The 285,570-nt window shown below is 38.9% G+C and overlaps 18 protein-coding genes, 1 long non-coding RNA gene and 2 other non-coding genes across 33 annotated transcripts; 14 read left to right on the forward strand and 7 right to left on the reverse strand.

The window, feature by feature from the left end:
• Window positions 1-2,519: 2,519 nt before the first annotated feature.
• Window positions 2,520-17,497, reverse strand: cd82a (CD82 molecule a). 3 transcript variants are annotated; one of them, XM_056756705.1, is made up of 9 exons: window positions 17,341-17,497; window positions 13,254-13,326; window positions 10,176-10,248; window positions 6,716-6,840; window positions 6,315-6,389; window positions 5,128-5,226; window positions 4,041-4,214; window positions 3,865-3,948; window positions 2,520-3,759 (listed from the first exon to the last, which is right to left on the reverse strand). In XM_056756705.1, the coding sequence occupies exons 2-9, from the start codon at window positions 13,314-13,316 to the stop codon at window positions 3,682-3,684; spliced, it is 771 nt and encodes a 256-aa protein (XP_056612683.1). In that variant the 5' UTR covers window positions 13,317-13,326; window positions 17,341-17,497; the 3' UTR covers window positions 2,520-3,681. The 3 variants fall into 3 exon arrangements, 2 of the variants coding, with proteins under 2 accessions (XP_056612683.1, XP_056612675.1); XM_056756697.1 differs by lacking the exons at window positions 13,254-13,326; window positions 17,341-17,497 and adding an exon at window positions 11,274-11,516; XR_008907487.1 differs by lacking the exons at window positions 2,520-3,759; window positions 3,865-3,948; window positions 4,041-4,214; ... (4 more) ...; window positions 13,254-13,326; window positions 17,341-17,497 and adding exons at window positions 10,270-11,047; window positions 11,274-13,247.
• Window positions 17,498-19,180: 1,683 nt separating this feature from the next.
• tp53i11a (tumor protein p53 inducible protein 11a) lies at window positions 19,181-52,965 on the reverse strand. 2 transcript variants are annotated; one of them, XM_056749570.1, is made up of 8 exons: window positions 52,881-52,965; window positions 45,965-46,074; window positions 33,462-33,621; window positions 28,173-28,231; window positions 27,940-27,988; window positions 25,183-25,273; window positions 23,386-23,487; window positions 19,181-21,968 (listed from the first exon to the last, which is right to left on the reverse strand). In XM_056749570.1, exons 3-8 carry the CDS (start codon window positions 33,585-33,587, stop codon window positions 21,835-21,837), a joined length of 561 nt encoding a protein of 186 aa, XP_056605548.1. In that variant the 5' UTR covers window positions 33,588-33,621; window positions 45,965-46,074; window positions 52,881-52,965; the 3' UTR covers window positions 19,181-21,834. The 2 variants fall into 2 exon arrangements, with proteins under 2 accessions (XP_056605548.1, XP_056605556.1); XM_056749578.1 differs by lacking the exon at window positions 45,965-46,074 and having other exon boundaries at window positions 52,881-52,959.
• A 4,626-nt stretch (window positions 52,966-57,591) lies between these two features.
• On the reverse strand, window positions 57,592-60,465 carry hsbp1a (heat shock factor binding protein 1a). Its single transcript, XM_056750559.1, has 4 exons — window positions 60,244-60,465; window positions 59,658-59,724; window positions 59,117-59,251; window positions 57,592-57,859 (listed from the first exon to the last, which is right to left on the reverse strand). The coding sequence occupies exons 1-3, from the start codon at window positions 60,286-60,288 to the stop codon at window positions 59,136-59,138; spliced, it is 228 nt and encodes a 75-aa protein (XP_056606537.1). The 5' UTR covers window positions 60,289-60,465; the 3' UTR covers window positions 57,592-57,859; window positions 59,117-59,135.
• Window positions 60,466-61,347: 882 nt separating this feature from the next.
• On the forward strand, window positions 61,348-65,760 carry phf23b (PHD finger protein 23b). The gene is made up of 5 exons (XM_056758647.1): window positions 61,348-61,837; window positions 63,032-63,063; window positions 63,143-63,235; window positions 63,341-63,956; window positions 64,235-65,760. Exons 1-5 carry the CDS (start codon window positions 61,810-61,812, stop codon window positions 64,426-64,428), a joined length of 963 nt encoding a protein of 320 aa, XP_056614625.1. The 5' UTR covers window positions 61,348-61,809; the 3' UTR covers window positions 64,429-65,760.
• A 7,933-nt stretch (window positions 65,761-73,693) lies between these two features.
• On the forward strand, window positions 73,694-88,213 carry LOC130424503 (phospholipid scramblase 2-like). 5 transcript variants are annotated; one of them, XM_056750216.1, is made up of 9 exons: window positions 73,694-73,949; window positions 74,560-74,697; window positions 78,418-78,612; window positions 79,808-79,878; window positions 79,971-80,013; window positions 80,689-80,909; window positions 81,212-81,373; window positions 83,930-84,091; window positions 85,588-88,213. In XM_056750216.1, the coding sequence occupies exons 2-9, from the start codon at window positions 74,685-74,687 to the stop codon at window positions 85,645-85,647; spliced, it is 927 nt and encodes a 308-aa protein (XP_056606194.1). In that variant the 5' UTR covers window positions 73,694-73,949; window positions 74,560-74,684; the 3' UTR covers window positions 85,648-88,213. The 5 variants fall into 5 exon arrangements, with proteins under 5 accessions (XP_056606194.1, XP_056606222.1, XP_056606184.1 ...); XM_056750244.1 differs by having other exon boundaries at window positions 74,638-74,697; XM_056750206.1 differs by having other exon boundaries at window positions 73,694-73,943.
• Window positions 88,214-93,234: 5,021 nt separating this feature from the next.
• On the reverse strand, window positions 93,235-94,005 carry LOC130428380 (natterin-3). Its single transcript, XM_056756399.1, has one exon. The coding sequence runs from the start codon at window positions 94,003-94,005 to the stop codon at window positions 93,235-93,237; it is 771 nt and encodes a 256-aa protein (XP_056612377.1).
• Window positions 94,006-113,323: 19,318 nt separating this feature from the next.
• Window positions 113,324-124,294, reverse strand: tnk1 (tyrosine kinase, non-receptor, 1). The gene is made up of 14 exons (XM_056756989.1): window positions 124,023-124,294; window positions 121,285-121,466; window positions 121,126-121,193; window positions 120,826-121,014; window positions 119,223-119,375; window positions 118,386-118,663; window positions 118,172-118,298; window positions 117,907-118,050; window positions 117,158-117,252; window positions 116,540-116,749; window positions 116,355-116,419; window positions 115,659-116,098; window positions 113,876-113,971; window positions 113,324-113,795 (listed from the first exon to the last, which is right to left on the reverse strand). The coding sequence occupies exons 2-14, from the start codon at window positions 121,442-121,444 to the stop codon at window positions 113,628-113,630; spliced, it is 2,193 nt and encodes a 730-aa protein (XP_056612967.1). The 5' UTR covers window positions 121,445-121,466; window positions 124,023-124,294; the 3' UTR covers window positions 113,324-113,627.
• A 3,647-nt stretch (window positions 124,295-127,941) lies between these two features.
• Window positions 127,942-133,385, forward strand: senp3b (SUMO specific peptidase 3b). Its single transcript, XM_056749263.1, has 11 exons — window positions 127,942-128,080; window positions 128,650-129,390; window positions 129,484-129,636; window positions 129,733-129,844; window positions 130,023-130,170; window positions 130,274-130,321; window positions 131,476-131,553; window positions 131,758-131,895; window positions 132,313-132,396; window positions 132,520-132,570; window positions 132,982-133,385. The coding sequence occupies exons 2-11, from the start codon at window positions 128,688-128,690 to the stop codon at window positions 133,090-133,092; spliced, it is 1,626 nt and encodes a 541-aa protein (XP_056605241.1). The 5' UTR covers window positions 127,942-128,080; window positions 128,650-128,687; the 3' UTR covers window positions 133,093-133,385.
• Window positions 133,386-134,142: 757 nt separating this feature from the next.
• On the forward strand, window positions 134,143-137,437 carry LOC130422540 (uncharacterized). Its single transcript, XR_008906909.1, has 6 exons — window positions 134,143-134,226; window positions 135,327-135,435; window positions 135,927-136,029; window positions 136,409-136,483; window positions 136,798-136,914; window positions 137,227-137,437. It is a non-coding gene; the product is annotated as an uncharacterized LOC130422540 (long non-coding RNA).
• LOC130432062 (small nucleolar RNA SNORD10) lies at window positions 137,018-137,154 on the forward strand. Its single transcript, XR_008908400.1, has one exon. It is a non-coding gene; the product is annotated as a small nucleolar RNA SNORD10 (small nucleolar RNA).
• A 2,291-nt stretch (window positions 137,438-139,728) lies between the features above and the next one.
• On the forward strand, window positions 139,729-145,201 carry eif4a1a (eukaryotic translation initiation factor 4A1A). Its single transcript, XM_056753860.1, has 11 exons — window positions 139,729-139,778; window positions 140,985-141,033; window positions 141,214-141,346; window positions 141,613-141,752; window positions 142,051-142,219; window positions 142,419-142,528; window positions 142,834-142,977; window positions 143,265-143,402; window positions 143,478-143,567; window positions 143,813-143,892; window positions 143,977-145,201. The coding sequence occupies exons 1-11, from the start codon at window positions 139,756-139,758 to the stop codon at window positions 144,119-144,121; spliced, it is 1,221 nt and encodes a 406-aa protein (XP_056609838.1). The 5' UTR covers window positions 139,729-139,755; the 3' UTR covers window positions 144,122-145,201.
• LOC130432058 (small nucleolar RNA SNORD10) lies at window positions 143,052-143,189 on the forward strand. The gene has a single exon (XR_008908398.1). It is a non-coding gene; the product is annotated as a small nucleolar RNA SNORD10 (small nucleolar RNA).
• A 9,048-nt stretch (window positions 145,202-154,249) lies between the features above and the next one.
• Window positions 154,250-157,197, forward strand: sox19b (SRY-box transcription factor 19b). The gene is made up of 2 exons (XM_056756614.1): window positions 154,250-155,208; window positions 155,577-157,197. The coding sequence occupies exons 1-2, from the start codon at window positions 154,574-154,576 to the stop codon at window positions 155,824-155,826; spliced, it is 885 nt and encodes a 294-aa protein (XP_056612592.1). The 5' UTR covers window positions 154,250-154,573; the 3' UTR covers window positions 155,827-157,197.
• Window positions 157,198-163,939: 6,742 nt separating this feature from the next.
• mpdu1b (mannose-P-dolichol utilization defect 1b) lies at window positions 163,940-166,882 on the reverse strand. Its single transcript, XM_056748551.1, has 7 exons — window positions 166,724-166,882; window positions 166,003-166,068; window positions 165,754-165,886; window positions 165,519-165,604; window positions 165,317-165,435; window positions 165,114-165,224; window positions 163,940-165,025 (listed from the first exon to the last, which is right to left on the reverse strand). Exons 1-7 carry the CDS (start codon window positions 166,845-166,847, stop codon window positions 164,903-164,905), a joined length of 762 nt encoding a protein of 253 aa, XP_056604529.1. The 5' UTR covers window positions 166,848-166,882; the 3' UTR covers window positions 163,940-164,902.
• A 1,954-nt stretch (window positions 166,883-168,836) lies between these two features.
• Window positions 168,837-170,531, forward strand: mblac1 (metallo-beta-lactamase domain containing 1). Its single transcript, XM_056750813.1, has 2 exons — window positions 168,837-169,345; window positions 169,467-170,531. Exons 1-2 carry the CDS (start codon window positions 168,935-168,937, stop codon window positions 169,704-169,706), a joined length of 651 nt encoding a protein of 216 aa, XP_056606791.1. The 5' UTR covers window positions 168,837-168,934; the 3' UTR covers window positions 169,707-170,531.
• Window positions 170,532-172,478: 1,947 nt separating this feature from the next.
• tm4sf21b (transmembrane 4 L six family member 21b) lies at window positions 172,479-174,809 on the forward strand. The gene is made up of 5 exons (XM_056753279.1): window positions 172,479-172,670; window positions 172,761-172,826; window positions 173,260-173,396; window positions 174,376-174,562; window positions 174,735-174,809. The coding sequence occupies exons 1-5, from the start codon at window positions 172,479-172,481 to the stop codon at window positions 174,741-174,743; spliced, it is 591 nt and encodes a 196-aa protein (XP_056609257.1). The 3' UTR covers window positions 174,744-174,809.
• Window positions 174,810-175,523: 714 nt separating this feature from the next.
• Window positions 175,524-185,700, forward strand: her8a (hairy-related 8a). Of its 2 annotated transcripts, none has more exons than XM_056749462.1 (5): window positions 175,524-175,587; window positions 183,742-183,877; window positions 184,150-184,245; window positions 184,363-184,441; window positions 184,580-185,700. In XM_056749462.1, exons 2-5 carry the CDS (start codon window positions 183,815-183,817, stop codon window positions 185,053-185,055), a joined length of 714 nt encoding a protein of 237 aa, XP_056605440.1. In that variant the 5' UTR covers window positions 175,524-175,587; window positions 183,742-183,814; the 3' UTR covers window positions 185,056-185,700. The 2 variants fall into 2 exon arrangements, with proteins under 2 accessions (XP_056605440.1, XP_056605448.1); XM_056749470.1 differs by lacking the exon at window positions 175,524-175,587 and adding an exon at window positions 183,299-183,339.
• Window positions 176,666-178,527, forward strand: LOC130421785 (lysophosphatidic acid receptor 6). The gene has a single exon (XM_056749450.1). The coding sequence runs from the start codon at window positions 176,771-176,773 to the stop codon at window positions 177,854-177,856; it is 1,086 nt and encodes a 361-aa protein (XP_056605428.1). The 5' UTR covers window positions 176,666-176,770; the 3' UTR covers window positions 177,857-178,527.
• A 16,525-nt stretch (window positions 185,701-202,225) lies between the features above and the next one.
• gal3st4 (galactose-3-O-sulfotransferase 4) lies at window positions 202,226-223,888 on the forward strand. 5 transcript variants are annotated; one of them, XM_056746306.1, is made up of 5 exons: window positions 202,227-202,261; window positions 202,417-202,496; window positions 217,194-217,304; window positions 219,209-219,518; window positions 219,751-223,887. In XM_056746306.1, the coding sequence occupies exons 3-5, from the start codon at window positions 217,198-217,200 to the stop codon at window positions 220,750-220,752; spliced, it is 1,419 nt and encodes a 472-aa protein (XP_056602284.1). In that variant the 5' UTR covers window positions 202,227-202,261; window positions 202,417-202,496; window positions 217,194-217,197; the 3' UTR covers window positions 220,753-223,887. The 5 variants fall into 5 exon arrangements, with proteins under 5 accessions (XP_056602291.1, XP_056602284.1, XP_056602275.1 ...); XM_056746297.1 differs by lacking the exons at window positions 202,227-202,261; window positions 202,417-202,496 and adding an exon at window positions 216,316-216,608 and having other exon boundaries at window positions 217,170-217,304; window positions 219,751-220,667; window positions 220,813-223,888; XM_056746313.1 differs by having other exon boundaries at window positions 202,226-202,496.
• Window positions 223,889-224,387: 499 nt separating this feature from the next.
• trappc14 (trafficking protein particle complex subunit 14) lies at window positions 224,388-236,181 on the forward strand. Its single transcript, XM_056746266.1, is given in 11 exon segments — window positions 224,388-225,044; window positions 225,968-226,063; window positions 226,303-226,432; window positions 226,516-226,602; window positions 227,422-227,542; window positions 228,989-229,136; window positions 229,293-229,527; window positions 231,128-231,264; window positions 231,382-231,528; window positions 231,530-231,582; window positions 231,694-236,181. Coding segments are annotated over 11 exon segments (1,797 nt in total). The 5' UTR covers window positions 224,388-224,555; the 3' UTR covers window positions 231,848-236,181.
• Window positions 236,182-236,336: 155 nt separating this feature from the next.
• zanl (zonadhesin, like) lies at window positions 236,337-274,461 on the reverse strand. Its single transcript, XM_056742625.1, is given in 105 exon segments — window positions 236,337-236,941; window positions 237,104-237,153; window positions 237,263-237,353; window positions 237,521-237,664; window positions 237,834-237,969; window positions 238,082-238,284; window positions 239,002-239,132; window positions 239,262-239,423; window positions 239,696-239,897; window positions 240,015-240,144; window positions 240,291-240,538; window positions 240,758-240,902; window positions 241,020-241,228; window positions 241,393-241,664; window positions 241,878-242,005; window positions 242,198-242,362; window positions 242,535-242,776; window positions 243,037-243,181; window positions 243,915-244,117; window positions 244,550-244,726; window positions 245,182-245,276; window positions 245,581-245,689; window positions 245,830-246,007; window positions 246,090-246,337; window positions 246,844-246,985; window positions 247,105-247,307; window positions 247,418-247,587; window positions 247,684-247,791; window positions 247,910-248,053; window positions 248,189-248,334; window positions 248,473-248,597; window positions 248,744-248,860; window positions 248,981-249,119; window positions 249,215-249,411; window positions 249,528-249,669; window positions 249,753-249,891; window positions 249,978-250,106; window positions 250,181-250,329; window positions 250,451-250,695; window positions 250,847-250,991; window positions 251,066-251,259; window positions 251,614-251,755; window positions 251,875-252,077; window positions 252,188-252,357; window positions 252,454-252,561; window positions 252,680-252,823; window positions 252,958-253,103; window positions 253,242-253,366; window positions 253,513-253,629; window positions 253,750-253,888; window positions 253,984-254,180; window positions 254,297-254,438; window positions 254,522-254,660; window positions 254,747-254,875; window positions 254,950-255,098; window positions 255,220-255,464; window positions 255,616-255,760; window positions 255,835-256,028; window positions 256,383-256,524; window positions 256,644-256,846; window positions 256,957-257,126; window positions 257,223-257,330; window positions 257,449-257,592; window positions 257,727-257,872; window positions 258,011-258,135; window positions 258,282-258,398; window positions 258,519-258,657; window positions 258,753-258,949; window positions 259,066-259,207; window positions 259,291-259,429; window positions 259,516-259,644; window positions 259,719-259,867; window positions 259,989-260,233; window positions 260,385-260,529; window positions 260,604-260,797; window positions 260,887-260,933; window positions 260,935-261,028; window positions 261,153-261,294; window positions 261,414-261,616; window positions 261,727-261,896; window positions 261,993-262,100; window positions 262,219-262,362; window positions 262,496-262,641; window positions 262,780-262,904; window positions 263,051-263,167; window positions 263,288-263,426; window positions 263,522-263,718; window positions 263,835-263,976; window positions 264,060-264,198; window positions 264,285-264,413; window positions 264,488-264,636; window positions 264,760-265,004; window positions 265,156-265,300; window positions 265,375-265,568; window positions 265,658-265,798; window positions 270,429-270,659; window positions 270,716-270,794; window positions 270,903-271,000; window positions 271,213-271,383; window positions 271,467-271,613; window positions 271,724-271,808; window positions 272,124-272,389; window positions 272,563-272,706; window positions 273,536-273,561; window positions 274,388-274,461. Coding segments are annotated over 105 exon segments (16,029 nt in total). The 3' UTR covers window positions 236,337-236,864.
• Window positions 274,462-285,570: the final 11,109 nt, after the last annotated feature.

Genomic DNA, 285,570 nt, shown 5'->3' on the forward strand with positions numbered 1-285,570 from the left:
CCTATCAAATGCTGAAAGACTCACAAACACTGCTTTGTGAATTCTTCTTTATATGTAAGAAAACCATATTTTGTCGTATGGTTTATCATACAATTTATTGTTCTCTCTCATAACTTCACATACAATATTTCAATTTAAGACCCATTTTTTTCTCTGTTACTTTTACAAAAAAGAAGATGCGTCTGATTATTTAAATGACATGCACACTTGTTCATATTTTTTTATGTAAGTATGTGACAGGTGATAAACCCAGTCACCTGTCGGAGAGTGACAGTCAAGTTTCTCAACACGAACTGCATTCGGAGGCTTCTGATTGTGATTATTTTAAAAGACAAAATGGATGACCTTCAAAACCTCTCACATATATGATATATGCTCTGTTATATGTCAAATATATATATATATATGCCTGTAACAAATATTTTTTACAGTTATTACAAGTGGCCACAAATCAATGTTGTGATTCTCTTTGGTGTTTATTTTTTGTATTTACAATGTAGAAAGGTTTTCAATTTATTATATCTATTGCATAATTTCCTGTTTATACTTCTGTCAGTTTTTATTATATTAGTACACTTATGATATTAATATGTATTTGTAAGGCTGAAAGATTTAAATCGTGCTATAGAAATACATTTGTATTGAAAAAATTGCATTTACTTTTTTTGTTGGTTTAGCTTAATTCAAAATCTGATACATATGTGTTTCCTATCTTTTTCCTATAAGGTGAACACTAATATGTTAATGTGATTAATGATTTTGAGTCACCTGTACAGTTAGAAGTATAGTACAAGTTTTTCAAGTGCAAAATTAATATCTAAATAGTATGTTCATAAAAATACAAGCAACTGGTAGTTTACTAAGAATACACCTTGAAGTGTACTTACAAACTACAAGTGTACTACAAGTATTGATCTGGTTAACGACCAGTCTATCTGCAAGGTCGCCTAAAGAAAGAACATACTTTAAATATTAAAGGAGTAAACTTCAAAGTGTACTTTTATGAATGACAACAATGCTACTAGTAAAGAACTAGTGATCTACCAGTACACCTAAAGATAACCTACAGGTAGACTTGCAGTATTAAAACGACTTAAACAAATAGTTTACTGGGAGTAAACTCCAAAGTATACTTAAACATGTGCTTAAAGTATTGAATTAGTAAACTAACACTAACACTAATGTGTTAGTGTTACATTAGTAACACTAACACAACTAACAACTAATACCAGCAAGTTTACATAGAGTATAGTTGTAGTACAAATGAAAAGCTAATTTTAAACTTGTTGTGTTCTCTAAAGCTTACTAATGTTACACTAAAAGTACACTTAAAAGTATACTTTTATAAACGAAAAAGGGCCAACTTTCAAATAATACACTTTCAAGCATACTACTAGTCCATTGATATTACATGAATACATAAAGATACCTAAAAATACTTTAACTTTACTTAAGTATACTAAAAAAATGAATTTCAAGTATAATTCTTTTTGATAAGGGAGTACATTATAAGAGTGTTTTTCCAGACTGCTTTCTGACAGCTCTGCTCCAATGTCATGCAAATTATAAATACAGAAGTTGCTCTGCAGTCTAAAATAGAAATTTAGGATGTAAAGGAGGGTGACTTCTTTGAGGTTTATTATTATAGAATAATGGAGACCAGTAATGCAGTTGATCACTGCTTAGTTAAAAAGCCCGGCCATCAATATTACAAACTCTTACTGTATAATAATGTTAAAACCAGGCACAGAATACAGTTAACACTTTGTCACGTGAGTCATTTTTTCAGTGCAAAAAATTGCAGTATATCTGGATTTAAATGCACTTTCAGCATAGTGAAAATAGAGAAGGCTTAACGGCACAACCTGCAATGCTGGCCAAGGAAATTGAAAGAAAAGTTGAGCATGAACAGTCATGGCATAGAGAAGACGTTGGGAAATCCCAGTCTTGTAAAAACAGGATGGAGCTCGGTGGGCAGTCGGATGTAAAGAGGGCGAGCAGGTGGCCACTATTGTTGAGGAAGAAGGGGTGGGTTCTGTCATTTAACACTTCCCAGAAACGCACAAGAGTAATACAGACCTGATTCCTGGAGGAAGACCACCATCCGGCATTAAGAGTTAATAGGAAACAGTGAAATATGTGTTCGTTAGTGGATATATACAGAATTAGAGTGTTTTGGTGATACGGTTATTTGCTAGTTATGAAAATCGACATATGGGGCTCTATCATATACTTGGCACAATGCTGCAAGTGTTTTTTGCTAGTTTCAGCTCGCCACGTTGTTTAAGTAACAAATGCATTTGCGCCCATTTGTGCACCCATGGGCGTCCTGGTCTGAAAACGAGGTGTATTCAGGCGCATTGTTTGCACGTTGCTATTTTGAGGCAACTGAAATATTTTTCGCCTTCTTAGACACCACCTTCTTCCCAGCTCATATTACCAAAAGACGTGCTATTGCCACCTAGTGGAAATCTGGCAAACGTACATGTCAGATTCACAAAACATCACTATGCACAAAGTAGGATGGGTGAGTTTTTTTTATTGTAACGTTCATCTTAAAAAAGGTACATGTGATTTCAATATTAATATCCTTCAATTATTTGGTATGGGAGTGTATTTTCTGTTTCAAAGATAAACATTTTTATTGTTTCGTTGGAACAGGAAAATTAGAGTGTATCTATCATTAGGAATTCAACATTTTACATATACAAATTTTCAGACAAAAAAAATGCTGTTAGCATTTTTCTACCAAATACTTGCTGTACAACAAGTATACAGTTAAGGAAATAATGGCGTCACTTAAAGCTGTATAATAAGGTTCAACAAAAAAATCTGAAGTCAATTTTAGGGGTTACGCTAATCTTCATTTTGTTCACATCATCAAGGAACAGCTTCATATTGTACCTTCTTAAAAATATCCTTAAATTAAGGATGTTAAAAAACATAAAATTATCCTCTGTACAAAAAGTGAAATTTTAAACGTCTTCAAATCATAAAACCAGAAGTGTAAAATAAGCTAATATTTACACACTAATAAAAAAACAAGCAAAAGCCTTACCCCAAAGACCACAATGATGTACAAACATAAATGACAGAATTATCCAATAGAAAGCTTTCTTTTTTTAATGTGACTCATTTAAGGACAGTGTGGCAATCCTGTAAGTCTTTGTTCATCATAGAATGAACACAGGCTAAATATCTAACAAAAAGTCCCTTGATTAAACAAAAGCAGGCCTTTGTAGTATTTCTGTTTTCAATAAAGCATAAACCAAAGTTAAATAGGCTGTTAGCTCAAAGTTTGGCTGCTATAATGAAGGAACATCAAAGCAAATGTGTGTTAAAACTGTTGTTGTATAAATAGACTACTGAGGAACATCAGGTCACAAGCTTTCATTAATTGATGTGGGCGGCTTTTATGTCCTACCCTTTAGGTCACATAATAGGACTATTCAAGTTGTACTGAAAAGACTCGATTAGATATATCACAGAGGATTTACATATTGTTAAAAATGAAGAGTGAGCTCTTGCGGTTCAAAAACACAAACCTAAAACCTTAATCCTTAATCGCAAGTTTGTCTTTAGAAACATTGTGTGTAATGAAGAAAAAGAGAAAGAGCTATTTTTCCATGTAAATAAGGGAGGACAGAATACGTCCATGTGTGTGTGTGCGTCCATGTGTCTTCAGTACTTTGGCACTTTGGTGTATTCCTCTTGGTGTACACTTTTGCACAGGCCCATGGAGAGAATCATACCGAGGAGCTGTGGGCAACATATGAATTGGTCAAATCAACATATAAATGTTACAATAGTACATTGACATTGTGTTTCAGTGAACACTACTGAGCCAGAATAGATAAAACATACCTCAATAACAGCCACACCAAGGCAGATTCCAAGAATGACTCCATAATTTGTGAAGAGCCAGCTCTCCACGTTATCCAGGCAGCCCTGTTAAAGACACATCATTTTGTTATAAGGTCACCCAACTGAATTGCAAATCTGAGCAAAACTTATTGTTGTTAAGTGTTGCTTTTCAGTACCATCCCATAGATGGGCAAGTCTTTAGATGTGGCCTCGCAGAGGCCCCTATCTGGAACATTAGTAGAAGAGGAGGAAGTATTGTGGCAGGAGCAAGGGTACAAAGGCTCTGAATTGTTCTTTATAACCGGGTTTAATGTCCAATCCTCAGGCCCAGCCCAGCCACAACACTGCATCTAAGGACACAGGGAAAAAACAATAGTATAAAGAGTCACATAGATTTAGCTTGACTATAAACCAAAATGACATAAGTCACACATTAAATATAAAGGTTTTTGGCTTTTAGTGTGAATATAGTTAGCTTTAAGGATATTTAACTTTGGATAACTACTGTGATCCAAAACACTGATGAAATTTCTATTTAGAAGATCTAAGTTATCAAAACTTCAACGATTCTTATGAAATCATTCTGCACTTCAGCTTATCATCAAACCAGAACAATCAAAGGCGGCCTAGATCTAATGAATCTAGCATGTGTACACGCTATTGACCATTTTAAAAGGGCAGGAGCCACTCAATGTGTCCCACCTGAATTTCATGATGTTTCAGAGAAAATTCCCTTAATGCCTCGAACAAAGCTGCAGATTTCAAGGCACTTCAGTAAGTCTTTATAGTCTCTAACCCACAATTATTTGTGAATAATGCATATAGACACTGTCATTTCTCATGAAACCATTTTGAACATGGCTTGTTAAATATGGGCAAGTGTGGGGCAAAAGACCTCAGTCAGGGAACATTTTCACATTCAAGGAGATCCTAACAGTAACAGGAAACATGTCCCAAAAGTGCCTCACAACTTTCCTAGATTCTTCCGCATATCTTCTTTTGTGTTCAACAGATCAAATAAATTATAAAGTAATATTTTCTACTATGGTAGTCAATGGGGTCCGAGAACTGTTTGGTTATAAGCATTCTCCCAAATATCTTTCTGTGTGCTCATCAGAACAAAGAAATGTATACAGTTTTGGAACAACGCGATTGTGAGTGTCGATGCGATAATGTTTTTTGGGTGAACTATCCCTTTAATACACTCGAGCGTGAGATAATGTTGAGCGACATCATACGGTATTTAGCCCATTTTCTACTCACAGTTCTCTGGATGTAGTCCCAGGCCAGCTCCGCTGTTTTGTTCTGTCCAGTGTAGTTAGCCATGATTTTGGACACAATATCAGTTGTCTCCTTCCTCAACTGAAACCAGAGTTAAAAGGGTAAGTGGATTATTATTTTAGCCCAAGGTGTTCGACCTCCGATTCACTTTGAATGGTCACTAATGCCCGGTTTCACAGAAAAGGCTTAAGAGTAGTCCCAGAGTGAAATAAAAGTTTGAGCTGTTTGAACTAAACTTGAAAATAAACTTAAAATATGTCATTCCCATTTTTCTGTCTCAAGATGCAAACCAATAATATTTTTATCTAAGGCATTTAAAAAAAAGCGACTTCACTATCCTAATTTAACTAAGGCATAGTCCTTGCTTAAGATAAGCCATGTCTGTGAAACTGTGAAATAAACTTGCAGTTTATAGCTTGTGGTTTTATCCGAAATCTATCTGCCCCAAAATCTCAATATTTATGACCAATGTATCCTACTCAGATGCTTCCTATCATGTCCTTAGAGACACTTGCTGACATCTGACCCAGGTTGAGTTTGTCTGTGTGTGTGTGTGTGTGTGTGTCCGTGTATAGCCGCTTATTCTACATTCTGAGGACAAATCTGTACCCAAAACTGAGCATAACCTCTCTTTCGAGACATCAACATTTGTGAAAATTGTAAATGGGAAAAAAGTTATTTTGAGGTTAGGATGTAGATTACGGTAGGTTAATGATTTTGTATTTATAACTAGGTGATATACCTGTTTAGGTTATAATTAAGGTTAGGTAGGAGAAGGTGTTTGTGCGTTCAACTCTTTGTCCTTATCCTGTGTCAACTACGTGTAATGTGTTTCCTTCTCATGGGTCAATATGGTGAAGGTCTACCTCCAGTTACAAAAACAATCCCGCAAAGAAGCTTTTCCTAATATGTGCAATAGGAGGCAGTGTCTTTTTATTTTAAGACCTAATTCCCTTGACCTCTTTTTGTGCTGCTCTAGAAATTTAAACAAAACCTTCACAATGAAAATGGAACACATGGAGATTTAGCCCAAACCTTTTTATGACACAGAAGCCAGGTTTTTTTTTACAAGCAAAACACACGCAGCCTGTGAGAGACCTGCAACCTAAATGCTATGATGCCAAGCTGGCTGTCACATTCGGGTGTTAAGCATTGGGGCGATCACTCACCACATCACGCTGGAAGTAGATGAGAACGGCAGCAGCCACTTGAGCGAGGAGAATGAGTAACAGACAGGTGAAGTACTGTAAAGGAGAAAAAAAACAGAATTGAGGGCTCATGTATACACCCAGCACACATGTCAGCCTCACATGTATTTCACAGTCGGCACATATGTGCAACAGGAAGGCAACAGCTGGTTCAATCCAGTCTACTCAGGTCAAGTGACAAGAAACCACACAGCACGGTTAAAATTTCCATATGACACTCATGCTAACACGGAGGGCAGAGGTTCCTCTTTGGATTTGCATGGAAATATGCTATTTGAAAAATAAACAGGAACCTATTTAGAATTTTTTAGAAAGAGTTAAAACCATGTTTGAGCTTGTGCATTTATGTGTGCGTGACTTACAAATCCAAGCAAACAGCGAATCTCATAGATGGTCCCTAGACAGCCCAGAAATCCCAGAATCATGGAGAATGATCCCACACCAATCAGAATATAAGAGGTCACCTTTAAGCCAATGAATGCGTCCTCTGTAAATAAATAAAAACAAGTTTCACTTCCATATTTAAAACACTTACTACTCCATAATTCAAAAAACATCAATTATACGTTCCTGTTTAAAATCAACACATGATAGATTTCATTTAAATCACCGGTTTTACATTAACGGTGTCCACTGTGATTTTCCTAAAGCTATACACTTTTGCTATTCAGATTACATTGGTTTGGCACGTTCTCAGTGAAATGCTCAACAGGATTATCGTCTGTCTATACTTGAATAGGAATTGTGTAATATTTTGATTTATTTGGCAGCATTCCCTTGCAATCTTCACTAAAGTTGTGTCTCTCTGTGTCTTTACTCCAGAAGTGATTCAACTTCCTGCTTCATTCAGACTTGTGCCGTCAGAGTGAGAATCCTTAGAATACCTCAATTGCTTCCCGGCAAAACAACATTAGCACAGACAGCCTAGCAAACAATAACGTAGTGTGGAACGGAGCCCTGTGGGGCCGTCTGTGTGATTGTGTGACTGTGGGTGCTGAGGATACAATGGGCCGTCATGTGACCTGATGTAATCATGGTTACGAAACCAAGCTCTTATCATCAGAGTTGGAACGGTCATGTCTGATGATGCCCGCGATGACCCCCTCAGCCCCGATGATTACAGCTTGAGTGATAGCACAAGTAACACAATGACTTCATCTTTACACAGCTCACAAAATGTGCTCTAAAGGCCGGTTCACACCAAGAGTGATTACCATGACGATAGTATATTAGTGTCCACACCAACGGATGATATCATTGTTTATTCTAGGCTCGTGTGTGATTTAAGATTTTAAATGTGGGAGCCCTTTATATTAGAAAAGATTTTAATTGTCAATCAAAGTTTCGTTGTTCATCAGCTGGAAAAAATCACTCTGAACGTAATCCCAATGACATAATTCCTTTGTATCTTTTTCACTATACATCTGCTGTAGACCATTGTCTTACATTTAGAATGACCTTTAAAGTGTCATCTTTATAGTTATAGTTAAAATATAATCATGTGTAAGCTTGCCTTGAAGGGATAGGGCACTCAAAAAATTAAATTCTGTCATCATTAATCGCCCTCTTGTCATTACAAACATGCACTTCTCTCTTTTACAGAATAGAAAAGAAGACATTTTAGAGAATGTTTGTAACCGAAGAACAGCACTACCCATTGACTTCTTTTATATGGACACAAAACCAATGCAAGTCAATGGGTAACGCCATGGTTCGGTTACCAACATTCTTCAAAATATCTTCTTTTGTGTGAGTAAATGATGACAGATTTTTTATTTTTGGGTAAATTATCCCTAAGCATTAGATTAAGCAGTCAAACTGAAATGTAGATATTAATGATTAAGAGGGAGCTGCACAATAAGCAGTCTGTGGTTGGAAATTGAAAGGTTATTGATGTTAGATCACCTTTAATCACGGTTAAGCTTCTACAAATGGTATTTAATGGAACAATGCAGAAATATTTGATTTGGAATTATTTCAGCCAATGGTGTTTATAGTAAGGAAATTCAGAGACACAGCATTTAACATCATGAGTCAGAAACATGGCATTCAGCTGTCATGAAATGGCTTAACTATAAGTAAACAGCTGTAATTGGATTTTTTAAAATTGAGCTGGAGTCTTGAGTTGGAAATAGTGAGGCAAGGCCGCTTTTGTGCCATGTGGTAAATATTATCAAAATTCTCTGTCGCCATAACAATTCCTAAAACAATAGGCAAATATAGAACAAGACGTTTTTTCTCACTTTAGCAAATTCCTTTGTCGCTGTAACTGCTGTGCTCACCAGAAACCAAGTTCAAAGCTTTTGGCTGATGAGAAAAATCAACTCAATGATCCTGTTTCACTCATGCTGTCCAATGCAAGCCCCCAAAATTGGAAAAACATCCATAGTTTTCCATAAGTACAAGAACACAGCATTTACGTCTGCATATTATTTTTCACTTTTCTGCCTTTAGTACTGTAAATCTCATTTCACCCCATGTTGCTGAAGTGTCTAATGCTGGTGTCTAACGGAAACAGGAAACAATTTGGAGATCACTAAGCCAGTGAAGGCCACTGATATCTGGATTAGAAAAACAATGATGTTCAGCAACTTTTTTATAATGGAGAAAAGTCCTCCACACTGAACGCATGGCTGCAGTCCAAGCAAAGAGCCAACAGCCAGTGTTCGCTGCAGGAATGTGCCAGTCGTATGAAATATGACGTGGAAAGGAGGAATACGAGACAGATTCACTGCTGTTGGTATCATGCTAGGCTTTCCTAAATCAAAGTTTTGCTGTGTGCAATCCGTCAAACGCACGCGGTTCTTTGGTAACACAAACTTTTAATGGCACAGCTGCTCCAACAGGGGGTTATGTCTCGGGTCATGCGGGCCATAGTTTCCCAAGACAAACTTAAAATGCTGACAACTTTTCCAGAAAGGAAAGTTAGATGCTGTGACTGTTCTGTAACTGAGAGGACTGAAACTACCACAATGAAACCGAAAATCAGATAAAGAGAAATGCTGTTCCTCTCTCTATATAAAGATATATCACCAGTGCTTTCAAATGACTAACGCGAATAGAGGTCTGATCCGAGCAGTGACGTGACGCATGCTAATGCGGGAGCTGCTAAAAGAGCCCTGTGTGGCTGCGAGCGAGCACCTGCAGACTGCCTCAGACGTCCTATGTCACACACAGACCCTGCCTGTCTCGTAATCAGAGGGCTGCCGCACGTCTCAGACATTCAATAGATGATGATACCAGGCCAGCTGTGAGCCTGTAGCTCCAGCCCGCTTGGCAGCATATGTGAAACACAGACCCAGTGACCCAGAGCCGGCTGCAATGGCCTCTGGGATGGAAAACAGATCATAAGCAGTTGTGCATGTGTGCGCCTGTGGGGGAGGGGTGATGACAAATACAGAGTCCATCCTGGACCGTCCATCCCAGAGCCTGAATCACGCGGTTTAAGACGAGACTAACGGTGCTCATCAAACAAAAGCAAACCAGAGACAGATGCCGCTGTAAAAGTGGGTCTGACTCACTGGCGCACAGGCCCGGGAGGTTCAATTCAGAGGCAGAACAGGCTATAAGAAAGGTTCACTAATGAGAACATAAAAACTCTTCTCTTACTTTGGATTTTACTACAGCCAACTAACAGAAAAAAAACTCTCCGAGGAGGCCATAAATAGCCTTTTAGATTAATGCGTGTGCAATTTTAAACCACCCTAAAGAAAATATTTGGGTTATTGAAAGCATAATTTTACATTCAAGTCGTTGATGGTCTCATCTGTCACATTTTACTTCAGTTCCCCGCATTTGACAAAGACAGGTAAAGAGGCTTACGCAACACTGTGATGAAGCTCTGATTGTCTAGGAGGATCCACAGGCCAAATCCCACAATCGTAGATCCGAAGATCTGTGGAAAAAAAAACAGAGAGAGAGAGAAGAATCAATCATTCAGTACGGGACAAGAGGGGAAAACAGGGGCCTCACATTTCAATTTACAAGCTGCAACTTGTTCGCTCCAAATCTCTTGGACAGAGCTAAAGATGGAAAGATTGAGTATTAATGCCTTCCATGAAAAAAAGCGTATGTTTAAGGCAGGACGGCGGTGTGTATGTGTGAGCTTGTGTGCGATACAATAATCCTGGCCTTTAGGAAGCCCTGGACTGCTTTCTGATGGGGTTCCAGGTTCTCTCTCCTTTCCTCTCAGCTAACATCTGGGACTGATTGAGCCGTGCCTCTGCATGGCAGGAGGGAAGGGGGAGCTCAGCGGATGTAGCATGAGTTCTACATGGCCTTCACTAACCCAATTGAGCCCCCCATATACTCTTCTTATCTCACAGGGATGCACAGCTTACTGTACCAGCCAATACCGCTGTACTGTAATCCAACAAACTGCCATTGGCTCTTCCTACTTTTACTCTGTTTACACAATTTATGCCCAGCAACACAAGAAACACGCTCTCTCAATGTTGTTGTAATATGTTCAACTTGTGGAAGAGTAATAATTTAATGTTACATTGGGAGAGACCATTTAAAAACAAGGCGAAGTGTCTGGAAACCTTACATAATTCCATTCAATTCGATTCAATTTGTTAAGAATTCTATTAAATTCAGTTCAGATTTGTCAGTCGTCACTTACAGTTATACACATGATACAACTTGCAGTGTATGGTCAGCTATAGGTATGGTCAGCTTTTCTTAAACTGCGACTAATAAAATATAATAGAAAGAGTACTATTAAAATTATAATTATAATATTAAAATATGTACATGTTTAAAGATATTATAAATCTAAATAAAAATATTATTTAAATAATATTAGAAATGCATTGAAATTGATTTTTTGCAAATCCATTTAGTGAATCAACTGGTGCAAAAATAGACAGTTAAAAAAAATCTGGATAGAAAATGTGTGAAAGGGATGAAAAATGTTACCAATAAAATGAATGTTTCTGCTCTTTCTGTAATTTGTGAGCTTGAGCACACAGGCCTGAAACAAAAAGAATAAACTTGGATCAGCAGTTTTAATTTGTCTCCATGGAACAAGCCCAAGGATGACAAGAGAGAGTGTTTCTCTAAAAGTCTAAGAGTATTAAATCGAAAAGTGTAAACTGTCAGTGAAACGAATAGCAAACACTTCATCTGGATGGTATTGAAGAGCATATTTTTGAAGAGACTGTTATAAAATAGGTACAGCTGAAACACATGTGGCTTTGCCTGGAAGACATTAAACATCATTGACTTATTTATGGAAAGGCTTGGATAACACAGATTCAGAATATCATTTTCTCTATTACATGTTATGAAAACTAGGACATGGGTTATAAATTGCTGAAGACACGGTATAAATTATAAAAAGAAAAAGGAACAAGAAACAAGGCTGGCGTATAATTGCGCTGTTCTGAGAATATGCAAGAAACCTGTGGAGAAAAGTTCATACTTTCTACATTGCTAATGCTCGGCTGTTAAAACAGTTGTTCTCAAACATCCATCCATCCATCTTCTTCCGCTTCATCCTGGGCCGGGTCGCGGGGGCAGCAGGGATGCCCAGACTTCCCTCTCCCTAGACACTTCCTCCAGCTCTTCCGGGGGGACACCGAGGCGTTCCCAGGCCAGCTGGGAGACAAAGTCCCTACAGCGTGTCCTAGGTCTTCCCCGGGGTCTCCTCCCGGTGGGACATGCCCGGAACACCTTCCCAGGAAGGCATCCAGGGGGCATCCGGAAAAGATGCCCGAGCCACCTCAGCTGACCTCTTTTGATGTGGAGGAGCAGCGGCTATACTCTGAGCTCCTCCCTAGTGATGGAGCTTCTCACCCTATCTCTAAGGGATCGCCCAGCCACCCTGCGGAGAAAGCTCATTTCGGCCGCCTGTATCCGGGATCTTGTCCTTTCGGTCATGACCCACAGCTCATGACCATAGGTGAGAGTAGGAACGTAGATTGACCGGAAAATCGAGAGCTTCGCCTTGCAGCTCAGCTCCTTCTTCACCACGACAGACCGGTACAGCGACCGTATTACTGCAGAAGCTGCCCCGATCCGTATGTCAATCTCCCATTCCATCCTTCATTCACTCGTGAACAAGACCCCCAGATACTTGAACTCCTCCACTTGAGGCAGGAACTCTCCACCCACCTGAAGTGGGCAAGCCACCATTTTCCGACTGAGAATCATGGCCTCGGATTTGGAGGTGCTGATTCTCATCCCAGCCACTTCACACTCGGCTGCAAACCATCCCAGTGCATGCTGAAGATCCTGGTCTGATGGGGCCAGCACGACAACATTATCCGCAAAGAGCAGAGATGAAATCGTGTGGTCCCCAAACCCGACACCCTCCGGCCCCTGGCTGCGCCTAGAAATTCTGTCCATAAAAATTATGAACAGAACCGGCGACAAAGGGCAGCCCTGCCCGAGTCCAACATGCACCTGGAACAAGTCTGACTTACTGCCGGCAATGCGAAGCAAGCTCCTGCTCTGGTCGTACAGGGACCGGATAGCCCTTAGCACAGGGTCCCGAATCCCATACGCCCAGAGCACCCTCCACAAGATGCCGCGAGGGACACAGTAGAATGCCTTCTCCAAATCCACAAAACACATGTGCAAACTCCCATGAACCCTCCAGCACCATGGAGAGGGTATAGAGCTGGTCCAGTGACCGGGATAAAAACCACACTGTTCCTCCTGAATCCGAGGTTCTACCATCGGCCGGATTCTCCTCTTCAGTACCCTGGCATAGACATTCGCGGGGAGGCTGAGAAGTGTGATCCCTGATAGTTGGAGCACACCCTCCGGTCCGGTTCTCAAACACTTACACATTAATCTAATGACAACACAGAGTTCATGTAAAAAGAATCAACAAAAAATATTTTACTTAATGAACCATTACTTAGTCTTTTAAAGCGAAAGAATGAGACTTACAAAAAAGATTATGTTGAAGAGAAAGAGGAAGTACTTGGTAGAAGTGATGCATCCTTTGCCCATTTTTCTGACCCTGTAGAAACCCAAAACAGAGAAATAACATGAATTTTAACATAATCTTATATCAGATCTATGGACAGAATACAGATTAGAAGAAATCAGCGAGATAACAATGATTGAATCAGCGAGACACATTAATGGAATGCACAGGATCAATAATATAAGTCAAATTTATTTTCCTTAAATGTTTTATCAAAAGACAAATGAATATAGCAATTTACATGGTTACCATCATACACACAAACCTATATTTCTGATACATACTAAAGTATGCCCTGCCTTCAAACACACCATGCACCATTTCATCAGATAGGTCTATGCAGTCAACCGCACTAAATTCCAAATAACAGGTCAATACTCTCATCTGCACTGTGTCTGGCTGTCGCCATACTTTTACACCATGACCCACATTCTAGTCACCATTAATAGGTTAGAAGCTTCCTCAAATTCTAGGGCTGTCAGTGAGCTGCATGGCACACTTTGGCTGGTTAAATCCCCTCAGATAGGCAGAAAGAATTATGAGTGATGATAAGCATACAGAACATACGGCAGATTTGTTCAGGTACACTATTGCTGAAGCCAATTCTGTACAAACTTAGAGTGCATTAAAAGCTTTCTTACAGTGCAAATAGATAAATGTTATACAGAACTACTAGGTAAATCCCTGAACATCTAACTTTATGCATAGGGATGTAGACCACATTAGCAGCACATAACTTTATGGGCAAGAAGATATAAGAAGGGTTTGAGATTTTTTTGGGAATTGACGATCTATTGAGAAAAATGCAATATAATATACATAACTATGTTTTGAGAGGTGAATAAAGACCTTACATAATGACGTGTAATGTTTTTATTACATTAGAATGAACTACTTTTATCTACATACACCGCGAGTCCCCTTGCATGGAATTCTCCATGTTGTTTCTATAGTAGCCCTAAACGGACAAACTGATCTACAGAGCGTGTTTCACAAATATGTTATCTCCTTCGGCAAAGAAACTGAAACGTGCCGCCATGTTTGTTCTGTGTCAGCCACCGTAGTGCTTTAAAAGGGAGGGGGAGTGAACCGTTGGTTGCAATTCTGCAAAAATTTCCTTTTAAAGAATCTCTTTTCACACACCTTATTGAACAACTTTATATCTATGATAATAAAGAACCATAATACCCCATAATAATGTCTGCCCGCCAAGTGTGCCATTACGTCAAACCCTTTTCCTTCTAAAAAGTTACATTTCCAGAAAAAAACATTTAATCAAACCTTTTAAGTCAGTTTGTGAGGAACTTACCTTAAGAGACAAAAGAAACTGACCCGACAAAATTTTTAAATGTGTTCAACTCACTACTTTTAATGTAGTTTTGGAGAGATAATTGTAGTGCTGCTGAGCAGAGGCCAACCAGGCCAATTAAAACCCACTCATATCCTTCTGCCATGAGAGATCGTAATTTTTTTTCAGGGACTTCATATGTCCCATGAGACAAAAGTCCATGGAATGAGATTACCTGCACTTCCTCCTCATTCTACACGGTCAAACAAGGACTCATTTATACCTCTCGCACAAACGCTGTGTGTTAAGAAACAACAAAAAGGGCCATAAACAAATTCAGCCTTGCTAAGAGTTGTGTGCTTCTAATCAGGGTCATCAGCAGCATTGAGCTGATGTACTTCATATGAAGGTCAGGGCTATTATGTCTACATAAAGAGGGTGCAGATGACACATGTGTAACTTATCCATCCACCACAGCGCTGATAAAAAGTATGTCACAATGCACTTACTAAAATTTTAATCAGAACGCTACCACTGGGGGAGAAAATGCATCTACAAGAGTTTATCAGTGGCATTCTGTTGCATTTTTATCTTATCTCTCTTAATCCTGAAAAAACACCTCAGAAGTGAATAATGCAATGCTTTTCAGTTTGACCTAGTGAGTTTAGCTTTTTTAGAGTACCTTAAAAGGACGGTTCACCCAAAAATGAATACCTTTTAGACCTGTATGGCTTTCTTACTTCTGCAGAACACAAAAGATATTTTTGAAGAATGTAGATGGCAGAATAACAGCTATCAGGTACCCATTCGCTTCTATTGTATGATCACAAAACTAATGCAAGTCAATGGGTACCACAGTTGAACAATCTTCAAAATATCTTCTTTTGTGTATTGCAGAAGAAAGAAAGCCATACAGGTTTGAAATGAGTAAACAATTACACAATCTTCATATTTGGTTGAACTATCCCTTTAAACTAATCAGACGGATTCTCTACAGACAGGCGTGCTCAGCCAGCATTCAGCGCATCAACCCCGTGTAAACAGAGGTTGTAGTTCATACCCCGTTCTACGACCACCCTCCCCCACGCTCACAGAGACAGGGCCAACTTTGATTTCCCACCATGACAATATCACCTTTCAGCCACGCTTTTCAAGTCCAACAAAGGGTGAAACTTCACACACTCAGGAGCTCACTTCAGCCATCAAGTTACCACACCAAACACCCTAAGAGACAGGAACCTTAAAATCCAAGTGAGCTTAAAAGTGCACAACTGATACAGAACCAATCCTTGAACAGAAATAAATGAGCATGAAGCAGAACTATGATACTTCATCACCAATTCAACCACTAAAGCCTTCCAGTTTTAGTATTTGCACGATAACTTTATATAAACCGTTGCATGACAAACGAGCTGCTATGGCAACCATCGCGAAGCGAGCCAAGGGGTGCAGACTAGTGCCCTGCTTGAAAGAATAAACAGTCTCGCTATTCGCCGCTGTTCTTCCCAGCATGCAGAAAAAAGAAAAGTGAAACCCCAAATAAGGGGAAGCCCACAAGAGCCGATGGCCTTGTCTCTCCACGCTTACGTTAGCCAGAAACAAGGAGCACATTCATTAGTACAGTTAATCTCGCCACATGAACACAAAGGCCAACTTGATGCCACTAGTCATGTTAAAGTGGCCAGAACAAGAAGCTACTAAAATTGCCTGGAAAAAGTATTAAAAGTTGTCCAGTTTTAAGAGCTCTGCGTAGAAGATTCATGAGCTCGGTTTTAAAGCAATGACCTTTTTTAAACAGGGAGAGCCAGGTGTGACTGTTTGTGATATAGTCTCTTAATGGAATGCAGGCAAACTGGATGTGTTTGCCATCTGCCTTTTGTTAAAAAAGAGAAAATGAAAAGAAAGGGGAAACAATCTAAGCTCATCAAAGCTTTGTTAAAGTGCTGACAAATAAACTTTCAAGTTCGATGATGATGATCGTATCTTCATCATCGGCAGTATTTAAAACCGATAAGTAGTTGATATGCAATTTCCCAAATTAGAAAACTCATAAAACAAACTACTTTTTTGAAAAAGACCTACATCCAAAGAGGACTGACACCCCTCTAAAACGTGCCAAATCACATAGTTGGAAACCGACCTGACCTACATAGGACAGTCTCATATTACGGTTCATAAGCAGTGAATTAAACCGAACTCAAAGAAAGGTCCTTTAAAACTTATTAAAGGCAACAACAATAGTTTTCATTTGTGTAGGATAGACAAATAGTTGCTCATGTCACTCAACTCCACGAGTAAACAATTTCACGGTTGATAACATGTCGCACATTATAAACATTATAAACGGATTACACTCCTCCTCTGCAGGATTAAATTGTTATAAATGAAAGTGAAATCATGAAGTTGTGAAGAACAGCCATATTCTTTGCCATTGTGGCAACGTTGACTTTATTTCTCAAAGGAACAGAAATCCTTAACCTCAAGAGAGAAAAATGATAGACAGCTGAAAGATATAAAAGTTCAACAGTCGATCTCTGTTACTGTAACGTGCGCCACATCAGTGCAATAAACACATAGGTCAGGTTACTTGACGAAAAGTAACATTAAATCATCAGCTTTTAAAACGTTTTAAAGACACAAAATTACAATGTTCTGTTAGGGTTTTCAGCTCAAACTATCTAGGAGGCAGGAGGCACATATTCTGTATCAAACATAAATGCATTGAATGCATTAAAAGTCCTGTCAGAAAGCATACTCACGTTTAGTGTTTGGAAAGTACAATAGGTGTCTCCTGCGCGGCTCGTCCAGCGTTATTGAGTTTAATGCGAGTGAGCAGCTCTGAGCTGAAGGATAAATGTCTGCTCTTATTCTCCACCGTGTGGTTGTTATTGACACTAGCGGGAAGTACCAAATATCAGCCACATGAGTCAAACTCTAGATTTAGCTAAAGAGCAGGATCGAAAGCGAAAGATTTCACTCTGAATAATGACATCTGTTGGAAGTGGACGCCAACTTTTTTATGTTTAACCACCATTCATTGTTAAGCTCGCCATACTCTGCAACATAGAGCTGGAAAACATGTTATCTGCTTCATTAAAGGGATAGTTCAGCCATAAGGGATATTCTCTCATCATTTACCTAGTCTTACCCTCTTATCATATAAAACATGTATCGCTTTATTTCTTCTGCAGGACACAGAAGAAGATATATTGGTGAATGTTGGTAACCAAACAACAGCGGTATCCATTCACTTTTGTGTTATTGACAGAAAACCGCCGTTGTAGGGCATTCTTCAAAATATGTTTTTGAAAGATATGTGCTTTCATTTTTGGGTTAACTATCCCTTTAAGAGAGGCCAAATAAATACAGGCTTGTCTATAAAATAAGCTTTTTTGGTATCATGTGAGGACTTCATAAAAATATACAAAAAGATATGCAAAAATACATTTCTATTCTTCACTAGTTGAACTGTATGATGTCCATTTGCACGATTTCACTCATTTGAGGCACACTGCATGTCTTAACAAAAGTTCTGTGGCTTCATTCAAAAGTTTTTAGTACATTTGTCCATCCATCCATTTGTCCCTAATGGGGTAACGGGGAATATTAGAACCCATCCCAGCTTAGTAGTGGCTTTGTGGTTAGAGACTCAGACTTGTAATCCAAATGTTGCCTGTTTGAGCCTCAGTACCAACAGGGACTTTAGGTGGGGGGAGTAAATGATCAGTTCTCTCCTCCACCTTCAATATCATGGCTGTGGTGAGACCCTTAAACAAGGCAATGGTCCCCCCGGGTGCCGAAACAATGTGTGTTTGTTCTCAGTGTGTGTGTGTGTGCACTTGGATGGGTTAAATGACGGGATGCACAAATTCCATTATGGAACTCGGCCTCACATAACATTTTCACTTTCACTATTTCAGGCCAAATGAAGACACCCATGTGCCATTTCAATTGTAAGGCTTAGTTTCTTATAATGCATTACATTGTACACAACATTGTAAACTGATGACACATCGTCTCCGCATGATGAATTTATTATAAAATGAATGTGAATTCATCACGATGATTAAGAAAAACAGCTCTTTCTTTGGCCACTGTGAGAACTTTAATTTATAAAGGACCAAAGAAGATAAACACCCCATAGGCACTTGGTAATGCATTTGTAGGATGGAGGTTCTTTTGATTTCGGCCCATATTATCTGTGTTGTATACATTTCTCCTATAAAAAAAAGAGTTTTTAATTTAAAAGTGCTTCTGACAAACACCAACATCCTTGTTGGTCCTGGAACTAACCAATCAGATTTCAGGATAAGGTTAGCGGTTACTGTTAGGTCTTTAGGGTTTTGCTTCGGACCAGAGTGAGGACCTGGTATAGTCCATTCTTATCATTTGACAGAAATGTTGTTCTTGGACCTATACATTTACATTTATTAATTTAGCATGTGCTTTCCTCCAAAGCATCTTGTTGTTTACATGAAATGAAGATGATTTATTTTGCCAATTCTATGTGACTGCAGTTCAGCAAACCAAGGCTTCTTCAAAATCAAGACTGATTAAAGAAGCAAAAAAGTCAATAACACATTTTCCATTTGAAAAACTTTATTCATTAAGCACAATCACCGTTTCTCTGTAAAAAGTCAACATAGGTCTTGAGTTTTCTAAAACAATAAAAAAAGATTAACTGGAATTCTTTGACTTGCCATTACAATAATCTTTCTTCATATCAAATAATTTAACAGAATAAACAAATAAAAAGTAAAGTTCCTAATTTACAGTTGTTAAACACATTCCCAAATCTTTGAAATACTTGCAAGCAAAAAGTAACATAAATATAGCAAGTCTTGTGAAAAACTGTGTTTTAACTGTACGATTAAATCATATACTCCATTGTTTTGATAATAAACTGATTGCCACTTAACAGCTTGTGTACATAAAAAAAAAAACATATTTATTTTAACCAAACAACAGTTTCTTTCTGATGCACTGCGGGTTAATATCCAATGAAAAAAGGGTAAATGACACCACCCCTAAACTAACGTTGGCTACTGTTCAACATGTTATTTCCAACGCATGCAATGTACTTTATAGTGTCCTTTCATAAAACCTAATGGCATGAAACTATCTGTGCTAAATTTTTCAGATTTTGACATCATTTGTAGCATTTACATCAAACTTCACCAGTAGGTGATATCTATGGGCATTGTCATATGACCTAACATTTCTAATGATAGGTATTATATAAAAGCATATTATAAGCAATGACACCAGAATTTTAATTGTAAATAATATAATAAAAATACTAAATATAATATAATAGAAACAATTTTTACTACTTATATGAGCATATATAGCACTAGAAGATGTAAGCCCATATGTTGCAATGCAGACATAGTCATGCCTGTAGGCTAGTAAGAGCTGCAAAATGTGAACAGAAAGCTATTTCATGATGATTACAAGAGGTGAATAGATATTTAACATGCTAAATTAAAACTTTTTAAATTAACACTTGAACAGAATTTCCCATCACTGACCATCTCACTCCAGGACATATAATATGTTAAAAAAATGCTACATTTTGAAGCTACTGTCCATTTGCATTATGACATCATGCAAGGATTACTATAGGAACACTCTACATCCTACTACATACAGAATACAGATTAAAATGTAGTTAATTGTTATGCATAATGATAGCTCTAAAATGAAAATCGTTCCCAAAAATGAAACATGTCACATTTGACGGCTTTCGATTTTAGAGGATGTATTAAAATTAAAAACATCTTGAGCACAGGTCAAATTGACTACTTTTGTGATGCTTTTTATGGGTGATTTTTTATTTAAATTACACAAAGGTTAAGAATGAAATGAGGGTGAGTAAATGACAACAGAATATTAATTTTATCTGAACTGTGAGATAAAAAAATTGTTATCAATATGCATATGAATTATCACACAAAATATTAACTTGGTCTGACTGACCTGAAGGCGAGATGTCTGTTGCCTGTTTAACATTTATCAGTTATGTATGTGTTTTAATCTGTTATAAAAGAAGAGATGACCGAAGTAATACACTGCATTTATTACGTCAGTTTCTGTGGTGTAAACAACTAATAAGCTACAGTTAAAGATAAAGCCTTTAAAATACTATTAAATGCTACATCCTTACCATGTCACAACAGGGGTTCCTTAGTTCAAAATAAGCAATTTATTTGCAAAATCATATTTACCACTTTGGCATGAATTTACAATTAGTAATAACTTCATAGGCAAAAACCATTACGTAATGAAAATACTTTATGGATGTTTAAAACACAATGTAAATGTCTTCAACTATTTTGGGTTCTAATTTAATTTCCCAATTTTAATTGATTTTTTTATTTTGAGTTTGTTCCCATCCAGATCAGCTGAAGGGTTTAGGAATTAAAGCTCTTAAATATGTAGTCCCCCATTTTTTTCAAGGGACCAAAAGTAATTGGACAGTTGATTCAAAAGCTGTTTTATTCATGGTATGGGCTTTTAAGCATTAAGCATGTTAAAAGGTGGGAGTTGATTCAATGTGTGGTGTTTGCATTTGGAAGCTATTGATGTGAACCCACATCATGTGGTTCACGGAGATCTCCATGCAAATGAAACCGACCATAGTTAGATATCAAAAACACAACAAATCCATTCCAGCATCATTAAGAATGGCCAAAGCAACATTCAGAGAAGAAAACAACACACTGGTGAGCTCGGCCATAAAAATCCTATAGTTTAGCATTATTGGTTTCTGTACGTTGTTATATAAAATACGTAAAGAAGTAAGTGTCATATCAACTGTGTGGATGCTAAAACAGATATATTCATAACAGATTATAACATCACATACTGGAAGTTCACTAAACTAAAATGACCCAAACTGTCATCTTTTCAACTTTATAGATCTGGGAGACGATTCCATTTCTTTTCCCACAACACATTTTCGAAAAGCTTTTATAAACAGACAACATTTTTCAGATATTTTGCCACTTTGGTGAACTCAATGTAACGTCTGAAAACAATGGTCAAGACCTAAGTCTTTCCATATCCAATGAGAATAAATACACTAACATGGTACTTACATAAGGTCCACAGAGAAAGAGTGTTTCTCGGTGACGTATAAATTCATTTGGTCCTGGCAGTGGAGCTACTGTACTCAGAGAACTCTGTGGTGCCAACTCACCGTTCTAACATAAGATTCCTTCTGAAAACTGAAACAGAGTAATCAGCCTCCCTCAGATCTTTTTTGTGCGACGGCCGAGGTGATGATAGTAACTCAAGGTCACGAGAAGGAAGACAATTTCACCAAAAAGAAGAAAAATTGCACTGTTGGACAGGTTGCCCATCTCCAGGAGGGTGATGGATGTCACTGAGGAAATAGGAAACATACAAACAAATGCAAAAAAGTTATTTACAAAAATAACTACATGTTGTCACCTTGTCAAAGAAGGAAAAAAATAATTAAACATTTACAAACTTAATTATCATGTAGATACTGTAGGTACAAAAATGACGACAATCACTTAAAACAAACAGTTCAACCAAAAGTCTGTCATCATTTATTCATCAATCTATCATGTTGTTCAAATCTGTATGTGGCTCATTCCTCTGTGGAACAAAGACAATAGAAAAGTAAGGTATTTTGAGAAACGTGTCAGTGGTTTTGTTTCCATACAATGGAAGTCAATGGGGGAAAAAGTTGTTTCTTTTTCGTGTTTAGCAGAAAAAAAGCAAATCATACAGGTGTTTGAATGACATGAGGATGAATAAATTATGAAAGAATTTGTATTTGTGGGTGAACTATCCCTTTATTAGTCAGACATAAGTAGACATTTTAAGATAAATAGATAAGATAAATACTATGGGAGTCAATTGGGGATGAGATCTGTTTGGTTACTGACATTCTTCCAAACATCTTCCTTTGTGTTCAGCAGAACAAAGAAATTGATACAGATTTGGAACAAACTGAGGGTGAGTAAATGATGACTCTTTAAAGCGGCCAAGCAACATTGTGTCATGCATTCTGACTGCTTTACAATGTTAAACGTGCTGTCTTATGCTTTACATGGTCATTACGTATGGTGTATTACGTAGTATTACTGTGCTCGATACACTCCCCCAGCAATCATACAGGTTTTGAATTTTTTTCTCCACGCGACACGGCCACATGAGAGCAGGAGTATGCGCGGACGTCACTTTCACTTTTAAGCAGGAGAGAGAGAGCATACGTTTGCGAAGTTCAGGTGTTTGTTTGTTCACTGCATTTGGGTGATGAATGTTATATAAACGATGGATATAACGCTGGATTTGGAGATCGTTTGAAACTGATATAGGGAGCCATTCCAGCACTAACAGATGCCGGATATGCGTTGAGTGAAACTGATGTCTGTGTTTTGTTGACATTGGGTGCGCACTTGCTTTGGTTCAGCCTAGCCCCCCAACCCTGCATTCGCCGTATGTTTTCAGAAACAATCGTACAGCTTTATCTATCTTTTATAAATGTGATCAAACTAAATACTCTTTGAAGATACGAAGTATGCAATATGACATTATAGGTACTCAAGATTAATATGAGATTGGCAGAAACCAGTGTGTTACCCCTGCTTTAAGAAAGCTGGTTGCCACTAGATGGCAGCACACCCTTAGGAAAGAAATTTCCTGACTTTCTGAAGAGGATTTAATTTTCATTAAGTGTGGATTTGTTTTAATAATGGGTAGAATTACGACTGAATGTCAGTTTCCATTCTCAAACCCCTTCGTAGTGCCTGCCAAAGAAATTCCCTCACCAAGAAATTGTACCCCAAAGTAACATGCTTCTGTGAGGAGTGTCCACTGAATTATGACCTTTTCTGCTGTGTACAAGCCATTCCATAAGATTAATGAGATACCTGTTGAGAAAAAAAACACTTGGTTAAGTCTGAGATAATGCTAAGTTAGCCAGACACGCTTAAGGTGGCTTATCAAATAAACATAATGAAGAAACTCCTCAAAGGTGATGTGCAACGGTCATGCATTCGGACTTCTTTACCATGTTAAACGTGATGTCTTCTTATGCCTGACATGGTCAACTTGTCAAAAAACAAAGTTGGACTTTTGACATTTTTTTCGAACATTGAAAATCTGTTTCGTAACAACTTTTAGTCCCTTATTGGACTAAGCACTAAGCGTTGGGCTCAGAATATAAAGCTCAGGCTCTAAGTTGGATAAGGACTCTGCCGTGGTCCCTCCGATCTCCTCCCACAGTGCGGATATGGGTAACACAGAGGGAAGCTCTTTCTTCAGCCCTGCCAAGTACCATCTGCCAGCACTATTTTTTCAGTCTTGCTTGAGCAATTCCCCACATCGAACTGGCCATTGATCTGACAGAAGAACATTCACACCTTGCAGCGCCACGGGGGTATGAATTATTTGAGAGCCAAACCTGGTGTCATACTGAATAAAAGACTACTGGAGCTCAGTGAGGGGTTTGATTGCCCTTTCGAAATTTGCATACATGATGTATACACAGAGATTGTTGAGCAAAGGAAGCATAGATTCCACTCAGAGCCAACAGAGCTGTGCTGCACTAGAACACTGTTGAAACTTCTGCGATAGATAATGCATGTAATCACATTAGCATAATATCACATATATTCCCAACTGGCTAGGGCTTGAATCTAAACAAATGGAGTGGGAAAATCTTCTCTATGCTAAATTATAGGCAACCATAGCCGGCAATGATGGTGAAAAGACAAATGGGCTGCGATTCATAATTAAATAAGTGCATGGGAAGAGATTTTATTTCCACAAAATAGCAACCCCTGCAATCTTTTATATGGCATGACCTCCTTCGACTGTATGTAAGCTCAAGCACGTGTGCTCCTTGCGTGTGCTACTGTTGTGAAGCATCTTGGGACCAGCGGGGGGTCATTACCAGTTAGGGAGCAGTCGAACTGCCCAGCGCTCTAAAAGCCCTTCCCTATGTGGTTAAATCGAATTATATGAAGTCATCCATATTTTAAAACAGTGGCATCAAATATTCATAACTCTTGCAATCATACACTAATCTTCCAATGTGAAAGCTCATCATGAATGTTTCTAGTGAGGGGGAGACTTTGCACAAACATGTTTATGTAAGCTGTTTGTTACCAATAAATTGAGATGAAGTGGGGGGAAAAAAACTAAAAACACAGTAAAAAGGAGCAACGACTGTCCAGCCAACATCTTGTTCCAACAAACAGGCGTTAACATTAAGATGTCATGTCTGTGTGTTCCATGTTTCAATTCTCTGCAGTCCAGTCATGTCAGCCTGAGTCTTACCAATTTTCAGATGACCCTATATGTTTGTACAGTTCAATAGCTTGTCTGAGAAAGATTAAACTAGATGTTAGATGTTTGACTGTGCAACGATGAAAGTCTGATTTTCATATATATTTTCTCATATATCAGCAATCCTTATCACTGAAATAAATTACAAATGCACTTTATATAAAAAAATGGTTGTGTCTATGTCCAGTGTTTTTATTGTAGTCCGAAGTGCACTGAATATATGTTTGTACCTTTCTTCTTTAATAACCTTTTTTATAAAATTGATTAGAACATACACAGAAGAGCTCCTCCATAGAGTCTAATAGAGATCCTGGTGGTGGTGAGCTCAAATATGATCTCATACAGTTGGTTGGGGAAGGCCAGGGCCTGCAACACAAAGAAAAGCTGATATGTCAGAGAACAGTAAACATTTCACTCTCTCTGAAGACTTCTGCTGCACCTGGTGAGTTGTTACTTTATGAAGTCAGCATTTTGAGCCATCATTCTGATATGACTTGCTATTATTTTAACAGGTGTATTTTGATATGAGAAGCCTCTTCTAAAATGTATGCCTTTAAGACTTTTAAGACTTCTTTTGGCTTAGAATGCACTGTCACAAATTCCATAAAAAAACCCAATATATCCAAGATAGCAGCAAAGTGGTAAGTATATTTCAGAATTAGAATGAATTCAATACCATAAAATAAGTAATAGAAACAAATTGTAGAGGTGATGCCCTTGCGGGGAACTATCACCAATGAATCTTTATCAGACTGGCCTTTCAAGTGGTCTAAAACAGGGTTTACATTTCTGGGAATAGGTCTTACCTGACTTATTTGAACTATGGAAACATAATGTGACTCCCCCTATTAAACGTATTGAGGAAGACTTAGAGCGCTGGTTTAACGTCACCATCTCATGGATGGGAAGAATTAACCTCGTTAAATTGAACATCCTTTCAAGAATTGTATACCACATGCGAATGTTGCCACTTTGATTTACCATCAAGAGTATAACCTATTTGGAAAGAACTTTCTCAAAATTCATCTGGCAGGGGAAGAGGGCTAGGGTAAGGTTGAAGATCCTTCAACTACCAGTGGAAAGGCATTACCTAATTTAAAGTTTTAAAATTGGGCCTGCCATACCCGAACAATTTGTATGTGGTTGCAAACTCACCTCGGCCTTAAATGATGTGTGGATAAATGGGCTGTACTGCCACATTCTTTATTAAGTCTGCTTACAATCAATAAGAGCCTTACATTTTTGCCTGAAATAAGAAATAACCCTACTGTTTCAACACAGTTAAATAGTGGCGGGACATAATTGGATTTGCAGAAAGAAGGGCGTCCTTTGAGGTCTGACACCTATAATTCACAATAGAGATTTTCTCCCTGGTGTCCAAAAATACATTTTTCATAGATAGCATCCATTGGGAATTCAAATAGTTGGTGATCTTTATCTAGACACTTCCTTGATGACTTTCTGCCAATTACAGGAAAAGTTTAAGCTTGAACGCAACCCTTTTTGGGGCTACCTTCAGATTCTTTAATTCTATCGGATGCTGTTAAGCTTCCAGAGGATATGTCAATATTTTGTAAATTAGATTTTTTTAATAAAACAAAAGGACACACAACACCTTATCTCAAAAGTTTCTCTTTTTTATTCAATGGACCCTGGCAATATCGATCATATTCGGCACAATCGGGAGAAGGATCTCTGTAATTAATATATTGATGACGATTGGATAGGGCAGTTGATTCGATCAGAAGAACTTTTACTTGTAATGGATTGGCTGAGACCCACTTCAAAATACTTCTTAGACAACATTACCCTTCGTACATTACATAAGATGGATAAAAAGCACTCTCCTCTATGTAATAAATGCAAGAGGAGATTGGCACCTTCATGCACTTGTTCAACCATCTCAAAGTTTTGGGAGGATGTGGCACGCAAGTTGGGTGTAATCTTTTAAATAATATTTAATAAGGACCCTGGGTTCTTGGCCTGCCCCAAAAAGGCACTGCTTTGGAAGCTAATGGGTTTTTTACTTTGTGATAAGCTTTTGCTACTTGAAAGAAAATGCATTTTGATTATGTGCCCCCACCTCTATCACTTTGGCATCGCAAAATCTTCAGAGTGCTGCCTATGGAGAGACTAACCGCAGTGTTCATAATTAAAAAAATATGTTTGACCAGACATGGAGGCCAGATCTTAAACACCACCCGACCAGTTTACAAGATATTATTTTCAGGGGAATATTGGTTTGGGTTGAATCACATTCTCTCACGAAACTTAGGTCATAATTGGTTAAGTCTTATTATAGATCATTTGTTTGGCTCTAGATCAGTAGGATTGAGGAAGAGAGTGGTCTTGAGAGGAAAGTCTTGATAATTATTCAATACATTTATTTATTATTTTATTTTTGTTGTTTTTTGTTGTTGTTTTTTGTTTCCATCTTTAATTCTAGAGTTTTTCTGTCATATCTGTTGATTTGATTTATGTATTTTGAAATGAGTTTATGTACTACATTTTTCTTCTCGTTGTGTTAAGTTTGATTACTGAAAATCAATAAAAAAAACTTTTGTATAGGGAACAATTCTACATCCCTTAATCCTGCCCTGTCACCAAATTAGCTTATATAGTATTAATTAGCACCAAATTAAAAAGTTTATTGAGGCAAAATGTAATTATTAGTGAATAAGTGTTCCCCAATGTGTTAAAGATTAAAAAAAAAAATCATGAAAAAGTATTTTTTCATTGGTGTTTATGTGAATCAAGACATATGTTATTGACTTTATTGTTATCAATTGTGAGTCAAGTCTCTCATGGGCTTTGCGGGAGGAGCAAAAATTTGTATGAAACGGTCATCGGTCACAAGAGTTTCCATTTCCTTAAGCTGACACTTCATTAGATTTTGGAACAGAGTGATTATATCCTTTCGCTGAAACCTAAATGCCTGATGGTTACATCATCTAGCTTGTAAAACATGACAGAGGGCTTCATTATAAGCATTATTAGGACAGGGCACCAGTCATTTTGTTTAAACTGCTCACCATTAAAGATGTGGATGTAAACAGCAGAGCAGAGGTGAGGAGCCAAAATCTGAAATGAAGAGCAAAAGACATTACATATCATATCAACTGGCCTCTATTAAGATAAACAAAACCTTAAAGGATTAAAAAATTGCAGAGAACTTTGGAGCAATTAAATTAGTATTATATCCTAGACAGAGACAGGCTCATCTGACATGAAGTCAAGGAGTTGAAGAGAATCTGAATCATCTCACCGGAGGCCAAAGGGCTCACGTCCTGCAAACTTTGTCTCATTACCCAACATCTGACTGATCTGCAAAACAAGAGAATTAAATTACATCACTTTTTTAGGTTTAATTTTATTGAATGTTTAGAGGAAATACACTCTGTCTAAGATGCTTCAATAATATCAACATTGTAAGATATAATATTTCTATAAGTCCGAGCCAGGCGGGACAGTAAAAAAAGGAAAATGTCAAATCGGAGGAAAACATTTCTGTAAGGGGCTGATTTGCAAAAGTAGGATTATCAGATTTGCTGAAAACTCAGATTGCCAGGTCTGAAACAGGCCCTGTAGAGAGACACTGTTTTATTATGTGAAATTGAAAACTCCAGAGCAGCATCTGGAGAGACAAATAGGAATGTTTCAGTTGTGTTTTGATTTAATAGGGCAATTCTGACGGCCGAGAGGCTGGTTTCACAATGATGGCTTTGTGTTCCTATTCATCCCTGTCAAATGTAGGCTACTGGCCTCAGGGGAGGTCAGATCCTTCAGACCGAATGAGATAGAGGGAGATGTGCATGTGGAAAGTGCTACAATCTAAACACCTTTCCTTAAATAGCCAAACTCTCATCTTTAGATAAGACATGTATGGAATACTACAGTTGCCGCGGGAGTATGCTGTGTTTAAAGGAGCTGTATAATTTTACTATTTGAAATTTAAAAGATACCTTAATATGTTTGTAGACATTCAGGGAACATGCTAAGTTCCTATATTGATTTTTCCAAAAACAATGCTACAGGCAGTTATTCCACAGAATGTCTGGTTCGTGTGACCCCGCCCACTGAAGATTTACGCACTACTGTATTTCGACAGCTTGGTTGACAGTTGGGGACAATCACAGCATATTCCAGTAAACAAACGATCTGGGTCAAAGCAGTTTCCACCCGTTCCGGTACTATCAGAGGCAGCTCCTGTGAGCGTTTAGCCTGTTGGGGAGGAGGGGTTCGAAGCACTACGGTAGCTGATACAGGACTAAGATCTCGTATCGTTTTCTCTTCTTTGCCGATTGAAATCGCGTATTTCAAAACGCTCTCGCAGTTTCTCCATTTAGGGCTACTGTAGAAAAAACATGGTGAATTCAAGGGGAAAACTTGTGCACAGACTGATATTTTTCTGATGTCTGGACTCTTTTATCAGGGATTGAGTAAAATATATACAGATTGTTTAATATATTGGTGATAAATACATTTTGACAATTTATTTGTTTTAGTTTTAGTAAATTAGTTTTGATTGAAATGTCACATTACGCTCGAATTACCCAAAAGTTACCCAAAAAAATCTAAATATTGTGAGTGATGCAAGTTACAGAAAGTGTAGCTTGAATGCACTGTAGATCGATTTGGAAGAAAGCGTCTTCAAGGTGCCTTAATGTAAATATAAAATTGCTGACCAATTTTACCCTAGCAACCATTGTCATTTTGCAAATCTAGCGTTTGATCTTGTACAGCATGTGCCTCATAATCTTTTGATACCCTGTTTTAAAGACACGACTAGTCTGGAATCTGTGTGTTATGCCTGTGATATTTCATTCAACAGCTTTTTTTCACTATCTTTGACAGAGAGAGCAAATAGAACAAAAATAAAATATAATAGACTTGACAAGGAAGGCTTAGCAAAGACTCAGGCGTCCATCAAAAGCACACTTTGTTTTGTTCTATAAAAATATACAGTATATATATAAGAAAAAACAAATAGGTAAATTCAGAAATGTAATTTTGCAAATTCTTTGATGTGCTCTATAAAAGATTAGCACAATTATGTTCCTTTCTATTTTCAACCCTAAATTATGTATGTGACTTCTATGGCAAAAAAATCATCATATCCCAATAGCCATTAAACATGCAGTCTCTCCTGAGAGAGCTGCATCCACCCCTCTCCATCATTCTCCACTAAAAGCCTTTGCAGGGTGGGTAATTTAGAGTTGATGAAAACCTGATCCTTTCTGATTGGGGACCGAGGTGCCGAAAGCTTATGGAAAAGGTCATATTATGAAGCAAGCCAAAGATTACATTGAGAAGTGGCTGCTGTAATCTGGAGAAGCTGGCTCTGATCAGTACTCGCAAAGTGGCATTTGTACTCCGGTGACCTTTCTATGAGAAAGACTCCTACAGCATTTCTCCTTGGAGACACTCGTTGTGGTATGTCTGAAGCATCTCAGTGTCACTCGGTAGACAGTGTGTTTGTGTGGGGGTGTGTGTCACTGAGCCTCTCGGGAATACCTCAGTAAATATTATGTATATACAGGCGTAATATCTGTTTTATAAATATGTTTCATTCTTTTTTATTGTTTGTTTTTATCCGTTAAGCCTATTTTAATTACTAGACCATAATCAATAACCTTCTATTCTTTCAGATGACATTTCAGAGGCTGTGTGCCAAACACAGTATTTTGCTCTTGTAAAGACCTCAATACAAAAAAATATGGTGTAATTAACTAGTAAATAGGCAGTGGATTGTAAAAAAACATTGATTTTCTCAGAAAAAATAATGATTGCAGAGATATAGTGTTCAGAAAGCATTCAGCACTTAGAAACAAAAATATGTCAATTGCTGTGGGAGACCTCCACTCAATCGACACCTCGCTCTGGTTGTTATGGGCGGGGGGGGGGGGGATAGGGGGTTGGGAGGGTTAACACATCTCTATAACTGCTGGGAACAGGGAGTACTCTGTTTTCTCATAAGACCTGTAATGACAGATGCTACACAGTATTTTCGTCTGACCACAAAAAAAAAACGGCCTAATAGCTTATTTTAGTGAGGAGTTAATGGGGAAATCAAATGGAATACATCAAATACATCATGTCCCACATTATCCGTGCAGAGAATCAATGTCCTGAGTAAAGTGCATAAATCTTTTGAACTAATGGAAAAACAGACCAAATCATTCGTCTACCACAAATTAGTTTTTTGAGGAAACATTTATGTGGCAAACACTCGAGATGTATCATCCATTTACATGGATGCATTCGGCAGACCCTTTTATCCAACTTATGGTACTATGGTTAAAAGGTTATGCAATCCCCAGGAACTGAATTCATCATCTAAAGTTTCCTGTAGGAGCTATAAGACTGCACTTAAAAAATGATCTACTTGGACTAGTGAACCTACTGATTTATTAACATAGCCTCCCTAGAAGAGGTAGTGCCACAGTGTTTCATGGATTCTTACTTCTTTACAATGTTAAATCTGCTGTCTTTTCATGCTTGACATGGTCAACTTCTCAAAAAACGAGTTGGACATATGACATAGTATTTCTGTGCTTGATACACTCCCCCAGCGTTCGTATAGGTTTCGGAAAGTTTTTTTTCAAACATGGAATTCCGTTTCATAACAACTTTTCATAGTCCCTTATTGTACTATTCTACAGGAAAAGTATGATCACGCATCAACCCGCGAGAGTGAGATGAAAGAGCACTACTCATCAAACCCATTATAATAAGTGTGCCCTTCTTACCTCTCTAACAGGCTGGAAATATACAGAAAATAAATTAAGTTCTCAAACACTTTACAGTCTTAATTGCTAAATACATGAAATACAGAAGATTCCTCATTAAAATTACATTGATGTCTTCTTATCTTTTATCCATTGATTAACATTATTGAAAGGAGTCACAGCATCACATTTAAGTACGCTGCCCCTTGCTGCCGCTCTTAGCAGGTCTAAAATACGCTTCCAATTTTCACTACTCTTTGCATTAATTTAATACTTTATTTAACTCGTGGAAGACTGTGATGGCGAAAATATAACAGACAAATTACGCTTTCTGGCATAATCTTGTGTGTTTTTGTTCATTCAAGCATGTAAGAGAAGTTAATACTGGTGCGTGTCTGACAGATTCTGACGCAGCCTTCAGCCCATGTGTTCACCAGACAGGACCGTTGTCGCTGTATCAATACAACCAAATACTTTAATGGCCTTCATGTGAATAAGAGGCTGATTATATAATGAAACGTTAGAGAATGATGACGGAATAAACTGATGTTGCGTTAATGGCGTTAAACATTTTTTATGAATTCATCTGAAAAAATGTATTGCATGCGTTAACGTTGACAGCCTTAGTTTGTTTGTTCACTGCGTTTCGGTGAGGAATGTTGTATAAATGATTGATATAACGCTGGCTTTGGAGAATGTTTGTAACAGATAGTCGAGTAGTCCTAGTGCTAAGAGATGCTGGTCATTGACCGCACACGGTAAGTGAAACTGAGTAATATGTCTATGTTTTGTTGGCAATCGGTGCATACGTGCAGTGATAATGCGATGATGTATTGTGTGCTCATGCTTTGATTCCAACCCCCCTGCGCATCCTTACAGGATGTTGCCTGTTTCTGAAATAATCGTACACCTGTATGTGTCTTTTATAAATGTGATCAAACTAAAGAGTCTTCAAATATACAATGTATGCAATAGTACTCTATAGGTACTTTAATATCAGATTTGCAGAAACTGTGTGTGTTACATCCACTTTAAAGCTCATATGGAGCTGAAGTAATGCACACAGATTCACCAATGAGCCATATCTGACGAAATGGAGAGGAGACTGCTATTTTAATGGATGTTCTCTTTGATCCTTCTCTGTGACCCTACCAAGAGCTTGAAAGGCGGAGAGGGCAGCCGTGTCTGAGTGCCATCCATGTTTCATGTGGACTACCTCAAAGTCCACGAGCGCAGTGGCGTGAAGTGGTTTTAACAGCGCCAAGCGTGAGTCGTGTGGTAAAAGACCAAAGCTGTGCCAATAAGCTTTCATTGCGAGACATTAATAATGATGTGATGTGACTGCAGGTTGGCTTTGGGATGAGCGAGAGTGGCCCATTAATGTCCCAGAACACAGATGTGGTTCCACAGTGTGCCATAACTACTCTATTCAACCATCGGCAGGTGTGTTTCTAATGCACTATAAATTTGGGTTTGGTTTGACATCCATGCACATCATCTGTGTAAACAGCCCTGTGTGCAGTATATTGTTTCATTCTTAAATTGATGGCATTCAGCTATCCAGATATCTTTCCCAGATGTTCCCGAGATTTTTAACAAACCTTCAGGATATCTCTAACATGATAGCATAACACTTTTTATGCATTTTAGCTATTAACATATGCCAATGGCAGCTTTTGAAAACGGGTTGCTATGTGCTAGTTAAACGACACATCTTCAATAAGAGTTCTGAAAATGTGAAAAAAATAAAAGGCTTTCTTAACTCAATGTCCACTATTGAGGTACGTGATGACAATAACAGCTGCTATATGTGTGCGGGCAGTTACCTTCGACCTGTGCACCTCCCCGTCATCATCCTCACCGCCGACACCCAGGACCTTGCGAGACTTGAGGCGACTCACAAGATCAGTCTGACTGTGTTTCTTCATGAGAGGAGGAGGTGTGGAGGCCATGACAACAGAAGAGAGTAGCAGGCACTTCAGTGAGCTGTCGGAAGACATGAAGAAATAATACATCTCAGAACTGTTTGTGCCCAGTACTCAAATGATGCAGAACCAAACAATTAATACACATGCAGGCTTTAACAAAAGCTTACTGTTTTGTTTCAAAGTAATGATTAAGCATAATTATATGTATAAAACACTACAGTACACTTTCAGGTCAAACAGAAGAAGACTGGAAAGTAAAAACATCATGAACAAACTGTGTTGACCAATTAAGATATTGTAGCATATCCACATTTGAGATGTTTGTAACGATATCTATGCTAAAAAAATAATAGAAACCATCACAGATATTTTTATGGATTTAATGGTAATAAGGGAAATTTGTTTTATTGGAAATTACAGGCCTAATAGTCTCTGGTGGTTTCTTCTGAGTACTGATTTTCTAATGGGAGCCAATAGAACAACATTAAAACTTACTGGAATAAGACCCATATATAATGGTTTAGTAATTTGTATAATGGTTTAGTAATTTAAGCCATTAGAAGTTATATTAAATTCAATAGAATTTCCGTGAGGGTTTCTATTATTTCTAAGCAGGGATGGCAACAAGATGTATGGAACACCAGGGTTCAAACCAGGCACACACAGTCTGTGTGAACACAACTTGAAATTTGGCAGAACTGAATAACTTTCATTCACAAATGTTCACAAATGAACACTGAAATGATGTTCGATGGGACATATAGAATCAGGGTATATTCCGTCCATTCGATATTCGTTTTAAAAAAAAAAACAAATATTTAAATTACTTATATTTACAAAATAGAAAAGAAATGATTACCTTTTTCTATATTTAGTTTAAACTGGGAAAATGAAATAATGAACAGATTAAAAGGATGTATTTTTAACCTTAAGCTACAGTACGTTTATTATGAACAGTGGCAACCAACATGGAGAGCAAAGATGCTGCTAAGCAACTACAGTCATTCAGGTCCATTTATACAAAGTATTATGGCATTTAGCAGGATATGCCGATGAGATCCTTAGCAAGAAAATAATTAATAACCACTTATTTCTGAACTAGACAGCAGTGTACATGACGTCAGTAAATATATATAGCTTGCACTATGCCAGACTTACCATAAACAAAGAGAATATTTCAAAATGTTCAAAATGTTGTGTGTTAAGTCACTTTGTTTAAAGTTAATGCATGTCTGCACTTATTTGATGGTTTTGTTTGATGATGAAACTTCTCCCCTTGTTTTTGAGTGTTGACTCGGTGTTCAACCACAATGATTTCCGAACTGACGGATCGCCTTTAAATTTAGATCATACTTCCAGATCTTACATTTAAGATCTCACATTTGAACATTTCTCCATAACAAACACAAAATGAAGGCTATACTAAAAATGTATTAGTATATACCACTTTAAGTGCTTTATGGAACCATATATTGGTGCTTCAGTGGTTCTTCATAGGCTCTAAATCAGACATTAAGAGACTACAACGAACAGTCAGGACTGCTTAGAGGATTGTTGGTGCCCCCCCTGCCCAACCTGCAAGATCTTTACACCTCCAGAAAGAGAAAAAGGGCTAAGAAAATCATTTTGAACCCCACTCACCCAGCTCACTCCCTCTTCGAACTGTTGCCATCTGGCCGGCGCTACAGGGCACTGACCACCAGAACAGCCAGATACAGTTTTGTCCCGTAGGCTATACTTAGCCTGAACAAGTAAAGCTCTTACTACCCACTGTCCATCATATTGCACACTTGCACATAGCATCTGGAAACTGTACATTGTAAGAAACAATAGGTTAAACCTTTAAATAACACATATTTACACTTAAACGTTGTTTTTTGTCTATATATTTTCTCGTTTTGTATATGGTGAAGTATTCTTTTTACTTAATTCAAATTTTTTCTATCTTAAAGTATATTTGCACTATGTTTGCACCATGTGTACTCTTTCTTCTGCACTTAGCTCCTGTTGCAAAGTCAAATTCCTTGTGTGTGTAAACACACTTTGTAATAAAGTGATTCTGATTCAGTGGTTCTTTGGGATGGTGCTCTCTCTCTCTTCTCTAGGTGCCCGCTCTGTCTGGCGGCTGACGTATGCAAATTAAACTTAGAAGTACAACTGATCAACGCACGCATCACACGCAAAATACATTCGTCAGATCAGGCTGTACATGTGATCAGTTATAAGGATGTCTCCCGTTCAAAGTAGGCCCAGAACCCGACCGTTACCGTCTTTTATACGAATATTTAATTAATCGCCGCACAAATTCGTACTGCTTTAGGTTTAGGGTCCTGCATGCAGACCTCTAGAAGACAGTCCATTAAGCACACCACCCTTAATACAAACCCTTTCAGGTGGCATCAGACATATTTATAATGTAAAATATTAGTGATCAAGGCTTTAAAAAAGAAGGCTTACATTTCGAAAACTGGCCTTAGCCTCATAGCATCTTTGCTCTCCCTTTCGGCGACCTTTGCTACTGTTAATGAGAATATGTACTGTAGCTCGGTTAAAAATACACCAATTTAAGATGTTTATTATTTCATTTTCCCAGTTTTATCAAAATATAGAAAAAAAATATAATTTCCTTTTTTATTTCGTATTGTTTTTTATTTGAAAAAAGAATATTGACTGGACGGAAAATACCCTGATTATAAAGCGATGCACCAAATCTTTTTCAACTAAATCAACACTGTGCAAAAACAATAGAGGCTGAATTTTATGATACAACTGTCCTTACACTGATCTTTTTGTGTGTTCAATCTGAAAAAAATATATATATGTATCTAGTAGAGTTATTATTTTGTCTCATTTTTAAATAATGACATGTTCACCCGCCTTGATGCCCGATGACTCCTGAGATAGGCACAGGCTCCCCGTGACCCGAGGTAGTTCGGATAAGCGGTAGAAAATGGAATGGAATGGACATGTTCACCCCCCATCAGTTTTACAATCCCAGGTTTTCCCTGAATCCAGACATTACATCTAAATCTCACCATCCATTCATTTTACAGCCTTTATTTACACAATCCAAAACAAAAGAGCTCCAGTAACCTCTGCTCCATATGATACAAAAACCAATGTAAAATCTCAATAGTCGATTCCAAATTTTTTTACCCATCTTTCAATGATGACAGTTTATCCTCAATCCTATATCATTATCTGCACAGCAAACATTATGTTGTTTTAGAAGTTGCCTAGTAACACAAATGGTACAGACTTTGCTCCTTTGATACGATCAAAAAATATATTCAGCAATCATGCCTCTGTAATCATTAATCAGCTATTTGACGTCTTCTATAATAAGTACGTGGCCTTTATTCAAATGTTGAGCATCTCATTTCCTCTATTTCATTGTCACTGTGTTCAAAGAGGGTCTGTGAAGTGCACAGAGGCCAACATCTTAATTCTCCATTAGCCGTGCATCTCACAATTCTTGTTTATGTACTCCAGTGACAGCACACTTTGGTAAAGAGTGTTAGTAGTGTAATTGAAATTAAAATACTTTAAAGTATTTGTGTGTAATACCAATACAGATTCATATTATTTAGATTGCAGCTGACAGTCATTTTCAGCAAAAGACAACACAACACAAATGTACAGACAACAACTAAAAAAGTGCTTGACAATGCCACAATACACTCATGAATCAGCCTGTAAGATGGAGGTGGCTGACCAAGTAATTTGACAAAATAGTTACAACCCTCCATTAAAGAGCCACAAATGATATGAAAACCTGGAAAACAAGAGAGAGATTTCTGCATTCACATAAGCAAGACTTCACATCATGTGTCTGAAGAAGACACAACAATGATTACGTTTTATGTGAGAACTTCTTGCAGGTGTGTTTAGCATTCCACAAATAGTTCTTAATTCACAATACAGCATCAAGAGGATGCTTGACATCTACAAATACTCTGTTGATGTCTACAAGCCACTCCAATAAATGGTGAAGACAATCACTGCAGGAAATTTATCAGACAAGTGGCTACTGCACAACACACGACATCAAAGAACCTACGCACCCCTAATGCTGTCCTTCATCTAGAAAACCATATCAAAGACCGAAATCAAGGACATCAACTTCACGCCTCAGGCTTTCACTCTGAATGACTACCTAATCCTTTACTTTCCTCAAGAGCGACAACATTATTTATGAAATGACAATCAATTTGTTTCTGTCACAAGAAACATGTTCATCCTAAAGATTCCCAGCACTTCCTAAATTTTGCTATGCCTGACGTGACATGGCAATGTGCCCGTGTATACTTATACAATATCTCAAACACAGATGACAGCTGACAGATAGAAGTTCTCCACCCTCGGGAAGTGGATCTTTCGATCGAATGAGGTAATGCAAAATGCGTTAAAACTTCTCTGCAGTTGTCGAGTTATGAAATGTCACGGGATCTTTAAAAGATCAATTGTGCAGCTCTTCTTTCCCCTCTGACCAATACAGTCTGCTGCTTCTTAACTTACAATATCACGATGCCTTCTCCCCATTCCATTGCCAGCCTCTCATTAATACTCCTAAATGCACTTTAAACCACCCAGTTTATAATGCTTTATTGTAAATGTGAAATACCTTGATGAGAATAAAATGTGCTATAAATGTGCCATTAGTTCAATATATTGTATTTGAACCACCACTCTGGCATGTCCAAAGCCATTTATGATCTACTATAGTAGCATGAACTTCACTTTACTTGTGGTAGATTACGGACACAATTAAATAATCTTAGCATAGAGTGAAAATATAGCATTTTTGCTGTAGTTCTATGTTGTTTTGTTTGTATTGTATTGCACTTTGGTTCAAATAATTAATAGTTCAAATATATTGTCAACATTCGTATATTTTTATCTTTGAAATACTGTTAAAATAACATTTACTTCATAAAAATATAAGTAACGGATAATTTACAGGCAGCAGGTGGTTATCGCAGAAATATTCCCCCCAATAGTGTGATTCAAGTGATGTCTATGATCACAATGAAAGCTCTTGTACAGCAAGCTGCTTGTACATTATCCCCCTTATTACATTAGCCTACTTGCCACAAGAGAAAAAAAAAGACATGAATTGTGAATTTGAAATATTTGATTAGCAAATTTTTTTCAGAATTCAGACCTTCTGTGAGGTAAAGCTGTTTACTTTCGGTTTTAAGGTAAGAAACGATAAAATGTCACAAACAGTCAGTTTGATTTAATCATTTGAAAATAAAATGTTATATATAAAAGACATTTATATTTAATTTGTCAAAAATCCTGTCAAAAGGATTTGTTTTTAGTTTTGAGACAGTGTTATCTGGGAATAACGAACCTGCAAATGTCGCGACTTGCTAATCGGAATGAAGCTCTCATGAACGACGGTGGTGAGGACAAGGACAGAGGACCCAGACGCAGACAACAAGTATTAGAGGTTAACAAGACATTTAATGAAATACAAATACAAAACAAACACCCACAAGGGGGTAACATAACAAAACATGGCAACGAGGACAAGGATTAACGAAACTAGAATAATAACAACAATTGACATTTAATCACAATAAACTAGACAAGTGGTTCTCAACTCTGGCCTGTGAGATCCATTTTCCTGCAGAGTTTATCCCCAACTCTGATATAAAACACCTGAACAAGCTAATCAGCGTCTTTACAATAGATGCGTTCAACTTAATGCGGCGCTGCGAAAATCTATCATCGTATGACATTTAAGTACCGCAAAAGAGATTCAAGTGCAGATTGCGCAGTACGCATTTGAATCGGTCTCACGGTATTTTAATGCGATATACCAAACAATCTGCGCAGCCCAACATTAAATTTAACGTGTCTGTTCCTGAAGTCACTGATTCGCCTCTTCAGGTGTTTTAGCAAAGTTGGTGCTAAGAGTCTAGTTCAGTGCTAAACCACTGAACTAGACTAACTAAAGCACAGTAACTCACCACAATGACACCAACAATGTACCAGCACAGGACAGAAAACACAAGGGCATTATAACGGTAACTAAATCAGGAGAGGGCAGTTGTGGGGGCATGAAATCATAACGAGCACTAACAAGGAAATAAGAGGGCCGGAACAATGACAAGACCGAATAGAGAGTATGGCAACCCATAAGTGTCAAAATTGTCTCTGTCCACATAAAACACAAGGTTCTGTCATGATCCTGCCACAAGATCAAGAAAAACAACCCAAGATGGGACAGAATCATGACAGAAGCATTCCAACAAGTCATGCAATAATTTATAAAAAAATTTAACCTCAAATTAAAGTTTTTTTGGACCTTAACTGAATAATATTTATCTAAAATTGACATTGATCCTAAGTAAAAATCAATTTGAAATAAATTAATATTTATTAGATTAAAGTACAGTTTTTGCTTTTAATTATATATAAAAAATGTAATCAATGTTCTCAATAGTAACATTTTAAACCATGTAACAAAAACTCTTCAAAATACCAACAGAACCATAAAGGAAACATTAATAAGTCTGTGAAACTGGAAATCTCCAGCAATGTTAATATAATCTATAATGCATCAATCTAAAAAGCAATTTTACCCAAAAGTTTCATTTTTTTTCAGTAGGCTATATTCAGTGTCAAGTTGGCTAAATTTAACTAATTTTAACACATTTTAACATTTTTTATTATTTTAATCAAACAAGCTGTTCAATGTACTATTTTATCTAGTCATAAGTTGCTAAAAACTCTGCAAAGCCTCTGTTGTTAGTAAAAAATACCACTTCAACTAAATAGACCAAAAGGCACTTTAAATAAATAAGAGTCATTTCACTTTTCATTTTTGGTGTTGTCTGAATGCTGCTCATTAAAAAAGATTGTTCACTGGTGATTAAATTTTGCAACCATTTTTTCCCAAACCTGAATTATGCTGTTCACTCAGTAAAAGAAGACTGTGTTTTTTTGTTGTCTGACATTAAAAATCACTAAGTTTCATAACAGTCGACCAAAGTAAACATGACTCTCTCTTTCTCCCAAGTGCAGCCTTCTGCAGCCACTGTCATTGATATTCATCCTGTTCTGACTTCACTATAAACCACCTTATACTTATCTTGCATGAACAGATTTTCTAACATTATTTTAAAATGTTTTAAAGAAACAACACAATGACTGAATAATTGATGACAAAGTTTTTGTCTTCATACAGAACCTTACGTGCGCCTATCAACGTCAAAACATGTACCTGATACTATTTGTCCCGTTGCTCAGTAACCTTCATGTCAGGGAGCCCTCTTGACCCTAAACAAACAGGTTTGGTAGTAATCTTGTCATTAAGTGCTTCCTGCTGCTTAAGAAAACATTACATCCATACAAGGCAGAAGAGGTTTCGAAAATAGCAGGGTCTGAATGTATAGACACAAATTTCAGAGCCCTGGCCTGAATTGCTGTATAAGAAATTAGCCCTTCCCATCTATTCACGTCCACACATTTCCAAAGCTTTCTCTCTCCCACACACATTTCTCTTGCCATGACAACATACCCACATACTCAGTAGATAAAAAAGGTCAGTGTAGATCTGGGTGGGATTTACAGTCATGAATATTAAATGAATTAGGATCTGACAGATTAAACATTTCACCCCAAGCCCATATTTGAAGTGCAACGGTTTATTAAAATGAGTCAGGTGCACTGAGAGTTCATAGAAAACAATGTCATGGAGGTGCAGATGCCCTGAATCAGTTTTTAAAGTGTGTACAGTTATGTGGTGCTTTATTGAAATGTGAAGTAATAGTATAGCTTAGGTTAGCACAGGCAGCACAGGTTTTGCGGTTCATCCAATATTATGCTGGTTTTATTTTAATGAAATTATTTTCCTCATTATTATGATGCAATGCCATTACTGTAGTTCAGAACAGATTTTACTGGCAGGCAGAAGCGGCCGCACCTTTTGAGGCAATCTGAATGTGTCTCTAGTCTGACGCTTAAAGCCGTCAGTCCTGTCAAAGGGATTTGAAGAGCGCAGCTTGATGTCTTGTGTTCAGATTGGTCTCTAAAAAGCAGCTGGCTAAGAGAAACCTTTTATGTGAAGTTAATGCAGACATAAATACAAGACTCTAAAATTAGCTGTTTAAAGCTGACAGTATTAATAAATGTTCTTCGTAGTCAAGCCCAGTTTACACATTTATACTGCTCAGATTTTACAGCCACTGGCACGCAAAACCGGGACAGTAGAAATGTGTCAGTCAGTCAAGATTCTGATGCACTATTTATTTATATCTGCTTTGCTAATAATAATGGCAGTTAATTATAATGTTTTGAATTTGTCACAATGTACCAATTATATCTAGAATGGACTAAATGTAAGTGTAGGTTGGTTACAGTTGCCAAGCAAAATCACAATTACTGTTTTTAACTTATGCAATATAAACTACCGATCAAAAGTCTCTACGTTCTATTTTAGCACCTTCAAAGAAATCACCTTTGACTAGAATTTGCAAAATCCTTCTCTTGGCATTTTATTAGCCAGCCTCTTGATGTCTCATCTCTGGGACAGTTTTTAAACAGTATTGAAGGAATTTCCATCTATGCTGGACTCTTATTGCTGCGTTTTATTCATTATTTTGTCCAAGGAATCCATTTCGAAAATATTGTTTTAATAAATATTTAGTTTCCTAGAAATAAATTAATATGTCGGCACATTGAAACATTAACATTCAGATTAAACGTTTTTAAGAGCATGAGAAACATTTTTGTCAACTGATCCCAAACTTTTGGCCGGTAGTGTAAATAATTTAATGCATACATTTATTGATAAAGTGCTTTACAAATGACGGAGCAATTACAATTTTGCCTAAATAAACAATAATAAGCATTGTATACTAAGCTACATTTACATAAGGAATAGAGTTGAAGCTAGAAGTGAGCTTACATTTCTTATGAACAAAAAATATTTTTAATAAACAATCTTGGTTAAATGTGTTTTTTGGTCACAGCACTGATCCCTACTAGAAAAAAGTGATTTCTATAGTATCCCAAGCAAAAACATCAACTGCTTAAAGTAATATCACATTGTAATTTGTGTAAATTGTGCCTCCTGGCAGTTGGCATGTGAATGTAGTGCTGCCTTCTGTGTGTCAGTCTGAGATCTGCTCTGAATCATCTCCCTGGAAATAATGTGATCAAGCAGGACACAGAGATGACAAAACCCTCATAATTCAACCTATGAGGTGATTCATCAACAGGCAGAGACTGGCTGAAGCAGAACACTTCAATTTCTCTTACAGATGACTTAAAGCATTTCATAACTCATACAGCTTCATACTGCATATAAAATGAAAATGCACAAGCTGTACAGACACAAAAGGCCAAATGTGCATTTCTTACAGACACACTATTCGCTTCATTAAAACTCGTTTAATCTTGGTGATATTAAACCACATTCATAAATCCACACCGAACAGGTTAGACTGATAAACTGATATGAGATTATTGGGCACATGCCACAAAAGGCAACACATTTTGAGAAAAAGTAATGCTTGAAGAGGATAAAAAAGCTGTACATAACAAAAAACATTTTTGAAACAAATATCCAAGTAAAAATATGATTTACCTTGGATTTTCTTCTCCCACACTCTCTCTCTGTCAGCACAAAGCAATAAAAAAATAAGCCATTTATTTACTTTGCCTAAGTCTCCAAGCTCAGAACTAGATACACGTAATAAGCAGCTTCTCTACAGCACAGAGAATTAAAATAGGACAATGTACCTGTCACAGTTGTTCTCTGTTTTGGGATGTTTTTGCCTTCTGTGTCTGATGTCTTTATTAGTTAATTAGTCCCTAACCTGATTCTCTTTCCCTTGATTGCGTTTCCCCAAGTATTTAAGCCATGTGTGTTCTTCAGTTCCTTGTCTGCTATTGTTTTATTTCTACGTGTGGTCGTTCCTGGTTTTCTGTGAGGTTCCTTGTGGATTTTGTTATTAAATCACCTTTTGGATTCTACCCCTTGTCGTGTGCTTGTGTGTACCTGCTACACGTGATAGTACCTCACTATAATGTTTTTTTCTGTACCTACTGTAAATAGTCCTGTTTTCGCTTTGTCTTGTGAAGCTTGCTATTGTAACCAAAAATTATCAGTAGGTTTGCAATGGCTAATTTAAGAAAATTGTAAAATTAGATGCAGTAGGAAACTTTGTGTCTCATAATGCAAGAAATTAGTAGTTAGTTAAGCAAAACAAAAGTAAATGTTTGCAGTTGCCTTGTTTTGTTAAGCTTTAAGGGCAGCCAATACATATTTTTCTTTACAATGCACCAACGTTACTGGCTGGGCACTACACAAGTAAATGGCACTATATTTCATGTCATAGTTTATTATTTGTAATAGATGATTGTCAATAATTAGGTCCCTTTGGAGACAAGTCTATACAGGTAAAATACTTCAGTACAGCTAACCATTAAACTTCTTGTTTGTATGTATGAGTTACATTTACATTTAGCAGACGCTTTTATCCAAAGCGACTTACATTGTTTTATCCTATACTTTTTACATATGTATTTGCAATCCCCTGGGATCGAACCCAAAACCTTGCGTTGTTAACACAATGCTCTTACCACTGAGCTACAGGAAAGCTTCTCTTGTCAAGCCTTTCTCTGTCAAGGATCCCCAGAGATAATTAGGCTAGAAGATGAAAAAAACATCTTTAGTGCTGCCCAGTCATCCATGTCGGACAGTGAAAGGGTTGAGGATGTTCCTGTCCATGGCCACATGTGGGGAAAAATCTATTTGCTTTATTTTTAAAGGCAACAGACATACTGCACATGTTTCACAACAGACAGCTCACAACTCAGTTTAAATAGTTACAGTAAGTGGAACTTAACATCCCTTGTCAATAAAATTGGTTATTGAGAGAAAGAAAGATACTTTATTGATCTGACTGGAAAAGTGATTTGTTGAATAAAATCTCCATTAATTCGATTTGTAGAATTCAATGCCTTTTAAAGCAATTGGTCGTACAGTGACTCTTACTGGCTCATCAACCCCTCTAGGCAGTTACTGTGTTTATCACAAACTAGAAGGACTCAAAGAAAAAGGTAAGGCTACATTGTCATAAGGACAATGCATATAACATTTAACTACACAATGGCCGGATTTAACGGATTTAAAAATGTGGTACATCAAAAATACAATTGCATAAAAAAACTCTGCAGTGAGACATTAGATTAGTGCTAATATTTGTAAAGCGGTATCTTAATATGGATCTAAATATGGACTGAAAAGCTTTTAGACGTGCTACATTCTGTGCTATCAGAAAACAACATTAGTACACATATACAAGCCTGTATTCTGTTCCTCTAATAGACGATCACTCAAAAAACACTGAAGTCAGCCCTGGACTATGAACTATGATATATTCAGTAATAAAAAGCATAAATGTACATAACTTATGTTTATTATTTAGTTTTAAATAAGAAATTTTGCATTCAGTTAAAAATCAAAACACTGTTGGTAAATATTGGCTAAGCAAATAAGCTACATGACTTAATGACAAAATATAAATGTAGGAACACCATTTAGTTACATGATTATTTTGTGTTTTTTGTTAATTTATTGTTTGTAGATGTTAATTAATCTGCATCTTTATTATGTTGAAAATTACAATGTGATTTTACAATATATTTAATATTACAATGAACCAAGGTGTTTGGTTCTCAGGATCACAAAGCAGCGTAAATTGATTTTGCAGCAATAGAAAACTAGGATGCTTTTAAATTCAAACCTCAGGTACATAGTGTTGTTTACTAATTAAACAGATTGTTTTCTACCTGCACAGCCTTTAAAAAGAGTGTCAGGTCGTGAACCAAAGAGCTATAGGTGACCATAAAATATACTTGGTCCTCTGCAATGTAAATGCATTGCCCTTAAATGTCACAGACTAAATTAAAATCACCTGGGGGGGAAACTTCCTCTAGACTCTTTTGACGTACTGATGATCCAGTCATTTGGCCAAGCTTGAGGCCATGAGCATGATCAGATGTGTTAATGTTTCACTTCATGGAGCACAGGATGCATTTTCCTCAGTGACTAATTTCTAAATCCTGTCATACAAGTGCTCATATCTTTAGCAAGTTTTTATGAATCTTTTCATTCGATCCTGTCCAACTAAAGGTCATGATTGTATTTAGGCCTCCAGACTATGACTAAAAAGTTGTGAGCATCTTTTTCGCTGGCGTGAGTAAAAAACAAAATCACTTTTGATCATGTGCTGCAATTAGAGATTAAGAGAAACACCAAAGCCAAGCTTGACAAAAGCAAAGCGTATCAAACTGCCTTCATGTAGAAAGGCCATTTCACAAATACTGAATGTAAAAATGAAACAATCATAGCACTTCTGGCACTCTGGTAAACAACTTACTCAGTAGTCAAATGACGCTGGCACGGAATTTAAAATCCAGCTCTTAGAACATATGGTCCAGTCTTCCAGATAATACCCACATACACATCCCACCCTGTACATAAAAAGATCTGAAACAAAGAAAATTATAAATTAACATGAAGCAGTTTAATAAGATTTGGATTAGGACTGAAACAATTCTGTGTATTTCCTGTAATGTGCTTCCATATGGTTGGTGTTATGTTAATATTATTTTAGAGGTTGTATCTATCAAGTAACAAAACTGAATAAAATTTTGAATGATGAATCAAATTAGTTAGTTAAAGGGGTCATATGGCACGAATACGTGTTTTTCTGTGTCTTTGGTGAGTTATAAGTTGCCCATGCATGTATAAGACACGTATAATTGCAGAAAATTAAGCTTCGGAACAAAAGATGCATTCTATCTAAAAGCGATTGCTCACCCAGGCCTGCCCAAAAAGTCTTGTGGACAGATCAGTCCATTTTTAAATTAATAGTAATATTCTAGGGAAGCCTTGCAAAAAAAAGACATAAGTGTGCATATATCATATTTAGAATGAATCTTAATAACCCAGCTAACACATTTACACTCTGACGACGTACCTGGACCGGACCATATTCATTGCTACGATGTACCAAATAACATTCCAGCATCGTAGCTTTGTGATTCCCATATTCATTGTGAGACGTAGCATTAGACATTTATGGGATGTGGTGATTACCTCCTTAAGACGTAAATGGAATCGACCTAATTCGTCACAGCAACGTACCAAATAACATTTCTGGGATGTGAAGAGTATGTCCCAACGACCAAACAGATTTATAATTTTATTTAAACACATCGTCCCAAACATGGAGGATTAAATTAATTTTTTATTTAATCTGTACATTTAAGATTTAATTTTATGAATTGGTATTATGTGTATCATACAAAGTATAACGATTTATAAAACTTAAAGCAGCCACGGTCAAATAACAGCTTCCATGTCTTTAACATTGGCTGTGAAAGCTGTTCTTTGTAATGAATTTATATTGTGTGTGTGTGCGCATAACTCTGTCTAAAACACTTCTATGAAATGTCCTCTGAAGTCCTGCTCGCAGTCTCTTAGTCAATCTTCTGGATTTATTATCCATCTCGGGTCCAATTAAAAAAGCAAAACTAACGCTTCTGTCATTAGTGATGATATCCAATCTGATGCCATTCGGTCCGGTGTCATTTCCCTCGCCATAGTAGAAAAAACGTGATCTCTTACAAAGATTGACGTTTGCGTTTGCACTAGCAGACCTCTGTAACACTTCGATCGATCCGCATGTTTTTAAATGATGAAGTGAAGTTGACGCCATTGTAACTGTTTATTGCCAGAAGCCAAATCTTATGAATTCACGTGCACTGAGAGGGACCGACCAATCACAACAGCTCATGGAGCGGAACTCGCTTATAACGTATGGGTGGGACTCTAGGAATCTTTACACACACACACACACACTCCAATGGCTCTGACACACACAAAGCAGGGAACCTATCACCACAGACCTGGTCAGCTTTGCCAATCAGAGCGTTTCGGAAGGCTCTTTGAAGACTTTGAAGAAACCGAAGAAATATCAATAAACTGATAAAGTATATATCATCCACTTAGGTCAAACAAAACAACTGTGAATGTTTAAATGATGCGAGAGCACGGCTCTTTGCAGAAAAGAGAACGCATCAAATATATAGACACAGTTTTAATTGTTGTATCTTACTAAACTCCAGTTGAAAACCTGTGAAAGTCGGATTAAAGCAACGCTTTAGAACTTTTGCTCACGGGTTCCCCCATGCGGTTGAAACACTCAATTGTCTGTTACCAGTGTTTTAAATATTGTTGCTGTATAAGCTTCGCCATGGGCAGCGCAATACACTAGGGGCCTTACAACGACCTTAGAAGTTTAGGAGTCGACTAATATATGATAAAAGTCAAGTCGACTAGTTAATTACATCATTAATAAAAAAAATAAAAGCTAGGAAATGTTTTGCAACAAGATTTGATGGGTGTGGTCAGTTAGACACTTGTGTGTGCGGGCTGCGGGAGAATGACAGGACAAAATAGCCTCTAAATAATTTAGTATCAAAATATCAATAAACCGTTGTTCATCTATCGCACAAGATCAACAACAACTTAAAGAAAATAAAACAATTTTAAAGCGCGATTGCGTGAGGTCGGTGGTAGTGGAGCTATGCCGTAAAACAGCAGCAGGTGGATTTCTACAGCAACCTAACATGACTTCAGATTAGGGGTGGGCGGAACGACCAAAAATCAATTCACGGAATGAGTAATTTTATTTCACAGTAACTATATATATTTCACAGTAACAATTTCCTATTATCAGATTTGCTTAATAGGACAAGGTTTTATAATCCCACTTTTAAACGGTTGAATTCCCCAATAGGACATTTCCCACGCCTTATGCGTGATGGGGGAAGCAGTCAATAATATGAAAGGAAAGGAGGATTGATGTTTCATTGGGTTCGTCTGGTAGGCATCATCTGTGTTTGGGGGATAAATGATTATAGAAATACATAGCATACTTACCTTTCCTTGCCATTATGAGAGAGGCGTCTCGTGAGTTGTGTGTCCCACTTTCATCACATCCATTATCCTGGGTGAAAGATGCCTTTGGTTAGGTGCTGCTGATAATGCCCTTTGTATGGTTCCCATCAATGCAACAGATCGTAAGTTGTGCACCTCAGCCTCATTGGGTGTTTCGGCCCTTTATCACAAGACTGCCTCAGCCAAGGGAGGCCCACCAAAGGTTGATCAGACCTTGGTGCGTGTTGAATAGTTACAAGGTCATCTGGCAGCCCATGCTGTGTCCATCCGCCTAAACCACAGCCATTGGTTTCTTCTTTCTGCACCACTGGCCAGTTCTTGATTATCCTCCACTGGACCTGTCCTCTGAGAGTGACTTATTTGTCAGCTATGGTGACCTCTGCATTTAACCAGCGCAGTAAGTAGTGAACACAAGCACTGCAAGTCGTGAAGACATATACACCAGAAGCAATGGGCAACTATCACTGCAGCTCAAGGTCGCTAAGTCGTTATCCGCCGTCCTGAGAATTGAACCGGTAATTCTTATGAGTGAGTGCGGCTCTCTTACCATTAGGCCTCGTCTACCCACATTGTTAATGCATGCTCAGTGCCCCCAGTCTCGTATGGCATAACATTAAAAAACATTATCAAAAATCAACGCAACCATACACGCCACCCGATTTGCTAAGGCTGTTCTAGCCCCACTGGCATTTTTAATGTATGCTCAATGCCCCTGGTTCTGTATAGTTTTAACATTACAACACACAACACCATTTTATTACATGGTCACTTGGCAGTCCATATTGCGTCCTTCCGTTTCAACCACAGCCAGTTGCTGCTTCTCTCAGCAACTGTGGCAAGTTCTTTGACTACCGTCCGTTGGGCATGTCCTCTGATCCCCACTTTCTTAAGCAGCCTTGCAGTGGAATTGGAAACAAAGCCCCTGCAGTGGCCCACTTCCACCGGGAACACTTTCGCTATCCATCCCCGATCTTCAGCATCCGCTGCCAAGTTGGCATACCTGAGATTCTTTCTTTCAAATGCTTCGTTAAAGGCCTATTCCCAAAGTACAATCAACTCAACATTGAGGACTTTCCTACTGGATCTGGACCACAGAACCGGCCGCAGGTTTCAAAGAGGAAAGTCAGTCTGTGGTTTAAATCAACTCGCATTTCCTGATCCCTGGCTATATAAAGCAGACCTGAATCTTGGGTTAAGGGCTTGGCCCGCGGTTTCTGCCCCTCCCGAAAAAAGGGTTGCCTTTTTAGCGAGTTAGCCTTGTCGTTTTGGGGAATTTGCAGCCACTCTCTTGGCATCAGATTATCTATATTTTATACCTCAATTTTCTTAGATTGACTTATTTATTTATTACAGTTCATTTACTGTAAATGCTCACCATAGTTAAAAAGTAGGCAAGTTAAGAAAATGTACTAAAGATATCAGATTAAGTTCTGATAATCAGATTTATTATTACAGTCTTTACCCAAAATATAAATATAAACAAATGAGAGAGAACGCATCGGACTGGAGAGGATCATGGAACTACAGACTGAAAAGATGTCAAAAGAATGTTAATTTGTTAATTTGTTACGGGTAGATTAATTCACATGGTTTTTTTTTCATCATACCTGCCAACTTGCAGAGCACCAAGTTAAACACGCCTACTTATTTACATTCTGCGAAATACACGGAAAAGAAAAATCTCTTACGGTTGACATTTATTCTGCGTTAAAGGAATATTCCTGCATGCCGCCCAGCCCTACTTCAGATCTGAAGCGTGTACCAGAGCCATTGAGAGAGAGAGAGTTCTGCCAACGGAAGTCCAAAACGCTGGAGCGTAACGTGATTAATATAGGCTTCATATGTCCCAGGAAGTAATGTTCTCCGGATGGGTCTGGTGTGTACAGACTAAACCTCCCTTGCATTTACAACAAGTCAAGTGAAAATTTCATGTGCACTCATAAATGCAACAGATTTGTCCAGTTTGTTTGTGACGGCCTATGACTTTAGAACAATGTCAATATTTTATTAGCCGCAGCAGATGCTTTATCATAGCGGACTTTCAAACACAGCACCCGTGACACAGCAGCTAATCTGAGAAATATTTTTATATATTCTGCTTCTTTCATGTTTTAATAGACGTGTAACAAGTACAAAATAGCCTATACTATTAAAATATCTGCGTTTAGAAGTCAGAACAAACAGTGAATGTTGCGGACAAAAACAGCACACATTGTGAAGGAAGCAGGACAAGATATATATTATTGCCGTTGTTCTGCCAATTTATGCTACCCTGTCAAATTTTGCTACCTCTATACAAAACAGGACTAACCCCTCCCCTACCCAACCCTTACACCTAAGTTACCCCTCACCAAATCACAACACGAGGGTAGCAAAATTCTATGGGTAGCATAAATTGACTGAACACCTGTTGTGTGAGAGAACACCTGTTGTGTGACAGAATCCTGCTGAACCGGGTGGGAATGACATCCGTCACACACCCAGGTCCTTGGAACAGTCAGTAAATTCAAAAAAATAATATGACCCGCAACTACAACTTCACACATTAAATGTCGCGCCAGAGCATTCATGTTGACTAGTTCATGCAACCCCTACAATACATGTGAAAGTTAATGGAACCGGCGAATGAATAAACGTTGTTTGGTAACCATATGGCACTATTCCGGGCAGGTTATGCAGCGACTGTGTTCTTCCACAACCAGGTACTGACTTCTTACTATGTTGTGATCATTAACGGCATGTTTATTTCTTGCTCGCTCTATCTTGTTCCGCGCAACTTGTTACTTCAGTACTGTCATGTGCGAGCCAGTGGGCGGGGCTAGAGATGTAGTCCTTGATATTTTTCTGTGGGGGTGGCGTTCAACCTATCAATAGATAGGTGCATTCCAGGACATGGCGTTCGCTGAGCCTGGTGTCAATAACAGCTTTTTCAGTTCTGACACTTACAGGATGTTCGCTTGAATACGATTCCGTCTTATATAACAAAAGTTTGGGTTTAAATTGAGATCTTAATTCATCACCCCTTTAAAAATTGTTATACCACTGAAATAATTTTAGTGACATTATTTAAAGCTCGAAATACTACAAAAAGTTGCTATTTCATTCGTTTTGACAACAGATTTTACTCTGATCATAAATTTTGCATACAATAACATAATAAATAGAAATGACCTAATTCTTTAATCAAATGACCAGTGTGCAGGGGTCTCATGTACAAAGACTTGAGTTGAATCCATACTAACACATTGCGTACGGACAAAGCTGTAAATGCACATTCTCACGTTCATTTCACTGGTACATCCGACAGTGAGCGTGAAAGCTGCCGTACGCAACGTTTTTGTGCGTACGCAGCTTTGATACATGAGGACCCATCTAAATACCAATAAACCACATCGCTACAACATTCTCCAAGGGATTAATTCATGAAGTTATTTTAGGACGTTATTTCTGGAACATAAGCATGTATTCTAAGATACGGAACGTTGCCAATACGTCCTCAGAAAGTGGTCACAAAGTAATGTCACGGTGACCAAATGAAGAAGGACTGGCGACGTCGTCTGGACGTATTGTGTTTTCTGGGAATAAACTAAGACATGCGAATTCTGTTCCTGCAAGTGTGTAGGCTTTACTCGCTCTAGCCATGCTACAGTACATAGTACAGTATCCTACAACAACGGGTGTATTGGAATATGTTTAATATGGGAAACTTTGAACGTTTCTGTTTCCCATACATACAAATTGAGTGGATGTGTATTTTGAGTGTAATAGTTTATAAAAACGCTCATTTTGTCATTCAAATAAAGAAAAATTATAAACAAAATACTAAGTTACATCCAAATGATTTCATGATAAAAAGATTAACTAAACTATAGGCCTACTAAAAACACAAAAAAACGAAAATATGGACAGTCTCTGTAATGCTTGCTGATGACTAACAAAATACAAAGTAGTAGCATGAACGACAGACACAGCCTTTCAACAGACGTCTCTGTATCATTGTAGCACGGTGTCTTAATAGTTGGGGAGATTACATTAAAGATGAATCTTTTTGTTGTTTTACCCGCTAACTTTTTAATGCCAGCCAGCTGCTGTTACGGCAAGTTTATAACTGCGAAAGCTCTTTCTCTAGTTCAATAACACGACGAACAAACATGCAAACAAGTTACCACTCGCACAGCACAGTCCTTAGTTTTGAAAGATGGGAAAATTGTGCATCACAAAATTAAAATCATATCATCTGAATCAAAGCAACAATGCTGTCTATAATGCTTGTCTTAAAATGTAGAAAAATGTAAGTGGTTACTAAAAGAGTAATTCGTAAGAGTTACCTTTTCTCGTTGAAAGGATTCGTTGTGTGCTGCTTTGATGTGGTGCCTCCGCTACTCGGGTACAGTTTACACTCGCAGATCCAGCGACACTACACCAGCCGCTACAGGCATTTACCGTAAACTATGAAATAGAGTAGGGCTACAGACAGTGAAGAGAAACTACCGTAATGATTGTAGCTGACAACATGTAGGCTACGATGACATTCTGAACTGGTCCTGATTGGAAGCTGATTAATTGAATGTTTTATTACGATATGGTTTTAATCCTGGTATGCATACTATTATAATACTGTTTTTGGACATATTTATATGCATTAAAAGCTAGTGCACATTTACACTGTTAATGCCACTGCCAGGTAAAACATACAGTGATGACAATTATCACGATGGATTTATAGCAATGAAAAAGTTTACATTTTACAATAGCCTCGTTAATGTTGTGTATATTAGATCTAGTTTAACTGTATGGTTTTATTGTATTGAAATTATCAAAACATGACCCAAAGTTTTGTGGATATAATTCTCAAGTATTGTAATTTAACAACTGATTGCTTGAAACCATTGATAATTGTTATTGTTACTGAAATATAGCCTTCCCCGCATGTGAAATGAAGCTCCAGGCTCTCCAATAAAGGTGTGCAATAAGTATTACCCTAATGAAGCCTAAAGCAGAGTGAAATTTTGCGAAAGTGCTGTAATCTGTCATAAAAATCAATCTGAGAATCTTGCCTGAGCGCCTCAGGAGAGGTCATTGATCAACACTGCATACAGTATTGAGTGAAACAATATATGGGATGGATTCCCTATAAAGAATGTTTGTTACCATATATATATGTTACCATATTTTTATTGTGTTTTTTTGTGGTAGTTAGCTGTGTAGTTTCAGTTATTATGGCTTAAATCAAAACAAACCAACTGCAGTTTGATTGATATTAATTGGAATGCACCATAAAAAACATGATTCTTGATTTTCTTTTAAACAGAGTTATCTCACATGATATCTGTTCATATTAAGCCTTTCCTTTGAAACAAGGATATATAACACCACAACACAGTAATAGACATGTATTTAGATTAATTTGTTCAGTAATACAAAAATAAACACACTTAATTCATTTCAACCAAACATTTTAATTTATAGGCTATACCTTATTTGTGACCCTGGAAAACAAAACCAGTCTTAAGTAGCACTGGGACATTTTTAGTAATCGCCAAAAAATACATGGTATGGGTAAAAATAACAGATTTTTTTATGCAAAATATCATTAGGATGTTGAGTAAAGATCATGTTCCATGAATATATTTTATAAATTTCCTACTGTAAATGTATAAAAACTTTATTTTTGTGAGTGGTTGGCCTGCTACAGTTCCTCATTTTAACAACTTCATAGGAGATTTTCTCAATATTTTGCTTTTTTGGCACCCTCAGATTCCAGCTTTGTAAACAGTGGCCAGATAGTGTCCTATCCTAACAAACATCAAAACATCAAAAGAAATCTTATTTTTTCAGTTTTCAGATTATGTAAAAATCTCAATTTCGAAAAATTGACCCTTAAGACTGGTTTTGTCGTCCAGGGTCACATTTATTTATTTAGAAAAAGTATGCAAAATGTACAAGCAATCTGTAATTAAGGATGGACATTGCCTAAATCCTCTGGATATTCATATTAACTCTGCATATTCAATTAAAATCTGTGTTTTATCTAGACATCAAAAGATCATTTAGTCTCGCATTTGGGATGTTTACACTCCCAGAAAATGCCTGTTACAGCAGGTAATGTATTTGAATGTTCAATACCATCCTAATCTCCTAAACATATTCTGATTCTTAAAGTATTTATATAATGAACCTAACTATTTAAAAATGGATTGTACTTGATTATTATTCTGTTTTCCGTGGCAATAGATCAACCATCTGAACATCCTTCACTCTCTCTGGAAAGATAAAATCTGAACGAAATATAAATAAATTATGATTTAAATCTGCTAAATTTGTTGGTTAATCTGACAAAAAATAGCAATTTAAATGAAATACCACAAAAAGTAATATGGTTGATTATACTGCATGACCTTCAGGGTGGTTATTTTATGCTTCCCATGACAATTTTAATGGATCATAATGAAGTTCTGAGATGTTTAAGTCATCAGAAGGAAAGAACCATCCTGCCACAGAAGAAGTGAACCACGGTTAATAAAAACAGACAGCTAGATTGCAAAGCAATGAGCGAATGAATAGGTAGAAAGAGAACAAAGACCAATTGGCAAGCGGAAAAAAAAGATTACAAACTTCTTTGAATCAAAAGAAAATGGGAACATTTTATCTTTCAGGTACTTGGAGTGCTTGGAATTTCATCCACTGGTAAAAAAAAGATCAATACCGGAGTCAGATTATTGGTAATTATTATTGATTTTTGGTTTAAAAAACTGCCCCCCCAAACACACACATACACACAAACAACTCTCAGACAGGCTCCCCACATCTCTGTTGCTCATCCAAGACCCACTTTCTGTTTCAATGAAATCACACAATGAAATACAACTAGATGCATGCACCACTGATATGATGACACTAGGTTATCCCTTAAAATTATATATTAAATGTGTGGCATAAGTGGCGTATAAGGTTGTTTTAGTTCAGCATCATGAGTAAAGTACTATAATGAGAAATGAATATGTTTATCCCTCGAGTTATCAGTGACTTAAAAACAAATAGGTTATAAAATTGGATCTAAACACAACAACAAACTGAGTAGATACAGTCTGTTTAAAATTACACTCAAACAATGACACATTTCATTTCTGTATGAGCTTAGTTTAGATTAGTTAAGTGTATGGGTTTTTTCTGTATTTGTGGATAATTTTATGAGTTCAGTATAATCCGTTTAAGTGCAATGGTGATAAGAAACCAAAGAGATCTCCATGGCAACGCAAACTCTTGGTGTGCAGTTTTGGGCAGATGGGATGACAAGGGTCTGTCTCATCAGCAGGAGACTGGAACTACCATCATAGGAGCCACAACATAAGTATATGCTCTAACATGTGATTTGTTTATTTACTGTCATTATAGACCTCATCAAAACACATTTCTTAAATCATTTTGTTTCATCAGTGATGAAGTTCTCATAACAGTGCATAAACATGACACTTTTACCACTGTGTTTTATTGCACCATCAGAAATATTTGTGCACCACTGAGTATTTTACAATGTGTGATAAGCACATGTACTTAAAAAAATACATGATTTAATTTTATGTTTTAATCAAAGCCAAGGGCATTAATGCATGATGAAATGTCTTTTCGCACTAAAACATTTAAGTAAAACAACAGATTCAAGCAGACCGACATAACATTTAATTGAATTGTTTAATGCTGGGAATACAATATTAGTAATATAAAGTATATTAGTGTAACTGTTTAAAATCTATCTGATTTTGTGTTATCAGCTGTTATGATAAATTAACAAAGGTAAGGCCAATATCATTGTTGAACTACTTACTCTGAGAGAAACAGTCCACCTAGTGTTACAATCCAGAGGGAAATCTCTGCCCCCCACTGATAGATAAAACTAAGTGTATTGACACATTGGGCACAGAGAAAAAGCAACAATTTACATGTTAGAAAAAAACAAATGCATATGGCATTGTTACGCAAATTTACTTTTCCAAACAGTATATGCACATGAACACTAGTTTAACTTTACTTCAATTCTTTTTTTTTAGGAAGGATGATATTGTTGAAAATGATAATTTTGCAATGTGTGTTTGTTTAATCCAATAAAAATTATGTTAAAACCTAACAATTACACTGAGAAAATCTATGTGTATAACAAACATGTTCAATAACAAAATAGCTCCACCAAGTGGATGTGACTGATGTAATTTTGACTTTGATGCAATGTAGGCACCATTAAACCTTAAAACAAACTGACAAATGCCTGATGACATAGCTGCACAGAATGACTACACCTGTACAGTATCAACTGATATAAAACCAAAGTAATTTAGTGTTTATATTCTTTCAAGCATTCAAAAAGATCTTTAAAAAAGATAAATGGCACAATTGAACATTCCTGATTTTTAAATATATAAACAAAGAAGTTTTTAAATAAGTTTAAAATTACCAACATGGGACATTATACCTGCATGTCTAAGATTAATGTAATTTTATGATGTGGAGGATAGTAAAATTGATAAAATTCAATAAATATAGTAATATTTCACTATGCCTTTAATTGTAAACGAAAGACTTTAATTATTCAGTTTATTTTTACCTAGAGTAAAGAATTCCGGCACTAAATCCAATAATTTATACCCTATTTAACTTTGATTAAAATTGACCTAAGTTTACAATAACCGGAGGCCAGTTCAATTATATGACTTGACATCCGACGATGTTTCCACTGAGTACTGGCCAAAGAACACAAACAAAAGAGAACTTAGACATATTGTTATCCATGGCACATTATTAGTGGTTAAGACTCACCACATACAGTGCAAGACTTTGAATAAAGTTTTCTGTGAAGAGTAGGAAAAATGTAAAATAACAATGTGAATCAGGATTCAATTTAGTGCACATTTTAGCTACTTGCCTAAAGAGATCTGAGCATGACATGAAGCAGTATTGGCTACATATCATAAGGCTATACTTCCAGGTTTGATATTATTCTGCTGTTGTCACTCACTAACTGAAAGAATAAATGAGAAAGAGAGATACATTTGTGAAAGTGCTTTAATAATCAGTAAACCATGCAGGAATCAAATAATCTTACCCTGTTGTTCAATTAATAAATACAAAAGATGTCATATATTGATCTTCTGACCATTGATAGAGTTGTTTACTCTTCACTATGTATTACAGTCTATAGGCATAGACCAAGCACCATTGTTACTTAATTTAATGACCTACAAATTTGAAATTCACATTTCATCTAAACATTTTGACAATGCAGTAGAAGGTCTTCAGGGTGATTCTTGGCAGTCTGAAAGAGAAAAGTTACTGAACATTAAACAAGAGCAAAAGATAGTACTATAAGACATTAAAATATCTGGGTTGCAGCCTTTTTAACTAATTTTGAAGTGGCCCTTTTTGCCTGATTTAAATTTAGTTATTTCTGTTACAATTAACTACTTTCATTTTGACAAATGACATATAAGAGTTTTTGCATCCCTGTTCACCCTGTAAGCTTCATAGCTTAAAATTCCCTTGTTATTGAAGGGATACTTCACCCAAAAAATGAAAATTCTGTCATCATTTACTCACATTCAACTCCCAATATCTTTCTATGTCTTCCTCAGAACAAAGAAATTTATACAGATTTGGAATAATTCGAAGATGAGTAAATCTTTCATTTTTGGGTGAAGTATCCCTTTAAAAAGTGTTTATGTAATTAGGCTCCAATAACAGTTTATCTGAATTTTGTTGGATTTGTGATGTTACACTGCAATGAATTTGCATATGACTGGCCCTACTGCAAGACATCAACACCTAGTTTTACATTATCACATTGTTGGGCCCGCCCAATGGCATTAGTTTGCTAAGGAGTGAGTGGTTCTGAAAGGGCAGTTGTTTACAATCATGTAGTTCTGCGTAGACTGGTCAAAGCATGACATCAAAGTATTGCGAGAGAAATTTGAAAGCAGTCCTGTCTTGCAATACTGTTATACGCCGAACGATCCACGCAGCGCTGCAGTCAGTCGAACACACCTCATGACAAAACACTGAGTCTCGATAAAAATGTGGAGGGAGTAGTTAGCGTCTGGTTATATTGTTTTGGTTATAAAACTCTATGTCATGCATGAACATGATTTGTGAGTCCCATAATCAGACTGTTTCCATCACCAGTAAAGATGAATATGTCACAAGTCCAAGCGCAATCACAGCATAATCAAGCCTTCATTATTGTTTAGCGACCATAAGCAGCAAAAAATACATATTAAGAGATAGTATTCCTCTTTAAATGTGGATTTAAATGGTGATTTTGGATAAACATAACAGGAAATCAATATTAATGTAGTCTAATTATTAAAGATAATAGGAAGCTATGATGTAAGACATAAATTTGTTATTTTTGAATGGCTGTTTATGTTTTTGTTATCTAGCTTAAATAAAGGGGGTAAGAGTTGTCCAGTCCAATTGATCTTAAACTGAAACTCTGGTTTACAAAAAGTTTTGTATCCGCCGACAGATGCATCTTGATGCAATTCAAAAATAGTACAATGCAACCAAATATACTTACTTAAGATGGTGTTGACTAGTTATGCAGTTCCAGAGGTCTCTTTGATGTCTTCCTCAAGATCCTCCACACCTGCCTGAGTCATGATGTCAGAGATGTTCTTCTCCAGGTCATCGATTCGTGTACTCATCTCATCGAGTATTAGTATTAAGAAGAAACTTGAAACTGCTTGATTTCAATACACATATTTAAAATAAAAAAATGAAAATTCGGTGTCACCCTCATGTTATTTCAAACCTTTATTACTTCTCTTTCTCCTGCAGAACACAAAAGAAGATATTTAGAATAATGTTGATACTCGAAAAATGGGCGACTCCCATTCATTTCTCTTGTATGGACACAAAACCAATGGGTTGACAAAAGTCAATGGGTAGCGCACTGTTATTCGGTTACCAACATTTTTTTAAATACCTTCTTTTGTGTTCTGCAGAAAAAAGAAATTCATATAGATTCAAAATGACAAGAAGGTGAATAAATGATGACAGACGTCTCATTTTGAGGTGAAGTGTTCCCTTAAAATTAAAGTAAGCATGCAGAAGGATATTTCTTCCAATAATCTGGTCTGACATGGTCTGGAACTTGTCCTGCATCTGTTGCAGTAAGGTCTGCACCTAAATGAAATGGATATCAAATTATTCAACTGAAGACCAGTGAAAGAAGCAAACGAAAAAAGTGAATGAGCACAATATCTAGAAATGTGTGGGTTTTGTGTGGGCTTCCCACACAAGAGTAAAAACAGCAGTTTGAGGGCATGAACCCCCGCCCACGCGTGGGACCGAAACCATAGTAACAAGGGATCCCTCTCGACATCGTGAAATCACACAAGCTAATATTAAAATACACTAAAATCTCCCTTTTGTAACACACCTGTGTTATATTACACCAACATTTTAGTCTTTTATAGATTAGCAAAAAATGTAAATACATTCACGTCAGAGTTAATGTAACGTTTGTCAAGAATGCGATCCTTAAAAACAAGTTCAAGACATAGGAAGCATACTGAATGATGAGTAAGAGGCACATCGAACCATTTACATGTATACACTTAATTCTCTTCGGTAGGTAAAGTGTGGTTGAATACCATAGTATGCGTGTATAATTGTATTAAATGGTTGAAATCCAATACTCACCACAGCAGTCAGGTCCTGAGATGATTTAGGGTCCCTATCGGACATGTCTTTTAGAAATGTTAACGTTACTTTCCTTCGTGTGATCCTTATGTTTGTTTTACCAGAGCCTTGTTAAGGCAGAACAGTAAATACCGTGATGCATTCAATGTGGAAACTGCCGTCGAGGTAGTAAAATATTTCGTTGTTAAGGGGTTTGGTCAATGAAATTAAACCAGTAGAATAGCTTTAAGTCTTTGTCGTATTATACTTTTTCCTACAGGGGGCGCTCAGTGGCCCAGAATCAAATCCTACATTGAGCTCCATTAAATCTTCACTATATTTTGTGAGTATTTTCACAAATTATTTTCTGACTTTATTTAATTGAAGTGTATTAGTGCATTCATTTTGTTCACCACTATCATATATGATTTTTAGTTCAGTCTTAAACTTGCCGAAATGCTACAGGCCAATGTTTAGGTTCACAATTTACGTATTAGGTTCCTGATATTCTGTGAAGTTATTGTGCGAACAGATAAAAATAGATTAATCACGTGCATTTGTAATTGGTTCTGGTAAATTGTGCTTTATGAGCGGCCGAGTGCCCCCTGTAGCAACAGTCCACTGTTTTCGATTTAATGGTAAGTGCCTATCGAAATGAATTGAAACTATAACTATAACTATAGCTTTCCTGTTGCTCAGTGGTAACAGCATTGCGTTAACAGGGGATTGCAAATACCTATGTAAAATGTATAGGATAAAAGCAATGTAAGTCGCTTTGGATAAAAGCGTCTGCCAAATGCCTACATGTAAATGTAAATAACTTTGTATAGCAGATGTTCTTGCTTAAACTGTGCAAGCAACCGTATACAAATATGAAAGTTTAGAAACGTTGTTGTTGATATAAATATGTCTACTATTCCTGGCTAATGGAAATAGGTAGATAAACGCAATTTCCCACTAATACGAGTACAATGAATCACGGTATGTGTTGTTTCTACGTAATTGTTGTAAATGCCAAGCTGTCGGCACGTCTCATTTGGCGAACTACATATCCCATCAACACTAGCGAACAAATTATATTCACTCCTTCCGTTTGGCCACAAGGGGCTTCAGGAGTCAGTTGACAATTCACTGAGTGAGGCGCGCCAGAGGCGACACGAATACGTTTGGTGGTTTTCTACGTCCGTCGAAGAGAGATAATAGCGCGACCGTATAGAATATTTAACCAATAATCGTTGCAAATTATGCTTGGTTTGTCGTTTTATAGTTCGTTGTTTTTTATTTTGTGGTCAGTCACTTAATCGAAACTGCCAGCTGGATTATTTTCTCTACGCAACTTGCTGGGCAAAATTAAGTTAATTATTCGTTCCAGAGGCGACGAATTCAACCGAATTCCCTTGGACTCGTTTGTAAATTACTTAAAGATAGCGAAAGCGAAGCGAAATCGTCGTTTAAATGATTGTGATGCCCAGCTAGCTACGTTAGACTGTATCCAGTCAGCCGGGGCTTGCTGCGCCCAAGCCCGGGAGAACATTGACGCTGCTCGGTGTCATCCCAGTAAAGTGGATCGAGTTTTTTTAGGCGACAATGCTTGAAATAATGTCTGAACACCAAGGTAAGTGAAATATTAAAACGCAAAATAAAATACTCAAAACTTTGAACTTGTGATAGGCAACACCCATCATCGTTTAGCACTTAGCTAGCCTGCTAGCAGCTTTCCTCTTACAGTAGACTACATACTGTGCGGGTCAGCAGACTTATTCCTCCTGCAAACCTAATTTAGGCATTTGATTTGTAATTATGGTGGTTATCAAGTTGTTGTGTTTTTCGTGTGCGGTTTAGCTTCATTGCGTTACATTGATTGGGAGTCGTGCATAGATTAGCTGAGTAAGTAAGCTATCTTGTGCAATGGAGTTAAATCATTCCCGTTTACGATACTAGCAGACTCGTTGTCATTGTTCCATTAGCTTTAACGTATGCAGATACACAGACTACAGTAGCGATGGCTGATTAAACGATTGCTTTCGGCTCTAATGGTTTTAATGAATTAAATCCATGTTACACAGCGTTGCGCACTTTGTCTTCGCCCAAAGTATCGTTCACTTATATCGCTTCTGTTTTCAATGTGCTGCTGCTATTGACGCCTTTAAACAGTTGCCATCGTCATATCTCTACAACAATGTAAGGTCCCGCTGTCCTTCATACATTTTATGCCATGGAAATGAAGAAAATACCTGTGCTATTTGGGTCACTTCGCCTGGTCGCATTCACTGTCGAACTGTAGGTTAACTCTTTGTTATTTACGGATTATGTCGGTACAGATATATTGTCAAATGCGTCGAGTATATACTCCGCCAATACTTCTTCACCAGAGTGGTAGTAAACTTTCTTAATATAATGAAACAAAGGCTTTTTTTGAGGTAATCCAGTAAAGTTAGCCTTGTGTGTTTCGACGTCGAGAATAAAGCTTATGCCACATGCTGCGTCCTCTTTATCGCTGCTTTTGCGCCCAGCGTTTCTCATTGAATTCATTAAAGGGTTTCCACATTTTAAGTCGTTTTGGGTATAATGTATTTGGTGAAAGCGATTGTGTGCAAAATGGTGCCCATAAGCCCTTGGATTGTATGTTTTAGTCAACGCGTTGTCGTGAGGGTTTGTACAGCTAGCTCGTTAGCATACTGTCGACTTTCTCAAGCTACGAAAGAAGACTGGGACATTATAATCAGATGGCATATTCTCTCTAGTATTAACAATTTGATTCTTTATTAAACCACTAATGTTATTTATTTTCTGTCTTTTTGCTGTTTAGATTCATTATTGAAGTGCAAAGCAGAAGCTCTGGTAAGTCAAACAAGGAAATACATTTTTCAGCCTGTAGATGGCAGTGCTTCTCATATTAATTCAGGATGTTCATGTCTAGCCACCAGAGAGAAAAAAGAGGACAGTTGAGGACTTCAACAAATTTTGCAGTTTTGTGCTTGCATATGCGGGTTACATCCCATCTCCTAAAGAGGTAAGACTTGCAGATTCTTGTGCATCTCCCTAGTTTTTCGATGTAGATGTTTTTTGTCCAAAAATGATATCTAAAGTGATATTCTGCGTCTGCTTCTTTCAATAGGAAAGGCCATGGTCACCAGGATCCTCCAGATCTCCAAACAGCTCTGGTGCTTCAGGTGAAGGCAGCGTTTTAGGTGGCGCAAATTCTAGCGTTACTGCTGGCTGGAGTCATGGCACTTCGGACTTGCACACGATTCACACCTTTGTTCGCAAAGCTCGTGCCAATAAGAGTAACAAGAGCATGCGCCGATTACCTTCTGACAATAACCTGATGGACAGAATGGTTTTAAAAGACTCTTTCTATGAGGGTGAGGTGGCCACGAAAGCTGAGCGCAAAAAGGACAAGAAGCTAAAGCGCCTTTCTATAGGTTCGGGTGCTGGTGACAGCAGTAGCAGCGGTGGCGAGAAACGTGCAAGGATCAAGCGTAGTAAAAACCCTAAACAGCCCAAAGCTCATAAGAAGCTTAAGAGCTCGGCTCACAGCGAGACAGACTCGGAGACTAGTTTCAGCCGTGGAGAGGAGCACCTGGGCCGGGGAGTGGGCGCTGAGCGCAGACTACAGGCCCAGGGTACAACACTGATGAAAGTAGAGAAGGAGGAGGCCACCAGGGAGGCTGAAATGAGCTCAAGTGAAGGAGAAACTTGGATAGCGGATGAAGATATAATGGTCGAGTCAGGTGAGTGTCTTGTAGCTGCTTTTGCGAGACCTCAGGGTCAGATTTGTAACTAAGTTTAAGTGTATTCTTGTTGATAATTTAATCTCAAAAGCAAATTTTGCTTTTTGTTATTATATAAAAGTAAAGTTTAACTTAAATGATCTATTAATTGTTATTTAGTGTCAAGATGGATTGTTTTTCATATCTAGTGTACTTAACAATGTAAAACATGAGGAATCATGACCTAGCGACCATAGCTTTATCACTAAATAGTCTAACACAGTGTTTTCTTCTTACAGGGGATGATTCTTGGGACTTAATCACCTGTTACTGCGGTAAACCTTTTGCAGGACGTCCCATGATTGAATGCAGTCAGTGCAACATCTGGGTGCATCTCTCTTGCGCCAAAATTAAGAAGTCTAATGTGCCCGACATATTTAACTGTCACAAATGCAGAGACTCTCGACGGTCGAGTCTTAAAAAAGACACTTAGAGGATGATGATCATTCCCTCAACGCTCTGAATGTTCCCAGTTCTCGTATTTCAGTTTAATTTTTTTTCTGCTTTCTTTTCAATTCTTACAACTGTTTGATTCCCTTCCCATAGGTCTAGTAACTGCTTACGTGTTTTGTAGTTTAAGGTCTCCGTTACAAGGGCAGTCCACCAGAAAATAGTGTTTTGGCCACCTACCTGCTGAGTTGGTAATTTACTACACGTAGTCTGTGTTCTGTTTGGCTCAAGTATGACAGTTCATTTTTAAAATAAACTTTTTTTTTTTTTAAAGTTAGCTTTAAGTTAATAAGCTTGTAATTGGAAAACTAATGGTTAGACAACTGTCTTACATCTTTTATAATGTCTCAACTTGAAGTTGGTAATCAAATTAGTGCTTCTAGATAAACATGTCACAGTTATTTCAAAGACAACCATGAGTGATATTGGATAGTGAAGCAAGAAAAGATGTTTAAAAATGTGTTTCACTTTTGCCAAATTGAAGTGATAGTGCAATACCTGTTGACATTGAATTATTATAAAAAATAAACATGCTTTTTCTTAATGGACTGTCCAGAATGTCATGCCTTTGTCTAAAGGCAGCAAAACTAACAAGCTAAATGCAGTTAACTGTTTGTAAAAGTAAAACTGCAATGTTTGTATTACGTCTTTATCATTGAAATTACATCTTGACAATGTGGAAAATCATACCCATATTTATATTTATAAGTACCTTAGAAGCTTGCATAGCGCTCAGCTGTATTTTGCATTTGGACAGGGAATCACTTCAGTTGTAATTGTTGAGCTGAACCAATTATGATTTCTTCGGACTCTACTGTTAATGTACAGGATGTTAATTCATGTGTCCAGAAAGCGATCAGAATTTTTTCAGTCCCAGATGACTAATTATTTTTGTTTTGGATGTTTTAATTTGACTGTTGAAAGATTTCAGTTTTGTAACATGCTCAAGTAAAGGCCTGATTTACGAGCTTTGCTGAAGCTGTCCTCAATTGGAGTTGTTGTAATTATTGCTTTGGAGAAGTGTTGGTGGTTTTAAACTCTGGAAACTGGTGAAGATTATTCATGCTACAAGCTCTTTCATTTGAATTAGTTTGGAAACTATAGTTTTTTCTTTGGTTTGTTTGTGAAGCAAGGAAGGTTGGAAATCCCCTAAAGAGAGGTCTCTCTTGCTTCATCACTCTGTAAATAGAACAGATTTAGAAAAGTGTACATATGTGAAAGTGAAGAGAAAAGCAAAGCAAATGGTATATTTTTTGCATCTGATATTGTTTTCTTTATCTACCTGATAAGAGAAATAAAACTTTTCTTTATTGTGCTTCAAATGTCATATTTTCATGCTCTACCTCTAGATAAGGTGCATAATGTTTAGTGAATTAAAATCAGTTCATAAAAAGTAACAGCAATTTTTATCTACATTTATTGTTTGGCAACACAGGTACAGTGTCTGTCAGGTCTAAACCACTAGAGGGCGTTGGTAAGCTTATATTTGCAGAACTTGAATTCAAATAAATAAGTCACAATTCATAAACCTGAGATGCAATGACTTGATAGACAAATAAAGACGTGAAACAGGACCAGAATTATACATCATAATACATGTCCTTATTTAGGATTAAATTAGTCTGTGAGCTTGATCATTTTGCATTAAATTCCTTCAACTCTTCAGGTTCCTCCTGAGGGCAAGAAGAAAAATGTTTTGAGTGATAAAATGCAGGTGTTTAATTAAACTTATACATCATACAAATCATTGAGTTTTTAAAATAATATTTTTTTTATACCTTTCTGTTTCTGTTAGATAGGTGGGTGCTGCCAATGGGGTCAAGAGGAACAGTGATTCTCCTCCTTTAGTGGAAGATTGCATGAATGTATTTGGGCTCATGATAAGAAGGGTATAGTCCCATGTAAACTTAATTTATCACTTCATAAATTTTCATAAATCATGTAAACATCATAATTCTAAATATAGTGCAAAAAAGTGAATCTGTACTCACCGCTTTTCTTTGTTTTTGTGGCGCTTGCTGCTTGGTACTTGCACATTGATTCGTTCCATAGGGGAAAAGAAAGCCGGTGTCTGGACTGGGTTGGGATCCCAGTCCCGAGTCAATTCTCCTTCATTTCCCGGGAACAAGTCTGCCAGATCGGAGAGTTCATAAATATGTGGTGACATCTCCTGATCGGACCTGTGATTGCTCTTCGGGACATTAAAATAGCAGAAAAACACCGTTATTGAATTGTTACTAAACTTGTTTCTGAAGAATACTGAAATCTATTTTAAGATAGACTTAGTTTGTTATTAATTGTTATTATATTATTAAGTGTACTAGAAAGCCCAAATTATTTCATGCAAGTTATATTTTACCCTTTTCACTCGCAGACTGACAGGTATAAAGAAAGCACACAGATGATCCATCAAGAAGCAAACAACCAGAATAAGTATCAAACACCTGGAGCACACCATCTGTGGATAGCATCAGAGACCATATACCACAGCTTTATGAAAACTCTTAACATTTATCTTGCATTTCTATATGTAATACATATTTCATCTCAAATTTATCCAGATTTCTACTTGTAAGATTAACTAGCCTTAAGATTCTATTATGAAGATAAACACAGCGATTAACAATTTACCTTTCAGTGAGTCAAATTGTAACGCGTTTCTTCTGTAGTTGTTTGAAAGTCCTTCTTGTTTTTTTCAGTGTGTGTATGTTGCGTTGCTGTCCTCTTTTGGCAAGGGGCATGTCAGTTTTGGGTTTTTGTAGACCAGAAGCTCGGGTGGGTTTATATAGGCTGACAGAGAGATCATGGATAAAGGGTGTGTATATGTGTGTGTGTCTAGCATGACTTCACCCAGCGTCCTTACAGATTGGAACATGATTAAAGTATCATTTTGGTTGTTGTTGTTCTAGTTTAACCTCAAAGTAAAATCATTACAATGGAGTATCTGCTTTAAAAAGGCCACATTTCAACAGTCAGAGTCTATTGAGAATGCACGGTGAACAAATTCATAAATTGAATTTAAGATATGCATTTTGTCTGTTTGTGACTCAACCCCAATACCTTGGGGTTGCAGGCACCATAGTTTCCTAGTTAAACAGTATTAAAAAGATTGAAGAAAACTGTTCTTTCCAACTTTTTCTAAACTATTTATGTTCATATTTAAAATATATTTATTCCATATTTCTGTCATGTTTAGATCATATGAACAACGGACAATTTAGACAAAACATTTAATCTTTTAATCTCTGGACTAATAATGTTGTGGTAACTCCCAATTAATCAAATTTGAGAGTGAATGTACTTGGTATTTTATGCAAGCTAGTGTATTAGTTCACAAAGTTTCACACACTTTAAGTGAAAACACTAATCGTTCTGATATTTGGTGACACTGTGTGTGGCCTGCATGTTCAAGTATCAGATGATCTTGTCTCGCCCAATTTCAGAGCTTCAAAACACTGGTTTTCCCTTCCACGTACACCAGAACTTTCTCTCTCTGACTCTCTGTTCTTTTGGGATGGCTGTAGTATTAACGTAGGAAACACACACACACAAACAAACAAGTAAGAATAAAGAAGAGAGGCCTCTGTGGATGGCCTACCAGCAGTCTGACACGTTTTCTCTCTTCCTTCTTTCCCTCCCTATCCTAATTATTGCTATTTCAGGCAATTGGGGCCCCCAGACTCAGCTGCCGAAAGACAACGCATGGTGAAAATAAACTGCGCTTGCTAAACAGGGCCGGTGGAACCCACCCAGATGTCTGTCAACACAAGCTGAGAACAAATAGTCACTGATTACTCTAATTAGAGTAAAATGTGTATTTTATCAGTTTTTCAATCTCCACCCTCTGCTGTCTTCCCTATAAGTACCCAGGATGGTCCTATGATCCAAATTTAGAATGATGCCAGAGAGTTCAGTGCCAGCACAACTTTACACTGTAAGCCTAACTAAATTTTAACTAAATTTTAATTTGCATATCGCTGCTGTCCTTCTCAAACCTCATATCTCCATATTTCATGATTTTTTGTAGTTGTCATAAATTATTATTATTAGTCAGCCTTTATGTTTGGCATTTGCAAATTTCTAACCAACGAAAAGTATAAAATTGTGCTTTTCAATTTTGACAACACAGTGTTGAATAATTTTAAAACCACAGTGTTTTCTCATTTCCTAAAAAACTGCGAATTTGGACATCTGAGGTTTCATCAGGACAGCAAGGATATTTTAAAAACCTGTTATCTTGATGGAGAGTATAACAGTGATTTATAACAGTGATTATAAAAGCATTGTTATGCTGACGACACCCAGATCTACATCTTGTTTCACCCAGACGATACCCCAGTAGAAACTCGCATTACAGCATGCCTAGAAGACATCTCACCTTGGATGAAAGAGCCTCACCTCCAGCTGAACCCTGCCAAGACAGAACTACTAGTGTTTCCAGCACAGCCCACGCTACATCACATTCTCACCATCTTGGCAATACCACAATCACTCCTTCCAAAACAGCCAGGAACCTCGGAGTCATATTTGATGAACAGCTTTCCTTCAATGATCACATCGCAGAGACAATGCAGTCATGCCGATATGCCTTATTTAACATTAGAAAGGTTGGACCCTATCTCACTGAACATGCGGCACAACTCCTTGTCCAGGCCCTGGTGATCTCACGGTTGCACTACTGCAATGCTCTCCTTGGTATTGTTCCTGCAAATGCTATCAAACCACTCCAGGTGGTTCAGAAGGCAGTATCAGGCCTCGTCTTCCAACAGCCCAAAAGGGCTTATGTGACACCTTTTTTCATCTCTCTCCACTGCCTACCGGTTGAAGCCCGTATCAGATTTAAATCACTAATGCTTGCCTAAAGGACTACCACTGGATCTGCACCGGCATACTTTCACACCCTCCTACACTCCTACACCCCATCAAGATCCCTGCGTTCAGCAATCCAGCGGCGTCTTGTACTGCCTTACCATAAGGGCAGTATATTGCTTTCCCGCTCATTCTCATTCACAACTCCTTCCTGATGGAACATTCTTCCTAACTCGGATCGGTCAACCACATCTCTCACTACATTTAAAAAGCTACTTACAACCCATCTCTTCTGTGAATACTTGACAGACAAATGGAAAAAAACCCACTAACCCTCTCTTTCTCTCAACAGGTAGTGGTCTATCTTTTGTTGAAACCAGTAACTTTGTATTGGCACCTATTGTATTATTGCTCATGTATGACATATCGCTTATTGCTCCCTAAACTCTTTGTAAAACGCTTTGGATAAAAGCTTCTGCTAAATGACTAAATGTATAATAAATTATTTTTCTTGCTATGTGAGTGGATTTGTGAAATTAAGTTTCAGAACATAACATCAGCAAAAAGTTCAAAGTTGTATACATCTGCACAACATAGGCAAAGTATAAAATTCATTATAGGCCTACTCTTATTTTTAACACAACCTTGTAAAGATCTGTGTTTCTACAGCACTTCTAGAATCACTGCATTAACTGCAACAAAACATTCTGAGTCAGTTTCTGGACGCTCACGAATGTTGAGTCAAAATGTGCATTACAAAACAGTGTATTGTTTTTGTTCTGTTTTTTGTTTCATTGAGTACTTTATGCAATGTTACTGGTTAAATGCACATGTGGCAACAACATAAATCTAGAACATCAGATACATTATGATCAGAGACATGACTGTTAATCTGTTTGAGGAACAAAGAACCACTGTCTGATCATTAAAACCGAGGGCAGAATTTGAAATGCTCATTATTGCACTTTGCAGTTAATTTTTCTGTAATGTCTGAGTGTGGTGAATAATAAATTACTAAATTCCAAACTGATAAGGGCTCAAATTAAAACCTTTTTTCCTTTAAATCCTTGTCTTATTAAGTAAATAATTTTGTATAAAAAAGATAAAAATATAAAAACTGTTTTGAACATGTCTTTGGTTTTGGTCTAATTAATCTGGCATGAATCACAAGAGAGGATAGGGAGGTGTTCTAACAGAATTCTATACTAATCCGTTCTTCTAATGATTTATAAGTCCTTTAACATAACTAATTAAAAAAACACATCAATGTAAGATTTTTTTTGAAAATGATATTGCCTCAACTGCAATTTAAAATTTTCTTCTAAAACTAGTGATTATATCAGGCTCTAATGGTTCAGTGAATACATTCTCCTTGGCTTCAAAAGGAAATAGCTATTAATATAGGAATCGGAACCTGAAAAAAATAATCATATTAGAAGAAAATTGTCAAACAGCGCTTAGAGTCTTTTGCATATGAAAACTTCATAAATTCTACGATACAATTACACAATGCATATATAGTAACAGCCAAAAATGATCGGCAACTTTTAAAATTCAGACATGCCATTTCAGATTGCTTGGACAATAAACTGAAGCTCAGCTTTGAGAAGAATTTATAGAGGCTTGGCAAAAAAATACACCCAACACCGAAAATAATAAATATAGGCTACTCGCAGTCATCCTCAATTGGTGCACCGTGGTCCGAATAAACCATTTAACTCTTTGAAATATTTGGTTGTTTAAATTGAGCCGCGCATCTACGCAATGAAGAATCACATCACACGCACTCTGGCAAATTTATGTAATTGATCTTTTGCAGCTATATAACCTTTTACCCTTTCCGGACCATTTTTCAGTCAATATTGGAGATATTATTATATCTTCACAGAATATTCTGTGACTTTTGCTGGGTTTTCATAAACAGGGTCACATTTTGTAATGAACAACGTTTTAATTGGGAAATTGTTTAAAGATAGAAGTAGTTCTGGTATGAATCGCATGGAAATACTTATTTAGTAAGTAACTGTTTCCTGTTTATGATGAGCATTTAAAGGAGGGATGAATTAAAATCACAATTTTAAACCAAGCTTTTGTAATATAAGAGGGAATTGTATTCACGCGAACATCATGTAAGTGTTAGAACTGAAAACGCCCTTGTCACTGAGTTAACAATCTGATATTACCACCAGGCCCAGCGAACGCCAGGTTCTGGGATGCACCTTTCTATGACGACATTGATAGTTTGAAGTTGAACACCGCCTCCATAGATAAATATCATCGACTACTTCTCTAGCCCCGCCCACAGGTTCGCGCATGACAATTCTTAAATGGCGTGGAACTAGAAAGAGCGAGCAAGCAATAAACAAACATGCTGTTAAAGATGGCTAAATATTGTGCCACCCCTGGTTGTGGAAGAATAAAGTGGCAGCATATTTCTTCGGATTCCGACATTAATAATTCGGGGTTATAGTTTAATTTGAAAGAAGTTCCAGCTCATGTGGGAAAAACTTGATGCATTTGTTTCGTTTCATTTCTCCAAGGATTCCTTCGTGAACAAGGCAGAGATTGACACTGGATTTGTTGAGTTTAAAATTAAAAAGCAGTGCTGTGCCTTCAATATTGGATCCGATAGGAATGGCGCAGCAATTTTATCTAAGTAAAACATTTTTGTAATATACGTCACTATTGCTTTGTTAGAGATCCCTTGATGTGCCCTGAGCTATATTCGCACGAGATTAGTATTACCTGGGGACCTCTAGTCATTTGTAATAATTGCAGAGGTTGTTTGCGATCTTAAGCCCGTGCAAATCGCCATCTCTGTGATATGGCCGGTTCATATATAATTTTTCAATGTTTATAATGGAGGGGAATAATGTTGGCTGTTTTGAAGTGTTTTGGTAGTATTCGGGGTGCTGGGTAATATCCATAATTTACCGGCAGTCTCCCGTTTGTTTATTTATCGTGAAAACTCTCGTAACATTTGAGACCCGTGATCGCGGTGATCTTTCTGGTTTGGGATCACTGGTCTCAAATACTGACAGGTACGGTCATATATCATTAAACGCAATACAAGTATAGGCAGTATAAACTATACGCAATAAACTATACCGTGCGAATGTGTCACATGAAATACTGATGTGGGGAGGTCATTTATAAATCACAGGAGGTCTCCAGATAATACTAATGCCCTGTGAAAACTGGAGGTCTCCAGATAATACTAATGCCCTGTGAAAACTGGAGGTCTCCAGATAATACTAATGCCCTGTGAAAACTGTGAAGGCTGCTAATTTGTAACCTAACATTACGTCTCGAAACCAAATTCACAGAAGCGTATTACTACGCAAACTGCTATCCAATCAAAGCGGTGGACATTTTCTTGCAAGTGTCTTCAATGCGGCATGCCCATTAAACCCAAACGTTTGCAGAGCTGGCCTCAAAACCTGGGTAAAAAATAGCCTATCACTTATTGATTTTGATGTTTTTGGTTGTAAAAACTACGCGAATGTCATAAGTAGACCTCATATAACAGTATAAAACAATAAACAAGCCCAGTTCATGAGACCTTTAATTGAATACCTCTTGGCTACAGAGTTTGTGTACAGTTGAGTCCAAAGTGAAGTCCAAAGGAGACATTTCTCCAAATAATATGTATATTATATATAATCATATACCTTGTTGTGGATATACAATATTTATTTATTTCATTTATCCAACCATTTTTTTCTTTATTTTGGAGTAAAATGATATGGGACATGTTCCTAATCCTTACCAGTTATATATGGTTAATATGTTTGTGATTATGATAAATATGTATGTAGACTAATCAATTTACTTTCCAAACAATAGGTTTATTATAAGGGGACTGAAAGTGCCAAAACAAGCAGCTAAACCCATATCAAAAGCTATTTAACAGAACACCCTAAACAGTGCCTCCTGTCGGAGAGATGATGACATGTCGGATTAGCAAAATACAGTGTAACGTATTTGTGATTTATAAATCCTCAACTTTCAATTGCATTTAAGTATGTTTTAGCCAGTTCAAACAGCCTTTGAGAATGGTGTTTTTCCCTAAAGCTTGTTGTTTTTATTAAACAATTAGGTAAATTCATTAAAAAACATCTCTTATGATTGAGTCTTCATGACAGCCACGGTCACAGAGGTGTTGCTTATGGTGTTACATTGTTTTCACGCTTTGCTCTTTCAATGCACAAACAGCAAACAAGGTGAAATATCACACGTGCCCCAATGTAGGGTACAAATGAATAGTTTATTTGTATAAAATAATCACCTAAATGAACAGCTAGGTTCTTATTCTTTTCGTTTTGCGATGAATACATACGTTTTACGACAGTTCCCACTTTTTAACCTAAATGTTGCTTAATAGAAGTCTTGTGACTTTCTCAGGTTTCTAATTAAAAGCAAATGCGTCAGAAAAGGGGAGGAGATATTTTCATAAAGAAAGCGATCGCTTCTTGTTTGGGCGTATGCCACAAACACAGTATTTTTAAATCAATCAATCGAAAGAGCAAAGCGAAAGTGAAGAAGCCAGTTTTTCATTTAAATCAATCGAAAGTGCAAAGCGAAAGTGAAGCGTCTTGTTTTCTAAACACCAGCAATCAGTTCAACAACAAGGAACTGCCTTGTGGGATATTTCTTTCTTTAGGCTTGTGGAGTATCAAACCTTAAGAGGTAAATGTGAGTAGGCTATGATTTCCTTTTTAGTCGCGGCTATGCGAACTAAATGCGTCTAACGTTACGTAGTATTTAGTGTAATGTCTGTGGGCGACAGATAATGTGTTTCAGAATTGTTTGTGCCTTGGAGTCAGAATCACTAAAGGAGATACATATTATCAAGTCTATTGATTATGACCTTGTAGTTAATAGCAAACATCAACATTAGTCACATTTCGATAATGTTTGAATATTTTGTGTTTTTATCTTATCATTTTTGTGCACGCTGTTAAAACAACACAATGTTGAACATGTTATCTTTTTATCTCTTTTCTTTATTCGTTTATATCTGCTGCTTGCACATGTTGGCTTTGTGACATTGTCGTTGTCTTTGACCATATAGTACAAGCAAATAAATCTATAGGAGTCGCCACACCCACTTATAACGTCATATGGTCTTTATTGCGACAGTGTGTTTCTCGTTGTCTGTCGAGCAGTTACGGTAAGTTTGCACGCACCCTCTTGACTGATTCAATTGAGATCTGTGTGAACCAGTTTAGGATAGATTTCCGTATTTTGTCGCCCTTCAATATGCATCGTATATAAGAATTTAACGTTTATATTTTATTTGAAGCTGGACTTAAGATCTTCTGGACCGGATTTACTTGTGTTTCAACTACAAACAACCTCTGTACGTTCTTCGCCCACACAGAGATCCTTCTGGTTTGAGAGGCGCTAGTAAAAACACTTGTCTTCAACATGTCTGGACCAGGTAATGGTGTTCATTTTATTTTATTTCTAAGATACACGTGTGCATTGGGTGTTTGTGAGTTTTGTGTTATTATAGAGCAACAGATAGTGGTCAAAACCGTGAGATACACAATATGGGACCAACATGATACACTGTAGCAGTTGATTAACATTGTAATTTATATTAAGCTAATATAATTTATGTTGCCACCAAGGTGTGTGTCCTGTTGGAAAAATATAACGTTCCCTAGAAGTCAGCAGGAAAGGAATGCAGGAAATAAAGACAAGGGTGGCAGTGTTCCACATTCACTGATTCCAGGCTGTGCCTTTTTAACATCTCATGTTACATTATGAATTTAACACTATTCTGTGGATTAAGCTTAATCAGAGTTTTTCTTTTCCACCCAAAACTATGAAATGTCACTAACCAGCTTCAACAGCACATCATGACTGTCATGTAGGCCTACCTCATATTTTTCTGATCGTAGATAAAAGCGATTATATCATTAGGTTCTCATCAGCGCAAGACATAGCGGTGTCAGATGTATGTTCTGTTATATATAACTATCTGTCAATAGACTACTCGCATTCTTTTCTACACTGGTCAGTATTTTCTGATAAACGGACTCCATTACTCTATTAGGAAAGGGCTGATGATCTTTAGATCAATTGTTTTCCTAAAAGAGGAATTTTGGCTATAGCAGACTGACACTTTTAAACTATTATATATAAAAAGGTAGTGAGTTAAACACGCATGCATTAACTTCTGATATATGTTCACATGGAATTCCTTATTCCAAAGAATGTATGACTGTAGCAAAAAGCCGTCAGACGTGGTTACAAGAGGGCTCGGCCCATTCTTTGTCTTTTAGATTGACTTGAACGGCGACGTTTATTTAAACTGGAAATGCAAGACCTAACATGCTAAACTTTATGTTCTCTACTATTCTAAGGGTTTGGTTTAACCCCTGAACCAGATAATATAAATGTATTAACTAGGGAGGGCAATGGAATAGGAGCCACTACCATACAAAAGGTGTGTCCTGTTTACTGACATTGCATTTAACTCTGGGGGTATTGTGAATGGGGATTTGTTGGTCATATTGCATTACTTGAAAATCCTCTCTGAAACCAACTCGTTCCCGTTTGAGGTCATTATTTAATTGGCTGTTAAAAGTGTGTGTTAATCTTTTTAAATGTCTGCATGCAAGGTTTAAATAATCTGATGTTCATGTGCTGGCTGTTTTAAGAAAACTACAAATATGTGACCAAGGACAGTTAGCATGATGGAAGTAACTTTTAATTCTAAGTGGCAGGTCTGGAAAATCTAATAAGTAATGATCAGGTCTGTAGATGCAAATTGCAATGTTGGTCTGGTTTGTCAGGCAGCTCAGACAGTACAACGGATGAAACCTGAAGGACATGCAAATGTGCTCGTCTGTATCATTCATCAGAAAGTTTCATACATTTAACAAAGTAAGAATTAGTTATGGTTATGAATGCAATACAGCAGATTAGTGAAGATCCTAATGGTATAGCTTGCTTATTTCATAATGAAATGGTTCCTGTATGTCGGTGCACAGGAAGTCTATGGCTAGAGGGGCGTACTTGCTGGACATGTTTGCTATGCATTATTAATAGCAGTGGCGCATCTTTGTTTATCACGTTTAAATGGGATCACATTTATGCTTGTATATAAATGGTTTCTACTATGATGTGTTATGTTTTTTAGATTGATAGATATGGTTATATATATGCTTTACAGCACACTTCATTCCCACAATGAGCCAATTAACTCTGTTTATTCATACAACAATACATGTTAACTTAGTGGTAGTTAGATTAGTCACCACTATCTGTAGAGTGTTTTAAATGTAGTGTGGAGGAAAGTCTTTTTTGGCTGAAATGATTATTATTAAGGAGTGTCTATATACACTTTAAATCTGAAGAGCTGAAAGTCTCCAGGGATGGAATGGTTTTGTTTACATTTTTCATTCACCACTGACTGTTAAATGAGCTCTCACAAAAAGATTGTGTCCTGAATTGTTGTATTCCTATAGACGGCTAGCTCTTTATTGATTGTTTAATGGAAATGGTTCCTAAAGTGTAATTTTTCTAAAACACTTACCAATCAACCTATTATTGAAACATAAATTAAAGTATTGGTCTGCTATTTGCCATCTGGGAAGATCCCCATTGACATTTACCCTGGTTTTAAAGGCTATTTCGGTTATGTGATGATCTAAAGTGGGTGTGGGAAGTATTTGAATACGTTTGGCCAACAATACATGTAAAAAAAAAAACCATTAAATTTGTTTTAGGACAGACAGAGCTTCCCAAACTTCATAGGGGTAAGGCCCAAACATACCAAATGCGCGATAGCCCTCATGTTTATATAATAGAATACAATCCGAATAATAAAAACATAGTCAATTCAAGTAAAATCCCTCATTGCAAAAAATTATCAATATTTATTAACAGTTTGTAGGGGTTTATTGTCAATTATATTCACTACAATAAAATGTGCAGGTTCACACTGCTTACTGTTGACACATAACATTAAATGGTGTAAAAAAGGCTGCACACAACACCTATACTCTGTTTTAAAATGAATGTGTCACGATTTCCACTCTATAACACGGCCTCCCTGCCATATCACTATGACCCACATTTTTGGCAGCAATGTAATTTTAATGGTATTAAAATTATATTATCAACATCATTTTTTTATAATTTCACTTCAATGTAATCTTACCAGACATAATACATGTCCTTTTTTACCAATTAAAAAGGAACATTTTACCCATTGGTATGACATCAGAATCAGAATGAGCTTTAATGCCAAGTGTGCTTTACACACATAAGGAATTTGTCATTGGGACAGAAGCTTCCAGTGCACATAGTTGAAATTGACGAGGCGTAATGAAAAAGTTAAAAAATATATATGTGAAGACAGGACTCTTTTGAAAAAAGACAATATAGGACAAAAGAGCAACAGAGGAACAGTGTATATTGTATGAACAGATGTGCTATATATGTATATATGTTTTAGTGTGTAAATTAGGTAAGGGAATTGTAAACAGTATTAAATCAGCATCCTAAGTATAATAAATACATAGATATGACTTTTTATTGCACAGTGGGGGAGAACATTTAACTGTTCATGAGGTAGATGGCCTGAGGAAAGAAACTTTTTTTTCTTATTTCTGGCTGCAACATGCGACAAGACTGGAAAACTGTGTATTTGGTATTTATGCTATTGATTGTTTACATTGTCTGTAAACAAACATACACCGTGTAATATAGAAAACAACTCTGATTGCACTCATTGCCCATCATCTTCCAAACAGACAGCTACTGTTACTGTTACTTTAATGCATAATGAGGTTATGTATCTGTTCTAATTAGTAAACAATACATTGCATACCAGCACCCCAATGGTGAGGCATGATGGAGGAATTTAAATGGTTTGGAATACAGTTTGCAACCCTCAAGCTTCAGAAGCTTGATGTTTTTAATGCAAGTCATCTGAGACCTATTTAAAGGTCAAAATAAGCGGACTCATGATAATAACAAGTAAATCAACAATAGAGGGGCTGAGGGTTCTGACTTAAGCTACAATCTGAAAAGCACTATATATAGATATGTATATAAAGAGGCAAACATATACACAACTAACAACAACCCCGACAGTCCTCCCAAGTATTTCAGAACACTAATGAAATTCGTTTTTTTTTTTCAGGCTATCCATCCCCAAACCAGCCTTTATATCCCATGCCCCAGCCAGGGGGACAGTACATGCCCCCCTATCCCATGGGAGGCTATGGAGATCCTGGACATGCGGCCCCACCTCCTGGATTCCAAGTAGGGTACCAATCAGGTCCAGACCACACTGTCATGTACCAGCCTGGTCCAACAACCAGTCCATCTCACCATGGTACACATATAGTGAAATATGTATCTAAGTGTTGTTAACAAATGAGTGCTCTTGTTAAAATATTTCAGTTACAATCTATTTTTAAATCTACGGTAGATGCTGTTTAAGAATGAACTAGAAACGGAAATGCAAAAAAATACATATGCCAGACTACTGACTGGCAATAGAAAACATGCAACTACATTACTCCTATGCATGCGTCTTAATGGCTCCCGATCAATTTCTGTATTGGTTTAGAAATTATGATATTCCTCTAAAAGCTTTTCTTTGGCCCTTGCTCCCCAGTTCATATGTGATCTACTTATCTTAGCATATGTACTGGCTCCCTGAGTACAAATGTGATCTACTGACCTTCACATATGTAGGCTTAAAGTCACCATGAAACGGAAGTTGCGATTAACTTCTTTTCCATATTGTGACGTATAGAAATGGCTTCTGAAATTAGAAGAAATGGAGGCTGGGGGTTTTATTTAGCCTTTCCCTTTTTCATTGGTTTGTTGTAAGTTGGTCCTGGAGGGAGGGCTAAAAATGTCTGGCCATTTTACAGTTAGTATAGTCCTACCTCTCTTTTGTTGCTGACGTCATGTGGTGAAGAGTTGTTTTTGAGAGGCGTAGAGGAGCATAATGTTTTTGATTAAAGATTACAAGTGCAAATTGATAAAAAAATATAATGGTGTGCACGGATAAATCATTTATAATAATCACAGCCACACTGTGTAAAACACTTTTTACATTTTTAATTTTCCTGTTTTATTTCATTGTAACTTTAAGGCTCGTCAATCGCCTAGTCAATTAATCTCTCATTCGCCATTTAAAGTAAAAGCTGCTTCTGATTTGACTACTTTATGTGAGGACCCACTTTCATTCTGTATCTTTTTATTCAGTCTAATCGTATACAATTTTCATTTGTCCACCAGTTTTTGGTATTATGTAATGTTTTGCGTCATATTGCATAACTTTTGTTGTTTTTGCATGTGCTTTAAAAATAAAATTAACTTAAGTTAAAGCTATTTAGTTTTAATCTTATGTTTTCCACTTAAATTAAATTGCCATACAATTATTTAAAATATTTAACTCTTACAATAAATAAATATTAATCAATGCTAAATTGTGGATTTATGTAGCAAGTTTTGGGCATTTTTACTGCAATGCATCATTGTTAATGAATGTCCTGTCTTCCCACACTCTTCTCTAGCACCTGCACCAGCACCTGCAGCAATGTCAGTTCCTTCTGGAGTACCACCTGGTCTTGAGTACCTCACTCAGGTGGGCCTTACCTCTCTCTAGTTCTCCTTTTTGGCATTTAACTCGTCAGTAATGTTTTTAAAGGATTTATAAGTGTATTCTGTCCGTTGCAGATTGACCAGATCCTTATTCACCAAAAAGTGGAGTTGTTAGAAGGTGAGACTAAATTTATTTGTTTCAGTATGTTCTGACACAGAACTGACAAAAAGCATGAAACCTGGGACTTCCAGGATTGTACTGATATTTATAATTAGGATTTAGTATTATAATTATTGTAATATTTAGAATATCACATTGTCTTTGTAAATATTGATTACATGGCGCACTGATTGATTCTGATTGGACACTCACGACATTCCAAACTCTGTATTCCCAGAGAAGAACAGCTTAAAACTAATTACACATGGTATCTCGGATGCTGTAAATCATTTTGACATGCATAGCTTAATATGACACAAAAAATAAATATAAATAAGTAGGATAACAGCATATGACTTTATATTTACAAAAAGTCAAAACCAAATTGCCTGTTACTGGCATTTGAACATCTTGACTTAACTTAAAACCGAAAGTTTTTTTAGCGGAAGGTCTGCATTCGTTTGAATGAGCTAATAAAATATTTCAAATCAATATTAAATGTCCTTTCGAGGTAAGTAGCCGTGTAATAAGCAGGTTTATGTTCATACAGCTGACTGTTATCGTAGAATAAACCTCTTACACAGACACCTAAAATGAATGGGGATTTGGTATAGTTTGATTTACATTTTTTAACTCATTTAATTGCAGATTAAAATTATTAAACTTTTATGCGTGTGCTTATGTTTTCTACAGCAATCATTGGCTTTGAGACCAATAACCAGTATGAGATCAAGAACAGCCTCGGCCAAAAGATCTACTCGGCCAAAGAGAAAAACGACTGCTGCACACGCAACTGCTGCGGTTCACTGCGTAGCTTTGACATGAAGATCAAAGATAACACTGACCGAGAGGTCATACGCCTCATCCGACCTTTCCGTTGTGCCACCTGTTGGTGCCCATGCTGCCTGCAAGAGGTAGTACATTCCCATTTCATATAATTGCTAATGTAATGCTAAAAGTAGAAATGGGCTTATGGGTTATAAATAGGGTCGACCTACAAGGGTCATACAATCTTAACTAAACAGATATAATTACAATGTTCTTGTGGTGTATTTATTTTATGTACAAACATCAGCTTAATGTTTGCTCAATGTAGGCATTTTAGAAATATGTTAAGCATGTAAACAGAAGGCTTATGTTCTCACTAAAAAGATCTGACTGTATCTGTGTTGCTGAACTGTCACTCTTGAGATTTATTTAAATATTTCACCTCCAGATCGAGGTGCAGGCGCCTCCGGGAACAACCGTAGGATATGTAAAACAGGACTGGCACCCTTGCTACCCAAAATTCTCCATCCAGGGACCGAAGAAAGAGACATTGATGAAACTCGAGGGGCCCTGCTTGGCCTGTAATTGCTGTGGTGACGTGAACTTTGAGGTATGTTTTTTTTTTTATGAATGCTGATATCAGTTCCCTGTTTGAATAGCGTCATACAGAAATATATAGCAAATATCGTCGATTAAGTTGAGGTTGTGCCTTTGTGCAAATGCTTATTTGTTAATGTAGAAATGAAACCTAAAGGAAATTCATACAGGTTAGGGCTTCAGTCCTGCTCTTTTGACAAGTGCAGAAATGCAGATCTAGTTAAATTTGCTTAAAACTTCATTCTTTTTTTGTGTATTTTAAAAGCACAAATTTAACACAATACTGTAATATTTTTTTTTTGCTAAAACAATCATAGCAATTACTGTCTCATGTCTAGTCTACAGTGGAACTCTAAAAATGCTTGAATCCCTTACCTGCACATGGATGTTTATTCAACAAGTGGATAGCAAGCACAACATATGTGCCATCATCCTGATTGTTTTAGGTTAAATAAATCACATGACTGCATCATATGAGTAAACAGATGCATCATTGTTGCTAGCAGCCATATCACCCAGTAGCTAAGCAGGGCTGAGGCTGGTCAGTACCTGGATGGGAGACCTTCTGGGAAAAGATATGTTGCTGCTGGAAGAGGTGTTAGTGACGCCAGCAGGGGGCGCTCACCCTGTGGTCTGTGTGGGTCCTAATGCCCCAGTATAGTGTTGGGGACACTAAACTTTAAAAAAGCACTGTCCTTCGGATAAGACGTAAAACTGAGGTCTTGGGCCCGGTTGCATAAAGCACCTTAAGTGTGCCCTTAAACATACCTTAAGTTTTGCCTAAATTATTCTCCTATTGTCTTTGGTAAAGAGAAATCACCCATTAAGTGTCACACTTAAGGGAAAAATTTAAGGTGCTTTATGCAACCGAGCACTGACTCCCTGTGGTCATTAAAAATCTCATGGCACTCCTCGTAAAGAGTAGGGGTGTAACCCCGGTGTCCTGGCCAGATTCCCTCCACTGGCCCTTGTCAGTCATGGCCTCCTAATCCCCACCCTCTGAATTGACTATATCTCTCCTCTCTGCTTATAACTGGTATGTGGTGAGCGCAGTGGCGCCATTGTACTGTGGCTGCCGTCTCTTCATCCAAGTGGATGCTGCACACTGGTGGTGGGTGAGGAAAGTCCCCCCTCATACGATTGTTAAGTGCTATGGGTGTACAGCAATACACAATAAAGCGCTATTTAAATGCCTCATTCATGGATTCATTGATTCATTCTTAAAAAAACAGCATTTTTCATTAAATTCAGTGCTGTCTCGGCACAACTAGAAGGCAAAAATATAGAAAAAAGATAACCGGACAGTGACCTTCAAGGAATAGGGCTACAGACGAACATTACAATGAGACTAATCGGCATCCATTGACATCTCCAGGGGCAGTTTTAATAAGTAGGTTCAACAAACACGGAGTTAAAATGTGAACTCGGAGTTGTTTAACACAGAGATGCGAAACTTTGAACGGCTGATTTGATTTCGTTCAACTCCGGGTAGACTAGCCTCGAGTTAAGCACTTGCACCACAATTACAAGCCATGATCAATGGAGCTCCAAAATTGCGATTCACCATGTTAACGGCACATTAAAAACATGGCAGCAGAAATCGTTTGAGAGCGAGGAACACTTTCCGCTTTGCATACAGTGGATTTTCTGTGCTTTAATGTGTAAATGACTTGATTAAAAAAGATAAGTGTACCAATAAATAAACAAACAAATTAATGAAACAACAGAAATAATAAAGAAATTCTCATGTTCTCACTTACCATCAGTGCTCTAGTGATGAGTGCGAGACTTCATGGTGTAGAGGATACTTGTAGTGTGTCAGACTCTTGTGTCAAAGTCAGATGGATCATAGGTTCAAACTTTGCTCTGAGCAGATTTGAGTTTGAATGGCTGCATGTCTAAATTACTTGTTTATTACCTTTATCACTTAATTTCTGTATTTATGTCTGTATTTATTAATTTCTTTATTCATGCACTTTATTTATACACTTTATTAAGTCCTTTGTTATCCTCCATAGAAAACTACCATTTGTGAGAACATGTAAAGGAAAGAATCTGCTCTGATGTAATACATGGCCACTATGGCTGACGTTATTAATGCAAGGATGGAAGAAATTTATTTTGATATATCTAATTCACTGTAAAGAAGAATGGTACAATTTTAAAGCACATAGGACATATTTGTCACTGAGATTTTCTATTGTGATCAAAATGTGTGACATAATGACTGTATTAATGAATGAATGAATGAATGAATGAATGAATGCGTTACACAACTTGCGCTTTAAAAGGGGGAGGAGATAGAAGGTAACTCTGGGTTTACAAAGCTGCTCCCGACCAGGTTAGGTTCACAGAGTGAGTTACTATGGTTACTGACTCGGAGTATAAGTTACCTCTCTTTTAGAAACGGTCTTGAGTCACCCCGCTTTCTCGAGTTTGACATACCTCACATTCTGAAACAGAAAACCCAGAGTTTCCCTCATTCCAGGGTTAATAAACTCAGTTTTCGCTAAACCTACTTTCTGAAACGGGCCACAACTTTCTCACCATATGTTTTTGTTTATTTTAGCTGAAACCCAAGGATGGTGGAAAGCCTATTGGCCGCATCAGTAAGCAGTGGAGTGGCCTGTTAAAGGAAGTATTTACTGACACTGACAACTTTGGCATCCAGTTTCCTTTAGACATGGATGTGAAAATGAAGGCTGTCCTTATGGGTGCCTGCTTCCTTATCGTAAGTATTATGTTAATGATGCAATATACCCTGCATAACAATAGTATGTTTGTAAAAAACTTAGTAAGCTTAGATACATCAAAGAACTCTACTTAAATGGTGCCATGACTATAAAGAGTTTTGTTGTTTCTGAGATTAGCAATGGCAATTGGCTCTATAAATGTGAGATAAAAACAGTATAGATGTTATCATTTGAATAAACATCAAGAAATTCTTTCACTTGTAGGCCACCATTGTTGTTTGCATGACATGAAATGGTTGCAACCCATTTTTATAATGCTCTCAATGCGAGATAAACATTTTCTGTTCAGCATCGTCTTTTTACTAGATCACAACTGAAATTCTGTAATACTGTCTGCCATATATTGGTATGTCACACATCTACCAGCGTTACAGTCATGGTAGCTATTTGTATCCTGGATACATTCAATTCAATCTTATTCTTTTCAATTCTCAATTTCCTATGTATGTACACTGCTCAAAAAAATTAAGGGAACACCTGATCATCACAGCATAACTGCAAAAAAAAGTGAAAACAGGTACATTGGAGAGGCAACAGCGATGGTGGTCTGGGGAGGACCAGTCTCAGAGGGTCTTACTGACCTCCATATGCTAATAAGTATCGGGATGAAATCCTCAGATCTATTGTAAGATCTTATGGTTGTGCAGTGCAGATCCCTCCTGGTGCATGATGATGCCCGACCTCGTGTGGCCAGAGTCTGTTGGTATGGATGCCATTGACTGGCCCTCCACAGACCTAAATTCAGTTGAGAATCTCTAGGATCTCATGTATCCGAACCCGTCAAGTAACACCAGTGACTGCCAGGAGCTCACTCATGCTCGGATCCAGGTCTGGTAGGAGATCCCTAAGGACACCACGTACCATCTCATCAGGAGTATGCCCAGACATTGCTGGAAGTTCACACGGTCACGTGGGGCCATGCACACTACTGACTAACATTGACTTACTGTGATGAAATTCAAACAAGTTGAATCGGCCAGTATTCCTTTTTTCTTAATGAGTTTATTACTTTGGGATTCATTGATCATTGTCACATTATTTTTTTCTCACAACATTATGCGAAGTGAAGAGTTTTCACTTGGATATTTTGTTCATTGAGATCTATTACAATGTAATTTAGGTGTTCCCTTAATTCTTTTTGCAGCAGTGTATGTTTGACCAGCAAGGTTAACATATATGAAAATACATCAAACGAAGTCATGTTTCTGGATCAATTTCACTTTGGATTTCAGCGGCCTATTAGGAACAAATACTAAAAACGTGTTTTTTTTTCTTGATCGTCTCAACTGACTTTGTTAGAAGTTAGTTATGACATATTAAGGCGTACAAGTCTATGTAGTCATGGTACCCTTTGTTAAATATCTGTTTAAGAAAAAGTCAGCAAATGTGTTGTTATTTGACAGTGAACCACAAATCTGATTTTTGAAAATCCAAAAATCTGACACATCGATTTTTCTTTTCTTCCCTCTTTCAGGATTTCTTGTTCTTTGAAAAAGTTGGAGACAGCAACCAACGAAATACTGTGTTTTCCTAGAGCACGAGCAGGATGTTACCATGACCAATAAGTAACTCGTCAAAGATATTCTGTTTAGACTTTTATTGGTATTGAAAGACTGTTGCAACCACTCAACTGAAAGTGATAAAGAAATATTCATGTCATATTTAGTCTTTTTATATTATTGACAGACATGGTATCATGAGTTCCTGTTAACTGGGTGCCTTTTAAACTATCATGGCATACTAAAATACAAGATAGTGTTACAGAAGTACATGAATCTAACATTTAAATGATTTTTGGTCTTTTACCTTAAACCTAATTCGGAAATCGGTTACCTGAGTCGGGCCGAGTACCAAAACAACCTTGTAGCCAATCAGCAGAAAGGTGCACCGTGCACAGGACGGACATTAGCAGAGCCGAGCGCTGACGAAAGCGAAAGGATGGGGGTAGGGCTGTGTTTGTTTTGGCGATTTGAACATAAACAACGGCTATGAGAAATCGGACACCCTGCCTTTAAATAGTTTTTTCTTGATTTTGAGTAGTCACATACAACCATATAAATGTGTCTGCTATTCTAGGTTTAGGTTATGCAGAAATCATATTAATCTGCTTTTAGTTTTGTGTAAATGAGAAAAGCCTAGGAATGTTATGCAATAGTGCTCGTTTAAATCTCTTTAGTAAAGCTCTTTTCTATTTGCATCCTATCAGGTGTCTCAGCCAATCAGACCAATATCACACTAAATGCAGTCTAGTTATCCAAATCCACTTCAGATGAGGGACAGCTTCTTGCTAAATCTTCTTTTCACTCAGTTATTCCAGACAGTCCTTGATAAAAAAGGTTGTCACACAACAGTGAAGAGCAAGTTAAAGCCAATTCTTTACAATAAGGTTTAGCTGATAAAATAACATACCATTACAAATGAATCAGCTTTTAATAAATCGTGGTTAAACTTCATGTCGACTGTGTTTCTAAAATATCATAAAATACAGTACTACAGTAACCAAGATTTATAAATGCTGTAAAATATTTTAGAGGTTCATGATGCTTGATGCCTTAATTAACATTTTTACAAGCATATTGATTTTCCTATTTTATCTGTACTTTTAACCATGTGTTGTTTATAGACACTTTTATCATTTAATATAAAATTCTAGCATTTTATAATTTTAAAAAGAGCATCTTCATGCTTGAAATTAAAGCTGCAATCCAAACTGTTGCCTATTATCACATCTCAGATTGAAACATTGCAAGTTACTTATCTTTGTGTGTTTAACTGGCATGTCCTGTGAAATCCGACAAGTGCACCCGAAGTAAAAATATTATAAACTAAATCGTTGTGAATCGTGATCGAGTGAACCCCTTTCACACTGAAGGCTTTTGTACTTGCTTAATAAGAGATTTAATAGTTATGGATTGCAGCTTGAAATATTGGACAAGATTATTAATTTACATCAAATGATAAGGAATTATACGTACCAAAATCAGATGATCCTGAAATTCTTCCTCAAACTAGACACAGTTTAAACGTATAGGCGCCAAAAAGTTTTTTTTTTGCAGGAATGCCATATAAGAACCATTTTCTTTTATGGTCTTGTAAAGCTATATGACAACATCTCTAAATCAGCTTGGTTAACCTGGTGACGCGACCACAGGTCATCAAAGTCATGGTGATATCGGGTCTTAACGTCACTACTGTGAGTGTGACATTACTTTTATAGAAGGTCTACAAAGTACTACTCTGTAAAAAAATAAATATATACATATATAATGTATATGGAAAATATAATGTTACGGAATTTTACTGTTATTTACAGATTTTTTATTACGGTCAAAAATATAGTTCAATTATAGAAAAAGAGAACTAGTTTAAAAGAGAACTAGTTAAAGTTTTTTAATTTAAAAGAAAACTTATAAATTTGTAATTTTACAATGAAAAATGTCATTTTACAGTTTTAAGCTGCCAGGACAAATAATACCAGATTTTTTTAATGGATTTTTTACTGTGTTCCAAGACATCAATATCAGGATATTTTTAGATCACAACATTCCAATAATTTCTTATCATGGATTCCAGGATTCTATAGATGTTACAGGTTTTTCATTGTGTTGTTCACAACACACCTTGACAAAGAACCATTTAGGTGTGAGGTCACTGTAAATAAACTGTTACAGATGTACAGCAACTGGTTGTTTTGCACTTTCATTAACATAGTTAATTAACAAGTTGCTGTAGATGCAGATGTTCACTGCATTAAAAAATAGATGTTTCAACTACTTCAGTATCTCAGTAAGTAGAAGATATAATGACGGCTACATAAAATCTACATAAACAAGTGTGTATTTACTTATAGTACATTTATGTGCTTTTGATAGTTTTTTTTGTTCTTGTGTAGTGTTATACAGTATATAAATAAGACATTATATTGTTATGTTGGTATGTACATTACACTGTGTCTTTAATAAGGTCATGTGCCTGTGTAAAAACGTTTCTCATATATAGGCAAATAAAAAAAGTATGTAGTGTCAAAAATAAAACATTTATGCTGTTCAGAATGAAGATTATATCTAACCTGCATATCAAATAAAGGATGAAGAAATAATGTGTTTCTGTGTTACTTGGGTTTCACGCTGCATTTTTTATTGACTTATTCTGACAAACAGATTGTTGCCATGAAAAGTGACTGTCCAGAAGATTTTGTTAAAATTAAAATCCTAACGCATATAAAAGCTCATCTGCTAGTTATATATATATATATATATATATATATTGTTTAACCTTATCCTTTATCATTCAGTTTCTTGTTCAACATTTTTCACAATTTAGGCTATATGTGACCCTGGACGAATTTGAAATTGAGATTTATACATAATCTGAAAGTTGAATAAATAAGCTTTCCATTGATTTATGTATTTGTTAGGATAGAACAATATTGGTCCAAAAATATCAAAATATTGAGAAAATTGCCTTTGAACTTATTAATCGGAGGAGTTTTAGGCGTTGCTAAGAGAAAAACCCGGCTTGTTTCGATGCTCTCTTTTGGCTTATCGCTGTAATGACATTATGGAGAGTATATGAAAGCAAAAGCAGAATTTCTAAGCATTCCAAAGATACCAATTTTGAGTGGGTAACATGATTTTTACTTAATATGCTAATAATTTTTGGCAGAACAGAAAATCATTTTGAACCACACAATATTTTGTTGGGTTTTGCCACTGGTTTTGGTCACATTCAACTTTTTTCTATGAAGCCACCGTAGTTAAACTGTAAATTCAGACCGGTTTATATATGACAGATTCATTTTTTACATGGTTAAGTGTATAGGGAAAAAAATGTAACATAGATGTTTTCTAAAGAATTCAGTTAAATCTTCAGAAATATTAGGTATAAATGCAATTTTTCTCCCGAAATTAATGAATATTATATATATATATATACACTCACCTGAAGGATTATTAGGAGCACCTGTTCAATTTCTCATAAATGCAATTATGGTGGTGGTGTAATGGTGTGGGGGATGTTTTCTTGGCACACTTTAGCCCCTTTAGTGCCAATTGGGCATCATTTAAATGCCATGGCCTACATGAGCATTGTTTCTGACCATGTACATCCCTTTATGACCACCATGTACCCATCCTCTGATGGCAGCTTCCAGCAGGATAATGCACCATGTCACAAAGCTCGAATCATTTCAAATTGGTTTCTTGAACATCACAATGAGTTCACTGTACTAAAATGTCCCCACAGTCACCAGATCTCAACCCAATAGAGCATCTTTGGGATGTGGTGGAACGGGAGCTTCGCGCATCCCACAAATCTCCATCAACTGCAAGATGCCAACCTATCAATATGGACCAACATTTCTAAAGAATGCTTTCAGCACCTTGTTGAATCAATGCCACGTAGAATTAAGGCAGTTCTGAAGAGGAAAGGGGGTCAAACACAGTATTAGTATGGTGTTCCTTATAATCCTTTAGGTGGGTGTATATACAGTTGTGTTCAAAATTATTCAACCCCCACTGAAATTGTTTTGGTCGGTTTGACATTGATTATGATCATTCAGTCATCCTGCTTACAATTAAATCAAAGCGCATGTAGGTCAGACAAATATAACATAACATTTATAATGAAATAACCACAAATGTCTTTTCTGAGCTCACATCATTATCAGTTTTATTCAACCCCCAAGTGACATTCAATCTTAGTACTAGTACAACATCCTTTTACAGTTATAACAGCTTTTAAACGTGAAGCATAGCTTGACACAAGTGTCTTGCAGCGATCTACGGGTATCTTCGCCCATTCATCATGGGCAAAAGCCTCCAGTTCAGTAACATTCTTAGGGTTGCGCACTGCAACTGCTTTCTTTAAGTCCCACCAGAGGTTCTCAATCGGATTTAAGTCTGGTGACTGCGATGGCCACTTCAAAATGTTCCAGCCTTTAATCTGCAACCATGCTCTAGTGGACTTGGCGGTATGCTTGGGATCATTGTCCTGTTGAATGGTCCAACGTCTTCCAAGCCTCAGGTTTGTGACGGACTGCATCACATTGTCATCCAGTATCTCCTGGTACTGAAGAGAATTCATGGTACCTTGCACACGATGAAGCTTCCCAGTACCTGCAGAAGCAAAACAGCCCCAAAGCATGATTGACACCCCGCCATGCTTCACAGTAGGCAAGGTGTTCTTTTCTTCATAGGCCTTGTTCTTCCTCCTCCAAACATAGCGTTGATCCATGGGCCCAAACAGTTCTAATTTTGTTTCATCAGTCCACAGAACACTATCCCAAAACTTCTTTGGTTTGTCCACATGACTTTTGGCATACTGCAGTCGACTCTTGTTCTGGCGCCTGGGAGTTCTGGCATGGAGGCCTTCATTACGCAGGGTGCGCCGTATTGTCTGAGCAGAAACTTCAGTACCCACATCTGACAAATCTTTTCTCAGTTCCTCAGCAGTCACACGGGGCCTTTTCTCCACTCTACGCTTCAGGTAGGGCACAGCAGACGAAGTCAGCATCTTCTTTCTGCCACGACCAGGTAGCGTTTCAACAGTGCCCTTTGCCTTGAATTTGCGAATGATGCTTCCTATGGTGTCTCTTGGTATGTTTAACATCTTTGCAATCTTCTTGTAGCCATTGCCCTTCCTGTGAAGAGTAATCACCTGTTCTCTTGTCTTCCTGGACCATTCTCTTGACCTCACCATGTTTGTAACCACACCAGTAAATGTCTAGAAGGAGCTGAGTATCATTTTAAAGCTGCCTAATTGGTGCTTATTAGGCTTTATTGCTGCTCCCTGATATCCACAGGTGTTTTCAATACCTGATTGAAAACACTTCATTGAACCTCTGTTCTTCAGAGTGGTAGTCTTTAAGGGGTTGAATAATTATGTCAATGAAGAATTCACAAAAGAAACATTTACTACTGTATTACAAAACTAATTGATGTCATTTTAGTTGCATATGGTTCTTTAAGAAGTCCTTGTAGGATTGTAGGATAAATTCCCTAAAACCATTTACAGCATTGGGGGTTGAATAATTTTGAACACAACTGTATATATATAGTAGATATATAAAAACAGTATAATCACAGTAGATTAGAATCAAATTTTTGTGACTGTACTTAACATTTTGTAGATCTAGATTTAGATATTTAAGCACAACTTGAGGTGAGGCGCCATAGGCTCAGAATGCTTATGTTGAACATTTAAGAAAAGGGTAGGAGGGTACTTTCAGTACAGAAACCTTTAATTATTACTTTTTAGGAGCAACAAGCTCAGATATGTGCATTATTTACACAGACACAAGAACCAAAAAGGGAAAGAAAATACCAATGCATTATTTTGAGAAATCAGTCCACGGAGCTTCTGTGTAAATAAACCATAAATACTTATTTGTGGAGCATCAAGCACACCTCATGAGGTAAGACTTTGATAACGATTTTCATGCGTAAATAAGAATTATTAGTAATTAACTAATTTAGCATTATCGTGTATAGTTTTAGCACTTCATTTCCAGTCATCTTTAATGGACTACCTCTAAACTGTTTAACACTGTCCTGTTTAATAGACTACCATTGCTTGTATTTCAGCACTGTATTTTACTATCACAAACTCATTTATCACCATCATCAAGTGACCCTATATTGGAAAAAGTTGGTCACACTCACATCAATTTGTTTCCAACATAGCAGGTTGAATAATCACTTAAAATGTAATTAGACCAAGTCACAGAGACTCGGTCATTACTTGAGAAACACTAGTAACTATTAACTCTACTGCATTAAAACAATATATATATACTGTATAATAAAAAACTTACCAAACATTGTTAAGGGTCAAGAGTCCAGCTAAAGCAAACACTGGCCAACATGGAGACATCATATTTTGACCAATAAAACATCTAAACCTTCTACAGAAAAAAACATCGGTTTGTAAATTAGGCTGATATTCCTGTTTATTGTTTAACCCGATCTTGAGAGATTTAATGTCTTCTTTTATCTTCAGTTGATTTCTTCTAATGTTGTGATTGGATACAAAACAACCGAACTACGGGATGCATGAAGGGGCAAACTGCTTGTACATTCTTAAAACCATGCTTACAAGTATTTCATGTCTGACATTGAGACCTCTGGCAAAGTTTTAATTAAAGTGACACCTTGCAGAAGTGCATTAAACAGTCTCTATTATTGTTCTGATTAAATATATTGATTTACATGCCATGTTAGAAATAAAGTAATTAAAAGACTTAAAAAGAGGGATGACCTATTTGACCTGCACAACACTCCACCCCCATCACGGGTCTCTCGAATTTTGGTACCCAAATGGCGACAGGTTGGAGATGAAGGTCAAAGAAACTTTTTGAACGTTGTTGTATCGTTTTTCAACTCAACTTTATTTATATAGCGCTTTTTACTATTTCCGTTGTTACAAAGCAGCTGTACATGAGAAATATTGACTAAAAGCAAAACAGCTAAAGTCATATACCTGTAAAAAAAAGGAAAAGGTGAAAACACAGAAGACAGACATACTCGCATACAAACGCTCCACACACACAATATGCACACATATTTACACACATCGACAAAGACACACACTGACACACGGATACTGTACACATTTAAGACAAATTTTAACAGACGCTTTATTTTCTTTCTTGTGTATTGCTGCATGTCATTGAATCATTTTGAACCACAGAAGATGACCAAATAAATGGATTGTAATATCCACGGCTGCTGTTTTCAGCCGTGATATGTCTATTTGACCGGTGAACATTTTTAATTTTTTTTCTCTAGAATTGTAGCTGCAGCTCCTCGCTCAAAAATTCATCTGACTTATTCAAGCTCTGCTCCTTGTTTATTCTACTGCGACGAAAATAACAACGACAAATGTATTTATTCATTTATATAAGGTATAAAACAAGAATGACATTTAAAGTAGTGTAAACTTGATATCAAAACGTAGTTTATAGTATAAAATTTAAAGGATATTTGTTGTTGTACTTGTTTGTAATAAAAAAGAAAATTACAAAAAAGGGTCATTTGCAATGCATTTATTAAATTGTTTTAGTTTTTTTAGAATGCGCATAGATATGAAAACATGTGTTTTTTTCCCAGACGTTTCAGAGGTTTCATTCATTTCCACATTTCTTTCCATCTTTCACGGGTGTACAGGTATTCACGATTGTTTGGAGTTCTGTCACTTCCTGATGATAGTAGATTCCAGTGCTGGTGGTCGTGCGTTGCTCATTGTTCTTGTATTGTCTGGTGAGTTCAGCGCTGTACGGGACTTCAGCTGTAAATGTGGTGCTTGTTATGTCAATACTACAGGAATGGTTGGGTGGAACCTGTATCTCCATACTCACAGAGTGCGTGAACTTATCCACGTTTGTTGTCGTCTCAGATTTTTGGCGACTATGGTCATATTTCAGGTTCACTTTTCCAGCTAATCTAACAAGAAGCGGAATTTTACCAGAGACTGATACCTCCCCTCCCCCTCCAAATGTGTTTGTACGGCCTGTTAGGAAAGACCTTGTTTGATCGCTCCCTTGATCGTGTTTTACCTGATGTTTGGCCGGCTCACAGTTCTTGTTGACTGCTGTGGACCTTTTCAGAAATTCTACATAAGACTCTGAATTTTTATCATTTGAGACTTCATAGCTATTTATTTGTAAATGCTCCGATTTTATGTCGATATTGCGGGTGAGAACTTCAGTTTTTATGTTCTCTGGGTTTTTAAAACGGTATGTGGCCATAAATAAAATGCCATTTTTATCGTTAGTTATATAATGTCTATTACAAAACGTCACTGGCTGAAATACCTCCATATTTCCTATGTCTGTCCATTTCTTAAAATCTAATATTTCAAAGTTGTCTTGATTCACCAGAAATCTAAGTTCCATATCCTTATCATCCTGGCCAGAACTTTTTAAAGCATTGTTTTCGCACGACTTTGTAGAGCTGTCAAACAAACAAATGCCTCGGCAGTCACCATTTACGGAAAGATGATATTCTTTTTCGCCATGAGTTACTAGATATGTGTCTTTGACTGGAGCTTTTGATTTAACAAGCTTCAAGTAAAAGTCATTGGTGATGTACTCTTCATCTTTTACAGGTGGAGCACCCCTGCGAGTTTGATGCCGTTGAAGAGGATGATTTGAGTCTGTAAATCCACAAATTCAGAACTGATCACTAATTGATATGTAATAATAAATAATCATAAGTTAGTACATTGATTGATATTTTCTTGAGCAGAAGAACAGATAGGTGAACATACCAGTGCTTGTCATGTTGGACGATAGATCGTCTGTAGAAATACTGGAGATAGAATTCTCTCCAGCACACTGTAGACCCATCTGCTTCAGAGTAAAGATGATCAAGACCATCCTGAAATCCATCATCATCTGCAGAGACACGACCAAAGACTAACATACAATATCACCAAAGAGTCAGAGCTCATAATACACATGAAAATGATAAAAAACTATAATAAACAATGCACAAACTTCCACTTTGGGTAACTTTTGTCCTTCACATTTATAAAATTGTTGTATCATTTCTATTTCAAATCTTAAAGAACACATGTGGAATGTTGTCTTACCTGTGAATGATCACCTGTACTTTGAGAAGACCGCAAAGCTTAATACGTTCTCTGATATAGCCTATACATCACAGACCCGATGCAAATGCAGTGGTGTGACGATTAAAAAAACATAATAAAAATTTGCATTAAGTTCATATTGGGAGGGGCCTAATATGAACTGGCTTTCTTTGCTCTTTTCAAGATCTGTACACATTGCATATTTGAATACATTTACCAGTTTGTACTGTTTGAGTTTCTGCAAAAAGGTGCTAATAAAACAATGTTTGACATCTTCAATTTGAGAGAAATTCTGTTACTAGTTCACAGAATGAAACAAAAATGATATTTTTGCACTCTGAAATAGCATAAGAAAATACACTAAAAGTAATTGTTAAGATAATAGACATAAAAAACTAATGAGGTTGTATTTTATTAACACTTTTTACCCTTGAAGAAATGAAGAAATGAAGAAATATAAAACTCATATTTAAATAAAATGCTTACAAAGTTTGCACAGAGACTGTCTTTCGTGTTTTTTGGTCGTGTCACTATACAGACCTTTTTTTTCAAAAATCTTAATGTTAATGACACTATCTATAGCAAGGAATATTCATTCAAAAAATTCTTCACTTTGGCTTCTCAAAACATCTTCTTTTGTGTTCCACATAAGAAAGAATCTTTTTTTTTCCCTGAAATATAGGCTCACCTCTATTTCTTGTTTGTCTTTTTACAACCCAAATTAAGTTTTGTTGTTCACCCAACATTTTTTATTGTGCATTGGTTAAAAGAACCAAGATCAAGTAAGCTGAGTTTGTATGCTAACCAGTGGTGCTTTGATAGACTGAATAGATCTACACATAATTGTTTTTTTTGTCTTGTTCAAGGTCAGCCACATAACTGCCAACTACTCTATCAGCTCATGACAATGAAACCACTTTTGTTTGAGGAGTTGCTTTATGATGAAAGTAAAGGGAGAGTATTGAACGTCTATACGGTATAACTCTAGAGGACTGAAGGCTTGTACAGTCTCGAGATGTTAAGAGCAGTTAAACTGTCATACTGAATATCATGTCAATCTTTAAGATTCATTTGAATACTGATAATAAAGCAGATAGGAAAAGTTGGAGTCCTGCCTCTCCCAAGGTATTTGACTACACTCTTATCCACATAGTTTTGGTTCCTTGCCACTGTTACTCTGTTGATTTAGTGCAATCTATAAATATAAACAACTTGCGTTTAACAACATACATGGAGTGAATATGACCGAGGGGCCGACAGTTAAATGTTTCTACATAGGGTCGGTCTGTCACCATCAAATGATTTTTATGCACCTAGAAAACATTTCTAAATTATATACCTGAATTATAACACCATAAGGGACATTCTTCATTTGTGGTGGCAAGTGGTGTCCCTTTACTTTACAATAGTTGAGATAAACTTGAAATTACAATAAATATAAAATGTCTGCATGTTTGTATTGTGTAGGATAAACACAATTTGTGCACTGTTAAAGGTTACATTTTTGTTTTAAAATACATGTTGAATTGAGTTTGAGAGATTGCATTTGTAACAAACATATTATTTTGTGAATATAGATTTTATTTAACATGTACAGTTTTATTTAATTAAACATGGTGTCCCCCAAATTCATGTATGTGGTGTTATAACAACGGACCCTCTATTAACTAATTCCTGTGTGTAAAGGTCATTGCAGGTGTTGGTTGGTCTGAGGGGTCCTTGGTGAGTACATTTGTAGTAGAGTAGGCGGGGCGAGACCGTGGTTCGAGTCCGGTGAGTAATTGTGAATTAGCGCCAGCTGTGCGCACACCGGGCTCGAATCACGTAAGAGATGGGAACATAAAAGGAACGAGCGACCGGACCGTCGAAGAGAGAGGACCGGGCCCGAACTTGTGTTTGTATTTGTATTTGTATTTATGTTTATGTTAATGTTATTGCGCCGGCGGTCGTCCGTGAGGGGCCGCCGGCTATTATTACTTTATTAAATGTTTGTTTAAATGTCTTCCGGTTCCCGACTCCTTCCTTCCATACTTGAATCTTGTTACATTGGTGCCGAAACCCGGGAGGAAGGAGAGACATGCTGTCGGAGAGTCCTCGCCGCCGAGTGGCCTCGCGGTGCCGGAGAGTTCGGGCAGCGCGGACGAAGGGCGTCCGCCAGTGGCTGCCCGAAGCGGTGGCTCTGGGGAAACGGAAGTGCACAGTGCGGCCACCGTCAAAACTTCGGTGGAACGGCGACCTTTGCTGCCGCGCCCCTGGGTCGAGGTGGGGTGGCTTTCGTCCAAGTGGGAGCGGGGGGGTTGCCGCCGTCCGCCAGAGGCCGGAGCCTGTGTCCGTCCCCCGAGGGGGAGGAGCAGGGGGCGGAAGTGCCGGGTGAGCCACCGCCTGCCAGAGGCCGGAGCCTGCGTCCGTCCGCCCAAGGGGGAGGAACAGGGGACGGGGAACCCGCCCCGACTCCAGGATAAAGGAGGAGCCACCGCCGGCCGCCAGGGGGCGGACGGTCGAGCCGTCCACCGAAGCCCCAGGGCCACCGCAAGGCACCGCGAAGGAGAGTACTCCGGCAGGTTGAGGAACGAGCGGCAGCATGTCGGGGAACCGGATTTTTTTTTTTTTTCCTCTCTCCCCTCTCTCTTTCCGGTCGCTCCGAGGGCTCCCGTCTCCGTTGTCTCGTCTCGTCGCTGCATACCCCCCACCCCACCCCCCCCGAGGGAGGGGGAGGGAGCTTGCACAGTCGCGGGGGTACCCCCCGGCCTGTGAGGGGTGATGGGGGTATGTAGTAGAGTAGGCGGGGCGAGACCGTGGTTCGAGTCCGGTGAGTAATTGTGAATTAGCGCCAGCTGTGCGCACACCGGGCTCGAATCACGTAAGAGATGGGAACATAAAAGGAACGAGCGACCGGACCGTCGAAGAGAGAGGACCGGGCCCGAACTTGTGTTTGTATTTGTATTTGTATTTATGTTTATGTTAATGTTATTGCGCCGGCGGTCGTCCGTGAGGGGCCGCCGGCTATTATTACTTTATTAAATGTTTGTTTAAATGTCTTCCGGTTCCCGACTCCTTCCTTCCATACTTGAATCTTGTTACAACATTCTTTCTTATTATGTGACTTAAAGTTTGCTACATTTCTGACTATTTCAAATGTTGCACGTTATTAGTGTCTGTGGTGTTTTGTAGATAATTTGCAGATTTTACATATTTTAATCCTCCAAATTATGATAAACTTATTAAGATTTTCAAAATGTCCCCTGATCTTGAAATATAATGATGCCTCTGTTTTAGTAAAGTCTGGATTTAGGTTAATTTGTCTGTGGTGATACTGTCTATCCTGGAAACACCACAAACTCTCTAGTAACTTTACTGACAATATACAACTAGAAATATTGTATTTTTAATAAAACGTATATGAATATGAAAAATGTATATTTTGACATTTACAGAATGATGGCATGCAGACGCATGCAGGCCTTTAAAACTCTTATTACGAAAACTGCGTTTGGGTGCGTTATTTAGCGCATTCTTCAGTTCACACACGTCAGCATATTAGAGTTAACATCAATAGCAGAGTATATGCTATAACAGTGCGGCATTGTTATTCATTGTTCTGAGTTCCGAGGAAATAGAAATGTACCAAGAAGCATGTCGTTTTTCAGACGCTTCAGTATTTTTTATCATTAATTGAAAACATATTGTGGAGGTAATAGATGAACACGCAGTCATGCAGAGAGTGACAGCGCCAGGGAAACATATTAAGTTATTCTTACTAAATAATGATTCAGCAGTTGATTGTGACATTTATTTTATGGATTGTGGCTGTTGTTGTCACTTTGAAACATAAATGTTGCAGATTGACCGATTAATGTGATATTCATTTGAATAACAATAACTTGTATTTATGCTTTTCTGCATATTCTTTCTTAATTCTTTATTTTAGAAATGTATACAATATGTGATGATTAGAGTGTGGCTCTCTCTCTCTATATATATCCTCATTGGAGGCTGAGCCCCCTTATATTGTGTGAACCCATAAATATAACAACCAGATTTTATCTTAGTTTGTACATGAAGCTCTTTTAGAAAAAATGATGTCCATATATGTGGATACTCGGTCTGTATCCATAGAAAACAATCAAGACACCATTGTGTAACAAAGTGCAAATATTTTTATTAACAGCACAACATTGTGCCTGAACATATTTCATTGTTACTGTTGAACACACTCACCTAAAGGATTATTAGGAACTACAGACTAATACTGTGTTTGAGCACCTTTCGCCTTCAGAACTGCCTTAATTCTACGTGGCATTGATTCAACAAGGTGCTGAAAGCATTCTTTAGAAACGTTGGCCCATATTGATAGGATAGCATCTTGCAGTTGATGGAGATTTGTGGGATGCACGAAGCTCCCGTTCCACCACATCCTAAAGATCTATTGTGTTGAGATCTGGTGACTGTGGGGGCCATTTTAGTACAGTGATTCATTGTCATGTTCAAGAAACCAATTTGAAATGATTTGAGCTTTGTGACATGGTGCATTATCCTGCTGGAAGTAGCCATCAGAGGATGGGTACATGGTGGTCATAAAGGGATGGAGATGGTCAGAAACAATGCTCAGGTAGGCCGTGGCATTTAAACGATGCCCAATTGGCACTAAGGGGCCTAAAGTGTGCCAAGAAAACATCCCCCACACCATTACACCACCACCATAATTGCATTTATGAGAAATTGAACAGGTGTTCCTAATAATCCTTTAGGTGAGTGTATATAACCGATTCAACATCTAAACATGGGTATGGATTTTTTTTAAGAAACAAGCAATCATATCCATAAAACCTTGACCATTTGCTTATGTTTTGTTTTTGTAACACTACAAATCACTACTCCAAACTAAGAATGATATTTTTTGTCTGTGGGAAAAGTTGATCAGGCTTAACTGCTGTGAAAGACAGTGTAACAGTTGCGTGCAGTTTGCAAGCACAAGAACACCTTGCATGTTGCACATCGGACTCAAGTTTTCCCAGAACAGCCTTTTGCTCTGCAGTGTGCTGCATTTTTCAGGTTGACCACCTCTGGAAGATGTGCACTAGCCCTTCTGCGGACTGAAATGTGGGGAACTTCCTTCACAAGGCGCTTTCTCTTTGGCTCTGAATGGTCTGTATTGTCTTCCTGTTCTGAGAGGTCTTTACTGTCTTCCTGTGAATTGTTATGCTGGGACAAGAAAGTCTAAGCCAGTTCCATTCGGAATTCAAGAAATTTCATGATGCCCTTTCTTGGTGTGGCACGTACTGTGTGGTCTCTGCGGTACAATAGCCAGCTGTTGGCTAAAGCAACATCTGTGAAGTTCATGAGCATTCGAAGCGTCCACTTCTTTGTACGGACACTCATTCTATAGTGGCTGATCATCCTGTCTATGAGGTCAACCCCACCCATCTTGTTGTTGTACTCACGAACAGTTATTGGTCTCCTGACAGACCTGGCAGGTGTCTTCAGCCTGTGCATCATGAACAACAGACATCATCAATACCGGCTTATTGTCATACCCCTTTTCAATGCAAATTTTTCCATTTTCAGTGGTAACTTGTGCTGAGGTACCTCTTCCATTCTTTTTTCATTTTTTTGTCACTTGGTAGCTTCTGCACTGCTTCGGAAACCCGATTCTTCATAACTGTACCAGTCAGGTAAACCTTCTACTCCATCAATCAGTTCACAGTTTTGATGGAAGTAAAGAATCGATCGCAATACACTTTTGACCAGGATGAAGAGTTTCAGACAGACGAACAATGACCAAGCCTCTCAAACCCAGTTCACCTGGCTCCTGGACCTGTAAAGTCAGTGCATCTGCACCCAGATATAATTCAAAGTCAAGCATGAGACCTTCCACTGAAGCACAAACAAAGTTTTTCATGCCAACAGGATTTGGCTTCATTGGCAGATATTGTTGACAAGGACAGGCTCCTGTAAATAGTATCATTTGCTCATCAATAGAAATGCTCTCGGGTCTTGCCCGCCTGCAGCCTTTCAGAATGCGGTCAAGGAAAGGTCTCACCTTCCAGAATTTGTCACATTCCCTCAGGTCTTCTGGAATGTCTTCATCAATGACCACCTTTATCGATTGCCTCAGTTTGTGAAATCTGTCACGTGTGAATCTGTCTGCGATGGCAGGGAATCATAATGCGCTGGACCAGTAGATCATGATTAGTGGGTACGAGACACAGGACATCAAAATTGAGGCACGAAAGAAATGATACATCTCATCAACTGATGTGTTGAGAGGGTATCCACTCCTAGATAGTGCTGTAGCATTGGAGCAGCATACAATCAGTTTAATTAAATCTTTGTCAATATACTGGCTTACATAGTCCAGGGGGTCCATCCTTCTCTGTCCTGCTCAGTTTCCTCCTCAGGCTCAAAGGGGGCTAGGTTTGGGGTCAATCGAGCAGCCCTCCAGCGCACTCCTCGTCTTTGCTTGTGTTGCTCTTGAAAGCTCGGTCCTGGTGTTGAGTCTTCAGTGTCATCATTTGAACCATCGGTCTCAACTTGCTGAGTCTGACGTCTGGGAGTGTGAAAGAGGCAGTGCTACGGTCTGAACGATAACCAGAAGTTTCACCACGGAGACATTTACGTCCCCGACCGAACAGTGGAATGGGGTCTTCATGCCCACTACTCTCCTCCTCCCTGCTGATTGGCTCCTGTTGTGGAGGATGGTAATCAATGTCAGACAAGTCCTCTACTTCTGAGTTGTCCCCAGAAATTGACTCCAGTATTAATTCCAGTGCATTTGACAGAGGAATACGCTCTGGAAATTATATTATGAGAAAAAAAAGTTTTTTTAGTTAATGAGTCCCTGACCTGATTCTGTTTAAACTGATTATGTTCCCCTATGTATTTAACCCTGTCTGTTCGTTTAGTTCATAGTCCGGTATTGTTCTTACATGTTTATGGATGTTTGTATGTGTCTGCTCCTGGTTTATCCTTGTTCAATAATTTTTGAAGTATCTTTGGAATTCTACATTGTCATCCACTTGGATTATGCAGCTTCTGTGACAATAAGGGACTCTCTTTTCACAAAACCAGAGCTGATTGCAGCGTATATGCCGGATATTGCTCTCATGACTCTAGGTAATGCTTCCAAATGATAACAGAAGAAAAAATATATTAGTGATCTTTTTAACTTGTACTGTATTGTATGATACATATTAAGTGAAACCTGCTTTTCTCTATGTGAAACCTACTTTTTTCTGAGTGAAACCTTCTTTTTAGAACAAAATAAATAGAAAGGGTTATAATAGCAGCGTTAAAAGGGTGTCAATATAATGTCACCTGTCAATGTATTTCTAATGTCTTTTTTTTTTTAAATAGAACATGTCCGGGTGACACAATGAAACTGTGAACGTAACCTCACAAGACAGCTTGATATATGGCAGCATGCAAGACTGTTCTTTGTAGAAATACGTTTTTAGTATTAAAACCATGGACACAACAAACTGGCCATATCTTGCGCATAGTTACCACAGTAACTATTGTAATAACCATAGTTTAACCACTAATAGATCGTCGATTCTGAATTTTAAAAAAAAGCCATTAGTGTGTGTATTTTCAAAAAAAGTATTAAATTATGACTTGAGAGCTGAGATAAGTGCAAATGGTTAAAAAAAACTTACTTCAAGGTTGGGGTTGAAATGATGACCTGAAATGGGCTGATTTCGGAACCCATAAAGAACACTGAGTTTGAAAGATCTGCGTCTAAAATGGGATGTTTTCTTAATATGGCCCTTGTGGAGTATCTTGGTTGCACCCTACTGGCCATAGTTGTAAATTTAGCTCCACCTTTAATTTTTTTATATTGTTCATCAAAACCTAAAATGAATTTGAATGGTCTGTATCATAAATTTGAAGAACCAGCATCTGCATCAGCATCAGTAGCCGACCAGAGCCTCGTTTCAGTCCTCCGGTTCCCTACACCGGGTGCCTTCATGGATGTTGTCCAACCGTCTCCTTCTCTTCCCTGGAGGAACCTATGCAGATCAGCCGTGCCCGCCTCTCCAACCACGAACGTCGTCAACACCTGGCCAACAACCTGCTCCTCTATTGTGGTGATCCTGGACATTTAGTGCCGGCCTGCCCACTCAGCACATCTCATCCAGGCAACTTGACTTCCCGTAGGGTAAGCGTTAACCCCAGGGGTGCCGCCAGAAATTCTGGGCCCTATGGAAACCAAAATTTCTGGGCCCCCTACATTTTTTACAGATAAAATTTAACCCAATAAACATGCCCTGTATACTTAAAAAAAGATAATTAGCACATTGTATAGTTAAAATGTCTAAAGATGAGTACAAAGCCTACAAAAACAAGAAAAAAATATAGAAATATGTACTTGTTTACATAAAAGGGAGAACATTTATTATCTCAATTGCAATTGCAAGCACAACAGAACATTATGTACACATATTCACATATACTTTACATGAACAAGCTTTAGCTGGGTCAAACTGCTCAATCAGAAAACATCAGCTACACTAGAACTAACCCGTAATTAAATCAGTCCAGGAATAAAACTAGCTAGGCCGATAGGGCTCAAAATCAAGACACACCAGGAGTAATACCAGGCCTAAACCAGTCCAGGACTAAACAAGTACTGAACCAGACATCAACTGTTTGTTATCCAGGTGATAACCCGTCCCGGAGACAGCAGAGATGTTATTATTGTTGTATGTAAATCATAATTCAGTAATTATTTTACTAAGCTAGCTAGATAAAAGCAGGTCATGTAGCAACAAAAATAAGTTTTGGAATACAGGAATAGGGCAAGCTACCTTTCTTTTTGAAAAACTGTGACATACTGTCGACTTTGGCGTTCTCTGTCTTCTCTTTCCTTCTTTTCTGTCCGTTTTTGATGCCCTGACTTGTGATGTGACATGCTTGCGTGTGTCACTGTCTGCGCTGCATCATAGCAAGTCCAATAAGCAAGAGATGCTACACTAGCGATCGTAGCTCGGACAGCGCAGGTGGAATGAACCATTGTGAGAGGGAACAGGGAGGGGTGTGACTGAAACAGTAAATACATTATTTGTTTTTTAAATATTAAATCTATGGTCAAAACGGACAAAATACACATTTAGTGCACGAGGGGCCCTAGCACATATGTATGTATATGTATAAAAAAGAGAAAAGAAATAGGAAAATAAAAAGGGGGTCGCTCTTCTGGGCCCTAAATCAGCCTGGGCCCTTAGAATCGTCCTAGCCTTCCACCCCTTTACAGCGCCCATGGTTAACACTACCTATCTTCTCTCTCGCAACTGGACTGTTCTCCCTGCAGTCATTCATTTTGATAGATTTAAGAGAGTATTTACGTCTGCCCCCATTCTGGTTAATCCTGACCCGTCTCTTCAGTTTATTGTGGAGATAGATGCTTCGGAGGCTGGGATAGGAGCGATCTTTTCCCAACGTTCCGTCCCAGATGACAAGATACACCCCTGTGCATTCTTCTCCCGCCGGCTCAATTCCTCGGAGCGGAATTGTGACATCGATAATAAGGAGTTGTTAGTATGGTGTTTTCTCTATTATAGTATTGAGTTTTCTTACATAAAATGATACATTTAGTTAGTTATAGGTTTCATGTATTCTTATGAAACAATATTGGGCCTCGTGTATAAGTATGAGCTCATGAACACCTGCATGAACAACAAGCATCTTATCTTAGCTGAACTTACACCACAAATAAGTTTTAATAAGGAAGTTTGGTTTGTCTCATAGAGTCAAGGACGCTGGTATCTCTAAACAGTGAGCTCATTTTAACAAAGTAATGTTATGAGTCTGAACACTTGAACATCTGCACACACACCAAATATCTTTTAACACTAAGACGAACTCCCCACACACTTTTGTAGAGAAGTTTAATTAAATCGCATACAACCGAGGACACCGGTAGCTCATTATCGCTAAACCATGAGCTCATCTTTAATAAAAACATGGTTAAATCATGTATCGTCCTAAACCCCCAGGAAAGTGTCAAGATAAAGAGGCACTTGTTTTTGAGGGGCGCACGCAACCATTAAATCCTAATATGGTAGGCCGGAACCATGAGCGCTGAGGGACGGGCTAATGAAAAAGTGATGTCATATGAAACCTGATTGGAAGAAGACATGTCATGCACACATGATTGGGTTAAACTGTGATAACAACTTGAAAACAATGTATAAAAGATGGAGTCAGATATGTATTCGTTGGATCCCTTCAGATGAACTCTGAATATCCCACTTTGTTTGTCCGGGCAAATAACGTTTAAACTCTTGGCACCTGGAACCCTTGTCTCTGAGATTTCTTTCTGCGATGGAAGGCCGATTCGCCACAACATTAGCCGTAAAGCTTGCATTGGAGGAATGGCGCCACTGGTTGGAGGGTGCTAAGGTTCCCTTCCTGGTTGGGACCGAACATAAGAATCTTGAATACAACAGTTCGGTTAAGCGACTAAACTCTCGGCAGGTTCGCTGGGCTCTTTTTTTGTGGCGTTTTGATTTTGTCATTGTCTACCGCCCGAGGAGTGAGAATGGTAAGCCGTACGTGCTTTTGCGTCAGTTCGAGGTCGAAGCCCCTTCCGACCCCGGGTGTCCGTTGTTCCCCCCGCTCGAGTGATGGGGCGGTCACTTGGAGTGAGGGGCCGCCGGCTGTTATTATTTATATTAAAACTTTATTTTAAATGTCTGCCGGTTCCCGCCTCCTTTCTTCTCTATACTTTGAACCTTTGTTACATTGGTGCCGAAACCCGGGAGGAAGGAGAGACATGCTGTAGGAGAGTCCTCGCCGCCGAGTGGCCTCGCGGTGCCGGAGAGTTCGGGCAGCGTGGACGAAGGGCGTCCGCCAGTGGCTGCCCGAAGCGGTGGCTTTGGGGAAACGGAAGTGCACAGTGCGGCCACCGTCAAAGCTTCGGTGGAACGGCAACCTTTGCTGCCGCACCCCTGGGTCGAGGTGGGGTGGCTTTCGTCCAAGCGGGAGCGGAGGAGTTGCCGCCGTCTGCCAGAGGCCAGAGCCTGCGTCCGTCCCCCGAGGGGGAGGAGTAGGGGACGGGGAACCCGCCCCAACTCCCAGATAAAGGAGGAGCCACCGCTGGCCGCCAGGGGCGAACGGTCAAGCCGTCCACCGAAGCCCCAGGGCCACCGCAAGGCACTGCGAAGGAGAGTACTCCGGCTGGTTGAGGACCGAGCGGCAGCATGTCGGGGAACCGGACTATAATTTTTTATAATTAATAAACCGGACTCCCCTCTCTCTTTCCGGTCGCTCCGAGGGCTCCCGTCTCCGTCGTTTCGTCACTGCATACCCCCCACCCACCCCGAGGGAGTACCCCCTGGCCTGTGAGGGGTGATGGGTAGGCGGGGTGAGACCGTGGTTCGAGACCGGTGAGTAATTGTGAATGAGCGACCGCTGTGCGCACACCGGGCTCGAATCACGTAGGAGATTGGGAGCATATAAGAGAACGAGCGACCGGACCGTCGAAGAGAGAGGACCAGGCCCGAACATGTTTTACGGTTGTATGTAGGTTTCTGTTTTGTGATTTGTTTTGTTCGCCGGCGATCGGCCGTGAGGGGCCGCTGGTTATTATTATTATGTTATTATTTATATTAAAACTTTATTTTAAATGTCTGCCGGTTCCCGCCTCCTTCCTTCTGTATCTTGAATCATGTTACACTGTTGTTTCGTCCCACAGTGGGTCAGAACCGGCGTTCTCCAGTGGGGACATTCCTCCAAACTAGCTTGTCACCCAGGAGTTTCTGGCACCCTGTCTCTTGTCAAGCAACGGTTTTGGTGGCCCTCCATGGAGCGGGATACTCACGAGCTCGTCTCAGCATGCCCGGTCTGTGCGACTATTAAGTCTTCTAACCGTTCCCCGGCGGGACTCTTACGTCCGTTACCCACCCTTTCGAGACCCTGGTCCCACATCGCCATAGACTTCGTCATGGGACTCCCTCCGTCCTGTGGCAATTCCGTGGTCCTCACTGTGGTAGACAGGTTCTCGAAAACAGTGCATTTTATTCCACTTCCTAAGCTCCCATCTGCTAAGGACACCGCTAGCATCATCCTTGAAAAGTTTTCCGCATCCATGGCCTCCCCGTGGACGTGGTTTCAGTCAGGGGCCCTCAGTTTTTTTTCAAATTTTGGGCTGAGGTTTGTCGACTCCTGGGGGCCACTGGCAGTTTATCCTCTGAGTACCATCCACAGACTAATGGGCAGTCCGAGCAGGCTAATCAATATCTCGAGAGGGTCCTGCGTTGCGTTGCCTCATCTGAGCCGTTGTCTTGGAGTTCTAAGCTGGCTATGGTCGAGTATGCTCACAACTCCCACCTGGTGTCACCTACGGGTTTTTAGCGCTTCCAGTGCTGCCTAGGTTACCAACTCCCGTTGTTTCCTTGCCAAGAAGTTGACGCCATCAACCCTTCCGCTCAAGGTTTAGTTAATCGGTGTCTTCGCACCTGTAGGGTTGCTAGTCGGGCCCTCATTCTCGCACGTAGACTCTACCAAACGTCAGCTAATCACCATTTCTCCAAGGCTCCCCCTTACGTGTGTGGTCAAAGGGTCTGGTTGTCTATGTCTGACCTTCCCCTTAATGTCCCTGCACTTAAGCTGGGGCCAAAATTTATCGGTCCCTTCCCTATCACTAAAATCATTAATCCTGTAACGGTTCGCCTCAAATTACCTCCCTTTCTTAAGCGAGTTCACCCTACGTTTCATGGAAGGAAGGAGACAGAGTCCGTGTGGCTGGTAGGATTATTTTTATGGTCCAAAATCATAAAACATAAAGTAAAAGTAAATAATATATAACTATGGCCTCCTGGTGCATAAATTTCTCTCGCTTCGTTCTCGAGTAATCCAATGTTGTTTCTTTCTCGTCCTCAGCCAAACTTTGCAAGGCCACGCCTGCCCTGCCACACCCCGCTCGAGACATTTTGGATCGCTCCCTTATTGATCTGTTCCTCCGCTCTCGTGAGTAGGTTCTGGATGCCATGAGGCATCTTTGGGGAGGGGTTCTGTCAGGCTTTACCTTTTGCTTTGGATATTTTTGGTTATTCTTGTGTTGTACTGCTGGATTGTGTCATCTTTAATTCCCTCCCGTCTGGTCCCCATTTAGTTTATCAGCACTGTTAATTACCCTCAACTGCACCTCATCTGTGTTCCCTCTATTTTAGCCAGGGCTGTGCCAGTTCTCTGTGTGGCAATGTATTTTTTTGTTACCTTGTGTCTCGCATTGGCTAACCTTGTTCTTTCTCTCTCTGTTCTTGAAGTTAGAATTAACCTCCACATCCCTTCCTAGGAAAGTGGCAACCAGTGAGCAAGTTTGGATAATTTTTCTCCCTTATGGCTCTTTTGGCTTGTCGTTTTCTTTGACGGACTTTGGTGGATTGCTCGCACTACAGAGAGAACAGCCGGACGTGTTTTCCAGTTAAACCTACTGGAGTGCTCTACCGTTTTTTTTGTTGCTGTTTGGAATCTTCCTTGTGTAGTAAACTGTGTTATCACTTACCCTGCATTTGAGTCCTTTTGTCAATTCTGACAAGGGGTTTCAATTATTAAAGCTGAATATTTTCCTGCAGAGGTCCAGAGAATCGACTGAATCTAGTTCAGACAGACAAAACATTTAGTCTAGAATCATGGCAAATAAATTTGTCACTCAGCCAGATCTCTTAAATAGACTAGACTAACCATTTACTTGTTTTCTTGTTGAACACTGATAAAACACTCATTAGTGTACATTCCTCCAATGAACATTAACACTGAAGTAACATTTTGTAGATCTAGTTTTGGATATTTAGGTACAACTAGAGGTGTGGCGCATGAGAAGGCTTATGTTGAACATGTAAGAAAAGGGGAGGAGCGTACTGTCAGCACAGAAACCTTTAATGCTTACATTTTTGGAGCAACAAGCTCAGATATGTGCATTATTTACACAGACACAAGAACCAAAAAGGGAAAGAAAATACCAAAGCATTATTTTGAGAAATCAGTCCACTGAGCTTCACTGTAAATAAACCATAAATACTTATTTGTGGAGCATCAAGCGGTAAGAGGTAAGACTTTGATAATGACTTTCATCCGTAAATAAGACTTAATAATAATAGTAATTAACTAATTTAGGATTTGCAGTCATGTTTAATGGACTACCTTTAAACTGTTTAAAACCGTCCTGTTTAATAGACTACATTTGCTTGTTTTCAGCACTGCATTTTACCATCACAAACTCATTTATTGCCATCATCAAGTGACCCTATATTGGAAAAAGTTGGTAACACTTACATTAATTTGTTTCCAGCATTACAGGTATTAAAAAGGCGTTTTATTTGGCTAAATGAGTTTTATGATCTATTATTCTTGCTTTGCTTCTGTCTGCTTTTACTTTCTATTATATATCCTGTTTAAACATAATTATTAAAGGCTGATAGAAATGGAATGTAGACAAGCATGTTTTACCAGCTTCATTGCATCTAATGTAGTTTAAATTATAATTTTTGTCACCCATTTGAATGAATCTAGCACCTCACCAGATTCCCCCATATGAAGGTAAATACAGAATAAACACAGTATTATGAAACATTTTAGCATGTTCCACACAAGATTGTTTAAAATGCAAATAAAAACATGTTTAAAACAGTATAGGTAAATTATATATTAAGTTGTTTTAAAAAAAATCTGAAGTGCTCATAAATGGTGCTGCAAATAGTTTTGATAAAATAATCATTTTTGGTCACTCTTACATTCCTAAACAAGTTTTACTAAAAATGTTCTTGAATGTTGTAGGTTATTTATAAAAAAATCTGCCAAAATAGTTTTCATTTTTAAGAATGGTTGAAGATGAATCGGGGTTACAAGTTGTTAAATGGTATTACCTGATATTCAATGTTCATATGATGTTCTGAATGTTATGTATAGCATTAAATCTTGTTTTTATTAACACTTTAGGATGTTGAACAAGCAATACATAATATATGTCTGTATATTGTGCATATTGATTTTGTATTAATAAACAAAAAAACAGAAGATTTTACATATTTAGGAAATACATACATATATCTATTTATATTTACCAATAACTTAAATTATTCATTTTTATATTTTGTATTTTTCTTAAATATATGCAAGTATGTGTTTTTATAAGATAATTTATATGCACAGTACACAAACCTTTATTCTGGATGCGATTAATCGCGATAATCGTTTGACAGTCTGTTTATTAACTGTGTTCTTTTGTTCCTCTTAATCTTTCGTGTCACATTTTAAAAATAAAGTTTTTTATTTGAAACAGACCTTTTCTAATCTAAATCTAACATTCCCACACTGCAAGTGATAGACGCTCCTGAGTTTGACTAGGGTGACAGACATTCACTAGAAACAAAAGTTTTAAAGGGGTGGACTTTCAACATGTGGACCAGGAGAAGTCCAGCCACAGAACAAACCACCTCTAGTTCAGCCTGTTGTGTATCCATCTGTTCAAATGAATCCAACAGCTCACCAGATTCAGCTGTATGAAGGGGAACAAAGAATAAACACTGTTTTATGAAACATTTCATTCCTCTTTTAATATGCACAGGAAAATGTAATCTTTCTAACAAAGTATATGTAAATTACATATGTTAAAAAGCATAAAACACTCAGGTGCGATAAATGGTTCCTAACAGTGATGGCGTTGAATAACCATTTTTGTTTCTCCAAACAACCGTTCACTTAAAGATTCTTAAAAGAACCACAACTTTCTTATTTTCTATATTATAAACAATTTCCAATACGAAGAACCTTTTGTAAATTGAAATATTCTTTGGATGTTAAAGGTTCTTTATGAAACCATTCAGCCAAAATTGATTCTATGGGGTATGAGAATCATTGGTTGTTGAGGAATGGAGGATTACATGTTTTACCATGTTGTTAAATGCTCAACTTTTTCTGAACACATTTTGATGGAACGTTATGTATGAATGCTTCTTCTGTCTGTCCATGTCTGTCACCAACTTCTTTGCTATCTTTTACTTTCTGTATATGTATTTTACTTTCACTCTTTGTCTCACAATAGACAGACTACCCCAAAATCACCTTTCAAATCCCTTGGCTCAGCCAGGAGGACAGTGTGTCTATGCTTGTGGAGAACCTGAGCCGGTTAAAGAGCATCTATTCAGCCAGTTGTGTATACATGTGAACAAATTAATCTAGCACCTCACCAGATTCAGCCATATGAAGGTAAATGCAGAATAAACACATGCAGTCTTATGAAACTTTTATTCCATACATTTTCTATTTAAAATGCACAAGAAAACATGCAAGGTCCGGCAAATAGTTCTTCACAGTGATGCCATAGAATAACCATTTTTGGTTTCCAATGCCGATAACCATTTTTGGTTCCCCAAAGAGCCATCACTCAAAGTTTTTTTCTTACTTTTCTATAGTTTAAAAAACTTTTTTCACCACAAAGCTTCTTTGGATGTTCTAGGTTCTTTATAGAACCATTCAGCCCAAATTGTTTTCATTTTTAATAATGATTAAAGATGAATAGAGGATTACAAGTTGTTTAATGCTCGATTTATGAACACATTTTGATGCCTGTTACCAAAGGCGGTGACGGTGGCTTTTCTTTTACTTAATGTATGTGCTGTCACATTTGAATCATGAAGCTGTGTGTTATTGTTAAGAAAAAGACACATAGAAATTGAAGATCTTATTTCCACTACTGCACATCTAAGCCACTAAGTTTTTTTCTTTTGGTTTCTGGCAACAAAAAGGTTGCTAGAAGGAAATAATAGATCCACTTCAAAACCACCTCCCATATCCCCTGCCATTAACCAGACAGATAAAATAAAACAAATATACCCTTAAAATCAGACAAAGTTAAGATCTGTATTTTAGTAATTATAGTACAAAAGTTATGAAAACTAATGAATGACAACTGGACAAATCGTAAGCATACTTCATTATTCAATAAATACTCACTGTTCAAGTGTTCCAAATGATAAATAGAATATATCTGATGCACCTTTCTCTGCTTTTTTATGTCTTTTTTTGTGTGTTGCATTTTCTCATTATGATATTTTTCATACTTGAACTTGTAACTAATCGTTACTTCACAAATCAATTACAATGACATTTGCCACATGTTTAAATTACATCTTTTTTTAAATAAAATATTTTTTTAAGGTAGAAGGGAAAGGGGGTGAGAAGCCTATTGGTCGAATCACGAAACAATGGTCTGGTTTCATCCAAAAATGCTTTACTGATGCCACCAACTTCACTGTCCAGTTCCGTATGGACATGGATGTTAAGACGAAGGCTGTATTAATGGGTGCCTGCTTCCTTATTGTGAGTATTAAACTAATATAATTACAGAGAGATATTTCCCAAGAGATTGCAGTCTAATATTATACCTAACATTCTGACATGTTTTTGGAAGACGATTTTTTATACTTAAATGTAATGAATAGCCAGCACTGAACGGTCTTAAAGCACTTTTCAGTAAGAAAAAGAATGCTCACAATTTTACATTAATTCCATTCAATGTCTTTTCTTTTCATAGGATTTCATGTTTTTTGAAAGAGACGGCGGTTTATTTTGGAAACTTTTATAAGGCCCTGAACTTTGTGTGTCAGATAAGGGTGGCATATGCAGTACTGGGGGTGCCCAGACCAGAGTTAGACACTATTGGATTATAGGGGCCCGGAAAGTTCATCCAAAATATTTGATCATTTTTTATTTTTGTGTTATTTTAACTATTGTTGACAAAGGGCTTTAATGTCATAAAACATCAAGATGTTCCTCTGTCTAAGTAGTAAACCTGATGTAAAGTCACATAATTTTTACAACATAAAATGAAAAGATAACACAACTACACTGTAATAAATGACACAGATATTTATTCATGGTAACTAGCAATATTAAACCAACTATTTTTAAGCACCTTTAAGCTTATTTTTAACACAATATTCCTTGAATAAATCAAGTAAAATTACCTATAATATTTAAGCACGACAGTTGACAATAAATAGTATTAGATTTAACCTCTTTGAACTTTTTTCTGTTAAAATGTATTATTGTTTAAAGCACATAAAATAACTTCATTATAATCATAATTACAGGGTAAATTATATTTGCAAACCTGCTATAAAGCCTGCTATACCCCTGTGTTTAATGTAATGTATAGCAAAGAAATGAAAGATACAATTATATTTTATTCTAAAATGGCCTGGACAGATTTCTTAGTACACCTAGAAAAAAATATAAAATTGGATTATATTGTAAAATTTCATACCAAATTTAAGTTTCATGGGACTGAATCTAGCCTCCTCGGATGCGATTGCTTAAACTTTGTTAGTTTAAAATAGCAACCTCTGACAAATACAATTGTTCCTTTATATTGACAAGCTGCAATGTTTCTGGAAAATTGTTTTTTGAAATGAGATGAAACTAGAGCGTTTTTTGGTTGGTCAGATCAGATCTAAGTACACAGACAAAAGTATTGTTTATCTGATGGAATGAATGTGTCCTGGTCTGTATACTGTATAGCATTGGGTTTTCCAACTTGGTTTGTATAAATTAAAAAAGGTGATGGAATTTTTTGCTAATAATTGTATTATTCTTAAATAAACATGTCTACAAACATATATTTGTAAATGTTTTTTACTTTATTAAACAGCTACAAATACTTCTTACACTCTATATACAAATTCGAAAGTATATTTACATACAAACTAAAAAACAGATAAGATGCTGTCACAACTAAAATCTTATCTTAACAGAAAAGTCAAGTCAAGTAATACGTTATATTTCAATTATACTGTCTTTTCTCAGAATCAACAACATTTTAGGTGTCCTGGATTTGGGTCTGTTGATATAATTCATTGAACAAAAGAATTGAGCTCCTTGCTTTCACGTACAAAGTTAACTTTAAACAGTCAACTCAAAGCTTTAAACTCTTTCTCCTCGTCTTTCAGGGGGGGTCTCTCTGGTTCGATCTCTTTCTTTAACCAATCGAATGAGACAGCGTCCAGCGTGCTGCAGGTCCCAGTTGTAGCGGGAAAGTATTTTTTGACACTCCTCACGGGAGCACTGGTTCATGTAAAACAGCTGATCAATCTGATGATATAAAAATTGTAAAATAAAAATAAATACAATGGTGATATTGTCTTGAAGAATGAGGGTAAATTCTCTATTACCTTAAGCTGTTGTTCTGCCCGTGTAGGATTCCAGTCATTGCGATGCAGAGCTTTCTGAACCTCGTCAATGGTCACACCATGTACCGCATCCTGAAGCTAAACAATCATCATTCATTAAATTAAACAAATTTTGAATGCCATTCACTAAGAATTGTTATAATGGAATTCAATTTTTTAAAGGGTGAATATACACTCACCTAAAGGATTATTAGGAACACCATACTAATACTGTGTTTGACCCCCTTTCGCCTTCAGAACTGCCTTAATTCTACGTGGCATTGATTCAACAAGGTGCTGAAAGCATTCTTTAGAAACGTTGGCCCATATTGATAGGTTAGCATCTTGCAGTTGATGGAGATTTGTGGGATGCACGAAGCTCCCGTTCCACCACATCCAAAGATGCTCTATTGGGTTGAGATCTGGTGACTGTGGGGGCCATCTTAGTACACTGAACTCATTGTCATGTCCAAGAAACCAATTTGAAATGATTCGAGCTTTGGAACATGGTGCATTATCCTGCTGGAAGTAGCCATCAGAGGATGGGTACATGGTGGTCATAAAGGGATGGACATGGTCAGAAACAATGCTCAGGTAGGCCGTGGCATTTAAACGATGCCCAATTGGCACTAAGGGGCCTAAAGTGTGCCAAGAAAACATTCCCTACACCATTACACCACAGACACGACTTCTTTAAGACTGCAAGGGAAGCTCAGCTTTCTCTATAATTGTCAAAAAATGAATGGTCAAATATATGTACTATTATGTTAACATTTTATTGACTAAAAATGCGTTAAACACGTTCATCTCGAACGAAAACAATTTCGTTCAGAATCAGCTACTTAGGTCGGCTGACTCGATTTCCTTCTCATTCATTCCGTAGCGTACAGTGCATTACTCTGTTGAAGCCCAGCGTCCATTGACTTCAATGGGGCTGCTGTAAACAGTTTTTTTCAGTGCTTAGAAACAAGACGGTCATTGGATAATGCTGCGATTATGTCCCGCCCGCGGACGCTCAGCGTCTCTGGGATGAATGGAGGAGTGGGCTGGCCCGGACTCCGAGCCTCTGCGTGATGATTGGAGGGTCTGTCATCTCTGTTTAATCCACTTTTATGTCCTAAAACGCTCGTTTTTTGGGGTCGACAGCTTATAAAAACGTATTTCTTGTTTTTTTTTAGCTTGTTTGCTATACACATTGTCACATATCAGCTTTAAGATATTTTTTTGTTGTTGTTATAAATCATAAATGACAAGGAGGCGGCAGCTTCTCGCAATGCAAAGAGATGGTGGTGTGGGCGTGGTCTTCAGATTATGACGCGTATCACTCTGTGTCTCCATTTCCAACTCAGTCCCATCGCGGATTTTGCATGTGTAGTCGAAAGACAAACTGCTGCAACCTTCATCGTATATTTCACACAATTTCACACCACATTCATTGTTCAGTTTAACATAATTCCCACATTTCCTCCCGTTGAGTTAAATATATTATATATATATATAGATTGTTTGTTCATTAATTAAAGTCACTGGAAAAGACGCCTAGTTGGTACGACAGGGTTACAGAGCATTTTCTTGAAAAGGAACGTAGGGCAGAATTTACATATAAATAAATGGACAATTTTTATGATTTAGGCCGAAAATGAGCTTCCCCTCTTTAAAAGATCAGCAGCCGCCACTGTTACACCACCACCATAATTGCATTAATGAGAAATTGAACAGGTGTTCCTAATAATCCTTTATGTGAGTGTACATAATATTGTTAGATATAGGGAAGAAAAAAGCATACTTGTGTAATTGCTGCCATCTTATTAACTTGTGGTGTATATCTCTCCTGTCCCTTTTCCCGTTCTCTCTCTTTGTCACGTTCCTTCTCTTTTTGTAAGTCGTCATCTAACTGAGGGCTTGATTTGGCCAGATGGGCCATCCTGGCAAGGTTGTTGCTTCCAAAACACTGTTGCTGAGGCTGCTGTTGGAACTGTTGCTGTAAGTGATGAGGTGGAGGGGTCCAGGCACCAGCCAGTGGGTTTATGGTCCGCCTGTCATGGATCATCCAAGGTTTGATGCGTTTGAGATTTGGGGGTGGGGGGCGAGGAGGTGGATTGACAACAGCGTCACTAAACCTGCGGGGGTCAGGGGGGAGTTGTCTGCGTTGGCCAGATTGAGAAACATTCCCTATATCTTTGTCTTGTGCCCCACCCAAGACTGACTCCAGACTTTTTGACATGCCTGAGAATAGAGATTGAGATGATCAAACTATGATAAAATATTTTTGCTGTCACTTAAAACCTCTTTTCTTGTTTAGGTGCTTCATAGAGCTGGACAGATGTGGAACAGAATTTTTATTTTTGGGTGAAATATCTTTCTCTGTGTAAATAATATGCAGTATGCAAGAAATAAATTAAGTAGTATGAAGCACCTAGACAAGAAATTTTTGGCAAATTGTCCATTTAAGTGATGCAAATCTAGTTTTGCAAGTTCTGACCTGACATTTTCTTTAGATTGGAGCTTGTCTTGACTCTTGTTGATGGAATCCCCCAATTTCCATTGCTGGAAACGTGAAAAAATAATATCAGTTCAGCTGTCCTGTTGTATTAGCTATAATATCTTTTATGAATAACTTATTTAGGTTGATAACTTCATTTGGACAAATTTCATGATGCCACTCACTCATTTATCCGTTCTGGGGTGCCCCAGCTCCGTGCTGGATCGGTATCTCCGTGGCCAGAGTGGTGCAGACTACCTCTAACAGGGGGAGAGATCACAGAAGTACTAGGCACCGGACAGACTGCTGTGAGAGAGGGGGCTGCTAATGAAGGGGGGAACCAGCCAATACTCAGAGTTCTCTGGTTTTGCCCCTTCCACTCACCTATATCCAGCCTATGACAGTAGAAAAACATACAGAACATGTTCGTTGACTATATTAAATGAATAGTACATCCAAATATGAACATTCTTTCTTAATTTACTCATCTGCATGCCATTGGAACAAACATGCATATGACAACTAGTAGTTTTTAGAGCATTGCAATATTAAGTACCATTTAAGAAGGTAACGTCATAGCATTTTATTATAAATGACTCGTTTTTGTTCAGCTGAGGAAAAGAAGTGATATACATCTGGGATGGCATGAGAGGGACAAAATAATAATTTGAGTGAAATATACAAATAAGGAAAGTATAGAAAATGAGGTAAGGTAAATACGACATTAACAAAATTATTGAATAATAAAAGAAGGAATGCATTAAAGAAAAATACATATTTTTGCCTCCCAACCCCTCTCTTACCCATGTTCTATTATAGTCACTAGATCATTTGCCTGTAAAGAGAGTTTTCTGGGCTCTGTAAAGTCTTTCACCGCACGAACCTCCATAGGCTGTGCCTAATAAAAATGAAAATACAGAGAAATCAGAATGGACAAAATATCTATTTTATATAAATGAATGTATTTTTCCAACATCGAATTGATTTGGAACATACTATGAGCACTTAAACTTTAACCATACAGTTTGTTTGTATAGTTCCAAATCAATACACTTGTGTTGACGCAACATTAGGGCGATAGTTCACCCAAAATTAAAATTGTGTCATCATTAACTCAAATCTTCCAAATCTGTATACATTTCTTTGTTCTTATGAACATTGAGAAAGATATTTGGAAGAATGCTTGTAACCAAACAGCTCTTGGATCCCATTGACTACCATGGTAGGAAAAATACTTTATAATCTTTGTTGTTCTGCTAAACACCAAAGAATATGTTTTCAAGAATGTAGGACGGCAAACAGTTCTGGGGCACTTTTGACTACCATTGTCGTTTTTTTGTACTGTGGTAGTCAATAGGCTCCAAGAACTGTTTGGTTACAAGCATTTGTTTGTTCAAATCAACAACTACATTTATACAGTTTTCGAACAACTAGAGAGTGATTAATTCATGACCAAATTTTCGGTATTGGGTGAACTATCCCTTTAATAATTATAAAATAATTTTGTTTATATTGTGGGACAAGACATGAATAACTTAGTTGTAACACTGACCTCTGATACAATGGTTTTGAGTTGTGAGAAGGTGGGTCGGTCAGTAGGACTGCAGGCCCAACATTTACGCATCACAGAGTACATCTCCTGAGGACAGTCTGGAGGTCTCTCTAACCGATCACCATGCTCTATACTATATAATATCTACAAACACAACAAACATCACTTAGTCCAAAGTAGCAATAGCTGCAGAACAAGCCGAAAACAGCATATATATACATGCATCAACTGACTTGAGTCAGTGGTGTACTAATGTACACTATACCTGTCTGGCAGAGAACCCCAGCCAGGGTTCTTCACAGTAAGTGAACATCTCCCATAACGTGACACCAAACATCCAGACATCTGAGGCATGAAGGAAAGTACCGACTCGTAAACTCTCAGGAGCACACCTATAGAAAGGCAGGAGGAATTAATATCCTTGACCACACAATAACATCTACAAGCTCTATCTGGAATTTATTTGGGCAGCGTCTCACCACGCAAATGGGATTCGTCTGTGTGCCGTCATGACATAGTGGTCCCTGTCATGATCCAAGCCTCTCATCAATCCAAAGTCTCCAATCTTCACTAGCTCTCTAGATGCCATGAGCACGTTACGGGCAGCAAGATCTCTGTGGATGAACCGCATGGACTCTAAATACTCCATACCTGCAGCAATCTGTGTGCTGAAGAGCCAGAGTCTTGAGAGAGGGTAAATACCCTGCCGCAGACGCAGTGTGTCATATAAAGAGCCCAGGGAAGCCAGTTCTGTTACCTGATCACCAAGAAAGAGACACACATTTAAACATAAACGACACATGAATACATTTGTTACATTTACAATGTTTAAAGACATTATATAATAAAAGCCTTCATGTGTCTCTAGGGCATTGTTTTTCAACCTGAGGGACCTGGCCCACTGGTGGACCTCAACAAACTTCTAAGGAACCCTTAAGATGACTTAAACAATAAACAAAACAAGCATTAAATGAAGATAAAATTATTATTTCTAGCTATAATTAGGTGTTATGTAACTTAACCATTTGCCAAGTTTGATGATTGTAGGTAAATTTAGTTCCACCTATTCAGTCAAAAGGGGTTACTACATGGTGTCATTAAGCTTTTGCCCACATCAACTCTCATGCGTGCACCAAATTTTTTGTTTTTAGTATGTTAAGTGCCCTAAAAACACAAAGAAGCTTGAAAATAATAATAGCAATGAAAAAGAATAAGAAACCGAGTGAGAAAAGACATATTCTCTTACATTCAACCAATTAAACTAATTTTACACAAATTAGTAACGGATATGGGTTTAGACTTAAGGTTAAGATTACCATTTTAAGGGGATGCGTAAGGACAACACCATAGAGGTGTATAATGTTTGGGTGGTTGAGGGACTGCATGGTTGAAACTTCTAGGAGGAAATCAGTCACCATGTCTACCTGCCTCGATGAGCCACTCCTTAAAGTTTTCACTGCCACATGAAGCTTAAAAAAGAGACAAGCAAGACACAATAAAATATACGTTTTTATTTTATTTAAGAATTTATTTTTAGAATTCATCAAAAAATAACAGACATAATCATATTGGTACAGGAGTAAAACATTTTATTACGGTTCAACTGTCATATTCTGAACCCTCTTTCTTATAAAAGCAATAGAAAATATAAAAAACACCACTGGTTTTAATTTACAACTTTATTTGATTTGATGTTGTTATCAGTGCTGGTATAAATGAATAGACTGAGCAAACCAACAGACAACCAAATAAAACTTCTTAAGACCAGGCAGAAATAGCAGTAAGCCTTTGCACCTAAAGTGTGCATATTAAAACAGGTACATACTTCAAAGGTGTATAATGGTAATGTTCTTAAATGGTACATATAACTATGAGTATAATATTTGGTTCGAAATATAGATTATCTGATTATCCTAAACTTACTTTACATGTAAATGGTCAAAATATACAGCAAGTAAAAAAGGTAAAGCTTATTGGACTTTGGCTTGATTCCACACTGTCATGGTCTGATCACATTAATACAGTTGTGGCTAAAATGGGTAGAGCTGTTGCAGTTGTGCGTAAATGTGCACAGTTTCTAAATTCACAGCTATTTAGTCGTGTTGTTTGTACATTGGTTTTGTGTCATTTAGATTACTGTTCTGTTGTATGGTCTGCTGCATCAAGTAGTCATTTAAGAAAATTACAAGTGGCTCAAAACAAGACTGCAAGACTGGTTCTTGGTTGTTCTTCGAGAACCAATGTTGCGGAGATGCATGAACGTCTTGCTTGGCTGTTGGTCAAGCATAGACTATCTGCTAATATGTTAGTATACCTTCATAGAATTATTACCATTCGGACTCCTACATTTTTTTTATGATAATATAATTTACTATTCAGATATGCATTTACATTACACAAGAGGGGCGAATAGTCGACAGATCTCTTTACCCCTACCTAAATCTGACTCTATGAAGAGGACAGTGTTTTATAGGGCAATTGTGTTTTGGAACAATCTTCCAGTTGGGGTTCGTGAAATTAAGGGAAAAACTGGTTTTAAAAAAAGACTAAGACTGTATTTGTTGTTAACATCATAAGATTGTATTATGTGATGCTTATTTTATTTAATTTTATTTTTAATTTTATTTTTATTTTTTTTGTTCTCTCATGTGTATTTACATATGATATATTTGGGAGTAGTTGTGATTGTAATTATTGGGTTTTTGTATGTATTGTTTGGACCCCAGGAAGACTAGCTGTCGTTTCGGCGTCAGCTAATGGGGATCCTTTTGAAATAAACAAATAAACATATAATGACCCTTTTAAAGGATACTATGCCACTGAAAGCTTGGGTAAAAAAAATCTGACAGAGCACCAGTGACTAAAGATTATACTGCTCTCCTGTGATAAAATCATAAGATCAGGAAATAGCGAACTCACCACTCGTCCCGTTGGTGTGTTCCATTCTGCTTTTTTAACTACTCCGAATGAGCCTGAACCCAACCTCTCCCCAAAGACCAGTTCACTGTCCTGGATAAGACAGGGGAGGGCACGCCCTGAATCCTGCCCCTGGCTTGGTCGAACACAATTAACCTGATCACCTCCCTCTGGGGTACGGCCATTAGAGACCTATCAAAATAAAATAAAATGATAATTGATGGGTATTTTTATCAATAATATACGAACGAATAGTATTACGTTTAAATGCCTTTCAAAATTGTAAAGAGTGAAATATTCTACCTTCATCCACGGCCGTGACCGCATGTTGGTTTTATAACTTTTGACAGCTTCCCATAATCGCCGCTGTCCTGTTGACAAGAAAAAAAAACATAATTTAACAAACGAAACAATTTTGGTTTGTCTTACTTTTAAAATAGTCAACTCCTTAACAAAACAAACCTGGTCTACTAATGCCAATCTGTTCAAGATCTGCTTCTTTGACATAGTTGAGGTGCTCAATACGCGTCACATTGAGTCCGTCTCGTAACCTTAAAAAAAATCTCTCCAGCTGCACCTCAGCCAGAAGCTGGTACAGCCACTGCGTGTCATGATCCATCATTATTTCACTTTCATAGAAAATCCTGTCGGTTAAGCAGAGCAGAAACACACAAAATCAAGGAGGGAATTACGTAAAATTCACAATAACATCCCTGACAAGACCTGAGAACATTTATACATAGACATGGTTTGTTATGAAGAAAGTACCTGTCTATCGCAAATCACCATTAATAACAGGAGGTATTACATTATCAGTTATTGTATCATCTGAATATTTTCGTCTAATGTTACTTACTCATTGAGGCCCCTAGTAACTATGTGACAGATTAAATCTAGAACACAAAACTAAAACTGCTTTTTCTTAGAAGATTCTCTTCTTCTCTCGCTCTCCTTTTGTTCTTGTCATAGTGATTCATAGCGAAAGGACTCATATTAAAAGAATTGTCCCCTTTAGCAAAGCTGCTGCAAAAGTCTTACATTACATGCTTTTAGTCTTACATTAGATGCTTGTTTTAATATATTCTAAAATGTTTGTTAATATATTTAGCTTTTTAGTGTGTGGGGGTCTTCTTGAGATAGAAGTTTTTTTCATGTAATTCCACAATGATTCAATGACTGTGAGATCAGATGCAAGAAGGTGTTGTTGTATGAACAAAGACTCCTTGTTCGTACAAAACTCTTGTTTGATAATTAAGAGTAAATGGCAAAGCATATTTGTAAATCTGTCTTGATATTCACTACAGAAAATATACCAATTTAAATATATATATATACATAAAGTAATGTAACTGAATAGACATTCTGAATAGATACTCCTTATAATGGAGGCCTCTTTGGTTGCTATGGACACCTGTTGGAAATTTGCTGCAAAGCTGAATCCAGCTGGCAATAATACAAACACTAGGGAGCTGGGACTTGTGTGATCCTCTTTACACTTACATGCTATGCTAAATCTGAGGCTCTAAAACAAACGTTGTCATACATAACAAACTAAAAAGTAATTTGAAGCTGAACTTTATATGCATTTTTTTGACGAAAGATGCTTTGAATTAGATAAACGTTGGGAAAAATATAGTACACGATGCTCTACACTTAAGCAAAAAGGTAATGCAAAACGCAAAACTGACCAAGCAGGAGGGTTAATACAGCAAACAAACCACTTCTTCAGTCAATGTGGAGAGTGGCAGCTATTTCTTCTGGAATGTGTGTGTAAAAGAGAATGATTTACCAGCAAGTCTCATAAACCAATGGTATTGTCAGTGACCACTTTAAGAGCACAGAATATCTCTAAAAAGTAATCATACCATATTTTTTGTAAAGTAAATTGCAAGAAATCTATTTCTGAATGTTTCATACTGCATTTTAAACGATGTGTCGCTGGAAGATATGTTCAATCTAACATCAAACATTGCCTGTTGAGCAAGTTTCTAAAGCTTCCAGAAACTTGAAGGTTTCTTCAGCATGTGTACAAAAAGAAAATCAGAGGCTCAGTGCACCCCTGTGTATGAGAACCATGACAACAAAAACCCAGACACATGACCTTCAGTGAATAATCAGCCATTGTGCATTTAATGTGACAGGTCTAAAAGTATGGGGGCTTGTCTGAGCAAGCAACCTGAGAGTATCAAAATATGATTCTCCAAGACTCCACACCCAGATTCCACACCCTGAATGCCTATGAAAGAGTAGACTTTGTGTAAAACGTGATGGCTATAGAGTTCAGTTTCTGATATCTGTTATAAACCACATTTAATCAAATGCATTTTAGGTAATCAGATCTAAACAACTCATTTTAACGCAGTCATCTTGGAGAAATAGTTGAAATGTTAGTCATTTGTTATTTTCAGTTTGAACAGAAAATCGAGTCTATTCCTGCCTTTCGACTTCATAGCTTTTAGGCTCAACTTGTTTGATAAAGCAGTGCTCTGTTGCTTCTGTTTACATTTGATAGGAAGCCTCCACTGAAACTGGGCGTGTACAAAACTATCTACTAAATGATCTTTCAGCAGTATGCTAATCAAATAAATGTCATACTGAAAGTCTTCAAACAGTACCATTTACAACTATATGGGAGAGTGACACACTGCTTTGAAACACATGACCTCTTTCTCAAAGCAATTTCTGTTTCCTTTATATTTTTTTCTGCATTTCTAATAATTGAACAATAGTTTAAGGATTCATATCTTACAAAGATAAAAGATACCATGAATAGTCGAGAATTTGGTTTAATATAAATGTTCCCTGCATAAATAAATAAGACAAAATATAGAACATAGTTAATACAGTCTACGTCACTGATGGAAGAAAAGCAGTGTTGGTAAAGAAAGGCACATAATACAATTGGTTTCACCTTGCTTCAAAAGTCAGCCATGACAGCTGATAAGGTAAGCTTAGATATTTAACCAAGCGGGAGTTAAAGCATAACAGCAAAGCGGAAATGACGCTGACTTACTTGAAACATTATTTTACAGAAAATAGCTAGTTTTGACCAAACTCTTCTTCGAAACTCTTCAATTAGGCTACAACGTTTATTTCGTAACATTATAACATTTGACTAAGAATAAAAACATTCTCAATAACTGTGCGAGTGTGAAGGCTGTCTAATTGGACTATATGTCCAAACAAACGATTTTACTTACAAATAAACGATCAACGTCGAGTCACTTTTTCAGCTTATAGCCGCTGCAGGTATATTTCCATTATGAGTAGTTGATTTGTTATTAGTTTACACTCGTATGCTTGTTTATCCTGAAATCTCGACGTTACAACATTGAAGTTTAATGCATCGGACTATCGTTACAACTAGTCTGTGTATTATACGTTTTCTTAATACGTTGTACAGGTCATTTATAGAGCGAGTCTGACTTCTCTCTGTGTGCTCCTTCTTTCTGAGCGTTTCCTCACTCCGCCCATAGCGGGAACACTTCCCCCTTTCCACCTGTTGAATTCATGCCCTCTATTGGGTAATATAGTCATAATTGACGTGTTTCTTGTGACGTTATTTTCAACGAAAGTGTTTTGTTTGTTTGTTTTTTTCCTTTATCTTGTTTTTTAGCATCTTGCTAATTTAAGCTATATTTAAAACATACATATAGGCTAGTGTTGTGTATTCACCATTTTGATAGTTTTAATCATTAATGCTCTAGAATATTTCATTTTCCATAACCCAAATGAAGAATCGTTTTGTAGCCTGGCTGGAGTGTTTTTAACAATATGTTTTAAATGACACCTTGCTATATAAAGTCCCGTAGATTGCATTTAAATTGCAGTAGTAATAATGTCCTGTTTATTGGTGTCTTGGTAGTAATACTTGTTAAAAGTAATTAGATACAAGGAATTAAGCCATGATTAACTTGCTACAACACAAACGTTGAAATAGTGTAATAAAGGATGTGAGCGTTTAATGACAACTTAAAAAATGGGTGTAAAAGGAAACTTGAAAGTATGCTGTAGGCTATTAGTTCAGTCAGCACACAGGAACTCTCGTGTTTGGCTCTTTACAAACAGAGACTGAGCAGAAGGAAAACAGAGACTATTTTCACTCGGTGCCCTTTTCACTCTGATCCTGTCTTTCCGGTTTTACTGGTTATGTCTTTCTTCTTGTCACAGAAAAGACACATTCTCACACATATGCAAATGCTCATGTGGAATCATATTAAATTACCTATAGCTCTTTTCTTTTTAAGGATAATATACAAGAATAAGCCTTGCAAATTACGAAGATGAGTCACGAAGATGACATTAAAACAGTTGTAAAGTGAATGTAAAACTTATGAGCTGGGTTATTATAAATTCAGGTTTTGTGTGTTGTTGACTACAAGCAACCATCTAATGTGAAATAGATTTCACATGTTGAAAATGAATTGAAAACTTTCTAACAGAGATTTAGCTGGTAAATCTGTTATTGGGAAACCCATCTATTGTAAATTTGTTTATATGTAAACTGTGCTGAGTAAACTGTCCTGTAAATAAAATACATCCTCATTTCTGGTTCTTGACTGGTGCAATTTAGGAAATGTGTTTTCTTCTCATCATATTATGACTCAACCCTTTTGAACACGTATCTTTAGAGGTATGCAGGTGACCATTTAGCCTACTGTTTAGTATCATACAGGAAAGAGATTGACAGCATAATTACCAACAATCAGTAACTAAAAACACATTAGAGACTGAAGGGGGATATTCCAGTTAAAATAGGAAAAGTTATAAATGACTGAATCTTGCTTAGGTTATATAAGTAACGTAATATACATGACTATAAATTTTATTGTTGATATCTTTTTTTCCAGCTATTTCTTTCTCCACTTCAGTTAAATTCAATGAACTTATAAAACAAATTTTTGTTTGGCACTTACCCACACAAAGAAATGTAATAAGAAACAAAATCAGATATACTTTCCTGTGGCTCAGTGGTAAGAAGTTGGCGCTACCAACACCAAGCTCATGGGTTCGTTGGCAGGGGATTGTATAGTCAGAAACAAAAGTTCATATGTCAGCTACATCACTGTGTTTGCTAAAAGTTCATTACAATGGTATATTCTATGCAGAATTTTTAAGTGCGCTTTGAGCTCCAAGACTAGGAAAGCTGATGAATAAATGTATAATTGCAGTCTTTATTTAAAAGTGAAACACATCTCAAGGATAATTGAAGACAGTTGTTTAAAGGATGGCTTATAGGTAATAGATTTTTTTCATCAAAAAAGATTATGCCATTTGGAATTGCCTTTAAATTCTTAAATGGTACAGGATGTTGGTAAATAGTTTTCATATAATAAAAGATCACCAGTAGAATCAAATAGATCAGCTACGATTTTATTTAAATTATTTTTTACTAAACCAATTATCCAAAACCAATTATTTAAACAGATTTATGGGGAAACGTTTTAGTTGCAAACCAATTTCCATAAATTTTTTAGATTAGATTCAACTTTATTGTCATTACACATATACAAGTACAGTGTAACGAAATGTAGTTTAGGTCTAACCAGAAGTGCAATTAGCAAGTGCAGATATACAGTGTGAATAAATACAGAATACAATATTAGGAAAATAATTTACGATGGGCATGTACTATGAAAATATGACAATCGGTATGTACTATGAAAAATATATACAGAAGGCTATCTACTGTGAACATTAGTGTACAGGAGGTTATGAGCAGATAACAATATGGACTATACAATAGTGCAAGTGATTTGAGTGTGCATTAGTTAGAGACATTAGCTATTAAAGTTACAGTGCAGTAGATGAGTTAATGTGGTTATTAAAGGTACGGTGCAATACATGAGTAGATGCAGATATACAGTTACAGTGCAGTAGATGAGTTAGTGCAGTTATTGAAGCTATAGTGCAATAGATGAGTAGATGCAGTTAGTTATGCGATAGATGCAATAAATGATAAATGAGTTACAGTGCAGTGCAGTGCAGTGCATGCTCCAATACATTTTAATGCATTTTATTCAAGAACATTGCAAATACACATACTTAGAGGATTAAATAGTTCCCTTATTACATAATAGGAAAGCGTGATCCCACACAGAATTAAAGGGATAGTTCAGCCAAAAACTCCAATTTGCGTTTATTTACCCTCAGGCCATCCGAGATTGAGGTGACATTTTTTCTTGAACAGAACCATAAAGAAGAATGTTTGGTAAAGCCCTCTCTGCTTCATATAATGGGAGTCTATGGGGTCCACCTGTCTCAGAGTTCCTAAAGCACATAATTCCAAAAAGCGGCTCCTGTCGACATGTTGACGTGTCGTGAAGAGAATCGTTTGAAATTTTCATAAAACTGAACGTCATTTTTAATAATATTGGCCAAAATGTGCAGCCTCTGCACACAATCGCAATCTCCTTCTTGTAGTATTTGGTGGCGGATGGCATCCAGCGTCTGGTATGTTTGCCACCTGCAGAAAGGCAGTGTTTAGGCTGTACAGTATGGCTAATATTATTAAAAATGACATTGAAATTTATGAAAATATCGAGTGAGTCACTTCACGAAATGTCAACATGTCGCCAGGAGCCGCTTTTTGGAATTATGTGCTTTAGGAACTCTTATAAGGGCGGACCCCATAGACTCATAAACCCCCATAAACAATCTTCTTTATGGTTCTGCTCAAGAAAAAATGTCATCTCAATCTCGGATGGCCTGAGGGTGAGTAAATAAACGGCAAATTGGAGTTTTTGGCTGAACTATCCCTTTAAAGAAAATATTAAAAAGGAGAAACCACAGACATCAATTACATCAATTAATTGTAGGTTACATCAATTAAGTTTTCAAAAATGAAATAAAATCGTTTTGCTCTATGCTTTTTGAAATTGTCCACCTAATGGGGTTTCTTTTAAACTTGTACCTTTAAACAATACGAATATATCCATTCTAGATAGCCTAATATTTAATTTTGTTTGCTTAAATATGAGATATTCAATATATCTCCAGATAGTCCAGAACAAACTGGGCAAATTCACACTCGTAAAAACAGAATGCTTCAATACATGTAACACAAAGTCAATGATGTCATCAGTTAGGCGCGGCGTCGGTGTTTACGCTGTCGTATAAAGAACGCGACTGTGTCCATTGATTGAGCTGGATATCTTCGTAATGCAGAATTTGGTTTATTGACCACAAATGTGTGGAAAATAAAGCCAAACCGGTGTGCGTATTTGAGCTACTAGTGTAATAAAGGTGCACATAAAAGGTAAGTGATGTGTCGGCGTGATTCAGAGACTGTAGAGGAAACACGGGCGTAACGTTAGCTAGCCAGCTAATTAGCCAATATGCACATGTCAGAGAGTATACACCAGTAAAGCAAACATTTTATTATTTTACCTTAAAATGCAGTCCTTATGCCAAGACGTGTGGTTTCCTAGATCATACAATGGTCAATGGATTAGACGTGCTAGAAATAAATCTGTAAGAAATGTGTTGTCAACTGATTTCGACTTCATTAACCAAGTTACATTCTCCACTTCAGCATACGTGCACACCCACACGGTGTATTAAATGTATTGTGAATGCTATCTTATAACACTGTCTTCTACATCCTTTAAATGTCAATGATGCGTTTTCTATCGAACTCTGTTTAAGGCTTTCTCACTGGAGTAAATTATATTTGTAATGTGTACCTTAGTTTATATTAAAACGTACACAGTATATACGTCACTTTAACATAGGCTCGCAAACTGTTTTTGATAGTACACTAGCAGAGCATAATTATGCTTATTATCTTAAAACAAAATGTTCCCCCCGAATGTTTCACTTTTGCAGGCGGCGAGCTGGCGCAGGTAGCAGGTTGCCAGTGGACCATGAGAGAAAGTGGCGGAAGCCTGGCGCAGAACCGCTGGCAGGGGGAACTCTCTCTGACTGTGAGCCAGGAAGCCAGCAGTGTTGGAGGCATGGGAGGTGGTCTAATGGATCCCAACTCCCCTCCCAATGCCACCAGCCCCATACACCTCAAACTAGGTCACAAGGAAAGGGTATGGACTGGTGAGTACATAGAACCAATAGAGGTTGATGAAGACATTGGAGTTGATGAGAACCTTGAAGATTTGGAAGAGGACGAAGAATCAGATGACCAAGAGATCGATTCTGAATGTGCTCTATGGGAGGAGAAGCAGGAACTGGAAGACTGGCAAAGGCCATTTGAATCACAACTGCAGATCATGCATGTTGACAGTTTTCGACACCAGGGGCCATCACATGATGGGGATGCCGAATTACAAGTCAGAGACTTTCCAGAGCATCCAGTACAGGTACGGCTTCATGGGCTAAGAGAGCAAAGATTAAAGCGTTGGCGGAGGTTGCGGTCTAGTGCGAGGTTACGAAACCGGCTTGTGCAGAATTGGAAAACGTGGAGACAGAGAGCACAATGGGTTGGCAGTTTAGGGTATCGACGGGCAAGGAGGTGGCGCCAGTATAGCCTTTACACCACCAAGAAACGAGAACAGGGGTGTAACAACCTGGGCTCATTACAGTTAGGTTTGGAGACAACAAGTTGCAGACAAAACGGCAAGTTTTTTTTATTTTGCTTTGTCTTTTTTTGTTTCTATGAATACTTAAACTCGAAATTGCAGTATATTAAAGTTTATTTTCTTCTGACAGAAAACCAATTCCACAGTTATAATGGCTATCATGGGGATACTCTGTCAAATTTAGCGGTCTGTGGAGGACGGGAATATCAATCTATGCCGGAGAAGCCTGCCTCTCAGAGGATGGAGTTGGCCCTTACAGAAGAACACAGGACTTGTGTCCAAGGTTTATATCCCAGTTATTAGATTGAGTGCTACATTGCCAACATTGACAATGCCAAGCTCTGTAGTATTACCTCATGCATTTTTTTTTATTTTCCAGGTCTTCTTGATGAATATCTCCAAAAGTATGGAAGTCTGATTCCTGTACATTCAGATGATATTGTTGAGGAACTGGAGAACATCTTCAATGAGGACTTTTCCCAGCCTCACAGGTCTTCCACATATCCAACTTTAAATAGACTTTTCTTCTTTTGATTGTTATATGTCTAGTGCTGCATATACCCTAATGATAGCAATGTGGTCAATATTTTTGGAATTTTACCATAAAAATCTGTTTTGAGAAGGAAAGCAACAATTTTTACTGTTTTTGTTTTAATGATGTGCTTATAGGAAAATAGTTGTGCAACATGTAATTCAGTCCTATCAGAGGTCACCAGGCACCGCCATGGTTAAAGGGTTCAGAGTGAATTACAAGCGCCATGTTCTCACAATGGATGATCTTTCAACTCTATATGGACAGAACTGGCTCAATGACCAGGTTAGTTTTGAGTTGTACATTGATTGCACCATTGAGCGTTTTTTAATCCTGTTGATCTCAATCCTGTCTAACATACACACTCATCTTTTATCTGATTCTTAAGGTCATGAACATGTACGGAGATCTTGTGATGGATTCAGTGCCTGAAAAGGTGATTATACTAGTCAAACATCAGTAACAAAAAGGGCTGCAGCTATCGATTATTTTAGTAATCGAATATTCTATAGATTTTTCCATCGATTAATCGGGTATTCAGATAATACATACTTTTTCTTTATTAAAGAGCAATAATAAATATACAAGAGAAAATAAGATAGGTCTCTTAAAATGAACAACTAATTTGTTTCCTTTTTAGAAAATTTAAAAATGTTAATGCTGAAATTGCATTAATATCTGTGAAAAGTTAACTAATTTATAATTACATTAGGCGATTACAATATTACATTAGGGGATTACAATATTACATTAAAAATGCAATATAATACTAATGTATAAATAAGACATATTTATAAAAATAGAAATAATATTTTCAAAGGTAAACAACTAACTTCAGCTTGGGTATGAGGCATTTAGTTTGTCTAAATTAGTAATATATTTGTCCACATAAAATACAGCGTCTGGACTTTTATTTTGGCAGGTTGTCGGAAGACGCTTATTTTTTAGTATGTCTGTTTCTTCAATCAAACAATAAAATGTGCATGAAATAAAATCTCAGAGCAACTCTGGAGATGAAGTTCATGTGTTCATGTCCTCGTAAAGCGCAGACAAATTCATGAGCAGCACAAGTGTAGCTGTGGGGAAACGCAGTGAACTGTGTGTACTGTAGTTAAATGGATTAAACAAAGCTTTGCGGCAACAAAAATTGCCTCAATGATTATTTGTATTAGGATTACTTGAGTAACTTGAGGAATCGTTTCAGCGCTAGTAACAAAATATGTGGTCTACATATCGCTGCTGTTCTTCTGATACCTTGTTTCTCTATATTTTGTGATTTTAATATTTTGCCATAAAGCATTGTTAATGGTCACCTTCTATGCGTGTCACTGGGTTTTGCTATTCTTAACCAAAAAATGGATCAAAAAGTGCTGCTGGTCCATTTGGACAACACCGATATTTTCCCTTTCCTAAGAAAAAAGGTTTTGGAAAGACAGCGACAATATGCAATTACATTCAATCATCTTCATAAATATTCAAGACATCAAATATTTCATTATTCAGTTAAGTTCTGTTCTTGTTTTTTTGTTGGTTTCAGAACTAAATTACTTTGTGTTCACCTGTATCTAATCTGTGTTTTGTTAATTTTAGGTGCACTTTTTCAACAGTTTCTTTTATGACAAATTAAGGACCAAAGGTTATGATGGAGTGAAACGGTGGACCAAGAATGTAAGCAAACTGTAAACGTATTATTTGATTCGGGTATAAAAATGCATTGTTACTGTATAAATAATCACATGTGATGTTATTGTAGCTTTGTTTTGATGGTAAAGTTCCTCTAGGCCATACTTCTAAACTGATCCTTGAAGCAGTTCAGTATTGTCTTTCTTTTTTATGCTTTATTTAGTTCATTAAGGTTAAACTTGTGTTTAGGTGGACATCTTCCAGAAGGATCTACTGTTGATTCCTATCCATTTAGAAGTGCACTGGTCGCTAGTTTCAGTGGATATAAAACAGCGCTCAATCACATACTTCGATTCCCAGCGAACTCTTAATCGCCGCTGCCCCAAGGTTAGAGAGCTGTTGTCATAGGGCATATTGTAAAACATTACAGACTTATTTTTTTCTCAATGCCATGATATTTGTGTGAAATACCCAAACAAACATAATGCATCTTAAAGGGATAGTTCTGTCAAAATCTAAATATTCAGTCATTTACTCCCATTATGTGGTTGAAAATCTGTAGAACACAAAAAAGAGATATGAGAAATATGTGGTTTTGTGACAATGGATGTCAATGGGGGCCAATGTTGTTTACAAACCTTCTTCCAAATATCTCCCTTTGTGTTCTGCAAAAGAAAGTAAGTCAAATAGGTTTGGAATGACATAAGGATGAGTAAATAATGGACTGATTTTTATTTTTGAGTGAACTGTCCCTTAAACCCTTTATTGAGCTATATTTACTTTACCACATTGTTTTCTCTGTAGCATATTTCTAAGTACCTACAAGCAGAGGCCATTATTAAAGAGCAGAGAGACTTTCTCACAGGATGGAAAGGCTTTTTTAAAATGGTGAGTTTAGACGGGTCATAAATCGGTACTTGGTGATTTAGCTTTGTGTTTTTTTATTTAATTTATTTCTAGCAGTTTAAATGTTTAAACATCAATTAACAAAGCACTTTTTTAATGTTACAGAACGTAGGCAGACAGAACAATGACAGTGACTGCGGAGCATTTGTCCTGCAGGTATGTATATTTACTAGAGATGTAACCATATTAAAACTCTCACTGTACGTTAATACCTCGGTATAACGTCCACAGTACAATATTTAATGCAATACTTACATTTTCAAATGGTGACTTGGAAATGTGCCGTAAACATTCTCTTTTCTTTATCACTTAACTCATACCTCTAAGCAACAGTTATGATTATAGTATGAGATGGGTCAAATGACCCAAAAATCCCTTTTATAAAATAATTGCACCAGATGGACCTTGGAAAAGATTTCATACGGTCATGTGACCACGATAATATTGAGACAATTTTGCTATTGCGATAAAACGATTCCTATAATATTGTTACATCCCTAATATTCACCATGGTCAACATTTAATATAAAATATTTTTAATTTACCTTGTCTGTTCTTCTTTTCTAGTATTGCAAATGTCTCGCATTGGGTCAACCATTCAGCTTCAGTCAACATGACATGCCCAAGCTGAGAAGACTTATGTACAAAGAACTGTGTCATTGCAAACTCTCATTATGATATTTGTGTAACATCAAGAAAAGAAAATGCTCCGAAGATGGATGAGGGAGGAGCACGCTTAGGTCCTCTGTGGCGTTGCTAACTCTTTGTGCCCTGGAGAGGGGGGCCAGCCTACAAATTCTGTTAGAGTCCTGTGAAATCTAGTGACGGCTATGATTCAATGGAGCATTTTGTTTTGAAGATTCTCTGTGCATAAATATGTTACCAATCTCCTAATCAAACGTTCTGGCATTAGAGGAAATGTGATGTAACAGAATGATCATGTATGCTGTTTTTGTTTATAAATAAATCTTCTGAACACTTAATATCTTAGTGAATTTCAATAATTTAAGTTTGTTAATGGCAGGACGGATCAAAACTGGAATAGGAAAATTAACTGTAAATCATGAAATTAATTTAACCGTGAATGCTATGTACCTGTAACACGTTCAGCAAGGCTATTCAATTTATGGATGGAATGCCATACAAAACACAGATTTTTTTTAAACTGGACTTCATACTCTTGTAGACTTTTTGATAGGGCTGGTGTCCTGCAGTGTTAAAGTCCAAACAGAAAACAAACCTGGGTCCCATTCTGAAGGGGCTAAAACAAAAGTTAAAGCAATTAAAACAAAAATTGCCGACAACTCTAAAAATACATTTTGGGGTGTAAGAAAAATACCCTAGGCCATCAACCATGCTCCTGGAGGCCCACCTGTCTAAATAACACCCGTCTGTATGTCAAGTGATTCGGAAGACTTTGGATGGCTCGGGTGTGCTTGATAAACCTCCATCAGCAGGTTTCAAGACTTCTGAAATACAGTACTATATCGTCTATCGTTTCTCATCCTTTATTCTTGTCGAGACATAAATGCATTCATACGAAGCCCTGTACATAACATGCGTAACAACAATCTCGCTTCCCGTACGATTTATTCCTTTTCCCTACATGCCATTTTGTGCAGGGCTGAATACGGTTTAAGGGGGCGGTACCAACTTAAGGAAATTCTGCTCTGGGCGGATCTACGTCCTCGTAGACTCGAGAAACGTCCAATCAATAGCGCCTTGGCTGTCGTCAGGGCCTATATATTTTGACGTGTTTCCGTAAAGAGTTCTCTCTCTCTCTGCAACCATGCTGCTTAAGCTTGAAGACAGGTAAGACGACCATAAAGTCTAAAAGATTGCGATATTAACACATATTTATATTGAGAACTTTATGGGAAATGTTTATGCATAACTTAATACAAAGTGATAGGAAATGCATGTTATTGCGATTTGAAAGCGAACATTACCACTCGGCCAGACTTGTTCCTTTCTTTGTTATTCCCGTTAAAGGGATCTAGAAATTATTTCCAAGTCGTGTGTCGGTTTTTTCAACGTGGGGCTTTGCGTTGGGATGCAGCACGTGCTCGATACATCCTCGTGTGTTCGGCAACTCCAAGAGCAGCACGTGCTTTATCGTTTGTCTTTTGGGGTTAAGGCAAAGGCATCCACCGTCGAAATAATCCAGACAACTAACGTTACGGGGCGATTTAAAGTAAACGATCCGTTCGTCTGTTCATTGTCAATTGTTCATCCGTAAAATCGAACAGAAAAAGTAATTCACGTGCTACTACAAATGCCTTTTCACCTCCCTATCAGCTTCCCCATATATTGGTTGCGGATGAGGCAGATGAAATGTCAGTTCACCCCAAAAAAAATGTAATGGTCAGATTTACTCACCCACGTGTCATTTCAAACCTGTATGACTTCCATTCTTCCGAAACACCTATGAGATATTTGGATGAATGTTAACTGCCCCCATTGCATGGTTTCTGTCCATAAAGTAGAAGTGAATGGGGGGCCAGTGCAGTTCTTAGACAACCTTTTTTATATTCTTCGCAAGTAATTCAACGATTACTTTATGCTGTGGTTTTAAGGATTAAAGCTATGAGATCTTTCTAAAGTTTTATCGGACACTTGGTTAAACTAATCTCATATCTCCTTTAAGTGGTGGAATACCATGGCTCTTCTGTGACAAGCCTAGCGTTTACTGCTGTTTAGTCTTATTTTAGAATGTGCTGCAGACAACACGGCCACTTATACTTCAATGGGGCTCTTTGGTGCCTTTTCATAACTTCTAAAGACTATTACATCTGTTATCGTTGTCTAAATTATGACATTTTTGTCACTGCATAATGCTCAAGATCAGTTATCCGATTGTGGTTTTAACTTTATTGCTTGCTAGCATATGTTTTACCTTTTCCTCTTTCCAGCCAGGTGACTCTTATATGCAAGAATGCCTCCGGAGATGCTTGTGAAGTTCATTAGATTGCATTATCCAGTGCCAGTTCTGCATTCGTTGAAAAAGATGCATGTTTAAGGGTAAGCACTTTTAAAGAAATTCATATCTGGAAGATTCCCAGTTAAAATCTACATTAATGTGTAAAAGGCAAAATCTCAGTTTTGGGCACAGTGGTATAAAGCTTGCACCACTCCATAAATGCATACATGCTTTCTTGGATGAGATGCAAGGCTGGTGTGGCATTGTTGGCCTAAGCTTTGTCCTCGTAGTGTTAAGGCAAATCCGTTTCTCCCTTAAACAGACACCAAAACCTCCCTCTTCCACCAGTTTTCTGTGCTGTGATGGGGATCATGGGCTTTGGTAGAGAATCAAAACTGCTTCTCACAATGATTGGGCCTTGTGGTACCTCTTCATAACTATAAAGCAGTTTACATTTTTTTAGGTTTAAACGGTTTAGTATTGCAAAAGTAACTTGTCTCATGATCTATACGCTGTTGGCACAAATGGACTCGATAAGATTTTTTTTTTTCCTTCACATCGGGCATTAAACTATGCTGTTCTGTGTGTGCAGGTTATGATGTCATCAAAGATTGGCCACCTTTGGCAACTTTAATGTCGAGCTGAAGGCTACACAAGCTATGGAGATGGATCCTACCAGAGAGCTGGCCCAAAAGGTGAGATAATTGATTCATTTGGATTCATCTGTTTTGTTGTTCGGTCTCAGCTGAAGTCACAGGCTGATGAGCAAGTGCTCTTTTTATCTAACGAAATAAGTATACCCTCTATCAACTGGGCAAGGTGGTGTCTGTCTGTGACACAAATCCTATATCTGGTAGAGGAATAGGAAATGAAGGCCATATTCATCACAGTCAGCTCAATACAATGAGAATAGGCTGTTTCATGCTATGGGCACATTTCTTACTTGTAGCTTTTTTTGTTAAAGTTGCAACCCTTCCATTTTGATTGTAGTTATTTGACTTGTGCATGCGGTCAGAACTGAATTGTCAGGATTTGTATTCTAAATGGTAAATGTGTTTCTGTCCTCTCCATCAGCTGCCAAATATCTCAAGATGTTTGGGATAGGTGAGGCTGTGGTTCCAGGTACCAATATTGCTCAAATTGCCACAGGTGAACTATTATAATCGTACATCTAACTAACAGTAATAAGTGGTGCTTTAGAAGTTTTAGGAAGAGCCATATGTATGTGTTTCCTTAAGTCAAATGTTGCCAAAAACCCTCTTCCACCAGCTTTCTGTGCTGTGATGGGAATCATAGTCTTTGGTAGAGAATCGTAACTGCTCTCCACAGTGATTGGCCCATTTTGTGCCTCTTCATAACTTAAAAGCAGTTTACATATTTTGTCTTTGGCCCGTTAAATGATCCCTAGGTTCAGATTTAGTTCACTTTGCTACTTGCTAAAATGTAATATTTCCTGTTTGTAGGTGATTTGTCTGCTACAATGCCTCTGGAATCTTCAGTGGATCCTGATCACGTGCTTTTCAAGCAATAAGCATAAATGCTTGAGGGAATCCAGCAGTTGTACTAACGTTGAGAAAGAGGTACATTTTAAACTGGAATATGCATCTGCTTGATTTCCAAAGTTGGGAAGTAAATTACATTTAGCCTGTCTTTTTTAATCCAATTTGGTTAATCCAACTTTCTGTTTTGTGATGATTCCCATGCGTGTCATATGATCCTTGACCCCCTGCTGTACTCTGTGTCTGTTAAGCGTTTTGCTCTGCAGTACATCGGAGTCTGTAGACTCAAGGAATATGATCATGACTGTCAAGTCTGAAAACGGCAGCATCTAGTGGTGTAAATAGTGACATGGCACTTCTGTTTTGATAAGTTGTCTGTTTCTGCATGTTTAGGAGCAGAAAATGGGCGCCGTGACCAATCTGGCTGTGTTATTTCATCTGCACTTGCTGTGGGCTGGACCGGTTGACTGTGACCATTATGGTGACCTGTAGGTAGTGTCAAGAGTATTTCATCGGTCTTTGTGTATGAATATTTTCTAAGCACCTTTGTAATGTGCATTGATGTAAACGTCATGTGTTAATAAAGTAATACTCTGCGATAACATTTGAGACTAATGGCTGTATCAATCTTTTTTGTTATCAAAGCTCATTTTCCAGTGCAAATTACACACATATGCATCTGCATGGATGAAGCATAAGAACAGGGAATTTACGAACATATTTAAAGACTTAAGCTGCGTCTGAATTCGTTCACTCATTCTCTATAACACAAATGATAAATAGTTCAATATATTGGGAAGATTTCAGACACTAATGTAATATAACCTGCTACTGACAGTACTGTAGCGGACATTTTTCATAACTCTTATATTGCACCTGTGTGGCTTTATGGGTTGTTTAATAAAATGGTTAAAGTACACTTTACTTGGTCACAGTTTTGTACTTGTTTCTAATCGAGAACCAAAGTAAAGCTCGACTGTCTATGCATTCATTTAATCTGCTTTCAAAAAGCAGAAAATAAATCTTAGCAATAAGTTTAAATGTGGATTTGTGACATCGATCACTCTCCACCAGCTAAATCTTAGCCAATGGTTGATTTGCGCCTTATCATGGGGAATGAGTGAACGACCAAAATCGGAATGCATGGTGGGTAAAAAGAAATGGACAAATGTAGGCAATGTTAACTCGGAATACTGACAAAATGGTGGACACCTGACACTGCACTACATAGAAGAATGGAGAGAATTCAGACACTGTTCAAATGGATTAAATGGGGGAGAAAATCTTATGGATATACTGGACTTCATTGCCCGACAGACACTTGTAAATGAGGTTCTTAAGGTTCAGCAGTAATTCGTTTGGACAAGTTTACCTATTGGACACATTTCAAAAGCTGTGGTGTACCTTATTTTCTACCCATTAAAATATTCTGAGATTGTTATTCTCCTACTTGATAGATTGTTAGAGACCTACTTGAATATCACATACACAATGTACAAATAATTTCACATTGCCAAAGAATTGGTAGCATAACGTAAATGCACATATGTTCCCTCCTGATTGAGTGATCTGCTTATCTCTACCAGAGCAGCCGGATTCTTATCCCTCGAGGAACTGCTAAAAATCATATTTTATCAACCCCTGGTACAATAAAACTAGCACCCATTTCAAATATTTTCACATCTTATTTGAAGAGCGCTGTGTGCCGTTTTACAGCACTTTAACATTGTTGCCTTTCTATATATTTGCTTTCGTTTTACTTCATTTGTAAGTTGGTTTGGAAAGAAGTGTCTGCTAAAAGATGTCATGTAAAGCTAGAGTACAAACTCTACATGTTTAGACGTTCTTTTAAAACACATTCTGTACTATAGATAGTATTCTGGCATGTGTAGGTAAACAGTTATTACTTGCTGATCTGAAATTTTCCAATAATTGGTTTAAACCAAGAGAAAGGCACCTGTTCCACACTCACCTGACTAACACCTACTGTAACTTGAGATATTTAAAAAATTATTTTATAAAATTGTTCATCTTTCTAGCTTTAACACTGGTCCGACTTTGTATACATGGTTTTGTAGATCGGGTCTGTATACTTACAATAAATACAATTTTAACTGCTGTCTCAAAAGTTGTATAGATGAAATGTTGGAGGTGTTTGACCCCTTCTGGCCCGAAGTCCTGGCTCCCAAAGTGGGCATTGTAATGTGCATGCAAGTAATTTCAATATTGATAAAAATGAAGTTGTGTAAACATCTGCACAACTTTTACATGAGGCCCCTGGCTTGCACTAGCCTGACAAAAAAATGTATAGTGTCCCAGGCCCTTTGGTATGGCATAGCACACTTAAGGCCAAGGAGAGGGAACCACCCCACAAATATTGTTCCTGTCCTGTGAAATGTGATGGCAGTGATTAAATGTAACGAAACATGTCTTTAGTTTTGTATTTTAATAAATCATATGCACACTTACATATTGCAATTTATGATCATGTCTTTTGTAAAAAGCAGTACTGGTTGAAAGGAAAATCAACTAAAGCATGATATACTCTGCACCATGAATCCTTGCGACGTACACGAAAGCAGCTCTTTGAGTAATACGAGGAGTCTCCGCTTACAATAATGAATGACGAGCAAGCGGCCGAATAGTGTAGATTACTATGACACTTTTGATAATTTGAACGACAAAATGGATGTAATGACAACTATCCCTAAAAAATGTTGGGAATTATTAGCAAAATTATCATTCCTTATATTTCTTTCGAGGCGCAAATGCGCACTTAATGGGGCGGTACCAACGTTCGGAAATTTTATTGGGCGGGTCTATATCCTGATTGATTGGAGAGATGTCCAATCACCATCCGTTTGCCTGTCGTCACTGTTTAAGTATTTGCGTGTTTCCGCTTCTCCACAGTTCTTTGTGATAATGTCGTCTGAGCATGAAGATAGGTAAGAGCACCATGTGGTTAAGAAAAATGGCTGTAGCTATACTTATAATGATCATTTTATTTTGTAATGTTTAATCAGTGTTTGCTATTCGATATATTTTGTTGGGAGATGTAAAAAATTGTATTTTCAACTGCGATTTCAAGCGAAATGTTAAAAGCCGGCTTGTTCGTTATCTGGATGTTCCCGCCTCATTAAAAATAGCTACACGTTGTCCCCTAAAGGGGATGTGGTAGTGATCCTATATTTTAACATCCGTGTTGTTTGCTGAAAGGTATTTTTAATGATTTTTGTAGCGTGTGGTCGACGGCCTGTGAGAATGCCGGTTTTCGTGACGCAACGTGTCTCACGCGCTCGGTAGTTCCTCGTGTCACCGGCGAATCCATGTGGCACATGGCTTCACCGCATTTGAACCAAATCCTCCACTTTTTAAGATGTAATGTTATACTCGTGGCATCCGTTTAGTGCGTAATGATATGGAAACCCTCAAGCTTTGGGTTTTTGTAGATATGCGCCACCAACGTAACATTATTAAAATGTAGGCCTATGGCCTTCCCGGGGCGAGACAAAAGGCTGGTCTGGCAGAGTAGGCCCCAAAGTCTTAACCTTAAATACGACACTCTTTATATTCGACACTCGCAAAATAGTGCAACATTTTCTTTTTTTAAGTTGTTTAAGATGCCAAAATTTCTAAAGTGCTATTTGATATAGTAAGGTGTCATTTAAAAATATAAATATCGTCATGGATTCGTATACAACGTTAACGAAAAAGCAAATTTTAAACTTGTTTTAATCACGTAGGATATTGTAAAAAGCGGTTTTTGTTTGACATGTCAGAATTAGTGGAGCCACGTTGTTAATGGCGCTGAAGGAAATCGTTTTCTCTTCGTTGTTTTTTCGAGGCTAACGTTACGCTGGCGTCGTATTTCTTTTACGGTTAAAATTTACCAATATTGTAATCTGAAGAATCCTCAATTCATGTCTTTTTTATTCACCCAACGATACCCCTAAAGAGTGCGAGAGTATAATGCGTAGTATGTGAATTCCTACTCCGTAGAGGGGGATGGGTTAGCCGGAGTATTACTGGAAGGCCATTATATGCGATCTCTGTTCAATGTGAATTTGCGCGTTTCCTTTGTCAGCAAAGTGATATCGGTTATATATGAATTTAATTGTCAAAGCAATTCTAATTGTAACATTTTATTTCAGACCCAGAGACAATGGCCCAGAGGGTATGGAGCCAGATGGAGTCATTGAGGTTGGTACCAATAAGCGCCATGTCACCAAAAATTTAGTCCTTGTGTTGGGCATCACCCTGACAAGTTGGCAGTCTGACTGACTTTCAAGAAAAAAAACTGAATACAGTTTGCGAGTGAACACAGTTAAAGTTCTTTGACTAAATGTTAACCCATGTTAACTTTATATAATGTGTTTACAGAGTAACTGGAAGGAGATTGTTGATAGTTTTGATGATATGAACCTGCGAGAGGCTCTTCTCAGAGGAATCTATGCTTATGGTTTTGAGAAACCATCAGCCATTCAGCAGAGAGCAATTCTCCCTTGTATCAAGGGTATGTATAATTGTATAGCATGTCTGATTTAGTCATAAAAATACTAGATCACTATCCACACCCTTATCAACTGGGCAAGGCAGTGTCTTCTGGTGATACTCTGACCTATATCTGTTAAGGGTAAACTAAAAACCCACGTTCATCACAGTCTGCTCAGCACAGTGAGACATTGACTGTTTCATGCTATGGGCACAAATTGCCTCAATACTTTCTTTGAGTTTGTTTTTGTCACAGGCGCCATTCAATTGTTTGTTTTCTTTGTGTAGGGTATGATGTCATTGCACAGGCACAGTCTGGCACAGGAAAGACTGCAACCTTTGCCATCTCCATTCTGCAACAGGTTGATGTGGAGCTGAAGGCTACGCAAGCTATGGTGCTGGCTCCTACCAGAGAGCTGGCCCAACAGGTGAGATGCATATTTTTGTTTTGTCTGTCTCATTCGAAGGCTGAATAAGTATGCCCCTGTCAACTGGGCAAGGCGGTGTCTGTCAATGGCACAAAGTCCTATATCTGTTAGGGGAAGAGGAAATGAAGGCCATATTCATCACAGTCATCTCAATACAATGAGAAAAGGCTGATTCATGCTATGGGCACAGATTTCTAATGTTAAAACTCATTTAACAACATGACTCGCCTCCCACTTTGAACCTATGTCTAGGATTAGAATGGATTTTTACATTTTGATCTTGTTTAACTTTCCTCAGATTCAGAAGGTGGTCCTGGCTCTTGGGGACTACATGGGTGCTACCTGCCATGCCTGCATTGGTGGGACCAATGTCCGCAATGATGTTCAGAAACTTCAGGCTGATGTACCACACATAGTGGTTGGGACACCCGGACGTGTTTTTGACATGCTCAATCGCAGATATCTCTGTAAGTACACATCAGTCATTTAAACTGAAATCTGTCTCCTTGTGCTTATGGCCTGAATTGTTTTGGCCAATGTATTTTTAGCTTTTAATACTTAATGTAGACTAATTGTGTGTCTTAAAGCTTGAACTAGTATGACTTGTATGCTGTGTCATGTTAAATGATCATTCCAAACTTTAAATGATGCTTTTCTCCCTATCAGCTCCCAAGTATATAAAGATGTTTGCGCTAGATGAGGCAGATGAAATGTTAAGCCGTGGATTCAAGGATCAAATCTATGAGATCTTTCAAAAGTTGGGCACAGACACTCAGGTAAAGTCATCCTACAACTTTTTGGCTTTAGAGTTCCCCCATAGAAGAGCCATATGAATGTGCTTCCTGCTCCGTTAAGTCAAATGTTGCCAAAGCCCCTCTTCCACCAGCTTTCTGTGCTGTGATGGGAATCATAGTCTTTGGTAGAGAATTGAACTGCTCTCCACAGTGATTGGCCCATTTGGTGCCTCTTCATAACTTTAAAGCAGTTTACATCCATTGAACAGTTTGAGTGATGTTATTTTATCACCGCATGATTCACAACAACGAGCAGATTGTAATGTCATCTTTTTACCTTTTTCTAGGTGATTCTTTTGTCTGCCACAATGCCTCAGGAAGTGCTTGAGGTGACTACCAAGTTCATGAGAGATCCTATTCGTATCCTGGTCAAGAAAGAAGAGCTGACCCTTGAGGGTATTCGCCAGTTCTACATTAATGTTGAGAAAGAGGTAAGGTATCTGGTAGTCCCGCTTGAAAATTCTGAGGTCAAATTAAATTTTGGGTCGGGTGTTTCCGTTTGCCTGTTTTGTGATGATCCCCATGCGTGTCAACTGATCCTAGACCCACTGCAGTTCTCAATGTCTGTTTGGCGTTTTGCTTTGCAGTACATTTGAGTCTGTAAGACTTTAGGAATATGATCATGACTGTCAAGTCTGAAAACAGCAGCATCTAGTGGTCTAATTAAATGTTATAACCTCTGCCTTCGGTTTTTCTTAATTTTCTCTTTTTCTTTTAGGAGTGGAAATTGGACACACTGTGTGATCTCTATGAAACTCTGACAATCACTCAGGCTGTGATATTCATTAACACTCGCAGGAAGGTCGACTGGTTGACTGAGAAAATGCACGCAAGAGACTTCACCGTTTCTGCACTGGTAGGTGTGACACAGGCTTTTAGGAAATTGTAGATAAGTGTTTGAACAGCAGTTTATAAGTGTTTCTTTCAATAGCACGGTGACATGGAGCAAAAGGAGAGGGACGTTATTATGAAAGAATTCCGTTCTGGTTCAAGCAGAGTCCTCATCACTACTGACCTGCTGGTAAGGGAAATTTTTTTGTGGCTTTGCATACAGTTCTAAGAGCGCACCAAAGACCTCTCTTCCAACAGCTTTCACTGCTGTCATGGGAATCATGTTCTTGGGAGAGTATTCTAACTGTTCTCCACAGTGCATGGGTTGCTATGTCCCTAAGCTCAACTTTAAAACAGTTTACATTTATATAATAGCTTCTGTTTGAACTTTCTATCTTTTGTGGGCTCCTAAACGGTTACTGTCTTTTCTGTCAGGCAAGAGGCATAGATGTACAGCAGGTTTCTTTGGTCATCAACTATGATCTTCCAACCAACAGGGAGAACTATATCCACCGGTAAGCTCCACCAAACTTGTATCTTTGATGCAACTCGACTGATTTGTGTGGTTGTGATGTGATGACATTTATTTATTTGTGTAGTATTGGACGAGGCGGCCGCTTTGGCAGAAAGGGCGTCGCTATCAACATGATCACCGAAGATGACAAGCGCACGCTCCGAGACATTGAGACCTTCTACAATACTACTGTTGAGGAAATGCCCATGAACGTTGCTGATCTGATCTGAGACCCCTGCCTTTTTCCACTCCTTACCTTCCCATTTTATTTCCTTTTTTTTTCTCCTACAACCCACACCCTTTGTGCAACCCCCTTCACAAACCAAGTACTGTCACTTTTGCGGACAATATTTCTTTGTCATTTAGTATAACATTTTGGCCACTTGTCTGTGAACTGAGAGTTCACAAAATTTCTCTCAATGCCCATCTAACTAAATGTTGTACATTTTCTCTGAACAGTACCATCATTAGCAAAGAGGACTATTTACAGGGCTTATTTGCATGTTATGGTATAAATGTTAATGCACTGACTGGCATAATGGTTCAGAGACATGTCTTGCTTTTGAGTGTTGATTTAATATTGAGATGTGATCATTTATCATCCAAGTTTTGGCAAGGCATATGAAGTAGAGCGGCTTGGCTTTTATCTTGTGGATTTTAACATGACTCCAATTATAAGATTGCTGCCATTCCCTTTCTAGAAATATGTGAGTGAAGAACACAAGATCTGTTTGAGATAAACATGCTTGATTCCCGTGTGCCGTTGGTTAAGGAACATGGATTTGATTGTACAATTGCAAAAATGTATTCAAGCAACCTTCTCCTGTTGTCCAATACTTCTGTTACATCTCATGTGTTGTCCTGTGTGTATGGCTGTAGCATTTTCAAAATAAGCTCTACTCTGGTGGGTTGGATGGCTAAAGGCATTATAGAAATGGTTTGATGGTTATGGCCCACCAGTGTATTTGCTCATTTTCTCTGCATCAAAGTCCTTGATGTGTGGGAGGGTTGCTCCCAAAACCTACCTCACCAAAATATGTTGGAGGGGTCTAAAATGTAAAGGACCAAACTGCAGTAGTAGTGTATAGATATCAATGTCTTTGTATTGTTCAGAATGCTTAATGTCTTCTGTTGGGTGGGTTTGGATGTGGGTTTACATTGGTCAGTGCTATTTTTTTAAACAAATTTATTACAAATGTGATAATTATTAACCTTTTTGAGACAGAAGCCATGTATTAAATCTTTTCTACATTGGACTCTGTATAGTATTTATTTTAATGGTCTGAAATAAAGGTATTTCCCATTTTTAACATGCTAAAATGTCTCTTATTGGATTTGTCTTTAGGAAGTAGAAAGATCAGAGCATGCTTTCTGAAATGTTGAGTTAAATCTGTCTTTATGCAGGAAAAGATTATAAAGACGATTAAAATGAGTTGACAATGTGTCAAACTACTTTCACGTGTGACCAATCATCCCTGTTTTTTTTTAATGCAAAGGTTCACTTGGCTTGTACAGTAAGAAAACAAGTGCTTGTTTAGTTATTGCAAACTAGCTAAATCAAAATGTTTTGAACATTTAGATCTCACTTGTGTCCTGTTGAAATTCACTGTTTATTGTGAAGTCCAATTTATGTCAAAGTGTGTTCACAATTTTCACGGAACATTCTAATGGGTGTCGTTCTGTCCCCATGGCGTTGTATGTATAATAACTTGAATGCGTTTTATTAAGCATACTGTAAATTTAAAATGTACATTTTAAACCTAAATAAAAATGCCTAGAACGCACAAAATATAGCATTTGTTTTCTATCATTACACCTTACACTGGAATATGGTTAAATCCTGTAAATATCTTAAATTGTATTTGCATTTGTGTAATTCCATAATCTATCAATGCTTTACAAAAATATATATTTTATTGCACATTTGAAATCATGCCCTCAGGTTTTTACTCGGTGCTGTACGGTAACCCTTAACACATCCTCATATCGAGTGTTGCCAGACTTAGAATTGCCATAAATATCGAATTTGTACCATAATTTAGATCTCTACGATAAGTAATTAAAAAAAACCCCATAATGTACAATAATTTCTACTGAGCCCGTCTGGTCACCTGTAAGAGAAAAAAAAACAAGACACGCAAATCCGTGGACACATTTTTGTAATTCGTTCCCTCAGTTTAAAAAGCCGTACGCACCGATTCCTAAACAGTTTCCTCAATTTACAAAACCGTGCTCTCGGATTAATAAACGGTACCCACGCGTTTCCAGTCCGTCCTCAATTGTTGAAATCTGTACCCATAAATTCATAATCTGTGCCCACGCTTTCGCAATCCGTTCGCACAGTTTTGCAAACTGTAGCATACTCTCGGAATTGAAGCCTCTGTCTGTGAACAGAACAAGCTCCTACAGGAACATTAACGAATGTTGTATACAGTCTTATTTTAGATTATATTATAAATTGTCTTCATGTGTTAACACACACGCCCGTAGTGCATATAAAGCATGCGTTGGTTCATTGCCGCGTTTCGGCATAAAGTTGGTTTGACATTAAACTTTCGAGATTTGTGAATTTAGGGACAATCTCTAAAGTTATATACACATTAAAAATAAATTTTATCAACTTCAAAAGCATTTAAAGGAAATGATGACAACTTTTAGATTATTAAGTATTAAAATAAAACATCAAATCATATACACACATTCCTGTAAGTATTGCTATTGAGCATTCAATTATGGCATATTAAAACAATAAGCCCTGAGAAGCAGTGGGTTACAGTGCATTTTATAACAGCTAAGGGCTTCACGGAGTGTCTAAAACCACGCAGCTACTATACAATGATATTTAGGCTATGTGGTGAGGTCAGCCGTTATATATCGGGGATCCTAAAGGGGACCGAATTCAAGGGGGGACCCGATTCCTCATGACACCTGGGGTGCTTCTCAATAATTATTTGCACATCCTCGTTTCCTTTCCTCGCGTCTTAGTTCCACCCCTTCAGGATGTGAGGGAAGGGAATGTCAACACCCGATCCGTCCCGGAAACACGATTAGTTCCGCGCATGCGCGAAAGTGCGTCTACTTCCGGCCGAAACAATTTACGGCAGTTGTAATTTTTTAATAAACTCTTTATTGAAAATTGCACTTAACATCAAAAGACATTTAACAAAATTAGAATTTGTAATAGTTTAGAGAAATGTACTGAAGGAGGGATAGGCTACACTACCCTTTTAAGAGCGGAAAATAGTCTTTTTTTATTAATTTTGTTACTTTTTTATTTTACTTTTAATACCCATGAAAATACAATATAAAAAATTATATGTGTCAGGAGTGAGAAATAATTTGTATTTTAAAAAAATGTTTTTTATATATACAAAAACTAAAACTTAGTCACACACTCACTCACTCACTCACTCACTCATCTATTCATATACTTTAAATGCTGATTGATCAGAATGGCATTGACCTTTAGGCCTTGTTTATCAATACAGTATACAAAAAATTCCTTGTCTTCTTGATACTGAAATACCAACATAAAATCATCCTTCGCCTTGGAGAATTGATCCCTCAGGACCTTTCAGCAACACCTGGTTAATTAATGACACAAATTTGTATTCATTTATGTATATGTTAATGCATGTATGTAGGCACATATTCAGCATGCAAGCAACTGCTTCATATATGACCACAATAGACTGACGTCACTCCACTTCCGTGTTGAAATCGAAAAAGAAGGCAGAGGTGAGAAGAAAACCGGAAGGACTGATAGACATTTTTTGGTATTCTGTAAAGGTCAATGCCATTCTCATCAATTAAAGTATATGAATAGATGAGTGAGTGTGTGATTAAGGGAGGCAGGGATTGAGGGAGGTAGTGAGTGACATTCTTTGTAAATTCTTAAATACAGACATTTGTTAAAGTACGCTAAAATATGTACAGCATAACTTAAAGATAAAACACACACTTTACTAAATGGTGTCTAACAAATTTAAACTGTTAAGTTAGATTTTTTAAAATTATTCAATTGGGGTAACAATTTGTGCCACAAATTAACTGTGACATATTTTGCCAAAAAAAGAGAATCATTAATAAAAACTATTGTATATTCGTTTTCCTATGTATAAAAAAAACATTTTATAAATAAAAAATATTTCTCACTCATCACACATACCATTTTTTTGTATTGTATTTTTGTTGGTATTAAAAAATTAAATAAAAAAGTATCAACATTAATAAATAATGGACTATATTCCACACTTAAAAGGGAAGTGTAGCCTATCCCTCGTTCAGTACATTTCTCTAAACCATTACAAATTGTAATTTGTTTATTGTTCTTTGATGATAAGTGTACTTTTCAATAAAGAGCTTATAAAAAAAATATTTCCGGTATGGAACGAGTTTTTTCTTCGGTATGGAACGAGTTGTGTTAAGCTACTTTTTGTTTTTTAAGACTGCCGTAAATTGTTTCGGCCGGAAGTAGAAGCATTTTCGCACATGCGCGTGTCGCTACCCGATCCGTCCGGGAAAACCATTTGTTCCGCGCACGCGCGATGACAATTTAGGGCAGTTTTAAAAAAAAGTAGTTTGACACAACTCGTTCCATACCGGAAATATTTTTTTAAAAACTCTTTATAGAAAATTGCACTTGACATCAAAAGACATTAAACAAATTACAATTTGTAATCGTTTGGAGAAATGTACTGAACGAGGGATAGGCTACACTACCTTTTTAAGAGCGGAAAATAGTATTTTTTTTATTAATTTTGATACTTTTTTATTTTATTTTTTAATACAATTGAAAATACAATATAAAAAAATTATATGTGTCATGAGTGAGAAATGTTTTTTATTTTCTAAATTATTTTACTATACATAGAGAAATTCTCTTTTTTTGGCAAAATATGTCACGGTTAATATACATAGTTTGACACAACCGGAACCATAACAACCATACCGGAAATATTTTTTTAATAAACTCTTTATTAAAACTTGCATTTAACATCAAAAGACATTAAACAATTTTCAATAAAGAGTTTATTAAAAAAATATTTCCGGTATGGAACGAGTTGTGTAAAACTACTTTTTGTCAAAAAACTGCCGTAAATTGATTCAGCCAGAAGTAGACGCACTTTCGCGCATGCGCGGAAGAAATCGTGTTTCCGGGACGGATCGGGTAGCGAAAATCCGTCCCGAAAACACGATTTCTTCCGCGCATGCGCGAAACTCCGGAAATATTTTGTAATAAATTCTTTAGTCATTCATTCACTCACTACCTCCCTCCCTCCATCCCTGGCTCCCTTAGTCACGCACGCGCGCGCACGCACGCACACACGCACACACGCACACACACACACACTCTATTTATATACTTAAATTGCTGATTGCTGAGAATGGATTGTAATTTGGTCAATGTCTTTTGATGTTAAGTGCAATTTTCAATAATAATTATTTCCGGTATGGAATGTGTCAAACTACTTTTTTTAAACTCCCGTAAATTGTTTCGGCCAGAAGTAGACGCACTTTCGCGCATGCGCGAAACAAATCGTGTTTCAGGGACGGATCGGGTAGCGACACTTAACCCACACTAACCTGTATACCGCTTCAGAGCGATATTTAGGCTGAGCGTATCCCATCATGCATCAAGTTCTGTATACGAATCATGAGACTTTTTGCTCGGGTCTCCCGAGATGGTGCGGAAACCTTTCAAGTGTATGTTACACTACTACTTTTTAAGGTTAGATCTTTATTTATTCTATGTTTGGCTCACATCTGTTTTTCTTTTGTTTTTTGATACAATACAAATAAAGTTCTATAAAATCAAATCTGACTTGACTGTATATTTACATATAATTTCGTAGTAAAACGTAGTTTTACATATTTAATTGGTGAAAACTCCAGAATTATGTATTTTGTAAAACTTCTTTTTATGTCATAATAAGAAACCCCACATTTATTAACGTTATATGTTTGCACTTGCTAAGTGTCCCATCTTCACGCCAAGTGGTCAAGTGCAAAGACCGCAAGTGGGGGTATTTGGATGCAGCCACAGCAATCTTCTCTCTCACGAGCACACATTAACGTACCCGGAACAGCGCCACTTAGGTCAGTACTCCTGAAAGAAGGTGAAGACAGGGAAAAGGCAGAGAAGAAGGTAGAGTCTATTGATCAGCCTAATAGTAATAAGCACCGACAGAAAACATACAAAAGTGAGTAGGAAAAGGACCCCAGTTTTGCAGGATGGATAAGACCTGTTTCAGACAATGACAACAAAAGCCTTCTCCCGGTCGTGTCAAAAAACTTGATCATTTTATTCCAAATACGATAGTTTTGAAATTCCGGTACGATAGTAGGACATTTCCAATCTGGCAACACTGCTCATACACTCACCTAATGGATTATTAGGAACCCCTGTTCAATTTCTCATTAATGCAATTATGGTGGTGGTGTAATGGTGTGGGGGATGTTTTCTTGGGACCCTTTAGGCCCCTTAGTGCCAGTTGGGCATCGTTTAAATGCCACGGCCTATCTGAGCATTGTTTCTGTCCATCTTATTATGACCACCATGTACCCATCCTCTGATGGCAGCTTCCAGCAGGATAATGCACCATGTCACAAAGCTCAAATCATTTCAAATTGGTTTCTTGAACATGACAATGAGTTCAGTGTACTAAAATGGCCCCCACAGTAACCAGATCTCAACCCAATAGAGCATCTTTGGGATGTGGTGGAACGGGAGCTTCGTGCATCCCACAAATCTCCATCAACTGCAAGGTGCTATCCTATCAATATGGGCCAACATTTCTAAAGAATGCTTTCAGCACCTTGTTGAATCAATGCCACGTAGAATTAAGGCAGTTCTGAAGGCGAAAGGGGGTCAAACACAGTATTAGTATGGTGTTCCTAATAATCCTTTAGGTGAGTGTATATCTGAAAACCTTAAAAGTTCCACAAGACATGTAGAGCTGAAAGTTTTGTCACCTTGGTCTTTTTAAAGCAGTATAAATATAATAAGTTAATTTTCTCATTTGCTTTTTTGTATATTTCATGAGAGGGTCAATTTCAACATACAGTCTTGTTACCTAAATTATTTATTGTAAGTTATATGTTTTATGTCAGAAACCTTTGTTACTTTTAGACTAAATATTAATCCATCTTCTATTTGAATACCATGTAAAAAAAAATCTTCTGAGATTGACCAATAGACAGTTTGAATAGTAAAATATGTATTGGATTCAGTGTTGAAAAAATTAAATAAATGTTCGATTTGACATGTTTCACCCATTCGGTAGAATGACCCAAACTGTAATGCAAAATGAAATTGTAAAATACTTGTTAAATCAGGCAACTCCAAGAAGCGGTTTCCCAAAACGAGCTTAAGCATAGTCCGAGACTAATTTAGAGACGTGTGCAATTTGCACTGATATGTCTTAAAATTATTTTGGCTAAAGATAATTAATGTTTTTTGTAAAGTATGTTTCTGAAAACAACTTCAATATGCATTCTAGCCCTGGATACTCCCCCTAAAAGTGCTGCAGGTTGCCAGTGTGGAAAACAATGCAAGCCTAAAACATTGCTGCCCCTTTTGTTTATAATTTACAATGTGGTCTGAGTTTCGTACGTAAGTTTAATATGTAACCTTAGTTATTACTAACCAATGAATATATTCTAAGCTTCACTGGATAAAAGTGATTAGGTAACTAACATGTACTTATGTTAAAACGTTCATTACGAATATTGCTTGTTTTCTTACAGCAATCAGTCATACTTTTTACAATTAATAAATACATAATAAATTAGGTACATAACATGAACAATCATGTGTTGAAGCTAGCATTCACCCATATTACAATTAACTAAACTGTATAAGGAGTCCTGAAATGCATGGCACCTAAATCAAAGTATTGAATATGTCCTCTAAAGATAATTTCTCAGTGTGTCCACATGGGGGCGGATAAGGACACTTTCTGTTTGCAAAGGAGAAAAAAATACCTTTCAGCTGAGGCACGCTAACAGAGGATGAATACAAATCAGATCCAAGCACTGGTCATTGCAATACAGAAGTTTATTTTAGGAAATGATCTATGTTTGAGCCAGTTATCCAAACTCTCAGAAGGCCAGTGTCAGTACAATTCCACGGCTGCAACTTCTGATCACTTCAGCGAGATGGCTCGCCAACATCTCCTGACATATCGCACAAGCCCTCATTCACCTGTCCATCACGCAAAGACTATGTTAATTCCCGCATCATGTAGCCCTGTCCTCCGTTCCCTTCATTTAATTCATTGTATCAACCCCCTCTCCTATACATCCACCATCTTCTTTTCCAGTATTATTCCTCCTATCACAGTCCTCCATTGGAAGTATAACAACCTCTACCCTCCGTCTTGCCAAGAGCCTTACACCTTATGAGAAACGTTTTGATTTTGTGCGCTCAGTGTAGGTGGCCCTTTGAACACTTTCACTGTCTGCATGGTAACCCCCCTGCCACTTCCCCCTCACCCCCCTGCTGAGTGCACAATTGTGGGCTCAGGGATTATGTGAGCAGGAGGCTCGTAAAGGGCCTGCCAGGGTCTTTCTGTGCTGTGACGGATGGCTGGGAGACTGAAGCCCCCATTTACATAAGAAGGGAGAGAATAGAGGCCCCATTCACTCAGTCTGTCAGGGAGAACTCGGGGACAAACTGCACTCTCTCCAAGTTGCCCTCTTCCCCTCTCAGTCTCTCTTTTCTTCTTTATCTTTGCCATTCTCCCTTTCCTCAAGCTTTTCCTCATCCGTCCTCCTTTATTTGGGCTTTTGTCATTTATTGTGAACTAAGTCTCTTCATTTTTTGAGCCACTTAATTTTCTTTATTGGTTTTCCTGATTCAAATCAAAATGTCATATTTGTCCTGATGAATTGCATTTAAATTTAATTCTTTACAGATTAATACAATACAATTATATATACTATGAATTTAAAGAATATGTTGCCTTTTGAGTACAAACATTGTGAGCCCATCCAACTGGTTATTTAAGCCTGTCCAACATGTCAAAGATATCAGAAGGCTAAAGATTTGTTTGTCAAATCTAAAGTTTGAAAATTCAGTGATGTCTAATGTGTGTCATATTTACACATGCACGCACACAAACACAAGAAACAACAACGAAGAAAGTCTATACAAAGTATTTATTTTGTTTAGTAAGAGAATTCAAGTTGATTCTGCACTCTCCTGTCCAGGCTCATTCAGGTGGTTGTGTTTAAGGAGCTTAGATCCCAGTTGAATGGGTTGTTATCCTTTGTGTGCTTTGAAAAACAACTGTGTTGTAACTTGTTTTGGTTTTACATATTCAAACTTATAAACACTTGTTTTAAAAAGAGATAAAATGGTCATGAGACATACATGTGTATGCAAACATGCAGCAGTATTTGAGATATTGGGATATATGTGTGTGTGTGGGTGTTTTGTTTGTGGGACACTTTTTCTCAAATTCTCTTATAAGCTGTCTTGGTCCCGTCACAGACCAGAACACAAATAGGACAAAGGGGAGGAAGAGAATGGAAGAAAGTGTTGGACAACCTCCATAAAGTAGTTTTATGTTTGCACCCAAAACTCTGGATTGGTATAAAAGAATGGTGCATCACAATTTTGTGGTTTGATCGGCATAAAGGTGTAACTGTCAGTGACGAACAGAGGCTACTCACATGCTTCACAAAGCACCTGCAAACTCACAGGCGCTCACACCTGTGTCTACAAAACAAGAAAGAAACACAGCATAAAAAACAAGCTTTGCACCCACACCTTTCCTCAAGCAATTACAAACACTGAAAATCACACACCTATAGAAATCTTTGACATGCAAACATCATAAATTATTATCAAAAGGGAGTAATGCTCACAGTCTCGCTGTACTTCAGGACCTCTGGCCGAAAGACAAGTTCCTAATTATAAAAAAAAGAGAAGGTACTGTAAAAGATGCCACATCATGCGCTCTCATTAACCTACATTTACTAGTTTTTCACTACAGATTTTCACACAAAAAATCTCCCTTTGTTTTATGACTTCAGAACGATGTAGTTTTTGCAACAACAATAAATGGAAAAATAATAAAGTTGTACATTTAATCTAAGGCAGAAGTCTTTAAGTGTTTTAATAAAAACCAGGTCCAAAACAAAACATGTTTATTTCGAAAATGCTTTCTTTTAATAAAATAAAAATTATCTTATGGCTTTTTTCCTTGCCGTTTAAACTCTTGCAAAAGACTCTTCTGCGTCAAATGCCACGCCCCTACAATTGTCATGTAAATAAGCAAAGAGAAATCTTTTGAGCATTGATTGGTCAGACGTGGAATACAATTATACAATTGGTTCCTCTTGGACTACAAGCTAATGCTGCTCAACAAGTGGCGTGTGTGAACAGAGCTGTGAGTTGAGGGACCAGCAGCTGTTACTGAGAAGCTTTTCGCGCTCTTTTGACTTTTATCTCTGTACTTTCAGCGTTCTGAACATCATTCAAAGAAATTGTGATGAGTGGTTTGATTCATCGTAGACTTTTTTTCTGACTCCGTCTTTTTGCAGTTTAATTTGATCAACAATTCCGGCTGTAAACAGACTTCACCTGCGTCGGATCTGTTTAATCTGATTAGGTCTGTTTGGACACTTTTAATTGGCACCTTCACACCGAGTAATTGAAACTCAACGTGCGAAACATGATGTACAGCATGATGGAGCATGAACTGAAAACTGCAGGTCAACCACATCTCCACCAGAACAGTCCGGGAATGTCCTCTCCGGTCAGCGGGGTTGGAAATGCGCACGGCGGGTCAAAAACGTCTTGTCCGCAGGGCGAAGACCCTATGGACAAAGTCAAGCGTCCCATGAATGCGTTCATGGTGTGGTCTCGGGGTCAACGAAGAAAGATGGCTCAGGAGAATCCCAAAATGCACAATTCGGAGATAAGCAAACGCCTCGGGGCGGAATGGAAAAGTTTAACGGACGCAGAGAAGCGGCCTTTCATTGATGAGGCCAAACGATTGCGGGCTGTACACATGAAGGACTACCCCGACTACAAATATAAACCCCGGCGCAAGACTAAATCTCTTTTGAAGAAAGACAATCACTTAGGTAAATATCCTCTTGCTGCCGGCAACCTGTTGGCATCCGCCGTGGCACAGGGACAAGGAGGAAGCCAGAGAATGGACAGTTATGGCTGGGGTCACACAGGTGGTTATATGGCCATGCAGGGTGAGACGCTGGGATACCCGCAGCAACTGCACCGCTACGACCTGTCAGCTCTTCAGTATCCCACAGCACAGACGTTCATGAACGGTGGAAGCCCTTACAGGTTTGTGGTTCTTTAACACACGAGTCTGGTTTTAGTTAACTAACTTGTAGAAACGTTTGAAAAACTGTACAACTAACACTTGTTTGTTACGCTTCTTTTTGCCGGATCTAGAAACCAAACGTTTGCATCTTTATCGTCATTTTTGGGATGGACCAAATTTTATTTGTTCACACTTCCCTTTTACCAGACCATAATTGAGACATTTAAAATGTAGTATTTAACATAAAACGCTTATAATACATTTTTATAATGCATTAATATTTGATTTGTTCTCCAGTAGCACTTGTAACAAATGCAGAGGCGTATTATGCATAAGGCTGAAAATTACAGATAGTTTAAGGGCAACTTTTTTTCTTTCTTGTCTACAGCCAAATGTCCTATAGCGGAAGCCCTCAGCAGCTGAGTCCAGTGATGTCAATGGTTAAACCAGAACCTCTGTCTCATTCTCCTACTGGAGCACCAAATCACCACCACCGTGGGCCTTTCCAAGGGGACCTGAGGGACATGATAAGCATGTATATACCAGGTAGTGATGCCAGCGACGGATCAACCCAGAGGGCTTACCCTGGTGTCCAGCAGCACTATCTTGGTGGAACTGTTCCCCTTACTCACATCTGAGGTTTGGACAAACTCATAGAAACAGCTGGACCTTTATGGGACCAATGAGCCACAAGTAGTCTGTATGGATTACTGATGGATAATTAGAACACTTCTGATTATTTGCTACCTCCTTGTTTTGAATGATCTGAAGTTATAAGTTGTAAATTTATTGCCAGTTTAGCTGTTGGAGTCTCCTGTTATCATTGTTTTTGATGTTGTTCTTATGTGGACCTATAACTTCCCAATTTCTTATTGTGGGCATTTCACAAATCATCTTTAATACACACTTTAACCAGATATTCTATCACAGCCATCCCCTTTGTTATTATTCTAATTTTAAGTTTTACCAGTGTTCTGTTTGAAGCATTGTTTATCCTTACAGCAGTGAGCATCTGTCTTTAAAAAAATCTCATTGGGAAACCGAAGAGCGCAGCATATTGAGCTTTCTGAATACAGGTCAGACTCTAATAACCTTGAGGAGAACTTTTCTATTGTGAACCCTGATGCCCGTTTTATGCGCAGACCTGCTCGGCGAAGGGAGTAGCTGTGTTATAAATTAAGTTGACCTTTAAGTGTCTTTAAACTGTAAGGATGATATATTGTATAGTGTCAAAGTACTTTGATATCTCAGGATTATCCTTCTACAAATGGAGGGGAAATTACTGTTTAGGTCAGCTGTAATGTCTGCAAATTAGACATTTGTGGAACTGTTGTCCAAATTTCAAAAGAAAGGAATTTTGCCTTAACTCGTAGCTACTTATGTTTTGTCTACTTTTTGATAAGAGCTTATTTACCACAACAGAGTAAGCATGCTTTCTGCTTCCTAAAGTGGTCCACACAAAGAACTGCTTTCAAGACAAGTTTTTTTTTTGCCCAGTTTACAGAATGCTTTTGTCCTGCTTGGCATTACCCTGTCGTGGGTCAAACTCAAATGCACTGATTCTTGCTGTCATCAGTAAATGCACTTCGTTAGGATGGGAGGTTGTTTACCTCTGGTCTGTCTCACTCTGCTGAAGCACTGCTTCTGCTAACAGTATGAATGACCCGCATGTTCAACGGAGAACACCTGACTGAGTTTTTTTTGAGCAGCAGCATTTTTTGTACATTGATTTCTTGTCTTTCGTGTTTGTTTTAAAATTGGTTGTTTTAATGGTGGTAAAAATACAGTTAGTGTGGCATATTGCTGTGGAAGCTGCAGTTATTCAGTAACTAATTTCAGGCAAATGATAATTTAAGCTTTTAATTGAAAAGTTTACATTGACACGAAAGTGAGTTTGCAGGGTTTTAAGTGGTTTTAATATAGGTTGTAAATCTATTTTTTTGTACAGTGTATAGCCTATTTCTTGGCTCTTATAAGGGCCATTTTACATAATAAAATGTGATATCATGTCTGGTCTCAGGCTTTCTATCTTACTTTTGTTTTCCTGTAACCTATTGAGGAGTTTATTTGCAAAGACATAAAACTCAATGTTTTTTTTATTTTATTACTTAATCAAAACAACCCAACTCCAGTTTGATAATAATTTAATGCACATAAAAAAACATGATTGTTCCTTTTAAAAAACAAAGTAATCCATTTTTGCCAATGAACTCTTCTATTACTTTCGTAATAAAACGTAGTGACGTCACAGTTTTGTTTGCCTTTAATAATATAACTAAACTGTGTATTTGAATTATTGGCTAACTTTTTCCCAGTCACAGAAATGTCCAAGATGGTCGCAAAATATAACTTCAAACATTCACGATTAATAAAAATAATTGAACATCACTGCATAACTCTTTATCTCCAGATTAAAATCGGGTTGCTGTAATTGGTCGTTTCAGGGGTGTATTGTCCAATGCTTTTGAGCTCGCAGGTGTACGTAGTAAGCCACTGAATCGGGAGAGGCTCCCTTGGAACACTTTGTTCCGTATTCTCGCTTCCCGCTGCGCGGAAAATTAGCGTTACCGTAGTCGCTCCCAGTTTTCTTTTCGGGTTTAACCCCTTAACCTCTTAATGTCATTCTCATTTAAATGTAAGGGCTCGCTGCGGCTAATCGGAGGGCGAAGGGAGGGGGCGGGATGTGCTTTCATTCTGCTTAGTTCAGAGTGTTTCCAAGTTTGAGATTTAAAGTAACGCATATCTTAATTTATTCTTAATATTACAAGGTAAAATATTAACCCGCGTTGATAAAAGGTATCTGCATACGCACTTATCACTTGACATACGGTGACAGGAGGGTTAAAAGGCTGAATGTGGGAGTAAAGAAAGTGGGGGAGCTGGATTTTCTGCTGCAAAACATATAATCACTTAGCAACGACCAGCGAGGCTTCAACAAACGCGGTTACCATGGTTAGTTGTGAGTTGCCAGTTGGCAGATAAAAGCCAACATTTGGCCTGTGAGCATGAAGTCTTGGCACGAGAGTTTGTTGGATATCTTGTTAATTGGTCATTTTTACATTTCGAAATAAAACATGATCCGTGGCAAGCCTGCTACTGTTTCGTCACGCGAACCCGGAAAAGAGATATTAATGGTTGCTGTGGAGACTGGGGGTGCGTATTGTTTACATGCATTCCGAGGGAAGTGTACGAGCTCGAGCCGCTCCCCTCCTGCACGCACACAGGCACACGATACTGACGTTTCACATGTGAAATAAAAACCGGTCATATTGCGATTGAAGGCTATTGACTTTATCCAGTTTTACCGATTCATAAACATCACTAGTTATCAAACAAGGGCTGTTTCTATTACGTTTTTGAAATCATCTGGTTTGGAAGTCGTCAGTGTTGGGCAAAACCATCATTCAGTTTGCATGAGACTGTAGTAAAACTATAGGCCTATATTAGTTTTGATCAAGAATTGGGATAGCACACAACAAGCCTATTTGTGTATGACTTTAAGAGTTTGAATGTATGAAGAATGAAAGTCAGAGTGTGTTTCCTGTAGATTCTAAAAGCAATTTTATTAAAAAAAAAACGTGTATTATATGCTTAGTTTGACAAGTGTTTTATTTTTGGTTTAAAAAAATACTTTAATAAAAGTAATTTAACCAAGTGATCAGGAATGTAATGTAGGCAGGAATTTCGTACGTTAATGGGAAAAAGTAACGTAGAAGTATGCAAACAAGAATTATCATTCAACAGATGCCTGATAAGCTTCCCCTTTGTCACAAATTTTTTTATCTTGCAAATTGTAACTGAAAGGAGAATCAATTTTGTCATCAGTGGTCGAAATAAACAAAGCATTGTTTATGATCTAAATGTGAACAAAATTTGCTTCAGCAAGATACAAACATTTTAAATAAAGACTTAAATTTATGTCTGTTCCTATACCGATATTGACTTTAGAAAGCATGGAAGTTAACACAAGTTGTATTGTCTGTACTGTACTGTCATTGCATAAAAAGTTGTGTAATTTTTTTTTTTTTTTTTTTTAAAAAATAACAGCATGTTTAGAAAAACACAAGAGAGAGTAAGTACACTATTTACACAGTCATGATGTATACATTTTCCAAAAGTAACTCAATTAGAAATTTCTCTTCACCTGCAGCTAAGAAAGGAAATTTCACTTTCAAACTATACCGAAATGGGAATGCTTGAATTATATGTTTCATCACTCACTTATATACAATAGCTTGTCAGCCATGGCTCAGATGTTGTGTACGCACAGGTGAGTGAGTGGGCGTAATTTCTTTCTTTTTTAACAGAGCCGCTACGGTTGGTTGAAATGCCACCATGCAGCAATGGATACACACATGTGTGTGAGTCAGCCAACACGAGGACTGTCTGTCACGCAACATCAGGAGGGTGGCCAGACCCATCCGATAACAGTCTATGTTGTGTCTGCCATTTGGCAAATGTAGAAGAAGTTTATTTGCTATAAAAATGGAACTTAATTGAAAGTATTGGGAAATCAGATCTTTGTCTGTTTGCTTGTGGATTATCTATTACTAGAGCCAGTCACCTCGTATTCACAAACACCAGTAGACTGTATTACAACTGCATACAAGATTACTTTTATGCATCAAGATTAGGATGGGTTACTATTCTAAGAAGGAATAGGTATGTATCTACATAGCGATAGCAACTTAATCATTTCAAAATAAAACACGGATTGCCGATTGTCAGCAAAACATATCTACTTCAAAGGACTGGCATTGGGCCAAAGCAGTGGTCTGCCCGCTTTGACTCACCTAATGGCCATCAGTGCTCATGCTATAATAGTTTGTTTTTGTTTGGAAATCTTGAAAATCTTTCAAAAATACATTTAAGAAGATGTATATGGCCGTATCTGGTTATTACATCTAGTATCTGGTCTTGAAGTCGTTCTCTTATAGACAGGGCAAGTTCAAACTAGGAGAAAATCTTGTTTCGGTACACCAGTCTGAATATGCCTATAATAGAGACCCCCGAGGTCGAAGCCCACCTTTCTGAGCAGCTGTGGCAGGCTTTGATGGAGCACGTGTACATTTCTGTTGAGTTAATGCGGTTAATAGAGGAAACGTTTGCCCAGCAATGAAAGAATGATTGACAGCTAACACTAATGAGGACACCACACCCTGGGCTAGACTGGTCTTGCAGCAAATTGAGGGAGAGGGAGGTGGGGTGAAACGGAGAGGCAAGATACTCAGGATTAATACTTACATTAAAGATGAAGTCAATACGTGATTTTATACATCAGTCAGTATACAGTTTGCCTTGCAGATTTACCTTTGTGGTGTTACTATTGATTATTGAGGGAAAAGAAGCTGATAGCTCAAATCTAAAGAGTCTCTTGTCAAGAGACAACAACATTTGTCAAGCACCTCTCATAGGTGGGTAGGTAGTGCGTACCACTGATTAGAAGATAGTATGCGTATTAGATACAGTCTCTTCAGGTAAAATGAGATAACGTCATAGAAAAAATAAATATTTACTATTTGTAATCGGCCTCTGACATCTGGCTGTTATATATGTTTTAGATCATGCAATCCTACAATATGCATTACATCAACACAATGATTTGACTGTCTGAATCTAACAAACCAACTCAAAAACTGAATGCTCACAAAAACGTGAATGTCTGTCTCCCTTTCCATATAAATTATTATTGACACTTTTTGGTTTCTTCTGCACTACATTGTGTATGTGCAGCTCATCTGTCATAGCATGACACCTACATTTAAAGATTACATTCAAAGATTACGGGGTTAATCCCAGCTAATCCCACACATTGATAAAATGTATATCTATATTTGTCTAAAATGTAAATCCCTTTAGATAAGTGTCTTCTAAATTGCATAAATGTAATGTCAACTCGGATCATCAGCTGCCGATTTAAATAATCAAAATTATTTGTTTAATATCTAGTGCATTTTTTTTATGAGAAAACATCTGCCAATAGCATTATTGACAATAGGTGTGTTTGACATCAACTACTACTCGACTTGCCGATCGGCAAGAATAGCCGGTTGCAGTCGGAAGAGTTGAAAAGAGAGCTGTCAATTGGGACATTCTGTATCTAGAATCAATTCTGAAGAAACAAACATGAATTTGAATTGAACATTGTTTTTGAGTTGACTCAAAGTGTAAAGCGTAAAAAGTCAGAACCAATGAAAACTTGCGGTATGCCTTAGGAGAACCATTTTTGGTTCCCAAAAGAACCGTTCTAAAGGTTCTTAAAGGGACAGTTCAAAGAATTAGAATTATTTTCATAATTTTCTCTGTTCCAAATCTGTATACATTTCAAAGTTCTGATGAACACAGAGAAAGATATTTGGAAGAATGCTTGTAACCAAACAGTTCTTGGACCCCATTGACTACCATAGTAGGAAAAATTACAATGGTAGTCATAAGTGCCTCCGAACTGTTTGCTTTCCTACATTCTTTAAAATATCTTCTTTTGTTTTAAACAGAACAAAAATATTTATAAAGCAAATTTTTCTACTTTGTTAGTTAATGTCTGGTTACAAGCATTTTTCCAAATTTCTTTCTCTGTTTTCTTTAGAACAAAGACATTTATACAGATTTGGAACAACTTGAGGGTGAGTAAATAATGACGTCATTTTCCTTTTGGGGTGGACTGTTCCTTTAAGAGAACCAACCTCTGGTGCAACAGAAAGGTTCTACAGACCTAAAAGGTTCTTTATGAAAGCAGATTCAAAAACGATTGTAAGTGCAGATGCAGTTTGAATTCGAATAAGAGCTTCCACAAAATTCAAAAGTAATGTAAATGTAAATATTACATATATTAAACATATAGTAACCGATATATTGTAAGGGATGACCTAATTGATTAAATTGACCTAATGGACTATATATCACATTGGGAGAAATTATCGTATATGAAAAAAGGCCATAGTTGAATGTCAAGGTGAATATGGTGAAATATTCCTTCCTTTAGTCAGCTGCATTCCGAAATAGCTGCAGGCGAAACAGAGATTATACTAAAGTACAAAGCATTGCAATCGTCAAGTTGGTAAAACATAAAAGCATGTATTACTCTTTCAGATCGCTATAAAAGAGAACAGATTTCCGCTTTGCAATAGGTATCCGTTGGAATAAGCTGATCTTCACAATAGCTTTTAATCTGCTTGTCAAATTTAAACTCAAAATCAAAGACCAGACCTAGATTTTTTAACAGTGTGTATATTTGCAGGTGGGGCTTTAAACTCTTAGTAAATATCCAGAATATATCCAGTTGTGCCAAAAATTATGTTTTTATACGTTTAATAATTCAAAAGTGGATTTAGAAAAGAGGTCATTACCTGGTTTTTGTGTATCAGCATAACAATTTTAGGTAATTCCATGTGTTTTCTCTTAAATAATGCCGGAAGCTTGTGTAATGCAAATACATTTGGTCCCATAACGCTTATGACTAAATCTTATTAATACAAAATTTCTATACTTTTTTATACTTTAGCTTCTTTTTCACTATTTAAACAACACTTAATCTCATTAGATCCCTGTCTTTCTGTTGTTACTAAAGGTCCAGTGTACAAAATTTTGCAGCATCTAGCTGTGAAGTTTCGAAAAGCAATCAACCGCTCACTTCACCATTACGGTGGCTGACACAGGACAATCATGTTTTCAATTTGCTGAAGGAGATAAAGCATTTGAAAAAATTTACTATAGAGCAGTTTGTCAGTTTAATGCTACTGGTGAAACATCATGGTAAATTCCATGCAAGGGGCCCCGCGGTGCATGTTTATAGAAATAGCTCATAGGTAACAACAACATAAAACTTGACACAGTCTTTTTACATCTCTGAAGACACAGTTATGTTTATTATATTGAATTTCTGTCAATAGATAGTCCAAAAAATCACACAGTGTTTCTTAAAGATGTATAATGAACAAATAAAAACACAATCAAGAATGTCAGAGCTGGCAGAGAGACAGTGATCAACTCACACGAAGACTAAAAGGTGAAAGTACAGTACCTGACGGCTACAGCTGTGGATATCTGAACCATGAGTACACTCTATATTGTGACACACAGTAATATAAACTGATTTGTAAAAAAACACTCCAAAGAGCAGCTGCAAGAAAAACACATCAGAGTGGAGAGTTCAGTTCACTAACATTAAGCCTTGAAACCAAAAAGAAAAATACAGCGTGATTAAAAACTCAGTTTTGTTTGAAAAGAAAATACATTACATTAACCAGTGCAATTGTCACTAAAATAGCAACTGCCTGATGCTCAAATCAACATACACTACAGCATTTGTTTCTGTAGCATTGACTCTTTGCCCCTCTCTGGTGGCATGAATATGTATGACAATCATAGCTATCAATTTTTGCTTTCCATTAGGGCGGATTTGTCAAAAAATAAAACACTATTAAAAACACTATGAAACATCATCCTCTTGTTTCTAAAACCGATTGTATCTTCTACAAGAAATTATTTGTTACGAAAAAAGAGAGGAACCACAAAACAGGTTATCTTTTTTAAAAACTTTACTCTGTTGTCAAAAGTAGGCTGCAACTTTGGACATCCATCATTTAAACCCGTTTGGAATATCTCATTGTTTAATGTGATAGTAAGGAATAATATATCATGCATAATGTGTGATTATAACCATTTAAATTTTCCTTTATCCTACACAAGAAAATCTGAATCTGCTTGATGGGTGAATACTATATTATAAAAACAAAGTGCTTAACAGTCAACTTTAAGTTTCACATTGTACCCAGTTCCCACTTTTAATGAGAATTTATGATGACAATTACAGAAGTACATACAGATTTACTATATTCTCTATGCAACACAAAGAAAAATGTCTTGATTTGGTGCATAAACGAACATCACCTTTTCTAGTTTCTCCAAAAACAGGTTTGCATTTTTGGAAGACTGTGAAAGTGTACACATGGATGAATTTGTCTACCCAAAAGGAAAACATATGAGCACCTAGTTATAGGAAATAACAGGTCCCAACTTAAGTTCTAACAGGACTTTCTTCAACATATGATCAAATAATAATTTAATGACTGGACAAAATAGCGTTGTATAATATTGCATTTCTGGAATCCATGTTTAAAAACCTTGGAACATAAAACACCTGTCCACATGTAGTATTAAGCAACAGGTTTTACAACCAACTCTTGAAGAGATAAGCAGAACTGGAGAATATAAAGGCCAACCAGCATAATTTTGGGTACATATTAAATGGGACAATACGATAGCCGGTCCTTCAGAAAAATATACATAATGACTACATTTAAAAATATGTGTATTTAGATTTGGAGCGGTTGAAAATAAAAAAAAAACAGGACATGGTTGCCTTCCCTGAGCTAAGAAATGGTACAAGGAATGAATAACCCACCACCCTAACAAGGAGTATATAAAAGGTCTGACTATACAGAATCATCCCTCTCCCAAATTATACAGTAAACTGGGTTTTTGGTCCATTTTTGGGCATCTGGAATAAGTGAATGTGTGAATTTATACAGTATTTATTCTCGCCTCTCATATAGCACAATGTTAGCATGCACTGAATGGTTAAAATGTATGCCTTTCACAACAACTGATCAAGGGACAGGGACAAATTTTACTATAACAGTCATTTTGATTGGGAAACATCTGATCTTCAGTCGGCTGTTTAAAGCACTCAACTTGTCCATTTTTCATTCAGATTTACTCAGCCTTCTTTTTATGGGCAGGGGTCTTGTTCCAATAGTACAGGACCTGAGCTGCAATTAAACCATTACAAATAGAAGAGATGATGTAGGTGAGAGCCATGAGGGAATCTCCTGTTTCCTGTATAGAGACATAAATGGTCAAAATGGTCACTGCTCGACTATTTTATTTGCATAAAATAAAAACCACAAAGAACCTGTGGTTATACCTGCACTGTAGTGAATATGCGTGCTAGGGAGCCTGCAAACAGCAGAAACACTGAAATAGCTGACAGCTGCCCAGTGTGGCCATTTTTGTGGTTTGTTCCAGCCTGAATTAACTGAAGACACACAGAGAATACCAGATAATACATGCATTCCAATTACTGGGTTAAATGTTGAACAGGGTTGTGTCTCTTGGTTACCAATTTACCCGTCCTATAATAATTGCTGGCATATTAGAGGCTTGCATGGCAGTAACTACATCCTTGTGGGCCAAGGGAGAGATGAGGATGGTCAACAGACAAAGGTAGACTACCACATACCCCAAACCTGGAAATAAACACAGGTTTCAGCACAGTCATAAGGTGCATCTAAATGAAAGAAAAAGAAGCATAGTGGAAAATGTGCTTTACCTTTGATGGTCTTTCCTGCATAGTGCTGGATGAGGAAACCAATAGTCAAAGTCTGAATCATAAGGAAAAGTGCCTCACCCCAGGCACTGTCAAAAATAACCACAAAAATAAATCATGAACCATGTTTAATGTAATTTTATGCTCATAAACGGATGTATGTTAACCAGACGGAACCATGAAATTGACAGCAATGTAACCTGACATAATAAAGAAGAGTTGTTATAGATTGATGTACCTGAAGGGGAAACTGTTGATTATGCTGTAGGCCATGGTGCCAGTGATAGCAAACAGCTCCAGTAGTATTGAGTTAAAACTCAGTCCCTCAGCACTTTTAGCACTAATCAGTTTGAGAATCTGAGGTAGTTTCACTATTGAGAAACATTCACAAGAATATCAGTGCCAAGACTGAATTATATTTGTGTGTGTTGTGTGTGTGTGTGTGTGTGTGTGTGTAAGAAGGGAGAGGGAGAGAAGTTTCTCTTACCTAATACAGAGCCAAGGATAATCCCAATGCCCAGGCCTTTGCTGATTACAATCTTTAGACAATCCACTGAAGACATTAAAAAATACCTTTAATGAATTATATCCAAATGATTTTAACTTTTCAAAAGGTTTGAAATGCCATTTAGAAGGAAACAGGGAAATTACTAAATATAACTTCTTGTTACTTATTTTATGTATAAAATCAATAAACATACTGTAATGACCGTACACAAGCTTTTGCATTCAACATGTTTATTAAAAACTGAGATCAAACCCAAAGACCTAATAGTTTTGACAGATTTACGGAAACTGCCGATGATATACGAACACACGCATCCAGTGAGAATGTGCCGTATTTATGGTTCCGCCTACTAACTTCAAGCAAGTGAAAATCGGTGATATTAAAACTTCATAGAGTTATTAAATACATTGACATATAACGCATCAGAAAACCGGACAATATCTTCAATATTCATCCATGAATTATACATAACTCCTGATTATTAATGGATTTGTTTTTCATTATAGTAAACAACACAGGCAATCATGAAGTTAATCCTGATGTTGCTGAAATGACAGGTGTTCTGGTAACGTAATCTTCAAGAAGACAAATTCACCTTGTCATTGAATTGTTCAGTAACTTAAACTAACGTTACGTATGAAGCATTTAAATGGCATTCATTTGTACGGTTTTCTCTTAAACTACTAATATGAGATCTTACCATGCAGAAGATTGAACTGCAAAAAGAACTCGTCAAAACATTTCTCTGGCATTAAATAATTAATCAGTATATCTTTGAAAGGATCCATTAATGATGTTTGTACACTTGCTTCCGATGCCGCCATGATGCAGAACGTATGTGTATGACATCACACAGCCTCGTCCGTCCTTGTTCTCCTTCTTACGATTTATGGCGGGTCGCGAAGCATTTTAATAGGTGCATACCGCCATCTACTGTGATGGAGTGTGAAGAGAATTAACTCTGCACTACTAAATCCTATTATATAACCCACTACTCCTAATAAATCTCATGATTGCGTTTATTTCTATTCCTGACTTTAGACCGTCATTTAATAAGCTGGTTGGTGTAAATTCCTGATACCCTGATGCTTGTAATTCTTCCTTAAGACTCATCTTTCTCTTTCATACTCCTTACATATCTTCAGGACATACTCTGCGGTCTCCTCCATTGAACAGGAATCACATTGACCCGTGTTATGCTTCCCTATAATGTGTAACGCATGGTTTAGATCTAAATTACCAGTTCGCAGATGTGTAAAAATAACTTGTTCTCTTCTGCTTAAGTTATGAATTACTTTACTCTTCTTTATGGTTCTTTGAATCTTGAAATAGTGCCGACCTGTATGACATGAGTCCCAACCTCTCTGCCATTTCTTATTGCATGCTTTTGAAATAAAATGTTTTCCTTCTGATCCATAGTGAAATATTTATGCTTGGTTCATTCATCTTTATTGATTATTTGGCTATTTTGTCTACTTCCTCATTATGTTCCCATGTGTGCTGGTACCAGCATAAGTAAAATTATTATTTCCACCTGTCGTAGACTGTATAACCTAATCATGATTTCTGTTAAAATGTCATTTCTATTTGTTTCCGATGAATATAAATTCACAAGGACTGCCATTGAGTCATATCATCACCTTTTCAGGTCTTCATAATCCCACTCTACTGCCATTAGAATTGCTGTCATCTCATATATACTGATGCGCCATCTGTCATCCTTTCAGCCTTCCTCACCTCAAACTCTGGAACATGCAGCCCTTGTCCTTCCACTGTCTACACTCTTTGAAACGTCTGTATCTGATGAAATGAGTGGTATGGGTTTTTTATATATTCATCCACATAGTTACTTCAACGAATAGCTTCACCCTTTTCCATTCTGTTCTCGTGTATCATCTACTTCTTGTTGTGCTAGTACCCAAAGTGGGATTGGGGATATCACAACTATTGGGGCAACTGATATTGAGTCTAGACCATCTTTCTTAACCCATTCCATAATTTTCCATGCAAAGCCTTTAGCTTTTGTATTTAAAGTTTCCCAGCAATCATTTAACATTTCTCTTACATCATCCCTTTGTCCTAGATTTATCCGCCATAGCTATTATTTCTGTCTTCTTATAAATAATAGCATTTATGATGTTTTTACTTGTAAAGCTGCAATGAGTGTAGTTTTCACATGATATTAAAAAAGCCTCAATGCTTTGGCTTGCATGACATAGTTTCTTTAACAATGTTGACGATAATAATTCATAAACAATGCACCCATATTGTAAGGTTGCTTAAGACCATCAAACCTCCATGGCTTCTTGGATTTTATCTATATTAAAATATATATTCCTTTCTTTTTTCCACACGCATCGTCAGTTAGTATCATTCTTCCCCTTTGTTTGTAAAACCCGTACTGATGACCTGTGTTACACTACTTGGCACACTTAATAAAGTGAAATTTATTTTTAAGTGATCTACTTATATAAAATATATAAATTAATTAAATAAAAAAAAACACCAATGATAAACCTTGTTAATCCAATTTGTTTAGATGCTTCAACAACCCTGGGATATATTTAATATTGACCTGATTAAGCGTAAATATATCGTACCGATGTCTTTCACATCCTGAGGTAAATAAATTCTAAAACATTTACATTTAGGAACGTATTATTATTATTATTATTATTGATGCTTTTGTTGTTGGTATTAGTAACGTTAGTAGTGATATTCACCAGTGTTTATAAAATTGAATTCGTTCCTTCTGTCAGCACGGAGTGGCGCTATTGTTCAATAATGCGAATAATAACAAAAAACTATTTGTCCTCGTCGACTTTCCGTACGAGAAAACGAACCCTTAAATGAAACGTTTAAGTGTGTTTTGTTTCTGATAAACACAAATGAAACCAACCATATAACGTTAATGCAAATGGAAAAGCATCGCTCAATAAGAAAAAGTGAATCAGACATCGTTTCCGACATTACAGGGCAACCTTATGGCGTATCTGTATTAAAAGAGGGCTACTGCACAGCTGAAGCAGACGGCACGTTTAGAGCTGACGGTACTATTACTTTAATAACCGGGCCGCAGACTATTCTGGTAGACACTGGGGGTCCGTGGGACCGAGACTTTCTTGTGGCAAAACTCAAGGAGAAGGGACTGACACCAGACTCGGTGGCGGTAGTTGTGGGGACTCATGGTCACTCTGACCACGTGGGGAACTTGGGGTTGTTTCAAGACGCCAAAATAATCGTGGGATGTGACATTAGCGTGGTCGATCGATACCTGCCGAATCAATTAGCTGAGGGACAACCATATCCTATTGATGATCATGTAAGTTACACATCAGAGAAGTAAATGCTTTCAATGACATCATGGCTGGTGTAGAACTTAAACAATAATAACTATTCGTGTTATAAAAGATGCTAATTCAGAAATATACTTCAACCACAAGGTGTCAGTCATCCCCACCCCTGGCCACACAGGCAGAGATGTCAGTGTCATGGTAAAGGGCACATCTCAGGGTACGGTCCTGGTTGCTGGGGACTTGTTTGAACGTTGTCATGATGAAGATTCCTGGAAGGAGCTGAGCGAGAATCCTCGGATACAAGAGGCCAACCGACAGACAGCGTTGGAGACAGCTGATGTCATCATTCCTGGACATGGGCCATTGTTTAGGGTGCACAGAGAATAATGGTATTAGTTAAGGAAAGCAAGATCAAACAAAGCTGTGATGAAACCTTGACCTAGAAAAATGTATGATTTTATTTCACTAGTGACGCAGAAACATTACAGAACTTTGGTCTGCTTGTTGACGAAATCTCTTCACCTTTCAAATGTATGTCCAAAATGATCATGTTCCTTTTTAGATTAAGGAAAGTTTGTCACATGCTTAACTGTAATAGGAAATGTTAAGTGTTTTTCTACATAACTTAAAAAACATAAATGATGTCCCTTTATTTAATTTGTCACTTGATTACGTTTTTTACACTTTATATACATTTTGGGACTGCTTTTAAGGTAAGAACGTAAGTCAATGCATGTTCCTAGTGGCATAAATTTTGATATATATCTTTTGATCAAATAAGTCTAAAGAAGAATATAGTAAATACTTCAGTTCAGTAAAAAATATCGCTGGTCTGTTGTGCTACATTATTAAATGGGTCAGTTAAGAGACTAATATGGAAACATGTCTTATGGTTTGATGGCAAAATAAAACGTAACAAGAAAAATCTTTCTTAAGCTATTTTATAAGATACAAATTAATATGAACAATATAAAACAATCAAATAATAACAGTTTTGATATGTGTAGAACCCATGTACGATTTATTCGTCAACAACCTACAGTATATATAGTTAAATAGTCAAAAAGCTTTAAGTAAATAAAAAAAATTGTAATAGTGTGTGACCTATTTTATGTTGTTCCGCCCTTTCTGTGGATGATAGCAGTTGTTGTGCAAGTGTTATAAATATTAGAGTAGTGTTGCAAATGGGTAATAAAAGCCAATTTATCTGCATACACTTATTGCTTCATACTAGAGCCATTGCCCGTAATCCTGGAAAATATGTTGACATCTTTTGTGTCATTACAAAAGTAAGTCGCAGTATAATTGTGTTAGTGTTTTTGTATTTACCTCAGTCCAAACATTCTGATTACAAGCTAGGCCGTACAGCCAGGTGAACAGACAGAGAAATTATATCTGTTTAAAACGACCCCACTAAAAATGTGTATTTATTTGTATTTTATTAAATAATCTTTTCTCAGCCTCATTGCGGTTACCATTCCCTTTTGAATTTAGAACATCTATCCTCCAAAACTGCTTCTGCATGGTAAAGGGAGGACTAGAAACCAGGGAACACCCTGACACACACACACAAGACTAATTTACTGCCTTGAATCACCTGATCTACATGTCTTTTGCAGTGTGAGTACCAAGAGGAAACACTCTGACATATGGAGATATCCACACAGAACCCCCTGAGGTAACAGTGCTTTAAAAGCTCCACTTCCATATTTATCTTCCTATTCTAATTCCACCTTGCTGGTTGTCAATGCGTATCCAAGAGTTTATGACCTATAGGACGTTAAACTTCCTTGTATAGGTTACAGTATGACAAGTTAGGTTCTGTATCCTCAAATTAAAGCTTTCTCACACGTGTTAAACAAATGTTACGAAAGGTTGTGTACGGTTTCTACTTCTGCTATCTATTCTCTCTGTGAGATTCTCCCTTCGGGGCTTTGCAGTGACCTCTCTAGATCCCACAAATTCAGTCCAGCTATTTTAAGGATTCTCCCTTCGGGGTTGTTTGCACGGAATGTGTCTAAGACTCTCCCTCTGGGATTTTTGGCAACGGTCTAAGCATTACGCAAACTCTGTGCATTAAGCTTCTAGGGCTGTTCAGGTCCCCTTTAACAAGCCTTCTGATCACGTCCCGGCCGAGCGCTCGAGCCCTGTCCGATAACTCCCTTAGTGCTGGTGTTTCTTATTGTGTGTATTACTACTGTTATTGAATAAATCTTTTGACCCTGCATCTGACTCCTGCCCTTACTGTCAAAACAGACAGGTCCATGTCCCAATAGACTTGACTTAATCTGCCGTTATTGCATGGAATTAAAAAAAAGTTTCCACTGCTGATTTATTGTCTTTATGATTAGAGAGTTTACAGGAAGTTAACATGAGTGAATGAGGTCCAGAGTTCAGCTTTTTGATGTTGAGACACAGAAACATGGCTACACGTCCATGCACTATAGAACTGTAGATAACGTTCACTATATTATCAAGGAGTGATAAGTTTAATTTATGGACAAAAGGATATGACACCTTATTATAGATGTCTTACAAGATAGCTCAGGCAATTTAAAACAGCCTGTGGTGCTTAAAAATGTGTGTGAGTCGCATTTTATAATTAAAAAAATGGTAACACTTTAGGATAGGGACCAATTCTCAGTATTAACTAGTTGCTTCTTGGATGCCTATTTTTAGCATATTGGATGTTTACTACTTATAAAGCACATTTTCAATATGACCATATTCTACTTCCCAACCCTACCTAATACCTAAACCCAACGATACCTTACCAACTATTAATATCCAACAAAGTAGTAGTTTACTGAGGCTAAAGTCATAGTTAATGGTTTATTAATACCTTGGACCTTAAAATAAAGTGTGACCAAAAACATTGTGGGATGTGAATAATCGGTCAAAATATTTCTGTTAGGGATCGTCCTTTTACACCCCATGCTTACCTTTATGACAGACATAATCAATTCAAAGTACCGTTTTATCTGTGGAAAAAACTTTATGACAAAGAGTGACATCAGTATTCAATCTGATGACAGGTGGGCGTGTTTGTCTGATGATGTACTATTTATAAGTCATACTTGTCTCGGTTTAGTCTAGAAGAACTGGCATAGAAATTCTGTCAAGTTTATATAAAGTCTGAGCTTTTTACAACGCAAAATCATGTGTACAGGAAAGTGCTCCACTTTTGTTGGCATCAGTCTCTATCCATTGGCAATATTGTCCATCATCTGCAACATTGTTCTGTTCTTTCCTGATTTAAAAAGCACTTATGCCAAACAAGACTCAGAAGGACTTTACCGTCTTACAGATGAGGTCAAATACATGGGAGGTGTTATTGGAGGTGGCATCGTGGTGAGTTACAATTAGAAAAAAATCATTTCTTTACTCAATTTAACATATTTCTAATGTATGTTTACAGTATATACTGATTTACTGTTTTAGGTGTTGATACCTGCAATTCATATCCATAGCACTGGGAGAAAAGGCTGTTGTGCGAATCGCTGTGGGGTGAGATTTTGATTATTCGTTTAACAATTATATTCAGGGGTTTATAGATGGTTTCAGCCACAACAACATAAACATTATGTGACCCAAACGTAACCGGTAGACCTCCGCAAAGAATCAATAACTGTTGAGTGGTCTAGTTTAATTTAATACAATTAATACACAATAAAATATGAATATAAATTAATGTAAATAAAATCTAAAATAAATTGTTATATTATAACCAAACATAGACCAGCAGTATTCTTTAGGCCAGACGCATGTGTCCAATGAAACCATCTAAAACCATCTAAAATGAAATGAAATACAAAACATTGAATGAGAAAAAATAGGATTATCTGTTACTTTATAAGTTTATTAGAGGTTATTATGTCCAAATAGTACAATCTTCTAGGAACCCATGTCCTATGCCTTTTGTGTTCTCTCTGTATTTTAGATGTTCCTGTCCATTTTGTTTTCTGCAATTGGTGTGGTTGGTGCCTTGTACAGTATTGCTGTAGCTGCCGTTGGACTTGTTAATGGACCGGTTTGCATGACTCCAAGTGGCAGCTGGGAAAGACCTTTCAATAACACGTATGAAAGTTAATCTTCCATTAATAATAATAGTCTTCCATATGTAAAAGCATGTCCTATATAAACAGACGACTTTAAAAAGTCAAAAGTACTAGTTTGTAGCATCAATTGAGAATAAGCTGCAAAATTGTGTGTAATACATATCTCTACTGTCCTTCTGAGACCTGGTATCTCCATATTTTGTGTTTTTTACAATTATTTATTAATATGGGTTTTGCAAATATCTAACCAATAGAAAGTAGCCTGTTAAAAAGTACTTGTCTGCGTGGACAAGACAGTATTTAATAATTTAAAGTACAGTGTGGGGGCACGGTGGCTTAGTGGTTAGCACGTTCGCCTCACACCTCCAAGGTTGGGGGTTCGATTCCCGCTTCCGACTTGTGTGTGTGTGTGGAGTTTGCATGTTCTCCCCGTGCCTCGGGGGTTTCCTCCGGGTACTCCGGTTTCCTCCCCTGGTCCAAAGACATGCATGGTAGGTTGATTGGCATCTCTGGAAAAATTGTCCGTAGGGTGTGAGTGCGTGAGTGAATGAGTGTGTGTGTGTGCCCTGCGATGGGTTGGCACTCCATCCAGGGTGTATCCTGCCTTGATGCCCGAAGACTCCTGAGATAGGCGCAGGCTCCCCGTGACCCGAGGTAGTTCGGATAAGCGGTAGAAAATGGATGGATGGGAAAGTACAGTGTTTTTAAATTTCCTGAAAAACAGCACATTTGGGCATACAAGGTTTAGGAACGACAACAAAGTTATCTAACATTTACATCTAACTGTTGATATGTTTTCTATTGTTGAAATATATTTAATTGACTATTGTGTATTTTTGTTTACTTTTTTATTTTTATTTACTTATCTTTATTTAATTCAGTTTTATTGTTTTTCCTCTGTGCTATGCGCTAACCAAAACTCGAAACTTCAAAGCGTATGTGGCCTTATGAAAAGTAACCTCTTTATTTATTGATTTATTTATTTCTACATTTTACAGAGGTGGAAGCTACCTGTCAGACTCTGAAATTTGGGACAGGTGCACAGAGCCAAATAATGTAGTGGAGTTTAACATTGGCCTGTTTAGTACATTGCTGGTAGTTGGCTGTTTAGAACTGCTGCTCTGTGGATTTCAGGGGATCAACGGCCTCTTTGGCTGCATCTGTGGTACATGCAATAACAAAGAGGTAGGTAAACAAAAACACAACCTGATTTCCACAGGTCAATTCATTATTTGTTGGTAAATGACTGACAGTGAAATGGACTTGATATTTCTAAAAGTAAAATATTTTTTACTAGTTTTAATGTTTCATCGCCTTTACTTATTAAGTGTTCTCATAATCATATTGTTTCTTTAAGGGACCATAAACTACAGACCACTTAGAAGTAAATTCAGCATCCGGTTTACCACACCCCTCACACTTTCTGTTTCCTCAAGATCAGTGAACATCATAGGAAGTGAACACAATAAAATATCAACGAAACAACTGTCAAACTTCACTGATTTTACATTACTCTTGTATGTTGAACAATATTTTGCAAGTGTCATACTGAGCAACTGGTTGAAAAGCGATGACAACAAATGGTCTCTGATAAATGTAAATATTGAGAACTGGATATGATAGTAAATGACGTTACTGTTAATGTATGTACTGTATTCATGTAAATAAAAAAAACAGTTTGCATTTAATTACAATAGAAAAGATGTTAATTTACTTCAATAAAATCATTTTGTAAATAACACAGCTTTAATTATTCATTTATTGCTTTATTAGCAACAAAAATGTTGTTTTGGTATGTATTTTCATCACATTTATACATTTGACGCACTCTTTTATTCAAAGTGACTACAGGGCATTTCAATTTTCTTTATCATTATGTGGCAGACCAGTTGCAGGCCTTGTTAGCCTTGTGTGACTTTCAGGTGATTTTAAATTAAAATTTCAAGCAGCAACAGATGTTTTATAGGTTTCAGTTCATATATTACACTTTTCTTTTTAAGTGATAATTGTGTGACTTATGACTGAAGGGCAGTGCAACATTGAATTTGCATTTGTGTTTTTGCATATATCTGTACATTTGTAGTGAGAGGTTATGTGGTCTGTCCTCACCACAAAATGTATTTCCTGAACTGAAGGTGTAGGAGAACAGAACTGTAACATAGAACAGTTTTGTTTTTTTAGCACTGAGACCAACAGAAGAAACTCCAACAGTAAGTGCAATCAACAACTTGAACTTCATTTACTTTTTATTAAGATAACTTTGACAGCATTAAGCTTTGTGTAATATACTCTATTTTATCATTTGTTTTAAAATTAAATTTGAACCTTTTTTGTCTGTACTTAAAGACTATATTATCTATATTAAATGTGAAATATACGCTCAAAATGTATCATCCAATGTAATCATCATTAGCCTAATGCAGGAATTTAAACAAATTGTTTTTGTAAAGATAATAATAAGATATCTGCAGCATAATATTCTGTGCTCTATAAAAGGTGTTTGAGTTTATATTTAGAAAATGGCGTTACAATATTGCACAGATGTGGCAAAAACAGCAGTGGCCAAAAGTGATGTTCAGGGGGTGTATTTGTTAAATATTGGCTTTTAATGCTCACTTAGGTTCAATGAAATATGAGGTGTATGGTCAAAGAATGACCAGACACTATATTTGTATGGTATTTATTATAAAAAAAATATTTGTTAAAAATGTGTTGCAACATGGGTTTTATACAAATATACAATAAATGCATAGAATAACAAAACAGTTGTACAGTTTTATATGTTATTCATATTCGTTGATAAGATGATAATATTTTGTAGCCATTCTCCTGACCCCCAAGTACAACTAGGAACATAAATACAAATGTTTTAATAATCTTTAAGAATACACCCCAATCAAAAGCGAGTCAGTTGACCAAAATTTGACATAATTCACGATTGTTTAGTGATGATTACACAGATGACTAAACTGTAATCGCAGTTCAGTACAAACAGCTGGAGCTTAAGCCACAAGTGAAGAGGAGTCTGATTCTAAAAACTGAAAAAAGAGAACAATAGACAGAAAACAAGTGAGACCAACAGTGAAAGCAGTTAAGCTTCTAACTTAAAGTTTTTTTATATTTTTGACACTAAACCATATGCACACTTCTTAGGAACAAAACAATGGGTGAAATAAGGTCAAAGTGGCAAGATGTGTAATAGCCTACATGTGCACACATTTTTATTCTTTTGATCTACAGTAACATATCCTCTAACTGTAAGTTTGGTTTCTAAAATAAGACAAAAGCAAGACCCTCTCTTGTTTTCACCTGAAATTAGCTTTACTTGGTGAACTACACAAACCCGAAGGAGAAAATTCTACAAGGTGAAATGTACTTTGCAATTTAACATGTATGATATTTTCATCTTTTTCTCTGTTGTTTCTTGCAGTTGAAGAGTGGTCAAGGAGAAAAATCCTTAAAGCAGCAATGTTTAATCAAACAATGTCACAGACAAAACACAACAGTTCATGCCAAAAATGTTGCCAAAACACAACAGAGGGCGAGCAGGATGTGATTTTTGTTGTCGTTTATACATTGGTCTTCATTGCTGGACTAGCCTTCAACCTCACGGCGCTTAAGATTTTCTTTAGCAACTCAAAGTCACGGTCGCACACCACCGTCTACATGATCAACCTAGCCTTTGCAGATCTTCTCCTGATTTCTACCCTTCCTCTGCGAATCTATTACCATAGAGGTTTTAAAGATCTGAATCAGAAAATCTGTGAATTTGCTGGACTCATACTTCTAGCTAATATGTATGGAAGTATCTTCCTCCTTACAAGCATTAGCTTCGACCGGTGTGTAGCCGTGTGCTTCCCGATGTCCTCTTGTGTTCGCGAGGGTCGAAAGAAAGCCTGGTGCGTGTGTCTGGGAATCTGGGTCTTAACTATAGGAACGAGCTTGCCAATCTACTTCAGACAGGTTCTACTGAACGATTCTTCCAATACGACGGTGCAAAAACATTGTTTCGGGGACTTTCCTGTGCATGCCACTCAAACTGCTACTCTCATCGCTACATTAATCATTGGATTTGGGATTCCATTGACTGTTATGATTCTCAGCTCATGGGGGCTCGTCCGAGCTATAAGAAAAAGCATTGCTGCCCAGACCAGTGATCTAGTAGACAGCAAAAGGATCAAGAGGATGATAACAACTAACTTGGCCATCTTTCTGTTTTGTTTCCTGCCGTATCATTTGATGCTGTTGATACTGTACGTTTCTAGAAGTTCTGAAAGCAGACAATGCTCCCTGGTGCCAGCCTACCGGTACAGCCTGATGATAGCTTGTCTGAATGCAGTGCTGGACCCTCTTGCTTACTACTTCACCACAGAGACTTTTCGCAGAAAGCTGGATGTAGGAGCTTTAAGCAGATTATGGCAAATGAACAGTCACAGCTCAGATGGAAACAACCGAACTCAAGTCCCCCTCAATACATAAGTCATACTTCGAACTGCATAAACTTAGGATCGAAATGAGTATGCATGGAGGTCTCTCATGCTTGACATTACAGTTTTTATGCCTACTCATATACAGCTTTCAGAGGAAGGAAAGATAACCGTATGACTCACATGTTGCAGCATCTCATTTTCACTTGCAACAGAATGAGTGTCTTTACTGTTTGAAGCATCGTGCATGGCATTTATAACTATCCTCTCTGCAAGACACAAAGTTCAACGTTGTCTGTATAAGAGAGTCAAAGCCACAAGAGATGTCTTACACCTTTATGACTGTTGTTTGAACTATTCTTGATACAGTGGTCCAGCCTCCTCTAGTAGAGGTTTATTGACTTTCTGAGATATGCTCTTCTAAAGGAAATTTTGCCCCTTTAATTATAGTTAGGAATTTTTACCACTTGGGAACATTACTTGTTAAACAATTATCCTTAAATGTCAGGTGTTGCATTTTATCCCTATTACAATGAGAGAGCATTTTTATCTTCAGAAGTAGTTTGTGTGGTTATAGTTAGATATTACTTTTGCAAGTCTCCACGTACAGTAAGTGCTTAATTTAGCTTAGGTATTCTGGTATTCTTGTGAGCCTTTTTTTAAAGTGGTTTTAACCACCCTTTTTCTGCCCTATCAGTTTCCATATCCTTTCACTACTTTAACACATCCGCATGTGCACTGAATCAAAGTTTAAACTGTTCTCATGTCTTAACATTAAATAATACAGTTTTAGATTATTTTCTTATTGATTTTTTTATTATGTTTTGATTTTTTATATATATTCTGATGATGCTAAATTCTGATATATGATTTGCAATGTAAAAGAAAACACATAAGGTAATCAGCTATTCACTCTCTGCTGACGTTTATAGTTACTGCTAAAACTGTTCATAAAATTCAGAAAGCACAGCACAATCTATGGGGGCAACATTTGGTACTGTCAATCTCATGGGTATAATCACAGGTTACATACTTTTTCTATCCCCATTGTATTTGTCTGCTAACATTATCACTTCATGCATTTATTGCATGTAAATCTCATTGCACATACTTTATATAATTTCAAAACCACTCCCTATCTTCTATATAGTGAGAAATAACGTGTTTCTGCCATTTTGTCGCGGTGTCCGAAACCTGAGTGAACTGGGATATCCTCAATCCCTACATTCATTCACTCTCTTTTACCGACAATGCACTCTGATTTTGAGTGTACATTCAACAAGTGTACGTTTCCACGAATGTACACTGTAAAAAATTGCTGTTAAAAAACGGGCAATTTCCAACAGTAAAATACTGTTATTACAATAGACAGTTTAATCATGTAGGTTATCAGAACCAAGGCCCATAGATTAATGGCTTTCTGTAAATTTGCAGCATTTAACTGTACACCCGTTGGCAACTGAAAAAAAACAGTCTTACTCTGTGAAAGGCAGCATGTGGGGGTGGAGATTTTTAACACATCCCACTTTTTCAAAACAGCGTGGTCATTAAGATCACGTCACAGCTCGTCTCTTCCCAGATTGCATCAAATTCATTTTTTTAATCTTTTTTTTTCACAGTCTTTTTGTAACAGAATTAGGGTCGTTTTTGTCTGGTCAGCCAGAAGCTACATCCTGGTTTAAGTTAGGCTTGCCATAAAAAGGACGTAGTTCATTTAAGATTTTGGTCGGTTTTGGTCAGCCACAAAGTTAAAAGCAAAAAAACTGCCAATAATAATATCCAATAATATGATACTATATGGAAAACCCTTAGCAGGCACATCAAAAACCATTTATATCAAATGAGGAATACAACAGGTAATTTTGAGAAGGGAAATATTTAAATGATGTTATATTATATAAACATTTATATCATTAAAAAACGATTTTATATTATATTTTTATATTATTTGTATTGGTGTTTTTTGTGACTGAATGGTACGACGGCTTGAGGAGGTACTCTGTAAATTACGGCATGCTGATCTGAAGGTTAAGCCATCTAAATGTGTGATGTTTTCTACACAGGTTAGTTATTTGGGGCATGTTATAACTGCCGATGGATTACGAACTGACCCTGCAAAAATAGATGAGGTAAAGCAATGGCCCGTACCGAGAAATCAATCGGATGTGTGAAGTTTTGTGGGCTTGGCATCTTATTACCGGCGCTTTATTCAAGGATTTGCTGAAATTGCACGGCCATTACACCGTCTTACAGAGAAGGGGCGAAAATTGAAATGGGATGTTGAATGCCAGCAGGCGTTTGTACAGCTTAAAGCAGCCTTGGTGACATCTCCGGTTCTTGCATACCCTGACCCGTGGAGACCATTTATTTTAGACACCGATGCCAGCAATGTTGGCATTGGGGCAGTCTTGTCTCAAGAGATAGATGGGTCGGAGCGGGTGGTATTAACATGGTAACGTTACTTGAAAATAAATACACATTTTTGTATGAATTGCGTTGCCTCACAGATTGGCTGCGAGCGCGAGAGCTGGCTCCTTCACATACTTCAAGACAGACGACCTCTCCCCTAGCAGACAGATTTCCTTTGGCTGATGGCCCAGTAAAAGTGAGCAGTTACTCAGTGTTTGCAGAACTATAGTTGAGCCACATGATGTTTTACAGTCATACATATTTAAATAAACATACTTAACAGATGTTTACTTCATCCCAGTGTTTTCCAAATTGGTCCTGCAGTACCAATTCTTATCAGTACTGTAATGTTTGTGGGTCTCAATATTCTTCCAATTGTTGGTGCACATACAGATACTATTGTACATACTCAAAAATCATATAAATCTGTGAATTTTTTCCATTAAAATAATAATATTTTTTTTCAGTGTCCTTTGGCATCTGATTGCAGTTAGTAACAAACATAGCAGGTACCCTGCATCTCTTGTTTGCCATGTTCCTCAAACCAGTTTAAGCAATTTCTTGCAGCAAGTTAGTTATCAGTAATATCATAAGAGACTAGCTTGCCATGATCAACAAAACATATTGCTTAGTCAATAATTACTGTTGAAACTAAATGGATCTCGAACTGACACATCTCACTCATATTTAGTCATGTTTGCTCTTTTTTTTTTGTGTCAACAGCAGCTAAATAAACTGTTTTAAGAGCCACTCATAGAGCCTCATTGGCATTGCAAGTTTATTGGCAATTAAATAAAATTTAATTAAATTACATTCACTTTACACATGGTGATTGTTTGTTGCTGTCAATAGACTTTAGACACAGACTATCCAACTCTGGTTCAGTGTTACTTCCTTTTAGTCTTAGACTCGTATACAGTTGAGGTCAAAAGTTTTCCTGCTGGAAAATGTTGCAAATTTTGGAAGCACAAAAGGCACTTTGAATTTATTTTTAATTATCTACTAACTTGAACAAGTTACCTTATATAACAGATGTTAACATATTGTCAACATCACACAATAACAACTAATTTTACAAAAATAAGCCCGTTCAAAAGTTTACATACACCTGATTCTCACTACGATGTTTCCTAAGCAATTAATGTCAGTACTTTCTTTCGAACATTACCATAATGTTTTGCTCTCTAGTCAAAAAAAGATGTGCATTCGCCTGGGATCAAACCCACAACTTTGCGTTGTTAACACAATCCTCTTAACAATGAGCTACAGGAAAGCTAAGATAACAATTAAAACTTGATAAGCAGATCTCAACCCACTGATCAATGATTATAATTTAATAAATCGTTATGACCTTAGAACACAATTTACTCATAAATTATTTTTTTACAGCTGAACTACCTTCGATCCCTTTCAGGATTAAATCTTGTTTCTGCAGTCAGGAAAATTTTGCAAAGATTTCATCACATTAGGACTTGGGGGCCTATAGTTTGAAAGGGAAGAAGAACGAAAGACCCTCCAAGACCTAAGAATTTGCCAACAGTAAAGGGCAAGTTTTGCCTATAACTGCTGCAATTAATCATTTAGGGTCATTAAAAAGTTTGGTTTTATAGTGTTAACATACACTATTACTATTTGATCAGATATTGTCATTTTATTTTTTAGTATATTTAAATGAATCATTCTATATTTAATAAATAGTTATATATACATACATATATATATATATATAAATGATATTAATTGATTATATATTTTATTTTAACATTTTTATTGTTGTTATTAACGTTGTAATTAACGTTAGTACAAAGTAGTGGAACGTTCCCCTAACCTACAGGGAACGTTCTATTAACGTAAAGAAAACTTTCCTGGAAAACCAACAGGGAACGTTAGAATATATGTTCTGGGAACGTTCTGGGAACCATGCGCTAACATTGTCAGAACGTTCTGGGAACCAAAGATTGTTTCCTATGACGGCATATGCGTGTGAATAAAAATCAATTTTTGCATTACATTTAATGTAGTTTTCATGTGTTTTGCCAAGCAATAGGCTACTTTAGACATCATCAAATTGAAGGGTTATCACTCTGAGGCAGAGTTTTGCTCGACGTAAGCGAAACCGCGAACGTTAAGTGCGTAAAGTGTCCACAGTTCCACACTTCATATTCTCGGTTGAAAAGTACATCATCATCATCATCATCATACTTGAAGTGCACTTCTTTTTTGAGAATTTTCAATGTAAACGCACTACTCACACTATTTAATCTACAAAATCGCGTTGAATAGTGCATAAGTGCGCGATTTGGGACGCAATGGTTCACTCATTTTATTTCACTTCTTCCCCATATAGTGGACTCAAATGTCATTCGCTATATAGGGAATAGTGAGCGAGGGAACGGTTTCAAAGACAGCATGGTTACAACACTTAAACAAAAAAAGCATGGCTAATTTTCGTAAGGGCTGTCTTTACTTTTTCCCATGTTGTGAAACTTGTTTTAGAGCCCTACAACTTCAGAAAAAACTGTGCGTTTGTGTTTCGTGTTTGAATTAATTAACTTACATAAAAGCAGCTTGCCTTCAAGCTTTCCCAGATAGAATTCATTTTTCATTTTTTAACTAAATATTACGCAAATGGTGCTGAAATCCCGTGCTTATTTTTAGGGAGCGAAACTTTCTGTGCACCCTAAAATAGTTGAAAGGGGCTTGTTTTTCTGGGCAACTGAAGAGCCTTTAAAGACCATTACGGATTTGGCACCCTGTTAGCAAAGGGGTCATTATGACTGGACAAAGGCAGAAAAAGAGATCTTGGCGTGCTTCAGTGGAGTGTGCCCGTCCCATAGGTGAACAGAACAATGGTGAAAGGGGAAGAGGGGATGGGGTCGCGCGCAGTAAAGAAAGGGGTGGGAAATAGGAGATAATGGCAGTTCTCCCACTGTGAAAACACTTAAAAACTAAGATTTCTTTGCTATTGTTGCGTTTTACCATCCTCCAAAAGTCCTCCGTCTTTGTTATGGTAGCACATTCTTCATTATTTCCTTACTGTAATCTTTGCGTTTGGAATTATACATTTCTATGACGTCAAACATATATTTTTAACTTAGCAATAACATATATTTATTACTACCCATGGTAAGTTAGCCTACTTAAAGGATCACATTTAAAGACGTTGATTGATTTATCCAGCTACACGTGAATCTTAACTTTTAAATAAAACTCTTAAATAAGTTCATGAACTTGCTTTAAACTTTTTGGAATAAGTTATTATTTCGTGGACAGTGGTTCCCTTGAAATAATCGAACATTTGAACCTTTTTAGAGACACCAGCTCTCTATGTATTGAAACGTGGGATTTCCTAATAGGCCTAACCCGAGACTGTGGGAAATTGTGAAGCAAAAAGCACCAATGTTTTGTCATGGTAATTTCGGTGGGTGGAGGTTTCAGGGGGGCCGTGAGTACACGTTAAACGAGGTTAAATGAGTCTGTTTGGTTTCTTATCGCATCAAGGCAACAACACTGTAACCTCAATTTCAGACGGAGGCGTGGGAAAGAAGCGGCGCAGTCGAAAATACTTTTAAGCTTCAGGTAGGCTATTTGCTGCAGCACAATGACGGCCTCCAGTATCGGCAACGGTCCGGAAAAGAATTTCAACGCCAAAGAAGAACGCAAGGTAAGCCTGCTGACAATACGCTATCATCAGTTTTATATTTTTTGTTGGATGTGAAAAAGCTATAGATAGCCTATCACAAAACATTTATCAAATAATGTGCTGGTTTGTCTTGAAACAAAACCAAAAAGCTAACTTGTATGGTAACTGCATAACTTTTTGAACAGATTTTTGCACATAATTTTCGGTCATTGTTATTGTCATTGACATTGTTAAGCATGCTTAATAAATAAGTAACATATGAGTCAACTCCAAAACTTAAATGTTCATTTTAGCTGCGCAAGCCCTTGATAGAGAAGAAACGCAGAGAGCGGATAAACTCAAGCCTCGAGCAACTAAAGGGCATAATGGTGGATGCCTACAATTTGGATGTAAGTGATTGACAAACACATTATTTTATCTCTTCTCCTCAATGTGTTCCAAAAAGTTGTTGTTATACTTTCTGTGTGTGTTTTGAGAAAATGTTATTTTATTCACGTGTGCCACAGCAATCCAAACTGGAGAAAGCTGATGTGCTTGAGATAACAGTTCAACACATGGATAACCTTCAGAGAGGCAATGGAACAGGTTAGACTTTTTTTTCCCATAGACCACATGCCATTTAAGAAAACCATTTATTAGGTACACTTGAGTATAGGCAAATTTACCTAAAGTTAAAAGGTCAGCGCTCTGTTTTTCTATGTATCATCTTGCTTTGATTTTCAGCCAGTAGTAGTCATGGACCAGGCAGTGGGTTTGAGTCTCGACAAAGATACAGCACTGGCTATATACAGTGCATGCATGAGGTGCACAACCTGCTCTTGAGCTGCCCCGGCATGGACAAATCTTTGGGTGCATGTCTGCTCAACCATTTGCTGAAGTCTCTGCCCCATATCAGCGCTGAGGCCAACACGTGTTCAACTGGTACCTCCAGCTCTCTTCCATTATCCCCGACTCACTCCCCTCTGAACCTGCCCTCCTTACAGAACCACCCTCTCCACCTGCACACTCCTTCCTCCCCTCCACCACCTTCTTCACCCTCCAGCCCTTCCGACTCGCCCAGAATTCCACTTGTCAGAGAGAGAAGTTACTCTGTACCCCAAGAACTGCCCTCTCCCCCGAGGTCTCCTTCTCCTACAGCACAATCAGCCCTCCCCCCCTTCTTTCTGGGGGGCGATCCCTCCATGTGGAGGCCCTGGTGAATGAATGAATCCCAGCCCCCTTTTGCCCTCCTCTTGCCCTTCCTGGCCCGCCCTTCCATACTTAATAGTTTCCATTACACTTGATCTCTCGGGAGGTTGGAGTGGTTTCCACTCAGAGGGGGCTAAAACTTGATATTGGGTTACACAGTCCCCAGGGGGTTTGTTGTATCATTTGAAGTACTGTAGTGCATGCCTGGATGATTATACTATTTCATGCTTTGAGGGTTTGAACACAAATGTGTAATAACAGCAAAGTTTCCCTCATTGACTGAAATTTAGATATAGTATGTTGACTATTCTGCATCTAGAGGAATTGCAGTCTTTGCCATTTTTCATACAATTATTTAGTATAAGAGTATTTTACTTAGGTGTATTTTTGTGCATTTTATATAATGTTTGCATTGTTCTTATAGTTGAGTTGTAGAAATGATTTTTTTGTACCGGCAGTAAAAGCTTTTTCTTTTATCTTAAATGCAAAACTCTATAATCTGTGGACTAATGGTTGCTGTTAAAGGGTGGAATGGAGGAGACGAACATTTGTGAAATAATACTCCATCCTTGTATATTACAAGAAAAGAGGAGTCAGTAGTACCTCATATTGAAGCAGTTAAACAGAACTGTGTATTGATTTTACACCGATAAACATTTGAATATGATTATGTTGTTAATAAATCGTATTAAAGGTTATTTAAAAATAAAGTTCTGTTCACCGTTCTTTCTCTTTTATGGATTTGTAAATTATCAAGTAATTTTTACACATTGAATCGGTATCATTCCTGCACTCACATATAAGTAACTATTACAGGTTTCTTTCTACAGTTAACTAACCTTCCATTGTAAGAGACACTGAAAGAAGCTGCACAAGCCCTTTATTTTAAATAGATCGTATAACTTAAACATTTTTTTAAATCACAATGTCCTTCAGTTCTTAAATCAATAATTTGGCCTTTATTATTTTTCCACATATATTTAACAGAGTAGCCAACAAAGAAAATCATCTTGTAAATGACAAATCAATACTTAATATCTTGTTGTTTTCCTCAAAGGAGAATTATATGCATCAGAAAGAGAGATGAAAGCAGTCCAAGAATAACAAAAAGTCAAAGAATGTTTGTGTAACTACATTTTGACCAAAGCCAGTAATGTTTGTTCCATCGTCTAAATAAATATGCTATTGCTAAAATAACCTCTAGATGGCAGTGTTCGCGTGGAATAATATTTTATTCTCGCATGGCACGTTTAGGTTAATGGGATATTACCATAGTCGAAAAATATACAATGGTAGTGAAAAGTGCCCCAGAACTGTTTGCTGTCCTACATTATTATAATAATATATATTATACAATCTGATAAAATTAAACTTTGACAGTCGGCCGATAATGATCCTCAGGGGATCACAGACACAACTTATTTTAAACGAGGGGCCTGTTAGTCGTACCTCGCGAATTCAGTTAATTTAGCTGGATTTGATTGGTGACGATTTCGCATGATCTTGGATGGTTCGGTTCTTCGACGCTTATCCTGGACTTGTTGTCTTAGCAACAGGCCCATAAGCTAAAACTAACTTAGCTTTTGCTTTTAGAAAAATATTTATAGAAATATAATATATTTACAACAATTAAAAATTTTCTTTGCTGTGAAAAGGTGAGGATAAATCAAATATATATTTTTTCTTGTGAATGAGATATTTATTTGCCATATAAATTAGTTGGACCTTCATAAAAAATGGATTTTATAAAAATGCAGTTATGTGTCCGTCCTAGCATTTAAATCTGTTGCATTTCAGATTGAAGACCCTAGCTTAATTGTAACACTGTTTTTTCTACCCATAAATATTATTTATGGGAACTAAAGAATATGGAGTCATGATCATGTCAATGCGTTTGTGTCTTGATTTGTCATGGACATCATAGGCTTCTGAGGCCTCTGTTTATTTTCAGAAAATATATTATGATCTTTGCAGGTAATATTAGTTGTAATATTAGTAATTGACTGATTAAATCTCTTAGATGGTGCGTGACCTAATGTGCACAGTATCACCAGCGCTGAAGCAAAATGACCTGAATCTGCATGAGTCAACAATCTTCACTCACATTTATAATGGGATTGTGTTTGAAGACACTATTCCCTGACCCAAACCTGTTACACTGCAGCTCTAGCCAGGACAGGATCATGAAATGACCTCTGGGCAACTGATAGGAATAAGAGTTCCCTTTCTGTCGGTCTCTCGACGTTGTGTCGAGAACGACAGATGGGGTTCGCCCTTGAGAACCAATCAACTCTGACTACTATAGAAAAGGCCAATGAAATTTGCCGAATGAAATTTGCATGCCGGTCTCCGCCCCCGGATGTCCTGTATAAAATGAATGCAGCATTCATTTACCTTTTGTTCTTCAGAACCTTCGCATATGACTACGAACGGAACATATTTCACGAGTTCACCTACACAGATAATAGAGTAGTTTGAGGGTATGCGTATTTGGCGTGCTGTCGGGGAGAGGGCTCCGAGCTCGTTCATTCTTCCGAGCTCAGAGCACTCCCCCCTGTCCGGGGTGAGGGCTCCGAATCCGGCATTAGCCTGAACCCGGAACACTCCCCCCCCCCCTTTGTGTCCTGCTGGAGACGAGGGGCTCCAGGTGAGGAGCCGGGGTGGTGGTGGGATGCTTGAGACTGAAGAGAGAGTGAAGGTAAGACGTCTTGACTATTTATAGAGACACTCTCTCTCTCTCTCTTTGAAGTGATAGGTTGATTGTTGAGATTGCTGACAGCCGACCAGCCGAGTTAATTATCTGCTCCTGCTCCTCCCGAACTTAGTTTAGTAAAACACCATTTCACGAGTTCACCTACACAGATAATAGAGTAGTTTGAGGGTATGCGTATTTGGCGTGCTGTCGGGGAGAGGGCTCCGAGCTCGTTCATTCTTCCGAGCTCAGAGCACTCCCCCCTGTCCGGGGTGAGGGCTCCGAATCCGGCATTAGCCTGAACCCGGAACACTCCCCCCCAAGAGATGCAACCGATGCAAGACAGCAGCCGCATATGCACACCCCCCAAAAACGAGGCTGGTATTGGCTGCTGGTGACCAGGCCTTGCTTGGTATGAAAGCCGATATTGTGGAGTCTTGAAGAGACTTCAGGTGTTACTGAAGCGGGGAATTTGAGGTTTCCTGGAGAAAGATGCCGGCTGATCGGAGGGATGAAAGAAGCAAGGGATGTAGATTGAGGCATGGGCCCTTGGGGGGCGGTCTCTGCTGCGATGTAAGAGAGTGATGTCTGCTGCTACGGGACATTGATGGAGGCGCGGGCCCTGTGGGCTCTAAGTGAAATATGTCTGCTGCTGCAGAAATAGATGTATGCACGGGGCCTTGTGAGGTCGCTGCTGTGATGCTGGCCTCTCAGGGAGTGATGTCTGCTGCTGTAGGACGTAGCTGAAAGCACGGGCCCTTGTGGGTGGTCGCTGCTGCGATGCTGTCCTCTAAGTTAATGGTGATTGCTGCTGAAGGGCGTAGATGAGGCACGGACCCTTGTGGGGCGGTCGCTGCTGCGATGCTGGCCTCTAGGGGAGTGGTGTCTGCTGCTGTGGAACGTAGATGGAGGCACGGGCCCTGGTGGGGCGATTGCTGCCGCGATGCGGGCCTCTGAGTGGATGATGTCTAATGCTGTAGACCATGGATGGAGGCACGGGCCCTTGTGGGCGACCGCTGCTGCGAAGCTGCCCTCTAAAGGAGTTGTGCCTGCTGTAGGACGTAGATGGAGGCACTGGCCCTTGTGGGCGGTCGCCGCTGCAATGCTGGCCTCTGTGTGTAGGATGCCTGCTGCTGCAGCACGTAGATGGAGGCACAGGCCCTGGTGGGGCGATTGCTGCCGCGATTCTGGCCTCGAAGTGAATGATGCCTGTTGCTGCTGAACATAGATGGAGGCGCGGGCCTTTGTGGGGCGATCGCTGCTGCGATGCGGGGCCTCTGAGTGAATGATGTCTAATGCTGTAGACCATAGATGGAGGCACGGGCCCTTGTGGGCGGTCGCTTCTGCGATGCTGGCCTCTGTGTGTAGGATGCCTGCTGCTGCAGAAACATAGATGGAGGCACGGGCCCTTGAGGGGCGTTCGCTGCTGCGATGCTGGCCTATGTGTTTGTAGGATGTCTGCTGCTGCAAGACATTGATGAAGGCACGGGCCCTTATGGGGCGGTCGCTTACTGTGGTGCTGGCCTCTATGTGTATGATGTATGCTGCTGCAGAAAAGATGGATGGAGGCGCGGGCCCTTGAGGGGCAGTCGCTGCTGCGATGCTGGCCTCTGTGTGTAAGATGTCTGCTGCTGCAAGACATTGATGAAGGCGCGGGCCCTTATGGGGCGGTCGCTTGCTGCGATGCTGGCCTCTATGTAATTGGTGATTGCTGCTGAAGGAAGTAGATAAAGGCACGGGCCCTTGAGGGGCGGTCGCTTCTGCGATGCTGGCCTCTGTGTGTAGGATGCCTGCTTCTGCAGAAACATGGATGGAGGCACGGGCCCTTGAGGGGTGGTCGCTGCTGTGATGCTGGCCTATGTGTGTGTAGGATGTCCGCTTGCTGCAAGACATTGATGAAGGCACGGGCCCTTATGGGGCGGTCGCTAGCTGCGATGCTGGCCTCTATGTGAATGATGTATGCTGCTGCCGAAAAAAGGATGGAGGCGCGGGCCCTTGAGGGGCGGTCGCTGCTGTGATGCTGGCCTATGTGTGTGTAGGATGTCCGCTTGCTGCAAGACATTGATGAAGGCACGGGCCCTTATGGGGCGGTCGCTAGCTGCGATGCTGGCCTCTATGTGAATGATGTATGCTGCTGCCGAAAAAAGGATGGAGGCGCGGGCCCTTGAGGGGCGGTCGCTGCTGTGATGCTGGCCTATGTGTGTTTAGGATGTCCGCTTGCTGCAAGACATTGATGAAGGCACGGGCCCTTATGGGGCGGTCGCTAGCTGCGATGCTGGCCTCTATGTGAATGATGTATGCCGCTGCAGAAACATGGATGGAGGCGCGGGCCCTTGAGGGGCGGTCGCATGCTGCGATGCTGTCCTCTATGTAATTGGTGATTGCTGCTGAAGGAAGTAGATGAAGGCGCGGGCCGTTGAGGGGCGGTCGCTTCTGCGATTATGGCCTCTTTGTGTAGGATGCCTGCTTCTGCAGAAACATGGATGGAGGCACGGGCCCTTGAGGGGCGGTCGCTGCTGTGAAGCTGGCCTATGTGTGTGTAGGATGTCCGCTTGCTGCAAGACATTGATGAAGGCACGGGCCCTTATGGGGCGGTCGCTAGCTGCGATGCTGGCCTCTATGTGAATGAAGTGTGCTGCTGCAGAAACAAGGATGGAGGCGCGGGCCCTTGAGGGGCGGTCGCTGCTGTGATGCTGGCCTATGTGTGTGTAGGATGTCCGCTTGCTGCAAGACATTGATGAAGGCACGGGCCCTTATGGGGCGGTCGCTAGCTGCGATGCTGGCCTCTATGTGAATGATGTATGCTGCTGCAGAAACATGGATGGAGGCGCGGGCCCTTGAGGGGCGGTCGCTGCTGCGATGCCTGCGGAAAATAGATGAAGGCACGGGCCCTTATGGGGCGGTCGCTTGCTGCGATGCTGGCCTTTAAGGAAGTGAAGTCTGCTGCAGAACGTGGATGGAGATACGGGCCGGTGTGGGGTGGATGCTGCCGCTATGCTGTGGTAGGTTGATGCTAGATGATCTGGGAGATTAGTGTCCGATGGGCTTCTTTGATGAGCGAGCGGTCCGTCCGAATGTAGCTTTTGAAAGCCTCTGAGGTCCAGCGACCGAGAGCTTGGATTTGCGGCTGGGAGAGACCTTTCTGGGCGGCTGTGGTAGCTGCGCCGATGCGAAAGGAATGACTCGAGAAATGTTCTTCGGGTATGCTGGATTGGCGCAATACTGATTTAAGATGCTTTTGGAACCAGAAACGTGAGGCTGGACGACCGGAGTCATCTATGAAGAGAGGTTCCGATGGTAATTTTGCCTGTGATCTCCTGAACTGTAGGTAGGCCAGGAGGGTTTGGTACGGCTGGATGGGGGATTGAAGATTGAATATGAAGATGAAATGGCCTCTTTTGAATTGATCCGTCTTACTTTGCTTGATGTGGAAGGAGATTGTTTCTGCGTCGAGCACTGCCAAGTCGGAGATGGTGGGGTGGACCGAAGGGTTGAAGCTAGATGTAGTTGTCATTTCGGAGCATCTGAGAAATCCGAAAAAAGCCAGAGTGAACATGGCGTCGAGTGTGCGGGTGGTGTGCGTGGAGTGGTAACCTCTGCGGAGGGTAGAAATGCATTTGGTTAATATATCCAAAGTTATGGGTTGTCTTTTGTCCGGGGAGGCGGGTTGAGCTCTTTGAATTCCTTTGATGAGCATGGAGGTTTGAGGACTGGATATAGCTGTGCAGGTTGAGTTAAAAATAAGTTTGTGGAAGAATTGAATTCCGCTTAGGTACCCTTTAATTGAGCTGGCTTGCAGGTTTTTGTTGATATTTAGGAAGGATATGAAAGAGGTGATGGTTAGCAGAGAGAACTCGGGAAAAGGCATGTTGTATGTTTGGTGGAATGACTTGAAACTCTTCCACGCGGTAAGGTAAGACTGAAGGGTCCTGAGTGAGACGGCTTGGATGATAGAATTGAATGAAGAATCTAGAAGAGATCTTAGCGGGTGATTTATGGGAATATCAGTTCCGAATAGGGAGGTACTGGTGTTGGGAGGGGGTCCGCCTCTGGTGCTAGCCGCCTGAATTTCTGGAAGGAAAAACGGGAAAGAGCGTCGGCTATTTGGTTTGCAGAACCGGGAACATGCTTAGCCGTAACGATAAACTGATCGCTAGCCGATATCCATGTGAGACGTCTAAGGAAAGGCATTAGTGCGGAAGAATGTGAACGGCCTTTATTGATGCAGTGCACTGTCGCTTCGTTGTCGCAATGAACGGTAATGCTTAAGGCTGACCATTCCTTCCCCCATAAATATGCGGCAGCTACGAGAGGGTACAGCTCGAATAAAGCTGAGGACGATAGTGACTGAGGTAATTCTAGGAGCTGCGGGGGCCAGGTGGAGGCGAACCAGCGCCCTTGGTAATATCCTCCGAAACCAATGGAGGGTGCGGCGTCGGTGAACAATTGAATGTCGACGGGGAGATCGCGCATGTCCTTGTAAAAGAAGGACAAGCCGTTCCATTGATTAAGGAATTTAATCCATAAACCGAGCTCGTCGAGGCATGCGCTGGTTAAGGTTATTGAGTCCTCTAGGGCGTGAGCTGAGGAAGCGAGGGATAGGAGGTGCGAAACGAACGATCTTCCTTGGGGAATGATACGCATCGCGAAATTGAGGTGACCGAGAACGGATAATAATTCGCGTTTGGAACAATGGGGTTTGTTTAGGAGAGTGGAAGCGATCAGAATTGATCTGTCGATTTTCTCTTTGGGCAAGGAAGCCTGAAAGTTCAGCGAGTCCAGATTGATGCCCAGGAATTCGATTGATGTGCTCGGACCCGAAGTTTTTTCTTGGGCTAGTGGGATGCCGAGCTTGGCGAAGACTTTTTGGACTATCGAGAGATGCGCGGCTGGGATTGAGTCTGGACGTGAGATAACTAGAAAATCGTCGAGAAGGTGAATGAGGTATGGAATGGCGTAGTTGTTAGAGAGAATCCAACAGATTGCCTCTGACAGCATGTCGAAAATCTTTGGACTGCTTCTGCAACCAAAAGTGAGGCGAACGGAAAAATAGTATTGATTTCGCCAGCGAATGGCGAACAGATGCCAAAGGTCTGGGTTAATGGGCATTACTTTGAAAGCGGAGGTGATGTCGACTTTAGCGAGCCAGGCGCCGCGTCCGGCGGTTTTGATGAGTTTAATCGCTTGGTCGATGTCGTGGTATAGAAGGGAAAACTCTTCTAGCGGAATGAGGCTGTTAATGCTTGGGTACGGGGAATTATGGGGGGACGACAGGTCGAATATGAGTCGTTTTTTACCTGAGAATTTTCTTGTAGCTACACCGATGGGGCTGATGCGGAAGGTTTTAAACGGGGGAGCGGTGAAGGGGCCGATCATGAAATTTGAGTCGATTTCATTTTTGATTAGAAGATCGACCGTTTCGGGTTCGGCAAGCGCGGACTGCAGGTTGGGGCAGACTAGGCTTACGGACGGTAGACTCTCGATACCGGGGTTGAATCCGTTTGAGAGACCGGACAGGACGTAATCAGTAAAGCTTGTGTCGGGGTGAAGAGATAGTTCAATGGCCAAAATGGAAACATTCACTGGAGTCGATAAATACTGTTTACGGTTTTTATTAGAAGCTTTGTAAACTTGGCACACGATGTATGCGTGCGCGCCTCCGCAGAAGCTGCAAACGTGCAGGTAGCGGCACCGCTGGCGTGAGCAGGCGCCAATGTTAAATTTTCTGCATGGTTCGCCTCCTGAAGCATGTCGGCGATCGTAATCGGGCAGAGGTGGATTGGCATGGTGTGATGGGAAGCGTGGGACGTAGCCTGTGGATTTGGTGCGAGGTGAGTCCGGGCATGGGGAAGATGAGTGAACCAACGGGCAAGAAGTGGTGTTGTGGGCGACGGAACTGCAGACCGCACATGAAAAATTTTTGCAACCTTGAAAAACTCGGTTGTGTAGCTCAGTGTCCAGTGCCCCCCAGTAAGGACACTGGTTCCACTGAGCTACGCGGATGGCACATTTGGCAGAAAATAAACGATGGTAAGTATTAAAAAGGGTTCCCCCGTAAGAAAGCGCGAGCTCCGCGACTATGGCGAGGTAGTCGGTGAGCTCGCGCCTCCTACGAGGGAATGCCGTGCTGATTATCTCTAGATAGCGAGAAAAGGCTACAGTGAATTCTGGGAATGTTAAAGTGCGTGAACTGGTGTGTGTTGTGTTTTTTAGAGTGAGAGAGAGGTCGCCGTAGGTGATTTGGCGATCTGTTGACGGAGGTGAGAGTGGAGATAAGAGAGTGTAGAGGTCTACGTCCGCACCTGCCAGAATCTGAGCTTTTATGTTTGCCGTCACTGGGGGCGGTTCCAGGGCTGGGGCGTTGGGCGGGACTGGCATCGGTGCTGCTGATGCCAGTGTGAAGGAGGGGCGAGTCTGAGGAAGTGCCATTAGAGTGGGGATGGCGTCCGCTGGGACCATTTGCGAGGCCGGTCTTGCGCTGTTTACATTGCCTGTGCCTGAGACCTGAGGGAAGGCGGAGAAGTCGTAAACCTGCGCCTGTGACGTCAGTGGAGGGAGCCTCGCACTGGAAAACGAAGGCGGGGCCGCAGGCCATTGGCTGGAAAAAGGATTGGAGGAGAGAGCGAGGATGTGTGGGTGAGCTGGGGCCGCTTGCGGAGCCATGCTCGCGCTGCCAGGGCGGCTCGTCGTGTGGCGGGCTTGAATGTTGCCTGGGGATGCTGCGTGCTGGAGCTCAGCTGAGCGGAGAAGAGACTGCGGGTGGTCGGTTCTGGCCTCCGGGGCGCGGCCCAAGCTTGCAGAGGGAACGCTCCGGCGGTTTTCGGACCTGAGGCCGCTCCTCGTTGGAGTCTGACCGGCCGTAGATACGGGGAATCGCGCACCTGCCTCGGCTTTCCTGTTGCCCTCGTCTGGGTGACATTTGGCGTATTCCGGGAATCCGGCTGGAGGGAGGAGTACATACCATATAGTTCGGCTTTGTTCAATCGCCGTGAAAAATGGACGTTTGCTTTGAGTAGCGCTTGTCGTAATCCTACGACCGTTCACATCTCGATAGGCGGGAGGTCGGGAAGGATGGAAGCATATGAGGAAGCTGGGGACGTCGGTGCCAGCCTGGAAGGCGGCGGTGACTGTGTGCCACTGCGTCTAGGGGTAGAGGAGGAAGCGCGGGAAAGCCGCCGGCCTCTTGGAGTAGCCGCGGGTTTTTGTGATTTTTCCCTGCGTGCGCTGCTGGGCTGGCCGTCGCTTGTGGACGCCGAAGGACCTAGATCTTCGATGGAGTTGTCCATTTGGGCTGTTTCGTTCTCTGACATTTCTGTAATTGGATATACTAATGCTTGAGACTGAAGAGAGAGTGAAGGTAAGACGTCTTGACTATTTATAGAGACACTCTCTCTCTCTCTCTTTGAAGTGATAGGTTGATTGTTGAGATTGCTGACAGCCGACCAGCCGAGTTAATTATCTGCTCCTGCTCCTCCCGAACTTAGTTTAGTAAAACACCATTAAATGAATTCTTCTTCTTCTACATTGCCGGATCTATGACATAGAGCAGCGGATCGTCCCTACCTGCAGCGACCTTCCCTTTGGGCGTCTCGGCGGTTCCGGAGGTGTTAGAGATTTTTTCTAAAAAGATCCTTTTCAGGACTGAGCATTCTCCTGCGCGTCATGTCCCGCTGTTCTCTTGGTTGCGGCACCCTCATGGAGGAGGGGGATGGACACGATCGCTGCATTAGGTGTCTGGGGGTCCAGCACACTGAAGCAGCGTTTGTTGACACATCTTGCCTGCACTGCGGGCAGATTGTCATTCAGAAGTTGCGGTCACGGGTGGCTGTCTTCCTACGGGAACCAGCCACCATTTCATCTGCTACCCGGGCTGTGACATCTATGGCTATCTATGGACATCTATCTACCACCCATGTAAGCAGGGTTAGTGATATGGGAAACTCTGCGAACGTAAACCCGCCAGCCAAGTGCTCACGGGCCGATCGCACAATCGTCGCTCTTCTGAATGTTCTCCAACTATTGGTGCCATACCCTCCGGATCCTCTGGCACACACTCGGAAACGATGTGTGACGTAGATGAGATGTCGCTCGCAGCATCGGAGGGAGATTGGCATCAGACTCTGACGAATCCGAGCTCCACCCCCAGCGGTCGAGTTCAGGAGGAAGCAGAAGTGATGTCATCCGTGCTAACCCGGAGATACGTGGTTCCTGATATCGGAGCGCAGTGCAAACCGCGCCCACCCCGGGTGCCATGTTTTTCCCGGATGTGCATGAGGAGCTGTGTAAAACTTGGAATGCTCCACTCACGGACCGTTCCAGTGAAACCAGCTCCGGCTCCCTTACTTCCCTTGATGGTGGGGCAGCCAAGGACTATGTCGAGATTCCCCGGGTGGAACGTCCGCCTGTGGTGCACCTGTGCCGCAGACGGCTACCACCTGGGGAGAATCGGCCACGCCTACCGTCCAAAGCGCGTAAGACTTCGGCGTCATTGGTGTCGAAAGCTTGCGATGCCGCGGGCCAGGCTGCCTTCTCTCTATGCCATGGCCATCCTGCAGGTCCGCCCGGCCAAGGCGTTGAGAGAGCTCCACGAGGGTAAGGCCGACCCGGGTATAATGCAGGATCTCCGTGCTACTACTGACGGCGCTCTACGGGCGACCAAGGTGGCGGCACGGGCCCTGGGTCGGACGATGTCCGAGGTAGTGGTCCAGGAGAGACACCCCAGGCTGAACCTTGCGCAGATGAATGAAACCGAGAAAGTCCGCTTTCTTGGAGCATCCGTCTCGCAGGGTGGGTTGTTGGTAACACCATCAAGGACTGCGCTCAGCAGTTTTTGATGGTGAAGCAGACAGTGGCAATTAGCCACATTTTTTTCATGCCGCGACTTGGCCGCCTAGAGGCCTCCGAGATCCCGCGTGACGTCTGCTTCCCGGCAACCCAGGGCCCCTTCGACATCGGCTCTGGTTCCTGTGCCCCCACAGGCAGCACTCCAGAAGCAGAGGTCGGGGTGGAAACCTCCACCCCGTCAGCAACCTTCTCGCGAGAAGGGACACTGACGGGAAGACCCCAGGGAGAACAACATCGGGCACCCGCACTTCATCGTTCCCAAGAAAGACAGCGGGTTGCGCCCCATAGGTCTGCGTACCCTGAACAAAGCACCTTGCAGCCGATCGCACACTCCACTGGACTGTGCTCGGCGAACAGACCTCACACCCTGGTGAGGCGTGAGGTCGTACACATGCGACAGATGTCACCACGCATGCAAAAAGGCGGAGCCAACCTTCCCTCCGGGGACCCCCCACGACAGACGGTTAGCTCCGCCAGCCGACAAACTACCCCCCGTGGGAATGATGAAGCAGACCGTCCCCTTGGTCACCATGTCACAGTCCCTGGGAGCTCGAGAGCTGCCCACACTGTCTCGCTGGCTAATGAGGGTGGTCCGTCTTGGTTACTCAAACCAGTTCGCCAGAGACTCTGCCAAGTTTCGGGGCATCATCTCTCCCTCTGTCAGAGGCAGGGACGCCTCCGTACTTCGGGTAGAGGTCTTCACCCTTCTGGCAAAACAGGCATCGAGTTCGTCCCTCAAACCAAGATGTTCAGTGGGTCACGACCCGCACTTCATCGTTCCCAAGAAAGACAGCGGGTTGCGCCCCATAGGTCTGCGTACCCTGAACAAAGCACCTTCACAAGCTGCCGTTCAGGGTGCTCACGCAGAGGCGAATCCTGACATCTATCAGGTGTATGTTATGTATGTAACCTCAGTTCCCTGATGGAGGGAACGAGACGTTGTGTCCCTTATGCCACAAACACGTATCGCATTCTGCTGCAGTCGTGAGAGGCTCTCAAGGGCTGGTTATACTCGACGCTAGTTCGCCCTGGGTGCGCACGCCAAATATGACGGCATCGCTGTGTTCGCGGAGTTCGCTTTGGTGACTCGAGCGCACTCGAGCGCACAGTTCGTGCGGCGCCGCAGTCAACATGAAAGCTTTGAAGAGATTTTGGCTGAACATGTACGCCTGTACAGACATCTTTAATCATCAGTGTGTCTGTTTTATATTGTATTCAGAATAAAACAATATTTATAAACATTGCTCTTTTGAACTGTTCTTATATCTTCTCATTTTATATAACATAAAGACATCCAATGGGTTAATCTATGGCAATGTACATTTAGCAGTCCCTAACCAACAATATGTAGAGATGTGTCTGCATTATGCACAGAAATGAAAGAATGAACAAAAAGTTTGATATAAAAATGTATTAGATCAACAAACAATAGTTCGAAATGCATTTCCCCGTCCAGCACATACTTCTGCTTAACAAGAGCGATGTATTCTACATCTCCACGTTTTGTGGCATGCAGTGGGTGAACATGCCATCTCCGTTTTAGCCCTTTTTTTGATAGTAGCAACAACACAAATCTCCCACGTTTCCTTGTCGAGCAGCTGCTCGCAAGACGCCATTCTGAATGATCTGACGTAATTCTGGTAAAATTCCTACTTTTCTTCTATTCCCTTACAGAACGATTTAGTTTATGCGCCCCCTGTCGTTTCGAAGAATATCTCAACGGCGAACGCGTCAAGTTTTATATGTCTCGTCCGTTTGGGGAGTTGCGCTCGCGGACAGCGGAGGCTCGCGAAGCGGAGCCAGGGTCGTGTATAACCAGGCCTTCAGGCTCTTCAGAACAAGAGGTAAATTAATACTGCTCGCCGTCTTCCTTTTATACCGGACATCCAGGGGTGGAGACCGGCATGCCAATTTCATTCGCCAAATTTCATTGGCCTTTTTTATAGTAGTCAGAGTTGATTGGTTCTCAAGGGCGACCCTATCTGTCGTTCTCGACACAACGTCTCGTTCCCTCCATCAGGGAACTGATGTTACATACTTAACCAAGACGTTTCAGTGTATGAAAAGTTTAAGGAGTGAACCTGACAGGGTCTGTACGGTTGCATGTGCTATACTACACACATCATCAAAAAAGAAAGGAGACCTGTGATGGAGGTGCAGCCTGAGGATGATCTCCAAACCACTACACTTAGACTGAATGCCATGGTCAATGTATTGAAGTTTTGGCTTTTGGCATATATTCAACCTTTAAAGACTTATACATGGATGTGCCTTGTGCCTTTTGTGGAGAGAAATGAATAAAATAGCACAACAAAATCATATTTTCCTCATCTCTGTAGCACTTTTCTGTGCAGACCCAGCAGATGATACGGACTCCTGCAACTGCAACTGAGTTTATTCAATTTAAGGAATATTATTGGAATGAGCAGTCCTCCAGACACTTTCCTCAGTATCCTATGCAGTGAATACTAATGGGTATAAAACACTTTGTTTTGTGGGGAGAGAACCTTAAAGCCCCGTTTATACACGCGCCTGCGAGCCGATCAAAGTCGGACAAATGATGTAACCAGAATCCATTACTGTTGTCAGGCGGCTGCATCAAGTCGAGCGAGCCTATTATCTTCAAGCAGGGGTAAACATCTTTTACATGTAACTACTTCCTTTGACGTAACAACCAGCCAACTACAAGGGCTGCTGATCACTTGTTCTTCTATCGATTTATGCTCCCTTTCCTAGCGTGCAATGATCCCAGACAATTTAAGGGGCTGTGTCCACCCAGGCGTTTACACCTGCGGCCGACTTGTTTTTTCAATTGTTTTCAACGGAAACGCCTCGCTTTTAAATATGTAATCAGCTGACGTTTATTTCCGCGCTCAGCGCTGGTGCTATGCATTTTTCACTGCGGTCAGGCCAGCCTTCACTTTGAAAACGTCGGTCAAGCCAGCCCTCACATTGGTTTTCTGTGCACGCATATATGAAAGATTGCGGTAGGAGCGCGGAACGACAAATTTCTAATAAAAGCGGTTTCGGACTCTTTTCATTTTAACGGTTGCAAGTCATGTTGCTAGGGCAATGAGAGACGACGTTAAAGGGTTACTATGCAGTTTCTATAATGTTTTAATTGATTTCTAGGCCGTTGATTATGTATTTTGGTGGTTACAAGAGTGTTGCTATGCAGTTTGTGTGGCGTTTTGGGTGGTTGCTAGGGCGTTGCTAAGGCATTCTGGTGGTTGGTTTTGACCTAGTGGGCCAGTTGTGGCCTAGTGGTTAAAGAGACAGACTCATATGGGTGACCATAACTGACAAATAGGTAATTTTTCATACACCATATCAGGACTTTCTGATGTGGAGTTTTTTTAATAAAAGTCCCCTCAATATCCTATGTAGACTGTTTTTACTCTATCTTCAGATGAAAAATAAAAATAAACTACCTGTTTCTAGAAAATCATTTCACCTCAGAATCATAGTACACCATCTCAGATTGACATTCAAACAATATCAGGACTTTCTGATGTGGAATTTTTTAATAAATGTCCCCTCAATATCCTATATAGGAAGTTTTTTCTCCATCTTCAGATGAAGAGTAAAAATAATTACTACATCCATTGATCTTGGATGTAGTAAGCGACCTAAGAAGAACGGGCCCCGGGACTATGCCTTTATTGAATTTAGATATTTATGTCACTTTTTTAAAAATGCCATTGAAGAAAACATTACTGGTGTCCATCTCGAAACAAAACAATGGCACATATATATATTTTAAGACATTTCTGGGCGATTATATTAAGTTAAGATTTAATTCATTTTAGTCTGGGACTAGCCTTAAAGGGATAGTTCACCCAAAAATTAAAATTCTGTCATCATTTACTCACCCTCGTATAATGTTATATGTCATGGTTTCACCTCTCCTTGTCAGGTATTTCTTGGTTTAGAGGTGGAATCATACAGAATCATACAGACAATTTCATCTCTCTCTTGTCTCGTCATCGTTCCTACCCTCCTGTTTCCTAGTTTGTGTTAATTAGCTTTCCTTGATTGTTTATCCCCTGCACCTGTTCCCTCTTGGTTCCTCTCCCTTTAAAACATCCTCGTGTTCATTGTCCTGTGCTGGTTCATTGTACTTGTACGTGTATGTCTTGCCTTGCTCGTGTCCTGTACCTTGCCGTTTTGCCATTTGGATATTTCCTGTTACCTTGTTCCTGTTCCCTCGTCTTAGTAAGTGTTAGTTTAGTGTTTTGTTCCAAGTGTTTGTTTTCTTAGTTTAGTGAGTCAGTGTCCTTGTCTTTATTTATATTTATTACCCTGTCTTGTTTTCCCCCTTGTGGGTTTTGTTTTGCCTTTTTAGTCTTGTTATATATATATATATATATTAGTAAATTACCTGTGTTTACCCTGAGTCTGCCTGCAATTGGGTTCTTGTCCTGAGATCCCTGACAGTTATACATATATAAATTTCTTTGTTCTGATGAAAACAGAGAATGATATTTGGAAGTTATGTAAATAGTAAATGGTAGTCAAAGGTGTCCCGAAGAGTTTGTTTTCCTAAATTCTTCGTTATATCTCATTTTGTGTTCAACCGAATCAAACAAATACAACTTTCTTATTACTAATATGGTCGTGTATGACGTCTCAGAACTGAAAATTGCTAACATTCTTCCAAATATGTTTGTGTTCATCGTAACTAAGAAATTTATCCAGGTTTGGAACAACCTGAGTTTGATTTAATGATGACAGACTTTTCATTTTTGGGTGGACTGAGCCTTTAAGCCTTTTGAAACCTGGCCATTATCTCATAAATTGATTTTGAAACTTTAACCGGAGGACATTAGTGGGCAGTCTTTGCACAGGGCAATATTCCCAGCTGTCCAACTTAATGACAGGCCTGAATGTTCACTGTACACCCAGGTGGCAACGTACTATTTCAACAAAACAGAACATGTCTGTAATAGCCCAACATTTATCGCCTAACTGGCCAAGTCATTTACTGGATCTGAGCCTCAAAGAAAGGGTTTTTCAAAGTTCATCTCTGTCTGCTCAAATAGCTAAGCATGTATTGTCTAGCTGTGTTTGTTTGCAGCAAAAGAAATTAGATTTATTCATGTTGAGTGATCATGCTCTCCAGTCTAGCTCCTGGTTGCAGACGGAAACCAGTGTGGGCCTTGTGATCCCCTGAGGTTCATTATTCAGAATCCGCTGGTGGAGCAAGAGCTCAGAGCTGAATGGGGTGCTTGTTTGACTTCATTTTGAATATTGTATGAAACAGATGGGGGTTGAATAGCTTTCACGTACAGTGGCAAGGTTTTAAGAACCGTTGAGTAATCATTTATTAGGCTTTTTAGGTACAATAATATAGGCCTTTACTTAATACAAATATTAACACGCATTCCAGGCAGAAACAAACCATTTTAAATGTTAAAGGGGAATTTAGAATAAAAGATTATCCTCTGATACAACTTTACTTTTTAATATTGTTGCAGCAATATCACAAAAATGTAACATGGTATCAAGAGGTTGCAGAAGAGAAAACAGGCTAAAGTTACACTCGGCTACAGCTACAGACTCGGGAGAGCGCGCTGCGCGGGCACGCTTGACTCACGGAAAGACAGGGACACAGTAATGGATGGGGGTTGGGATGGATGTATTGTCTTTGCACGTAGACGTGATGAACTCAACTTCTTAAGGTAGGAGGAGTAATTGTAGTATATAGGATACTCGGCTAAACAAGCATGACAGGCCGTTTGACGAAAGCAAAACTTTATTGCGTTTGACGGATATAATTTGATGGATAACGGGAGACTCTTGCAGGCTTGATTTACGTTACAGTTAATTTCTGCAGTGCCTCGCGCGCAAACATTTCATTGCATTTCGAGTGAAGGAATCTACCCCTTGACCTGAAGCCTATACGTCACATTCTGGGTGAGTATCACAGGCATAACATTTTAAGTAGAAGAAATAAACAAGCTTTAATTGATGTGTTGTCATTTACAACTATAGAGGAACTCTCATAGTGTCACAGATTTAGTCTGATTGGTTTTGTATTCTTTCACAGTTTTAGTGTATTTTGGTTGTGTGTTGTGTGTTCCTTTGCCTGAGTTCATCAGCAGTTAATTAGTCCCGCGCCTGATTCTGTATTTAAACTCTGTTATCCTCAGTTCTTTGTCGGTTATTGTATAGTGTCTCACGTGTTCATGTGTTTTTCTTCTGTGGATTCATCAAATGAGACCTTTTGTATTATACACATATAATATACTAAGTGTTAAAAACTGGAGACCAGAGTTTTTATGGTGTTTTTGCATTTATTTCTTATCAAGTCAACATGGTCCAAAGCGGGTTTCTGTGCCATAGTTATCTCAAGTAATTAAATGGATTGTTGCAGCCTGTATGAGTCGATTAGTGACGGTAAGCTTGTTAAGCAGCTAACAGGTTTTTAGGGACAGTGATTTAGCTTTGGAACAAGCCCGTCTGACTGAAGTTAACTGTAATAAAGGACTTCTTTGGGGTTTAATTTTGTTCACAGGATGCAGACAAACAAAATGCCCACTGTTGTCATGCTCTCAGGTTTCAATTAGAGAATTTTCCTCATAACAGTTATAGTTGACATAAGAGTATCGGACAGCTTGATAAACCTACGACTGACAATCAGTTCATAAAAGTTTTTAATTGAAAAACGAACCAATTCACAGTGTAAAACTCTTGCACATTCGAAGTAAATGATAGCCTAGTTAATGCTACAGTTTGTACAAACCGGTTACCGGGCGCACGATCATAACAACAGCAATGCCATAGTTTGATGACGCTGTGTAGGAGCGTGGAAAGATGGGATCTGTTCTGTAAAGTTACATTTCATGCAGTGTGTAATGTTGCCGTGTTTGAAAGTAAGCAGTCTGCCAAGTTGTAAGTCCAAAGGTGAATAAATAACAAAGTATTTGGCTTGTAAAAAATTTAGTCGACTCTGAATCACGCAAACGAGACGTCGTTAGACATAGACTCCGCCTACATTTTGCTGGGACTGCCACAAAAACTTTGCGCTCTCCTCCCCCTAAGCACTGTCGCTCGTTCGTGATGCCCGTGCCGTCTAAAACCTGTGCCGTCTAAAACCTGTGTTCTAGGTTGTTAAACTAAGAGCGTCTTACTTAAACTACCAAAGGAAGAACTTCAGAGGAAACAATGGTTTCAATTCATTTCAAATGATACCAATGGAGTATATGACGCGTTTCCTGTGCACGCGTCATTTCACCAAAGATTGCTTCAATAATCTTGGCACGTTCACTGCAGGATATGTTAATAAACTATCCTTGAAAGGGGGAGATACCAAATACCACCGAATCACAACCTGTGTGACTATTTATTTTTGTCTGGGTTAGGGTCTGAACTTCAAGAAATATTTGTGTATCTTATATCTGTGTTTAGCTAATGCATTGAACACTAACGATAACATGTACTGTTATGTCGTGTGTATTACAGTTTCTTAGTCTATCCATGAACCCGGCATATTTAAGTGTTCAATCTATTATCGTCTATCTATTATCTACTATCGTCTTTGGATGTTTCTTTGTCAGACTCGGGCTCAAACTGGTAAGGTAATATCCCCGCCATCTATATCTATATAATATATAACATGTAAACCATAATCCAGCAATGATGGTAGGCGTTCCATTTGCGACACATTATGAACGCTGTAACAAATTCAAGGAATGGGAGAAGGAGGTGGGAACTGGCGAACGTTCAACAACTTTTATATAAAAAATAAACAAACCACTAAACGAAAGTAAATTGCCAGCAACTCCCGCATGGTCGACTGCCGGCAACACAAACATAAAACATAACATAAAATCTAGGCCTGGTCCTCTCTCATCGTTCACTTTGGTCGCTCGTCCTTTTATGCTACCGATCTTCTGCAAAGAGATGCGATACCCGTGCAGTGAGTTCATCTGTGGGCTTTTTTCATAAATAGTCTGTGATACCTCTGCAGGTGTTGATTGAAATTGGTTTTGTTGCCTCACGAGGTCGACACAGACTTTTGGCATGTTTTACAAAGCACTTGCTTTTGAAGAACATCAGAAGGTCAAAATCCCAAATAATTCCAAACATAAGTGTTGCTTTTTCTTTTAGGTATCAAGTTGTCTGCTGCTGTGGAGATGGTGGTCTAGTGGGTTAAACCAATGAACCGGTAAATCAAAGGTTGCTGGTTCGATCCCAGCAGCCACCACCAGTGTGTCCTTGAGCAACACACTTTACTCCATGTTGCTCCAGGGGGATTGTCCCTGTAATAAGTGCACTGTAAGTCGCCTTGGATAAAAGCGTCTGCCAAATGACTAAATGTAAATGTAATGCAGGACTTTGCGCTTCATCAGTCATAACGTTAATTTGTTGCGAATTTGAATTGCTGCTACCGCTCGCGCTCATCTTTTCCAAATGGCGTTCTTTGCTAATTCAATAGCATGTGCAGTTTTAAAATGCCCCCTGTTGGTTAAACATTAAATTGCAGAAGCAAACTTTCAAATACCACTTGGGTGCATTTTATCATATTTAAAGCCCTTTATCGAAATAATCGCAGCTTTTGAAATTTGAATATCGCACCCCTTCAAATAACGACTTCGGTTTAAAAACTACTAATCGTGCAGGCCTAGTGGACAGTCACCCTTTGCCGCACATGGACAAACTCTTACATGACCTTAGGGGAGCATCAGTATTCACTACATTCTCGCGGCTGTGTACCATCAGCTTCCCTTACATGGCGCTTGTTGGGACATCACCGATTTCATCACACATGACTGCCTCTGTAGATACTGTCTGGTTCCGTATGGCCCAGCATCTGCGCCGGCGGCATTTCAAAAGATGATGGAATCTGTTCTGAAGGGTGTGAGGGGAGTTCGGGACTATTTGGATGATGTCATTGTGTACGGTGCTACTCAGGATGAGCGTAAAATCAAAGTTCGTAGTACACGTCGTTTCGAAAGATGGAATTTCTTTCGATGTTAAGCACCTATCTGCGATCATTAACGCCCCTGCACCACAAGACATTGCTTCCTTCGGCTCGTTTTTGGGACTGATCTCGTGGTACTGCAAATTTCTGCCTAATTTTGCTCCGACTGCTGATCCATTACTGATGCTGATGCTTCTGATTATGGGCTGGGGGGTGTTTTGACACAACTCCACAAAGAGAATGTTGAAAGGACTGTTACATTTGCTTCCAGAGCTCTTACGGCTCCTGAAAGAAAATACTCTGCGGTTATAAGGAAGCGGTGTCCTGTGTGTGGGCAGCTGAAATTTGGCGGCCGTACTTATGGGGTCGACACTTCATGTTGAGAACTGACCATCGTGCAGGCGCTACATTGCTGGCGACAAAAGGAATTGGCCGTTCAGGATTGTGGGCCGCGCGCTTGCTTTGCTTTTGCTTTGCCCTTGGTGTCTTAATTGTGCTGCCGACTGTTTATCCAGATTACCATAACCAGCACAGTTGGATGATTCAGTGGAACCAGACATGGTTGCTTTCGTGTCTGGCCTATCTACTTTCTCTGTGGAGGATTTTATCTCCGCTTTGGAAGTCTGTTCAGAGTCTGCGTGTACAGATTGGGCGGCGTTGGCCGACAAATCGTTGGGAGCTGGATCCATTGCTGGTGCCTTATTTTCGGATTCGGGACTTGTGTGAGGACCTCTTGAGTGTGGATTTTCTGCCTTACCATTTTGCCATCTCTCTAGTGGATTACCAAAGTAAGTGGCCAGAAGTGGCATTTACCCTAAATGTTAGTGCAGAGGTAGTTACATCCTTCCTGCATTCAGCTTTCAGCAGGGAGGGAAATCTGCTTGGTGTTCTGACCAACAACAGCCCTCAATTTGTGGCCACGGTCTTTGGGGATTTTTTGAAAGAGAGGGGTATAAATCACATGCGTAATTCCTTGTACTCCCCCCAAGGGAACGGTGCTGTGGAGCGTTAGAACTGAGTTCTGAAAGAATGCATCCTTTCTACTGAACAAAGAGGGCTACCGTGCAAACAGGTAGTGACTGAGTTTTTACAAACCTACAGGGCTACGCCACACAGTACTACTGGAGTCTCCCCGTCTGAACTCCTGCACCATCGCAAAGCTGAATGTCTTTCCTGTGGGCCTTAAGAGTGACAAGTGTGCTCAGGTAAAAGCTACTGTGTGAACCAAACAACTGAAAAGCAAAATGTATACAGACAGGAAACAGGGAGCTTAGCGTCACCCTTTCAAAACAGGAGACCAGGTGAGAGTTAAAAAGCCTACTCATGTGGGAAAAGGAGTTCCCAAGTTCTCGCCACCCCTGGAAATTAAGAGACAAATTGGAAACAACACTTTAGTGTCGAGTGACGAAAAAAATGGAATGTTTCCAAACTGACATATTTCACAGGCCCTGCTGTCATTCAGCATGACAACTCACAGTCACAGGGGAAAATTAATCTGAGGAAGAGTAGTAGAGTTAGTAGACCAACTGCTTGGTTGAAGGACTTTGAACGGGAGTGAAAGGGTCGAACTGGGTGCATGCATGAGACAATATGTTGTTGGCTGTGGCTATAACTCTGTTCATGTTTGAATCATACTTCTGTAATATTGCTGTATTATGATGTTCAGTTGCCTGAATTAAGGTTGTAATTGTTGGTTTATATATACATACAAATGATGCACGAAATGGGATTTTTGCCGATTTTCGATGTGCCGATAATTTCCACCTCAATTATGCCGATACTGATATATGCTGAATATCCACCAGGGTTTTTTTACACAGCTTAAAACGCCAGGTGCTGGACAGCTTTTTTTTCCAACCAAGGTGCTCTGGTTGCAAATGTAAACTGCACGGGGAAAATACAAGCACCAGCATTGAGCTAGTGGGAAAAAAAACAAGGGGGCAAATCCCAGTCCCTTTAGTGACTGTCCCTTCTCACATTTTGAAATGAGGATAAATTTAATAATTTTAAAAACGTTTGGAAAATGAATTTGGTGCATATTAATTAAAGAAGCAATAATATTCTTCTTTTTCATAACAATAAACTGCGTCACCACAAGTTTAAGTTACTGCTACAGAAGCCCTATAGATTTGTCACGTCTTGTTTAACGCATCTTCGCTTCAACTGTAATGATCTTATACTACACAGAAAATATAAATAATAATTTGTATGTGTTCCTAAATCTTTGTTCACTCAGATTGCAAGCTAGTTTAATTATTTTAATTACGTAATTAATAACTTAATTTAAATAAACAAATATTTGAATATTTGTTTTTCGTGAGCTCAAATCTTAAGCTATAAAAAAATGCCCATCCCTAATTTAAACCATGCCCCTAAAATAAATACACCACAGACATGCTCGCTGTAGCACAAACACGCAATTTGACGCAAATATATATTAATCTAAACAGCTTCCTATCGGCGGGGCATATCGCCATTATTTTCTGTATCGGGCCGATGCCGATAATTCATTTATAAGCCATTATCAACATGTCCACAGACAATAATATTGTGCATCCCTAATACATACCTAATAGAATTAACATATGTGTTATGAAGGAATCTTTATTTAAAGGGGGAAATGTGGTGTTGTGCAATTAAACCTAAATACACATAAGCGCAGTAGGTTGTCTTCAGTGAGTGTCTTCAGATCTGTGTAATAAGTGTTTTTCCTTTAGGTCTTAACGCGCAGCCACATATTTTTTAATTCTGCGGAGAAAGATTTAAATACGCCAGTAATTTTCGTCATACAAATAAGACTAATACATGTTTCGAAACTGTGATTGGTCTGTTTTTATTTGTGTGTACTCAATAACTACAGAGTGTTTTGCTTTTGTAAAACAATGACAATGACAAAAAAGGCTGTTCATGCTTGAAGACCCTCCAATGTGGCTGAATTAAAACAATTCTGCATAGAAGAGTTGCTGCCGCCAAGGGTGACACAACTAGTTATTAGGTTTAGGGGGCAATTACTTTTTCACATAGGGTCAGAAATGCTATGATTGTTATCTCCCTTAATAAATAAAACCTTTATTCAAAAACTGCATTTTGTATTTACTCTGATTTTCCTTGTGTAATATCAAAATTTGTTTGATGATCTGGAATCTGTTTTAATGACACGTTTAAGAAAGATGAACGTGGAGATAGACGGCTGTCATTCTAGTCTATGCTTGTGTTTAAACCAGATGCGCCCTGGCACGTTTCAAAAGCGTCCCAGAAGTGGCTCTCCGCGCCGCTTCGTTACAGATAGGCGCCTAGTCTATTTTTGACATACGCCACATCCTGTGTAGCTGGTTTAATTTGTTAAAATATCCGCCACGCAGCCTAAATCCTATTTATGAACTCGCAAGAAAAATGTGTCCTCCTGGGACACATGGCATCATTGGTTGATGCACATGAGAATGCTCCAACACTGGCTACAGGGCCAAGTTCACTGGTGAGCCTGGCACACCGGCATCAGGGGTATGGTCATCATGCCTCTCTGCCGATGCACCCTAACCTCCTGGTCTTCAATGACCTTTCTACAGACAGGAGCCCCTCTCAGGCCTGTTGGTGACAACGTCATGGTGACAACGGATGCCTCCCTGCAGGGTTGGGGTGCCGTGTGTAACAGGCACGAAGTGTTGGGGCGATGAATGGACCCCCGCCTGTGCTGGCATATCATATAATTTTTCATTAAAACTGTTACAAAATTAGTTTTTTCTAGTTTGTTTTTGGCCATATTCCATCAATAGAATTCATCACATACCAATAAACAGTAGACCATTATAGTTTCCATTAACACCAATTCAATTACCATAATCCATGACATTTTCTATGGTAGTTTGGGCAGGGTTCTATAGTTTATGCAGGACGTGTAATCCTCTTATGCAGGTACAGATGGATCATTCTAAATTATACACTTCAGCTTCTTAGAGAACATGTCTTTGGGGGGTCAAGAAAGAGTTTGCAGTATGTAACCTCCTACCTCACTGCAAAACACTTGCTCTGTGACTCTTGATGCATTCTAAATTCACAGTATAGATGCACTCCTGTCACAAAACATTACACACGTGCCCTTCAATAGCCCGACTGAAGGTGGGTTAATGTGTTTATATGCTAGGCCATTGGTGTCAAACTCGATTTCATCCCGGGCCACATCAGTATTATGGTTTCTCTCAAAGAACCGGTTGTAACTGTTAGACTGTATAAATGTTTCCACTCTTTTATCACACTACATAATTAAATCTGCATTTAATTACTCCTTTTGGTAATAACTCAATTAATACCTAATTTTGACAGTATAAGAACCGTAAAATAATGACAGTGTATTGAAGTGTACAACAATTGTACAGTTTATTAAATAAAAAATGTGGTAATATGGACTCGCGGTTAGCGTCCTTCAAAGGCCCCGGCAGAGACCATTCCAACGAGTACTGGTTCGTTTCTCTAAGTCTTTCTGCACCAGAGATACGGACCGGTGAATGTTGGTTTGTTGATCCGAAAAAAGTAAATTCTTCCCAAATCTCCATCCCGGGACTTTCGATGGTAAATAACTCCTGCCAGCGAGGTCGCAGCAGGGCGAACCTGGGCTCGTCGGAAATGTCCCCTCCCTTTGCACCTTTTCTGTGGACATTTATTTTCACGCCTACCTAACTGCAACAAATGTAGACTTTATGAGACAAAATATTTTCAAGGAAACGTCATCATTCATTTTCACTCTCATAATTTCACTCACAGATTGCCTGAATAGACCATTCATTCATCCCTCATTGAGGGTGGAAGTTCAGTGTTATGTGTTGACGGGACAGAGGTCTGCCACAGTTACGCGATTAGAGGGGATCTAAATATAGGCGTGCTTCTTAAGAACTACATCACATCAACATCGTTCAGTAGGCCAGGCTTTAGAATGAAGTCCTGTATTGAATCCTCACATATGATGATGATGATGTTCACTGCAAAAATGTCTTTACATTTTACTGTGATTTGTAATGCAATCAAGCCACAGAGCTGCTTCTGACCTTTTCCTCTTCTCTATGGTGGATGAAATATCAGATTACAATACTACATAATGAGGTCTTTGATGCTTAATACGTTATATATTTACTTTTACTGTAATACTAAGGACCATGTGATTTTTCAGTTTTTCTTTTTTAATAAATCTGCCAAAATGTCAACAATTCTGTGTTTTTCTGTCAATGTGGGGTGCTATGTGAACATTAATGAGGGAAAAAAAGAACTTAAATGATTTAAGCAAATGGCTGCAATATAACAAAGAGTGAAAAATTTAAGGGGGTCTGAATACTTTCCGTACTCACTGTATATACACACGTACATATTTCTTCCAAAGCTACTCATTTTACCTTGATAAACGCAATTGGGGCTATAAGTTTCCTTTTCATCAGACTGAAATGACTCAAAAGTGCCCAGCAGTTGGTTCGACTAAACTCTGCATTCTGAGAAAGAAAGGGGGGGTGTGGAATATGTTCAGTGCAAGCTTTAGCAAACCACCACCACATGGACTCGGTTTTACTGTGTGAAATGTCAACAGTGTTCAGTTAAAAAAAATATATTCCTATACACATATTAACAGGTTAAAACAGGTTTCACATAAGTAAACCAGGGTCTGTTTTTTAAGAAGACAAAATAGGCTAGACGTGATCTGCTTTAATGTCTGCCCACAAACGCAAGTTTAAAAAAATTATCTTGATGCACTTTTCTTTCCTAAAACTACGAAGTTGAGAAATAAATTACAAAAGATTCTCAAAACATTTATTTTCAATGATAATTATGGCACCTGGAGATAAAAGTATGTGTTGTATTAAGTGTAAACATGATTTATCAGGTAAAGAAAAAATCTGTACAGCACAGTTCATCCTACCCTTTTTTTCTCTCCAAAAAGGTGACTGCTAAAGAGGACCAGAAAAGTACTAGCCAATCAGAGAGCTTGAAACATCTTTCTCGCCAGAGCTAATTTGCATCGTTAACCTCGTTTTACCAATGCAAGGTCCCACAGTGTCGGGGAAATACTAAATAGAGAGGCTAAAATGAAAAGCTAAGTGACTAAGCTAATCGAATAGCAAATCGGAAAAGGAAAGGCAGCGGGGCAATGGAAATGGTAAAAAAAATGTATTTTAAATGACTGATTTAAACTTGTGTTCCTTATTCAATTTGTAAATCCAAATATTTATTCCTCTTTTTAATTCGCATTTACAAATACATTTTGAAATTCCACTATTTATAAAGGAATTCATTAATGCACTTTAAAATGATGGATTAATATTTAATTTATTAATTATTTTTACAATCAAGCTTTTTATTGCCCTTTAAAACAATAAATAATAAAATACTTTATCATTGCGCCTATTTATATTTGAATAAATAAATTAAGTTATAAACAAATGGATTAATGCCTATTTTTATTGTAGAATTAGTTATTAAACAATGAAATGCTTTATTAGTTTACGGTCCATGTACGTTTTATTCATTGGATATCCTATTTGAAATAAGTTAACGGAAACTAAAAATTATATATTTTTTGTTTTTTTCGATTAGATTACCAAGCCAAAAATCAGTTTTCGAACCAATTTTCTTTTCGTTTGCCGTTTAATAAACGGATTTTGGACTGGATATGGCATTCAGACTTGTGTGCGGCGCTGTAACGGCCCTTTCACCCGATTGGTCAAATCGTACCATTCTGTACGGCCTTAATTCTGCACGGCAGAAGAATTCACCTCTAGTCGTTCGTTTTTTAGTTTATTGTTTATTGTTTAACTGTGCGTGATATTTAAGCAGAAATTCGTATTGTACTGTACGACATTTAAGAGATTGCAAGCCATGAAGTGTGCTGTATGCTTTTACTTCGACATCAAACACCCCTTTCACAGACTTTGATCCCAGAAAATTGCTGTAAAATTCCTGAAGAGTGCTGCTGTCAGTGGGATTGATCTATAAAGGTACCTATTTGTTGTAGTAGTAGTAGTAGAAGTATTAATAAAGTTCAGTTTTCTACTTTAAAATGAATGAATACAAAGCGTTTCAATAATCTTGATTACTTCTACCTTTAAATCACAGCTTTATCTGTTGTCACACCCCACTGTCTGCCTGCTTCCATCACCGGACTACACTCCCCATAATCCTTTGCACCCGTCTCACCTGATCCCCATCACCTGTCTACCCCTTGTTATCTGTCTTATTTAAATTCTGCCTTTGGTTTTGTTATATGTCAGGTGTTGAATGTGTTTGTAACAAGATTCAAGTAGGGAAGGAAGGAGTCGGGAACGGGAAGACATTTTAAAACATTCAATAAAGTAATATAACAGCCGGCGCCCCCTCACGGACGGCCAGCGCCCCCTCACGGACGACCGTCGGCTAACAACACAGTAAAACATAAATACATATACAAACACTTCGGGCCCGAACCTCTCTCCACGACGGTCCGGTCGCTCGTTCCTTTTATATGCTCCCAATCTCCTACGTGATACGAGCCCGGTGTGCGCACAGCTCACGCTCATTCACAATTACTCACCGGACTCGAACAACGGTCTCGCCCCGCCTACTCTACTACAGTGTTTATGGTGTTGTGCTTTTTCCTGTGTTTCTGTGGATTAAATTATACATGTTTGGAGTATCTGCTTGTCTTGAGTGTTCTCTGCACAAACCAAGACATCTGTATGTAAGTGTCTCTGTCGACACCTAGGCTTCTGTACAGACTCGACTTTCACCTTAAAATTAAGATGTATTTGTTTTTCTCAAAAAAAACTAATCTGCTTTATTAATAGGTTTTTCATTCGGTTTATTCAGAAATTGTTACAAAATCAACTAATATTGTTTTGATGATGGGAGAGTCTACCCGCTACGCAAAGTCTTCTTCAGCACATCCCAAAGATTCTCAATAGGGTCAAGGTGTGGGCTCTTTGGTGGCCAATGAGTGAAAATGATGAATATGTTTCCTGAACCACTCTTTCACTATTTGAGCCCGATGAATCCTGGCATTGTCATGTTGAAATATGCCCGTGCCATCAGGGAGGAAAGAACCCAGTGATGGCATAACTTGATCATTCAGTCAACTGACCTCATTCTCTGGGCACATAACGTTGCTGAATCTAGACCTCAAATCCAATTGGAGGCTACCTATTTGCTTTGTTGAATCCATGCAGTTGTTAACTGTTTTTGAACGGGCAGTGTATATAACTCTGCTTTATAAATGGGTTTCTCATTCGGTCTGCATGAGCTTATTCAGAAATTGTTACAAAACCAAAATGATAAAACTATATATATTTACAATAAAATTTAGTCATTTAGCAGACGCTTTTATCCAAAGCGACTAACTGAGAGTTCAGGGAGCAATAAGCGATATGTCAAACAGGAGCAATCATACAATAGGTACTGATACAAATAAGCCAAAGATAATTGGATAATATCTACAGTACATATTATACCTTTTTTCTCATGATCATCTTCACTCCATTGGGGTAATCTTGCAGGGAGCTCCAGACCAGGGGCAATTGATAGTTATTTAAAATTCTCTCACTCTCACCAAGCAAGCCTTTAGCCTTCAATGTTTGTGCAGATCTACAATCTTGTCCCTTACATCCTTTGAAAACCTTGAGAGGTTGAAATGGGAGACACAGATTCTGTTGGCAGGCCTCTTTTATATACATAACAAGCTGATTTTGGAGTACTTTCTTAAAGTGACAGGACTAATCCGTGGGCCATGTAGGCACATTACCAATCTTTGGGGCAAGAATTCTTGCTTGTTGGTAGGGGATCAAATATTTATTTCACTGACTGAAATGCAAATCAATTTATAACCTTTATATAATTTTTTCCAGTGATATTTTGGTTGATTTTCAGGTTCTATCAGTTAAAATAAACCTACCATAAACATTATAGATCCTGCATTTCCTTGTAAGCAGGCAAACTTACAAAATCAGTATGGGGATCAAATAATTATTTCCCTCACAGTACATACATACATACATGCATACTGTACATATAATTTACTCAGATCACAATAATATTTGGGCAGAAGAATATTGATTGAATTATTTATTATTGGGATATAACCGATCAATAATTTATTTATTTATAATAACTACACAAAAGGATGTCATTGAATCTATATAGTTGTAGCTAAGGAATCCTCCCCTTCACATGTTTTTTATAGATGGCGTGAACTATTTCTCCTTAAAGAATGTTCCCAATCATCATTACAGAATTGTTCATAAACTTGCACTATAAAATTGTTGCTGTTGAAAGAAAATTATTTGTGATAAATTAACTCTCAAATTTCTTAAACATTTCAGGTCACATTTCGTTTGGTTACATGTGATGTTGTGAGAGTAAAATAAAAGTTTTTTCAGATTTAATTTTGTGTTTTACAAACTGACATAGGCCTAAACATCTGCATGCAGGCTCCCAACTGTGCAGATTCATTGATGTTCCTTACGTGTGATGTTTTTTCTCAGACATACAGCTACGACAAATTCTTGGCAGTACAGATTACATTTATAGATATATTTTTTACTTCAACTGTACGGAGAGTGGATAAAGTAGATTGAAAGAGACTGACACCCCCTCTAGTGGACAGCATTAAGAATTATGGTCGTCATGGAATTTTTGGAGTTTGATCTAAATGATCTTTATCCAAGTTCGACCAGTTAAAAAAATATAGCAATGCAAGATAGACCATTCTATAGATCTCAGCCGAATTTGCTAATGCATTATAACTTTATTAGGAGTTAGTCGATTGATCTCAGAAAAATAATAATAACTAGATAGAAAGTTTGAGAACAAACTTTTTGTTGGCTTGATAAAGCCTGGCCTGAAGAGTTAAAATAAGTCAAAAGGTTTTAGGTTAAACATTTTCTAACATGATGGAAACAAATGATGTGAAAAAACAGCGCATTAATACAGAATAAGCCTTCATTTGTATTCAACTCTACCACATGAATAACAGGAAAAAGATAACGGATTAACGTGATATAGAGCCTATTCATTTTTTATAACAATAAACATTAAAATAAGTAAAAATTGGTCCAACTTGCATCAGGAGTAGACTTTGAACTTGAGCTAGCGCATAAAGAGAGAGCGCATTTAGGCCACGCCCACACCGGGGTAACAATCCAACCGACTTTCTATTGCGGGAAAATGCCTCCTTGCCATTTATGATTTATAACAAAAAACAGAACAATGCCTAAAACTGCTGTCTGACAGGGTGCACAGCAAACAAGAGAAAGTCCAGTCTGCGCGTCCCTCTTAACCTAGCGGGTCTAAGATATGCGAGGCTGTCTGGTGGTTCAAGTAAACATAATTTAAAGTGCAAACACTTGTCAGTATCGCAGTAGTACAGACTCTTAATATACTGGGCAGAATTTAGTCCTTACAGAACGGCGAGCGATTTGACCAATCGGGTGAAAGGGGCGTTAATGCACCGCCCACATATACGAATCCCATATTGAGTCCAAAATCCAATACAAGTTTTTTAAACGGCAAACGAAAAATGAAAAATCGGGCCGAAATGTAATTTTTCGTTTGGTGAACTAAACGAAAAAAAACAAAAACGAGTCATCTTTCAGTTTCCGATAATTTATTTCAAATAGGATATCAAATGAATAAAACGTACACGGACCCTTTACACACGACTCTTCTGGTCCTCCATTCACTGCTATCTCATGTCATGGTAATAGTGTTATTTCCGCAGAATCGAGATTTGCCGCTTTGCTTGTGTGACGTCAGAGCTCGTCTCACTCAGCAACAGAACGGTCCCTAAAACCCGCCCACCTGCACTCAATGAGACCCCTCAAAATACAAAGCAGTCTCTTTTCTCCATCCAAACCTACTCCCGTCTTAAAAAAGCTCATGCGAAGCAAACGAGGAATCGAATGCACTTGACGGCGAACCCGCAGTGGTTTTGTGGTCGGACGCTTTGCGCATTGATGGGTCAGTTACATTGCACAGACGTCGTCGGGCGGATTTAAAGACATCGACCGAGGTGTCCGAGATGCACTGTGGCTATTGCAAAGCGCCGATCTCTTGTGATACCGGCCGGGTTTTATCATGGTTTTCAGACGGTCAGCTCGGTAAGTGTGAGAGCAGCAAGCGGCAGTAACGGGCACGTATAGCGGAGCGCAATCTGTGATTTATGATAAAGGCAGCTTGTCTTTGTCCGACTGTTCTGCAACACCATTTTCAGCAAGACACACGCATGAAAACAAAGGCCATATTTTACACCTGTCTCCTCAGTACCCGAGAAAGATGCCGTAGACTGTATCTGTGCATCACTGTTTGTGCAATCTCTTACATTATCGCTTCTGTGTTTTAGGGATAAGAGTAAAAACTAAATCGTTGTAAAAAATGTAAATTTGAGCTCCAAACCTGTGTGGCTGTGTAGGTGGTTGTTGTATAACACACAGTATTTTAACAAGAGTTTCTTTGTAATAATCTATAAAACAGTTCACCATTAAGAAATATATTGAGATAGCTTCGATTTGCTAAACAACAAATATACGAACCTTTTTTGTTCATACTGTACACATCATACCTCACATGAATGCTCTTATTACGCATTTGTTTTCCCCGTGAAATCTTATTTTTTATGTAACATCTCACATTTCTATTGTGTTATGATGTTTCACAACCAGGACTGACAGTGCTTTTGATCATAGGAGAATGCGGTGGTTGGGATGCTATGGGCTGGGGCCCATGTGGAAAGCACTCCTGGTATTCCTGGTCATTGCATTCGCAGGGCAGCTTCTGGGAGTCATCTTCAATAAGAGGTAAGAAGATGCCTTTGTTCTTTTCTTCATTTCTTCAAGTAATTGACCCCATTCTATCGTTTCTTGTATTCATTTGTGTACACCATTCTAAAAACATCACGTTGCATATGCATATTATACATGTAACACATTTTCTAATATCAGTGCACCTCTATAGACTAGTATCTGCAACAGTTTATATGCTGTGTATATGCTGTCTTTGTTGTTTTGGTATTTTTGTTCATCTTACTTTAATCTTTTATACTTATAATGCATAAATGTGCCCACACAAACAATTATACATAATGCATGGACATAATGTCACATAAATCCATTATACATACACCTTCATGTGTACACCTGCATATTTAATGTGAATGTTCAATGTCTAATGTGTATTTTGTGAATATCTTGTGTACTGTCCATATGTGTATAATGTATATTGTCTTTTTTGTACAGTCTGTCTATTTATACATCGTCTCCACTACATACTGTCACTTAAGTCTGTAAAGTCATACAGTTGTTTGTCATACAGTTGTCTGTCCGACTGCATTCTACTTTGTATGGAGTTCGCACCCAAGAGTTTCAATACCACGCGTGTTGATGTGACAATAAAAGTGAGTTGAGTTAAGTTGTAGCGTAGCTATTGTGTAGATAGATCGTCTGTGCAAAACATTAAGAAGCAGTTTGCCGTCAACTCTGTGCACTCATTAGCACATTTAAGCACCACGAAACTGTAAACAACATTTATTTCGATTCTAACAGAGTTGGTTATGTTGCACATCATAGAAAACAATGTTAGCAACTGCGAGTCATTACAGTCAAAGGATGTGGCGTGGCTATGTACGAAAGGGAAACAAACCAGCGTGGCTTCACCTGTTGCCTAGTGACAGTTGTATTGAAGTAAGTCAGAAATGTGCAGACAAATTGCTTCGTAATTCGACTACATCTAATATTTATTAATGAGTTGAGTATGTGCGCTCAATCTGCGCAGAACTAAAAACATAACCTGCAAATTGGCTAATGATTTGACATGGTTTCCACAACACCTGGACATGATTCTCATAATTTCATTCACGACGACCCCGTCGAAAGACTCACAGACCCCCATTTTCAAAAACTTATCGGATCTACACGAATGACCCATTATGACCCATTTTAGATCCAAAACGGCAAATTTCGCTGAAAGGTGACAAGTTGGCATCCCTTGTGTGTACACGATTTAAGGTTAAAAACGCTGCATTTTTCACAATCCGTGCGTGATTGTATCTCCCTTTTGCCCCGCCTCTCTGATTCTTTACAAAGCTCACCTGTGCTATGATTGGCCAGTTAACAAGTGCGTAGTGATTGGTCGAATGCTGCAAGCATCTGACGGAAATTTAACGGCTCTTACCATATTTGGAGCATCATGTTCCAATGCAATCATACTGACAGGTACATCCACCTTACGGAGTCAAATCATACCACGAGCTGACGTAGATTTGTGGGGGTGTGGTAACACAAGGCATTTCAGGCAGGTCTGGGTGAGCATTCGTTTTAGATAGAGTGCATCTTTTGTTCCGACACTTTAATTTTGCAATTTAACGTGTCTAAAACATGCATTGTCAACATATAACGCACCAAAGACAAGAAAAACACGTGTTATATGACCCCTTTAAAGCACATTACTCTCTGTCCACCTTCACACGTACTCCAATGATCTCTTCTTTGTATTGTTTACATTAGCCACACCCCTTTATTATTTTCAGTTGTGTTTACAGTGTTGTACTTATTGTATGTGTCTTTCCCATCTTTCTCTCATCGGTTTTTCATTTGACTGTTTCTCATCAGTTTTCTCAGTGGATTCAGTGTAACATGAGAGGCTTCACCTCTCATTGTCATGATCTTTTTAACATGTGGCATTTTGTGGTCCTTTTCTGTATTAGCTGGATGCAGCCAGAGAGGTCTCGATCCCTCTTTGCACTTCCCTCTGAGAATTTCCAAGGGTCCTCTCTTGGATCTTGTCATCCTCACACGCACATCATGTTCCTGAAGACTCACAAGACAGCCAGCAGCACTGTTCTCAATTTGCTCTATCGCTTCGGAGAGGAGCGGGGTCTTAAATTTGCCCTTCCTGTTGGGTACCAATTTGGCTACCCGCTCCCCTTTATTGCCCAGAGGGTGAAAGGATACCGAGGTCCCCACGTGGACAAATTTGACATCATAGGAAATCATATGCGCTTCAACAGGCCAGAGGTATAGCAGATATGTTTTGGCCATTCAGTTAGAATCAGAATCAGAAGTTAAAACAGATTTCATGTGAATGTATCTTTTTACCTTTAGGTCTTAATTTTACAATCTGTTTAACAAACCATAACTAGGATGAACTGCTTAAGTCTGAGACTTTAGCTGTAAACTATATAATGTTTCTTCTGTTTTATTTCTAGTAAATATTGATAAATACAACATTCTGTTTTTCACTTTACAGGTTGAGAAGGTCATGCCTGCTGATACCTTCTATTTCTCTATCCTTCGAGATCCCGTGGCTTTAGCCGAATCTTCATATGCCTACTACAAAAATGTTGCCCCTGCATTCAGGCGTGCCAAAGGGCTGAGCGATTTTGCAGACAACCCTCATAAGTACTACGATCCCAAACTCAGAAACAACCATTATGCCCGCAACTTGCTGTGGTTTGACTTTGGTCAGGATCATAACGCCAACTTCAGCCTAGCGCTGGCCAGGCGTGGCGTGGCGGCAGTGCGAAGAAATTTCAGGCTTGTTCTTTTGTCTGAGTATTTTGACCACTCTATGGTTCTGCTCCGCCATGCTCTCTGCTGGCCTTTAGATGCTGTGGTTTCTTTTAGCCTAAATGCCAGACAGCAAGTATCCAGTGGGAGGTCTGGATGGATGGGTAAGTCCGCACTTCCGGCCTCCTTGGGTTTGACAAATGAGCAAAAACTGAAATTACGGGAATGGAACTCCCTAGACTGGCACCTTTACCAAGCTTTCAACCTCACATTCTGGCAGGAAATAGAGCGCTTCGGCCAAAGTCGAATGGAGGCTGAGGTAGCCTTGCTTAGGACCAGACGCGAGGTTCTTGCTCGTGCTTGTTTACGTGATGGTGGCAGGCCTGTAGAGGCCAGTCGCATCCGGGACAAGGCCATCCGCCCTTTCCAGAGCGGATTAGTGAAGATCCTAGGTTACGAGCTGCAGTCTGGACTAGACAACGCCACGTGGGAAGTTTGCCTACGTATGATCAGGCCAGAGATTCAGTACAAAGACTTACTTGATCTTCGGCAGTTCCCACGAGCACAGCAACCTCCATGGCCGGACACTCTTGCTGGAGGACCTCCAGTAATGAGGGATTCCCCGGTACTGCGGATTGAAGAACAAGGAGGAAAAAGGTTGGTGGAGAAAGACTGGGATGGAACGGTACTGCTTCGGAATAAATCTATCAAAAATGCTGGTTCAAAAGTAAGGCTTAAATGATGAGCTAGTAGCACCTTTTTGCCTCAGGGTTAACTTTCTGACCCTTATTTGGCTCCACAGGGCTCTGAGCTGCACTAATAAAGGTGAACGGATGTCTAAGACTTAAGCTTAAGATGTGCTTAATTTTTTCACCTACTTTTGCGTCTCACATATGGTTGTGCATTCTAGCCTTCTGAAATAGACTCCACTGTCCGTGAGCCCGTATGGATGCATTTGACTCATACGGACTTCCTCCAGAAGATGCACACAGGTTCGCACGCCTGCTGCTGCTGAAATTTGCACAAGACGTACCGGCAAAGGAAAAACTGAGGCATGCTTTGGGCTTTACAGCAAACCACTTTGCCATTGACTCTTCCTTGCCTTGCCCTTCAACATTCTGTTTTATACAATGCAGGGGTTTAACAGTGAAGAAGAGGTACAATGAAGTTGCTGGAGTAATAAAAGGATATGCCAGACAGTGGCTAAATGCTAATATTGTGTGTAAGTAAAATGAGCAAATGTGACATGCGGCTTCCTTGTCCACTTTGAACCACTCTGTAAGCACATAGAAGTGAATGTACATGGTTCTGTGACCCCATGGTTCTGTGACCCCCCCCTTTTTCACAAACACACACACACACACACACATTCTCTTGTGTTTCTTTAAAATAAAATCCATTATCTTTAATAAACATACAACAAGGTGCATCAGGTGGCATAACAATTTGATCTTGGAAATGCATTTTATTTGATAAGACACAGTGCATATCCATATCTGCATGAAAAAGTGCAACAAAAGTAGCATGGCAGTCTGGCACACTGAAAGATGCGGATACAGATGCAGGTACAGATCAGAGTGGCCAAAATTTGAATTTATACCCATTTCTATGGGTAAATGTTAATCAGGATGCCTGATAGAGTTGGTTTTAAAGGAGACGACACTACAAACTTTGCTTTTCATGCCACATATTCAGTTGTATAAAAAGAAGCTGAGAGTCATGAAAGTAGGCACGCCCTATAAGAAGATCTGTCCTGACTCTTCACATGAGTCTGCTAGAAGAACATCTCCAGTCTAACACTGTGAAATAATATACCATTCATGAAAGATAAAATGGGCTGTAGATCTCCCAATGTCAATGACTGGGCAAATGCACTTCTAGTTACAGTATATTTACCTCTTGGTGTTTGCTTGAGGTCGAGTTTTGAATAAATCAAAATGTTAATAAATTGATGGTATATGTTCATTGTTATGGTGAATGCTGTCAGTGGACGCTCAAATACACAGCATTTTCTATCTACCAGGAAAGCGCTCCTGAAGTTCCAAAACTCCAAAATGGTTATTTTGCCTTACAATGAGTACTTTTGTGAAGCAGTGCTTTGATATCAAAGCTTGCTGTGTTTATTATGCTTTTGTATACAGTTCTATGTGTATCTATTCTAGTGCTTTTATACTCTTAAACTTAAGTGTGTTTTTCATATTGTGAGTGCTGAGGAAAAGTAGTATAGACATCTGACTGAAATGCACTGTGCAAATTGGCCCAAGTCTAAACAGCCAGCTTTTTGTAATGCAAGTTTCAATGCACAGTGCAAGATGGCATCTTACGTTACAAATACATTAATTTTTTATGTGCTAATATAAACGCACTGAGGTAAGGAAGACACTCTAGATATGCTCATTTTGGTGCACCTTAGCTTTTATTTTATGTGTAGTTAGGATGTATATGCATGTTAATAAATAGCTAAAAATTTACTTGTGTAATTGACACAAAGCTCCACATTGTGACATGCATTGTGATACAACACGTCATTTTAGTTTTGATTGTAGTGTTGACCATACTCACCAAACTCTCTAAGAACTTGGGGAATAATATAAGCCAGCAGGAAAACATCGGTAAACGGTCACTCATTGGTGTAGTGGTCTCTTACATTTTCTGAGGTTGCTTTAACAGCATCAATAGTGTTAGTTTATAATCAGATTCTAGTCATTAAAATAGTTATACCTAACTTTAATTAATTTGTTGAAATGTAAAACAAGATGAAAAAGATGTTTGCATTTCAGTGTAGAACACCTGAGCACTGCTGGGTCTCATAGTGTTTCCTTACAGCAAGGACCACACTTTATTTTCTCATCCATTTTTTGACATCCTATAGCTGACAATACCCTGGAATGCACGCTGGCTTAATTTACATTTAAATTAAACTTTCTGTATTCATATTGGAATTCAATCAATAAAAAAAGAAGTCCCCATAGATGAGACAGAATCAAACATGCTAGCGTAAAAGCTAAGCCGATTTAGATGTTTGTGTGAGAAATTTCAGTTACAGAAAATGTTACTTATTTTACACAGCTCACTGTATCTTTTGTGAAGTTGAAGAGAAGACTTGTTAATTTACAGTTTCCGTTATTAAAATGACAAGATTAACGCTACGGTTAAACTTAATTAAATTGATTGTAAATTCCTTTTCATCTTGGGGTATAGAACAGCTTTTACTTTCATTCACCAAGAATCGCACTGTATTACATGCATGTCATAAAAATAAGTAAATTTAGTGTCTTCACGACTCTTTAGTTGGATTACCTGTGGTACAGCAATTCAAAAATTGCATTACCACCACCAAACCAAAGAGGTACTGATGTGTCAGTGCTTGGAATGTTATAAAAAAAGTAATGTCATTTTTGGGTTTTGTCCATTATTGAAATGTTAAATAGTAAATTCATTAAGAAGGTCTTAAAAGCAAGTCTGGATGCGTGCCTATTTGATACAACTGATGAAACTATCACAGTATTAATCCCTAATTTTTATTAATTTGGCATGACAAATAAATGACAAACATATTATTCTATTTTGTGCCATGATGTTTATCAAAAGCAATTCAAACAAGATTGTTCCTGTCATCGTTCTCTTTGACTGAGATCTTTCAAACTTTTGTAATCTAAAATGTCATGTTATTTAATTTTTGCTTTGTTTCTTGAATACATGGAGAACCCTGTGTACATATGTGGGAGTGATGAACCTGATTCGGTTGTATGTATTAAATAAACCTTTTCAGTCATTGCAGAGAATCTCATGTGATGAATATGTTTCAAAGTTAGCTACTATTAGTATCCTATAATGCACCTCAATATTTCTTAACAAACTGAGATATGGTAACATCTGAAGAATACATGCTTGATATGCTGAACACCACAAAAAAGGGTCTGAAACCGCTCTGATTAGTGCTTACGGATGTGACTTTAGTCACACAATTGATAAGCATACCACAAGCACTTCCCACAATGCATAAGTATCTTTAAGATTAACTTTACACTGCAGTAAAATGTGGACTTTGATAGTCTCTACATCAACTCTGGTACTTGTTTATTAACTGAATAAAATGCATCTACTTCTGTTAAATATTATTGTGTGAATTTATTTATTCTTTATTATTTTCGTTTTACCATACAAAAGAACTTATTGCTTTTATATACTCTATATGATATATTAATTATCATTAAAATACATATAAAATAATTAATAGTAGCTTAGTTGTACCAAACTTGACAGCGAGGCAATCGTTGTTTACCTTTTTCGACAAGCGACTATTCTCGCCTGCTCATTATACCGCTCTACTCCATCTTTACTCGATGATTATGCCTGTCATATAGCGCACTTGAATGTATTTGTGTGCGTGAACTGGTGTTGCACAGAAATGGGGAAAAAGTATGAAAGCTGTTTTTATCATATCTTGGCAACCGTAAGCTGAAAGGTAAAACGGGTCGCTTTTACTCTAAAGACATTTTAGTATTAACCGGATCCCGTCGCTCACCGTGTGCCTGCGGTGTGATGGTCATGGTGTTAATGATGGAATCGCAATGTGAATACTTTATGTATTTCCCCGCCGTTCCCATCTCGGACCTGTCGGACCCGGCTAGATATCGCATACTTCCCCGTCGTAGCCACCTCTATCTCGGGGAAACCGTGCGCTTTCTTTTGGTGTTGCGCTCTCAGAACGTCGCATCCTGCACTGCGGCGGCTGATGCGAGCGGGTCGGAGCATCACTCCAGTCGCTCTTGGAGGGAGCTGGCCAGATCTCTCTGCGCCGTGGCCAGCGTTTGCCCCGGCGATAACCGACAGCGGACACAGCCTTTGTATCACGACTACCACAGCAGCGGGGACGAGTGTGTGGAGGATACGGACGATGATGATGCTGCGGAGGTGGGCTGCACAGGTAGAGGGGGCCCTCGCTGCCGGGGCTTCCGGGATTGCAAGCCGCTTCTCATTCATAACAACCCGGGCAACGGCGTGAGGGAATTCCGCAAGGCTCCCGTGCAGGTGCTTAAATCAACGTTATTACATTTATAATGTGCAGTTAAGGTTGACTGCGCGGGGAATGCAAATGAATTTTACTTCAACAAGGAAGTGTTGACATTTCCTGTGTAATTCTTGTAAGTCTTTACTGGCTGTTTCTAGCCATGCAGAATAGTCATATGTATTCCGAACATAGGCTATCTGGTGTCAATCAAGTATCTGCAACCTATTTCTGTCATCTGCAGTTGATAAATAACATCTGGAAAATCAAATTGGATCAATTTACATAGTCCCTTTCACACAGTAAATTATTTAATAATCTATGAGAGTGACAGCTCAACAAGGGGTCATTTAAAGTGATAGTTCACCCAAAAATGAAAATTCTGTCATCAGTTTCTCTTTTGCCATTTCAAACCTTTAGGACTTTCTTCCGCAGAACAGAAAACATGATATTTTGAAGAAAGTGGGTGGACCACTATTGTATGGACACAAAACCAATGCAAGAAAATGGGGGACAGTTAACAAAATTCTTTAAAATATCTTGTTTTGTGTTCTGCAGAAGAAAGAAATTCATTCAGGTTTGAAACGACATTTTAATATACATTTTTGACTTTTCACTTTAATCGCAGCTGTGTTTCTCCTTCTGAAGAGATTTTTAACCAGTAAAACACTGAGAGTAGTTACTGAAGTTTTATTAATAAGGAAGACAAAGATTCAAAATTTATGAAAATAGATGAATACTGAGATGACTGAACATATCCTGTAGTTCAGCGGAAAGAGCATGGCTCTACTAATGCTAAGGTCATGGGATCGATCCTAGGGATTGCACATACCAAGAACAAATGTTCAGTATAATGCATTGTAAGTCGCTTTGGATAAAAGCGTCTGCAAAATGAAGAAATTTAATGTAATGTCTCCATTTTGGCGTGTTTCTCTGTGTGACTCAGTCTCCTTTGGATGAGCCGGTGGTTTTAACCGATGAGGTCATTTTCCCTCTTACTGTGTCCCTGGATAAGCTCCCTGTCAACACTCTTAAAGTAAAGGTATGAGTAACATATGTTTGTGTGTGCATGTTTTCATATCATAGTCTGTGTTGACTGTTACAGTTCTATCATCACGTGCTTTATTTGATACCGATATATTAGGTGCAGGTAATTGCTTGCTGACTTGTACATGTTTGGCTGTGATCTTGATGAAATATAACACCAATGCACACACACCACAATGTCACATCACCATGCATTGTTTGTTAATATGTGTATGAATGTTTGCCTTAATGCAGATTATAGTGACTGTGTGGAAGCAAGAAGAGGAGAAAGCTGAGATCCAAGAACATGGCTACCTCACCATCCTGCAACAGAAGAGCCCCTGCCAAACATTTCGCCAGGACCTGAACACCTTCAAAGCTCAGGGTGAGCAGTTGTCACTTTAATTTTTGAAATGTCATGTGTTTATAGTTTTTAAATGTAATATTAAGAGCTTGTTTTTTTAACAGTCAGCACCACGCTCAATGTGCTGCCTCCCCCCACAGTGAAGTGTCAGCAAATGACTGTTTCAGGCAGACACTTAACTGTGCTCAAAGGTAACATCATTTCTTGTTTTTATCTCTGCCTCAAATGTTGTTAGACTGCCCTGTATATTGCTAGTCCAAATGCAGGAGTTTAAATTATTAATGTAGTTGTGATTCTTATTGGTCTGAAATGACTCTGCTTCATAATAACAAAAAAAGAAAGAATACTTCTGTGTGAGTAGGTGTGTAAATGTGTTTGAGCATCCTTTAAGTTTGTTATAATGGCTCCTTAGTTTTTTTTAAAAAATGTGAGTGAAGATGGATTCATAAAGGGCATCACAATGTTGTCGCAACTAAACATTTCCAAAATGAAAGGTTTTGCTTACATAATATATATGTACTGTGTATATAATATTTACATGTGTTTTTTTATTTGTATATTCTTATATATTCTTCTTATATTCTTATATTTTATATAAATATTTAATATATACCTATGTATTGTTTTCTTATTGTATACATGGATGTGTGTGTGTGTGTGTATTTATATATACATAATTATTATTCACTGTAAACGCAGATATATAAAACAAAAACTTTTACTTTTCACCTTTATGTAATTACTGTATATATGCATTTATATAGATTTTGCAAATACTTGAACATTTAACAGTTTCGAGCTGCTTAATCTCTGTGATGGATAAAAGACGTCAAAAGTGTCTCAAACTTGTGGATCAGTACATTGCTACATCCTTGTGGTATGACATCTACTGTCTATCTAGATGTTCTGCAGGGGTTTAGCATGAACTTTCAGTTAGATTTTTGCAGCTTCCTGTGTGTTCAGATGTGAGACGTCCTGTTTATGTGTGCTTGAACACCTGACTGTTTCAGTGTTAAACGGGAGTTCTCAGGAGGAAGTGAGTGTCCGTGACGTCAAGATACTTCCCAACTTCAACGCCTCTTACTTACCAATGATGCCAGATGGTTCTGTGCTGCTGGTGGACAATGTCTGGTAAGATAATATGGTTTTATGTGGGACCTCATGTACTTGTGAATGTTATTACAGTGAGATTCCTCAAACATTATGGTGAAGTATTAAATATCTTTTTATGTGTTATTGGTGTGTCTTGTAAAAATGCAAAAATTCAAGTCTCGGAACAAAATATACATTCTATCTACCAGACCTGCCTGAAACACCTCGTGTAACCACACCTCCACAAATCTACATCAGCTCGTGGTAGGATTTGACTAACTGTGCATTCAGACCACCACCATCGAGAGCATCGAAGTCATTTTCAATGTGAGCCGGCAGCAGGCAGCGGCATGTATTGGCCGTTGAGGGGGTCAAGGAGAGTTGAAATCAGGTCAACTTTATGGTAATGAGCTGTGACGCGATTTGGCAGCAACCAATCAGAACGTAGAAATCCACCGCTTTATAGGATTCTTTATAGGATTCCAGAGAACGCAGGCCTGTAAACTTTGGTCTACGTCAGAGCGAAAGGGCGTCCATTAATCTTTCTACAGCGTTGTTGGCAGAGCGGCCAGAGCGATTTTTGACGCTGAAGACGGCGGCGGTCTGAACGCACAGTAAGACAAAATGTATACGCAAGTAAGGAGGGGTACCTCTGAGTACAATTTGTTTGGAACCTGATGTTCCAAATATGCTAAGATGCGTTACATTTCCGTCACAAGCTTGTTATATTGGACCAATCGCTACGCACCGGTTAACTGGCCAATCATAGCACACCACCCTTTTCAGAGCGATGACCTTTTAAAAAATCCACGCGTTTCAGAGAGGCAGGGCAAACAGAAGATACAAACATGCACAGTATGCGGAAAATACAGTGTTTGAACCTTACATCGTGTATACACATTACATGACATCTAAAACAAACGATGATATTCGTTTTAGCCGTGTTATATGACCACTTTAAACCCTATTGATATTTCTTTATTGTAATTGGTCTGATTACTTGCATATAATTCACGCTGAATTGTAATGGTTTTATCTTCTTTTAACTATTTTGATATGTATTTATATTGGAATTTACAATGCACAGTGACATGTACTGACTATTGAGGGAAGTTGACTAAAAGCAATACACATGCTCAATGTCATGACCGCATCAAATCAGGTGTATGATTACATTCACATGAAACAATATTCAAGTCATATTAAAAACACTGTTCTTTTGTGCCCTACATGCATTTCTATTTTCCTAAGCAAACACATTCTGTTATCTGCGCTGGTCTGTAGAGGAAGTAAAGTGATGCATATCTGTTACACTGAAGATTTTGCCCTTTGACGCAAGCATTGATGTTTTAAAATAGACCATCATAAATAATTCAAAAAATATCTTGGTACTGTATTTAGAATGTTTTTACATCTTAACAAGTGTATGTGTATATAAATGTCAAGGTTTGTATATGTTGGCTTGTTTTTCTTTGATCTTCAAAGTCATCAGTCAGGAGAAGTTGCCATGGCATCATTCTATAGGATGGACAGCGAGTCTAGCCATCTTCCCAGCACGCTCAGCGCTCTAGAAGAGCAAAACTTTCTTTTCCAACTGCAGCTCAGCAACCAGCCACAAGATGATTCAAATGAGGTGGGCCGACATTCATACACACTGCCATTATGTGATACGGTTTTGTGTAGATATAGAGGACACACAGCATTTCTCTCCTAATTTGTGAAAATTCTAAATCTTGTAAATTTAATCATATTAAATGTATAATGTAAGAAATGGCTCTGATTCCCGCAGGGACTGGAGGTGCCATTGGTAGCGGTTTTACAGTGGTCCACTCCTAAACTGCCCTTTACCAATTCCATCTACACTCACTATAGTCTCCCCAGCGTGAGACTGGACCGGCCTCGCTTTATCATGACTGCAAGCTGTCCCAGTGCCGTCAAGGCCCGCGAGCATTTCCGGGTCCGGTACACCCTCCTCAACAACCTGCAGGACTTTTTGGCTGTCCGACTAGTCTGGACACCTGAAGGTGAGGAATGGGCAAAGAAAAATGATTGCGGATTTAAGAACACATGGATATATGATGTATGATGTACACAAAGACGGATGCAGAGATATGTACATGAATGGATGATGTGTTTGATGAGGGTGGAGAGAGTTAAGTGGATCACAGTTAACAATAGTGGCACGAAGCCAAGAAACCATAGAAATAAGGTTGAAATGAAAAGGGTGTTGTTAGGAAATAAAAAACGAAAATGAAATACAATTCACAGCCAGGCGGAATATATTTCTTTAACATTCACAGAAACAGTTAAAAAAAATTATGATAGCAAGGACAAAGGAACTAGGAAGGAAATTTCATTATTTTGTTCTTAAAGGGTGTGGTTCTTGCTTGTAGATGACAGTACAGGATTAAAACTGATATAACCTCATACACAGCTGTAATATAACTGTGTAGATTGCAGATGGGTTATTGTCAGGCTTGGCACATTAGGGATATACAAGTAAATAACGGCACAAGAAAGAAAGCCATACTAGTTTGAAATAAGAAGAGGGTGAGTAAATGATGACAGAATTTTCATTTTGGGGTAAACTATCACTTTAACAGCATTGCAAGTGAAAGATAATTTTTTTTTCACATTTGTATTTTAGATAACACTTTCTCTATAGACGTTTTTAGCGGCAAAAATGTTATGTGGGCCAAAAGTAACTTCCAGTAGACCTCTTCAAAGAATCAATAACTGTTGAGTAGTTTTTATTTTGTTTTATAAAAATAATATACACAAAAAAATTGTTACATCATAACCAAACACGAGGCACGGGCCAGACACGTCAAATTTGTATTTTAAACTGTCTCCTTATCTTATGCCAATTCACAACAGTAAGCTTATAATAATGATTTATAATTATACATTTCTGTGGTTATGTTATTCATGTGAACAGAAATAAGTGGAGTCGTCTGCCTAACGTTGCCTGCCAAGTCTCCGTTTTTTCCAGCTAGTATTAATGGCCATTGGGCTGGTTTTGTCACGCAGATTTGGCAACCCAGAATTTTTGCAGAGGAGCAGTGCAAAGCACAACCTATATAAACAAAACTGCAACTAAATTGTAATATTATATTTCAGAGAAAATTCTGAAATAGTGGCAAAAAATACATATTCTAGCTATAAATATCTTACATCAAAGCTACTTTAACACTGTTCTCTGAAATACGTTATTCTCATTGGCGAAAATGTATTTTGTGGTCAGATATTGTGGCATAATGACCGCTAAACTGTGTACTTTATTACCGCCACAAAATTTGATAAGGCGCTCATATGACTCTTATTTCTCTTCCTTCAGGGCAAATGTTTTAAAATCAATATCAATCAATATTTCTCATCCATTTATTTATGTATTTGGTAAGGAGATAATGTACAGTCAGCCAGTCCTTATGGATAGTAAGTGGAGAGGTAGTGAGCCGGAGGGTAGTGCCGGAGGGTAGTGAGATTTGGGTCAGATTCCAATCTTCTGCACAATCATCCCATCTGTGTCTGGAACACATATGCTAACCACCAGATCTCAAATCAACAGCTATTTTAGATCTCTATCTATAAACTTATGTTTTTTTGATGTAATCTCTTCATCAGCTCGTGGGCAGAAAGATGACCCAGCAGTAAATGCAGTGGTGTGTCATTCTCCTCTCAGTAACCTCGGTTATTGTCGGAAAGGCAGTACCCTCTCCATCAGCGTGGCTTTCCAGATACTCAGAGCAGGTCTTTTTGAGGTAAAAAGTGTCTGTTTTAATGGACAAACTTTGCCTTTAACAAAAAATGTAGGTTGTTTTAAAAAAACTACTGGATGTACACATCTAAATACTATCCAATCAATCCTCTGTCTTTAGTTAAGTCAGCACATGAAGCTGAAACTGCAGTTCACAGCATCCGTCTCCAACCCTCCTCCTGATGCCCGTCCTTTGTCTCGCAAGAACAGCCCGTCCAGCCCATCGGTCAGAGACATTCTGGATCGACATCAGGCCAGTCTAAGTCTAGGGCCGCTCTCAGTCCTTCTCGCACCAGCAACCGTCCAAGTTCCACCTCACTAGGTAAAGAGTCGCAGAGCATCAGATTTCACACGATTTGACATCCTCTTCTTTCACTGTGTTTTTGTGTATGATGAGTTCATGTATTCAGCACTAATTGATTCATGATCATAGGACTGGCAGTGTTATGGAGCGCAGGGCCATAACCCCTCCCGTGGGCTCTCCTGTCGGTCGACCGTTGTACCTCCCGCCAGACCGGAACATTCTGTCTCTCGACAAAATTGCCAAGCGTGAGTGCAAGGTGCTGGTACTTGATCCCCACACCTAAATCCCCACACAAATATGCATAGAGAGAGGCAGAGGTGGTATTCTTGAACGTTGTCATGAAGTAGTGGTTTGTCACGTAATATGATTTTGTGTTGTGTATCTTTTTACTTGCATTATTTGTTTACATGCTGTAACGTGGTTCTTTTAAAGATTTCAATGCAAAATATCTGCAGCTATACTGTTTTTGACATTCTTTTCTGAAAGAATGACTGAAGACACATGTCACAGGGGTAATGTAGGAAATTACACTGAAGTTAGATTTTGAAACTTTTACTTGTAAAAAAGTTTTAACCTTTTCTGCATTCAAGTTAAAATGATTCTGATGCCGTTTTGAAAGGGGAGAGAAAAATGCTTGGTCACACACTATTGTGTTTCTGTCATGTTTTGCAACCTAGTATTGGATGAATGTCCTTAAACAAATAATTATTGGAATGCCAGCATTTCCCCACCCATATTTGATCTTCTTTTGCATTCCGATAATTATTTGCTTTACTTGTGAACATGCTTTTATTGTTTTTCCTAATTACTTGAATGGTGGTTTGCAATGTTGTGTCTATGAGCGGCCTACATTTACTCTGGAATTGTTTTGAACAATCCATGTATGCTGTTTTGCGTTAGTTCACATTTCTTCGCTTGTTTTGTTAAATTCTGTGCACATAGGAGCCATTTCGACTGCTGTTTTAAGTCATTCCAATAGGTCTCCTGTCTAACGCAAACCACAGCTTTCCAATATTCACACATCCTTACTCATTAGTTACACATAACTTATTTCATATTTATTGTATATAAATTATTTTACCGATGGTCTACACATTACAGTTTTTAAATGATAACCACACACAAACTTTCAATGCCTTATAGCAGGCAAATGAAGTCAGTTGTATTTTCCAAAGGTGGAGCTTGTGTTATTTGCACATGCCATTTGATTTATGCTCATCTTTTTTAATGACTTGGTAATATAATGCACACATCACATTCGATGATGGCTTAAAGGGATAGTCCACCTAAAAAGAAAAATTCTGTCATGAATAACTCATGCACAAGTTGTTCCAAACCTGTACATTTCTTTGTTCTGTGGAACACAAATATTAATATTTGTATGAATGTTAGCAACTGAGATTTCTGGGGCACCATTGACTACCGTAGTACAAAAATATTGTTGTATTTTTTTGTTTGTTCTGATAAACACAAAAGAAGATATTTGGAAGAATATGGGAAAACAAACATCTCTGGGGCACCTTTGACTACCATTTTTAACTTCTCCATAAATCTCAGTTGCTAACATTCATACAAATATCTTTCTTTGTCAAAACCCAAAAAATGTATACAGGTTTGGAAACAACTTGAGGGTGAGAATTTCAAGACTGATTTTTTATTTTTGGGTGGAGCATCCAAAATTTGGGATGTACTGTATACGGCTTCAGTGCCATGTGATTACAGTGCAATGCTGCCCACTCAAGTACTATTGATTTCTGTTCATTCACATTGAACATCAATATTTTACAGAGAGCTGTAATCTACAAGTCCTTTGCTTATACTGATAACCAATAATCAGCCGACATAGACCATTACAATGTTTACATATCTGTGCACACTTGCAGAGAGTGTTTTTGCTCTGACCATTCACTACTGAATAGTCCTCTGCACTGAATCTTGCACAGGGTTAATCTTGAAATTCGTATTTAAAGGAATAGTTTATTCTAAACTAAAAATGCTGTAAATATTTACTCACCCCGTGTAGAACACAAAATGAGAAATGTTCTGGAATTTTCACACATTTTCAGTTTTAAGCAGGATTATCAGCAAACAGTGAAGGCTTGAGACATATTGTGAAATGTTGTTATTTGTCCTCTATGAAGCTTAAGGGGATATTTCAGAGGCAAAACAAAATTTCCCTATGTTTACTCACCCTCAAGGCATCCTTGAATAAGACTTTCTTCTTGAAGAATAATGTAGTCAGATGTATAAAAGCTACCACGTATCATTTTTCTTCCAATCGGCAGAATGGGAGTGAAGGGGGGAACTTTTTGGAAGTTCCAAAAAGTGCATCCATCGATCAAAGAATTTGCTCGACACGGCTCCGTCACTGTCATTTGTCGGAAAAATAAGCCTCTGGTTTATGCACAGCAGTGGGATAACGGAAGCTAGACATTATCGTTATTAGCGTTGTCAAAATGGATATTTCTCTCAAACTCCATTCTACCGATTGGAAGAAAATTGATACGTGGTATTATAACTCTGACTGCATTGTTCTTCACGTAGAAAGTCAAATTCAGTCAGGATGCTTTGAGGGTGAGTAGATGGGGAAATTTCATTCTGCCTCTGAAATATCCCTTTAATAGACAGTCACCATTGTTGTGACTATTTTGTTTTCACCAGGAAAAATTCCAGGATCACCCTCGATATACAAATCTGTATATCTTTGTAGTGATAAACACAGAGAACGATATTTGGAAGAATGCTTGTAACCAAACAGTTTTTGGCCTCCATTGACTACCATAGTCGGAAAAATTACAATGGTAGTCATAAGTGTCTCAGAACTGTTTTGCTTTCCTATTTTCCTATCTTCTTTTGTGTTTAACAGAACAAAGAAATTTATAAAGCTCATTTTCTTACTATGGTAATCAATGGTGGCCAAGAGCTGTTTGATTATAAGCATTATTTCAAATATCTTGCTCTCTGTTGATCAGTACAAATAAGGTCATACAGATATGGAACAACTCGGGCAGGAGTAAATGATGACAGAATTTTCATTTTTGGGCGAACTATTCCTTTGAGGTCGGTGTCAAAATATGCAGATATAGTTTTAATGTCAACACTGTGATGTATCTTTGTTAAATTCTCGCTTCTGCTTGTACTATCCATATTTGCAACGGGTCCGTTCTTGAGTATATAATTGTACCTGTTTAAATTTGTTTTGAAGAAAGGCTTCTTGACACAATTAGACTCTGTACTGAAGAAGGAAAAGTTTTTAAATTATTTTATTTTTGCTTTCCAAGGTATCAAATGATTACATTTTATTGTTCATAACATTTATGTTCATTTTGTTGCGCTCATGTTTTTGCCAAGCGGTTGATGTCCTTAGGGCAACATCTTGACCCTGGGACAACATTTAAATTAACGAATCAGATTTCAGAAATCAATTCTCAGTTTATTATAAATTTAATCTTCCAACCAGGATTAGGTGCTCCTAGACCAGGTCTATTCAATTGGCGGCCCGCGGCCCGAACCCGGTCCTCGATGATATCTGTTCCGGCCCTTCAAGCATAGTGTGAAAAAGAATCTCTAGAATAAATTAGTTCAGTCGGGAACTGCTTTGGCATCTTAACAACAACATTATCTTATGCACCGATGTTGTTGTTGTGCAGTTTAAAATACAAAATCAGCATGTTTAAATGTAGGTGTCTTATAGGGCAATAATGTAAAAAGACAACATACTGGCTCCCATGTTAGGGCCTTTGATTGAATCGCGGAATCCAGGCAAATTGTGCATTTACTTTAGAAATATTCAAATGGTGTTTAAATATGTAATCTGCAATTGTTTTGCGTGTGCTGGTGGAGCCTTTCAGAGAACACGCGCACAATTATGCTACTGTTCCTGTTTCATGTGAGAATTAAAAAAGCAACTGTCAAACACCCTTTGCGGCGACCCGTCAAAATAAAGGTCCGGTTTACCACAACATCCCTCTTGATTTTTACTAGGTATATTATTTACTTTGTGCTTTAGTAGACTAAATCAAATGTGCTAGTTACATTATAAAAATAACTTTTTAAAAATTAGAACTTTTTTTACTTATATTTAAGTAGATTTAAAAACAACTATTTAATTTTTATTTTTCCCTGTATGGTTCAACGTATCTACTGATAAGTGAATACTTTAGTATACTGAACTATTATATTATGTGGGCAAATATAGTACTTTTGATTGGGGAAGGACGCAAAACAGAGAATTCAGAAAAATTAAAACATAATTTATTTCTCATTGTTGTTATTATCCCTTATATTGCAACCCATATCCCTCCAGCCCCTCGTTTGGGATGCTTTTCATGAATCGGCCCCCATGACAAACTAATTGAATAGCCCTGTTTTAGACAGGGCTCTGATTTTCCCTCTGATTTTAGTGGTAAGTTATGGTTAGTGTTAGGGTTTTGTGTGGGTTTAGGTTTTATTTACAAAATGTGTTGCTCTGAGGACATCAACCATTTGGCAAAATCAGGTCGAGCCCATTTTGTTGATTTAGCACTTTATTTCATTTTCTAATTTAATGTTTTTCAAAAGAAGAGGCATGTTCAAAAGTCCATTTGTTTTTTTAAATAAAAATGTGAAACTTTTGAACTTGTGTGTTCCCACCTCTTGACAAATTCAAGCTTTGTGCCTATTAATACCCTGGGGTTATTAGAATTTGTTTAGAAGTTTCCAAAACTATTAAAAGATTTGGGTTGTTTTTATGTATAAGAATTGTTAAGCCAGTTTGTTTCATACTGAGCTTGTATTGTATGATTGACATTATTAAAGTGCCAAGAACTTTTCTTAGGGAATTTTATTTTGGCACTCCTTAGTCATCTCGAAAACTGATGAAGCAAGACAATGTTCATTTTTTTCTTCCATGTAATGGCCTGAATGAATGCTGTGATTACATCACTGTTTAAACTCACAAGTGTTCATAGATGATATGATTCTATGAGATGAGAGTGTGTGGTGTTGATTATTGGATAGTTGCACTTGAACAAAAAAGGTTTAATAAATGCAGTCAGGGCATAAGATGTCTTCTTTATTTGTTTCTTAATCACAGAAAATATAAGTTATTTTTAGATAGTCACATACATGTAATCATTATATTTATTCACCCAATCATGACACAATTCACATAAAAAATTACAAAAAAGTCTAGAAATAAATTACAGAACCTAAACAATATTAACAGAAAATTAGGATTTTCCTGTTACTGCACATAAAGACATCAATAAATATAGATAAAAAAGGTTAGCATATTCGGCAAATCAATGTCGAAAACATCTTCAAAATGATGTCGATGTTAGCACACCTTTGTCAGTCTGCTGGTTTTTATCGGAATCCAAGTTTTCATACGGATGATCTGTGAAAGAATTCAGAAATAGTATAAATATATTGTAGATCTCCTGTAAATTCTGTTGGGCGGATTTTGCTCTCTTCTCTATTTTTACTCTCTGATCGCCTGGGTTCTCTTAAAATATATGGTTCATATGCATTCTAAACAGAAGGGAAAATAATCACATACCTGTTTTCTTCAGCTCAAGTTTCTTTGAATCGGAACTCCTCTTTTTGTGGCTGTTAAAAATGTTACCAATATGTTTAATATATTTGCCTCAGTAATAAAACTGTGGTTTCATTGTAGATTCATGGTTAAAACAGATGTTATTTTTTAAATGGCATTTACCTGCATCTCTTGCAAATGCAAGCAGTCGCTGTGATTATAAGGATGATGCCAAGTGGAACAAAGACTCCAATCAAAATAATACTTGTTTTATCTATTAAACAACAGACATTAAAAATGTGTTATTACATTATATTAATAGATCATAAACATACATGTGCATGCTCTTACTGAGCTGAATGTTTCCATAACTGTTTTTGCAGTACATTTTCAAGAAGTTTTACTGAAGATAATCTGATTACGTTTTTTAGCATTACTTACCTAAGCCGTCATCAGAGGGGGTTTTAAAGATTTCACAGTCTTTGCCCTCAAAACCCTCGGCACAATTGCAGATGTACCCAGAATCATCTGATGTCTCAACACAGGTTCCGTCATTTAGACAGGGTGAACTCAAACATGGACTCACTGAGAGAAAAGACAAAACCACATTGAGTAATTTGATAGATCCTAAATGTAGTGTACTTATTTAAAGTTTACCTTGTCCTTCATCTGTTGAGAGCACCATCATCCCCACAATCATGCGTTATCACATTTGTGATAACATTAAGAGTGTTAATCATAATGTAGTCCTTACCTTTATAACAGTCACGTTTGGTATCAAACACAGAGCAGATCTCCATGTCTCCACAGGCATTTGGTTGGCACACAGCACCAGTGGCGGTACATTCACAACTCTGTGAACAATCCTCTGTCACAAACGTCTCCATCAGCTGTGTGTAAAAAATGATGGAGAAAGATGATCAGCGAGTGCAATTTCTTCCATCCTTTGGAGACTTTCTTATCTTCTAATCTGTTGTATTGTACATGCATGGAAAGGCTCACCGTATAGTAGCGGCCAAGGTATGTGCATCCGCACTGGTTGAAAGGCACACAGTCGTTTTCGCTCAGAGTAAAGCCCGGAGCGCACTGACATCCCTCCACACAAACTGTCTGTTCACACACTGAGGGGGCTGCCAGGTCTGCACAGGATGCCGGGCATGGTGTCATGCAGGTGGAATAGTTGCTGTTCGGCCCACATTCTAGAGCTAAAGTAGACACACACAAACACAAGTCTTACATACTCTTTCCTTACATATTTTATTTCAATTAATTTAATTCAATTCGTTTTTTGTGTTTTAGTTATGCATGAACAGATTTCATTTGAAAATGTTTAATGATTAGGGTTAGTTTTTGATGCCTAGTCGACACCAACAAGTCATTATTAAGATTTCAAAATAAACATTACTGTTTCTCATCGCATTTAAACAAATCTTATTTTAATTATACAATCTACATAGTTTTGCACCTTTATACCCGTCATGATTTTTAAACCATTCTTAGGGCTGTTTACCTGTTTATTGTAAGGGAAACAGTTAAACCCTTAATGTGTTTTGACAATTGTGTAATGTATTTCAATTTTTTCCTTGTGAGCAATTTCAGAAAAATCTGAGACTAAGTTCTCAGAAACTAAGAACATAACTAAGAACTGAGCGATGAAAGATAAACCTCCGCGCAATACATTTTTCCGCTAGGATCGAGTGATATTTGATATCCAGTGGCATACATTTAATTCATTTCATTTGAATAATTTAATGAATGTGGGTTATAAAGTTTTATCTCAGTTTTAATTTCATTTAAAATTGACAATAAAAAAAATCCCAAAAAATAAATATGTAGCTAGACTGTGTTATATTACTTTAAACTAGATAAGTCAAACAAGTGGTGTAAATGATGTGAATGATGTGTAAATGAGTATGTCATACCACATCCAAGCTGCTGTCGCCATGGTGCCAGTTTGACCCCCTCATCTTGGCAAGCTCGAGCGTAGACAGCGTAATTTTCACACCGGAGCACTTCACTGCCCTGCTCTGCGCACAGGTCAAACAAGCAATCCCTGCAACAAATGCATGTGAAATTTACACACTGGACATACACCCTCTCCTCAATTACGTTATTCCCTGTCTTTCATTATCACACAGTTAATATCAGAGGAGATAAAAGCATAAGAACTGGTATTACTCACTCTTCAAACAAGTCTGGAGGAATCATAGCATTACAAGCAGCAAAAGGACCTGTGGGGTCACTGAGGGCCCTGCATTGTTTATTCCCATTCAGTTCAGCCAGCTGAGCTTCAGTGCAGCCTGTCGTCTCAAAACCTGAATCTGGATCTGCCTCCACTTCACGCCTAAAAGATAGCATTTAGGGAAAGGAGATTGAAGTAATATCGTAAGTAACCTAAATTTAATTTGAAATAATTTAGTAGAGAAAAATCTATGTGCTCATTTTCTAACAATGAAATTTAAATGAAAAATGTTGTAACATAGTGACGGAAAAACAGCAAGCAAGTACCCAGCAAACATGGGAACTTTAAAAGAGGTTAACATAATACTAGGCTGCATTTTGTAACATGTATTTCATACAGTAACTGTGTAAACAGCATTTGTAAATCTCCCTTACTTGTGCAGATGCACCACTTTTGGTATGGATGTAGTTTGAATGCGCATCTCTTGTTTATCATTCACTCTCCAGCTGTTTCCAAACTCATTGAGGTTGCGGACAATTGTCCCATCTGGTTTTGTGTACTCATTATTGGTGCGTCCATCATAATTTCCACACAATCCAAGCACACGGGATTTGTACATACTGGGCAGAGTCACCACTTAGGGGAAGGGACACCGAAAAAGAAACAGAGAGTTGAAACAAATGCAATCTTAGTGTGAAAATACTTGACAGCAGCAATGTTTATCGATGCCCTGTGCTTATGTGCATCCCCTACCTGCTTGGGTATTGCCATCAAAGCGCACAGAAAGGCCGAAGTCAGTTGAGAGCGTAACAAAGCGAGACTTTGTTTTTATGCTAATGCCCCGTGTAGGAGAGTAGGGTGGGGAAATCTGTTCACCGTTGATCTAATGGAGGAAAACAGTGCAAGACAATCAAGCTACAGCCGTTATCCATCAATAAAAAAATTCTAAACTGTAAGAGATTTCATGCAAGCATTTTTTGGTTTGGTTTGTCATAAAGCTATTTAAATTGAATCCCTTGACTCCCTCACCAGCACTTTCTTCTTCTGCAACATGCGAACAGTAATGCCATACACCTCCACATAGACCTCATGCAGGAGGGACACCCGACTCAGACCTCCTCGCCGCTGATTTTTGCCACGGACAGTGAAAGGTGTGAGATTGCTGAGTGGATTGTTGCTTTGGGTTAATACATAGGTATATGGTCCTTGATAATGGTGATTAAATTTGTCAAAGGTGCGATAGTGAGGGTCTCCAGCAATATTGCAGTCATCGAATTCTATGAAAAGTGAAAATAATACTGAGTTAGCCACTGTCTATCGTAATAAAAAATAAAACAAAATATAAGAAGCCACTGCTAAACTATTACAAAGAATATAATGCATATCATATAATACAAACATGCATAAAGACAAAAAAGTAGGAATTTTTTTATTTATTCTCTGACAAAACTAATATAATATTTGTGCTTGTTCTGAATATTTGTAATCACGCTCACTTTCAGGTTTGCAGTAGAGGTCTCCATCACTGTCCAAACCACAGATCGAGTTCTCGTCACATTCGAATTGCTTACAGGACAGCACCCCTCCAAGGTTGCAGCTGCACTGCTCGCTGCAGTACTCAGATAGCCACGAATCTCCCACCTGAAATATGAAAATGCCATTAATGCAACTTCTTATGATGTAGAAGATGATTTTGTATAGATTTCATAATTTGAATTGGCTAAAAGTTTTGATTAAATGTTATTTTTTCCCGCTTACATCATGATATTCTCCATTTCTGTCAACACATCCACAGCTTGCTAGTGGGACACACTTGCCATCACTTAACACAAAACCCGCATCACACTGACAGCCTTCGACACAGCTGTTGGGCGGCAACGGGCAGAATATGGGAAAGAGATCAGCACAAGTGGGTGGACATGGCACCGCACAGTCAGAATAGTGACTGTTTGAAGGGCATGGGAGAGCTGCAAACACACAAGAGAGAAAGATTTTTTTAAAGCTTGGTTATGTCAACATTATCTTTTCCCTCCCTTTTTATCCTAGCCATCATAGCCAGACTGTTCCGTCTCATGTCACCCAGCTCTATCGTTCTCATTACATTTCTTTCTCATCTGCCTCTTTCACTTACGGCAGTAGGTGTTGTTCCTCCAGCTGATCGTGACTCCGGCGCTTTGACAGGCCTGTGCGTACGCCTCAACATTATCGCAAAGCGTGGACTGCATGCCATCGTATTCACACATGTCATAAATGCAGTTGCCTAGGAAGGCCTCTGGAGGAATGAGAGAGTGACAGGGCTTGAAGCGATCGGACAGGATTGGCTCTGCACACTGTGACTTGTAGATTTCATCGTCGTCCTCATCACAGTTGGGATTGAGATCAGGTCGTGGATCAGGTTGGCAGCTATGGATGGAGGAAAGAGAATGTCAACTAGTCTACAATAGACAAAGTTTGTTTGTAATGCATTCAAGTTATTCATTTGATCCATTTCTGTGTTTATTTTAAATCAAGCCCATGACTTGTTAGTGTAATGGTTTATCAGCTAAGGTACATAAACATATTTATATATTGAACCTAGTTGATGCTGGTGTGTTTTATTATTTTTCTGGTACATACCCAGGATCGCTATCTCCTTCCGCCTTCCAGCTGTTACCAAGCTCTATAACATCTTTGGCGGGATTGCCATTGGGCATCAAATAATCGTCAGAGGAATCTCCGTTGTAGTTACCGCACATACCACACACCTTTAGTGGGAAAGTAAAGAGACAGGAAAAATGTGTATTAAAGTCTGTGTTATGGGTAGAAGAACATATTTTTGGAAATTTACCTTAATGCTTTCGAGCTACAGAAACAAAAGGTAATAGTCTGGATATATCAGACTCTGTATATAGTACAACAATCAATGAGGATGAGCATATACGTGTCCAGTTTAATACCTTGTTGAAATAGTCTCCAGGCACTGTGATTTCGATGTGGTGCACGCCATCAAACTTGACAACCAGACCAAAGTCAGTGTCAAGCACGATGTTTACTCCACTAGTAAACACTCGTGCTTTGGCCTGAGTGATGTCATAGGGGGTCTTTATCCTACGTTCATTAAGCTGGAAGAGAACATTTAGCCCATGAATCAACCCTTTTTGTTTTTTTATTTAGTACTTTTCATTTCACATGATCCAATCTTTCTCAATGTACATGTCTTATCAGCGGAAGGCATGCAAATGCAGGATGGTTAAATACACTCCATCTCTTCCTCTTTAAATACTGAGGACTTACCAATACTCTGCCACTCTTGCTGAGAGTTATGTTGGCATTGGGCAGGTAGACAGTCACAGAGCGGACATACGAAGCTTCCGGCAGGCCGCGTTCTTCGTTCTTAGCAACTATGGTGAAAGGCGTCACCATGGAGCTATTGCATATCGCCACAAGTGTGTAAGTGCAGGTACCCATGTAGGTGTGCATAATGCCATCAAAGGTGTAGTAGTGAGGATCACCAGCGATGTGACAAATGCCCACTCCTGCACATAAGAGATGTGGCAAGGTAAGAGAAATAAGCACTATTCTTTTTCATACTACAATGTGTATTGATTAGAGCAATTATAATGGTTTCTAGCAAGTTATATACTTTCTCATTTTCAGTTATTCTCACACTAGTTTAAATAAATATGCAAAGATATAATGAAGCTGTTCATTACAGTTTATTGATGATAATTGAGTGTTGTCTATTTGTTTCAGGCATATTATTTCATTTCACTTGCTTTCTCTTAAAAATGTGTACCTGTGTTCACGCAGCCCAGTTGACCTTCATTGACCTTACATTCCTGAGCAGGACCACATTCCCATGCCTCACAAGTCACAGTATTGAAAGGTGAACACACACAGCGCTCTGTGCAGTCATCTTTGGTGAACCAGCTGTCCCCAACCTGAAAAACACATATCGCATGTTAGTACAATAAAGGCAAAGAGAACACATTTAAACACCGAACATTTAAAACTGAATACATTTAAACAATCATGCATGCAGTTATTATAACTTTATTTCAAGTGTTTTTTATAAGATTTAAACATTGTGTAGCCTATAGGATGTCCCATGTACTAGTTTATGTGCACCTATGCAATTAAAACCCATGCAAACATAAAAAAAAAAAAAAAAGATAGCTGTCCACTGTAGTCTCTATGCCCTAAAGGGTTAAAAAGATGTTGAAGTGCCAAATGTTTATATAAACAAAAGTATATCAAGGGTAATGAAAACATTTAAAAAACAAAAATATTTAACAATTGAATAGTTGTGAAATTAATTGAGATTTTCTGATTATTTTTGCAGTCTGAGCAGTTTTGAGATATTGAGATCCAAGGTTATTGCATTCCGTTTGACTTTACAGATAAAACTTTTATGTTTTCTAAAATATTGGCAAAATGTAAAGATACAACTTCACGAAATGTAAATATGTTGTCACAGAGTAAGACTTTGTGTATAACCCAATTTTTCAACAAAAATGTCAGAACATTATAATTCCAAGGAGACAAAATGTCTCCAAGCGATATGCACATTTCATTCACAAAGTGTCATTTTTTGCATCTTTGGTTTACTAGTATAAAAATGTCACCAAATAGACTCCCCACGATAAAATAACTATCATTAATTTGCAAACTTACAGGTCTGTAGTTGTTGTCTATGTCAGTGCAGCCACACTCGCCGAAGGCCACACATTTATCTCCACTGAGTACTAAACCAGTGTCACACACACATCCCTCAACACAAGGCTCAGAACAGTTGCCTTGAGATCCAGGGTCCTGACAACTAGCCGGGCACGCTGAACCGCATGGCTCATAGTGACTACCAGCCAGACACTTAATAGCTGGGATAAACACAAAAGATGGAAGGGTGTTAAATGAGCCAGGTTTGAAGCGGAGGCAATGAAAGGAAAATGAATGGATAGAGCGAGAAAATAATAGACAGGGAAATAGGCAGGAAATAGAGGAGCATGGGAAGGAGAGAGACAAAAGTACAAATCTTTAAAGACATCCATTAGTAAAACAAAAGAGACACAGAGGGTTCATTTTACGCTCTAATTGAAGAGGGAGCATTGTAAGCACTACAAAGACTGGGTTTTAAAAAGGTTACCAGGATTCGATAATTGTGGGCCACAACAAACAAACACACACATACTTCAAATGTCCTCAACTATGTTTTGCTATTTGCACCATAATTGTGAGGACTTTTTCGGATATTTAGCCCATGCACGTATAGTCAAACCTGAACAGAAGCACATGCATTCTCAAACACTTACGGCAGAAGGTGTTATTTCTCCAGTTAATTGGCACTCCAGCTACAGCACACAAGTCAGCATAGCTTTCAATAGCTTGGCACAGCGCCACCGCACTGCCGCCGGTGCCACACTGATCAAACACACAGTTCTCAAAGTAAGGGTTGGGAGGCACCACTGCGTGACATGGCTCGAAGATTCCTGGGAAAGAAAAAAGCCTTTATGATGAGCAAACAGGTGTTATAGGTCATAAAACAGCCAGTTAGTCTAAAAAACTAAGAAGGGAAAGCAAATAAACAGATGTGCAGGGATATTCCAAGATCACAATTATGCATAAGGATTTGCCACAATGCCATTGCCATTACCATTGGAATTTTTTATGATGTGGGTATCATGAGGTTATTGGTAATATAATCAACCAAAATCATTAGACTCAAAACCGCTCAAATAAATGAAATGAAAAGCTACATTCATAGAGAACGATAAAACATCAAAAAGCAAAGAAAAGGTGACACTAAAGCTAAATTCTGTATGATTATATACTGCCACTGACTTCAAGGATTTATCCTTGATTTAAAATCTTGTGAGGAAGGAATGAAACGAACAAAGAAATTTGAAATGCTATGACATCATTCTTTTTTCAAAGAAAGCCTTACCTTGGGGGTCAGTGATCATGCCACAGCTGGTAGGTTTCTGTGCTTCGTTCTGGATTTTATCATCACATTCAATGTCTCCGCCACCATGAGAACAACTGTGGTAAAGAAGAGTATACACACTCTTAAAACAGATGATGATTTTCACACATTCTTTGTGTTTTCCTCTTTAGCACATTATGTGTTATTATGAACACAAGTGTTAAAAGTACTAACACAAAACACGTTCCCCAGGAAATAACACAGAGATGTGTTCAGGTATGGTCAAAATATGTTTTTTTTTAACAGAAATGTTTTCAAAAAGCATAAATTAATCTTTAATAAGTAAAACTATTCTTATTTCTCTATATTCACCTGTATTTTTTTCAATTTATGCCCTATATAAGAACAAGTTATTCATACTTAGGTCTGTCATCAGGCACCTGCCAGCTTTCTCCAAGTTCATTGGTGCTGTCGGTTGGTTTACCATCTGACTTGATGTTGTCATCATTTGGATTACCATTATAGTTTCCTATCAAAAATATTAGCAATTTTTAAGTTTAAGAATGAAAAACGGACAAAAATTCTGAATCTGACATTAAACTATGTGGTTGGTAGTATGGTTGTGTATATACGTACATACAGTTCCAAAAAATTTTGAAAAGTTCTTACCACAAAGTCCACATAACATCCCGCTGTAAGAGGAAGGAAGTGTAACATCAGCATGATGATTTCCATCAAAGCGGACACGTAATCCAAACTCTGTGTTCAACACCACAAATTTGCCACTGAGGAAGATCGTAACTTCATTATGAAGTTTGACAGGCACAGTGACCTGAACTCCATTCACCTACAGGAAAATACAAATAAGTGAATGCGTTATTGTTGTCATTTGTTACTCGGCTCTCACAAATGTTAGAAATGTCCCTTACCTGAACTGTACGGCCCTTGCCCAAAATGAGCTTCATATCGTAGACATGGATGAGAACAGATCTTACGTAAGACACTTTCTTATTATTGTCTCTGTGCTCGTTCTGTGTCTCAACAGAAAAGTAAGGCAAGCTGGAGGTCTCATTACAAGGCTTTGTGAGAGTGTAGGAGCAGGCGCCCATGAAATGATGTACTTTCTTATCAAAGGAAGTGTAATGAGGGTCACCAGAGACCGAACAAATGCCTGTATCTAAGATTAAGATAAAAACAGAAAGATACTATTCAGAAAGATTAGCCCCATATCTTGTCCTCCTGATTAACAAATATGTGCAGACAGTATATGTGTAAGTTTATGCATGATGTGATAAGATATGTAAACTGACGGACCACTACGTGTAATTTTACTGAAAGATACTGGTGTTTTGTTTACCAAGAGGTTTGCAGCCATTTTTGGAAAAAAATTGGAGGTAAATTAAACAAGAGTGACATACCTGGGGGTGGTTTTGTAGTAGTAGGTGTAGTTGTTGTGGATTGCGGTGTTGAAGGTTTAGGTGTTGATGGACTTGCTGTTGTTGGTTTAGGTGTTGTGTGTTGTGGTGTTGGTGGTTTAGGTGTTGATGGTGTAGGTGTGGCTGTCAGGGATGTCAAAAGGTAACTGTGAGTTTACGTATGATGTGATAAAGTAAGATGAGAAAATCCGAAGTACAGCATATGTAAAATTGTATAATGTATGTTTTAAAATAGTGTCATTATTACCAAGAGGTTTGCAGCCATAGTCTCCATCCTGAAGTTGGCAGATCTCAGTAGGCAAACAGCTGGTGTTATAACACTGAATTACTCCTCCACCCTCACATGAACACTTCTGTGTACAGCCCTCAAGATACCAGTTATCATTCACCTAAATGTGCAAAATATGATCAAACACATCAAAAAACATATTATCAAGAAGTAATACAAATGAAATAAAAATGAAATAATATGAATGTTTAAAGGTGCAATCATTGTAATTAAACTCACGGGGTGGTAAGAGCCCGAGGAGTCGACACAGCCGCAGTCTTTAAGAGGCACACATTTGTCATCACTTAAGATGAAGCCAGCGTTACATTCACAGCCTTCTACACACTTCTCACTACAGCCTGGTGGTCCATTGATACCCAGACATGTCTCTGGACACGAGCTCACACAGATAGAGTAATGACTGTTTGGGGGGCATACCAGAGCTGGAGAAAATTGAGGAAAAAGAACACAATTATGCCCATACAATGTTTTAAATAGATATAAAAAGACTTTCTATACTTTCAGCTGTGTGATATAAGAGATGAAGACTCACGGCAGAAGTCTGGCTCCCTCCATTGATGGACAGGTGCACCTGCACTCAGGCAAGAATCAGTGTAAGCTTGAAGCTGATCACAAAGCATCTGCTGCTGTCCCTGATAACGGCACATATCAAACACACAATTCTGGAAGAAAGGCTGTGGATCCACCACCTTTATACAGTCCCTGTGAGGAGAGATTGTGACAGAATGTGTACAATGGTTAAACTCTGAAAGATCTTGTTAGCTCATGTTTGAAACGGTATAAACACTTAAGTCTAACCTGAATGGGCCATTGTTGTCAATTATTTTGCCACAGTTCTCTGGGTTTGACACAAGATCCTCCAGCTCAGGATCACAGGGTGGGTCAGGCCCAGTGCCAGGCTTACACCTGAAAAAAACAACACTGATTTTGAATTCATCGTCAGGGCATATGGAATTGAACGTATTCCTAAAACATCGCTTTTACTCTAAAGTTGATCAAATGAAGAGGCGAGAAAGCTACTGACGTTTTGTCCTCATCTTCATCAGTTTGCCAGCTGTTTCCAAACTGATCTGAGCTGTCGGTTAGAGAGCCGTCTGGCTTAGTGAAGTCATTATTGGGGTTTCCATCATAGTCACCGCACAGGCCACACATCTGATCGTAGTAGGAACTGAAAAATTGGTACAAAGAGAAAGAGATTAAAATATATATAATCCTCCTGAGATGTTCTTTGATGTGCTACCATGAGATTTACATTTGGCCATCAACCCTAAAAAAAACAACAACTATGTTACAGCTACAGTACCTCGGGACACTGATCTTGGCATAATGGTTGCCATCCCATTGCACCTCCAGGCCGAAGGATGTTGTGAGGATAACATATTGCCCAGCAAGAGAGAGAGACATGAGAGGAGATGGGGAGTGAGGAAGTGAAACCCTCTGTCCATTCACCTGAATGTGTCAAGAGCAACAGAGGTGCATTGAACGCAAACATTAGCTTTGACAAGAGGAAATCAGTTTTTTAAATCAAATTACAGAACATCTTCCATAAATAATGTTTTAATTTTGACAGCAGCTGTGGATACTGACCAGAGTTTTCCTGCTTTTCATCATTGTCACAGTGACTCCATTGACAGTCACATAGAGTTTCCTCAGGTAAGAAACACCAGAAACTCCTCTCTCTTCATTCTTGGCCTCAACTGAGAACCAGGGGCCTACAGATCCAGATAAGAGAAAACATTAATATTAAAGCTTCTGCATATGAACAAGGATGTTTTTGTGGGTTCCTCAATAACATAGTCAATGAGCAGTTTAATCTTTGTTGTTTGCTGATTTGTATTTTGTTTAGCTAACTGCTTACCAGTGTTGTTTTTGCAGGTACGTGCCAGAGTGTAGGTGCAAGTGCCCATGAAGCTGTAGTATTTCCCATCAAAGGTGTTATAATGAGGGTCACCAGAGATAATACAATCTTGAGAATCTAGAGGATTGAAACAAAGTACAAAACTGAGTATTTTAAATGAACATTTGTGATGTGTTCTGTCTTACATATAATACATCCTATTATGATCACATGGTTATAATCGGGTGTAACACTGACCTTCTGGGTAACAGCTGATGACTCCACCCTGTACACCACATTGCTGCATTGGGGGGCAGTCTGCAGCATTACAGGTAACAAATGGAGGCTCACACTTACACAGTTGCTCACAGTCTTTAGTATAAAACTCTTCATCCGGCTGAAACCAACGAGAAAGTTAATACTGTAGTTGAATACAAAGGTGAAAAGAACTCATTTACTATTCATAAAAAATACTCTTATGTATTTCCTCACCTGGTAGTACTGTCCATTAAGAATGCAGCCACATGTATCTTGTTTCACACACTGTCCAGCACTGAGGACATACCCAGGATCACACAAACATCCTTCAGAACAAGGCCCAATGCACAGATTTGGTGGAACTGGGAAACAGGACGGCTGACAAACTGGGACGCACGAATCAAAGTGACTATTGTCTTGACATTTCAGAGCTGTAGAAGAAGAACGTGTGTTAAACTGAAGTATCTTATTTTCTTCACAATGTTTGCTGAAAACCATTTAGTGCAAACACTGTCCATTAAAAAAGTAATTTGTTATTTTGACTCACGGCAGAAGGTGCTGTTCCTCCAGGATCCAATTATGACACCACGTTGCTGACATTCGTTGATATACGCCTCTATTGCTTCACACAATGGAGACTGAGCACCATCCAGCTCACACACATCAAATAAACAGTCTTTGAAGAAACCCTATATAGCATAAAAAGTTAGTATACATAGAATGCCTAAAGAACTATGCATTATTACACATTATATGAATTGACTTCACTCACATTGGGGTTGACTTTTGGATGGCAAGCAGCAAATGGACCTTTGGTGTCCAATATGATACCACAGTAAGCGGGTCCTTCATACAAGTCCAGCTCAGTATCTGTACACCCAGGAGATGGATCAACATCTGTTTTATCACACCTGAAGGAAAGAATCAAAGGTCGGTCATCTGTGATGGACAAGACAAGTTTGCATGATAACACTTTGAACATTGAATGTTGTCTTACTCAGGGTCTGTGTTCCAACTGTTACCAAAGTCTTTAGGGCTTTGGACCAGTTCACCAGTAGGTGTACGGAAGTCATCTTTATGGTCTCCATTGTAATCTCCACACAGTCCACAAAGTTTGTCCTCATAGCTGTAAAACGGTGTAGAGACGTGTAAAATACCATAAAAGATCTTATAAACGAATGTCAAATGAATAATACTCACTCTTTGATAACTTTAATATCCATATAGTGGTTTCCATCATAACGTACAGTTACTCCAAAGTTTAATGCAACAGTGTATAGTGTGCCAGACTTGAAAATGTCAACACCAGGTACAGGAGTAACAGGAATATTCACATTGGTACCATTCACCTGAAACACATCATACAACATAACGTACATCTGAATGTGTCATTAAATACCAAGTACTGTACATGTAGAGATATAACAGTGAATAGACAAGACCGTGTGTACATCATCAGCAGTATTTTACCTGCACAATCCCTCCTTTCAGAATAGACACTTTTACTCCCAGAGCATGAACATGAACTGCTTTTACATAGCTGATACGAGGATTGTTGAAGCGATTCTCATTGTCAGTGTATACAGCAAAATACGGCACATTTGTGGTGTTACAAAGCTCAGACATCAGGTAGGTGCAGTTCCCCATGAAGTCATAGCGCTTTTGATCAAAGGTGGTGTAATGGGGGTCACCAGAGGAAACACAGGTCGAGGTTCCTGTCAGGTAAAAATTCATCAGTGTCAAACACATTGAGAAAACACTTGACCTCATGACAAGTGTCTACAACCTTCTTATCAAGAGCAATGGGTGTATAAGTAGATCAAATTAAATTTAACATCAATGGAAGCTTGTAGTTTTCTGTCATACCTTTAGGGTAGCATCCGTGCACTCCACCAACCTCCCGACATTCTTCTGTCACAGGATCACAGCTGTTGTCCACACAGTCAAAAGTGTAATTGCCAACACAGCGACACAACTTGGAGCAGCCGTTTCCAAATATAATTTCACCAGGCTGAGTGTAAACACAGACTCAGTTTAGAGCAAAGAGTTCGATCACAAGCAAAACACGAACGAAAACTCACAAACCTCCAAGTAATTGTTGTCTTCATCTAGACATCCACACTGTTCAATAGGAACACAGCGCCGGCCTCGGAAAACAAATCCTGGTTTACAGAAGCAGCCACTGATACATGAACCGCTGCAGTTAGTGGAAGGCTTGTTGCAGCTGGGAATGCAGGCTGGACCACATTCAATGTACTCCGAATCTGGGGGACATGTCACTGTTGGAAGACGTGAAGACTTGTTTATCAACACAAATGTTCACATTTTTGAAAAAAATATGGAGGTAAATTAAACAAGAGTGACATACCTGGGGGTGGTTTTGTAGTAGTAGGTGTAGTTGTTGTGGATTGCGGTGTTGAAGGTTTAGGTGTTGATGGACTTGCTGTTGTTGGTTTAGGTGTTGTGTGTTGTGGTGTTGGTGGTTTAGGTGTTGATGGTGTAGGTGTGGCTGTCAGGGATGTCAAAAAGTAACTGTGAGTTTACGTATGATGTGATAAAGTAAGATGAGAAAATCCGAAGTACAGCATATGTAAAATTGTATAATGTATGTTTTAAAATAGTGTCATTATTACCAAGAGGTTTGCAGCCATAGTCTCCATCCTGAAGTTGGCAGATCTCAGTAGGCAAACAGCTGGTGTTATGACACTGAATTACTCCTCCACCCTCACATGAACACTTCTGTGTACAGCCCTCAAGATACCAGTTATCATTCACCTAAATGTGCAAAATATGATCAAACACATCAAAAAACATATTATCAAGAAGTAATACAAATGAAATATAAATGAAATAATATGAATGATTATAGGTGCAATCATTGTAATTAAACTCACGGGGTGGTAAGAGCCCGAGGAGTCGACACAGCCGCAGTCTTTAAGAGGCACACATTTGTCATCACTTAAGATGAAGCCAGCGTTACATTCACAGCCTTCTACACACTTCTCACTACAGCCTGGTGGTCCATTGATACCCAGACATGTCTCTGGACACGAGCTCACACAGATAGAGTAATGACTGTTTGGGGGGCATACCAGAGCTGGAGAAAATTGAGGAAAAAGAACACAATTATGCCCATACAATGTTTTCAATAGATATAAAAAGACTTTCTATACTTTCAGCTGTGTGATATAAGAGATGAAGACTCACGGCAGAAGTCTGGCTCCCTCCATTGATGGACAGGTGCACCTGCACTCAGGCAAGAATCAGTGTAAGCTTGAAGCTGATCACAAAGCATCTGCTGCTGTCCCTGATAACGGCACATATCAAACACACAATTCTGGAAGAAAGGCTGTGGATCCACCACCTTTATACAGTCCCTGTGAGGAGAGATTGTGACAGAATGTGTACAATGGTTAAACTCTGAAAGATCTTGTTAGCTCATGTTTGAAACGGTATAAACACTTAAGTCTAACCTAAATGGGCCATTGTTGTCAATTATTTTGCCACAGTTCTCTGGGTTTGACACAAGATCCTCCAGCTCAGGATCACAGGGTGGGTCAGGCCCAGTGCCAGGCTTACACCTGAAAAAAACAACACTGGTTTTGAATTCATCGTCAGGGCATATGGAATTGACCGTATTCCTAAAACATCGCTTTTACTCTAAAGTTTATCAAATGAAGAGGCGAGAAAGCTACTGACGTTTTGTCCTCATCTTCATCAGTTTGCCAGCTGTTTCCAAACTGATCTGAGCTGTCGGTTAGAGAGCCGTCTGGCTTAGTGAAGTCATTATTGGGGTTTCCATCATAGTCACCGCACAGGCCACACATCTGATCGTAGTAGGAACTGAAAAATTGGTACAAAGAGAAAGAGATTCAAATATATATAATCCTCCTGAGATGTTCTTTGATGTGCTACCATGAGATTTACATTTGGCCATCAATCCTAAAAAAACAACAACTATGTTACAGCTACAGTACCTCGGGACACTGATCTTGGCATAATGGTTGCCATCCCATTGCACCTCCAGGCCGAAGGATGTTGTGAGGATAACATATTGCCCAGCAAGAGAGAGAGACATGAGAGGAGATGGGGAGTGAGGAAGTGAAACCCTCTGTCCATTCACCTGAATGTGTCAAGAGCAACAGAGGCGCATTGAATGCAAACATTAGCTTTGACAAGCGGAAATCAGTTTTTTAAATCAAAATACAGAACATCTTCATTAAATAATGTTTTAATTTTGACAGCAGCTGTGGATACTGACCAGAGTTTTCCTGCTTTTCATCATTGTCACAGTGACTCCATTGACAGTCACATAGAGTTTCCTCAGGTAAGAAACACCAGAAACTCCTCTCTCTTCATTCTTGGCCTCAACTGAGAACCAGGGGCCTACAGATCCAGATAAGAGAAAACATTAATATTAAAGCTTCTGCATATGAACAAGGATGTTTTTGTGGGTTCCTCAATAACATAGTCAATGAGCAGTTTAATCTTTGTTGTTTGCTGATTTGTATTTTGTTTAGCTAACTGCTTACCAGTGTTGTTTTTGCAGGTACGTGCCAGAGTGTAGGTGCAAGTGCCCATGAAGCTGTAGTATTTCCCATCAAAGGTGTTATAATGAGGGTCACCAGAGATAATACAATCTTGAGAATCTAGAGGATTGAAACAAAGTACAAAACTGAGTATTTGAAATGAACATTTGTGATGTGTTCTGTCTTACATATAATACATCCTATTATGATCACATGGTTATAATCGGGTGTAACACTGACCTTCTGGGTAACAGCTGATGACTCCACCCTGTACACCACATTGCTGCATTGGGGGGCAGTCTGCGGCATTACAGGTAACAAATGGAGGCTCACACTTACACAGTTGCTCACAGTCTTTAGTATAAAACTCTTCATCCGGCTGAAACCAATGAGAAAGTTAATACTGTAGTTGAATACAAAGGTGAAAAGAACTCATTTACTATTCATAAAAAATACTCTTATGTATTTCCTCACCTGGTAGTACTGTCCGTTACGAATGCAGCCACATGTATCTTGTTTCACACACTGTCCAGCACTGAGGACATACCCAGGATCACACAAACATCCTTCAGAACAAGGCCCAATGCACAGATTTGGTGGAACTGGGAAACAGGACGGCTGACAAACAGGGACGCACGAATCAAAGTGACTATTTTCTTGACATTTCAGAGCTGTAAAAGAAGAATGTGTGTTAGAATGAAGTATCTTATTTTCTTCACAATGTTTGCTGAAAACCATTTAGTGCAAACACTGTCCATTAAATAAGTAATTTGTTATTTTGACTCACGGCAGAAGGTGCTGTTCCTCCAGGATCCAATTATGACACCACGTTGCTGACATTCGTTGATATACGCCTCTATAGCTTCACACAATGGAGACTGAGCACCATCCAGCTCACACACATCAAATAAACAGTCTTTGAAGAAACCCTATATAGCATAAAAAGTTAGTATACATAAAATGCCTAAAGAACTATGCATTACTACACATCATATGAATTGACTTCACTCACATTGGGGTTGACTTTTGGATGGCAAGCAGCAAATGGACCTTTGGTGTCCAATATGATACCACAGTAAGCGGGTCCTTCATACAAGTCCAGCTCAGTATCTGTACACCCAGGAGATGGATCAACATCTGTTTTATCACACCTGAAGGAAAGAATCAAAGGTCGGTCATCTGTGATGGACAAGACAAGTTTGCATGATAACACTTTGAACATTGAATGTTGTCTTACTCAGGGTCTGTGTTCCAACTGTTACCAAAGTCTTTAGGGCTTTGGACCAGTTCACCAGTAGGTGTACGGAAGTCATCTTTATGGTCTCCATTGTAATCTCCACACAGTCCACAAAGTTTGTCCTCATAGCTGTAAAACGGTGTAGAGACGTGTAAAATACCATAAAAGATCTTATAAACGAATGTCAAATGAATAATACTCACTCTTTGATAACTTTAATATCCATATAGTGGTTTCCATCATAACGTACAGTTACTCCAAAGTTTAATGCAACAGTGTATAGTGTGCCAGACTTGAAAATGTCAACACCAGGTACAGGAGTAACAGGAATATTCACATTGGTACCATTCACCTGAAACACATCATACAACATAACGTACATCTGAATGTGTCATTAAATACCAAGTACTGTACATGTAGAGATATAACAGTGAATAGACAAGACCGTGTGTACATCATCAGCAGTATTTTACCTGCACAATCCCTCCTTTCAGAATAGACACTTTTACTCCCAGAGCATGAACATGAACTGCTTTTACATAGCTGATACGAGGATTGTTGAAGCGATTCTCATTGTCAGTGTATACAGCAAAATACGGCACATTTGTGGTGTTACAAAGCTCAGACATCAGGTAGGTGCAGTTCCCCATGAAGTCATAGCGCTTTTGATCAAAGGTGGTGTAATGGGGGTCACCAGAGGAAACACAGGTCGAGGTTCCTGTCAGGTAAAAATTCATCAGTGTCAAACACATTGAAAAAACACTTGACCTCATGACAAGTGTCTACAACCTTCTTATCAAGAGCAATGGGTGTATAAGTAGATCAAATTAAATTTAACATCAATGGAAGCTTGTAGTTTTCTGTCATACCTTTAGGGTAGCATCCGTGCACTCCACCAACCTCCCGACATTCTTCTGTCACAGGATCACAGCTGTTGTCCACACAGTCAAAAGTGTAATTGCCAACACAGCGACACAACTTGGAGCAGCCGTTTCCAAATATAATTTCACCAGGCTGAGTGTAAACACAGACTCAGTTTAGAGCAAAGAGTTCGATCACAAGCAAAACACGAACGAAAACTCACAAACCTCCAAGTAATTGTTGTCTTCATCTAGACATCCACACTGTTCAATAGGAACACAGCGCCGGCCTCGGAAAACAAATCCTGGTTTACAGAAGCAGCCACTGATACATGAACCGCTGCAGTTAGTGGAAGGCTTGTTGCAGCTGGGAATGCAGGCTGGACCACATTCAATGTACTCCGAATCTGGGGGACATGTCACTGTTGGAAGACGTGAAGACTTGTTTATCAACACAAATGTTCACATTTTTGAAAAAAATATGGAGGTAAATTAAACAAGAGTGACATACCTGGGGGTGGTTTTGTAGTAGTAGGTGTAGTTGTTGTGGATTGCGGTGTTGAAGGTTTAGGTGTTGATGGACTTGCTGTTGTTGGTTTAGGTGTTGTGTGTTGTGGTGTTGGTGGTTTAGGTGTTGATGGTGTAGGTGTGGCTGTCAGGGATGTCAAAAAGTAACTGTGAGTTTACGTATGATGTGATAAAGTAAGATGAGAAATTCCGAAGTACAGCATATGTAAAATTGTATTATGTATGTTTTAAAATAGTGTCATTATTACCAAGAGGTTTGCAGCCATAGTCTCCATCCTGAAGTTGGCAGATCTCAGTAGGCAAACAGCTGGTGTTATGACACTGAATTACTCCTCCACCCTCACATGAACACTTCTGTGTACAGCCCTCAAGATACCAGTTATCATTCACCTAAATGTGCAAAATATGATCAAACACATCAAAAAACATATTATCAAGAAGTAATACAAATGAAATATAAATGAAATAATATGAATGATTATAGGTGCAATCATTGTAATTAAACTCACGGGGTGGTAAGAGCCCGAGGAGTCGACACAGCCGCAGTCTTTAAGAGGCACACATTTGTCATCACTTAAGATGAAGCCAGCGTTACATTCACAGCCTTCTACACACTTCTCACTACAGCCTGGTGGTCCATTGATACCCAGACATGTCTCTGGACACGAGCTCACACAGATAGAGTAATGACTGTTTGGGGGGCATACCAGAGCTGGAGAAAATTGAGGAAAAAGAACACAATTATGCCCATACAATGTTTTAAATAGATATAAAAAGACTTTCTATACTTTCAGCTGTGTGATATAAGAGATGAAGACTCACGGCAGAAGTCTGGCTCCCTCCATTGATGGACAGGTGCACCTGCACTCAGGCAAGAATCAGTGTAAGCTTGAAGCTGATCACAAAGCATCTGCTGCTGTCCCTGATAACGGCACATATCAAACACACAATTCTGGAAGAAAGGCTGTGGATCCACCACCTTTATACAGTCCCTGTGAGGAGAGATTGTGACAGAATGTGTACAATGGTTAAACTCTGAAAGATCTTGTTAGCTCATGTTTGAAACGGTATAAACACTTAAGTCTAACCTAAATGGGCCATTGTTGTCAATTATTTTGCCACAGTTCTCTGGGTTTGACACAAGATCCTCCAGCTCAGGATCACAGGGTGGGTCAGGCCCAGTGCCAGGCTTACACCTGAAAAAAACAACACTGGTTTTGAATTCATCGTCAGGGCATATGGAATTGACCGTATTCCTAAAACATCGCTTTTACTCTAAAGTTTATCAAATGAAGAGGCGAGAAAGCTACTGACGTTTTGTCCTCATCTTCATCAGTTTGCCAGCTGTTTCCAAACTGATCTGAGCTGTCGGTTAGAGAGCCGTCTGGCTTAGTGAAGTCATTATTGGGGTTTCCATCATAGTCACCGCACAGGCCACACATCTGATCGTAGTAGGAACTGAAAAATTGGTACAAAGAGAAAGAGATTCAAATATATATAATCCTCCTGAGATGTTCTTTGATGTGCTACCATGAGATTTACATTTGGCCATCAATCCTAAAAAAACAACAACTATGTTACAGCTACAGTACCTCGGGACACTGATCTTGGCATAATGGTTGCCATCCCATTGCACCTCCAGGCCGAAGGATGTTGTGAGGATAACATATTGCCCAGCAAGAGAGAGAGACATGAGAGGAGATGGGGAGTGAGGAAGTGAAACCCTCTGTCCATTCACCTGAATGTGTCAAGAGCAACAGAGGCGCATTGAATGCAAACATTAGCTTTGACAAGCGGAAATCAGTTTTTTAAATCAAATTACAGAACATCTTCATTAAATAATGTTTTAATTTTGACAGCAGCTGTGGATACTGACCAGAGTTTTCCTGCTTTTCATCATTGTCACAGTGACTCCATTGACAGTCACATAGAGTTTCCTCAGGTAAGAAACACCAGAAACTCCTCTCTCTTCATTCTTGGCCTCAACTGAGAACCAGGGGCCTACAGATCCAGATAAGAGAAAACATTAATATTAAAGCTTCTGCATATGAACAAGGATGTTTTTGTGGGTTCCTCAATAACATAGTCAATGAGCAGTTTAATCTTTGTTGTTTGCTGATTTGTATTTTGTTTAGCTAACTGCTTACCAGTGTTGTTTTTGCAGGTACGTGCCAGAGTGTAGGTGCAAGTGCCCATGAAGCTGTAGTATTTCCCATCAAAGGTGTTATAATGAGGGTCACCAGAGATAATACAATCTTGAGAATCTAGAGGATTGAAACAAAGTACAAAACTGAGTATTTGAAATGAACATTTGTGATGTGTTCTGTCTTACATATAATACATCCTATTATGATCACATGGTTATAATCGGGTGTAACACTGACCTTCTGGGTAACAGCTGATGACTCCACCCTGTACACCACATTGCTGCATTGGGGGGCAGTCTGCGGCATTACAGGTAACAAATGGAGGCTCACACTTACACAGTTGCTCACAGTCTTTAGTATAAAACTCTTCATCCGGCTGAAACCAATGAGAAAGTTAATACTGTAGTTGAATACAAAGGTGAAAAGAACTCATTTACTATTCATAAAAAATACTCTTATGTATTTCCTCACCTGGTAGTACTGTCCGTTACGAATGCAGCCACATGTATCTTGTTTCACACACTGTCCAGCACTGAGGACATACCCAGGATCACACAAACATCCTTCAGAACAAGGCCCAATGCACTGATTTGGTGGAACTGGGAAACAGGACGGCTGACAAACAGGGACGCACGAATCAAAGTGACTATTTTCTTGACATTTCAGAGCTGTAAAAGAAGAATGTGTGTTAGAATGAAGTATCTTATTTTCTTCACAATGTTTGCTGAAAACCATTTAGTGCAAACACTGTCCATTAAATAAGTAATTTGTTATTTTGACTCACGGCAGAAGGTGCTGTTCCTCCAGGATCCAATTATGACACCACGTTGCTGACATTCGTTGATATACGCCTCTATAGCTTCACACAATGGAGACTGAGCACCATCCAGCTCACACACATCAAATAAACAGTCTTTGAAGAAACCCTATATAGCATAAAAAGTTAGTATACATAAAATGCCTAAAGAACTATGCATTACTACACATCATATGAATTGACTTCACTCACATTGGGGTTGACTTTTGGATGGCAAGCAGCAAATGGACCTTTGGTGTCCAATATGATACCACAGTAAGCGGGTCCTTCATACAAGTCCAGCTCAGTATCTGTACACCCAGGAGATGGATCAACATCTGTTTTATCACACCTGAAGGAAAGAATCAAAGGTCGGTCATCTGTGATGGACAAGACAAGTTTGCATGATAACACTTTGAACATTGAATGTTGTCTTACTCAGGGTCTGTGTTCCAACTGTTACCAAAGTCTTTAGGGCTTTGGACCAGTTCACCAGTAGGTGTACGGAAGTCATCTTTATGGTCTCCATTGTAATCTCCACACAGTCCACAAAGTTTGTCCTCATAGCTGTAAAACGGTGTAGAGACGTGTAAAATACCATAAAAGATCTTATAAACGAATGTCAAATGAATAATACTCACTCTTTGATAACTTTAATATCCATATAGTGGTTTCCATCATAACGTACAGTTACTCCAAAGTTTAATGCAACAGTGTATAGTGTGCCAGACTTGAAAATGTCAACACCAGGTACAGGAGTAACAGGAATATTCACATTGGTACCATTCACCTGAAACACATCATACAACATAACGTACATCTGAATGTGTCATTAAATACCAAGTACTGTACATGTAGAGATATAACAGTGAATAGACAAGACCGTGTGTACATCATCAGCAGTATTTTACCTGCACAATCCCTCCTTTCAGAATAGACACTTTTACTCCCAGAGCATGAACATGAACTGCTTTTACATAGCTGATACGAGGATTGTTGAAGCGATTCTCATTGTCAGTGTATACAGCAAAATACGGCACATTTGTGGTGTTACAAAGCTCAGACATCAGGTAGGTGCAGTTCCCCATGAAGTCATAGCGCTTTTGATCAAAGGTGGTGTAATGGGGGTCACCAGAGGAAACACAGGTCGAGGTTCCTGTCAGGTAAAAATTCATCAGTGTCAAACACATTGAAAAAACACTTGACCTCATGACAAGTGTCTACAACCTTCTTATCAAGAGCAATGGGTGTATAAGTAGATCAAATTAAATTTAACATCAATGGAAGCTTGTAGTTTTCTGTCATACCTTTAGGGTAGCATCCGTGCACTCCACCAACCTCCCGACATTCTTCTGTCACAGGATCACAGCTGTTGTCCACACAGTCAAAAGTGTAATTGCCAACACAGCGACACAACTTGGAGCAGCCGTTTCCAAATATAATTTCACCAGGCTGAGTGTAAACACAGACTCAGTTTAGAGCAAAGAGTTCGATCACAAGAAAAACACGAACGAAAACTCACAAACCTCCAAGTAATTGTTGTCTTCATCTAGACATCCACACTGTTCAATAGGAACACAGCGCCGGCCTCGGAAAACAAATCCTGGTTTACAGAAGCAGCCACTGATACATGAACCGCTGCAGTTAGTGGAAGGCTTGTTGCAGCTGGGAATGCAGGCTGGACCACATTCAATGTACTCCGAATCTGGGGGACATGTCACTGTTGGAAGACGTGAAGACTTGTTTAGCCACACAAATGTTCACATTTTTGAAAAAAATATGGAGGTAAATTAAACAAGAGTGACATACCTGGGGGTGGTTTTGTAGTAGTAGGTGTAGTTGTTGTGGATTGCGGTAGTCGAAGGTTTAGGTGTTGATGGACTTGCTGTTGTTGGTTTAGGTGTTGTGTGTTGTGGTGTTGGTGGTTTAGGTGTTGATGGTGTAGGTGTGGCTGTCAGGGATGTCAAAAGGTAACTGTGAGTTTACGTATGATGTGATAAAGTAAGATGAGAAAATCTGAAGTACAGCATATGTAAAATTGTATAATGTATGTTTTAAAATAGTGTCATTATTACCAAGAGGTTTGCAGCCATAGTCTCCATCCTGAAGTTGGCAGATCTCAGTAGGCAAACAGCTGGTGTTATGACACTGAATTACTCCTCCACCCTCACATGAACACTTCTGTGTACAGCCCTCAAGATACCAGTTATCATTCACCTAAATGTGCAAAATATGATCAAACACATCAAAAAACATATTATCAAGAAGTAATACAAATGAAATATAAATGAAATAATATGAATGATTATAGGTGCAATCATTGTAATTAAACTCACGGGGTGGTAAGAGCCCGAGGAGTCGACACAGCCGCAGTCTTTAAGAGGCACACATTTGTCATCACTTAAGATGAAGCCAGCGTTACATTCACAGCCTTCTACACACTTCTCACTACAGCCTGGTGGTCCATTGATACCCAGACATGTCTCTGGACACGAGCTCACACAGATAGAGTAATGACTGTTTGGGGGGCATACCAGAGCTGGAGAAAATTGAGGAAAAAGAACACAATTATGCCCATACAATGTTTTAAATAGATATAAAAAGACTTTCTATACTTTCAGCTGTGTGATATAAGAGATGAAGACTCACGGCAGAAGTCTGGCTCCCTCCATTGATGGACAGGTGCACCTGCACTCAGGCAAGAATCAGTGTAAGCTTGAAGCTGATCACAAAGCATCTGCTGCTGTCCCTGATAACGGCACATATCAAACACACAATTCTGGAAGAAAGGCTGTGGATCCACCACCTTTATACAGTCCCTGTGAGGAGAGATTGTGACAGAATGTGTACAATGGTTAAACTCTGAAAGATCTTGTTAGCTCATGTTTGAAACGGTATAAACACTTAAGTCTAACCTAAATGGGCCATTGTTGTCAATTATTTTGCCACAGTTCTCTGGGTTTGACACAAGATCCTCCAGCTCAGGATCACAGGGTGGGTCAGGCCCAGTGCCAGGCTTACACCTGAAAAAAACAACATTGATTTTGAATTCATCGTCAGGGCATATGGAATTGACCGTATTCCTAAAACATCGCTTTTACTGTAAAGTTGATCAAATGAAGAGGCGAGAAAGCTACTGACGTTTTGTCCTCATCTTCATCAGTTTGCCAGCTGTTTCCAAACTGATCTGAGCTGTCGGTTTGAGAGCCGTCTGGCTTAGTGAAGTCATTATTGGGGTTTCCATCATAGTCACCGCACAGGCCACACATCTGATCGTAGTAGGAACTGAAAAATTGGTAAATAGAAAGAGATTAAAATATATATAATCCTCCTGAGATGTTCTTTGATGTGCTACCATGAGATTTACATTTGGCCATCAACCCTAAAAAAAACAACAACTATGTTACAGCTACAGTACCTCGGGACACTGATCTTGGCATAATGGTTGCCATCCCATTGCACCTCCAGGCCGAAGGATGTTGTGAGGATAACATATTGCCCAGCAAGAGAGAGAGACATGAGAGGAGATGGGGAGTGAGGAAGTGAAACCCTCTGTCCATTCACCTGAATGTGTCAAGAGCAACAGAGGTGCATTGAACGCAAACATTAGCTTTGACAAGAGGAAATCAGTTTTTTAAATCAAATTACAGAACATCTTCCATAAATAATGTTTTAATTTTGACAGCAGCTGTGGATACTGACCAGAGTTTTCCTGCTTTTCATCATTGTCACAGTGACTCCATTGACAGTCACATAGAGTTTCCTCAGGTAAGAAACACCAGAAACTCCTCTCTCTTCATTCTTGGCCTCAACTGAGAACCAGGGGCCTACAGATCCAGATAAGAGAAAACATTAATATTAAAGCTTCTGCATATGAACAAGGATGTTTTTGTGGGTTCCTCAATAACATAGTCAATGAGCAGTTTAATCTTTGTTGTTTGCTGATTTGTATTTTGTTTAGCTAACTGCTCACCAGTGTTGTTTTTGCAGGTACGTGCCAGAGTGTAGGTGCAAGTGCCCATGAAGCTGTAGTATTTCCCATCAAAGGTGTTATAATGAGGGTCACCAGAGATAATACAATCTTGAAAATCTAGAGGATTGAAACAAAGTACAAAACTGAGTATTTGAAATGAACATTTGTGATGTGTTCTGTCTTACATATAATACATCCTATTATGATCACATGGTTATAATCGGGTGTAACACTGACCTTCTGGGTAACAGCTGATGACTCCAGCCTGTACACCACATTGCTGCATTGGGGGGCAGTCTGCAGCATTACAGGTAACAAATGGAGGCTCACACTTACACAGTTGCTCACAGTCTTTAGTATAAAACTCTTCATCCGGCTGAAACCAACGAGAAAGTTAATACTGTAGTTGAATACAAAGGTGAAAAGAACTCATTTACTATTCATAAAAAATACTCTTATGTATTTCCTCACCTGGTAGTACTGTCCATTACGAATGCAGCCACATGTATCTTGTTTCACACACTGTCCAGCACTGAGGACATACCCAGGATCACACAAACATCCTTCAGAACAAGGCCCAATGCACTGATTTGGTGGAACTGGGAAACAGGACGGCTGACAAACTGGGACGCACGAATCAAAGTGACTATTGTCTTGACATTTCAGAGCTGTAGAAGAAGAACGTGTGTTAAACTGAAGTATCTTATTTCCTTCACAATGTTTGCTGAACACCATTTAGTGCAAACACTGTCCATTAAATAAGTAATTTGTTATTTTGACTCACGGCAGAAGGTGCTGTTCCTCCAGGATCCAATTATGACACCACGTTGCTGACATTCGTTGACATACGCCTCTATTGCTTCACACAATGGAGACTGAGCACCACCCAGCTCACACACATCAAATAAACAGTCTTTGAAGAAACCCTATATAGCATAAAAAGTTAGTATACATAAAATGCCTAAAGAACTATGCATTATTACACATTATATGAATTGACTTCACTCACATTGGGGTTGACTTTTGGATGGCAAGCAGCAAATGGACCTTTGGTGTCCAATATGATACCACAGTAAGCGGGTCCTTCATACAAGTCCAGCTCAGTATCTGTACACCCAGGAGATGGATCAACATCTGTTTTATCACACCTGAAGGAAAGAATCAAAGGTCGGTCATCTGTGATGGACAAGACAAGTTTGCATGATAACACTTTGAACATTGAATGTTGTCTTACTCAGGGTCTGTGTTCCAACTGTTACCAAAGTCTTTAGGGCTTTGGACCAGTTCACCAGTAGGTGTACGGAAGTCATCTTTATGGTCTCCATTGTAATCTCCACACAGTCCACAAAGTTTGTCCTCATAGCTGTAAAACGGTGTAGAGACGTGTAAAATACCATAAAAGATCTTATAAACGAATGTCAAATGAATAATACTCACTCTTTGATAACTTTAATATCCATATAGTGGTTTCCATCATAACGTACAGTTACTCCAAAGTTTAATGCAACAGTGTATAGTGTGCCAGACTTGAAAATGTCAACACCAGGTAAAGGAGTAACAGGAATATTCACATTGGTACCATTCACCTGAAACACATCATACAACATACCATACATCTGAATGTGTCATTAAATACCAAGTACTGTACATATGTAGAGATATAACAGTGAATAGACAAGACCGTGTGTACATCATCAGCAGTATTTTACCTGCACAATCCCTCCTTTCAGAATAGACACTTTTACTCCCAGAGCATGAACATGAACTGCTTTTACATAGCTGATACGAGGATTGTTGAAGCGATTCTCATTGTCAGTGTATACAGCAAAATACGGCACATCTGTGGTGTTACAAAGCTCAGACATCAGGTAGGTGCAGTTCCCCATGAAGTCATAGCGCTTTTGATCAAAGGTGGTGTAATGGGGGTCACCAGAGGAAACACAGGTCGAGGTTCCTGTCAGGTAAAAATTCATCAGTGTCAAACACATTGAAAAAACACTTGACCTCATGACAAGTGTCTACAACCTTCTTATCAAGAGCAATGGGTGTATAAGTAGATCAAATTAAATTTAACATCAATGGAAGCTTGTAGTTTTCTGTCATACCTTTAGGGTAGCATCCGTGCACTCCACCAACCTCCCGACATTCTTCTGTCACAGGATCACAGCTGTTGTCCACACAGTCAAAAGTGTAATTGCCAACACAGCGACACAACTTGGAGCAGCCGTTTCCAAATATAATTTCACCAGGCTGAGTGTAAACACAGACTCAGTTTAGAGCAAAGAGTTCGATCACAAGAAAAACACGAACGAAAACTCACAAACCTCCAAGTAATTGTTGTCTTCATCTAGACATCCACACTGTTCAATAGGAACACAGCGCCGGCCTCGGAAAACAAATCCTGGTTTACAGAAGCAGCCACTGATACATGAACCGCTGCAGTTAGTGGAAGGCTTGTTGCAGCTGGGAATGCAGGCTGGACCACATTCAATGTACTCCGAATCTGGGGGACATGTCACTGTTGGAAGACGTGAAGACTTGTTTATCAACACAAATGTTCACATTTTTGAAAAAAATATGGAGGTAAATTAAACAAGAGTGACATACCTGGGGGTGGTTTTGTAGTAGTAGGTGTAGTTGTTGTGGATTGCGGTGTCGAAGGTTTAGGTGTTGATGGACTTGCTGTTGTTGGTTTAGGTGTTGTGTGTTGTGGTGTTGGTGGTTTAGGTGTTGATGGTGTAGGTGTGGCTGTCAGGGATGTCAAAAAGTAACTGTGAGTTTACGTATGATGTGATAAAGTAAGATGAGAAATTCCGAAGTACAGCATATGTAAAATTGTATTATGTATGTTTTAAAATAGTGTCATTATTACCAAGAGGTTTGCAGCCATAGTCTCCATCCTGAAGTTGGCAGATCTCAGTAGGCAAACAGCTGGTGTTATGACACTGAATTACTCCTCCACCCTCACATGAACACTTCTGTGTACAGCCCTCAAGATACCAGTTATCATTCACCTAAATGTGCAAAATATGATCAAACACATCAAAAAACATATTATCAAGAAGTAATACAAATGAAATATAAATGAAATAATATGAATGTTTAAAGGTGCAATCATTGTAATTAAACTCACGGGGTGGTAAGAGCCCGAGGAGTCGACACAGCCGCAGTCTTTAAGAGGCACACATTTGTCATCACTTAAGATGAAGCCAGCGTTACATTCACAGCCTTCTACACACTTCTCACTACAGCCTGGTGGTCCATTGATACCCAGACATGTCTCTGGACACGAGCTCACACAGATAGAGTAATGACTGTTTGGGGGGCATACCAGAGCTGGAGAAAATTGAGGAAAAAGAACACAATTATGCCCATACAATGTTTTAAATAGATATAAAAAGACTTTCTATACTTTCAGCTGTGTGATATAAGAGATGAAGACTCACGGCAGAAGTCTGGCTCCCTCCATTGATGGACAGGTGCACCTGCACTCAGGCAAGAATCAGTGTAAGCTTGAAGCTGATCACAAAGCATCTGCTGCTGTCCCTGATAACGGCACATATCAAACACACAATTCTGGAAGAAAGGCTGTGGATCCACCACCTTTATACAGTCCCTGTGAGGAGAGATTGTGACAGAATGTGTACAATGGTTAAACTCTGAAAGATCTTGTTAGCTCATGTTTGAAACGGTATAAACACTTAAGTCTAACCTAAATGGGCCATTGTTGTCAATTATTTTGCCACAGTTCTCTGGGTTTGACACAAGATCCTCCAGCTCAGGATCACAGGGTGGGTCAGGCCCAGTGCCAGGCTTACACCTGAAAAAAACAACATTGATTTTGAATTCATCGTCAGGGCATATGGAATTGACCGTATTCCTAAAACATCGCTTTTACTGTAAAGTTGATCAAATGAAGAGGCGAGAAAGCTACTGACGTTTTGTCCTCATCTTCATCAGTTTGCCAGCTGTTTCCAAACTGATCTGAGCTGTCGGTTTGAGAGCCGTCTGGCTTAGTGAAGTCATTATTGGGGTTTCCATCATAGTCACCGCACAGGCCACACATCTGATCGTAGTAGGAACTGAAAAATTGGTAAATAGAAAGAGATTAAAATATATATAATCCTCCTGAGATGTTCTTTGATGTGCTACCATGAGATTTACATTTGGCCATCAACCCTAAAAAAAACAACAACTATGTTACAGCTACAGTACCTCGGGACACTGATCTTGGCATAATGGTTGCCATCCCATTGCACCTCCAGGCCGAAGGATGTTGTGAGGATAACATATTGCCCAGCAAGAGAGAGAGACATGAGAGGAGATGGGGAGTGAGGAAGTGAAACCCTCTGTCCATTCACCTGAATGTGTCAAGAGCAACAGAGGCGCATTGAATGCAAACATTAGCTTTGACAAGAGGAAATCAGTTTTTTAAATCAAATTACAGAACATCTTCCATAAATAATGATATAATTTTGACAGCAGCTGTGGATACTGACCAGAGTTTTCCTGCTTTTCATCATTGTCACAGTGACTCCATTGACAGTCACATAGAGTTTCCTCAGGTAAGAAACACCAGAAACTCCTCTCTCTTCATTCTTGGCCTCAACTGAGAACCAGGGGCCTACAGATCCAGATAAGAGAAAACATTAATATTAAAGCTTCTGCATATGAACAAGGATGTTTTTGTGGGTTCCTCAATAACATAGTCAATGAGCAGTTTAATCTTTGTTGTTTGCTGATTTGTATTTTGTTTAGCTAACTGCTTACCAGTGTTGTTTTTGCAGGTACGTGCCAGAGTGTAGGTGCAAGTGCCCATGAAGCTGTAGTATTTCCCATCAAAGGTGTTATAATGAGGGTCACCAGAGATAATACAGTCTTTAGAATCTAGAGGATCGAAACAAAGTACAAAACTGAGTATTTGAAATGAACATTTGTGATGTGTTCTGTCTTACATATAATACATCCTATTATGATCACATGGTTATAATCGGGTGTAACACTGACCTTCTGGGTAACAGCTGATGACTCCACCCTGTACACCACATTGCTGCATTGGGGGGCAGTCTGCGGCATTACAGGTAACAAATGGAGGCTCACACTTACACAGTTGCTCACAGTCTTTAGTATAAAACTCTTCATCCGGCTGAAACCAATGAGAAAGTTAATACTGTAGTTGAATACAAAGGTGAAAAGAACTCATTTACTATTCATAAAAAATACTCTTATGTATTATCTCACCTGGTAGTACTGTCCATTACGAATGCAACCACATGTATCTTGTTTCACACACTGTCCAGCACTGAGGACATACCCAGGATCACACAAACATCCTTCAGAACAAGGCCCAATGCACTGATTTGGTGGAACTGGGAAACAGGACGGCTGACAAACAGGGACGCACGAATCAAAGTGACTATTGTCTTGACATTTCAGAGCTGTAGAAGAAGAATGTGTGTTAAACTAAAGTACATTATTTTCTTCACAATGTTTGCTGAAAACCATTTAGTACAAACACTGTACAATTAAAAAGGTAATTTGTTATTTTGACTCACGGCAGAAGGTGCTGTTCCTCCAGGATCCAATTATGACACCACGTTGCTGACATTCGTTGATATACGCCTCTATTGCTTCACACAATGGAGACTGAGCACCATCCAGCTCACACACATCAAATAAACAGTCTTTGAAGAAACCCTATATAGCATAAAAAGTTAGTATACATAGAATGCCTAAAGAACTATGCATTATTACACATTATATGAATTGACTTCACTCACATTGGGGTTGACTTTTGGATGGCAAGCAGCAAATGGACCTTTGGTGTCCAATATGATACCACAGTAAGCGGGTCCTTCATACAAGTCCAGCTCAGTATCTGTACACCCAGGAGATGGATCAACATCTGTTTTATCACACCTGAAAGAAAGAATCAAAGGTCGGTCATCTGTGATGGACAAGACAAGTTTGCTTGATAACACTTTGAACATTGAATGTTGTCTTACTCAGGGTCTGTGTTCCAACTGTTACCGAAGTCTTTAGGGCTTTGGACCAGTTCACCAGTAGGTGTACGGAAGTCATCTTTATGGTCTCCATTGTAATCTCCACACAGTCCACAAAGTTTGTCCTCATAGCTGTAAAATGGTGTAGAGACGTGTAAAATACCATATAAGATCTTATAATCGAATGTCAAATGAATAATACTCACTCTTTGATAACTTTAATATCCATATAGTGGTTTCCATCATAACGTACAGTTACTCCAAAGTTTAATGCAACAGTGTATAGTGTGCCAGACTTGAAAATGTCAACACCAGGTACAGGAGTAACAGGAATATTCACATTGGTACCATTCACCTGAAACACATCATACAACATACCATACATCTGAATGTGTCATTAAATACCAAGTACTGTACATATGTAGAGTTATAACAGTGAATAGACAAGACCGTGTGTACATCATCAGCAGTATTTTACCTGCACAATCCCTCCTTTCAGAATAGACACTTTTACTCCAAGAGCATGAACATGAACTGCTTTTACATAGCTGATACGAGGATTGTTGAAGCGATTCTCATTGTCAGTGAATACAGCAAAATACGGCAAATTTGTGGTGTTACAAAGCTCAGACATCAGGTAGGTGCAGTTCCCCATGAAGTCATAGCGCTTTTGATCAAAGGTGGTGTAATGGGGGTCACCAGAGGAAACACAGGTCGAGGTTCCTGTCAGGTAAAAATTCATCAGTGTCAAACACATTGAAAAAACACTTGACCTCATGACAAGTGTCTACAACCTTCTTATTAAGAGCAATGGGTGTATATGTAGATCAAATTAAATTTAACATCTATGGAAGCTTGTAGTTTTCTGTCATACCTTTAGGGTAGCATCCGTGCACTCCACCAACCTCCCGACATTCTTCTGTCACAGGATCACAGCTGTTGTCCACACAGTCAAAAGTGTAATTGCCAACACAGCGACACAACTTGGAGCAGCCGTTTCCAAATATAATTTCACCAGGCTGAGTGTAAACACAGACTCAGTTTAGAGCAAAGAGTTCGATCACAAGAAAAACACGAACGAAAACTCACAAACCTCCAAGTAATTGTTGTCTTCATCTAGACATCCACACTGTTCAATAGGAACACAGCGCCGGCCTCGGAAAACAAATCCTGGTTTACAGAAGCAGCCACTGATACATGAACCGCTGCAGTTAGTGGAAGGCTTGTTGCAGCTGGGAATGCAGGCTGGACCACATTCAATGTACTCCGAATCTGGGGGACATGTCACTGTTGGAAGACGTGAAGACTTGTTTAGCAACACAATTGTTCAAATTTTTGTAAACAATCATTAGTAAAATTGAACAAGAATGTCATACCTGGTGGCGGTTTAGTAGTAGTTGGTTTAGTTGTTGTGGGTTGCGGTGTTGATGGTTTAGGTGTACTTTGTTGCGGTGTAGATGGTTTAGGTGTACTTTGTTGCGGTGTAGATGGTTTAGGTGTAGTAGGTTGCAGTGTTGATGGTTTAGGAGTTGATGGATTTTCATCTACAACAAAGTACGAAAACACATATTTTATACATGTTTTATCATAAAATGTGTATTGTGTAACTGGTTATGAGTTTTAAAAAAGAGAAAATTAAGTAATCTTTTTGTTTACCACCTACCTTCACAAGATGAAATGCAAAGACTATCAATTGCAATATCTGTCTTTTCTGTTTCACCAAAAACACCAACAATTACAAACTAAAATAAAAATAAGAAAAGCAATTTAACATTTTGGCAACATGTATGATAATTAATTAATTACTGTAAGTAGTGGCTCCAATCCAGATTTTCTAATTCATGAAGTACCTGCATATCAGCCGTACCGATGTAGCGAACCATTGCTGGCTTCCAGCCTTGACCTTGATTTCCTTTGAGGGTAAAAATAGGGGCTCCCAGGGGTCCACCTACAATAAAATATATTATTTTCATTTAACTATACCACTTATAATAATATAATTATTATAATAAACCACTGGCAACCATTCTGTATTTTGAAAACTAGAAATTGTATCTGAAATTCTAAGTATTACAGTATGAATATGATACCATAAAATCAAAATTTGAAATTCTGATGAAAAAGTGTGAAAAATCCTACTGAAAACTTGTGGGATCGTACCAGCTGTGACTGCATGGACATTTAGCTCCATGTTGGAGGCACTGCCGAACATGTAGTAATAAAAGTCTAGCTGGAGGCAACCAGAAGAAACGGGTGAAGTAGTGGGGCTCCAGAGCTGAGCTGCAGCTCCTTCGACGCTATAAGATGAGTCCATTAAAAGGAACCTCCCAACTATATTGAAAAAAAAAATTGTTGAGACAATATTTCTATAAAAGTAGATATTCAAATCATAGTTAACTTGATCACGTCCTCACATCCTGGTTTGGAAAAGTCATCATCAGGGCCAGTGCCTGGTGTCTCCGTCGGTCCATTCCAAAACTCCCAGCCAAAGATCTCATCAGGTACCACATTTGTCCAGCCACAGAAGTCTTCTTCATCAAAATCACACCCAGCTATACAACCTGCATAAACAATGTGTTAACATGAACTACAAAAGGTACTGACTTTTGTCCATATAGTGCATTAATGAGTCTATATGTAAATATATAAATATATGAATGAAGAAAAGTACCTGGGCAGGCTCCCTCGCTTATAACAATGTTATCCAGGCCAGTGTCACATGATGAAGAAAGCCCTCGCATTGCTTCAAACACAATCTAGAAAAAAAATGACATTACAGCTATGAAGGCAATTTCCTTCATGATCTGGGAATTTTGTTAATGTTGTCACAAACAAAGCAATCTTTGTCATTGGCATGTTGATTATTTTATGACTGCAAGTGATGATTAAACCAATATAGATTAGACACTGTCCTTGCAGCCATAAACACTGTATCATGTAAAGGCTAGTGTCAAAACAGGCGTAACAGCCTTAATGTTCACCCCATAAGCAAAGTCTATAACTTCACAATAATACTTAAATTTACACACAGGCGTCTATTTTACCATACTTGAACACTGACACATGCTTACCTCAACAGTCTGTCCAGCTGGAATAGCCACTGTGACAGAAGCCCCAAGCCATGATGGGCTTTGTATGCCGATTTTCTGCCATAACTTTTCCTCAGTGCTAGGACGTTTGGCCAGGACAGTTAGAGCATTTTTGTCGTCAGAGCCGTACATATAGTAGTAGAACTGTACACAGATCTCAGCAGGTCCATTGTCAATAGTGTGGCTGAGTAGACGTGCCTTCTGTCCATTCGCGACATTGTCAGCCTCGTGGTATATGTAATATCCAGCTATGGAGAGAGAGGTTCAATTTGACAATGCATGAGACCAAGGAAAAGATGAAAAAAGAAAAAACAATACTGTGCTTTTTTAATCTAATTCTAAATTGGTTAAAGAAAATGCAGCCTGGTTTGGATCAAACATTGCCACTACATTCTTACTCTTAAATGGTGCTTATACTTACAGCCATTGGGATAGTCTCCAGGAGGTCCAGTGTTTGGTGTTGGGGTCGGTCCAAAATGGCGTGTCCAATCACTGTTGTCTGCCAAATCTTGTCTGAAGTTACAGAAAGGTTCTTCATTTCTGTTAAAGTCACATGAAGCTAACACTGAGAGAGAAAAACAAAGACTTTTATTTTAAAACTGTTTTTTGTGTTGTGGAGAGCAGTAAAACAAAACACTAAGTTGATGTTGAGTTATTTTCTGCCTTAATGATTAAAATGTTTGAAAACAGGTTTACTTCTCTGTAATATTTGAAGCTTCATTTCTTTACTATTATTTTATAACTGCAATCCAAAACATTTACCATTCTATTGCCATCTTTATTTTAGACATGAAATTGCAGGTTATTTTACATAATGTACACATTATCCTAACGTGACATTTCCTGCAAAATATATAGCTCAATCATTGTCTGAAGCCTGTAAAATGGGCTAAAGAGCCGGGTAGTTTTCAACACTGATCTTTTATTTAATATTTAATTGAAAAAATCCTTATTTAAGGAAAATCTCTCAAAAAATAAGTCTTAAAATGAGATTGCAGGATGCCATTAATATTCTTATAATATGTTATAATTGTCATAGACCTTTTATAGGCTTTATGAGGGCAATTATCTTGCTCTTTTGTGAAGTTGTCGGTGTATCCTTACTTAATTACACATCTTTAAGCATTCTGTGCAATTCTAAGATGTGCTTTCTTAGCTCTTTTAGAATAAAGTGTGAACCAATCCAAGGTATGTTTTCATAAAAAGATATAGATATAAAATATTCTACACATACATTTAGAATACTGTAAATAATAGAAGTTAAGTATAATAAAAGAATTTCATGAATCAAAATGAATAAAAAAGCCAGCATTCTGATAACTGGAAAATGGCAATTATTGTCATTCAATGGTTACAAATTTTTATTACAGCATTGTTTTTAAATAATAACTTACCAACATTTCTCCCTGTCAAAGCATATCTGTATAAAATACAAGAAAACAGGCTTAGTTCATCCATACTTAGAACATTTCACGGTTCTTGCATGTTAACTTATACACTATGGCCTGGTTTCAAAGACAAGGCTAAAGACTAGTCCCAGACTAAAATGAATTTTGAGTCTATCTTAACTGAAAATAACTTGCCTTAACATGTTTTAAAATATATCAATGCCATTGTTCTGTTTTAAGATACACATCAGTAATGTTTTTATTGCATTTTTAACAAAAGTAACTTGAATAACCTAATTTAGCTTAAATTTAATTAAATTTGAATTCATAATCCTGGTTTAGAATAAGCCTTGTTTCCCCAGTTTTTACACTTTTGACCATATTTCAAAAATAAATGGTAAAAAATTGTAATTTTCAGCAGCTGGGGCGCCAGAAAACCCCCATAAAATAACAGTTTTTCCTGTAATATTACATGATTTTCCCATTTTTCTTATAAATTTGCACTCTTTTCTTTAATTTTATGGTTACATAAATACATGTAAAACAGTAATACTTCGTTGACATTATACATGAAAAAATTGTTAGAATATTTTTTCTGTGTACAATATATATTATAATGTGTAAAAAATGTATTTAGATGTATTTAATGTATATATTAACTAAATAAGGCACGTAGAACATTATTTGTAGTACAGTATTTGGTAGTAATTGATATTTCCTCTTCTCATGGTCTAAGTTAAAATAGAGTGATATCCCCAATGCATTAGAAAAGAAAAATGTCAAAAGCATAAAACTGAGAACAGGCTTAAGTTCTCACAACTCTGAAATAATATTATTGAATAATTATGAAAATCTCACCTATTCTCATTGTTGTCTGCGGTATAGCAAACTGTTATCCATGTTAGGACTACTATTATCTCCAGATGTCCCATATCTGGATTAATGGATTGTGTTTGCTTTACTGAGACTGCTTTGAGAGCACTGAGGGTTTATAAAGGAATGGTCAATGGACAGTCGCTGAGGGAGGGCATTAAAGTTTATCCATTTTTATCACCTTCGTGTATTCTATTTTACATAGTTTATTACAAAACCAATTTGGTGAATCAGTAACTGTTTGTGATAGATGGAGGGTGTGTTCCCCTTATCCTCTGCGTTAGGGCGTATCATAAGATACAGTTATGTTACTTCAGCTCAACATAGACCCTATTGCATAATAAATCGGAACTCTAAAATCAGGCACCCCATGTTGTTTATCACCTATTTTCACTGTGACTTTTTGACCGGTCTTAAATAATTAATAGCCTAACTGAAATCTTGAAAAACTTAGTTTGTCTTTTGCTGTACAACAAAATAACTCATGTAAAACATACATTTTTGGTTAAATAGTTAAAGGCAAAGTTTGCCCAAAATTTAAAACTGTTTCATCATTTACTCTCCCTCAGCTTGTTTCAAATCTGTTTAAAATAAAAAAACACTAATCCTTTATCTCAACAGGTAGTGGTCTAGCTTTTGTTGAAACCAGTAACTTTGTATTGGCACTTAATGTATTATGGGTCCAGTATGACATGTCGCTTATTGCTCCTAAACTCTTTGTAAGTCGCTATGGATAAAAATATTATGTAACTGGAAAAAAAAATATTTAAAGCATTCATTCTGATGCTATTTCCTTTTACTGTGACTGGAGTTGATGGGAATCATTTCTGACTAACATTCCACCCTGTGATAACACGTTTATACTGCCTGTAAAAAGGAGGTGCCCTGAAGTACTCTCTTCCTACTTCAGTCCAAACCATCAGTGTGAGCCACTAAAGCATGATGGGTCAAAAGCCTGTTCAATTAAACTGACAAATTAAGTCCAGGTTAAACTTAAAAGAGGGTCATTTCATTCTGACAGTATTTTTGTACACATTTTCTTTATTTTAATGGATTAGTCATACACAGGCGCTGATATAACATGAAGCACATTTGAAGAGGCATAACTTAAATACAGGAATGTTAAGTGTAATGCTGTGGGATCTTCATTTAAACCACATTTCAAAATTTGATTGCACCATTAATACCTTAAAATCTGTTTGCTTAGCTGTTTATTTATTTTTGAACACAACACTCTCAAAATTAAGTATTCTTGCAGTCAAACAAGGAAGAAGTCAGGGGAAATGGGAAAAGTACAAGCAAAAATTCATATGAACAAATAATGTCATTTGATTCATTTATACTAAATAGTCTACAATAATAAATTGGGGCTGTGATAATGTTTTTAGCCTAAAACATCCTGAAACAAGTGACAAGAACTGCATTGGAAAGCCAAGCTGAAACCTTTGTACCATATGCAGGGTGTAGCCTTCTGAGTCATGGCTGTACAAAATGCCTTCTGAATCATAAAGCAACATATAAAACAGTAAGTTACGTGGAATCCTTCGCAAAAGAAAATGCAAAGCACTGTTCTTCCGTGTATTTAAAAAATGAATGTGTTCCGTGTCATAACTTTGAAGTTATCAGCAGGGCCACCTCACTCACCCATAGGGGATTTCAATAGTTACTCATTTGTGGCTTTACATTTTGTACAAAACAAAATAAAAATGTTGTATCATTATAATAATAAAACATTTGATACATTTTGTAATTCATTCCATAATAAGATAAGAGTTATTTTTTCAGCAGCTGTGGATATCTGAATTGAACTCAGAGACCAGCTGTATATTAGATCTCATGACTGGTCTTATAAAAGTAAGTTCACTGAAACATGATTTCTCATAGTAAGATCATTCTCTGAGGGTAAGCAGTTTTTCAAGGTAAATGGTAACATGCATCTTAAAGAAGATTGATTTGGTCATGTATACTGGATAGTTCACCCGAAAAAGAAAATTCTGTCATAATTTGCTCGCCCTCAGATATATAAATTAATTAATGTATAAATGTGTTTGTTCTGCTGAACACACAGGAATATATTTGGAAGAATGTTGGTAACCAAGCAGATCTCATGCCCCACTGACTCTCCTAGCATTTGTTTTATTTTACTATGCCAGTAAATGGGGAATGAGATCTGACATTTTTCCAAATACCTTGTTGTTGCAGAACGAAGAAATGTATACAGGTTTGGAACACTCTGAGAGTAAGTAAATGATGACAGAATTTGAACTATCCTTTTAAATAACATGACAAAACTTGTCTTTCTATGGAATATAATCATGGTGATTGAGAAGCTGTTCAGGCAAACTATTAGGGGGGGGGGTTTGGTGGATGAGACGGAGTCCACATCCTAAATCTAGCTAATAAAGTCACTACGAAAAAAAAAGCTGCGATAGATGAACGCAACCGTTGGGTTATAAATGAACCTATGCTGGGTTGTTTTAACACAGAATGCTGGCTTCCCAGATTTTTTTTAGGTTAATTTAATCCAACGGTTGGGTTTGCCCAAACAACCTCTGGCTCCAGCATTATGGCACTTTATACAATTCAGAATATGTTCAGTTCTTGTAAAGTGTAATAAAGTTACTTTATGAGGTTTATAGCTCAAGATTTATTGCTTTCTTAATGTACCTAAAAAATGAGCGATCTTAATCACTTATTTTTGTCCAATATGGTTTCCGCATTTTAGTCCTGCCATAATAATTCTGTCATCGATTACTCACCCTTAAGTTGTTGCAAACATGTACAAATTTCTTTATGCTGTTGAACACAAAGAAAGATTTTGGAAAAATGTTATTAACTGACATTTCAAGGACACTATTGACTTTAGTAGGAATAGTGTATGAATTTTGTTCTGTTAAACACAACATAAGATATTTTCAAGAATTTAGGAAAGCAAACAGTTTTAGGGCATTTTTTCACTATTCTTATTTGACCTATATGGTAGACAACGATGCCCCAGAAATGTCAATCACAACAGAAGAGAACAGAATCTCATTCACTTCTAGGCCCAGATCAAAATCGTATTTTATTGTGAAGACTTAAAATCCTTCGATTAAAATTATTTTATTACAAAAACCTTTGAGTGTAAACTTAAATGTTAAAACAGGAAATCCTGTTTTAACATTTTGGATCTCAATGGTTCCTTTTGTATGGATTAAGACAGTTTACTGGTATTACATGTGTCTACAATATATGCGGTTACCAGCAACAAAACTAAACAAAATACCAATAAAAATCAGTGTGGCTACGGTGTATTGATCTTTGTACAGAGACATATTTGTCTGAGCCATTGCATGATACTGGGTGTGGTTTAGACTTCAAATGGTCTAGCTCTAGGGACATGGAACGTCACCTCTCTGGCGGGGAAGGAGCCTGAGATTGTGCAGGAGGTTCAGAGATTACGACTAGAGGTAGTTGGGATCACCTCTACGCACAGCTTGGGCTCTGGAACCACACTCCTCGAGAGAGGATGGACTCTTCACCACTCTGGTTTTGCCCACGGTGAGAGGCGGCGGGCAGGTGTGGGTTTGCTTATAGCCCCCCAGCTCAACCGCCATGTGTTGGAGTTAACCCCGGTGAACGAGAGGACCAATCCACATGTGTTTTGTGGATTTGGAGAAGCCATTCGACTGTGTCCCTCGCGGCATCTTGTGGAGGGTGCTCTGGGAGCATGGGATTCAGGACCCTTTGCTAAGGGCTATCCGGTCCCTGTACGACCGGAGCAGGAGCTTGGTTCGCATTGCCGGCAGTAAGTCAGACTTTTTCCCGGTGCATTTTGGACTCCGGCAGGGCTGCCCTTTGTCGCCGGTTCTGTTCATAATTTTTATGGACAGAATTTCTAGGCGCAGCCAGGGGCCAGAGGGCGTCAGGTTTGGGGACCACACGATTTCATCTCTGCTCTTTGCGGATGATGTCGTCGTGCTGGCCCCATCAGACCAGGACCTTCAGCATGCACTGGGATGGTTTGCAGCCGAGTGTGACACGGCTGGGATGAGAATCAGCACCTCCAAATCTGAGGCCATGGTTTTCAGTCGGAAAACGGTGGCTTGCCCACTTCAGGTGGGTGGAGAGTCCCTGCCTCAAGTGGAGGATTTCAAGTATCTGGGGGTCTTGTTCACGAGTGAGGGAAGGATGGAACGGGAGATTGACAGACGGATCGGTGCAGCTTCTGCAGTAATGTCTGTCGTGGTGAAGAAGGAGATGCGGCGAAGCTCTAGATTTACCAGTCAATCTACGTTCCTACTTTCACCTATAGTCATGAGCTGTGGGTCATGACTGAAAGGACAAGATCCCAGATGCAGGCGGCCGAAACAAGCTTTCTTCGCAGGCTGGCTGGGTGATCCCTTAGAGATAGGGTGAGAAGCTCGGTCATTTGGGAGGAGCTCAGAGTAGAGCCGCTGCTCCTCCACGCCTCGGTGTCCCCCCGGAAGAGCTGGAGGAAGTGCTTAGACTGCTGCCCCCGCGACCCGCCCCAGGATAAGCGGAAGAAAATGGATGGATGGACTTCAAAATAAATGATGTCCTTGCTATGAGTAATCATTAATTAATAAGGGGTGGTGAGCTATCATTTATAGGCAATCTCAGTCCTGGAAATGTAAGACAGACATGTGCTAGCACACAGCAGGAAATACCCAGTTGAAAACTCATCCAAGGTTAAATTTGACAGCCTCGGTACATTATTATCAACATGAAACTTACATCCTCAAATTTCATGTTAATAATATCTTAAATTTCATGTACTGTATGGTGTTCCTGATACACTTCTAACTTTAAAAACTATTAAATTCTCATATGACATTCCCATTATATTGTCTTGCACTGTTTTTATTGGTGCAATCCGGTCAAATTGTGTATATTTCCTCTACTTTGGTCAATATTGTAGATTACGACGGTTATGGGTTGCTATCGCCACCTGGTGGACGAAAACTACAGGAAGTAACTGAAGTGCACACTACAGCTCTATTTAACATTTTGTGAAACAAGTTCACATTTGAAAACGCATGGTTTCTTTTTAAATATATTTTAAAAAGCCCTTAAACAAATTAAGGCTTTAAAATGTCAGAGCTTTTACATTCTTTTAACGTTTTTTTTATCAAGTAATATGTTATGGTTCATTTAATATTATACTTTTAAGACAACAAGCACAACACGTAAATCCTGGGACATGGCTGGAGAGCAGCTGTGATGATAATACAGTAAGCAGCAGCAATAAGCATTGTAGGCCTACCAGCTTTTGATGATTTCACTTTATTAGTGTGTGTGTGTGTGTGCGTGTATATTGTTGGGGATTCACAGTAAAAGACCCGTAGACCAGTTATGTTGAAAGAAGACTCTGGATTATAATTAATGAAGAAAATTTAGTGAAGAAAAAAAGTTTGTAGTTTTGCCAGCAGAAGTTAGCTTCAGCACTCTCAAGGAGGGCGACCTGCCTTACATCCAAAATGCATTAGCATTTAAGATAACAGTGTCAACTAACTACGTAATTTCTTGGATAAATCAAGCTTTTATGATTGGTTATAAATAGATGAACAAGAACACAAAGCTCTCAAACAATTCTGGAGTAACGTTAGTACACATAGTCCTATAGACTATCAACGATGACAGGCATGTACTAGAATATGAATTAAAACATGACGTTATGACTGTCGCGTGATTTTCCACTCTTTCCCACTTTCCTGAAACAATACAATCACACATACACAAACTCCTCAAGGGAATATTTCCTACTTGTCAAATATGTTTGCATGTGTTCTGTTTCTTGGTATTAATCAATACAAAAACAAACATTGATTTTTTGTATACAATTGGACTTTTCTTTTCCTTTATGTATGCTCTAATGTAGCTTCCGTAGCTTTGAACCGTCAGCCTGACAAGCGGGTCTGTGAACGGTGCCGTAATGGCACTGGACCGGATTGCTGCTTGCTGGAGCTGGATTATTTTACCCTGTTGCAAGTCTTGTCTATGGTGTATTATGTGTATCTGTTTTTCTCACCACTTTCCTCATGTTATGCTGTATTTCAACTTAAATCCATTTCGTTACACTGTACTTGTATATGTGTAATGACAATAAATTGAATCCAATCCAATCCAACACAATGTGCACTATAGTATGCACTATACATTGTTATGGAGGCTAGTTTTAACTGCACTTATGCTTTATGTTGTCCTTAAGTTTTTCCAATTGCTTCTATTGTTTACTTCATTTGTAAGTCGCGTTGGATAAAACGTCTCGGTTACGTCTTTAACCTTCGTTCCCTGATGGAGGGAACGAGACGTTGTGTTGAGAGACAGACTGGGGATTCTGAGATCCTATCATCTCCGAGATAAAACTAAAACGGCAACGGGGATTGGCCATTGGCCAGCCCACGCTAGTCTCCGCCCCGTACATACGGGTATAAAAGGAAGATGGCGGCATTCATTCATCACCCTTTGTGCTGAAGAACCTGAGAGGTGCTCCTTGCAGCGGATCAGCAAAGCGTTGTGGCATCAAGACAGACTGGGGATTTATCTTAACACGCCACGGCGCTGAGCTGTAAGGGGCCAGCCCAGGTGGGTGTGCCACCGGAGGGGAGGTCACAGACACGCCATCAGGGGAATCAGGAGTGAAGAAATCAACATACGGGACTACCCAACGGGGGAGTCACTACATATGGGGCAATAGTCCTAGTATAGGGGTCCACCTTAGTAGGGGCAACACTGCCAGTACTGGACTTGTTTCTAACAGACCGCCCGGTCCGTTACCAGATTGCTTAGTGATGGATTGAATGCCAATACTTCACCCAATGGGGGGGGAAGTAGGGAGACTACATAGCGCACTGTACTTACCTGGAGAGGGAAGAATGCGCTTTTGCAGGCGTACGCCCAGGCCAGATGCCTGTCCTATATATTAGGGTGTAGGACACTGGTTCCTTTCGGAGGTTGTAAAGCCCTCACAAAGGTACTGGGTGTAGCCCAACCTGTAGCTAGACATGTTTGCCAGAGGGGCGCCATGGGCCAGTGTCCACGAGGAGGTCCTGCTCCGGTGGGGTGGGCTCTCACTGCGAGTGGGCACGGGTGATCCTGGGATTGTTACGCTGTGGCACCCACAATCCAATGTGCCAGCCTCTATCTGAGACAGCCCTCCCCTGATGCGGTCTTCTGAACAGACAAGAGCTGCTCAGAGCTAAAAGGCTCTGTGTGCGGTCCAAGTAGAGGCGCAGTGCGCTAGACACAACACTTAGGAGGTTTGGTCTTTCTCCCCCGAGGGGAGCGCCCGCAGGTTCACCACCTGAACCTGGAAGGGAGTGTAGGAACCTTGGGCACGTAAGAGACTGTCTCAGAGAGACTTACAGATAAATTTCCAGGCACCCATGGGACATGAAGAATGGTGGAGGTCCCTACCCTCTTGTAGAGGCAAGCGCCACCAAGAGCGGCCTTCATCGTAATAAGGACGAGAGGCGTCTTTGAGGGGCTCACAGGCCCAAAGGCCATGTAGGACCATTTACGGTCCTAAGAGGGTACGGAGCGCGGCCGGAGTCGCGTTCCTGAGGAACAAGGTGACCAGGTTACGTTAACCAAGAAACTTACCCTCCAGGCGATCGTGATGAGTGGCAATAGCAGCTGCATACACTCTCAACGTGGATGGGGAGAGATTACTCTCTGGTCTCTGAAAGGTTAACACTGACCGGATTTAGCAACTCCGTGGGTTCTTGCCTGGGCAGAACACTAGGGCGAGAAGAGGCGCCACTTATAAGCGTGCATACGCCTTGTGGTCGGGCTCCGGCAGGACCGTCTGACCATCACTGCAAGCCACTCAAGGCTCCCTTGTCCCATCCGGGGGTCAGGCATGGAGATTCCAGAGGCCTGGCCTGGGGTGCCAACCGTGCCCTTCCCCTGCGAGAAGGCTTCATCAGGGGAATCGGCCAGAGGGGGCTGTCATCAGAACTGAGAAGTCTGAGAGTCAAGTCTGGTTGGGCCAGTAAGGCGCAACAACAGTACCTGAAGCCACTCTTCTCCGACTTTGCACAGGCCCTGTGCAAGGAGGCTCCTGGGGGAAGTCGTACTTCCGCTTGTCCCGCGGCCAGCTCTGCGCTAAGGTACCCGTCAGGGGGTACCAAAGCGGGAAAAAGGGGATTCTGGGGGGGCAACAGGTTCTGATCCTGGCCACACCGGTCCCCTTATAGCTGGACTGCGCGAGGATGGAGTCGCCACTCTCCAAGGCGTTCACTGACGAGAGAGCACAACGGCTGTCGGGTTCAGTTGCCAGGGATAACCTGGCCTGCAGGGATTGATCATCCTGCTAACTCCGTAAGAGGAGGCATCGGGCGAGTTGTGGGATCTGCTGTGAGCGTATGCTATTGATGTACGCCACAGCAGTCGTCCTGCCCGACCGGACTAGCACGTCTTTGTCCAGCACTAGAGGCCTAGCCTCCTAGTGCCAAGGGGACTGCCAAAAACTCTAGGCAGTTGGGAATCCGTCACTGCCCGATACTGTGTACCTGTTGTATCAGCTCGATACAGAGAGAGCGCGCAGCCTCCACCCTTTTAAGGCACTATGAAGTCCGGCCCGGAAGACATCTCAGTTAGAGGGACAGGTTCGACCGCACTTTCTGCCAGAAGCAGCAACCTCGGCCTGAGCACGGGAGATTCCCCTTTAGAGGAGAATGACCCGAACTTTGTGGGTGCCTGCCGAAAATGGATCGCATAACCGAGATGGATCATCCTCTAGCTTGCGTAACGGGCAAGCTAGAGGCCCAAGAACCGTGGTTGCGAAACCGGAGGAGGGAGGTTAGTGGCTGACAGAGGGGTCACCTTTCACAGGGTGGGACCCCAATGAGGTTGACTGCTCTGCCTACTTACCTGCTTAGTGTTACCGCCGGCCCGCCAGCCGACGCAACGTCACGTGGAGATTGCGCAAGGCAGCGATATCACTGGGGGGAAGCCCGGAGAGGGAGTGTACTCTCCATCCCCACAGTTCTCCTGTCAGGGCCGCTCTGAGGCGGTTACCCAACAGGGTAGAGGCCTCGTCCTGCGAGACTCCGCATCTCTGACGGGCCATCCCTGGAGGGCCCAGAATCAGAGGGGACACCGCGGGGAGGCGGGCTGATGGAGGGCAGGCTGTGCTCAGGACCTCAGCAATCCATTGATGGTCGGGTCATGGAACAGTCGGCTTCACCATAGAATATCTCCACAGTGTCACCATACAGCCCTGCTTGCGCGGTACCTTAGAAGCCGGACCTTCCGCACTTCATCACGCAAGGTTGAACTACATATCCTTGGACCACTATCGTGGACATCGTCCGACCCAGGGCACAAGCCCTGACCTTCGTCGCACGAAGCCTGTGGCGGGGCGCAGCCGGGTCAACCCTCCCATCAACCAGATCCAAACGCTCTGGCATATGACCCAATGGGTCGCCATAACGTTTTGGACCCTATTGACCGCCATAGCGTGGAGGGTGAAAGCAGCTTAACCCACGGCATTATAACTCCTCGACACGAGTGTCAAAGAGCTACAAGCCCTGGAAGGGAGACTTGGTCAACTCCTCCAAGTGGCAGCATCCGTGGTGCACCACAGCTGCTAGTCCTCCTGGGTGGTCAACATAGCCCTTAGCTGCCTTCACCGTCCAGGAAAGTAATAGCTCCCTGAGCCCTTCAGACAGGAGCACGCCACGGACGGCATACTCCACGTCTAATGAGCTCCACGTGGATTCCCGGGTCAGCCCCTTGAGCCTTCGTAGCAGTCCGGGTATGCACGGCCATCACTTTTGCGTTGCCTCTTGAGCTCTAAGGGGCTTCGCATCAGACAGGAGCATGCCGCGAACGGCATAGTCCATATCTAGTGAGCTCAACATGCATCTCCGGCCCGGGGAAGAACGGCTGGCATATCTGCGTTGCCTCCCCTTGGGCTTGACCGCCAGGAGGCGGGAGCTCCGGGGCATCGCATCTGATTCCTGGAGGTAGCTATCAGATGTTACGACAGAGCACGTTGTCGAGTCTTTCCCGCTATAGGATGGTACACCACCGCCCATCGGGGATGAGCCAGGTGAGCGTGTCGGGGCATGGATGACCCGCGAGCCGAAGCTGGCGGAGTAACAAACACGGGAACCCCCGATCACCCCTGACGTTCCCTGAAGCGTTCAACCTCGCCGAACCGGCGGTTGCGCACAAGGAAAAGACAGGGTTGTGGCAACATTCCGGAAAACGTAGCCGCTGTGACCGCCACACCTGAGGACAAACCATACCACTGCATGCTGGAACCCCAACGTGCAGTACAGGTGTCGTGCCCGTAAGACTCGAAAATGGGTCTGTCATACCCAAGAACACAGCTGCAACATCTTATCATTACCATGCACCGTTTCCGGCGCGTGGTGTAGGAACAAGACAGTGGGACCGTCTCTTGGGGAACGGTCAGACGAGGCGAGGTGCTAATGATCCGCCAGCCAGAAAAACGCTCACATCCTCACATCACCCTCGCCCCTCCCCGCAGTGGACGGCAGGGCCGTAGCCACTGCAGTCACAAAACGGGAAGCACCGAGTTGGCGGCTGAGTCCCTAGGGAACACAGCCGCCCATGACGCAACGTCTGAATCATACACCGCCCGCAGTGCGGACAGAACTGATTCACAATGGCCGCCCCAGCATGCTGGAAGCCCAACACCCGGGGTAGCCACTGTGTCCGTCCTCCCTCCTGGATGAGAGTGGAAGCTGTGAGAAATATTGGTCCTGAAAAGGACCTGCTCTTTTAGATCTGCAACTTGCTCCGGAGGAGAAATCCGCGGCCGACAGGAAAGAGTCCGCTCGCCTAGGGGGATCCGCCGTCCAAAGGGAGAAGTCCGCTGCTCTGCGTCATAAGTCCAGCAGGAACTCGAAGAGATAAGCTTGACATCATACGCCGAGAAGGTTTCGAAGAACAAAGGATGATGAATGACCGCCGCCATCTTCCTTATATACCCGTATGTACAAGGTGGAGACTGGCGTGGGCGGGCCATTGGCCAATCCCCATTGGCGCTTTAGTTTTATCTCGGAGATGATAGGTTCTCAGAATCAAACCCCAGTCTGTCTCTCAACACAACGTCGAGAGACCGACTGAAGAGGAATCACAGTTATCAGTTTGGGTTTTTATGTGTGTAAGACGCTGCGTTTGCAGAATAT

This window comes from Triplophysa dalaica, chromosome 1 (assembly GCF_015846415.1).
Source record: "Triplophysa dalaica isolate WHDGS20190420 chromosome 1, ASM1584641v1, whole genome shotgun sequence".
Lineage (NCBI taxonomy): Eukaryota > Metazoa > Chordata > Actinopteri > Cypriniformes > Nemacheilidae > Triplophysa > Triplophysa dalaica.

Bases quoted from the DNA above. Each gene is read 5' to 3' on its own strand.
- eif4a1a (XM_056753860.1), top strand. From the start codon at position 139,756: ATGTCGTCTGAGCATGAAGATAG. The intron at 143,568-143,812 runs GTAAGGGAAATT...CTTTTCTGTCAG, and splicing joins TCATCACTACTGACCTGCTG to GCAAGAGGCATAGATGTACA. The intron at 143,893-143,976 runs GTAAGCTCCACC...TTATTTGTGTAG, and splicing joins AGGGAGAACTATATCCACCG to TATTGGACGAGGCGGCCGCT.
- mpdu1b (XM_056748551.1), bottom strand. From the start codon at position 166,847: ATGGCGGCATCGGAAGCAAGTGTACAAACATCATTAATGGATCCTTTC. The intron at 165,887-166,002 runs GTAAGAGAAACT...GTTTCTCAATAG, and splicing joins TATCCTTGGCTCTGTATTAG to TGAAACTACCTCAGATTCTC. The intron at 165,026-165,113 runs GTATAACCACAG...GTCTCTATACAG, and splicing joins GCATATTCACTACAGTGCAG to GAAACAGGAGATTCCCTCAT.
- hsbp1a (XM_056750559.1), bottom strand. From the start codon at position 60,288: ATGTCCGATAGGGACCCTAAATCATCTCAGGACCTGACTGCTGTG. The intron at 59,725-60,243 runs GTGAGTATTGGA...CATTTCATTTAG, and splicing joins CTCAGGACCTGACTGCTGTG to GTGCAGACCTTACTGCAACA. The intron at 59,252-59,657 runs ATATCCTTCTGC...TAATACTAATAC, and splicing joins AGACCAGATTATTGGAAGAA to TCGATGAGATGAGTACACGA.
- LOC130428380 (XM_056756399.1), bottom strand. From the start codon at position 94,005: ATGGAACTTAGATTTCTGGTGAATCAAGACAACTTTGAAATATTAGAT.
- LOC130424503 (XM_056750216.1), top strand. The intron at 79,879-79,970 runs GTGGGCCTTACC...TGTCCGTTGCAG, and splicing joins GTCTTGAGTACCTCACTCAG to ATTGACCAGATCCTTATTCA. The intron at 84,092-85,587 runs GTAAGTATTATG...TCCCTCTTTCAG, and splicing joins TGGGTGCCTGCTTCCTTATC to GATTTCTTGTTCTTTGAAAA.
- tm4sf21b (XM_056753279.1), top strand. From the start codon at position 172,479: ATGTGTACAGGAAAGTGCTCCACTTTTGTTGGCATCAGTCTCTATCCA. The intron at 172,827-173,259 runs GTGAGATTTTGA...TCTGTATTTTAG, and splicing joins GTTGTGCGAATCGCTGTGGG to ATGTTCCTGTCCATTTTGTT. The intron at 173,397-174,375 runs GTATGAAAGTTA...TACATTTTACAG, and splicing joins GAAAGACCTTTCAATAACAC to AGGTGGAAGCTACCTGTCAG.
- LOC130421785 (XM_056749450.1), top strand. From the start codon at position 176,771: ATGATATTTTCATCTTTTTCTCTGTTGTTTCTTGCAGTTGAAGAGTGG.
- phf23b (XM_056758647.1), top strand. From the start codon at position 61,810: ATGCTTGAAATAATGTCTGAACACCAAG. The intron at 61,838-63,031 runs GTAAGTGAAATA...TTTGCTGTTTAG, and splicing joins AATAATGTCTGAACACCAAG to ATTCATTATTGAAGTGCAAA. The intron at 63,957-64,234 runs GTGAGTGTCTTG...TTCTTCTTACAG, and splicing joins AGATATAATGGTCGAGTCAG to GGGATGATTCTTGGGACTTA.
- her8a (XM_056749462.1), top strand. From the start codon at position 183,815: ATGACGGCCTCCAGTATCGGCAACGGTCCGGAAAAGAATTTCAACGCC. The intron at 184,246-184,362 runs GTAAGTGATTGA...CGTGTGCCACAG, and splicing joins TGGATGCCTACAATTTGGAT to CAATCCAAACTGGAGAAAGC. The intron at 184,442-184,579 runs GTTAGACTTTTT...TTTGATTTTCAG, and splicing joins TCAGAGAGGCAATGGAACAG to CCAGTAGTAGTCATGGACCA.
- gal3st4 (XM_056746279.1), top strand. From the start codon at position 216,586: ATGGTTTTCAGACGGTCAGCTCG. The intron at 217,305-219,208 runs GTAAGAAGATGC...TTTCTGTATTAG, and splicing joins GGAGTCATCTTCAATAAGAG to CTGGATGCAGCCAGAGAGGT. The intron at 219,519-219,750 runs GTATAGCAGATA...TTCACTTTACAG, and splicing joins TGCGCTTCAACAGGCCAGAG to GTTGAGAAGGTCATGCCTGC.
- mblac1 (XM_056750813.1), top strand. From the start codon at position 168,935: ATGCAAATGGAAAAGCATCGCTCAATAAGAAAAAGTGAATCAGACATC. The intron at 169,346-169,466 runs GTAAGTTACACA...TTCAACCACAAG, and splicing joins CATATCCTATTGATGATCAT to GTGTCAGTCATCCCCACCCC.
- tnk1 (XM_056756989.1), bottom strand. From the start codon at position 121,444: ATGATGGATCATGACACGCAGTGGCTGTACCAGCTTCTGGCTGAGGTG. The intron at 119,376-120,825 runs GTGAGTTCGCTA...CTCTTTTTTAAG, and splicing joins ACACACCAACGGGACGAGTG to CTTCATGTGGCAGTGAAAAC. The intron at 118,664-119,222 runs GTAATCTTAACC...CTTGGTGATCAG, and splicing joins TTACGCATCCCCTTAAAATG to GTAACAGAACTGGCTTCCCT.
- cd82a (XM_056756697.1), bottom strand. From the start codon at position 11,501: ATGCTCTTCAATACCATCCAGATGAAGTGTTTGCTATTCGTTTCACTG. The intron at 10,249-11,273 runs GTAACATTTTTC...TTTTTTCCACAG, and splicing joins CAGAAACATTCATTTTATTG to ATCTTCGGATCTACGATTGT. The intron at 5,227-6,314 runs GTGAGTGATCGC...CTCTGGTTTCAG, and splicing joins TCTACTTCCAGCGTGATGTG to TTGAGGAAGGAGACAACTGA.
- senp3b (XM_056749263.1), top strand. From the start codon at position 128,688: ATGAGAGAAAGTGGCGGAAGCCTGGCGCAGAACCGCTGGCAGGGGGAA. The intron at 129,637-129,732 runs GTTTATATCCCA...TTTATTTTCCAG, and splicing joins ACACAGGACTTGTGTCCAAG to GTCTTCTTGATGAATATCTC. The intron at 132,571-132,981 runs GTATGTATATTT...CTTCTTTTCTAG, and splicing joins GCGGAGCATTTGTCCTGCAG to TATTGCAAATGTCTCGCATT.
- sox19b (XM_056756614.1), top strand. From the start codon at position 154,574: ATGATGTACAGCATGATGGAGCATGAACTGAAAACTGCAGGTCAACCA. The intron at 155,209-155,576 runs GTTTGTGGTTCT...TCTTGTCTACAG, and splicing joins AACGGTGGAAGCCCTTACAG to CCAAATGTCCTATAGCGGAA.
- tp53i11a (XM_056749570.1), bottom strand. From the start codon at position 33,587: ATGGCCTCCACACCTCCTCCTCTCATGAAGAAACACAGTCAGACTGAT. The intron at 23,488-25,182 runs GTATGTTCTAAT...TTTTCTCAACAG, and splicing joins CTATGGAGGAGCTCTTCTGT to GTATCTCATTAATCTTATGG. The intron at 21,969-23,385 runs GTGAGGGAATTT...CTATTTCCTCAG, and splicing joins CTTTGGGGTACAATTTCTTG to TGACATCCATCACCCTCCTG.